This window comes from Ambystoma mexicanum, chromosome 3p (genome assembly GCF_040938575.1).
Source record: "Ambystoma mexicanum isolate Mex_15411 chromosome 3p, UKY_AmexF1_1, whole genome shotgun sequence".
NCBI classification, from domain to species: Eukaryota; Metazoa; Chordata; class Amphibia; order Caudata; family Ambystomatidae; genus Ambystoma; species Ambystoma mexicanum.
Genome location: NC_090925.1, coordinates 855644192 through 855932549, shown reverse-complemented (window position 1 = coordinate 855932549; position 288358 = coordinate 855644192). Strand labels below are relative to the sequence as shown.

General features: G+C 46.7%; 1 protein-coding gene and 1 long non-coding RNA gene across 6 annotated transcripts; one reads left to right on the top strand and one right to left on the bottom strand.

Annotated features, from left to right (window-relative positions):
* The first annotated feature begins 126791 nt into the window (after positions 1 to 126791).
* On the top strand, positions 126792 to 280744 carry LOC138580998 (dual specificity protein phosphatase 14-like). Of its 5 annotated transcripts, XM_069651997.1 has the most exons (3): positions 126792 to 127004; positions 127996 to 128072; positions 277524 to 280744. In XM_069651997.1, exon 3 carries the CDS (start codon positions 277682 to 277684, stop codon positions 278327 to 278329), a length of 648 nt encoding a protein of 215 aa, XP_069508098.1. In that variant the 5' UTR covers positions 126792 to 127004; positions 127996 to 128072; positions 277524 to 277681; the 3' UTR covers positions 278330 to 280744. The 5 variants fall into 5 exon arrangements, with proteins under 5 accessions (XP_069508098.1, XP_069508100.1, XP_069508096.1 ...); XM_069651999.1 differs by lacking the exons at positions 126792 to 127004; positions 127996 to 128072 and adding an exon at positions 236461 to 236517; XM_069651995.1 differs by lacking the exons at positions 126792 to 127004; positions 127996 to 128072 and adding an exon at positions 238540 to 238810.
* On the bottom strand, positions 184697 to 190675 carry LOC138581000 (uncharacterized). Its single transcript, XR_011304399.1, has 3 exons — positions 190576 to 190675; positions 190367 to 190450; positions 184697 to 189978 (listed from the first exon to the last, which is right to left on the bottom strand). It is a non-coding gene; the product is annotated as an uncharacterized lncRNA (long non-coding RNA).
* Positions 280745 to 288358: the final 7614 nt, after the last annotated feature.

The window sequence follows — 288358 nt, the reverse complement described above, 5'->3', positions numbered from 1 at the left end:
ATGTTAGGATTGTGGTAGGAACAAGACCAGCATGTGAGGGTGAGTGAGAGATACTTTATTTCGGAGAGAGCAACAAGCACCTCTGCCCGCCTCCCTTGTGTTGCAGGACTGCTCGCAGTTCTGGAACACCTTTTAGAACACAACAGAATGCTAACTATGTTGTGTGTAAGGCAGTCCACTTCGATGTGGGCGTGCCCACGCTCCTCCTAAAGCATGCCCGCCAGGACTCTGGACACTTGGCGGCAGGGGCGTTGCTAGGGGGGCTAAGAGGGCTATAGCCCCTGATCTTTTGGTTGTAGCCCCGGATAGAATCTCAGGAGCTACAGCCAAAAGACTAGCTAGCCCCCAGTCCCAACAGTTCCGACATCAGCTTAGCCCCGGGTCTTTTCCAGACCTAGCAACTCCCCTGCTTGGCTGCCAAAGCAAAAAGGAAATGCTTGTTATGGAACTCACACGCACTATGCCCGTTTCTTAAGAACGTTTGAGTGCACATTGGTGCTTCTGCGTAGGAAAATATGCAAAATGTTGGGCCTATCTGAGCAAGTCGTTTCTCAGATCCTGGTACCAACCAGCCTACATCACTCACACGCTACATATTCAAGGATGAAGGCCCAACAATAGCTCCATGTCTCCACTCGGAGCTATTCACAATAGAGAGAAAAATAACCCAAGGCCCCAGTAGCATGCTACAAATACGGGGAGGCAAGGTACCGTACCCGACGAGCCTACTAACCACCACAAGCCTGCCCCACTAATACCAAGGCACAGAAACAGCACACCTGCCTAACCTCTGAGTTTTTCCCAGAGACTCTGGGTTTTTAGCCGTTTCTCCAGGTCTCCGGAGAAGACCCTGGAGTCTCTGGGTTTTCAATGCAGTTTCCGGTCCCGTCAATGCTCCTTCTTATTCTAAATTATCGAAAGCGTGGGCGGACCCACGCAGGCGCCATCCGATCGGCTGCAAATGATCGCGGCCAGTAGCCAATCGGGTGGAGGTGTGGGCAGGACCCGATATCGGCGCAAATGTTCCTCTCTGCGCATTATTGCAGACTGGAACAAAATAAACGTAGAATACTGCTTTCAATCCGGTGTCACTAATGCCACCGGATTGAAAGCAGTATTACAGCGTTTATTTTGCTCAAGCTTTCACTCCTTTTGGCCAGTTTGCCTTGTTTTGGTCGCCCTTCAATGCGAACGCTAAATACTGCTTTCATTAATGACACCGGATTGAAAGCAGTATTCCTAGTTTTTCAGCTTTCATTCTTTTTGGCCAGTTTGCCAGGGCTCAAGTTGAGGGTACACGTGGGTGGACTCAGTCCGCCGCCGCAAACCTCTAGCTAAAATGAGAACCATTGAAGGTCCTCTTTGAATTCATGAATTAAAGCCGACCTCGGGGATTGAACCACAGCCATCAGATTTGCAGGCTGGACACCTCACCACGCACTGCACTATATAACCTCATGAAAAATAACAAATAACCAAGTGAAATGTCCAATTTCGGTACGGCAAGTTCCAGGGAAAACCTTTGTGTTGGTTCTTGGAGTTTAAAACATGCGCACGTGTTAACCATTTCAAAAACACTATTTGAAGAAAATATCCTCTCTTGGTTTTGTGTGTGTCTATTGATTCAATGGAAGGCGAATGGCATTCGTCCTATGCAATTTGGGTGGTTATGAAAAGCCAATTTAATGAAATGTGCATACACAACCGAGTTTACCTCTTTGACAGGCGGGCGGGGCGTGTGGGCAAAGCCATGCGCAAATTGGGCGGAGTCTTGTGGCTGTGGGCGGGGCATACATCTCAGGGTTTTATGATTTTCAAATGTAGGCAGGTATGAGGTACAATGAGCTCGAGGGACTCAGCCTGTCATCCTGTCCCCAGTTTGAACCATAAACTCCCAGGCCTTCTTCCTCTCAGACACAACTCTTATGCGTTCCCAGGTGAGACAGACATTCATGGCCGCTATGGTAGCCTGCCACTCCAGCCTAGGTGCCTATAAAAGGCTACAGGAGGAAGACGTGTGTGGGAGGAGAGAGATGACAGCACACGCTCGTTTCCATCCTTGCTGTGCCCTCCTCCCTGGCTGGGCAAGCCCCCGATGCTATTTCTGGCATCTCTCCACGTTGCACAAACACTTGCAGGAGGTGCATCATTGGCAGTCGGGCCCCCTTGTGCTGCGTTTCCATGACAACTAGGCACAGGATAAAAAAAAATCCTTCACTCATACATAGATGGATGGATGCTAAAAAAAAGGGGGGTGAGGTGTGGGTGGCCGGGGCTCATATGGATCCTTACCAACACCAGACGCACACGGATAGTCATCCGTTGAAATGTATGAGGCCAATGGCCTGGGTGCGTCTCTGTGTGCGTGAGGTTCCATTTAAGTCTGTGAGGCCAGTGAGGTGGATTCGGCGCGCCATGTTAATGCTGTGCATGTAGCTCATTGCAAGGGATGTGGCGGAATACAATGAAGGGCTCTGATGTAACTGCTATACGCTTGGCACACTGTGCGGCAGCATTCCTATGGCGTTACTGTTAAACTAGAGGGTCGTGTGAAAAAGGGTGGCACGTTTTATGTACCGTGGAGCACATAGTGCCAATATAGGGCCCCTCTGATGTCTACGTGAATAACATTGTTCCAATGTCTTGTCTTCTGCGTTCTTTCCAACCTCCCCAACCCTCGATGCTCTCATTTTTTTTAATGACGCAGTTGTTTTAGGGTAGGGTGTCAGTGCAATGTGTAAGGAAACTAAGCGAGCGCATTGAAGCCAAATTACTGAACCCGCACCGAGGGTGTGGTGGGGCCCGCTACCAGATCACTGGGTCGGGCCGCCACGGATGTCGGGGCCACCCGACGTGCACCATGAGGCTGTGTCCATGCAGCGGACACCTGGCAGGGGTCACCCTGCTAGCTCCGGATCACCGGAGCACGACATGTGGGCTGGCACCCAGCCCACTGCAGCTCCGGCTCTGGGGGCACCCAGGCCGGGGTTGCACAGCCAGCCATGGTCACATGGACAGCACCTTCATGGGGGACGGTGTTGCCCAGCAGGGGCACCGTCCTCGTGCAGGGCCCCACCATTGGGCTTCCTGCACGTGGTGTGGCATTAGCATGGTGCCTGAAATGACGACACCGGAGTCAGCTTCGGATCGACTGACGAGCCGGAAGCGGCTCATCCTTTTATTAGTTCAGTCACATGGTTACCTCCATGTGACCACAATACAGATCCTGGGAGCTAACATTCTCCCCAGGAGGGTGACATGCAACACTCCTCCTTTTTCATAACAACAAAACAAATACAAAGTCACAATACAAGGCACACAATAATATCAAGACTACAAATACCACTGGTCTTCACACACTTGGGGCCCGGTTACTCACAGGGTGACAGTCCGGGTTGACAGGTTATTGGTGACACATTAAAAAACGACCCCTGCAAACACACCCTTTATTCACCTGGGTGAGGGGACCTCGCCCCACTGACACAAAACCACCGTTAGCGCCCGGCACTCCACACTACAAAACCCACAAACATAGGGACACATCTCCATGCCACCTTTTGGCTGGGCCAGTTTAGGGCTGCGGGCTCTCCGCCTTAATGTGCACAACGGCAGGGTCCACAGGGTACCAGTCTGACCTCCACGGATGTGTCTTCAGGACAGTTCGAAATTCAAGGGCCGGTAAAGCCGCACCTGGGGGCACCAGGAGCCACATCGGTCTATTCCTTAGCTGATGGGGTAGGGCAGGCTGCTTGCGTTACCATGACTGGCCAGCTCACAGTTCAGAGTGGCCAACGCCGCTCCTGGGGATGCCAGGGTGCCACCTCGGTCTAATCTCGGGATGGTGGCAGGAAGACTCTGGTGGCACGATGTACGGGCCTCTCACATCACTCTCCCTTCCACGCCAGGCTGATGCAGGACACCACCACACGAATCAGGCGCACAAGCACTCCCACGAGCTGCTAGCCTCATGGTGGTTCCTTGATGACTCACAACTGTGTTCACTGCCGGCGTGCACCTGGCTTGGCTTAGAGAGCCAATTGTCACTGAGGGCACACATGCACTCCTTATGGAGCCGCTACCCTTCCTGGCTTCCCTTGGTGAAGCCGGGAACCTCTGCGAGGGTCGAATTAATGAACTCCTTGGGCATCCTCGCACTGATAGGCGTTCTCGGCTGCAGTAACGCCCCGGCCATGTGTACTGGAGGACAAAGCGATCTCTGAACGGGCCCATGGATTCACTTACTCCATCACCAATCAATGAGGACAAATCAACGGTTTGGCAAAGGGAAGTCTGTTTAATGACAAGTACAAAAAAACAGGGAAACAAATGGTAATCAACAGTGATGCGATTGCCTGTCTCGCTTCAACTCCCAAATTCTTCATTCAAACAGCAATAGTTATACCCAAAAATTGTCATCATTAACGTGTAACACTCATAAGTTTATCATGCAATTCTATTGGTTGGAAAAGGTAACTTAAGTATAAGTGCTATATCTGTATATGGTAACAAAGCGTAGGGATTGGATAACTCTTATTGGGTGGGCGTCTATGCCCATACCTCTACATCACTTGTGATAGACGTCACTACAAACACAACGTCTTAATTGGTTCTACAGCTATAGGACCCTAGATTATTTGGTCCATTGTGATTGGGTGGGTTACACCCCTAGACATAAATCTCCACTTTAATTAGCAGCATGCAGAATGGACACCTAGATGCAGAGTGCCCCAAGATTCCCCCTGCCTCCCTTCCATCAATCAGTACCTTTAGGGCTATGTGTCAATTAGTTGGCTGAGGATGGTCTTGAAACTGTAGCTTCTTATCTGGGAAAGTTATGGCATCCTCGGGTTCTGGGTGACATCAGATGTTGGTACCTCTTGCCCTGGGCTGGTCACGTGTCTGTTCACCGTGAATCTGCTTCATTTTCCTGTTATTCGGGTATTTGATTCTTCCATAGCACCGCCACCTGCCTGGGGCCCCTTTGTCTCGACCTTCACTGGCTGGCTGCTATGCTCTGAAGTCTCGATTCTCCAGAGCGACTGCTCTCCTCCCTTCCTTAGGTTGACCTCGAATACCCAAGCATGAGCTACTTCTCACTAAGTTTTGATTCCGCTCTTCCCTTTGGCTTTGGCTGGAATATGAATCTTGGCCTTGCTACCCCTTTGCAGCCTGGGCTTAATTCTGCTTTACAAAATGGAGTCGCACTTGTATAGTGTGCTTTATTGAGGTAGATATATAGTTGGCGCATGCCGCTCTATTCTTCTACTAAGCATTGCAAGCAGTATCGTTCTCTTAGCTTCTTGCGTTCCGAGCCTATTTACAGGCACTTTAGTCAGTTATGTGTGTTTATTTGACTTATTGGTTACGTTTCTTTATATTAACGTCTTTTCTCTTACACGTCCATTACATCGTTATTCTTTGTATTTTGCCCTTGTGTGTTATCTTTTGTTTGTCGTTTATGTTCATCCGTACGTCTGTCCAGGTTCTTATGTCGTCACCATTTGCCTTCCATTAGGCTCTTTGGGTCTCTTCGGGGACAGTCTGTAAGTAGTCTTCATTGCGTGTTAACTGCTGGTACGGTTCTCTCAGTGGGTACTGGGCTGCCCAAGGTTGTCTGGTTATAGGCACTTCAACAGGTGTTCATTTCTGATGGGCACTGGGCAGAGGCCTAGAATTGCTCTCTGTTGGTTCATTTGTTCCTCGTACGTCACATATCTCGGCGAGTATGTCCCTGGTACCTTGAAATGGGGGGCTGGGGTGCAGGTCATGTCTGGGACCTCCTCTACACTCCCCCCTCGGGTCGTTTCATCGACCACTTCTGCATCCTCCTTTGAGTTTGTCTTATTTGGCTCTTCTGCTTGTCGTTCATCATCTTCTGGGGTTGTACACGATGGTGTGAACGTATGTATCTTTGGTGTCCATATTTGTATCACTCCTTTCAAACTTCCTGCTGTCTTTACATGTTCGTCTTTGTTCCTGGTCATGAGCTGGCATTGTCCATTTGAGCTGCAATAGATCAATTTTCCTTCGTACCTTTGTCGTTTTCTGGGATACACAAACTTTGTTCCTTCTGGCGCAAATTCGCTAGCCCTCACACAGTCTCTGATTTCTTCATCAGTCAGGTCTCTGGGCTTCCATCCTGGTTTGACATCGACCATGATCTTCATCCCAATGGCTTTCTTCGCAGTTTTCTGGCATTGTGTGATGATTAACTTTATGACAGAAAATCCTAGTAGTATCATTACTAGCAGGGCCCCCAGATTTTTTAATATATCTGCCATCCATTGTGGGACCCATTGAAATAGTAGTCCGAACCAGCTGTCGTCATCAACCTCGACGGTTTCCTTGATCATCTGGTTTTGCAGGTTTGTCAGCATACTTATGGCTTCTGTTGAGGTTCCATTTTTTTCATCAGGCGAAGGTATAAACGTGCAACACGATTCTCCAATTTTTGTGCAAACACCTCCATCCATCGCAGTGATCATGTCGAGTACATATCTGTTCTGGAGGGTCATCAATCGGATTGCTCTCAATTCTTCTTTGATTGCATTGAATCCTTTTATGGTGGTGTTGATGGTCTGCAATAACTCCCATCTGGTTATCTGCAGCCATTTCGTATTTACTCCAACTTGGATATGTGGCAAGAGCATTGTTGTGAATACTGATGAGGTGAGGCTAAACAGCCTGTGTTTATATGGGATTGCATAAAATGCTTCTTCTGAATTGGCAGAGAAGTAATTTTCCCTCTTCATTCGGGATACCAGTTCCGCAGACCTCCTCTTCCTGAGGTGAGCATCTGCTTTTGGGAAACTGTCCACAGTCAGGTCGCTTTTCGGGATTACTAGTGCAGGAACGTGGACGTTCACTATCGTGCATATGCCTCCACAGTTTTTCGGCAGCCTTATGTACGCTTTGGATCCACATGCCCAGTAATGGTCCATAATTACTGCGGTTCCCTGAGTCATTCCTGGAGCTTCAAAGATTTGTCCGCAGTTTTGATTCTCTCCCATCTTCCTCGTGCCATTGATCCTGAAGCACACTTTTGGGCTTTCCAGTGGCACTATCTGCAGGGGTCCTCCTCTGTATTCGACTCACGTTAGCAACTTCAACTTTGGCCATTTAGGTTTGCACAGTTTTTGTGAGTTTTCTATTGCTTCCTTGCAGGCTCCAAGGACCATCCACGCACGGCATTTCACTACTCCTTCTTCCCATCGTTTGGCGAAAGCACTGTTCCCCAAATCTGCATCTGGCCTCTATTCTTCCAAATTTGGGCTTCTTCTGGAGGGTTACTTTGGACGTTCAGTCTCTGGTTAATTTCCCATCTTGTGCCTGCTCCTTTCGCTTCTGGCTTTGCATACCTGATCACGTGATTCCTGGTATGAGCTCTGTTTCTTGTCTTAGTGTCCTGGATATAGTCATCTTCATCGGGATATGCTGTTTCTGTTGCCCATATTAGTGAGGCATCTCTTCCCATGAACTGTCCTCTGGTGTTGCCCATTGCTATGTGTGACAAACAGTGTGCTGTTGGGACATCAATTTCTACGGCTACATAGATTTTTGATTTTATTTTCCCATGCTGTACGGTCGAAGTGCACAGACGTAGCATTCTCCTTCAGCCTTTCTTCTTCCGACCTCTTTCTTGTCTTCCGACCTCTTTCTTGTGTTGGTACCAAATGTTGTTTCCTAGAGGTGCTGTGCTGTCCAGGTAATCGTTCAGTTCATTGTTGTCTTCATGTGGGCTTCTCTTGATTCTTAGTGTCTTTTTGTAGTTAGCTATAACTACTTCTCTAAACGCGTCGATGTGATTTTGCCTTGCTGGAGGATTCTCGGGCATTCTGGTCTGTAAAGCAGGCTTCATTATCTGCATTGCTGTTGGAGGAGAAGGTTTTGCGATTCTTTTCCTTTCTTCTTGTGTTCTCTCATAGAGCTCCTTCAACCACCATCCGCTTGTTATCCACCCAACGTATGGTCGTATTGTGGGCCTTGCGCTTGTCATCTTTGTGGGAACGGGTGTGCTTGTCACTCTAATCTCTATAGTTTTATTCTTCAGTTCCACGTGTAGTTTCTTTGCGTTAGCTATTAACGGGAATAAATAATCTAGCAGTCTTTGCAGTGAATTCTCTCGTAGCCGTTTCTGTCTCCTGTAGGGCTTTTGTTATATCTTCTTTAATTGGTCTTTCATTTGCTTCTTCTCTGTCCCCTTTATTATTTTCAGGGGCTGGTTGTTTGATGGGTAGTCCCGTACTTTCTGTTGCCATCATTCGAGGTTCTGGAGCCATTGACACTTGCCCTTTTCCGTGTGCATTCAGTGTATTTGCGCGTGTAGTGGTCAGTGCTACATTTTCAATCATCCGTGCTGACCCTGTCTCCAGCTTTTCTCTTCATTCGTTACCTCAAGTGTGTATGAATCGCTGCTTATTACATTAAATTTTAGTTCGTTAACCTTACCATCAGATTTTCTTGGAACCGGAATGACTATATAGGGTCTGGGTGATTTTGTGGGATTCATGTGTACATTATCTGGTGGGTGCACTGAAATTGGAACACTTCGTGCACCAATAAAGAATGCAGTTCTGATAGTTAGAGACAGAAAAACAATAATAATCACTATGCATATACACATAACTGTGCGATACGACAATTTGCAGCACTTTCTTCCAGCAAAGTGGGATCGCCCCTCTGTTTGTGGGAGGACCAGGTTACTGTTCTGGGCCCCCATCTCAATCATATTACTGTCAGTGTTTAATTCCTTTCACTTTACTCCATTATTGTCTCTCAGAAAGTTTGCAACATAAAGTGTCTTGTGTTTCGTGAGTGTCCCCCCTGTCGAGGGTGGTGATTGTCTCTGGTTACGGGATACAGTTCCCTTGCTAGACTATGGAAAAATATTAGACTATCCCCTTTGGTGAGTCACATCCATTATGCATATTCAAAATAGGTAAGATACCAAAGCACTCCCCGAATCTGCTTCACTCCTGAGGACATGCTGGAACCTGTTCAATGCGGAAAAGATTGAAAAAATTGTATCACTCAAAACAAAACAAAAAATAAAAAATAAAAACAAAAATAAAACAAAATGGTGACGTCCTCTTCTCTGCCCGTCTCGATCTGTCCCACAGCGGACAGATGAAGAACTGTGTCTCTGTCCCCTCTATCTGCCTCTGTCTCCAGGATCTGTCCCGCGGCAGAAGGATGAAGAACTGTGTCTCTGTCCCTTCGATCTGCCTCTGTCTCCTAGATCTGTCCCTCGGCGGAAGGTTTCACTGGAGTCTCCTTAGGTACTCCCTTTAAACATTGGACAGCTCCACCTGGAGCATGATGCCATGGAGGAGTGTTCCCATGTGTGCAGTGTTAGCTGGATCTCTGAGGAAGGTGATGACGTCAACCTCTGCAGGCCTTCCCACCATTTCTGGATAGTCCGTGACTAGCCGGAACAGGACATTGTGTGCCAGCCGGCTGTCCTCGGGAGACAGGGAGATTTGTCCTGCGTTGCTGGGTCCTAAATCATAGGCCTTTCTTTTGACGTGAACAGTCTAGTATGTAACAGGTACAGGTACTTAATTTTAGTGGTGTGTCCATTCTCTAGATGGATAGAAGCAGGTCCCCCCAGACTCAACCTGTGCTGCCAAATTTCTGGTGAGGGAAGTGTTCCCTAGATGGGGGGTGTGTGAGGTGATGAGGTCAGATAATGGGGCTCATTTTGTTAACGCAGTCTTCAAACAAATCAGCTTGTTGCTTGGTATAAAGCACAAGTTCTTGTCTGCGTATTATCCGGAAGGTAACAGTATTTGTGAGAGGCTCAACGGCTTGTTATAAGAGAGCATAGCCAAGTTGAAGCTTACTCTAAAAAAGGGATGGCTGCACTGTCTACCACTGGCACTGTATGCTCTTCGGAACCAACCAGGCTCCCACCATCATCTTACGCTGCACGAGATAGTCACGGGAAGGAGAATGAGGACCCCCCTCATTGTATTGTAACTTTTCCTTGCCAACCTTGTATCCTTTCTCAGCCAGTATGGTCAGTAGCTGGATAGAATAGCACCTGCATTGCTCTTCAGTGGTGCTGCAGATCAGAATGTCATCCACATACTGCAAGACAACACTGCACTGTCTACCGCAATATTGCTTAGGTCCATTTGCAGGACTCTGTTGAAAATGGACGGGGACTCACAATACCCCTGTGGCAATCTCGTGTTCTTCAGACGCATGTGTCTGAATGTAAATGACGTCAGATCTTGCGAGTCACGTATTGTGTAACGGGATTGAGAAAAAAGGCATTTTTCAAATAAATCACTGTGATGTATTTCGCCTCGATCGGTATGTTACACAAGATTGTAGATGGATTAGGGACTATAGGGAACTCGGCTTCAACAATATCGTTTAATGCTCTTAAATCTTGGATGAAATGCCACAACCCTCCCTTTGATTTCTTGACAGGGTAAATCACCGTATTACAGGGTGATTCTGACGTCACTAGGATGCCCTGATCCATCATGGCGGCAATTGTCTTTGCAATTCTGGACATGGGATATTGCCGCGCTCTTGGTAGAATCGCTCCTGGTTTCAGTTTAATTTTCACTTCTCCTACCTCTTTCAGGAGGCCTACGTCATAGGGTCCTGTAGTCCATACTGAGACAGGCACCTGGGCCATATCATCGTCAAAGTATGCGGGGCGGATCAGCGCCAACATCATTCTCGGAGGCACTTCTCGTTTGATCATTTTGACCCAGAATATGAGACTTACTTCCACCCTGGTCTCTTCCAAGTCAGGGTGCTCTTCGAACAGAGTGTCATCTGTGACGTCAGTCATTCGGTACCCTTCTTCAATGACAATAATTGCACACCATTGTCTGCCTTCGTCGTTGAATCCTTCGACCACTACTACTTTCCCTCGTACTGCTGCAATATGTATCGATAAGGGAAATACTTGTCCCTCTTCTTCATGCATAGGTATTCTTGGCCTGAACAGGAAATCATCAGGGGTTCTCATGGTTCTATCTGCGAGGCCTGGCAATCCCGCCATAAGCAAACGCACGACATATGCGAAGACTTCTGGTTCTAATGGTATAGCTCTCATGGCTATGCGTCCCAAGTATGCTCTGATCATTTCGCACACGTTAGAATAATGCATTCCTGGAGTTGAGCATACTATGCCCTCCTTTGTGAACGATATAGTCAAATTCAACTTTGTCATCAAGTCATGACCCAAAATGTTTACTGGGGTCTGATGTGAATATAGTAAGGGCACATTCATCTCACAATCTCCTACAGAGACTGGGAGATTGTCTGTAAAGGGAACTCTGCTGTGAGCTCCTGTAAAACTCGGAGTATCTATGGCCTGGCCGGACAAGGAAAACTTTCCTTCTCGTATGCACGAGCGTGTTGCACCCGTGTCAACTAAGAAGGAATATTCTTTCCCCCCTATGACGACATTTACCCTTGGTTCCCTGTTAGGGTCTGGTGTCACTGATAGGATAGAACACATCAGGGTTCCCAGCGAGCTGTCCTTTTTCATGTATAAGTTAGGTCCACTGTATGCTTGTGTATTTTCTCCATTCCCAGGGTTGCCTCCCCTTCCGGGGTTAGTGCCCTGAGACATTTGCGGTGGTGCCTGTTGGGATTGCCCTTGTGGCAGGTTCCCCATTTTCGAGGGTTGAACCCCTTGCTGCGCACCTTGCTGCAAGCCCGGCGCTTGCTGCTGCACTGTGTGATTCGGTGCACTGCCCTGTTGTGGGATAGCAGGCGGACTTACCGTGCCTGCTTCCATTCCTTGTCCATTTTGCCATGTGCCTTGGCTTCTGCACGCGAGTGCCATATGCCCTGTCATACCACATAGCCAACATACTGGCGGTGACCAGGCTATCTGTCCATATGACACATCTGGATTGGCCATCTGTATGTTTTGAAAGCCTTCCTGATTATTCTGGAAACCTCCCTGATTACTCTGCCATCCTCTTCCTATGAATCCCCTTCCCCTCGGGTAAAATCCCGCGTTACCCTGGTTATTCTGCGATGGGTTAGTTGCCTGTTGTACGTTCGATTCAGCTGGGCTGGTCAGCATAGCTCCTTCAAGAGCATACTTTGAGAGTTTCTTTTGTACCAGCTTCGCTTCCTCACCCTTACGAGTTGCCTCCTTTTTCCAATTCTTTTCTTGCAGCAATTGTCAACTGTATTTCTGCCCAAGGTTTAGCTTCTACTCCCACCAATTTCTTGAGCTGTTTTTGTATCGGTTCTTGCAACCCTTGGCACAATATATGGCAAAATACAGGGATAGATTTCGTCCAAGATTCATGCGTCTCAAGCACCCATGAGTCTTGAAAATTCTGGATATAAATCAACGGATCCTCTGACTCTTTCATTTTTAGAGTCATTATGGCTCCCATATCGGAAGTGTCTGGGTACAATACTCGTAGCGCTTTCCACACCGCTGCTCTACAATTATTAAATGGCGCTCGATCATGGGTAGTGTTAATTATGGTTACACCAGGGTACACAGCTCGTTTCCACACATTGTCTGCTCTCTCACCAAGTATGGCGATCAGAAGGCCTTTAATGTCCCCTATAGCTAACGTTACTCCCCCTGTCATTTTTTCTAACTCGTGTATCCACTTCCCGGCTCCCGATGTCAGCATTGGAAGCTTGTTTTTCAGGTTTTCTCTGTCCATGTGTGGCCATGGAATATATTGTGGTCTTAGTCCCCCCTTTTCTAATAGCGGGAATTGGAATGCGCAGTCCTCCTTCTCTTTCCCCATGGCTCTACTGTCTATTGCTGGAGCAGCATTCCCGCATCACCGTCTACCTGGAAATGTCCTCAATCTGTCTGCATAGGCAGGTGCTGACACCCCCCTCTGACCGTGGGCTGTTCCTTCATGTTAGCCAGGCTGCGCGGCAGACTCTGATGTCCTAGATGCAGACTCACTGGCGTCTGACCATCGTACCCCTTTGTCCCTTGGAAGCCGCTTCTCGCGCCGTCTCCCTTCTTCGTGTGCCTCGTCCTCCGTCTCCTCACCGGAGTCAGACGCTGATTGTTCCCAGTTCACGCAACTTCTTGCGTCATTATCAGTTTTACTGATTTCTAGTCTGTCCAAAGACAGTCTTCTGCTCCTGCTACTTCGAGTGATATCCTCTGTGTCATACAGCTGAGTGCTTTCCAAGTGCTCGTCTTCTTCCTCTCCTTGAGATATTCGCTCTAACCCCATCTCATCATATATCTTATCGATCATTTCTCCGATGCTTCTGGTGTCGAAGTCATCTTCAATATTGGCCTAATTGATCCTGGTACTGAGTCATACACAGGAAAGAATTCTTCAATATCTTTCCATTCTACAACAGGATTGGGTTTTTTAACTTCCCGCTCCAAATATTCAAGATCGCGTGCCCTCTGTCTACGCTTACATTCTATATCATCGTCAGCTTCTTTGCACTTTTTTGCTTCTTCTCTAGTCTTATCTTCTCTTCTCCTTTCATTTATACAATCGCTTGCCCTTACAACTTCCTCACCTTCCTGATTCCTTATTCTCTTTTCATGTACTCTTTGCTCTTCTTCTAAACTTATCTGATTCTGTCTGTACTGGTCATAGGCTGCCTTCTGTTTGCGAACGAGCTGTTTTTCTTGCTTTTCGCGATATAGCTGTTCTCGCCTCAGCCTATCTTTTCTTTTTATTCTTTCGTCCCTTACTTTCTTTTCTTTCTCCTTATCCCTTCTCTGTACCTCATCAGACCTCTCGCTCGGTCTCACATCATCACTTCCTTTACCATCGAGTTTCAATAATATCTGTCCTCCCATCCATTCGTCCTTTGCGAATGCTATCTCATCAGTTCCGTCTTCACTTCCTTTCCATTTCTTTCCCTCTCTCTCTTTATCGAGAGGTGCCACTAATCTGTGCCTGGTCCTTCCTTTCATCATCGCGTCTCTCCCTGTCCCTCGGTACTGCGGAGGTAAGATTAATTTCCTGCTCCTTCTCCTTGATTTCGTCACTACTGTACGTAGGTGACTCATACGCAGGGTTACTATATCCCGTAGCTGCTTTTAGCTCTTGTAGCGGGTAGAGACCCTCTGACTTACTTCCCTCGATCTCTGACTCAGGCGGGGCTGTTGGCGCGGTAGGCGTCTCACCCCCCTCCGTGCATACGTTCACTATCCAGTCTGCGGGTGGCTCTTCCTCCTTTGGCTGCTCGAACATTTTCCAAAGTTCAAGAACAGCAAGACGTTTCTCTAGTTTTTTACCTGTATATGTGGCATGTAAATAAGTCGTCATGTGCTGTAAGACGGCTTTAGACAAAGATCCGTTCTGTGGCCACGGCATAAACATCTTGTGGGCGGTACCCTTAACCCACTCCGCACTATACTTCTTAAGCTTGGGTGCATGTTTAGGCAATTGCTTGCATAAGTGGCCGAGTGGGGTTATCTCTTCCATGCTTGTACTCTGGTTCTAGCAATACTTTCATGCGCTTTCACCACTCCCAACAATATGAGCGAGCACCAATACTGCAAGCTCTAATCCAGTCTTTTCTCGTTGACATTTTATACCATTAATTTGCTTCAAGAACATCTATCTGTGTGCGATTCCCTCTCAGTTACAGAATCGTGTAAAACCCAAAACTTAATTTCAAACAATCAATGATTACACCTTTTTTACATGTGACATACAACGGAACCTGTACAACAGACACTTGACAGACTAGACAGACACCAGCTGGACACATATATCTCTGCCTTCTAATCAATACCCCGACATGGAGTTTAAACGAACCCCTTTTGTGACGTCTTTAATCGTCACAGTAGCCTAATCGTCCCCTATTATATGGGCTCTGAGTTCACGTTTCTTCTGACCGCTGTATTAAAGCGCAGGAACAAGGCGAATCCTCTTACTTTTTTCTCTCGGGTGCCCTCCCGGTAACCTACTTTTTCTCTCGGGTGTCCTCCCGGTAACCTACTTTTTCTCTTGGGTGTCCTCCCGGTAACCACTGTTTTCCTTTATTCTAGTAGAGTCATTATCCCCTTATATATATACAGTCTTCTCTACTTCTGATTATTTTATTTTCCGCCACCCTCCGTTACCTTTTCCCTTACTTGTTGTAATGTCTACAAAACCTTTGCCAAAGTATTGAGTCTTTTCGTTCACTCACCGCTCGCATGGTTCCTCTCTGGATCTTCGGGATCACCAGCCCCTCCGTTAGTTACCGCCTCTCCGGTCTTTTCGTCCGATCGGCTGCCCGTAGGAATGAGAAGGGTTATGCTCTGTAAGGCAGGTTCCTTCAGACCCACTTCATGGATTTATACTATCATTGTAAACGGGAAGCTTGTCAGTCTACTCAGCCGAATGGCGAAGGACTTGTGATATTGCCAAAGACCTAGAGTTACTTTGTGTCAACGGGTCAATAGGTGTCTTAGTAATAATTAATCAATAGTTGATGGTCAAACCATCCTCGTCGCTACCAAATGTACTGGAGGACAAAGCGATCTCTGAACGGGCCCATGAGATTCAGAGCTTGCCCCCTGGCACCTTTAAACAAGATAGCCGCACCATGAAGAGGTTGGGGTAGGGGATTCACTTACTCCATCACCAATCAATGAGGACAAATCAACGGTTTGGCAAAGAGAAGTCTGTTTAATGACAAGTACAAAAAACAGGGAAACAAACGATAATCAACAGTGATGCGATCGCCTGTCTCGCTTCAACTCCCAAATTCTTCATTCAGACAGCAATCGTTATACCCAAAAATCGTCATCATTGACGTGTAACACTCATAAGTTTATCATGCAATTCTATTGGTTGGAAAAGGTAACTTAAGTATAGGTGCTATATCTGTATATGGTAACAAAGCGTAGGGATTGGATAACTCTTATTGCGTGGGCGTCTACGCCCATCCCTCTACATCACTTGTGATAGACGTCACTACAAGCACGACATCTTAATTGGTTCTACAGCTATAGGACCCTAGATTATTTGGTCCATTGTGATTGGGTGGGTTACACCCCTAGACATAAATCTCCACTTTAATTAGCAGCATGCAGAATGGACACCCAGATGCAGAGTGCTCCAAGATTCACCCTGCCTCCCTTCCATCAATCAGTAACGTTAGGGCTATGTGTCAATTAGTTGGCTGAGGCTGGTCTTGAAACTGTAGCTTCTTATCTGGGAAAGTTATGGCATCCTCAGGTTCTGGGTGACATCAGACGTTGCTAACTCTTGTCCTGGGCTGGTCACGTGTCTGTTCACCGTGAATCTGCTTCATTTTCCTGTTATTCAGGTATTTGATTCTTCCATAGCATCTCCACCTGCCTGGGGCCTCTTTGTCTCGACCTTCACTGGCTGGCTGCTATGCTCTGAAGTCTCGATTCTCCAGAGCTGCAGCTCTCCTCCCTTCCTTAGGTTGAGCTCGAATTCCCAAGCATGAGCTACTTCTTACTAAGTTTCGATTCCGCTCTTCCCTTTGGCTTTGTCTGGAATATATATCTTGGCCTTGCTAGCCCTTTGCAGCCTGGGCCTAATTCTGCTTTACAAAATGGAGTCGCACTTGTATAGTGTGCTTTATTGAGGTAGATATATAGTTGGCGCATACCTCTCTATTCTTCTACTGAGCATTGCAAGCAGTATCGTTCTCTTAGCTTCTTGCGTTCTGAGCCTATTTACAGGCACTTTAGTCAGTTATGTGTGTTTATTTCACTTATTGGTTACATTTCTTTATATTAATGTCTTTTCTCTTACACGTCCATTACATCGTTATTCTTTGTATTTCGCCCTTGTGTGTCATCTTTTGTTTGTGTCATCTTTTGTTCGTCGTTTAGGTTCATCCGTACGTCTGTCCAGGTTCTTATGTCGTCACCATTTGCCTTTCATTAAGGCTCTTTGGGTCTCTTCAGGGACAGTCTGTAAGTAGTCTTTGTTGCGTGTTAACTGCTGGCAGGGTTGTCTCAGTGGGTACCGGGCTTCCCAAGGTTGTCTGGTTATAGGCACTTCAACAGGTATTGCATTTCTGATGGGCACTGGGCAGAGGCCTAGAATTGCTCTCTGTTGGTTCATTTGTTCCTCGTACATCACATATCACGGCGAGTATGTCCCTGGTACGTCGAAATGGGGCGCTGGGCTGCAGGTCATGTCTGGGACCTCCTCTACACATGATCTGGGGAGTACTGGTCACGTGGCCTTCCCCTTTTATTATCACTGTGGCGCAAGACCAGGTCTGGATGGGTCATGCGCCTTCCTTTGGTTGATGCAGGCATCAATGTCCTGTTCTTATGCCAGCCCAGGGCTTGATGGGGCATGCCCCCTCCATTGGGTGATGCAGGCCTCAATGTCCCTTTGGTCACGGTAGCCGTGTTAGTTCGCCACTGTGACAGGTCCAGGTCTTAATGTGCATCCCCGCTCCATTGGGCGAGGCGGGCCTCAACGTCCCTTTGGTCACTGTAGGCGGTGTTACCATGCTACCCACCTCCCTCCGGGGTTGCCGCAGACCTCAATCAATATACTTGATGTCCCCATGAAATGCTCAGCCTTCCTTTCGCGGCCACCCGACATGCACCAAGAGGCTCCCAGCTCACTGCAGCCTCGGCTCTGGGGGCACCCAGGCCGGGGTTGCACAGCCAGCCATGGTCACACGGCCAGCACCTTCATGGGGGACGGTGTTGCCCAGCAGGAGCACCGTCCTCGTGCAGGGCCCCGCCATTGGGGATCCTGCACACGGTGTGGCACCAGCATGGTGCCTGAAATGAGGACACCAGAGTCAGCTTCGGATCGACTGACGAGCCGGAAGTGGCTCATCCTTTTTATTAGTTCGGTCACATGGTTACCACCATGTGACCACAATATAGACCCTGGGAGCTACCATTCTTCCCAGGAGGGTGACATGCAACAGAGGGCTGCGGCCAGGGGGGATCTGCCGCAGGGCGCTGGGCATCCTCTCTTCTTCCGGTGAACACCGCAACAGCGGCCGACACCGACTCTCCGACGCTCCGTTCCCTTATTCTTTTTCTTGAAAATGAGGGACCGCAGGGGACAGAGCACATCGCAGGGCTTGCACTCCATCGTCGCCATTATTTTGGGGCCGGCTGTGGGCACACGGCCGGCCTCACAGGTGCTGGGGGCGTCATGGCCCTTCTTAAAAGGGCAATACACTTGGGAGGGAGACACCATCTTAAAAGGGCCATACACTTGGGAGGGCCACACATAACAGTGGGGATCAGTTGTTTCAGAAGCCAAAATACTTCCTTGCTTAAGTAACTTTTGTGGCAGAATCATTGGAGCTAATTATTGGGTAAGAAACTTGTCAATTTTCTTGCCTTGCATTTTTCAAATGGCAAACATGGAAGACAAAGCAGCGAATAGATTGGGAAACGGTAATCCGGCTACAGGGAGTTGAGGGACGGGCTACGCTCAGAAACATCAGGGAAAACAAAAATACGACTAGCAGGTTAAATCCTTGTTTTGGACAGTTGGTGAGGTGACCCAGCCATACCGTTCACCTCGAGCCAAGGGTTTGGGAGGCTATATCCTCACTGGAAGTAAACACATGGTAACAATGCATTATGCAGTAGACGATATAACTGAAAACGAAATGTCTATCTCAGTGTATCCCTCTCCCTCTCTCTCGAGGTGGATGCGTGCATTTAGGAGGGTTCACCCGCAGCTGTGTGCACGTTTACATGGTGGTGCATGAGCAAGCGCATGTGTGTGCACATGCACGGAGATGGTGCTGGTGGGTGTGTTTGTGTAGAGAGGTGCATTCATGTCATGCAGAGGAGTGCAAGCACATGCATCTGGATGCACGAGTGCATGCAGATGTGCATGTATGCACTAAGCACATGTAGACGCGTGTGCTCACGAAACACTTGTGTATAAGCGCGTTATAAATGCCATATCATATCATATCATGCAGGTGTGTTGTGCTTGCAGGTGTGTCTATACTCACATGGGCAGGTGTGGAAGGAGCTCAAACACGCCACTGTGATGCACATACCATCATGCTCGTACACACGTAGGCTGGCCTTTCATTGCTCGCACACCTCCATGTTGCCACGTGCACCACCCTGAATGTACAGCATATGGACTGTGCGCATGCATAAATGTATGCAAGAACACACGCACATACCTACACACACACACCCTGCCAGCTTTCGTGCACTCCATTTGATGCACACACCTTCTTGTATGAACACACACAGCGCAGTGGGTGTGTACTCCACGAATGTACAAATGTCTCTGTGTGCACACATAGCTCCACATTGGCCCCTTGCTCCCCAGCCCATGCACCGGATTCCCCCCCCCCCCAGCTTCTATTGTACATGATAGGGTCACTTACTACATGACCATTGGTGGCGACCTTTAACCAAACTCCCAAGCCACCATAGCGAAGGAAGCGCTGATCCTCCCACCGAGATCTGGTACTTTGTTTATTTTATTGTGCTTCCCGTTGCCACCCAGCCCACTCACCAGATTCCCTCCCAAACCCGAGAAAGCCTCTCCTGTGCCCCCTCTGCTGCCATTCCTCCATGCTAGGGTCATGTGACTTAAATCACCATACAACCATTGTATGGGACTCCCACCCAAACCTCCCACGCGACCATCAGCAAAGTACCACAGCTGGGGACACACCAACTCGCTCCTGAGACCTGATATTTTGGTTTTTTGCATTTCTTTGTTCTTTGCCACCCAGTCCACACATAGACCTCATACCCACAAGAACCCGCACCACAGACAGGTAAGGGACATCACCCTCAAATATCATAGACTACTTGAATAGTCCTAAAGTGTTATGTTTGCACAGTGATATTTCATGGGGGAATCTGTGCCATTTGATCCAGGGGTGGGATTAATCCACGGTATTAGCAAGGTGTTATTTTCAGCATGATATTTGCTCCTAGCTTCATCTGAGGTATTGCTCTTGGCTGGGATCAACAGTGATAGACACGCTCACTGTGATGTTTGCTCCTGGGAGAGGTTCATCTGTGGTATTCTCATTGTGATATTTGATGGGATCATCTGTTGCATTTGCTCCAAGGTGGGGTCATCTGTGACAATGGCACTTTGATATTTGCTCCTGGGTGAGGTTATCTCTGAAATGTGCACTTTGACGTCTGCTCCTGGGTGGAGTCATGAGAGACGTCTAATCAGAAAGAACGTTAGTGTTGCTGACCAGGATGAACAATTAGGGACAACTGTAAACATAGGAAACGTTTGTGTGCAAGTGGTTCTGGACTTTGCAATTATCTGTGATATGTGCCGTGTGCTTTTTTTCCCCTGTGTGGGGTCATTGGCAGTGTTTGCTGTGCAAGGGCGTGAGGGATCCATCGTGATAACTCCACTGTCATATCTGTGCCACAAGGGGGCTATGGTGATGTTTGAACTGTGACATTTGCTGTGATACATGTTGACAGGGAGAGTGCTTGCACCTCTCGCTAACCCTCCCGGAATTCCGCCATGTACTACACCCATTGACGGACTAAGCCACACATACACTGCAAATGAACACCAGCTAGCACACCCCTCCACAAAACACACTAACTGAAACCGAACTCTACACCTCTCCCACCAGTTTGTGTAACAGCCCAACGCCACCCATCCTTGCTCTAGGATCAAATGGAGCTCCCTTCTGGATGCACACACCACAAGTGCCCTTATCAAAAAGCATGTATAAACCTACCAGGACAGAGTCCAGTTCCTTCAAATCTTCATGCATCAGCACAACCGCAAAGCAATGTTATACTGTCCTGTGTCTCTACTAACCAAACCCAACCCTGTTGTCTTGCAGAACCTAGAGCACCATCACACCACACACATGGCAGCAGTGCATTATTTACAACCCAAAAACAGAACACAAAACCCCTATATGAGCACAGTTACCTGCATGTGGTCTCACCCACCCGACCGCACACACATACAAGTGCACACTGATCCATGCACACACACCTCTTCATGCACCCACAGACACATACCTCTTTGAACGGTGCAGGTCTATTTGACCTAAAACATTTGACCTAATCACATTTGATCAAATTTGTTTGACCTTTGTTTTCGGTCTAAAATGCGGGGAGAGACCCCCGCTATCCCCCCACTTCCCCTCAACCTAATCTATACCCTTACCCACCCGCGTATATATATTTAATTACATTTTATCCTAAAAAGCGTCAAAAATATTCGATCAAATGTTTTAGGTCAAATGTTTTTAGGTCAACTATGCTAATACCCTTTGAACATGCTGTACTCCTGCATTCTGTCCCCTTTCCTCCAGACTTATTGGTTGTCTGTTCTACAAGGACCGATGCCTGTTAGCACGCAAGTCCTTAAAAGCATGTTGGAAGGTGCACATGCTTGGGACGAAGGACGGGCCACATGCCGCTCCCTCTGGCTTCATCCACATTTTGATGTCTTATATGTAAGGCATATTACCAATGATTCAGTACTCAAGCACACGTTCACAACAGAGTCTGTCTCCACTCCCCCTCCTCTGACATCACTTCCCATGTAATGACCCAAACCATGAACCTCCCAGACAGCGATGATGATGGGTCTGTCGGTACATTACAATCTCCCCCTTGATTTCTTCAAACTACTTAGTGGTTCGTTTTTATCAGTCTTTGCTTCCTCCCTTCACATTGTTTCTGTGATTCTCCTGTGTTGTCTTCGTGTGCAGCTGGTACCTGTTCATTGCATGAGAATTCCTCATCTCTGATATATCCCAAAACTCCATTGTCCCTGCTGCCAGTGCCTAGGAAGTCTCTGTTCTCCATCTGCGGCATCATGTCATGCAGATCCTTATGTTCTCTTTATAAAAAAAATAGGCATCCTTGTAATCCTATCATTGTCTCGCTCCACCGTTGTCATGGAGCCTTATCTGTCTACTACGGTCAATGGTTTTAACTCGAAAGGTGGGGCACCTTTATGAGACGGTGATTGGCAAACTCGTACCATATCTCATTGCTTCAACTGTGAACCCTTTGCTATTCCGGTGACATCCAAACACCTTTTCATTTTGATTTTTGTTATTGCCTCTTATTTTTGCAATAGCCTTTGATATTGTGTTTTCCTGCCTTGTATCATCTCTTGAGGCAATCCTACGCAGATCTGAGTTTCACACATTATCTATGCTGGACATCTGTCTGCGGTGCTGTGTAGAGTGTTTTTATAGTCTATGAATAATTATCCTGATATTTGTTTCAAATGATTTATGTGGGATAGCCACACTGTGTGTGTGCTTTCAGTTTGCCATGAAAGGTTCCACTGTCCCATTTGCTTGAGGCCACGTTTGGTGGCATGCTTCGGTGGTGAAATCACACTCACTCTGAGAACAGATGCAATTCTTGGCTTGAGAGAACTGGGATCCGTTACCCGATTTTACTATTTTCTGGTATACCACATGTGGAGAATATCTTGTCAAGTTCAGGTATCGCTGATGCTGCGGTCGAACGTAATATCTGAACATCTGGGCAATGAGACGGTTCATCCAGGTCTAATAGTATGTAGGCTCCTGACTGCAAGTGTCAAAAAGCGTCAATTGCAACTTCTTCCCCTATGTTTTCTGGTAGTGATATCATGCACGGCAGTTATGGATATGTATTTGGTTGTAGACTGGTGCATATGTTGCACGCCTGCATTGTCTTTTCAAGAAGATGGTCCCTCTGCGGGAACCACTGTTTTTGTCTCAGCATTCGTTTTGTGGAAACTAGATCTCTGTGACCTTTGTGTGCTGAATCAATTGTTCGTTTGTGAAGACCAGACTGTATTACTATCTTGGTGCCCTTCATCTGTGAGTTGGAAATGGATAATTCTACCTTGATGAGTGTCAGTGTCTTAATTGTGTGTAGGTCAGCCATTGGCTGTTGGGTCGCCATATTCGGTGTGTATTTCCATTTGTATGGATTTGATACATCTGAGAATAATGGCTAATGGTGGATCTTCTTCCGTTTTCTGTTTTAGCTCTTCAGTGGATAGTAGCGTGGAGCTAACCTACCGAGTCACATTATTGAGGTATTGATTCGCTATTGATGGAGACGTACTTTGTACTGGTAGTGGGTGGCAGGACAAGAAGTCAGCCGCGTTAGCATCTTTCCACGGTTTGGGTATTATTTTGAATTGATAGTCTTGCAGCCTTGATCCCCATCTTTCTATTTGCAGTAGCATGCGCACTATTTGTTTTCAATATATTGTGATTACCGCCTGGTGATCCCAAATGACTATTAACTGTTTGCCATATAGAAAGGGAAGATGGTGTTCACAAGCCCACACCCCGTCTAGACTTTGTGAAGAGGCTTGTTCTGCTGGTGTGAGGCTCCGTCTTGGATACGATGTCTCTTGGGGATGATGATCCTGGGGAGTGTTGTCGTAATATCACCCCCAATCCAACGGGACTCGCATCAACTGTAACTTCTGCGCCTAAATGTGGGTAAAACTAGGACCTTCATACTGCCGACACAATATGTTGATGGATTTTCTCAAATGCCTCCTTCTACGCCAGGGATCAAATGAAGTACTGGTCTTTCTTCATGAGATGTCGTAATGGGGCACATACGGACACAGAACCTTGAATGTAGCGAGTGTCGTAGCTCATAAAAGCTAAAAAAAGAATGTAACTGAGGGATGTTGGTTGGTTTGTGTGTATTAGTCAGTGTTGTTATTTTGTCAGCATCTGGTTCTATACCCTTAGCGGGGAAAATGTGCCAGAAGAACATTAGTCTTCCTATTGAAATCACACTTGTCACCATTTACTGTCAAATTTGCTTCTTCCCGTGCTTTACATACTTGACGTAATGTAGGATTGTGTGATTCCTTTGATTTAAGGAAAATTAGTATGAAATTACTGTAGGTAAGTAACTTGGTACGTGTTTTATCAGTTTTATTTATTTATTTATTATTTCTGTACTGGTCATTTAGCTAATACAATAACTTTTGACCACAAAGCAAACATAATTCAATACACAATTCATTTAACATTAACAATTTTAAAAACTCTAAAATCCATTAATCAAAACCAATCAACCTTACACTAAAACAGAATACAATATAACATACATTGCAATAAGGTACCTTATAGTAAAATGCATTCACATAAAGTGCGTTAAGTGCATCATCATAAAGTGCATTGGGTCAGAGTGCACTTTAATAAAGTACATAAAAGTGACATTCATATGTTAAGAAGGTTTGTCCAGCTTCAAGCTGTCCAAAAAACCTGCAATCAAAACAACCATTGAGGCTGCATGGCCAGCCAGTCTTCCCAAAATTATCCACTATTACCGTCAACCTTTTCCACTCAATAAATGTATTAAGGTATGAGGGCCTTTCCCCCTCAAGAGATAGACAAACTACCACCACATGGTACCGCGTTTCCTTCACACTCACTTGAGCGCAGAATTGTCAAAACAGTTTATCTTTTGATAGCTGACGATATTTCCCACAGATCTCTCTTGTCAAGTACAAATGAAATCTGAATTTTAGAAAGGATCAGATTTATATATTTATTTCTTCCTGGAAAACCTCTGCACTGATGACATTGCAAAGCTTAAACGCTTATAGCAAAACAATCCTAGGTGTGCGATGAATGTAGTAATGGATCTTGACTCCGTTCTGAGCTCAAACCGATGATAGCCTACTTATTTAGATAAAGTTTCGAAAATGTGGTGGCTCCATACCCGCTTAATAAGTGCATCATATCTGGTATTCTCTATGCTTGGCGTCGTTCTCAATATCTCTGGATTTGGAACTCACACATTAGCACAGTCTGATGCAGTTGTCTGATACTTTTTTGGGTACTGGCACTATGGGTGAGACCCATGGAGTTGGTCTTTTTGCTTTTTTGGTGATGTCTAGTTTCTTCAATGAGTATAATTCATCTTCCACTTAATTCTGTTAAAGAGGATTCATTTGTAATGTTGTGCTACAGGTTTTATTTCATTGTTGATGCATAGCTTGACCTGGCAGTTCTTTAGTTTTCCAGTGCCTTGAAATAATGATGGGAATAACAGTTCCATGAAGTATCTATGCATTGACTGGCCATTAGTTGATATAATACATGGATAAGCACCATCTGCATGGACGTTTTGAATCTCAGTATGCACCTAAAGCTCGTATCTGCTTTGATGACGTGAAGTTAATGTTGTCTGATTATTATTTGTAGGCACAGTTTGCAGTGAATACACGTTTGCATTCTAGTGGTTGTTTTGAGATGTATGCTTATATATCCACATGAGCCTTGCATAGTCTGGGCAGATTCTCTTGTGCTGCATTTTAGCTTTTATTCATAACATTTACCTTGGCACCTATATCTATCAAGAAATCATATGGTTGCTCATGTATTGTCCGTTTTAGCATGGGGATATGTTCAACTGTGTGCTTACCAATCGCACATATATATCCTCTTTTCATTTCACAACTGGACAACGAGACTGATCCCCTTGTTATGATATGATTTGATAGGTTATTTATAACGTGCTTAATACCCAGAGGTTTCTAAGCGCGGACCCGGGGATCGAACCTGTGGTGCTCCGTGTCGTCTTGCTTCCAAGGCAAGCACGTTGCCTATGAGCTATCCTGATAGTGACTTCCAGAAATTTTTCCTTGGATCTGCGTTATCTCTCTGCTGATTTCACTTGTTTGTTTTCGTTTCTTGTTTATTGTGGCCGTGGTTGTCTTCGATCTTTTTCTTGTCTGAGTTGAATGGTTACAGACAGTTTGTTTTTCTCTTGTATATTTATTTGATGTTCTTGTGGCTCGACCTACAGAGCGAAAAAATTATTTTCTCTACCGCACGCAGAGCAGGATTGGCCCAAGGCTGGGCAGTTTCCCTCATGCTGATAATCACAGCCACATCTGAGACATGTGCTTATGGCTGGTGTTTGCTTGGACAGTATTTGATGTAACAGCATCAAAATGGGGGATGCAATCTTTATTCTGTCGTATTCATTTTCATATCAGTGGCCACAGTGGTGCAAGTCATTGGGCCTCATTACGAGTACGGCCGTGCGGGCAATAAACTGGCTGGCTCTATCACCACTGCAATATCTGCGCAACCTCTAACTAGGTTTCCTCCCGCACTTTGGGTTAGAGACAACTTTTCTAGGAAGAGGACTAACATCATGCTGCATCTCAAGAATCAAAGCAGTTCATTGAAGGCAAAAGGAATTCAGGAAAGATAAATAACACTATATTTTCCTTGGAACTCCCCGAGACCCTGGTGCTATCATCTCGAGAACCACTGAGCAGTGGCGTCTCCAGAAATTAAATTTAGGGGGGGGCACAGAGGGAGCCACAGACAAAAGTAGGGGGGCCACCTATAAAAGGGCAATGTGTATGCTTTTCCCAAATTGGCACAGGCAAAGTAGTCCAAAGTTGCCCACGGAAGGGAAAAATCGTGCATTTACACAGCAAGCAATTCTGTTGGAAGCACATTCAAACAAAGGGCATCAACTGTAAGCAGAATGCCATGCGTAGGTCAGTAGCAATGACACTAGGTTTAACATTGATCCAGGGGAACATACAGTGCACAGCATTGGGTTTGGATGTGCCAGAATATTTTTAAAAAACTGAATTAGTTTAAAGGTGTTAGCACCCAATGCCACATTACTTCAAAGTACATTGTCGTTTTGATCAAGTACTGCAGGGTGCTTTCAACTTAGTGACCTGTGTTGCTCAATTACGGAGAGTTGCTCATAAACATACCAATAAGGTAATGTTTACATTTCCCCAGGGTACTCTAAAATGTGGCAATGTTCAGCACAATGTGCCAGCCTGCCAGTTAAGCATAATACTCTGTCGCAGTCAACATAATGCCAGTTGCAACAGTGCCATGCCAGCCTTGCCTATGCCTGGCCGTGTATGACATGTTCTGACGTAAATGCAGCCTAAATGCATGAAATCACATGCCTGTACAGGCATCGTATGTCTTCCGAATATGCATGCAATATGTAACAGCATCGAGCGAAAATGTAGCCAACAGAAATGTAGTCAGGGAAAGAGTTGTGGTGAAAATACCTCTGCAGTCAAAAGGTTGCCAAGCAAAAAGTAGTCAATACATGCAGCTGTAAAGTAGTGACAATGTAGTGCTGCTAGGGTTTAGTGGGCTTGTGATTGCTTGGTGTAGGGTTAGGCTAGGTGGTAGGGTAAGGACATGGTTTAGGGTCAGGGTAGGGATTCGGGTTAGAGTAAAGATGTTGGGGTTTAGTTAGTTGTTAGGGTAGATTAAGTGTCAGAGTGTTAGGGTATGAGTTATGGTAAAGATAGGACTAATAGAGTAATGGTTTACATAAGTGTTGAAGAAAGGGATGCAGAGGTTGAAAAGGGCTGGTGATGTTGGCGTAGGATAGCGGTTAGGATATACCTAGTGGTTAGGTTAAAGTAAGCATTACGGTAAGTGTTCCAGTTGCAGTTAGGGTAAGGATAGTATTACAGCAAGGGCTTGGGTAAGTGCAAGGCCTATGTACGCTGTGGCAAACTGGTGGTGGGGTTGGAGATAGGATCACTGTTCATTTGATATTTATTTTGCATTGAGAAATATGTAAATAAAATGATGTAGCGTGTCAAAGGGTTAGCGTTCTGTAAGTGTTCAGGGTAGAATAAGGGTTGTAATTAGAGTTAGGGAGAGGTTTAGGAATTGAACTAGGGTGATTGTGGAGTTTTCGTTAGAGGTTTGGGTCATATTTAGGGTCACAGCCTTGGACCTTTGTGTATTTAAAAATAGCTTTTTTGGCGACTTTATTGCTGGAAACAATTTCATACTTTACATTGCTTGTACTGAATTACAATTTGTGGAGTATATACTGGTGGGGTAGCCTGGGCTCACTTTCGTTTTTCTCATTGTATTGAATGACTACATTTTTTAAAACAACTTTTTGCTGACTACATTTTCACATGTTCCTGGGGACATGTTCACATAGAACCATAGACCCTGTTTAACGTGTAATTTCCAGTGCCCACAACTGTGGTTGTTTGCTCCAGTGATAGAATTGTCTATACACACTGCAGCTCCACCTTTTACTGCAGCGCCCCCTCTTTAGTTTGCTGAGACCCACGGTTATAATGGAGGCCATTTTCCTGCATTTGTAATGTACACATTTATGATGCAGAGTCATTCTCTTGCAATACACTGTTCCGATGTATTGTAGTACCTGACTGATTTGCATATGGCTGGACCCCTTTTGCAATGGCACAGACTGGTAAAAACATTGGTGGTGTAAAAGGTTGCCCAGAGCAATAACAGAGGGTCAGATTGATTCAAAACCTTCCACCCATCACTTTTTTGGTTTCAGTTTGTCTCCCTATATGAGAGAGGGTATGTCCAGACGTGGGATCTTTGCTTCCTGCGCCGTTGGGAACCATGCTGCACCTCACTGAGGAGGCCCAAAAAGGCCAAAACATGCGTTGCTTGTGTTTCCGTGCAGAGGGGACCTGGCCTAGCAGGTCGGGCAGGGCTGTTCCCATTGGTGGAAGTACCTGACTGATTTGCATATGGCTGGCCCCCTTTTGCAGTGGCGCAGACGGGCTAGAAACGGTGGTGTGGAAGGTTGCCCAGAGCAATGCCAGTTGTTCAGATTTATTCAAAACCGTCCACCCATCTCTTTTTTGGTTTCTGTTTTATTGGTATCCAGTCCAAATATTGTCAGGCAAAATTTTCCAAGGCGGTGACATTTACTCAAATGTGCACACTGACTAACATCAAACACTTACCCACAAATATTCTAGGGCTGGAGTTTAGAATAGTAAATAATACCAGTCCTATAATATTTGGGGACATTATTTAGGATTCAGGAAAAAAAGTCGCCCCCCCTAACGACTTTTTTGCAGGAGACATTTTCACATTTTTAGCATTTATAATCAGACTATGGTCTGGTGAACTCCCAGACAACTGAAGCACTTAAGAGAGCATGAGAGTGGCAGTTGGGTGGTACAAAATGTCAAATGGCACAATGCTGAGGAAAGAGACTTTCAAACTCCAGAGCTGTTATTAGGCTGACAATGCGGCATCCTGGGTAAATGACTATCAAAGCCCAAAACTGTTCTTCGTTTTCCAACGTGATATACTAGGGAAAAAGTGTCAAAGACCAGAATGTATCTTTGTTTACCTCCATTGAACACTTGCAAAGAGTCTCAGAGCCCAGAACTGCCCTGTTTTTGGAATGTTGCATTCTGGGAAAGAGAGTCTTAAGACCAGAGTAAGGGCCTCATTACACGGTAGGCGGTAAGGGTTTACTGGTACCGGTATTTTACCGGTACCAGTAAATCCTTACTGCCTTACTACGAGGTCCCTTTGCGGGTTGGGGAATTGAACGCCTGCTTTTTGCAGGCGGTAAAAACCAACCCGCAAAGGGACCAGGGAGCTAATTATGGTACCGCAATTTGCGGTACCGTAATTAGCGCCTTCCCCATTCCCATAGAGCCCTATGGGGCAAAAATGGGAATGGGGAAGGGCAATGGTGGAAGGGGGAATTATCGCCCCGCCAACCTTGGCATGGGGCGGTAATTCCCCTTTCCACCAAGGCGGTGCCGGTATTTTACCGGCATGAACCATGGCGCTAATAGCGCCATGGTTCACCGCCTACTGTGTAATGAGAGGGCCTCATTACACAGATGGCGGTAAGGATTTACCGGTACCGGTAAAATACCGGTACTGGTAAATCCTTACCGCCTTACTACGAGGTCCCTTTGCGGGTTGGGGGATTTAACGCCTGCTTTTTGCAGGCGTTAAAAACCAACCCGCAAAGGGACCCAGGGAGCTAATTACGGTACCGCAATTTGCGCCTTCCCCATTCCCATTAAGCCCTATGGGGCAAAAATGGGAATGGGGAAGGGCAATGGGGGAAGGCGGAATTACCGCCCCGCCAACCTTGGAATGGGGCAGTAATTCCCAATTCCGCCAAGGCGGGGCATCTCCGCCATCCGTGTAATGAGGTCCTCTGTTTCTCAAAGCTGCAAGCTGGGAAAGAGAGTCTCCATACCCTGAGCTCCCATCTCTACCGGAGCACGGTAAGCTGAAAGCAGCACTGGCATGGATGCCTGGGAAATCTCCCTGTCGCTCCCCTGCAATCAATCTGATATTAAAACTTAGAGCACTCACCCATACGGTCTTGCACATGGCTTGCCCCCTGCCTGTTGTTTTATAAAGTTCCGTTTTAGTGCTAGTTTCTTGATCTCTTTCATTTTTGTTCCAACTGCAGAGGCACACTCTACTGCCATTTGTGCATGACGATTTTGCTCTGCTGAAGGTGTGTATTTTTAAAGCGCTCACACAGCACGGGGCCTCGAGGCGCTGTTACAGGTTGCGTATTTATAACACCCTTAATACCCAAATGTTTCTAAGCGCGGACCCGGGGATCCAACCTGGGAATCGAACCTGTGTTGCTTCGTGTCGTCTTGTTGTTAAGGCGAGCACGTTGCCGCTAAACTATCCTCCCAGGACTTCCTTCTTCGGTTCCACTTTCACTTTGTTAAGCCCAGCCCTCGCACATGGACGGAGTGTGGGAGTGAGCGCTTAAACCGCCCACTTCACTGAAATACATTCTACATACTCAAGAGCAACCATCAAGCCACGCAGTAAGACCTGCCCTGTGCCTTTTTGAATCAGTCACTGCTCACACCAAGGACACGCCCTAAGGGGGCTTTGGACTTGCACTGAGCACATGCACAAGACAGTACAGGCTGCTAGACCTGTGCCCAATACTCCTTTGGGAGCCAGTTTATGCATGGGTAAGGATCCCACAAAGGGGAAGCCTATCAGGGATAAGGCGGCTAACATTTGCATTGTCAAGTACGTGGGTGACCATGAAGAAGTGTCATGGTGGGCGTGGCTAACCGCCATGTAAGCAGGACTCTCTCCTTGTGGCTCCGCATGATATGCCCTTGATTCTGCTGCTAAACTGCGGCTCTACCCCACCACTGCCGCTGCAATTCGCTACGCCCGAAGCTGAGCACCCAGAACACCTGCACACCAAGTCTGGAGTCGCCTCGACCTTCAGGAATATAGATATCCGATCAGCGCCGGAGCGCGTCGGCACCAGGAAAATGGCGCCCACCTAGCTGAGGACGCCGTACGGGAGACACGGCACACACGAACTGAAAGCGCCGAGGACTGGCGTTGCCTGCGGCACCCGAAAAGAAAGCTGTACACCCCCCGCGGCGTCGCCCTGTGCTTCGGCGCCCCCCCCCCGAGCCCCGAGGAGGCTTTGAGGGGCCCCGGTGCAAAGTGGCCAGCGACGCACCCGGGGGGACAAAGAAGCGCGGGCGGCCCCAACGAGCCCGCCCACGAAGAAAGGACCAACAACCGGAGCTGCTGGCGAGGGCAAGGGAGACCAGACTGCAATCCGGCCCAAGCGGCCCAGGACGAATCACCGGAGCCCCCAAGGACCAGACCAGCACCAAAGAGGAAAGCTGTGCACCGAACCAGCACCCGAGAGGAAGCTGCGCACCCTCCGCGGCGACGTCCTGTGCTCCGGTGCCCCCCCCGAACCCCCGGGGGGCTCTAGGGGGCCCCGACGTGGTGAGGCCAGTGACGCATCGCAAGACCCCCGGGAGAACAAAGAAGCGCGAACGGCCCCATCGAGCCTGCCCACAAAGGGAGGACCCGGAATCCGGAGCAGCTGGCGAGGGAGAGGGGGACCAGACAGCAATCCAGCCCCGAGAGGCCCGAGACGAGCCACCAGAGCCTCCAGGACCGGACCAGCACCTCACCCGGAGCGGAAGCGAGCGCGGAGAGGTCCGCCCAACAAACGGGTAAGGAGAGGGCGAAAAGGGGACCCCAGCCACCATCACCAGCACCCCACAAGGAATAAGCGCCCCCCCCCGCATAAGTGCCCCAGCTTGCTGCACCACAACAATCACAGAGACTACTGAGGCCCGCACAGTACCATCAAAGAACCTGCCCCCGGATTAACGCACAGAAGGGGGTGCCCCCTGCGGGTGGTGGCCAGCCCTCGGCCCACCTTGCCGCTGACCTACAACCGCAACCACTACCTAAGGCACGTACGCCAAGCCCAGAGGCGCTGAGATAGACCAGGCGCGCCCCTCCTCCACTGAGCCAAAGGCACAGCACCCATAGACCAAGAGCGTCACAGCCAAACGCTCCACCGGCCCCACAACACGCAGCGGCCTGCCGGCCTGGCCGGTCGATATGTCAGCAAGAGGCAACAAAAGTAAACGACGACAGACTACTATGGAATCTTATGCGGCCTGTGGCCCAGCCAACCAGGACACCGACACTACCAACACAGCAACATCACAGGAAAAGACCCAGGAACCAGCAAACTCGCAGCTACTGGAAGCCATTAAAGCTCTACAGAAGACCATGGAGACCAAAATCGACGCCGTAGCAATTGACCTGAACCTGCTACGACAGGATGTCCGTGCCATAGCTAATCGCACCGAAGCACTGGAGACCCAGGTCCGCGAAAACACGGAGGCGAAAACCCTGATGCTTAATGACATGGACGCCCTGAAGCAAAAGGTAAAAAATCTAGAAAACAGGGCAGAGGAAGCCGAAGGGCGGGCGCGCCGCAACAACGTTAGACTCCTTGGACTTCCTGAGGGTATTGAGGGGAACGACCCCACGAACTATATTGAGAACCTCTTGCTACAGGAAATTGGAGCCGGCGGGCTGTCACAGGGCTTCACCATCGAACGGGCGCACCGCTCCCTCACCAAACGACCACCCCCTGGGGCCCCACCCAGGCCTGTAATAGCCAAGGTACTCAATTACAGAGATAGGGAGGCGATCCTTGCATTCTCAAGAGCGGGGGGCCGCATACAACGAGACTCAGCCAAAGTGGCCATATACCCGGACTATACATTCCAAGTCCAGATGGCGAGAGCCCAATTCATTACTACCAAGGCACGACTGAAAAACGCAGGCCTACGCTATATGCTACTCTACCCGGCCAGGTTGAAGGTACTACACAACGGCAAAGTGCTACTGTTCGATACAACAATGGAAGCCAGCGAATGGATGGATAGGGAGCAGATCCCAGACATCGAACCTAAAGAGCACAAGCCGCGGAAGCAACGCCCCAGGTGACACAGGCCGCCCAACCCTGAGGCTAGACTGACATGAGAATCAAGACACACCGCACCGCAGCAACATCGATACCCATAGGAGCGGCATGAGATTCCTAACTCCCCACAAGGAAACAACCGGAGAGTTCCTGCTGAAAGACCCCTAGTATTTTGGGTGCATTAAACCCACCCGTAGGGCGCCTGAAGACCTTGGTCAATGGCGCGGAAACGGGAAAGTCAGAACGAGGGAAACCTCGCTAGACGTGTTAAGTTAAAGGCAAGTTCAAGTTTGTTGGGAAGGGAAACCCAGGTTAGGGGACCCAGTTGGAATTTAACGAACAACCAAACCGGAGTCCGGTCTAGAAGGAAGTTGGTAGTTATTGTTTACTGGGAAGGGTATCCCAGAAGAGGTACCCAGTTAAGGTTACATGGGTTACAGACCGAGCCCATCCACTGCAGGAACACCTCGAGGTTAGCCGAAGCCACTCACAATCCCACCCAAAAACCACCCACAAGCCCACAACAATGCATAGACCATGGCTGACAAAATTAGAATAATGTCCTGGAATGTCAGGGGTCTAAATAGTTATGTCAAGCAGCACCGCATCCTTTCCTTCATGAAGCGCCACAAAATTGGTATCGCCCTCCTACAAGAGACACACCTTAACGCACCCAAACTCGCCGCACTGGCCAAAGCCTGGAGAGGAACCTGTGTTGGCACCACGTTCTCCACATATGCAAGAGGAGTTTTGATTTGGATTGCACCATCTGTCCCCATCACCCTATCACACACCAAAACAGACAACGAAGGCAGAATGGCCCTGATACAAGGCACCATAGAAGGAAAAGACCTGTGCCTAATCTGCACTTACGCCCCCAACCACAACGCCACCGTCTTCTTTCACTCTCTATACGCTCGCCTGAGCCCTCATAAGGAAGGCCTAACACTATGGGGAGGTGACCACAATTGCACCCTAGACCCGCGCATAGATAGAGCAGATAGCAAACACTCCCACCCCTCCCCCCCAGCCAAAGTACTCAATACTCTAACACAGCAACTCGCCCTGAAAGACCTGTGGAGAACACAACACCCTGACGCCAGAGCCTACTCCTTTTACTCCCCACCGCACAACGTGCACACTAGAATCGACACCCTCTTTGTCAGCGAGGAACACCTGCCCCACTTTGAACACACACAATATTTGGCTAGGGTGCTTTCAGATCACTCACCGCTGATCACCACATGGTCCCTGACAACCCCCAGACCCCCCGTCCCGACATGGAGGCTCAGAAGCGAGGCGCTCCTCGACAAATCCTTTAACGAACAAATACGACAAGGCACAACAGACTACTGGCAAACAAACATTGACAGTGTCCAACATATAAGCACAGCGTGGGAGGCATACAAAGTGGTAATAAGGGGTGAAATGATAGCCGCCACAGGAGGGGCCCAAAAGCACATTACAGCCCTACTCGAGCGCACTGAAACAGAGTTGAGGGACCTGGAATCTGCACCATCCCCTGACCCCTCCCACTTACAGAATATGATCGAACTCAAACAGGCGTGTCTAAGACACTGGGAGACACTAGGAAAGCTAAGCCACACAAAATACACCGAAAGAAACCACGCTCTAGGTGACAAGCCCGGCAAACTACTAGCGTGGCTATACAAACGTGAGATCCCTAAAACGCCCATCTGCATACTCCGGGGCGAGGAAGGCCAGAATATTCACACGCAAGCCGAGATTAACCTAGCGTTCAAAAAGTACTATCAGGCCCTATATTCCGACCCCACCCCCCCTAGGAATACGGACATAGAAGATGCCCTCGACAGTATCAGGCTACCACACCTGGACAAACACGTAACCGAGGCCCTAGATAACCCCATCATGCCTGAAGAGGTCACGGCCACCATTAGATCAATACCCTCGGGGAAAACACCAGGACCCGACGGGCTCCCGGGGGAGTTTTATAAGAACTACGAAGATATACAGGCCCCCTTGCTATCCCAGGTATACAACGAGGCATATGAAGTGGGCCACCTCCCCGACACCATGAACGAAGCGGTCATCATCCCCCTGCTGAAGCCCAACAAAGATAGCCGGGACTGCGGTGCATACAGGCCCTTGTCCATGCTCAATGTGGACTATAAGATACTAACAGCATTGCTAGCTAGGAGACTACAGGCGGCCATCCCACATCTGATACACAAAGACCAAACCGGGTATGTGCATGGACGTTCCATCACTGAAAACCTGCGGAAACTACACCACGTCATACACAGCACAGACAGCAAACCCGATAGAAGTGCGGTGGTGTCCCTCGATGCCTCTAAAGCGTTCGACTCGGTCAGGTGGGAATGGCTCTATGCCACCATGACCAAGATGGGAATCGGGCCCACCTTCCTAAACTGGGTCAAGCTCACCTACGCACATCCCACTGCCAGAGTCCGAACCAACAACACCTACTCAGATAAATGGTGCCTCTCCAGAGGAACCCGGCAGGGGTGCCCCCTATCCCCCTTACTCTACATCCTGGCCATCGAACCAGTGGCAGCATACCTTAGGCTCGAATATGGCGATGGGGGCATAACAATAAATGGAGTGTCCCACTTGGTATCCATGTACGCGGACGATATGCTCCTCTACCTGAAAGACCCTGAGCACATACTACCATACATACTTGAAACCCTAGAAGGATTTTCCAGATGCACGGGGATCCTAATTAACCACGATAAATCCTGCCTATACCCCTTAGCAGCCCTAAGCAACACCAGGAAAGAAAATCTCCCCCCATTAGCACTCCGGTGGGAACCCACCACATTCAAATACCTGGGCATCAATATCCACCGCGACCCCAAAACAGAGCATATAATAAACACAGTACGAGCTAAGGAGGGCCTAGCCAAATCAATCGACTTCTGGAGCAAACTACCCCTTTCGGTGGCCGGCAGAGCGGGGCTGCTCAAAATGGTAGCACTACCGCGACTGCTGTACTACTTCACCAATGTCCCGTTCTACATCCCGCCACAATTCTTCAAAGAACTTAACAAACTCTGCCGAAAATTCCTATGGCACGGGGGACGATGCAGAGTAGCCCTAGAAACCACACAAAGACCATACGACAAAGGGGGCCTCAAAATCCCCAACTTCGAACTCTATTATCTGGCGGGCCAACTGAAACATGTGATACAGTGGATGGCGGACGACGCCACCACAGATACTCACCTACTACAGCCCAGGAACTCCCCATGGCTGCTTAGAGACTTACTCTGGACTGAGTCGGAGAGGAATCACCGAGACTCATACCTAATTCACCTGGGCATCCGTACCTGGAAGAGGGCCTGCAGAATCGCCAACCTGGTGGACCCCTACTCCCCACAAATACCAATAGCTGCAATGATGTCACACAGACCAGAAGACCTGAAAGTGATTAGAAATGTATGGGAACCCCTGGGCATAGCCACCCTGGGAGACCTGGTGGACGACCAAGGCATCCTCAGGTTCACCGAACTGCAAGAAACTACGGGAATACCGCCCGGTCAATTCCTCCTACACGGGGCAGTAGCGAATAAACTCACAAAACGATGGCCAGAGATAGAGACCTTTAACACCGGCCACGAAGCCATCGAGAACCTACTATGCACGGCGGAGGGAGGCCACGAAACCTCGAGGCTCTACGAAACCCTACTAAACTGTGCCACGCAACAAAGCCTCAAGAGTAGGGATAAGTGGGAACTTGAACTTGGCGAGAGGCTCGAAGACAAAGAGTGGGATGCAGTGATGCGCTACCACAAGAAAGTATCCCGGAACTCACGGTTCCAGCTCATACAATTTTACATTATACATAGGGCTTACCTCACCCCGCGCGTCATCTCCAGATTCAGCAACACGAGCGCTGCGTCATGTCCCAAATGCCTGGATACCTCTGCGGGAATGACCCACATGTTCTGGGGATGCCCGGCAGTCCAAACCTTCTGGTCACAGATCCAAACCAAAGCAGCCAATGCGGACATTACGCTAGACGTACAATCCCCCAAAGCCTGCATCTTGGGTCGATACCCCAGGAACAAAAAGAACAGGTCACTGAACAAACTCAAAGACCTCATGTACATCTTAGCAAAAAGAAGAATTGCCATGGCCTGGAAAAGCCCCAAAGCACCCGACGCGACAACGTGGTGGGAGGATTTACGCAGATGGACCACAGCCGAGACGGGAGCATGGGAACTGGCACAAGGACACCAGAAAATTGACACCTCAGACGACCTACTACAGTGGGTAGCACTTACGGTATCCTTGTTCCACCCTACGGAAAGTAGCTCCACCGATGGAGACATAGACAGCACAAACTAACCTAGAGGCGCAAGACTGCAGCGCGTGGTTGTGTACTCGGTCTTGGGGGGAGGAGGGAGGGGAAAAGAAGTTGACACTAATCCTTCAATGGCTCGGAGGACACTATGTTTGTATGTTCTTATTGTTATAAAAATAATAAAGAAATTTAAAAAAAAAAAAAAAGAAGTGTCATGGTGAACCGGTGTTCCCTTGAACCTCATGGTGCCCCACTGTCTCATATAATGTTACACCGGGCAGTTGGCTCCATGAGATCCGTTTTACTGTCACTCAAAAAGCAAATTGGAATATCCAGAGCAGGACAGATTCCAAGTTTATTGTACCAAATCGCATATCTGATCTACCACAAGTCCTTTTCGCACTTCAGGTGAACTATGCACACTCACCACGGCCAGGCAGGCCTCCAACTTTCCGATATCTCAGTTAGCGCTATTACCCACCATTCCTTGGAAACACACTATGAGTTACTTGACTGGCCCTCCACCTCAGTGATGGAACCCTGCCATCTACACCCTTCCCGACCTATTGGTAATACTTCAAACATCTGATCTCGGAGGTTAATAGCGTAATGCTTTCTTAGAGTACCTCTTGGGCCAGCAACACTGACTACAAAGCCAGCAGCTCTGTCTACTGGACCACTACCATAGAACGGGGTTCACCTTCTGGGTTTCTTCCTCTAACACTCCACCATATGTTGTTCCCCCTCGACCATAACTGTTTCCTGTGCCAGTGGCGCTTACACTGCCGACTTGCATGCAAAAACAGAACAACTGGCGATCCTGCTGGACCATAGTCTAGAGTGGATGAAAGTGACCCTGCTCTGCACATGGCTGACAGGTGGCCCGGATGTGCAGGACGATTAGACCCTCCTCTTCCATCTGAGTTTTTCATGAATAGATGTTGGGAAGGATTGAGATTCTGGGCATCCCGGATTCTGCAGAAACCTACGCGGCAGGATGAGTGCTTGCGCCCCTACTCACTAGAAGGATGCATTTATGCTCAGGCATGCCACTACAGAAAGATGTCCTATTGGAGGCGCAAAAAGATCTGGGAGAAACCTCAATCTGTTCACCCAATAAACAAATTGACATGATGGCGTTACCATCTTAGAAGATATGCCTGGCTTCAGCAACAGACCCAGTGTTGTGTCATTGCTGCAGCAATGCTGTGGGAAAACCTAAAAAAGATCTGGGAGAAACCTCAATCTGTTCACCCAATAAACAAATTGACATGATGGCGTTACCATCTGAGAAGATATGCCTGGCTTCAGCAACAGACCCAGTGTTGTGTCATTGCTGCAGCAATGCTGTGGGAAAACCTTGCTCTGCTTGCTCTTTGTATTTTCTCTTTCGTAGTAAGAGCCCAACACGACATCAATGAAATGACCATAACTGTGTGCCTTGTTTGTGGACCAAGATAGCTAGATTTAGCCTCTTCTTACTACCCCTTTCCGAAATAGGCGGCCCACCAACGCTCACTAGGGGAATGCACCACATTTAGGCATAGGTAACCTTTCCTTTTGGTAGATTTAGCTAGTGTTAGTCTACTTGAACAATTAAACAAATAGAAGTGGGTCCCTTGTGCACTGCGTGTTACAAGGGAAACCCTTCTCTTCATCCACTGCCTCTACGCCCTGAGCTATCATTAAGGATGACAGGTTACCGGATTAATTTGGATGGCGTGTGCACCAGAACCTCAGCCTTCAATGACTCCAGGCAAATTATGAAATTCTACTGGCAGGATCCAACCAACAGCTCTGGAAAGAGCAGTTTTTTAAAAGGCCTTTTAAGGCAGGTCATACAGAGGCCCGGCAAGTGGATTCTGATCTCATGGAATCCTCATTACACCACATTGACACTGCCAAAGGTGCATTGTGTACTGGGGTAAGTCCAAATTCCCCACTGATGTTCACAATAAAATATTGGATCTGCGGTTTCATGGCATAAAGCTCTTCCATGCCTCTATTGAGGAGACATCAAACTAAACTGTAGCTAGTCTCTATTAAGGAACATTTCTCTGAAGGCAACATTCCCCTCTATATTTGTGGACCCTTCCACACACAACATTTTGCATTTGTTACAGTATCCTGCCCTGACTTTTGCCAGTGGAGCACAGATCTCAGCTGCCCTCCACTGGGCTTTCACTCATTGATATGGGGAAACTGACATGTCCTGCAGGCTGACAGTACCAAGAAACTTTGTTTCTCTTAGTGTTTCTCCTTTTTTGCCACTTTTGGTAAAATGTTATCATTGCGCAAAGTACATTCCTGTACCGCGCAATGGGGTCCTTGTGTTTCTGGCCCTAATCATCCATTAAGGATTTTTTGGTGATTGTACAATGTGACTGATGGCAGCAGAAACCCTTTTCATGTATTTGTATAACGTTTTACCATGCTTACCGCATTTGGCTCATGACTGTGACTAGTGTCCGTCATGGCCGTGCCACAGGGTCTTTTGTCTGTTCCTTTGGCCATTTTGGCTGTCTCCCTAGTCTTCGTGAGCCAGGACTTCCTTATTTGGGCATGCAGTTGCCTGTCAAAGCCGCTTCTTTTACGGGCTACTTCAAGTCACGTTTGTGTGTACACAGGATGTGGGTTGGCACAGTCTGGTCCCAATGCACACTACTGGTGCCAGGATGTCTGGTGTCCACGAGAGCATGACGACCTCAGTGGTCCCTGATTGGACTACTGCTGGTGTGCATGAGTGAGGCAGATCTTCTCATTGTCTGACCGGGTCCAGGCACTTGCTGAACTTGTAGATATGAGGAGGGGTCCTGAACGCAGACCAGCAGATCAGCAGATCAGCAACAAGTCTGAATTAACCTGTAAATGGAGCCAAGTATCTGGACTATTCAGAGACACGCAGAAGAAGGTTGGCTCCCTGAGCCCCCTGTTGTCCCGGTAGAGCTCGATCTGAGGAGTCCTGCGAAGGTGCTTCGAACCTTTGGAGTGGTGGGAAGAATCACTCTCAATGCCTCCTGGTTGCCCTGCAAATGATCTTGTTCGGAAGTGTCCCTGGGCCATCCAGTGGGCTATCCAGTGGGATGTCCAGCCAAAACCGTACAGAAGCACCCCTATGTCGAAACCTTTGGGAATCCTAACTTGCACTGCAAAGCACAATGTCACTGAATTTTCATCATCCAGGTTGTGTCTGTGTGAATTGGGTGCCCCTGCGTTACTGTGCTACAGTGACTGTCACTGACAGTGGTTTTGCCGCGTTCCTTCTGGTGCCGTGAGACCAGCTGCATCAGTGCTTTCTTTGTTCATCATCAGAATCAAGAGATGCAGCCCCAGTTGCAAATCGGACGACCCCTTCCAGACCTGCCAAGTTTGGACCAAAGCCGAGCTAGCGGTGGTGAGTACTGAAACCACTTATCAGTGGCCCCTTGTTCATCCATAACGTTTTACGCATGGAGAATTCCTTGTGGTCCTCTCATTGGCTTGGTTAGCCTCTGCTTCCTTAGGTCCTCTGACAGTTAGGAATAGCTTTGTTCATTGCAGCAGATCCTCCACTGACTCTCGGAACCTGTTTTCACCCTTCAGATTTCTGTCCCTAGCTTTGCCAGCTTCCTAGAAAGGTACTCAGTGACTTTTTTGTGCACGACCAAACGCTTTTACATGCGTGTCGAACATTGAGCACAAGGCTCCATTCATTGTAGGGTTGGATTTATAAAGTTAGGGTTTTCTATTTTTTAAGATTTACTATGGTCTAAAGATTGTCTGTCCTTTTTTCCTTCCAGGTATTGGTGGAGTTTCTAACTTTATCCTATTGACTCCAGTGACTGTATATTCTTTACATAGTGTATTGCTTAGGCAGTATTTTGCTATTGCATTTCATTATTTTTTTTAATCATTATTATTTTTTTTATTGTGTTAACTGAATTAGCAGTTTTTACATAAGGAAAAATCCTGTTTCATCGAATGTTTTTAATGTGTTTTCCATTTTTTCCATTTTGGTTCTTCAAATTGATTGACAAGTTGATTGACGAAATTCATTATTCACTTGTGTTTATTCTTGGGCCTAATAAATTGTATATATTTGTATTTACTGTCTTATGGTGATTCTTGGTGTTTCACTGTGTGTGCTCATCAGAGACCCCTGATCACCCTCACTCCTCCTGAGATTTAGCCTTGACTGCTCTCCACGCTACCATGAATTGGTCTGGCTATCTTCCCAGAAGTGTCCCCTGTTTCACTAACAAGGGTGGCCTCCTAAACATCTGTCCATCTAGTCAGAGTTTAGAAAACCATTCTAACAGTCTCCCACACTAAGCCTCAGAAATCATTTTCCCTAACTACCACTCAGCAACATCAGTACAGGTCAAGAATTTTGGGTTACTTCATGCCTTTCATAGCTCAGGGTCAAGGAACTCACCTTCGTAACAAGATGATGTGGTGCAATATGGTTTCAATCCACAGTCAAGCTCTTAAAAGCTGGAGGACTCTCTCATTAAGTGAGTTATACGTGAATAATAATAATAATTGGGAGCATTGTCTCCAAGACAGGTCTCCCAGAGGACAGTAGTGAAACCAGCAGTGAACAGCCCCACATGGTTCCTAGTGATAGCCTCGACATCCAAAGCATCGAATTCAAAAGTCTCAAAAAAACATGCATCGAAAAAATGCATTTTCTTTTCATTTTTTTTAATGGGGGGGTCCCCCCAACCCCTGCTTTTTTACCCCATAAAACCCATTTGAATAAAAAAATCCTTTACCTACAAAAAAATATTCGATGCATTTTTTTTCGAGGGTTTTGCATTCAATGCTTTATATTCGAGGGAATTATTGGGTACCGCCCTACATAGTTCTCTGCTTTTAGCTCCTGTGTCAGATGGCAGACCTAAGTAATGGTTTCTCTGTTTCGGAGTGCCTTTCCCTAGCGGGGGGCCATAGTCAGAATTTCTGGAGAGCTGGTTTGCCAACTCAGTGGATTCTTTGGAGCACTCAGTGGTGGCCATGACTATCTCTTAGCAACCCACTTCCTCTCTCACGCCTTCCTCTTATACAGACGGGTTCAGTGATTCTCTTCAGAGATTAAGAAAATCCTGAACATCAGGTCAATTGAATCCCCCACGCTCGTTGATGAGGCTTCTTTACCAGGCCATTCACTGTGCCCAAGAAGAACCAGGCAGGTCTGTCTCACCCGAAGATCTTTCTTCCACAAGAAAGTTCACAATGATCTCTCCAGCAGAGATTTGGTCCACCCTCCATTTTGGGGATTGGATCTATGACATGGATCCGAAAAAGGCTTACCATCACATACCCATTTGAGGTCCTAGGGGAGTCGCATTACCAGTAAAGGGTACTTCTATTTTGGGCTCATTGCAGTGCCAAGAGCCTTCACCAAGCTCATGTTGCTGGTCACCTCAGGATACAGGAAGTCCAGGTCTGTCCTTAATTAGACGACTGGATAGTGTGGTGAACCAGAAGAAGGACTCAGACTCAACAAGGACATTTTTTTGTGATCTTTATTTCTTAAAACGAAAGAAAATCCCTATCTGACCCTAACATTATGGGGATGTTCCCTTCCTAACCAAACTAATGAAGGTGCTTGTCTATAGTAAAAGTCCACAAAAAATGATGTCCTCTGACCAATAAGATATTCCCGTCTGGCCCTACCACTACATTTATAACTAACTCAGGTATCTTCCCTTTAGCTGTATTTCTCCAGGCTTTGTTTCAGGATTTTCCAAAGTATACATTTCTGTTGGGCACAAAGTCTTAGTACTGTTATCACTAATGAGCCTCTAAAGCTCTTGATATAGGGTGGAGGCTTTCATTGCTGTAAACCTCGGATACCTTGTCCTCTTGTTCTCCCACTTCTTGTGGTGATCTTCTCTTCCCTTTTTCCTTTTATGTTTAAAAACTTGTAATGTGGGGTATTATTTACAAGTGCTTGACATTACAGTACAAAGAGGTTATGGCAGTGTCACACATACATCAATTCTACCTCAATAGTAGCATACAGTAACACCTAGAGGACATCAACCCACTACAGAAGAAAATAAAAAGTAGTCCAGGCTTAGATCAGGGATATATATGATATGATATGATATGATATGATATGATATGATAGGTTATTTATAAGACGCTTAATACCCAGAGGTTTCTAGGCGTGGACCCGGGGATCGAGCCTGTGTGGCTCCATGTCTTCTTGCTTCCAAGGGGAGCATGTTGCCGCTTAGCTATCCGCCCGGGGGGAGGAAGTTTATAGTTAACCTGACAGGATCTCTGTATCCAATACTTCCCCTTGTATTTGCATCAAGTAAGTGCGAAAGTGGGGCATGATATCAACCGGCTTGCACCCCACCAGCTGTAGCAGGGACCATTGCTCCTGGTCAGGTGCCCACATCCCTACACGTAGCCAGTGTGCGACTGACGGGCTGGCAGGCTTCAACCATAGTAGTAATATACATTGAACCGCCAGTAACATGCAGAGGCTCGCTAGCCTATGAAAGCACTGTTGCAACAAGTCAAACCTATGGAATAAACACTGTCGCAGCGTAGCCTCAATATCGCAATTGAACCTCTTAGATAGAACATCACACACTCCACACAAGAATTCCCTCAGTCTTGGGCAGTCCCAACATATGGAAGTATCCCGCTCCCTCCGAGCGGCACCTAGGGCAAAGAGTGGAGTAGGCCTAAAAAGGCAGATATAACTTAGCTGGAGTATAGTGAAACCTGTACAGTACCTTCATTTGTATTAAGCAGAATCTAGAATTAAGGGATACTGCGTGAGCTTGTAAACACATGGCTTCCCAAGTTTCATCTCTAATATCTATATTCAAGTCTCTTACCCAAACATTCCACAGCTTGGGTAAAGGCCTATTACCATGGCTTTACAACAGGTCATATAATCTAGCCACCCGGCCTTGAGCAGCAGTCGCTTCCATAATGAATCCTAGCACTGGTTCATCAGGTGGCAGCTTTGGGAACCTCTCCCATGTACCCGTGACCGCTCTACGAAGACCTCCGTACTGCAGCCAACACAAAAACTGTCTCTGCGAGTGTCCTGGCATCTGCCGAGGAGTGATGTAGTTCCCCATGACATAGCAAAAACAAAGAGGTGATGGCTGGAAGGTTTAGAATGAATCTTAACCACTGGCGTTGCTCTGGGCAACCCTCCAGACCACCGTTCTTCGCCTGCCAAGCCATAACAGAAGGGGAAAGACCATATGCAAATCAGGCTTGGCCCCACCCCAAAAGGGGCAGTCCAGCCCGAACTGCTAGGTCACATCCCTTCGGCACGAGACCACAAGCATCCCCAAACATGTTTCGCCCTTGTTGGGGCTCATCAGTGAGGAGTAGCTTTGGTCTCTAGGCCCAGCAGGCACGGGACCCACGTCTGGGTATACCCGTCCCACTCGGGGTGACAAAGCAAAAACAAAGAGGTGATGGCTGGAAGGTTTAGAATGAATCTTAACCACTGGCGTTGCTCTGGGCAACCCTCCAGACCACCGTTCTTTGCCTGCCAAGCCATTACAGAAGGGGAGAGACCATATGCAAATCAGGCTTGGCCCCACCCCAAAAGGGGCAGTCCAGCCCGAACTGCTAGGTCACATCCCTTCTGCACGAGACCACAAGCATCCCCAAACATGTTTCGCCCTTGTTGGGGCTCATCAGTGAGGAGTAGCTTTGGTCTCTAGGCATAGCAGGCACGGGACCCATGTCTGGGTATACCCGTCCCACTCAGGGTGACAAAGCAAAAACAAAGAGGTGATGGCTGGAAGGTTTAGAATGAATCTTAACCACTGGCGTTGCTCTGGGCAACCCTCCAGACCACCGTTCTTCGCCTGCCAAGCCATTACAGAAGGGGAAAGACCATATGCAAATCAGGCTTGGCCCCACCCCAAAAGGGGCAGTCCAGCCCGAACTGCTAGGTCACATCCCTTCTGCACGAGACCACAAGCATCCTTCTGTAATGGCTTGGCAGGCGAAGAACGATGGTCTGGAGGGTGGCCCCGAGCAATGCCAGTGGTTAAGATTCAGTCTAAACCTTCCAGCCATCACCTCTTTGTTTTTGCTTTGTCACCCCGAGTGGGACGGGTATGCCCAGACGTGGGTCCCGTGCCTGCTGGGCCGAGAGACCCAAGCTACTCCTCACTGATGAGCCCCAACAAGGGTGAAACATGTTTGGGGATGCTTGTGGTCTCGTGCAGAAGGGATGTGACCTAGCAGTTCGGGCTGGACTACCCCTGTTGGGGTGGGACCAAGCCTGATTTGCATATGGTCTTTCCCCTTCTGTAATGGCTTGGCAGGCAAAGAACGATGGTCTGGAGGGTTGCCCCGAGCAATGCCAGTGGTTAAGATTCAGTCTAAACCTTCCAGCCATCACCTCTTTGTTTTTGGTTCCCCATGACATATACATATTTTTCAGAGTTGTATATCCGTCTAAAGCCCACTGTTGCTCCACAGTCTTGCTTGCTGTAGGTAGTGTCAGAATACATTCCCATGAGGCCACCAGGGGGCACAGGCAAGATGGCTGCCTCAGCCTAGAGTTCGCGGAGACAGACGAGAAGGAAGGCCCCAGCCCGCTCATGAGGCCAAGATAAAGCTGTATGAACCGAAGCCCAATAGAACGGCCGAGGTCTGGAGCTCGGAGGTGCCCCCAGGCCTGAGCTACATGGCAAGGAGCGTGGGCACCCCTCCCCCTCCGGGACGCCATGCCATGCTACGGAGTAGCGCATCGGAAGCAGCACCGAGCGAGTCGCCGGAGTCCCACCGGGTGCGCTGCACCTGGAGCTGTGGCCTGGACGGTGCCCCTCCCCCCCCGTGGACGCGCATCAACATCAGCGTGGAGGTTAGCGGGGTGCAACAACCCCCCGGAGCTGCCAGCGAACCAGGCAACGTGAAGAGACCCAGGAGGTGAGGTGGGGGCCGCGCAACTGGAGGAAGCGCCTCTGTCCTCCCTCCTGGTGGCCGCCCGCCTCTCGAGCCCGGAGCCGGCAACTGTCTCTGGGGCTGGCATGGGGGTGCACCCGTGCCGCGGCCCGCGAGAGAGGGCGGCCAGGTGTGGGGGCCCTGACGGAGGACAAGGAGCTCTTCAGGGGAAAGCTCCCGACGAATGCCGGCTGAGCCCGCGGCCCGCACGGGGGGGCCCACCGTGCCACGACTTGGAGACCGCTGTGTGGGCTGAGGGGCACACGCACAGAGGAACTCAAGAGCCCACAAGCCCCTGGAGCCAGGCCCGAGGTACCAAAAACACCATCGGGACCTACCCAGCCTGGGCTGACACGGTAGCGCGCCCAAACTTTGGCTGGTGGGGCCCCAACACGGCAGAGACACGTGAGACAAGGTGAGGGGGCAGCACGGGGGGGGGCCCTGAGTAAACGGCACTGAACCCCAGACTGAGGAGAAGGAGCTCTTCAGGGGAGAACCCCCAACAAATGCCAGCGGCGTCCGCGGCCCGTGCGGGAGGGGCGCACCGTGCCGCAACTGGGAGATCGCTGTGTGGGCTGAAGGGCACACGCCCAGAGGAACTCAAGAGCCCACAAGCCCTTGAAGGCAGGCCCGAGGAACCAAACACCCTCGGGACCCCTGAAACCTGGGCCTACGCGGGAGCGCGCCCAAACATTGGCTGGTGTGGGACACAGCACTGCAGAGACACGTGAGTTGAGGTGAGAGGGCACCACAGGGGGGGGCCCGAGCAAACAGCATTGTCCCCCACCACCCACGCAAGGGGGACCAACTAATCACTGAGTTGTGACCACTACCAGAAGGTCGGACCCTACAGGCCTACGCACCCAGCCACTGGTCCCCGACCACGGGGGCCCATAACACCGACCCCCGGAGAGTCATCCAAAGGCACCCACCAACGCCAAGAGAGGGCGTGTTAACCCCAGCGGGACCCCCCTCCAGCCTGGGCCGATGCGGAAGCGCGCCCGTCCACGCAGCCGGTGTGGAAAACATAGGAGGGTTCCTGACGGCCGGCTTCCATCTAAGTGATCACCCTCGAAGCTGGGCCATATAGACAAGCACCACCTACCCTGCATAAGCCCCTGGGCCCATGCTCACTCTGCGCGAAGCTCACTCTCACCTCGGACAGACCCCACATGCCGTGTCCCAACGCTCCTCGGGTCTTGGGCAGCCCTGAACCAGGCCCAGCGGGACCAAGAGATCCCTGGAAAGAGACCCTGAAACAAGTGCCAGGCGAGCAACCAGCGACCTGCCCACGACCCAACTCATCCGCGGACTCACTGACCACGGGTAGGATAGCCCAACCACTGAAGCCACTGAAGCACCAGCCAGGAGAAAAATTGGAGTAGGTTGAGGGGACAGCCACCACCACACGAGTCACCCAGGACTGTCCCCACAACCGACCTTGGCACGATCCACATGAGTTGGAAGGAAGCTCTTTCCAAATTCCTATTTCGAGCCGACGAAAACGATACCTGGGGCTGGGGAAGAAGCCCTGGTGGTTTGTTGACCAGTCCCGACAACCGCCGTGGGATGAAGACGAACACCTCGACAAAAGGGGAGGGGGGAGGGAATAAGGAGGGGGAGGGAGCAGGGGGGGACAACCCTACAAGGTTTGAGGGGAATGGGGTCAGCCAGATCAAGCCAGGGCTCTCAGCTTCACAACAGGCTCTACACAGGAAACAAATAAAGGAGCACAAAGAAAACAAGATCAAGGATGACAACGGTTGAAGGCAGGATAGACACGCTCAATGTCAAGGGCTTAAACTCTCAAAACAAAAGGTCACTGACCAGCAACATGTTCCGCAAACTACAGCTGATGGTACTCTTTCTACAAGAAACCCACTACAAACAGGGGAAAGAGTCGCTGATTAAAGGAAAAGAAATTGGGAGCAACTTCTGGGCCTCCCATAGAAGTTCGAAGAAGGAAGGGGTGGGCATTCTCCTGAACAAGACAATCTACCTCACAAACATAGAAACCAAGATGGGCTTTGGGGGGCGATTTCTGGGGATCAAGGGCACTTGTGAGGGCAAACGTATCACTCTGGCCACCCTATACACGCCCAACTCTGGTCAGATACGGTTCCTAACCCAGACCTTCAGGCTGATGGATGAATGGGCGGAGGGGGCCATGATACTAGGACTGGACTGACGGACAGCAAGGGGAGCGGGCCAAGGGGTGTCACTAAAGACAATCTAGCTCTACAAACTCTGTTAAGGGAACACTATTGGGTGGATGTTTGGCGCAAGGCATGGCCAGGCCGGGGGGGATACACCTTCTTCTCTCCCCCACACTACATGTACACAAGAATTGACTTCCTTTTAACCTCAGAAGAGGGGGGAGGGGTGGCCTCACACCCTAGGGTGGAAGCAATAACATGGTCCGACTACGAGCTGTTGGTGGCAAACTGGTCGCTGCCCTTGTCCCCGAGATCCTCCCGATGGCGCTGCAATGATACGCTCTTGAGAGACCCAGTCTTCAGAGACTTCCTAAGGAATGAGATGCCAGCCTACTTCGAGACAAACGACAATGGGGAATCCGACACGGTGATGGTGTGGGAAGCTGCAAAGGCCACCTTTCGGGGCCTCCTAAAAGCCAAAGGCTCCAGACGCAAGCGAGATCGAGGGCTTATTGAACACAAGCTCCAAGAAGAATTAAAGGCCTTCCGCACAAGGCTCGGTCTCGATGGGGAAGATAGGAAAATCCTCCTGACAGAGATGCAAGGGAAGAGACAGGCGCTTCATACAGCCCTTAGAGGGGAAGTGGTTAAGAAACTGAGACACACGCGACAAAGATACTATGAAAAGGGGGATAGAGTTGGGACTTTCCTGGTTCGTAGAGCCAGAGGATGTAGAATGGAAAGGAGGGTGGGACCCACCAGAGACAAAGGGGGCAGTGAGTGTAACAAGAAGGAGCAAATAGCAGAATGCTTTGCTGACTTTTACAGGGAACTCTACACAAAACAAGGGTGGGGAATCATTGGAAGGGATCCGGGCATACTTAGCGGAACACTCATTGCCCCAGCTGACTGAGCTAGAGTTACAGGGGCTGGAGGGGGACATATCAGTGGAGGAGGTGAAAGACACCATTAAGAGGCTATAAGTGGGAAAGGCCCCGGGGGGGGGGGGCGATGGGTATACGGCGGATTTCTACAAACAGTGTCAAGCCACTCTAGCAGAACCCATGGCTAAATTGTTCAATCAAATTAAAAATCAAGACACAATCCTACCCACCTTCCTACAGGCCCTTATTACTGTAATACCCAAACCGGGCAGAGACCCAACAGATTGTGGATCATACAGGCCCATTTCCCTCCTGAACCTAGATGCTAAGATTTTTGCCAGAATTTTAGCGACCCGACTAGAGAGTTGCCTCCCCCGCCTAGTCCACCCTGATCAGGCGGGATTTATCCTTAATAGACAAGGCTCCGACAGCATGCGCAAAACCCTCCATGTACTAAATTCAAAGGTGGTCCGGGATGAAGGGGCTCTGCTGCTGGCACTTGACGCAGAGAAGGCCTTCAACAGGGTCAGCTGGGGATTCATGAGGGAGGTTTTCGCCGTGGTGGGGATGGGACCTAGATGGTTGGGCTGGATGTCGGCACTATACTCTGCCCCCTCAGCCAAGGTGGTTGTAAATGGGACGGAATCAGGTGCCTTCCCCCTGGAGAGAGGTACGAGACAAGGCTGCCCTCTATCCCACCTAATATATGCCTTGGTCATGGCGCCTTGGGCGGTCTCTGTCCGAAAGAATGAGGCAATCAATGGGGTACTGATAGGAGACTCCCACTGTAAAATTAGGCTATTCGCAGACGATGCGCTCCTCTACATCACTAAACCATCCCAGACGGTTCCCCACATGCTGCAGAGCCTAACGCGCTACGGAGAACTCTTGGGATTCAAGGTTAACCTGGGGAAGTCGGTGGCATTCATAGGGGGAAACCTATCAGAGACAGAGTATGTGAGAGAGCTCCCTTTCCGCCTCCAGAGGTATGGGTTCTGATATCTGGGAGTCCGAATCACAGGGGACCCTGCAGGTCTCTTCCCAAATAACTACAGCCCACTCTGAATAGAAGTCAAGAGGGATGTACAGAGAAGGGCACGCTCGGGGCTCTCGTGGATGGCACGGATCAACCTGATTAAAATGGTGGTCCTCCCTATTTTTGTTCCAGATGCTCCCCATCCAGGTGCCCAAAATCTTCCTAACGGAAATAAAACAAACCCTCTTGAGATTCCTTTGGGCGGGCAAGAAGCACAGGATTTCATACGAGGTCCTAACGAAGCCCAAGGAAGACGGGGGTGGGGTTCCTGGACCTTGAAACATATTACAAGGCAGCCCAGTTGAGGGTCCTGACAGATTACTTTAACCCTGGGACTGAAAAGCACTGGGTGGCAATGGACAACAAGTACTAGCACCGGTTACGCTGGATAAATGGCTGTGGGTCCCAAGATCGCGTATCCCTAGAAGGGTCCTACACCACCCGGTCCTGGGGGTCCTGTGGTCAATCTGGGGGGAAGGAGGTTACTATAGATGGCTCACTACCTGGCCCTCTCCGTTGAGTTGCAACTGGGACCCCCCGTTTATAGACACAATAGCTGAATCGGCCGCATACCAGCAATGGTACGAGGCAGGGCTCACTAGAGCAGGCCACTTGTGGGTGGGGGGGATCCTTCATTCCCCTACTAGACCTGGATGAGGCCCTAGGGTTGGGCAAACTTTCACCGTTCCGCTACCTCCAGCTCAGGGAGATGACCATGAGGAAACCTAGGGTCACATGCTACAGGTCATGTTGGTGGCGGCCAGGTGTTGTCTGGCACAAAGGTGGAAGACCCCACACATGCCAGGGGAGAAAGACTGGGTCAACAAGGTCTGGGCCATCTACGACATGGAGTTTCTGACACATCTTATGGATGAATCTAGAACTAATATTGAAGAACTTTGGCTTCCCTTTTTTGAGAAGTATGAACGCCTGGCCTGAAGTGACATCAGCACGCCCGGAGATCGATTAAGACATTAACGCCTACTGGGGGATGACGCCCTATACGCAGGGGGCGCTACATAAATAATCGCCTCACAAAGACGGCAAAAGCTGAACCCTTGACACCAGTGCGCAAGGAACTGACAGACTCTGGGCCTCATTACACGGATGGCGGTGAACCATGGCGCTACTAGCGCCATGGTTCATGCCGGTAAAATACCGGCACCGCCTTGGCGGAAAGGGGAATTACCGCCCCATTCCAAGGTTGGCGGGGCGGTAATTCCCCCTTCCACCATTGCCCTTCCCCATTCCCATTTTTGCCCCATAGGGCTCTATGGGAATGGGGAAGGTGCTAATTACGGTACCGCAAATTGCGGTACCGTAATTAGCTCCCTGGGTCCCTTTGCGGGTTGGTTTTTAACGCCTGCAAAAAGCAGGCGTTAAATTCCCCAACCCGCAAAGGCACCTCGTAGTAAGGCGGTAAGGATTTACCGGTACCGGTAAAATACCGGTACCGGTAAACCCTTACCGCCATCCGTGTAATGAGGCCCTATGCCTTGAAAGGTTTTCCATGAGCTCGCCGGACGAACTAGATACCAGCGCCCGATCCATGGCTGAGGGTGAGGAAGGGGGGAAGGCGGGGGATAAGGGTTATTGTTAAAATGTTTGAAGGTTAATATTGATGACACTTAATGTATGATGTGATAACCAGAAAATGCCAATAAAATATGATTTTCCAAAAAAATAAAAGAATACATTCCCATAATGGAAGGTCCCCATGAAATGGACGAGAAACCCCAAGCAACTCCCGTATTTTACTCCATGCAAGCGAAGTCACGCTAACGGGATCTTATATGCAAGGGTCCTTAACTAATGGGAGTAGCACAATTGAACAGACATCACAAGCTCCTGCCACGTATCGTTCATTTCTAACATGTGGGTGAGGAGTGTCTATATCGAACCAGTAAGCCGCTTATTGCGCTTGGGCCGCTATCCAGTATTTTTCAAAGACCATGGGCCGCAAGGCCTCCTTGTACGTGTGGTCTATTCAATGTATCCCATTTGAGATGGACCGCTCCAGCATGCCATGTAAAATTGGCAATCGCCGCCTTCAGCTCCTTGAAGAACCCAACCCCTGGCCACAGTGGTATATTTAGAAAATGATATAGAAGCTTTGAGAGGATAATAATTTTGAGTAGCGCCACCCCACCCGCTATGGTGTGCAGGAGTCTTATCCAGCTTCGGGGTTTAACCTGAGTTGGGGCTTGTATACACCGTAATTGCTTTCCTTTAGTATGGTCGGGCGTCGTGCCACTACCACTCCCAAGTATCTCATCTCCACGGGAGACCAGGTGAACCCCATGAGGTCCTGCGGCTCCACTGTCGCATCCGTCAATGGAAAGAGTTCAGATTTAGTGCAGATAACATGGAGCCCCGACAGAACTCCAAAGGATAGAACGTTGCTCATGATTGTAACCAGATGTAGCTGTGGATTTCACATAAATATAAGTGAGCCATCAGCATATAACAAAATAATCTCTGGCTCCCTCGATAGCCTAATCCCTAAGTGTGCATGTTTATACCGGATAAGGTCTGCCAGGGTTTCTATCATGACGGCAAATAGTAAGGGTGATAGTGGGCATCCCTGCCGAATCCCCCTGGAGATGTCAATGGGATGTGAAAGTAGGCCATTTGTATTAACTTTAGCAGATCGGGATGTATATAGCAATTGTACCCATGATACAAACCTCAGTCCAAAGTTGCACTTATTTAGTATCGCCCACATAAAATGCCATGATGCTGAATCAAAAGCTTTTTGAATATCTAGTGCTGCAGCTACCGCTTGTAAGCCTGGATTTATCTGAGCAAGAATGTTGAATAGGCGTCACAAAGTGAGCGTCCTGAGACAAAGCCTGATTGATTAGGATGGATGATGTACCTCATGCGGGGCACCAGTCTTAGGGACAGTTCTTTGGCGAATATCTTTACATTTGAATTTATCAGCGATAGAGGTCGGTAAGAGCCACATTGTTCAGCCGGTTTGCTAGGTTTTACGAACACCGTAATTACTTCCTCTCCTAGTGTGGAGGGGAGTATCCCTGGGTGCAGGACTCCTCCCACAAAGCAGCGAGTTGAGGGACCAGATGCGATTTTAAATGTTTATAAAATTCCATCGTCAGGCCGTCAGGCCCAGGAGCATTCCCAGTGGAGGGGGCATCAATGGCTTGGGATATCTCCTCTCGTGTCATGGGGAGATCTAGAAGTTCCCTGGCTTCATTAGACAGTTCAGTTAATGTTAGTTTGTGTAGGAATGACTCTATGTCAGATAGGGATGCCGTATCTACATTAGCGTATAATTTGGCATAAAAGGAGTGAAACACACAATTCACTTCAGGCGCAGTGTGCACTAATTCACCAGATTCATCCTGGCCAGTAGTTTGCCAGGATATAACCCTTCTACAGACCTTCTCGCCGATCTGAGGCGTTCGAAGAATTTCAGTTCCCTATGTGCGTGTGCTCTGAACCCATCCAGTTCTGACTTAATGTCCCCTAGAATGGCAGTGGTGAGTGAGCACGCATGTAGTTGCTCCAGCCGGCGCAAGGCGGTTTCGCTGGCTTTAATGTCTTGTCGTATCGTTCTAAGTATCCCCAGCTCTGTGGCCATAGCCATGCCGCGAATGTATACTTTAAAAGCCTCCCACAGAATTGCACGTGTATTCACTGAACCCGTGTTCACTTCAAAGTATTCTGTAACGTATTTTGCCATCTCTGTCCTGAACATTGCATTTAGCACATCGGTCTAGATCTCAGAGACTCACCCAGTGTCAGTGTCAAAGTCACTGGGGAGTGGTCAGAGAAAGTTCTGGGCAGTATGTCAGCATCACAGACAGCTCCAGCAAGGGAGTTTGGCACAAACCACATATCTATGCTAAAATGAGAATTGTGCACTGAAGAGTAGGAGTTTGCATGTGACGTTGGATTAAGCATTCTCCAGGCATCTATAACCTCTAGCACAGACATATTAACCTGTTACTCTTGGGCAGCTTTGGTTAATTTCCTAGCTTTATGTCCGGACTTGTCGAGTTCTGTGTCTAAGATTGTGTTGAAATCTCCCCCCGAAGAATAGGTACCAGGGGGTACAATGCCAGTAAGCCTATTATGTCAGTGTAGATTTCTGTGTCATCTACGATGGACCCATAGATGTTCATCAACACCACCTCTTGTCTCATTAGTATTATGTGAAGTAGCACATAGTGACCCAGGGGATCTAAATGTGCTTTCTTGTGTGTATATTGTATTGATTTATGGATTAAAGTCATCACTCCTCTACACTGTGTGGAATATGTTGTGAAGAACCTCTGTGCTCCCCCGCTTCTAGCAAATCTTTCACAGCCAGCGGTCACTGCATGTGTTTCTTGTAGAAACAGAATGCAGGTTTTGTGTTGTTCCACACAAAGTTGAAGCTTTTGCATTTTCTAACTGAGTTACCTAGTGCCTGCACTTTCCAACTCATGCACCGAAGTAACTCATCCCCCATCAGCCCAGTGTATACCAAAGGTCCTATATCTGTGTCGGGTCAATGACAAGCATTTCAGAGGGATTACTGGCAAGTAACACTGCACATTTATAAACATAGCATCTATGTCAAGCACATTTTGTATTTTAAACCCAAAACTCCCACCCTCCTCCCCCACCCCTCTCCCAATAAGAGGAATGCGTATCCCAGAACCATCAACCCAACAATACTTGCAACTTTGCATGTGGGGGGCTATTCGTCGGCTGCAGCCTGGGCCTCAGCACAGCCATAAGGCAATATACCTTGAATAAATTTCAGGGTGCAGAATGTAAAATCAACAATGTGTCAGTGTCAGATGAGGAGTCTGTAACAACCATGGCAACCGGAGCGACAATATTCAGAACATAAAATAACATCAACAAGCAACAGCTGAATTGTGCATTATATCTCTAGTATCTCAACGAGCACCAGCTACGGGCTCATCCTAACAGAGGTGACAGAAGCCCTGTTCAGTCAGGGGAGCGTTCATCCAGAAATCTCATGGCTTCTTCAAGTATAGTAAAAAAGTACACCTTGCCATCATGTTCAACTCACAGTTTAGCTGAGTATAGCATAGTGTACTTTACACCTTGGTCACAAAGTCTCTTTTTCACAGCCATGAAAGTGTTCCTCTCCTGCTGCACCGCAATCAAGAAATCTGAGTATAGGTAAATTCTGTTTGATCCCAGCAGTAGCTCTCCCTTGGCTCTCGGGCACGTTGTAGTGCATCTCTGTCACAGTAGTTGAGCACACAGGCTAGTATGGCGCAGGGCATGGCGGCGCACCCCGCCTTTCTTGGGCGTTAGGGTCTGGTGGGCTTGTTCAATTGCAAATTGCGGGGATAGTTTAGGAGCTCCCAGTAAGGTCATGAGGGTCTGCTCCACAAAGTCCTCCATGGAGCCATCAAAGTTATCCTCCGTGATGCCTAATATCCACAAGTTATTGCGTTTTGAATGGGATTCTAGATCATTATTTTTCTTGCTGATCGCAAGCACTTGCTTTGAGAGCTAAGTAACATCTGCGCCGAGTGCCATGATCTCGTCTTCAGTCACCCCCACTCCAGTTTCCGCTTCAGAGATAAAAAGATACATTTTTTCCATATAGGATTTTATAGAAGTGATAGTACCACTCATATCGTCGAACTTGGTATGTATGGCAGTGAACCCCTCATGCATGTACTCCATCATGCGTTGCTGCTCGTTAAGCTCACCTTGCTCTGGAGAATCTCCTGTGGCATTCCCTGCCCCCTCCGCAGGTTTAGGTGTTGTCATCCTAAACATATCTCTGGAGCTTTGATTCTTTCCTGCACCTTTCGCCATATCGCTGTCCCGATGAAGTACCTTGGTTGAGTTAGGGCTGTTACGCTCACCTGATATCCATGTGGGCGTCTGGAAGGCTCTGAGATATGGAACCCTGGATGCATAGTTGCCCAGTGCTGAATAATGAATTTGCATTTACAGAAGGGAGGATTTGTGATAACTGTCTCGAATGGGTGAATCTCCCACCTCCCTCTGACTGATTCCATTCCCACTGGGTTCTTTTCTCACCTTAGTTATTTGTAGGATGAGCTATCCGTCCTGTGTTTCTTGTGCAGGGGCACTTGTCGTTTGTTGGTGAGCTGCCTGAGTTGCTTCACTGGTGCAGTACGCCTTCCTTGGGCCCCGGCCTGCTGTGACCCCGAATCTGCAGGTTGGCAGGTAGGTTTGTTAATTGTGTGTCTTTGTTCTGTTTATGGTGGGAATTCGTTAATGCCTTTATCTCCTTCTTTTCAGTTGCGAAGGTCTTGATGCTGGCGTGCCGGATGGAGAGGCACATTTTCTAGGTAAGAGAAAGTGCGAAGCGCAGCGCCTTTATTGTCTTTTAAAGCTATCCTGTGTTTTCTTCTTCTTCTCCTCACAGGCCGCTGTGGTGCTGTGAGTGGATGAGAGCGCGATGAAAAACGGGCCCCCGGAATCCGTTAAGGTAAGTACAACGCTGTGCGGTTGTTTAATTTTGAAAGCGAACTTGAATATTTCTCTTTTCCTTTGCAGATGTTGCTGTGGTGCTCCGGATAGAATCATGGCGTAGCGCAATGGAATTCAGGTAAGACTGTTGGAATTCGATGTTTTGGAAGAACGCGTTCTAATATTGTTTTTCCCTTTCCCGTTATTACAAGTTGCAATGTTCGAACAGCAGCTGTGGTAGCGGTTCGCCAGAAGTCCTTAAGCTAGTATTTACAGGTGAGTGACATTTCTTCTTCTCTCGGTTTCAACAGATTGCAGCCCAGTTGAGATGCTGAGTGCCGGAAGGTGTTTTCTCAGGTAAAACAGAATAATCTTGCTCTTGTTTTAGCACGTTCTATAAATAAGCCACGCCCCACGGCCATGCGCGTCTCAATGCTACCGCTTCCAGTGGCTAGACGTGTGCTGCCGTAGTTTGCCCTTGCCGACTTATTGACTCCTGGTTCCTGGCCCCTATTTTCCCTTCCTCATTCATGAGAATGCCGCATTAAAACATTTAGTCCTGTCCCGCGATTCCGCGACCAAGGAAAGCGTATTATTGGGCGGTGTAGAAGATAAATACTACGGTTCTTCAAAAACCCTTCGCGGATTCCTTGACTCGTGTTTAGTCCACTTTACCTTTAAGCCCTACTACTTTTCTACTCCCAGGGCAAAGGTGGGCTTTATGATTTCGCATCTTTCCGGGAATGCATTAACTTGGGCTACACCTTTAGTTAATTCTGGAGATGCCCTTCTGGATGACTACGATGGATTCGTACAGGCTCTAAAGACCATGTTTGACCGCCCAGAACAGGTCTATAGTGCCCAGGAACGCCTACTGGATTTCCAACAAGGTTCTCAAGACATGCTTACGTATGTGACACGCTTTAAGCAACTGGCTAAAGAAGCGGATTGGTCCTCAGAAGCCTGCTTTACCCTTTTTTGAAGAGGACTAAATGAAGAAATAAAGGATGAGCTAGCCAGAGTGGCTCGCCCAGGTTCATTCCATGCTCTTATGGACCTCTCGCTACAGATAGACTTCCGTATCCAGGAAAGGAAGGCAGAAAAGAAGAAGACTAGGACGCCTTTCCAAAAGACCTCCATAGAAACTTTGTTGAAGGCTGAGCCCACTCCTGCCCCCGCTAATGACGCTGAACCCATGCAACTGGGGGCTTTCCGTGGACCCATATCCCTGCAAGAAAGGACGCGACGGATTCACACTGGGCTATGTATGTATTGTGCCTCAGATAAACATCTAGTGAGAGAACGTCCTTTAGCTCCTCCACGGTGTTCGGGAAACGTCAGCTCCCGATCCTAGATGGAGCACAGCTTCGGGAGAGAGATGTTTGCTCCACATCTATTCCATCCTTGAACTCTCCTGGACAAAACAATCTAGTGATTTTACAGGCTTTTCTATCGCCATCCAAGAACGAAACCTATCCCATTTCGGCATTGGTGGATTGTGGAGCCATGGGGATATTTATAGATCAAGATTGGGTCACTACTCACCACATTCCATATGAAATTGGAGGCATCACGCAACCTGTAGAGGCTATTGATGGAAGACCTCTCTCTTCAGGACCCATAACCCTACAAACCAAGGAGATACAGCTCTCGATAAACCATCATCGAGAAGCGATTAAATTTGACATCATAAAGTCTGCTCATTACCCAATGGTGGTACTGGGTATGCCCTGGTTACAAAAGCACAACCCATACATCAACTGGGCAGCAGGATCCTTTTTCCTGGGTTTCGAGCATTGTATGTCTCATTGTCTATTCCTGCATTCCTCGCCGACGTCTTCTGGAGGTACACTGGCAGACCAGCAAGGCCCACTCACGGTTTCAAATATCATCCAGGTTCCTAGGGCCTATCAGGATTACACTGATGTGTTCTCAACTGCCATAGTTCAGGCCCTACACCATCACAGACCTGAAGACTGTGCTATTGATACTGAACCCTCAGCTGTGATTCCTTTTGGAAGAATGTTCATTTTATCCGAACCTGAGAAAAGGGCCCTCCGTGAATACCTGGATACCAACCTTGAAAATGGCACCATACGACCATCCAAATCACCAGCAGGAGCTTCACTGTTTTTTGTTCCTAAGAAAGATACTAAAGAGCTTAAGCCTTGTCTTGATTATCGTGGGTTAAATCAGTGCACCCTGAAGGACCGCTGTCCATTGCCCTTGATCTCAGATATCCTGGAAGCTGTAAGAGGAGTTGTAGTCTTCACGAAATTGGATCTCAGAGGTGCCTACCATCTGATCCGTATTAGGGAAGGTGACAAGTGGAAAACAGCCTTTAGAACACCCTTTGGTCACTTTGAATACCTGGTCATGCCCTTCGGACTCGCTAATGCCCCAGCGGTCTTCCAACGTTTCATGGATCAGGTTTTTTCTGATGTGCTGTTCCTCTTCGTCATAGTGTACCTGGACGATATCCTAATATTCTCTAAGGACCATCTTAAGCATGAGGAGCATGTTAAGGCAGTGTTACAGCGGCTACGTGAACACAAGCTCCTGGCTAAACCCGAGAAATGTCTTTTCCAATTCTCTACTGTTCACTATCTGGAATTTGTCCTCAGTCCAGAAGGAATCGGAATGGACCACTCAAAGGTAAAAGCTATACTATCCTGGCCTGTTCCGACTACCGTGAAACAGATCCAATCCTTCCTGGGACTTGACAACTTTTACCAGAAATTCATACCTTCCTGTTCTGAGATAGTTCAACTGATCATTACATTGTTGAAAAAAGATACTCCCTTTCTCTGGATGACAGCCCAAGATAAAGCATTCCAACGGTTAAAGACAGAGTTTACACAAGCCCCCATCCTGGCTCAACCTGACATCAATCGACCTTTCCTAGTGGAAACGGATGCCTCTAACTACACCACTGGAGCAGTTCTAAAACAGGAATTCGAGGATAATCTAGAACATCCCATTGCTTATCTTTCACGAACTCTAACGCCCAGCAAAACCCATTATTCCGTTTTGGAAAAGTAACTGTTAGCCATCCGTCAAGCCTTCACAGAGTGGCGTCATTTACTCCGGGGAGCGAAACATCCTGTTCAGGTCAGCACGGACCATCGGAATCTTCAAGTCTTACAGCCTCTGGAATGTAGAAATAGCCGTCAAGCCCGTTGGGCCTTCTTCTTTTCCCAATATCAGTTCCAGATCCATCATGTCCCTGGAACACAGAACATAATTGCTGACGCCTTATCCCAACGTCCCGACTACGAAACTCTTGAAGATCGGTCCTTCCCAAAGATGTTTCCCCACACGATTTTCGTAGCCCAAGCAATTAGCCTCCTGGAAGACATTCGGCTGCAAACCCAGTCCTCTGAACTCTGGAAGGAATTTACAGGAAAAAATCGATGGAATCTCAGAACAAAGGACGGGTATCTGTTCAAGGATAATGGCCTGCTAATTCCCACACAGAGACTACAACAAAGGATTATACACCTCTGTCATGATACCCTTCACTCAGGACATCGTGGTTTCACCAACACCCTCCGTCTGTTAAAAAGACAATTCTGGTGGCCAAGAATGAAAACTGATGTTCAACTGTACATTCAAGCCTGTGCAGTCTGCAGTCAAAACAAACATGATAACAAGAGACCGGCGGGTCTCCTACTTCAACCTACGCCACCAACAAGACCCTGGGAATTCATTGTTACAGACTTCATTGTGGAATTACCACCTTCCAGGGGGTACACGACTATCATGGTTACCATTGATTTATTCACTCATATGGCTCATTTTATACCATTATATAAACTACCATCCTCATCAGAACTTGCTGGAATCTTCCTGGAACATATATTCCGACTTCACGGACTCCCTTCCAAGATCATATCAGACAGAGGACCTCAATACATTTCTCAGTTTTGGAAACATTTATGCCGAATACTAGGAATCCAACGCGCCCTCTCCTCAGGGTATCATCCACAGACTAATGGGGCTACTGAACGTGTGAACCAAACTCTGGAACAATATCTTCGTTGCTTCACTACTAAGGTACAGGACGATTGGTCACTCTTAATACCTGTGGCTGAATTTGCCTACAACAATTCGGATCACTCGGCTATCAAGACCAGCCCTTTTTTTTGCAGCCAAGGATTTCACACTTCGGTTCTACCTTCCATTCTTCCACATCCTACACCAGTACCTACAGTCGACTCCTGGATCGAAACTCTCATCAATGTACACAAGGAAGCCAAAGGAACACTTAGAAAGGGCCCGAACTCACACCAAACATTATGCAGACTCTAAAAGAAGAATGGGACCCTCCTATGCAGTGGGTGATAAAGTCTGGCTGTCCTCAAAACTACTGCCTCGACATTTACGACCAAATAAGTTGGCTCCCCGGTACTATGGCCCCTTTTCTATAAAAGAAATCATAAACCCAGTGGCCTTCCGACTTAAACTACCAGACTCTTGGAAGAGGATCCATCCAGTCTTTCACACGTCCCTAATGAAGCCATACATCCAGTCATCCCGGACTGCCCTTAGGCCTAACCCTGTGATCATCAATGACCAGCTGGAATACGAAGTATCCAGAATATGTGATTCCAGGTACAAACGTGTTCAGCTACAATACTTGGTTGAGTGGAAAGGGTACCCTTCTAGTGAACATACCTGGGAACCAACCTCAAACCTAAACGCCCCTAGATTACTCAGAAGGTATCATCTCATAAACCCAGGCAAACCCGGAGGAACAGGTCTTCGGAGGAGGCATGCTGTCATGAACCATCAGACGCATCCCTTTTGGACTTCCTTGCCCCTGACACATCGGGGCTTGCACTCTGCAGTACTTCCAACATGGCCTTCAAACACGGAACGTTGTTTACCAGCTTCCGCGTCGGACGTAGCACATTCTATAAATAAGCCATGCCCCTGCGGCCTCAATGCTACCGCTTGCAGTGGCTAGACGTGTGCTGCCGTAGTTCGCCCTTGCCGACTTATTGACTCCTGGTTCCTGGCCCCTATTTTCCCTTCCTCATTCATTCCCTTCCTCTTTATTACATCCTGAATCCCGGACCTCCGTGTACCGTCTCCGAGTACACTCTTCTTCACTTCCAGGATTTCCCGGACATTCTGAGCGTCCCAGGAATCAGAACGCTGAACGCACGCTGGAACCCGAAGACATTCGAACCGGGTTATACAAGACTCGAACTGTGCGCAAGAAGACTCCTTCAAAGAACTCCAGTGACCAACATAGACAGGTGAGAAGGGGGGAAACCTGTGACACAACTGCTCCCATAGCTACGCTGGAAGCATCGGTTTCCACTACATAGGGGAGATCAGGTCGAGGATGTTGTAAAATTGGCGCAGAGGTGAATCTTTTCTTGAGTTCTTGCAAGGCCTGTTCCACCTCTTCAGTCCATTGGAATTTTTTTTTGTTTTTTCTTAGTAAAGATGTGATTGAGTGGACTATCCTTGAGAAATCTGGAATAAATCGGCGATAAAAATGTGCAAAGCCGAGCATGCTTTGGGTTCCTTTAGGTGAAGAAGGTGACGGCCAATTAAGGATGGCATCTACTTTGTGTAAATCCATCTTGACTCCCTTTGGCGAGAGAACAAAACCGAGGAACTCCACTTCGGTGACATCGAAGGAGCATTTCTCAAGTTTAGCATACAGTTTGTGCTGGCAAAGTTTTGCAAGGACTGAGCAAACATGTTCCACATGATCTCTTTCAGAGGGGGAATACACCAGGATGTCGTCAATATAGGATCAACCAGAGGGAGATTAAGGGACAACAACCACAACCAAAATCATAAACCCAGTGGCCTTCCGACTTAAACTACCAGACTCTTGGAAGAGGATCCATCCAGTCTTTCACACGTCCCTAATGAAGCCATACATCCAGTCATCCCGGACTGCCCTTAGGCCTAACCCTTTAATCATCAATGACCAGCTGGAATACGAAGTATCCAGAATATGTGATTCCAGGTACAAACGTGGTCAGCTACAATACTTGGTTGAGTGGAAAGGGTACCCTCCTAGTGAACGTACCTGGGAACCAACCTCAAACCTAAACGCCCCTAGATTACTCAGAAGGTATCATCTCATACACCCGGGCAAACCCGGAGGAACAGGTCTTTGGAGGAGGCATGCTGTCATGAACAATCGGACGCGTCCCTTTTGGACTTCCTTGTCCCTGACACATCGGGGCTTGCACTCTGCAGTACTTCCAACATGGCCGTCAAACATGGAACGTTGTTTACCAGCTTCCGCGTCGGACGTAGCACGTTCTATAAATAAGCCATGCCTCGGCGGCCCCGTGCATCTCAACGCTACCGCTTGCAGTGGCTAGACGTGTGCTGCCGTAGTTCGCCCTTGCTGACTTATTGACTCCTGGTTCCTGGCCCCTATTTTCCCTTCCTCATTCATTCCCTTCCTCTTTATTACATCCTGAATCCCGGACCTCCGTGTACCGTCTCCGAGTACACTCTTCTTCACTTCCAGGATTTCCCGGACATTCTGAGCGTCACAGGAATCGGAACGCTGAACGCATGCTGGAACCCAAAGACATTCGAACCGGGTTATACAAGACCCGAACTGTGCGCAAGAAGACTCCTTCAAAGAACTTCAGTAACCAACATAGACAGGTGAGAAGGGGGGAAACCTGTGACACAACTGCTCCCATAGCCACGCTGGAAGCATCAGTTTCCACTACATAGGGGAGATCAGGTCGAGGATGTCGTAAAATTGGTGCAGAGGTGAATCTTTTCTTGAGTTCTTGAAAGGCCTGTTCCGCCTCTTTAGTCCATTGGAATTTTTTGTTGTTTTTTCTTAGTAAAGATGTGATTGAGTGGACTATCCATGAGAAATCTGGAATAAATCGGCGATAAAAATGTGCAAAGCCGAGCATGCTTTGGGTTCCTTTAGGCGAAGAAGGTGACGGCCAATTAAGGATGGCATCTACTTTGTGTAAATCCATCTTGACTCCCTTTAGCGAGAGAACAAAACCGAGGAACTCAACTTTGGTGACATCGAAGGAGCATTTCTCAAGTTTAGCGTACAGTTTGTGCTGGCTAAGTTTTGCAAGGACTGAGCAAACATGTTCCACATGATCTCTTTCAGAGGGGGAATACACCAGGATGTCGTCAATATACACCAGGGCACAGACATTGATTAATTCCCATAATACATCATTTATGAAGTATTGGAACGCTGCGGGAGCGTTGCACAGCCCGAAAGGCATTACCTGAAATTCATACAGGCCATACTTGGTGCGAAAAGCGGTTTTCCACTCATCCCCTTTCTTAACACGTACAAGGTGGTATGCTCCTCTGAGGTCTAGTTTGATGTAGACTCGGGCATCCTTGACTTGGTCCAACGGTTCCGGGATAAAGGGCAAAGGGTAGCGTTTTTTTACTGTGATTTGATTAAGTGCGCGGTAATCGAAGCAAGTCCTCAAATCTCCTTCCTTCTTGGGTACGAAGAATAAGGGAGAGGCTACTGATGACTTTGACGGGCAGATAAACCTATTAGCAAGGTATTGATCCAGATATGACTTCAAGTGGAGATTTTCGGTTTCCGTGTGTGCATAAATTTGACCACAAGGAAACTGTGTGCCAGGTAGCAGGTCGATCTGACAGTCATAGGGCCTATGTGGCGGTAATGTGCTCGCCTGGTCCTTCTGAAAAACATCTTGATAATCCTGATATTCTTTTGGAAAGGTGTCCATTGGTTCTGCGATCCATGATGCTATTCCTTGAACAGATTTCAGGTTTGGCTGTGGTATAGATTTCGGGTAGCAAGCATGGGCACATTCGTCGGAAAAGGTCAGTCTCTTTGCACGCCAGTCTATGTGGGGATTGTGAGTTACTAACCATGGCATCCCTAAGATCAACCGGAACTGAGGAGCTTTGATGAGGTCAAACATGATTGCTTCTTGATGTCCATCCTGACACAGAAGGGTTAACTCTGTTGTGCATTGGGTTACTGGTCCCGAAGCAATTTCTGTACCGTCAACAGAAGTTACCTTTTCAGTTGTTGGTTTTGTGCATAAGGGAAGTCCCATTTCTGTTGCCAGATCTCAATCTATGCAATTACCAGCTGCTCCGCTGTCTATATATGCCTCTATGGCATGTGAGGTCTGTGACTCATTCTTCTCGCTCGACAAGCGGACCTCTACGCTTGCAGGGCCTGGTAGTTTTCCGATTCCTTTCCATTATCTTCTTTCTCTGTAGCGTCTACCACCTTCCTTGGAGGTTTCACTTGGAATTCTTTGAAGTAGTGACCCGATTTACCGCAGTATAGGCATAACTGTAGCTGTCTCCTCTTGTCTCTTTCACCCTTGGTTAAAGGGGGTCGTACTCCTCCAATCTGCATGGGTTCTGTGGTATTTTCTGATGGAAGTTGAACATTATCTTTTCAACGTACGTACATGGCACGATTTCTGAGTCTACTTCGGTCTGTTCTTCGATCCTGTAATCTGTGGTCCAACTGAACTACCAGGTTGATAAGCTCTGCACAGTCTTTAGGTGGGTCTACCACTTGATCAAGGACATCCTTCAGGTCTCCTCGTAGGCCTCAATGAAACAACGTGGTTTTTTTATCTTCTGGCCACCCCGCTTCTACAACCAGTCCATTAAAGGTGGCAATATAAGTCAGCAAATCCTGATTTCCTTGGCAGAGGGACAGGAGTTCGTTATCAAGAGCTTGTCCATGCAAGTGTCAAGCAAATAACTTTTCCATCTCTTGTTGAAAACCCCTGAAGTTCTGCAGTAATGGGTCATCTAAAAGTACCGATCAGTCTGCAGCACTTCCACTCAAATTTGATAACACGAAGGCCACCCTCCCCTGGTCGGTTGGGAAAGCCCCATGCCTACAAAGAAAATGGAGGCGGCACTGGTTCATGAATGTTGCATACCTTCTTGTGTCTCCATTAAACCTTTCGGGTGGTGCCAGGGGTACTGCTCCCAGCAACGTTATCTGTACTGGATTGACTGATGATGGTGTAGCGACGGATGGGGTGAATCCGGGCAATGGAGCCTGCCCGGCCTGTGTTTGTAGTAGCTGTTTGCTTAGTTCATCAGCACAGTCTTTTGTAACTATTAACTCTCGTTTTAAGACATTGGTTTCCTGCCGGGCTGCGTGTACCTTGGCGCATAATTGTCCCAAAAGGACTGATCAGTTTCAGATGTCTCCATGATGCCCAGGTGGATAAGGTTTAAAGGATTTGTGTTCTGTTACGCTCACCTGATATCCCCGGGGGTGTCTGGAAGGCTCTGAGATCTGGAACCCTGGATGCGTTGTTGCCCAGTGCTGAATAATGAATCTGCATTTACAGAAGGGAGGATTTGTGATAACTGTCTCTGAAGGGTGAATCTCCCACCTCCCTCTGACCGATTCCCTTCCCACTGGGTTCTTTTCTCACCTTAGTTATTTGTAGGATGAGCTATCCGTTCTGCGTTTCTTGTGTAGGGGTGCTTGACATTTGTTGGCGAGCTGCCCGAGTTGCTTCACTGGTGCAGTACGCATTCCTTGGGCCCAGGCCTGCTGCGACCCCGAATCTGCTGGTAGGCAGGTAGGTTTGTTAATTGTAAGTCTTTGTTCTGTTTATGATGGGAATTCATTAATGCCTTTATCTCCTTCTTTTGAGTTGCGAAGGTCTTGATGCTGGCGTGCCGGATGGAGAGGCATGTTTCTAGGTAAGAGAAAGCGCGAAGCGCAGCACCTTTATTGTCTTTTAAAGCTAACCTTTGTTTTCTTCTTCTTCTCCTCACAGGCTGCGAGTGGATGAGAGCGTGATGAAAAACAGGCCCCCGGAATCCATTAAGGTAAGTACAGCGCTGTGCGGTTGTTTAATATTGAAAGCGAACCTGAATATGTCTCTTTTCCTTTGCAGATGTTGCTGTGGTGCTCCGGATGGAAGCATGGCGTAGCGCGATGGAATTCAGATAAGACTGATGGAATTCGATGTTTTGGAAGCGCGCGTTCTAATATTGTTTTTCCCTTTCCCGTTATTGCAAGTCGCAATTTTCAAAAAAGCAGCTGTGGTAGCGGTTCGCCAGGAGGTCCTTAAGCTAGTACTCAGAGGTGAGTGATGTTTCTTCTTCTCTCGGTTTCCACAGATTGTAGCCCAGTTCAGATGCTGAGTGCTGGATGGTGTTTTCTCAGGTAAAACAGAATAATCTTGTTCTTGCAGGATTACAGGAAGATGCTGAAGACCAGGAGTTGGACACGGTGAGCGTCACGCTGCGGGTCGCAGAATAACACGAAGCGTGTTCTGCAGTCAGGGTGTGGTTTATATAGCCCAGGTAAAGTAGTACCAGGGAAAGTAGTTCCAGGCCTGCCACACCCAAAACACGAGACCGCACGGCTTGGTTCTTAGAACTAAACTGTGTGGGTGCTTCCATGTTGGATCTAAAGGCCCATGTACATAAATGGGACCTAGTTTGAACAGCCCTTCCTTCCTACATATGAGCCTGGTGCCAAAGGCGCCAGGACTGGCTCCAGGAGCCCTTTTGCAGTGGTTTTAAGGCCCTCTGGGTTCTGTTGTTAGCCTGCTTGTGGCACAACTTGTGCCCCCTCCCAGTGGTCATGACAGGGCCTGGCGCAGCAACTGCCAGAGATCATGTATTGGGGGCAAAGGGGGTACCGGTGCAGGCATGCTGCACCACTATTTGGGGTCTCTCACCACCATCGTCTCATCGTACGGTATGATGTATGACTAGATCTCAGGATTGCTAGTTTAGAGATATGCAGCTATGCAGGTGTCCAGCATAGTCAGCACTACACAATCACTGCCCCTTTCCACATCTCAGCCGGACAACATTACCCAATGTGTGTATTATAAATGCAGGCTAATGACTGCGAGCCAGTAGTCATTATTTTACTCCAAGTTTCGTAACAGGGCCCTTGAGCTAGTGGCAGCATAGGTTTATCACAGAGGCATCACTACACATTGAAGAAAGCATAATATCCTGTCAGGATTGACTGTACGAACTCCAGTAACAGCCTCCGTAAATGTCTCTGGACTATTATTCATAGTTGTGGTTATCAGCCCAGCGCAATGGCTGCAGAACAATGGTATTGATTGTGCCGTGGGCCGCGCTCTCAGGTTCACTAGCAGTTAGATCGCACAGTGTTGTCACAGCTACCGCGCCAGAAAGACTGCAGTAACTAGAAGGGATAAACTGTGTAGATTGTAGCAGTCGTTTTTGCAAGCCACCGCCACCTGTAGCTTCTAAATATGTCCCTAAGTTCAATGTAGCTCATGCCCCACACCGGGCTGAGCCAACCTGGAAGGCACACCGCATGCCAGTCAGTAACTCCTCCGTGAAGCAGCCGTAGCCTCCGGTGTCTGCGAATTGCAGGCCGGCACTCCTCCTCCTAACACGCTGGGCCCAGCGTAGTGAAGAGTCAACGCACGGAAGCTGCGCATGATCAGCACCGGGGGGCCTCCATCACTGCAGTGCGGCACCCAGCTCAGCTGCAACGTCTAGCCCGGGATGTGAGTCTCCACACCTCTCAGCTTTGCAGTTTGCAGCTGGGTAGATGCCTCGGTCAGTGCAACACCACACAGCGCAGGCAGCCCACCTCGACGTGCCCCACAGCCTCACTGGGGATTCAAGATGTCAGCCATTATGCAGACAGTACAAGAACAGATGGCGTTGGGCATGAATATAGACTTTCCGACACTAGATATGGATAATGCACTACATAACGTGAATTTTGGGCCGTGTGAAATCTCCGGGTTGCAGAGCTCCTCTCTCAGGCGGCCATCTTCAGTCATGCACAAAAGGGCCCCTGGGTATTTCACTCTCTTAATATTGGTTTCCTCTTTAGCTATCTGGAGGCCACTCCTCCTGGGACCTTTTGTTATATTCTCCTCTTAAATGACTCTGAACTTGACAAGGTAATCTCTGAATTAACTCACTTGGTTTCTCATAGTCTTTTCCCATAGACTGCCAAGGTTTAGCAATAGTCAGCCATTCTGACTCTCCTGGGTTCTCCCCCACATAAGGGTTCTTGCTTTCTCAACTTTTCATATTACAATATGACAGTCAATTTGATAGCGTTCATCTGATCCGTGTTGCCTCCTCCTTCTCAGAATCACCCTGGTACCTTCGTTCCGCGTGGGCTGATTCACTAGGCTCCGCTCTGGGATGTATCTGCTGCGGCTCCTCGTCACGTAATTTTTCTCGCTTTCGTTGCGGGCTCGCTCTCCAAGTTCCGTGTTTTCTGAATGCTCGGCACAGGTTTGCTGAATATAGGCTTCATTATTCACTTCTGCTAAGATTTAGGTGTTCTTTGCTGGGTCCCAGACCCGCCACAGAAGTCCTGTGGTGACGCCACAACTTGCAAGGGTCAGCCCGCATCGGGCATACAGTTGCTTCCCCACTGGTTGCTCTGCCAGGCTCCCGGCATCTTTGCTTGACTTTTCTGATTCCACAGGTTCTCGTCCACTCTGTGGCTGCACTCGGCCGCGCCCCTACAGGACGTGAAAACGATAGAGGGTTTCCCCAGCGTATCGCTCTCTCTCCTCTTCCATATCTGGTTTGTTCCTTTTACCGATTGCCTTGTGGGAAAAGGGGCATGTCCTTTCCATTTATGGTTTGTCTTCTGTCCAGCATTACTTGAAGCAAATAGATATGAATCCACATTAATGATGTTTGGGGACAGTCCCATGTAAGCAGACAGTCGGGCTGGTATAGAGAGATCCACGTGGGAATGAGAGTCCTTCTCCCCTAGAGGGGAGTCACTCCCAGTGAGGTTCCACATGCCCAGACTGCTAGGGAGGAGGTTGCTAAGCGGGCACACCTCCCTAGCCTCAAAGGGCATGGCTACCCGCTGGGGAGAAGGGACAAACACCCTAGATTCACCACAATAATCTGAACCCCTTCTCCCAGGAGACTCCAGTCTTCACAGAGGACCCTGCTGGGCCTTGTTGGGAAGAGAATTACCACATCCCTTCAATTCTTCCTTGGGTTGTCCATGAACAAGAATTCTTCCTTAACAGAGGTTGTCATACATTGGCTACATATAAAAACTAGGCTGGAAAAGAGGATTCTGACTCTAGAGAGGATCCAGGACATACAAACTACTGTCCTCGTTTTCTGACCAAGGTGGGTCACTCAACCTGTCAGTTTCATCACCTGCCAGGCCTCCTGCTTTCTGAGAGCCTCTTTAGCCAGACTCAGGATGTGAAGGATACCACTATTTCTCCCATCAGAGTGGAACAAGCTGCTGGTGCCTCAGAACGTGATACTTCAGATCCCCTTCTCTATCCAATGATCTGGTGGGGATCAGCACAGGAATCTGACACTTGTACTTGTCATTTCAAGATCTGATCTCTCAAGCAACAGTGACAACAGACTCCTCCATGTTCAGTTGGGGTCCCACTGTAGGAAGCATTTCAGTCCATAAGCTTTGGACCAATCAGGAGTCTACAAAGCATATACATTTCCTTGAATTGAAAGACATTTTCCTAGGCTGCAAAGGCTTTCTATCCATTATTTGGGTGCATGAGTGTGATGATCCTTCCAGACAACACTGTTATGTCTTATGTAACAAAGCAGGGGGAACTAAATATTTGTTTGTGCATGCTAAAAGTACAAGCATGGGCATAGGCCTCCTTACAGGAAATATTTCAAAGCACATTCTAGTTGGTGGTAGAAAGCAACAGCAAAGTAGACCTCCTCAGTCACCTTACTCGTTCGAAGTAGGAGTGGGTGCTTGTAATAAATCTTAGCAGTGATCAATGACAATCAACATAAACAGTGACAGTTTGAAGTCCTTGAAATCAATAATAAAAGGAATTTAACCCAAATAACAGGATGACTTCTTCTCGAGTTGAAACAAGTGACCAACAAATTACACCAGGGCTTCTCTTTGATCTGCAATAAGTAAGCAAACAAGTGGCCAACAAAATAGAAGGATGCCTTCTCCTCTGGTACAAGATATTAACCAGTCTGGGACTCTTTGCCCTGCAATCCACTGGGGCTGAAAGTCTCCAAACTAAGGGGTTTGGAGTGCCCTCAACACTTCCTTCCCCAAGTCCGGTGGGTGTTGCCCTCTTTTCCTTCACTATTTTAGCAGGGCCTTGGTCATAGGGTCCCAACCTGCCACAATGGAAAGATAATTGACTACTGGCAGGAGGTTGGGGGTCACCATCAGCAGTACTGTGACCTCTTTGCTGCCTTTGGCGAGCTGGATTGGGTCGTGAGAGGTTGAGACACTGTTAACACTGGCCCCTTCCTTCCCTACTAACCTCCAATTCCCATCTTTGGCTGTTCTCCTAGCGGCCACATAACACCTTTACTTTGTCCCTCTCTTTGCCTTCACTACTCACTCCTTCCTTACTCTGATCTCGTCTCATCTTCTCATTGCTTCGCCATGTGCTTGTACTTCCTTCCACCTCTGCTGGTCCACTAGATGTCAGATGTATCTTGGGCACCTACTCTCTGTCACTCCTCCTGCTATTGATGCACTTTTCTTTTCCACACCACCTGCACCTGGTCTTTCCCTGCTCTCCCCCTTTACTTCCATCACCTCTTTAACTCCTCTCATCACCTCCTCAGAGATCTCTGTGATCATGGTAAACTTCACAATCCTTCTCTTCCAACTGGTTGGGTCTCACTCTTCCAAGCAGTCTAGTTATTTGTCTCTCTCCAGCCTCCTAGCTCTCTCTCACACTCTTTGGTCACTGGAGTCTTTCTCTCTCTCTCTCTCTGGCCTCCTGGTTCTTTCGCTGGCATCCTGGATGTGTCTCTCTTTCTCTATCCCTCTCACTGGCACTCTGGGTCACTCTCCTTATCACCTGCCTCCTGGGTCTCTTTCTCTCTCCGGCCTCCTAGTTCACCTTTCTTTCTTTCTCTCAACCAGCCTCCTGGGTCTTTCTTCTATAATAAGGCAGTCTTAACGAGAACATAGTGAGAAAACAGTGGCCTTCTGATACATTGTCAAAGGCTTGAAATTACTTTCCTGTATCTGTGATTCTGCCACCCTGTCATAAGGGAAGCCAGAAGGGAAATTCTTTAGTTCCTGACACAGAGGCCACACACACAAAGGGACACCAGGGTTACACACCTTCCCTAGGGAAAAGATGGAAACCCATTTAGAAACATTGGCGTCCGGGGTCACATCTGGTACTGGACCCCTTGACTGGGAAGTCTAGGTACAAGAGGTAGGGGTACTGTTTCTCAGCCAAGGGACTCGTATCTGGGTTACATGTCTTTGCATTGAAAAATGTACATCGAGGTGATGTTACATCAAATCTTTTTTAGTGAAAGATCTTTGAACGACTTGCCATACATAAAGTGGAAAGTGTTTATACATCGAAACCCTTTCATCAAATAGAGTTTCGTTATATAAACACTTTTCATTTATTGAATGGAAAATCGCTGAAACGTGCATAACGTTATAACATTACAGAGAGCTGTCTGGTATTGAAGTCGATTGCAAAAACAACAATCTAATCCAGGACAGCTCCCTCTAACTTGTGTAGTGTCAGCGATTCCACTTGAGACTTTTATTTAATTTTTTAATGGGGGGGTCCCCCACAACACGCCAATAAAATAAAAGTCCCCAGTCCTGAAATTACTGGCTAATACTACACAAGTCAGAGGGAACTGTCCCGTGCTGAAATCGATTCCATCCAGTTATAATGTATTTCAGCACTGGACATCTCCCTTTAACTTGTGTAGTGTTTATTTTTTCTTGTGTGTCACCTACATTATATAATGCCTTTACCAAACATCCTTTCGACAAACTAGACAAATTGGGTGTCACGTATAAAAATTATGCGGACTACACCCAAATACTCCTACCTATAACAGGCTCTTATGACACTGATTCAGACACCATCAATAAAATCTACTTCATCATCCAAGTCTGGATGGCACAAAATGAATTATGCCTCAATGATGAGAAAACTGAATTACTCATCATGGGGAGCAAATCAAAACTAAATAATCTTTCACAACTATATAAATCCTTCAACATTGAAGACAACACTATCAACGTTGCCAAAGAGATAAAAACATTAGGTGTCTACATTGACTCAGCACTGACTTTAACAAGACAGGTCAATGCCATTGTCTCCTTGTCAGCATATACGTCCAAACTAATTAGAGCCAGCAGACCCTTCCTTTCATCTGACAATTGCATTAACTTGGCAAGAACACTGATCCTCTCTAGGATCAATTATTGCAATTCGCCCTTTGCAGCATCCAATGCCAGAAACATTAGCAAACTTCAAGTCGTGCAATACAATGCAATTAGAGCAGCACTTAATATACCCAAACACGAACACATCTCATCAACAAGACGCAACATCCACTGGCTCCCAGTACAAGACAGAATTAAATTCAAAGTCCTCTCGCTTACACACAAATGCCTCTCGAATAATGCCCCAGCATACTCAGCAATCTAATTGTCAAAACCCAGTCCAACAGACCTACTCAGTCCTCCTACACTAGCCTAATCGCTACACCAAGATTTAGGAGACAGAAAGCTGGTGGATCCAGTTTCCCAGTGATCGCTGCCAAACTCTGGAACACCTTGCCATCATCTCTAAGAACTGACACATCCTTATGGTCTTTCCGCAAAAGCCTTAAAACTCTGTTGTTCAAACACGATGCCTGTTATTCTTGCAACAAAATAGGGCCTGATTATCTGTGCAATTTATGTAAATTGTGTAAACAGTGTAAACCTTACAAATAATGTATGATACTGTATACTGTATGATAAGAATGTAAGATAAGATGGTAACCCTCACTTCCGCAATGTACCTTGCCTCTGCAACCTTTTCATTGATCAAGCTGAAATTCATGTCTGTAACCAATCTCGTAAGATTAAGCGCCTGGAGTATACCTCTGGGTTATGTGCTCTATATAAGTGTTCTAATTAATTAATTAATATAACCAATCTCGTAAGATTAAGCGCCTGGAGGATATCTCTGGGTTATGTGCTCTATATAAGTGTTCTAATTAATTAATTAATTAAATGTGTTCAATGTAAGAAAAACAATAGGTTCACTTGATCTGCCTTCAAGTAGTTCACAGTTTTCATCGGCTTACTTACAATGTTATTTGCTGGTTATCATTTAGGGTTCCCCGGTCGAGGCGCAGTTATCGGATTACACGGTCCACCCCTTGACAGGTCACACAACCAGGAATCCTATGCTTCTGCTTGGCTTGCTTCAGGATGACTGTGATCTTTAGAATGGAGAGCTCCGTGGTCTGGGCGCAGTTGCCAGACCACACGGTCCACCCATTACAGGTCACACAATCATAAGTCTCTCCTTGAATTTGTTTTTGCTTTTGCCTTGGGCTTTGGGTTTTCCACATGTGTCTTTCCTTTTGACTAGTGCAACCCTTTTTCTGCACCATTCTTTATTTTGCGACAAGTTCACAAATCTTCCTCATATGTGTAATTCGAAAACGTAAGTATTTGTTCAATATCCACTTGTATTTCAAATACTTAAGTATTTGTTCACTTTTTCACTTGTCGCAGTTCTGTTCACAAAGCTTTTGCCCCACAGTTGTAGGTCGAATACTTAAGTATTTGTTCAATTTGCCACTTGCTGTAATTTGTATACTGAAGAATGTATTCACTTTGTCACTTGTTGTAGTTCTGTTCATAAAGCTTTTGCCACACAGTTGTAGCTCGAATACTTTAGTATTTGTTCAATTTGCCACTTGCTGTAATTTGGATACTTAAGTATTTATTCAATATTTGCCACTTGCTGTAACTGTTCAAAAAGCTGTTGCTTCACATTTGTAGTTTGAATGCTTTAGTATGTGTTCAATTTGCCACTTGCTACAATTCGAATACTTAAGTATTTGTTCACTTGTTGTGAAACAATTTGACATTCATCATTTGTCAATTTAACTTTCAAGTGTTCGTTTGATACTCAATATCATTTGTTCTTAATCAAATATGAGTTCTCATTTAGTTTGGTATTAAATATGATGGGCTTTCATTCAAAAAGCCATTTTCATTTAGTTTGGCATTCAATGGCATTCACACCCACTTGTGCTAATGGATCATAACTTGCCTGCAGTCCCATGGGAGCGCTCTGGTCTTCTGTGTCTTCTAACACTCACTGGCTCTTCATGCCTCCCAACAGACAATCAGCAACAAACCCACATGCAATAAGCAACATAAATGTAGACTCCATTGGGATGCAGAGCTCAGCATTCCAAAAAACAAACCACCCCAACCCAGAGAACACCATGGACAATACACCAACAAGAATCAGGGAGAAACTTGAATCTATTACATTCAACATGCCCTACATCACCAAAGACTAGAGCGAAGGACAGGCACCAACACAAATCACCAACTAGAACAAACCAAAATCAAACAGCCCTGCCATCAATCTAATCAGACTACTCTACAATGAGATAGACCACCTAAGAACAACTCCTCCCAATAAGCACAACCAAGAGAGAACCACCATCAATGGAAACCCGACCCACACTGACTCTGACAGACAAAAGAACAAACAACAACCCAGAAGGGAAAATACACAAACTCCACTGCAGCCTGCTTAACGTTAGATCCATGGCAAAACACTCAACAGAAATCCATTACCTCCTAAGCGAGGGAGGTACAGACGCCCTCTTGCTCACAGCAACGTGGTTATCTGACAACTACATGTCCACTGCCCACAAAGCCATACCGGATAATTTCAAGTTAATACACACCAACAGAGAAAACCAAAGAGGAGGAGGAATCACAATGATACACAAAGATCACATCCGAGCCACACCACTCCCATCAACCGACAACGAATACTGTAAAACCTTCCTCATCAAGATCTTACTCAATGACTAAGCCAACATAGTCTTGCTCCTGATCTACAGACCACTCTCCTACAACCTGAACTTTGTGACTAAACTAGCATACTCCATCGCCATGCTATCAAACTACCATGACAACCTTGTAATACTGGGAGCCTTCAACATCTGGTTTGAAAAAGAAATCGAAACCTTAGCAAACTCACTATGCACATTCCTGTAAACACTCCACTTCAAGCAAAAAGTAAATGGATCCACCCAAGATGCCGGACACACCTGGCATGCAATCTTCTGCAGAGAAGGACTATGCGCATCTGCACCAGCTACAATGATGGTATGTAGCGACCACTACCTGATACCATTCTACATCAAACTCCAAACCTGCTAGCCGGCAAGAAAGGAAATACTGCACGCCAGCAAGAAAAGAAACTGGAAGAGCCTAGACCTCGAGTCCTTAACAGAACTGCTAGACTCAACCCAACCTAAGATCACAGAGCCAATTGAAACAACTGAGACGTAGTGGAAAACATACTCAGCATCTGGATTACCGAGGCCCTAGACTACCTGGCCTAGAATCAGCCCAACCTAAGATCACACATCCAGTTGAAACAACCCCAGACGTAACTGAAAACATACTCAGCATCTGGATTGCTGAGGCCTTAGACCGCCTGGCACACGCAAAACCTTTCAAAGCCACAGTAAAAGAACTTGCATCTAAATGGTTCACAGACAAGCTGAAAGAACTCGAAAAAATATGGAGAGAACACTACATCTGACCGGACAAAATAAAATACCAAAGACAACTCAGACTATACAAATCAACAGTACTCAAAGCAACAACAAAAAATACTAGACTGCAAACATTGAATTGGCAACCAACCCACAAAAAGAACTCTTCAGAATCATCAGAGAGATTAAAAAATATATAATCTTGCGACACAGTCAACATACCGACACAAGTACTATGTGCATCACCAACCACTTAAGATCAAAAATAGAAACAATCCAACAGAACATCAACACAAACCACACTAATACAGCCACTGCCGCTGAAGCACAGATGATAGGCGAACCACTGACTACAGCAAGACTCACCTGCTTTGAACCAATTACCGACTAATCTTCTCCAAACTTAACAAGGACACCAACCTTGCAGGATCTCCAAGTGACCCTTGCCCCCCAGACATCTTCAAAGAAATCCTCAACCACAAAACCCCAGTGACACCCTTCTGGCACTTAATGAACCAGTCACTAAAAACAGGAATTGTACCAACCTCCTTCAAATCAGCATGCATCAAACCACTGATAAAAAAGGAATCAGAAAGTGCAGAAGATCCAAGCAACTACAGACCTATCTCCAACTTGCCCTACCCAGCGAAGATCTTGGAGAACCATGCATACAAAATACAACTTTTATACGTTGAAACAAATGGAATACTCAACCACTCGCAAGTTGGCTTTGGACCAATGAGATGAACAGAATCAGCACTCCTATTGATATGGGACGACCTGAAAATAAATGGCACCCAATCTGCCCTCATACTACTGGACATATCTGTAGCATTCAACACAATTAGCCAGGCACCATTTATAAAAGGACTGATTTAATGTGGCATACAGGAATCCGCCCAAAGGTGGCTTACCTCCTTCCTCACAAATCGAACCCGAAAGAACATACTTACCACCTTTCACCTTAAACACCAAACGCAGCTGCAGAGTTCCACAGGGATCCAGCCTCTTCCCCCTACTCTTCAACATCTGCATGTCCTGCCTGATGAAAATAATTTGAACCCACAGCCTGACTGCCTACAACTAAGCAGATGATACACACTTGATTGTGAAGATGATCATGATCCAGGAACCAAATAACAGCCTCAACAACTGTTTCACAGACATCTACTACTAGATGACAATGAACAACCTCAAATTGAACTCGGCCAAAACTGAAATAATGGTCTCACCCCAGAAAGCAACTCAAACAACCCACAACTGGACTGGCCGACAGGCATCGGAACACAACTGGAGTCTTCCAACATGGTAAATAACCTAGGAATACTCATGGACAACAGACTGTAGCTGGAACCGCAAGTCAATGCAATCACTCTAAAGTGCTTTTGTCTCAGGGGCTGCTCCCATACCTCTCCTTTCCACACAGAACCCTTACAATCATACCCCTGATACTAATAGGAATTGACTACACAAACAGCCTCTACCTAGTTATTCCGGAAAGACTCACCAAGGAACTCCAGTGGGTCCACAACGCTGCAGACAGGATTCTTCTGAGATTAAACAGAAGAGTCCACATCACTCCAGCTCTGAGAAGCCATCATTGGTTACCGGTAAAAAAACACATCAAATTCAAAGCCCTCTGCATTGCCCATAAATCCCTGCCAAATTCCTCTGGGCCAGGATTAGCCGCTACCAGCCAAGAAGGGACCTAAGATCAAGTGACGACCTACAAATAGAGACAAAACAATACGAAAAGAGCACATTCTGAGGGACAGCATTCTCACGCCTAATTGCTAACCCATGGAACACCATGCACAAAGAAATTAGAACCACAGAAGACCACCTCACCTTCAGGAAGTGACTAAAAACCGAAGTGAAAAGGGACAATGGCAGCAAAACATTGAGGACCAAAAGAAACACACCAAGTGACGTGGTCACAGATAACAGCAGCAAAATCAAAGAGGACCAGAATACCCACCGCCCAGCTTCCCCTCTCCCCCAGTCATGCACCACAGGTGTAGAGATCGGCGAAGAGTAGCCCGCCCAACAGCAGACAGCAATAGGGAAAGACACTCCACGTGCAAATGTATACACTCAGGAAAGTCCTGACAGGTAACGCATTCAATCAAAGTATCAGACTAACCATGTCTCACCTACATAACCAGGGTAGCCCAGTCGCGCACCACTTCCTCAAATGCATTGCAATACAAGCCGTACACCCACTTCGCAGCCAACCGCACAACAGGCCAAAACGCAACTTCTCTGAACAATCCCCAAGAGTAATTCCCCCTTTCCTGTTCCTCCACCATAAGCATCACCACTATACACAACTAGGAGCTAGCCCCACTACACATAGACACACCTAGCATTAATCTAATGCTCACACTCAACTAACTCTTTGAGACTCCTTATGGATACAACTAACCAGTGCACACAACTGTTCCCCACACTAACCTCATACGACCCACACACCCACCATAAAAGACTAGCACATATCTGAGTCCTACCCTTACAGTTACAAGCAGGGCCTCTCAACCAACTCCCACACACAAGACGACACACACAGACGCCAGTTTCTCCTGGTTCTGAACCTATCCTATCATCATATCCTCACTAACACACCCCGCCCTCTTCTCTTGCAGAGCCATGTGAGCACCTGGAGAGTGCCCTTGGGTGGTAGCGGTGCGCAATATAAGTCAACATAACATAACAAGTCCCTGGCTTCTATAGTGTTCTTCATATCTGGCAGTCCCATATATGCCACTAGGGGAAATGGCTTAAGGAATTCCTCACAGGAACGGGAGTCCTTGTCCCCTAAGGGGGAGTCTCTCCCAGTGAGTCCTCACTTTCCCAGACTCCTAGGGAGGGTCTAGCAAAGTGAGCTCACCTCCCTAGCCTCAAAGGGGAAGGCTCTCCCTTCAGGGGGTGGGACGAATTCCCTCAATTCGTCACTGTTCCCATTGTAATACAAAATTCTGCTTTAGGTGGCCTATAATAGCGTCACTTTCGGAAATATTTAACCCTTTACATTTGGTATAATTAATAGAGAAGACTGCCACCTCCTAAAAGCGTGCATGTTCCAACATTGTCGCTGGCAATGATGTGTCCGACCTGGGGAGAAAGAGGAGAACAACATCGGCAAATAAATCGATTTTGTGTGCATGGCCTTCTATTATGACGCCTGTAATGTTACAATTGGGTCTGATCCTTATGAACAGCGGTTCGATAAAGAAGGCGAATAGCATGGGAGAGTGGGGGCATCCCTGTCAGCCACCTCTACGTAGTTTTATCTGGGGAGAGTAGGGACCATTGAGACCCTCAGCTTGGCTGTTGGGTGGCTCAATGTAGCTTTGGTCTATGTCATAAAATTGGGCCCAATGCATATCTTTTCCATTATTTTGCAAAGAAAGCTCCAATCAACCTTATCAAATGCCTAATTGGCATCAAGGCCATTGTACAGGAGTCGAGTTTGATTAAATTGATGACCCTACGGCTATTAGCCTGAGGAGATCTCCCTTTAATAAAGCCGGTTTGGTCGTGATGAATGAGGGAGGGAAGGACATTTGCTAGACGGGTCGTCAAGATTTTGCCATACATTTTTTCATCAATGTTTATTAGTGATATTGGGTGGTATGAGTAACAATCCATCTCCTCCTTTACCGGTTTTAGGACCAGTTTGATGAGGGATTTATCCATAGGTGGGGATATTTCTCTGGAATCTAAAAAGAATTACACAATTTGGAGAGGAAGGGAGCGAGTTCTGTATTGAACAGCTTGTAAAACAAGTTATAGCTGCCTGGAACTTTATGGGGAGGTAGGTTTTTGATGACTGTTTCCACCTCTTCTGATGTTATGGGGGCATCCAGTAGAGTATAATGGGTTTTCTTAAATTGAGGGAGATTAATGCCCTGTAGATATGTGAGGGTTCCCTGTGCTTCCCGGGCCCCAAGACATTATAAGTGAGAAGTAATGATAAGCTATATTAGTTTTGGAGGCGTCATCCAAATGTATGTCCCCATTAGCATCTTTCAGTTTGGAGATATAGTTCCTTCTTTTAGTCTTCAGAAGTTTGGAAGCCAACAGTCTGTTAGTTTTATTCCCACATGTGTAGTATGTTTGCTTTGTATGAACTTGGTGTGGTTCTCTCAGAGAGATGAGCCTCTAGTTTGGTACGTGCAAGTCTTAGGCCTCGCTGAGCTTTAATTGTAGTTTTAAGAGTTTTCTTGCATTGCTCTACTTCCTCCTAATTTTTCTCTAGCCCTAATGTAAGACCTGCTTTTCAAAATGAGTTCCCCTCTGATAACTCCCTTAAAGGTGTCCCATCCATATTCAGCTATGTGTCTTTGGTATCCTACTGGGAGTCGATAAGAGTTGAAAAATATGCATTGGATGACAGGGTCGTTTAATGCGAATCCTTCATTCTCCAGCGGGATCTAGGTGGGAGATGTTGAGTCCATGATGTACGGGACTAGTGTGGAGGGAGTCAGGATTAAGTCAAGTCAGGAATGTCCTTTATTGACGTGTCAAAAGATGAAGATTTTCCCCATGATGCTGGAACCTCCAAATACCAAGTAGGTTTAGGTCTTTCATGAGAGGTAGCAGAGCCTGAGTATTGGTAAAATCACCTGGTGGGGGTGGTAGCCTTTTATCCATAGTAGGATTTAATGTTGTGTTAAAGTCCCATCCAAATAGGAGATATCCCTTTCTAAATGCAGTGATTTGGGGGGGTCAGTTCTCAGACAAATGCTTCTTGTTTGTCATTGGGGGCATAGATTGCTATACTAGTGAATAAGTGGCTGAAAAGGCCTCCCCGAACAATAGGGTACCAACCCATTGTGTCTCTGCAAATAGCGTGTTTCGTAAAAGGCAGATCCCTAGCGATGAGGAGCGCAACCCATCTTTTCTTTTCTCCTGCAGTAGCAAAGAATTGGGAGGTGAATGATCTAGAGTTTAGGTGATATATTAGTTGGGTTTCAAGAGATGGGTCTTCTGGAAGATGGCTTTATGCGAGTCTAATTTGGAGAGGCGCAAAATAATTCATTTACATTTTGCTGGAGATTTGAGACCCTGAACGTTCCATGAGGTTGCGCGGAGGTCTGTTGGGATCAGAGTCGAAGTATTGAGGGGCCTGATGAACTAGGTACAATGGGCCCATGCCCTTCCTTCCTTTCGTATCTGGGACTTCCACCTTCCTTCATGACCAGTTATGTGCTGTGGTACAACATAGAAATCATTCAACATATGTGGGCATGTAAACCTTGCCCACAAAATGACAAGGATAAACAAAACGTAAATGGAAGAAATTCTGAATAAAGAGCTTGCAAGCTGCTAAGCTCATGTTAGCCCTTGAGGAGGGCTTAGCAGGATATCCCTCCCATCTGTGTAATAAGAGGGGGTCACAAACACAACAAGAGATTGTCAATTAAAGGTAGTCCCGGGTCTATATGTAGGCAATGGCATGGCCAAGAGTGTACGATTCCACTAGGTGTAGGGCTATCAATTGAACACTGGCTTTTAGGGAGGGTGGCTGTGTGCCTGGGCAGTCTGTTACATTACACTTCTTAGGGTTTTGTGATGACCAGGCCAATCCAAACGGCACCTTTCCTGCTCTTCTTGGTTTCAGATCGGTAGAACCTGGGCTCTTCATCTTGTCCGCAGAATCTGAGTGGATCAACGTTTCTGCTTCCTGGAGGATGGAGATGGACCAGGATCTGTTTTCAAAGACAAAAGAGAGAGTGTTGGGTGGAGATCAACAGTATTTGGTACTTTTGAATTGAAGCTAGGATGTTACTGCACAAACAAATCAGTGCTTAGGCTTAGAGAAAGTTGTGGGAGAGAAATCCTGAAAGATCGAGATTCTGGAGGAGCAGAATCGGATTTTTCGTTTTATTCTGGTGGCTATTATGATCTGCTCTTTTTCCTGGAAAAAATGTATCCCTGTGAGGACGTCCGGTACCAAGTCCTTTTCTCTTTGAAAAAGTGGAATAGATACAATCTGTTCAGTCCAGCTGGATCTGATATTTTCTACCGAGGATGGTGAGAATTTCCAAAAAGAGATACTACATATAACTTTCCATCTCCGAATCTGAGACATTTCTAGGGATACCTCGTATCCTGAGGTTATTCCTCCTGAATCTGTTTTTCAGGTCTTTGTGTTTCGCTAACAGAGACTCTCCCAGCAATTCCAGTGCTTCAACTCTATGTGAAAGTTCTGAGATCTCCTAAACTTAGTCCCAGGAGGAATTCTCAATCTCATTCACCTAATGTCTCCACTTCAAGGATCTGCTTATCCAAGGAAGAGACCTTTTGGGATAACTCTGTCACGCTGTTCTGAATTTCAGAGAACCTCCTGAAGGTTTTGCAAGTCAGTCTTTGTTGCTAGGGAATCTAGCAGCGGGTCTGAAATAAGCAGGCTATGGTCCTGCTTCCTTGTTTTTTCTATTTTGCCCCCTTGCAGCCCCCATCATTGCCAGGACGTCATCAGATTTGGACTGCTTCTCAACTTTAGCCATATCGGGCACTGGTTTGCATTGAAGAGGGCTTTGTCGCTGCAAGGGATAAACAGCAGGCCAGGTATCTGGACCAGGCTATGAGATAGACTGCTAGATTTGTTCGAACTCCTAAATAATTAGCCCCAAGTGGTTGAAACTGGAAGCTTCTTGGGTTTTGCCTTGGCATGACCTTGAAGTAGGCTTTTTTTCAGCATGGTGTCCACCCCTCTGGATCCTAGGCGGCTTACTTGAGGGGTTGGACAATGCCCTCAATTCTGGATTTGCTGCTGATTGAAGGGAGCCCCGAGCAGCCTGCTGTAAAAAGTTGTAGAAATCTCCTTAAAGATTTGCTCTCCTTAGATGCCGAGTGAGGGGTTATTTATTAATTTAGTTACAGTACAATATAGTCTGCTAAGGCTTTTTGCACAGTCATAAAAATAATTAAATCCATGCAAATTAATCACTAATCACATAACATAAACTTAAACTGTACAATAGAAATGCAGATACAAATATAGACATTATTAATCTCAGTAGTGCCATAAATCTTCCATAATTGATTCAACCTTATTCCACATTTTAACCAAATGAAAGATTAAAGCCACATTATTTCCTTAAAAAAAGTTAGACCATACATGTGTTAGGTTATTTTGGGACACATCTCGACCACACACCAAAAGTGAGGTCCTTCTAATGTTGGCAAGGCTCTCACACTCCAACAGCAAGTGTTGTGCTGTTTCTAGGACTCGCGCGCCCCATAGCCTACAGTGGCGAAGTTCTCTAGCCAATCCTATCCATGCCCCCAATACTTTAAGTGAATCAAAATAATTACATTTAAATAGCATATACTTAGTGACAATCCAATGATATGTATTTTCTGCCAAGTAGCATCGGTACTTGTTATCGTGTAGGTATTCGGAAATATACTCATGGCTAAGTGACTTAGTTGAGAGGTCAATAAGTAACTGTTCCAGGTCCATATCAAGAATCATTTGTTATGAAGAAATGTAAACTTAAAGTTGAATGCCACTCAACTGCACATTAGAACAGGCGTGGCATTTACAAGCTTCCTTATTCAGTAGTTTATGTATAGCCTGGAAACGTATCCATAATTAAAAAGTAGTTAAGTGATAGTGAAGTATTAGGGGGGCATTAACCAGTTTCAAGTGTCAATTCAATCTATTCAACATCAAAGCACATTTGATGCTATTCATGTCGAATTCCAGTAATACATACTCAATGGGGGTTTGGTTATATAATAATAATAATACTATTGAGGTGATTCAGAATAGTTGTAAGGCAATTATTTTCCATCTGAATTCATTTGGGTAATAGTTAGATGCACCATATAACAGCAATGGGCGAATTTTAGACTTGTATGAATTAAGAAGAGGGATTCAGGAAAAGCCTGCATGTTCTCGAGCAAAATTCATTATCCCTTATGTCTAAATTTCACATCTAGCTTTTTGACATGGAAGTCCGACATTAGCTTAAGGTCTATAGTTAGACCTAGATAGTCCCACGTAGTGACTAGATCAATGGGTAGCTCGCCGATCGTCAGTGCAACATTACATGAATGCTTAGTTTGCTTTGGTTTAAAGATCATGGCCTTGGTCTTAGTAAAGTTTATTCTAAGCCCATTAGGATCAGAGTATGCACTAAGTTTGTCAAGTGTGCATTGAAGCCCTCTAGGAGGACTAGCTAGTAGAACAAGGTTATCAGCACAGCCGAGCACACAGGTGAGTTACCCAATCTGGGGGGGGGGGGAATCCTTGCCAGTGAGGAGAGCCTCAGGTAAATCGGCCAAATACAGATTGAATAGATTGGGGGCAAGAATGCATCCCTGTTTTAGTCCTCCGTGTATAGCAATATAATCAGTAGTAGCTCCTGCACTTGTCATCCTGATTGTCACTCTGGTGTTGGAGTAAAGTGAGATGATCATGTTTAACAAACCAGAGGGATTCCCCCATTTGTGTAATGTGTGCCAAAGTACATTACGTTGAATTGTGTCAAATGCTGCACTAAAGTCAATGAAGACGGCATATATGTTGTGGCTTCTGGCGTTCAATGAGTATTCGACCAGATTAACCAAGGTCAGGATTTTGGTCAAAGTACCAGCTCCTTTACAGAAGCCGGTTTGGTGCATGAGGATGATGTTTTGCTGAAAAACCCACTTATCCAGTTCAATAAGTCTAGAGCAAAGATGTTAGCCGGTGTGTCCAGCATGGTAAGTGGCCTATAGTTTTGGCCTCTCTTCTTGATCCCTTTTTGTGAATAGGGATAATACTTTCTCTCCAAAATAAGTTATTATGGCAGTAAGGCTAATGGCACTGAATAATATAAATAGCATATGATCCCAGCAGTCTGGATTTAGTTTAATAAGGGCATTACATATGCCATGAGGACCCGAGACCCGGGAGTTTTTTATGGCCTGATCATTTTAGCCAAGTCCGCAGGAAGCTAAGATCCAAATGGGGAATGATATATTTTCCAATAGTGAACTTAATATATGTTTCCCAGCCCTCCCTGTTTATGTTGGTCAAAGTGATTGTCGGTGCAACAGTAGGTCTGACTAGCTGCCAGAAAAACTGGGTATTGTTTTCTCTAATGGCCATAGTCAGGGTTTGTCATTGGTGAAGTTTCAAGAGTTTATGAAAGGACTTGATCCATTTTCAGTAGTTCTTTTTTCCCCACTTATTAAGCGAGCAAGATCGTGCCACGTATGATTATTAGCGACAATTCTACATAGGTCCTGTCCTAAGCATCTTTTTGCAACTCGTATTTCTTTATTAAATGTATGTTTATGTGTAAAATGGAGAGATCTCTTGCCATTGCAGTAAATGCTAAATCTATCACGAGGTATTCAATTATGGATGCTAACTATGACATCAGAGTATACAGCTAAAATGTGCTTGGCAGGGGTGAGCCAATACTGTGTGAAACGTATATAGACGAGTTCAGCCAAGGGAATGGATGGAGAAATTGCATTAAAGGGGCCTCATTACAAGTCTGCCGGTCCCGAAATAAGGGTGCCAGTAGCAACGTACGGCACCCTTTCCGAACCGGCGGACTACACACATGCCTGCCGGTGCTGATGCGCATGGCAGGTCTGACCTTTGAAGGCGCTCACTCCCCACATCACCAACAAAAACTCTGAATAAAGGACACATCCCAGTAGGGAATGAGACCAAGAGATTGGTATGGAGATTCTGCAAAGGTTTATATAAGATTTAGCATCGAGAGAACTCTGCTGCATCTTTTTAAGGGTTACAGTGTCATCAGTGACGATTTCTATACAGTCTACAAGTTACATTTCCATTGGTTAGGGAGGGGGTGTCATGACTACTATGAGGGGGCACAAGTTGTGCCACAAGCAGGCTCCCACCAGAACCCTGAGGGCCTTAAAATCACTGCAAAAGAGCTCCTGGAGCCAGTCCTGGCGCCTTTGGCACCAGGCTCATATGTAGGAAGGAAGGGCTGTTCAAACTAGGTCCCATTTATGTACATGGGCCTTTAAATCCAACATGGAAGCACCCACACAGTCTAGTTCTAAGAACCAAGCGGTGCGGTCCAGTGTTTTGGGTGTGGCAGGCCTGGAACTACTTTCCCTGGTACTACTTTACCTGGGCTATATAAACCACACCCTGACTGCAGAACATGCTTCGTGTTATTCTGCAACCAGCAGCGTGACGCTCACCGTGTCCAGTTCCTGGTCTTCAGCATCTTCCTGTGATCCTGCAAGAACAAGAACAAGATTATTCTGTCTTACCTGAGAAAACACCATCCAGCACTCAGCATCTCAACTGGGCTGCAATATGTGGAAACCGAGAGAAGAAACATCACTCACCTGTGAGTACCAGCTTAAGGACGTCCGGCGAACCGCTACCACAGCTGCTGTTCGAACATTGCGACCTGCAATAACGAGAAAGGGAAAAACAATATTAGAATGCGTGCTTTCAAAACATTGAATTCCATTATCTTACCTGACTTCCATCGCGCTACGCCACACTTCCATCCGGAGCACCAGAGCATCATCTGCAAAGGAAAAGAGACATATTCAGGTTCGCTTTCAATATTAAACAACCACACAGTGCTGTACTTACCTTAACAGATTCCGGGGGCCCGTTTTTCATCGTGCTCTCATCCACTCACAGCACCACAGCGGCCTGTGAGGAGAAGAAGAAGAAAACTCAGGTTAGCTTTAAAAGACAATAAAGGCGCTGCGCTTCGCGCTTTCTCTTACCTAAAAACGTGCCTCTCCATCCGGCACGCCAGCATCAAGACCTTTGCACCTGAAAAGAAGGAGATAAAGACATTAACAAATTCCCACCATAAACAGAACAAAGACTTACAATTAACAAACCTACCTGCCTACCAGCAGATTCGGGTTCACAGCAGGCCTGGGCCCAAGGAAGGTGTACTGCACCAGTGAAGCAACTCGGGTAGCTCGCCAACAAACGTCAAGCGCCCCTGCACAAGAAACGCAGGACGGATAGCTCACCCTACAAATAACTAAGGTGAGAAAAGAACCCAGTGGGAAGGGAATCGGTCAGAGGGCGGTGGGAGATTCACCCATTAGAGACAGTTATCACAAATCCTCCCTTCTGTATTTGCAGATTCATTATTCAGCACTGGGCAACTACGCATCCAGGGTTCCAGATCTCAGAGCCTTCCAGACGCCCCCGGGGATATCAGGTGACCGTAACCGGGGGTGCACATATAGTTCTGTAAGGGCCGTCTCCACGGGATTGGCTGATGACTTGGCAAGAGGTTGGGACTCCATGGAAATGGGTAATAACATTTTCCACTGCCTGATGTCCCGGGCCGCTTGGACTTGTAATGTCCCAGTGGCACCAAGATCTCAAGGGGTCGAAACGGTGTTAGAATCCGGCGGCAACTCGCCTGTAGCACCAGCACGGTACCGCCAGACTTGTATTGAGACCCCTTAAGGTGTCAGTTTTAGATAGATTGTTATTAGTAGGTGTCATTTAGTTGGGTTCCATCTGATTCTATTTTTACTATAATTTTTATTCCCTCCTCCTATAAGATGCTGAGTTGATGTAGGGAGTGGGATATCGATCAGAGCAGGTAGGGGAAAATGATCACTTTCCTCTGTAGGAACAACTAACATATCTAGCTCTTCTGAGACAAATATATAATCAAGGGTAGAGGCACTCTTACCAAAAACTCTGGTATATTTACCAGGTGTATCATGCTTACATCTACCATTTAGCATACATAAGTCTAAGGCCCCAAAAGATTTTCCCACTCAATACCACGTGCAACTTGCTTCATTCAAAGACGTGTTCATGATTGTGCAAGTTGTGGGATATTGGTAAGTCCATGTTGATTGGTTTCTCCCAAAAGTCCTAGGTGTCAGGGCTACAAGGGGTCCCCACGCTCCCCCTGCCTTGAGGGGCTACCAGTGAGCCTCTTCTGTCATCTGACTGACTCACTGGCATCCCCCAGGCAATCCTCCAGGACACTCATCTCTCTGTGGCGATGGTGGGGCACTCGCCCCAGCGGACGGGTGAGTGGGGCCTCCTCTAGGGCTCTCGGGCAAGCAGCGTGTTGTCCAGTAGCCTGCTGCAATTCCACAGCCTCCTTCATCAGGACGCATGCAGGCAGGTGAGTGGCAGCGTTCACTGAGATGCCTGGACCCAGGGTCGCCGGGAGGGGCCCCCTGTCTCTAGGGGAGGCTGCACCGCTTTCTAAGATCACGCCTGTGGCGCACTCCAGTCTGTGGGCCACAGCCTCCTAGTGGTCCCATATGGTGTTCCACAGGGCCGTTGTACCATCCAAGACCACTGAGGCCTCCTGTCCTCTCCCATCCGGCCACGTGTAGGACATGCTAAAGATAGAAGTCATAGGTACCCCCGAACACAGAAGTGAGCTTGGATGGAGCCATGGCCCCTCAGCATCAGTATGGGGTGCCCATGCAGAGGTGGGTGATGACCCACCCCATACTGATGCTGAGGGGCCATGGCTCCATCCAAGCTCACTTCTGTGACACCCTTGAGTCCGTGGACCATCTCACCATCGCACCATCGAGCTCTTCACTCACTTCCAGTCAGTCATGGAGAGTAAGGAGAGGCCACCGCTGAATCTCTTTGCTCACGCTTCATCAATCTTCCAGTTTTCGTGTGAAGGCTCAGTTTCTGTGCCACAGAACATTTAGGAGGATGCAGCGTCACAGAGCTCCACTCAGCAGCATCAGCCATTGGACACTGCTTAGCCATGCTCCCATATATGCTGTTCTTGTGCATTTTATGCCAGCCATTGGCAGTGGTGCAAGTGCCCAGGCATAAGCCTAAGGCAAATTATGATTTGAATCACAAATCACCTGAATATTTACTTTATTTGAGATCTGCCATTCAGGCAGGCAGATTCTCCTGGCTATATATAGGAAAGCTGCTGGAACTCTTCGGAGGTCAATGGGAATGTTTCATGTTTCAGAACTGGAACAATTTTACTATAATTGTTACGTAGGGCATTATGTTTGCAAATACCACTTAAAAGCAATCTGCATTTCACAGAAAGGCAAGCTAATCTTTGGGATTTCTTTTGAAAAATGTCACTTTTGAATGGATTCTGTCCTCTCACGTATTCTTCATGTTTTGGTATTTCCTTTCCAGGTTTCAGCAGCTTTGGATTTTTTTTCTCCTGGAAATAGGTCGCTGTGTGCTGATCTCGTCGACCAGATGTCCCTCGAGGGCCTCCGTCCGACGGTCAACGTCATCACCAATATATGTAGCACATGCAGCACCCATTGGCTTCAGTTCAATTTTTCCGACGCAGCTTTCGTTTCGAGAGAATTACGGCGCGCTTCAGTTCTTCATCGAATTTGAATTTATTATTTCTTCATCATCGGCTCCATCAATGCCTAAAATGGGTTGCAAAATATTTCAAGACTGTGGGGCAAAAATGTCGAACACCGATCACCAGCGAGTATATCTTTGGTGCCTCGGCACGGAACATCACACAAAGATAGTGGTTTCTGTCAGGCCATACCGATAAGGCTCTAAGGGAGCAAAAAGGTAAATTAGCGGTGGGTAGGATCCCTTCAATGAGTTGAGACATTCTCCTTGACGGAAGAGATCTAAGAAAAGATCTCAATTGAGGAGTCGATCACGTCACTCTTCATTTTCGTCTATGAAGGCAAAGAAAAAAAGTCATAGATCTCATTCGACATCAAGTGATTCCTTAACTGAGGGAATTACATGCCAATCTAAATCCGATTCCTGGGCTAAGGGGGATGCGTTTTGGAGAGAGACGATAAACCTTTTTGAGAAGGCAGTCTGACCCTCTTGAAAGAAAAGAAGAAAGGCCATGTCCCTGTCACTCTGCATAAAGACGACAAAGGGAAGTCAAAGACTAAACCTCGAGAACCCTTGAGTCTGCGACCAAACGTACATCTACCTGGTGTTTTGACTTTGGGAGGAGGGATACCCAGCCGTCATGACGGCTGACGACACCCCCTCCTACTCTTCACCCATTTTATACTCCCAGAGAGGGGACGTGTAGCGCGTTACACCCTCTCACTCACAGAGATGTGTGAATTCTCGTTTGAAGAATCTCACTCTTGACAAGGCGGGATATGGGGCACCCAACCAATTTTTATCGGGTGGTCGCCTTATTCCCTGCCATTCGTATATATTTTAGGTACGGCAGATGTTGGCCCTACCTCGTTGACACAATACTGTATCACCCCGACAAGCGGACGACATACATAGAATCTTTATGAACGTACTTACGTTCCGATCGATATACTTTATCTACCCATGTTATCCACACCACTTGCAATGTTTAGGTTTTGGTTGCCATTAGCAACACTCCATGTCCCACACCAAGATGGTAGAGTCTAACATAGATGCGCATGCACACTGTGTTACTTAGCAACACAGCACGCATTAGCCCAGCGAGAGACGCGCGAACCATATGCCGAGCAGAGTCACTGGCACCAAGACAGTGAGGTGAGCAGCGTTTTCGGCTTAGACATTTGGATACTAATAGATTCACAGTGCCTAACATCTTAATGATTGATGGACATTTGCGAGAACAGTGGGAACGGGGGACAATGACCGCTGCCCCCAAAAGCCTTTAGTATTGTAAATGGGGCTTGACTTTATGAGGTTTGCTTATGAACTCCCCTGCTTTAATCTTTACAACCCCTCCAGCTTACCAGATACTGAGTAGCCAAAGTGTATATTTAAAAATTAACAACAAGGCTATAATCCCTAACCAGTTACTTTTATTTCTGGTTAAAGGTCTTTTAAGTAGCTTGACTACTCGACATCACCATACAGCAAAGCTGCCTGTGGTACTTCAGGGTGCATCGCTACTGTTTCACAGACACGCCTGCCACCTAGCACGCTGGTGCTTGACCCTGCCTCGTAAACCCAGGACTCCAATCTACAGCACTGGGCAGCACCCCCTTTGGGATTGGAGGTGAGTGATGAGATTTTACAACATGACAACCCTGATCTAATTCAAACACTCTCACACAGAATTAATATCAGGCTTCCTGTGTCACCCCACAGTTACTACATTGAATTGGATTAATAAACGCACAGGAACTACATGCTCCAAGGCCCTGAAGAAGGATCTTATGATGATCTGAAACGCGTTGGCACAACTCTAAAGACAACACCTATGAGTGGAGCCTATTAGGATGTTTTACTACTGGACATTTGACTCACTGTAAACAACAGTGAATTCTTGTGTGAAGAAGATAAAACACAACTGTATACTGTATCACTTTGAATTTTGTGTTGTTTGAAATCAAGTTTCTTTGAGAACTACGATATTTAGAACCTGATTGTTTTGGAATTAAGTAGTCTCACAGATTTTCAACTTTGTGCTTTATTGTATCTGTTTTTGAATTACATGTATGAAAAAACACTGAGTATATGGCATTTATTTGAAAGTATACATTGACTATAAAGTTATACACTCTTAGAGGGTATTGATTATCCACCAAATTACTGAAACTCACTTTTCACTAAGAATTTAGGGATTTTATTTCATATCCCATTGGTTTGCTTATAGCGGTTATCTGCTGATATACAACAGGTCTTGTTTTTTGTTCTTTGTTAAAAGCCCCAAGTCACCTTGGGGCTATTTCCCTCTTAGCACCTTTAGTAATTCATTGTTATCAGACCTTGACTGAGTACATACAGACATTGAATTCTGTTAATTGCTAATACACGGTAGTGCCCCTCAACCCCCATCTCTGCTCATTGGGACACAAAGATTGTCATCGGGAGCCATGAAGACCTCGAACCAAAGAGAAATCTTCTAGGACAAGTCAAGAATCCATGATGAAAAAGAAGTTGAAAACTTTGACAATAACAGGGTCGATTTAATCGACGCATTGGAACCATTGACGCATGTATCAAAAACTTCAATGCTAGGGTCGAAAACTACAACGTCATTGACCTCAAAGCCATTATCGACAACTTCTTTGAAGCTGTCAAAGCTACCAACGGCACAGGAAAAAGACTTACAAATCCTTACCAAATAAGGATTTCTTTAAGACATTAACCTCAATTTTGAGCCATCTGATGACATTACTTCACCTTTTGGCCTATAATATGGTACTCCATATGTATCAGATGAATTAATATCAGAGGGGTCTAGAATTAAAGGTGTATATGAAAATCTTCAGACGGATAGTGGTGTGGATACATCACCTGAGTTCAAATTCGAGAAAGCAGACCCAAATGACCATGCTAATGCCTCATATAGACAATTAATTAGCAAAGTAGTTGAATTGGTAGGATGGAGCAAGCCTACTCCTCCTTTTGAGCAAGATGATTTAACTGATATCCTAGACCAAGGTCCACAGAAAGATCCCACTTGCCTTTTCATATTGCTCTCCAGAAAAGGATAAAACAAATTTGGAAACTCTAGAAACTATTTCTGCAGGTAACAAACACTTCTCCAAGAAGTATAGACCATCCAGCAGTGACCCTGATTTCTTGACTAAACATGCTGCGCCGGAAAGTTTAGTAGTACGAGCAGAAACATCCACTAAACAGTCAGCATACCCCACTATTCCGCCAGACAGGTACGACAAGCATGTAGATGCTTGGACATGGAAGATCTTCACAGCAGGGAGCATAGCATTGAAGTCTGCAAATGCCTCTTGTACCTTGTCAAAATTCACATTCACCCTGTGGGATTGCGTAGTAATGGCGGCTGACCATATTACTGAAGGGGAGGAAAGAGACAGCTTCCTGGCTATCTTTAAAGATGGAAAAAATCAATGGGCCTCATTACACGGTAGGCGGTTCCCATGTCCGCCTTGGTGGATGGCGGAATTACCGCCCTACTCCAAGGTGAGCGGGGGCGGTAATTCCCCATTCACCAAGGCCCTTCCCCATTCCCATTTTGCCCCCATAGGGTATAATTGGAATGGGGAAGGCGCTAATTACGGTACCGCAAATTGCGGTACCGTAATTAGCACCAAGGTCCCTTTGCGGCACCCTACTTTAACGGCTGGTAAAACCAGCCGTTAAAGTCGGGTCTCGCAAAGGGAACTTGTAGTGAGGTGGTAAGGGTTAACGGTCACCGGTAGCATTACCGGTGACCGTTAACCCTTACCGCCTTCCGTGTAATGAGGCCCAAAGTGTGAATGCCTTCAGTCAGTGCTGGATACTGCAGATAGTATTAGCAGGTCCATGGCGACAAGTACAGTGATACACAGATTTGCGTGGTTGAGAAAGTCAGGGTTTGTACCGGATGTGCAATCCAGGCTTCTCAATATGCTTTTTGACAGCTTTCGGCAGTTTGGCAGCAAGGCTGACGAAGGCCTGGAGAAGCTACAGACCTCTCAAGCGTCTCTCAGGGCCGCAATCAGACACCCTCAACATTTACCTTGATACATTATCTTGGAGGGGTAAGCCCTTTCGTTTCTACTCCTCAGTTGGAAGAGCGAGGGGACAGGCTAGTCGCAAATGCCAGAAAAGATTCCCTCATGGTAGATGAGGGAGAGGTACTAAGTCCGCTCAAGCAATGGCTACTTTGCCTTCAGCTGCTTCTTCAGCCACATCAATACCTCTCTGAGGCCTTAACCCACAGGACCCTGTGGGAGGCAGACTCTCACTGCATCTGAAAGAATGGCAGGGCATTACTTCCGATGCATGGGCATTGCAAATTGTAGCCCCGGGTTACTGTCTTCCCTTTCAAAAAAGGCCTTAGGATCATCCACCGGGGAACAGCTCATTCAAAATTCCAGATCTGCTATTTGTGCAGGAAATGTTGACCCTGCTAGAGATAGGTGCTGAGGAACTGGTATTTGTAGTGGAGAGGAACATGGGTTGGTACTCTCCTTACTTTCTAATCCCCAAGAAGGACGGAGGATTGAGACCCATCTTGGATTTAAGAAACCTAAACAAATTCCTCAGGAAGGACAAGTGCAAGATGGTTACACCTTTCCTAGATCCCTCAGGCCCTCGAGCTCCAAGACTGGATGGTGTCATTTGAGCTTCAGGATACTTACTTTCATATGCTTATCCATCACAAGCACAGAAAGTACCTTAGGTTTGCAGTTGACGATTCTCATTTTCAATTTCGAGCTCTGCCATTTGGGCTGACCTCCGCCCGAGGGTTTTCACCAAGTTGATGGCGGTTATGGCACCTGAGTTTCAGGAGAGGGAGGATTCATGTCTCCCCCTAACTGGAAGATTGGGGGATTAGGGCTTGTTCCTCCGAAACAGGCCCTGGAACATCTCAGAATAATCTGCCACTCTCTCCCCAATTACAAGAGGTCCCACATGATACCATCTCAAAGGCACCAATTCATCAGAGCGGTCCTGGATGCATCCTCAGGAAGATCCTCGCCACCCGAGGTGAGGGCTCAACACATTCTGCAGATGGCCACAAAATTCCAGAGTGCCCAGTGTCTTTCGGCCTTCGATGTTTTGAGGTTGCTCGGCCTCATGGCATCCTGCATTTTCCTGGTGACAGAGGCACGCCTGAGAATGAGATCTCTCCAATGGGCTCTCAAGACACTGTGGGGTAAAAAGACAGCCCTTGGGCGACAGAGATGGAGAGGCCATGCTAGACCCCATTGTAAGAGTGAAGCTGGCTAAGTGTGGAGGTCCATTGAAATATAAAAGACTGTACAATACAGTGATTTCAATGCTCAGTGGCAGAAAGTGCTACTTAGAACTGGAATATTGTTAACTGCGTCCAATGGATTCCAAAAGAGATGGGGTACTCCAGGTGTTGACTTTGTTTAAACACCTACTTTGACAGATTTAAAACTGCAACAGTGCACAAGGAAAGAAAAAATACATTTGAAATACTATGCATTTGGAAGTTAAACAGGAGGAATGATGCCTTACATTTGAAAAATAAAGTCGAATGACAAATTGCCTTCATGAGGAATAAAGAGGCTTAATTTCAGCACATAAAATGACAACAGTTATAGGGAAAGGCCTATTTCATTTTTGCACAAATGAACACTGTTTCTTTTGTAACTATGGCCTATTTGTGTGCACTAGATTAATAGTGAATCGACCTCTTTTCTATAGTAGAAAATATAAAGATTGTATTTATGAACAGCAGGCCTACATACAATGCTAAAATGTTAAATGTAAGCACCTCTTGTTGATTTAAAGCTGTATTATCTGAAGGATGGGTGCAGCTGGTGTTTTTCCCACTAAACTGAAAGTTATGTGCCTTTGAAAATTTTAACTCAAGCCCTTTGGTTGAGGACCCCAAGGAGAATAAGGTCTGGTTGTCAATTTATATGCTAAAATATACAAAGTAGTAGATTGAAATTATGGGAGTTACAGATAACACAACCAACAGAAATGACCTTTAAGGTCAGGTTTCCCATAAAGTGTGCTTTATCTGTGAACAAAGGCCCTTTGAAGCTCAGGAGAAGAGGATAGAATAAACATTGGACCGAACAGGCGGCTGGTCACATGCTTAAGGAGAAATTGAAACTCAGAGGAGAAATGAAACTAACTCTCATATTATGCAGTGCTATTGATTAACATGGAAGACATTTTCCTAAATAAAAAGAGCATTGTGTGTCACAGTGGGCTCACCCCGAGTTCATTTTAAAGGGGATATAATGCCAATTGGGACCATGTAAAAATGATCAAAATTATGATTCTAGCATTTTCATAATCCTGAGGAATTGGAAATATTGATAGAGGGATAGATGGTGAGATTAATGTTGCAAGTGTGTAGTGTCAGAGTTGTAACTATTTCGGCACAGCAGCAAACAGTGAAAAATGATGGCTCCGCCCAGGAAGGGCGTGCAGAAATCAAATTAGTATTTTCCAACTTGCCATAACATGTAGAATCCAAAAATATATAGATGTATGTAGTTATCAGAAAAATTAGCATAGCTGCCATGTTAGATTTTCAGAACCCAAAAAAGGTAAATCTCACATGTCATTTTGGGATGACAAATCTTTCTCCTCCCTCAACATACACCATACATACACCCGAACTCCTGGTCCCATCAGCAACCAGTGGGCGACTTGGTGGGAGGTGATGGGAAAGTGCTAACAAATCCTTACCGTGGGAATTATAACAATGTGGAATGTCATTAGCTCTATAAGAGGTCAATTTTGCAACAAAACAGGCTTTTCCACTTGATTCTGAGAGGTAGCCTGATGTCGGACTCTTGGGAGAAACAACTAGCAGAGACCTCAATCCTTGCATTGGAGACAGTGACAGTGAAATCTAGACGCTAGCTGGCACCCAACCAGAGGAGCCAAAGGGAGTCTGGGTGTAGGAGAAAATCCTTGACTGAAAGCCTGTGACCAGATCTGTGCTGTCCTCAGAGGAGCCTGCAGTTTTTCCCTGACCAAGGCCTCCCATGTAAGTAAACTAAACCAAAAGCCATCAATTGTGTGGGGAGCTACCCAACTTATTCCTTTCCATTAGTGGGTGGGGCAGGGGGTGAAACTGGGTAGGTCCTTGACACATTGCATTAAATCCAATTCAAATGAATTCCACTATAGGAAATTACCCTATCCATTTAAATTGAATTGTGTTGGGAACAACCTGCCTTAATCCTTTCCATTAAATGGTGGGGAGGGGGAAAGCTGTGTAGATCTGTAGCGCATTGAATTGAAGTTAAATCAATTAATTTCCATATAGAAAATCACAGGATGAGTTGTTAGAATTGGAAACCAACAAAGTTCATGCCCAGTGTGTTAGTGCCATAAAGACAGGAAAGACTTGGGTGACTGTGCTTCTGAAACCCCTGACTCCTGTCCTCGAGGGGGGTGTCCATAATCCAAAAATAAGTAACCCTAAAACGCTGCTATTCAAGTGAATGTAGAGGGTGCAAATGAATGTTCCCATTTATTGCCAGTGATTCCAAAACCAGAATTATCAAGCATTACATCTCAATTGTATGTGTGTTGAAAAACAAAATGGCCCATTGATTCCCTTGCCTCCCAAACCAGAATCCCAAAGCACTGCCTTTCCTTTGAATGTGGGTTGCAAAACAATTTTTCCATTGCATTGTGAATCTTTTCTGTTGGTTTATTTGCAATTAAATCTGATGTAAGCTGTGACTGCATATTTCTAAATTCTACCTGTGTTGTTTTAATAACGGGAAATAATTTTGAATTGTGATATTGTGTAGTGCACAACATTGGTGGTTGCTAGTCTTCTTTGTCAAACCTTAAATAAATATATATATATTCTTACTGTACACCGGCCTGGTTCCTAGCTCATTTGGGCTATAGAGAGTGTTTGTTGCGGTGGTGCAAGACGGGTTGGAGGCCTCACTAAAGTTGAATCTGTATAAGCGCTTTGGGTGCGTGCCACCTTGCTTGAGGGGCAAAGGAACTCCCTGAGTTGAGTGTGACACCTAATTAATCACGACAAAGCAATGGTCCCAATTCTCAGCAGGATGTCTGACCTTCTTCAGGTTCCAAGCAGAGTCACACAGGATCTTTTGTGGTGCGCCTGCGAGGACAACATTCTGATGGGAGAATACTTTTGGCAACCATGGCTGGAGATAACAGTAGTTATGATGCCTCACTCATGAGGTTGGATGCACATGCCAAGGATCTGACAATCATCGGTTGTTGGTCTCCATCGGAGTCCAAACTAGTGCTGAAGGCCTTTATGCCCTCCTTACGGGGAAAGAATGTCCTAATAATGACGGACAACACAGTGGCCATGTACTACCTCAACAAGAGTGGAGGAGTAGGTTCACTACCACTGTGTAGAGAGGCAATACAGCTCTGGTTCTGGGCAATTCGAGAAGGAATCTCCCTTCGACAGTTCACCTAGCCGGAGAGGAGAACAAGGCGGTGGATGCTCTGAGTAGGCAGAGCACAGTCTCCCACAAGTTTGAACTAGCTCAGGAAGTCCTTCAAGAGATCTTCACCCTTTGGGGAACCCCTCAAGTGGATCTGTTCACAACCAGTGTCAACAGGAAGTGCAAACTGTTCTGCTGCAGGGAATTTCCCCCATGAGGAGCTCTAATGAACGTGTTCGTAGTGGACTGGGAGTTTCCACTCCTGTATGCGTTTCCTTCAGTCCCTGTCATTCCTCACTTGATCAGGAGGTTGAGAAAGTTTGGGAAATCCATTATCCTAATTGCTCCAGATTGGGCCAGGAGGATGAGGTGGACATGTCCATCTGCCCTCCATTACGTCTTCCACAAAGAGAGAGCCTTCTCTCATGAGAGGATGGTTGGGTTCTCCACCATCAAGACAATCAACCTTTACGCATGGTTTCTGAGAGGTTGAAATATAAGGATTGGGACCGCCCGGATGACATAGTGGAGATTTTGCTTTCGACTGGATTTCAGCAACAAAATCCTTGTATCATTGCCGTTGGAACAAATTCAGGAGCTGGTGCAGGGAAAAGAGTGTGGACCCTTTTCAATGTGATAAACCTATGGTGTTTTCTTTTATGTTACACTTAGCGACTCTGGGGCTCCAGATTGGAACCATAAAGGGTTATCTGGTGGCACTTTCAAGCTTCAAGCCCACCTGGGAAGCAACTTCCTACTTGAAAATCCCATTAATCATACAATTTCTTAAGGGAATCACTAATGTGTTTCCACCTACTCCTTTTCAGGTCCCGGTATGGGATTTAAATCTTGTACTAACATTTCAAACATGTATTCCATTTGAACCTCTGCATTCATGTCCATTAAGACTGTTAACATTAAAAACCATTTTTCTAGTAGCAATAACACCAGTACGCAGGGTGAGCGAGTTGCAGGCACTTTCTTGTAAACCTCCATAAATTGTATTCTATAAGGACCAAGTGGTTCTTAAAGTGAAACGTTTGTTTCTGCCAAAGATAGTCTCCGACTTCCATTTGTCTCAAAAAATCATTTTACCAACTTTTTACCTGCCTCCTCATCCTGGAAAGGAGGAGGAGAGGTTGCATAGACTGGACCCAAGAAGGCCTCTCAGTCTTTATATCTCACGATCACGATGAATTATTTATTGGTTATAGAGGTCATAAATTAGGTTTGGCAGTAACAAAACAGACCCTATCCGATGGATTATCCTGGCTATTGCCTAATGTTATAGATTACCTGGAAAAGATCCTGCAGAGGGTCTGAGGGCCCATTCTATCAGGGACATGGCAACATCTTCTCTACAGAGAGGGGGGCAATTAAGGACATCTGTGTGGCAGCCACCTGGTCCACCATCCATACTTTTGTAAAATATTAATCTCTGGACACAAATTGTACTCATGAAGGAGGATTTGGAAAGACGGTCCTTCATTCGGCCCATAACTTTTAAGCACAAATCTAAATTCATACGCCCACCACCAAGACTGAGACTGCTTTTAGAGTCTATCAAAAGATGAGGAATACGTGGGAGGACACAATCCATTAGAAGAACAAGTTACTTAACTGTGGTAACGTTCTTTCTATTGGAAGTTCCTCCCACCTATTCCTCATCGCCCCTCCCAGCCTACCCCACTGCAGAACCTATGTGCTTTTACACTTTACACACTTTTAGAGTCTAATACAGTCTAAGGAGGTTGCTAGTAATTCCTCTAAAAAAAGGGGAAAAACAGAACTGAAGCCAACGGGCTCTGTGCGTGCTACATATACTGCCAATGACGTCGGACAGAGGCTCTCGAGAGACATTGAGTGGCGGAGACCAGCGCACTTTGCCCTCTGTCGAGGAAAGCACTTTTACGAAGCAGCTGAAGTTGGAAAGGAAATGTCAAAAGATGAGGAATACGTGGGAGGAACATCCAATCGAAGCAACATTACCATGGGTAAGTAACTTGCTCTTCTCTTCCAGGCAACTCAACAATTTACTTTGAATATATGTCCTGGGGCTGCTTGATTGAACACTCGCTCACACACCAGCAGTTGAATTGAATTAATTTTCCACAACTTTGGGAGTGCTGTAAAAATTGTTGGAGGTTGTGATCACAGGTGGTGGGCCCTAGTGGCAGGTTGATTGATATGTGTGTGTCCAACATACCAATTGCTTGAGCACACTGAGCAGTATGCCAGAGGGCCTTTTGCTCTGGGCCACCTTGTTTAAACCAGCGAACTCATCCACTTTATTTAATTGTTTTGGGAGAAGAGACCATTTTTGGGGTTCCATAAAAATTGTTGGAAGCAGTGGACAATTACTGGCGGATTGATTGGCCTTGAGATGCAACACACCACATGCTTGAGCACAGTGAATTTGCGCTGGGCTAGCTTGTTTTAATAAGCACACTCGCACACAAAACAAGCAGTTGGATTGTTTTGGGTAAGAGAATTTTGTGCGAGCTGAAAAAACTGTTGGAGGTAGTGATTACAGGCCATGGACTTACAGCAGTACTGCCTTTATAAAAAGGGGCTGCCAGTATCTGGTGTTTAAGGAACAAAAATGCCACATGTAGGAGGGGGAGAGGAAGACACCTTTAAAATATTGCCCTTTTCATTGCCAAAACAGCAGCTGCTTTAATTGCTAGGGTTGCACAAATCTTGGCGAGTAGTGCAATGTCCGTCAATACCAACACGCTTTACATCCACCCCTTTTACAACAAGTACTGCAAGCATTCAAACTCCGGTTGTGGAGTTGACAAATTGTCCTTCCAATGTCATCTCTGGCTTAATTGTTTCTGTTATTTATTTGCAGCCAGCTCAAATTCCATGTTCCCTAAGATCACACTATGGGCCTCATTACACGGTAGGCGGTAAACCATGGCGCTATTAGCGCCATGGTTCATGCCGGTAAAATACCGGCACCGCCTTGGTGGAAAGGGAAATTACCGCCCTATTCCAAGGTTGGCGGGGCGGTAATTCCCCCTTCCACCATTGCCTTTCCCCATTCCCATTTTTGCCCCATAGGGCTCTATGGGAATGGGGAAGGCGCTAATTACGGTACTGCAAATTGCGGTACCGTAATTAGCTCCACTGGTCCCTTTGCGGGTTGGTTTTTAACGCCTGCAAAAAGCAGGTGTTAAATTCCCCAACCCGCAAAGGGACCTCGTAGTAAGGCGGTAAGGATTTATCGGTACCGGTAAAATACCGGTACCGTACACCCTTACCGCCTACCGTGTAATGAGGCCCTATGGCACAAGTGGGGGTGTACCCAATGCACCCATGTTGCAACAGATCATCCTACACTCTCAAGTTCTGCTGGGGTCTTTTGTGGTGGAAGGTGAAGAGATTGCCACTAAATGTGTGGCAAGGGGAGCAGATGTTCTTGAGGGGGGTTGGATTTGTAGCTGTCAGCATCAGGTCAGAGGCTCAGAGCCATGCACAATTGCCCATGTTGGAGGAGCAGGATGTTGCTCAGCAAAGCAGGCCCACTGCATCTACCACCCCTTGCACTCCTTTGGTCTAGGATTTCAATGTTGGCAGTGGTGGTGGTGATGATGACAATAAATTTGACTGAACATCCACCCACCACCCGACCGCCTCCTCGTAAGAGAACACAGTGCTCTAACGGCAACAAGCACTGATACTGAGTCCTACCATACAGTAATCTGGCTTCCGCCCTCGCCATGGCACTGAAACGGCCCTCCTAGACCTGAAAAACCTAATGGACGATCTCAGAGACGCAGGCAAACCGGCCCTTCTACTGCTCCTTGACCTCTCTGCTGCGTTCGATCTGGTCGACCACAATACCCTGTGTCACCACCTAGCCACACAAGCCAACTTCTCCCCTAAAGCCTGCCAATGGGTCACCTCCTTTCTCAAAGAAAGGGCCATGAAAGTCTTTTCTGAAGTTGCTGCTGCCACCCCCAGCCTCCTCACCTGCGGTGTCCCCCAGGGCTCCTGTTTCGCACCCACTCTCTACAACCTCTTCACGAGGCCACTGTTCAGCATCCTGGACTCCCTGGGTATCTCATACACCAATTATGCGGACGATACCCAGGTACTCATCCCACTCACAGGCGACTACCTAGCGGACTCCAACACCCTCTCCTCTATCTACTCTACCATCCAATCCTGGATGGCGGAGAATTGGCTTTGCCTCAATGGTGAAAAAACCGAACTCCTCCTTACTGGCTCACCTTTCACCATCGGCAATCTCGGAGAACAGTACACCTCCTTCACCATTGATAATATTCCAATTAAAGTCTCTAACCATATTAAGACACTCGGAGTCTACCTTGACCTCCTACTACACCAAAGTCATCAACGCAACCAGGCCTTTCCTTGCCCGTCAAAGTAGCCTCACGATTGCCAGGGCCATCATCGGATCAAGACTTGACTACTGTAACGCCCTTCTCGTCGGGACTTCCAAAAAAAACATCGCCAAACTTCAGCTAGCCCAAAACAATGCTCTAAGGGCAGCCACCGGCACCGCAAGGAGAGACCACATCTTCGAAATCAGAAGGCAAGTGCACTGGCTCCCTGTTAAAGAAAGAATTGTCTTTAAAACTCTTGCCATCACCCACAAATGCATTCACGAGCTTGCCCCCCCCTACCTGACGAACAGAATCACCAGGCACTCCGCCACAAGACCACTTAGATCTCTCTACGCCAACACCATTGTCAGGCCTACCTCGCGGAAAGTGCGTGCTGGTGGCTCCAGTTTCCCCACCCTAGCAGCCACACACTGGAATGCCCTGCCACCTCACCTCAGACTCATCGAGTCACACCTAGCCTTCCGCAAGGCTATCAAAACCAGACTCTTTGTATGACCTTAACCTGTTTCTGCATATATGCCTGCTAACCTGTAACTAAGAGCCTCCTGCACCCGAATGTAATCTTAAATCTGTGTATCCTCTGTAACAGCGCCTCGATGCCTCATGGGCTGCAAGTGCGCTTAACAAATGCAAAATAAATAAATAAATAGGGAGGGATGGAGTAACAAACACAGCCTGGAAGTGCCCCTTCACGCACCACAACCTCCGCGCAGACTCAGTGTAGAAATACCACCACAGAGCACTCATTCTGTCTACACTCTCTTTTGCCACACCTCAGAGGCCCAGAGGTAGCAGTGGTAAACATCAATTGTTGGTGATGAAGAAGTGCATTTTCTCTTATTTTAATGGATTTAGTTTGAAATTCTCCTTTCCCTTTTTAGATGGGTGGCACATCACTGCTACACCGTGCTAGCTTTTTATCTAAATAGGGAAAGGTTAGTGTTATCTTTAGGGAAAAATAGTGATGAAAATCACCAACTTTAAAAAAAATATTATTTCTAAAGCATTTGTTAAACTACATTTTGGGTCCACTATTAATTTCAGCCCAGAATTAATAGTGAGGCAGTGTTGTGGCTAGGATATGCCAACGGCACTGCCCTCTTTGATCAAACTCCTCTGGGCCTCTGCCTTTGCATTGGAAAATTACATGATAATTAACACCAAAGGCATGATTCATGGAATTATCTGCGCAGAAAATCAGGACTTTGCATCTCTAACTGTGTGCAAAATCCCGTTTGTCCATTTATGGAATCGACTCTGCAGCACTTATTCATACTTTGTGGGGACTTCGCGCAGGCTCGGCATGTCACTGCGAGAGGCCGAGTTCCTTGAGCGAGACACCATGCAGAGCGTAGGCGTGGCTTGTGCACAGGGAATGTTATGGGGTGCAACTCAGAAAATGAGGAAGAACAAAGGTAAATGTGGGCGTTACGGGGGACAGTCCATCGTACGCCCACTATTGCCTGGAGCGATACGTATTTATGGATCCGAGCGCGCAACCTCTCTGCGTGGACATTTCCCCACATACTATCCACCACTGAAGGCAGGCATGCAGACATTTGCGCATAGGATTCACTGTGCAGAGGTAAGATCGGGTGTCGGATTTAGGGGTGCGTGTACACAGCCGGGGGCTCCAAAATGACTTAGCGGTGCACCTATGCAGTGTAGTGGGGTGCACTAATGGTTTACAGGAGTTCACATGCAGATTTTTCGAGTTTTACCCAAGTTACAAAAATGTCTACGCAAGCCATCGGGGTGCCAGTAATATTTATGGAGGACCCGCGCAGGGTGCCCGGGATTCAGGGCAGCTTCCAGGGGACCAAACACACTGTTTTCAGGGTGCATGTATTCACGCCTGTGAAGCACGCAAAGGTAGCTAGCTATTCCTGGCTGTTCCTGCTTTGCGTGGGGGCGTGTCAGGGGCATTCCGGCGCGATTTGCGTATACAGTTACTTTGCGCAAACAACTGAATGAATATGCAGAACACACGCAGATGTAATTCTGGGTGCAGGCTTGCGCAGAGTCGTTTGCGGCACGCAGGCTTTGCAAGATCAATGTGCACTTTTCCATGAATCGGGCCCAAAGAAAATTTAAATCATGTGTTTAGGGGGGTCTTTGCCAAAAAAAAGCACTTTTATATGGAATCTGGGCAATGATCCCCTGGAAGTCGTGGACAGTTAAACTTATTTATCTATCTGACTAAGCTTTGCCAATTGGCTTTGAAAAGCTGTATTGTACATTTGCCTTTCAGTCTCCTGCCTACTTGGGAATATCATGGATCTTGGAAGAATAGCCCTTATGAGTTAAGATTCTGTAGACTCTGCCATTTAGAGATAGAAACTGATCGCCATATCTTGACAAAATGCTCTAGTTTAAAATCTCTATAAGTCAGAGGATGTGGGAAACAATTCTGGAACGCACTTTATAGAGCGGAATCAATTGTGATTAGTGTGGCTGCTTATTTTATTTGGAAGGAGGTGCAAAATAATCTTCAACCAATAATGTAATTATTTTAACTCTTAGGCTGCTTTGACATCAAAAATTCATTTATTGAGTTAGTTGAATTAAATTTTACCATATGCATTCTAAATTGGTTTTATGTGATTTTTATATGAATATTGCATGGTTGTGATCTTAATTGTGTGAGATATATTGATATTGTTTAATGAAATGTTGCATTTTATGGTTTTTGTAAATGTGATTTTAAACTATGCTGAAAGTTTGTACAATACCCAAATGCACAATGAAAAAATAAAATAAAAAATAAAAATGTTGGGTATTATAATAAAATTACTCAATTTGGACCCATTTTCTCTATGTCAATCAACGACAATACCTACAAGGCCATCCCAGCATCATGTACCAACTCTTGCCCTTTTGTGCCTTGCGGAGCAACATGTTCACTCTACTTCTGCTTCGGCTTAACAGCCAATGACACCTACTGCAGGTCCATAGCATTTATCTACGGTGTGGATTTCCTGTGCATATTGTCAAGTGCAGCCATCTGCATTATGCACTCTGTGCAGAAAAGATGTGTCCAATAGGAAGGCAGAAACAAATTTGAGCACCTTATCATTGCTGGGGCATATGAGGTGACATCATGCACAAGAGTGGGACTGTCGCTCGCATGTCTTGAACCCAGAACTTGGACCTGCGTCAATCCTGCAGCAAAGTAGTGTGTTTGGCAGTGCCCTCAGCAACACCTAAACAGGTATCCATAGGAGACAGTGGGCCTCATTCCGAGGTTGGTGCTAGTCATGGCGCTGTTAGCGCCATGGCTAGCACCATTACCGGTACCGTGTCTGCCCTGGTTCAATGGGGACTTACCGGTCTAGTCCGACCTTTGCGGGACCGGTAAGTCCCCATTGAAAATGCCATTCCCATTTGAGCCCCCATAGGGCTCAATGGGAATGGGGAGGGTGCTAATAACGGTACTGTAAATTATGGTACCGTTATTAGCTCTGAAGTCCCTTTGCGGGTCCCATCCTTAACGCCTGCTAAAACCAGGCATTAAGGAAGGACCGGCAAAGGGACCTCGGAATAGGGCGCAAAGGGATTACCGGCACCGGTGTCATTACTGGTGCCCAGTATCTCTTTGCGCCCGGGTCGTAATGACCCCCAATGCCTATACAGCATTCCAGTCTCAGTGAGTCATTTGCGCACAGTCACTTATATTATCGTAACCATCCATGAATTCAGCTGCTCAATGCAAAATTTGTGATAATGCTGGCAGTAGGCCTTCTGCCATATGCCTTTTTAAAAAAAAAAAAAGGTTTTGGAGCGTCGATAGCAAGCGCTGATGCCTGCTGGCACATTACCAGATGGATTTACGTTTCATGCAAGGCTGTATTTGCATTGTATCATGCAGTAGTTCTTGCAGTATTTTATTGTGGTTGTCATTTATATAGCGCCAATTCCCCATTTGTGTGACCTCAATGCGCTTTATGGTTGGAACGCCCTTGGGTGCCGGAGCCCAGGTGTTGGGAGGATTCTACAAGGATGTTTAAGATGCTTGTCTGCATTTGGCCAGGAACTAGGACTTAGGAGGACTGGCTAGGCTACTGGAAGCAACCCAAGAGGTCAGGCACATGGTCTGGGTGCTGCGGGAGGTCACGACAGAGTGCTAGTGTATGATAAACGATGTTTATCCAGCTAGACCGAATTTCTTGTCATAGGTTGTCGCTGTATTCTAATGGTAGAGGTGTTGAGGCAAGCCTGGTGTTTCAGTGGAATTGTTATATGTCCAGCTAGACCGGAATTGGCATAGTCATAGCTGCATTGTAGCGTCCGTGGATGCATAGTCATGCCTGTGGCAGATGTCCACCCAAGTGGTGTATTTATGAATACCTTAAGTTCCACAGGAGCTTAATTTTGAGATTGTTGCATCCTCCGGATCTTCTGTTGGGGTGAGAAACTAGCTACCTAGAAGGCATTATCTACACTTGGGCACAATCGTTAGCCACAAATATATGTCTGCTGTGTTTGATAAACTGGGCGATCAAAGTCATTTTGTTGGGGTGACAAATAGGTTATCAGGTAATTCGGCTCATGTGAGATTCTGACTCCTATTTATTAGGACTACATTTCGAATGGGCTGTGTCGTCCCATGTATTCCTTATATTATGATATTTCCAATATCCAGCTTAGCTGCTTCTGAAAAAATATATATTTCTCAGCTTTGGGCGCTGCGCGTCGATGTCTGTCGACTCGATGTCGACTTCACCAAAGGCACAAAGGCATATATAGCGTGCCCAGTGTACGATGGCTTCAGTTCCGAAGTCGAGTTTAAAAAAATGCTGTGACTGAGTGTCGAAGATGTCCATTACAGACCCCCACAGAATATGCTTATGGTGTCTGGGATCCGCTCATCCGTCGTCTGAGTGTCAGGACTGCCAGTCCATGACATCGAAAGCCCTGAGAAAGTGCAGAGGGAAACCTGCGGCAGGTAGGATCCATAAGTCCCCATTGAGGCCCTAATATCTGAAGAATCCAGAATAAAAGACCTTGAAGAGTGCCTACATCATGCCAGTGGTTTGGACACCTCGCCAGAGGTAGAGTTTGGCAGATCAGATCCATCTGATGATGCAGAAGTAACCTTTAGGCAGTTAATGTCGAGGATGGTTGAGTACATGGGATGGAGTAGACCAAGCCCTGTTTTCGAACAAGATGACCTGACAGATATTCTGGACAGGGGACATCAGGAAGACCAAATTGTTCCATTTCATGCAGCGTTACAAAAGCACGTAACTACCAATTGGGAGGTGCCTGAATTGAATCAGGCGGTCAAAAAAAAAACTGACTTCTAAATACAATGTGTCAAGAAGTGATCCCTATTATTTGTCAAAACACCCAACTCTGGAGAGTCTGGTGGTACAGGCTGCCACCTCAACCACAAGACAAAATGCCTACCCTACTAACCCTCCTGATAGGGATAATAAGTATTATGACACTCTAGCCAAGAAAGTTATTTTGGCTGGAAGTATGGCCCTGAAGTCAGCAAATGCCACATGCACGTTGGCTCGGTTCACTCATACCCTTTGGGAGTGTATATCCATGGCGGCTGGCCATATCCCTGAAGGGGAAGAACGAGACAGGTTTTTGAACATAGTCAAGGATGGAAAGGACGCTATGTGTAAATCCCTCCAGAGTGGTCTCGACTCCGCTGACAGTATCAGCAGAGTAATGGCATCTAGTACAGTTATGCACAGGTTTGCCTGGTTAAGGAAGTCAGGATTTGCTCCAGATGTACAATCCAGACTGCATAACATTCCCTTTGACAGGAAATAATTTGTTCGGTAGCAAGGCTGAGGAAAGTCTGGAGAAACTGCAAACTTCAAAGGCAGCAGCCAAATCCCTTGGTGCTGCGATTAGATAACGTCCAAATCGCCCCACGTGTACGCCCTGGAGGGGTAGGTCCTTGTGTCACTACTCAACATTTGGAAGAGGCAGAGGACAGGCAGTTCAAAGAGACCAAAGAAGATTCCCCCGTGGTGGACGGGGAGGAGGTACTAAGACTGCCTCAGCAGCGGCTACTTTGCCATCAGCCACTGCGTCAGCCGCCCCAACACCTCTCTGAGGACATAGTTCACAAGACTGCCATGGGAGGCAGACTCTCACAGCATATGAAAGAATGGCAGGCTATTACTTTCCAATCTGGGATGGGTAACTTGGCCTGAGGATACGGTTTGAAGTACTGCAGCTGGTTTCAAGAGCATTGGGATGTTCTTTCCAGGTTTATGTGGTGATGTCCGTAGGGTCACTTCAACACAACTGCCTCTATTTACTTCTGTCTTGGGGGGGTCTTTCTTTTTGTCTGCTTGTCCTCCTTTTAATTCTTTCCCCATGTCTCTTTATTGCCCACCCCTCTATTACTTGTACCACACTCATTGCTCAAGTGCAATCTCTTATGTTGCCTCCCTCTTCTTTACAAATGTGCCTTTTCTTTTTAATGTACTATAACCTCCTCCATTAGCATTGATTTAACCTAATTGTATAAACTCTTTTCTTTATTCTTTCACGCATCACCACTCTCTACTCAAGCACTAGACCACTCTTTGGTTCTTTGTGTCTCACTGTTGTTCATAACACTTAACTGCTGCCTTATTTGTTCATCTCAGTATTGCAAAGGTCTGCAAGTCAGATCCTAAAGAGCCAGAGGGATCACCAAATGGTCGTCGTCTGTGTCACCTGTCGCCTAGCGATCTGCCTCGGGGGTACCTGAAACGTAGCACTGTTCCGTCCATAATTTGTGTAAGCATTTCTAGCAAAACAAGTAAGACACTAATGGCACTCTACTATAATTATGTCAACATTGTTAGACAAAGTCAACGAAAGTTCTGTCTTGTTTTTCAGCAGAGAAAGGGAGACTTGTTGATTAGCCACTGTCAGCTGTGGACCTGGTCATTGCTGGCCCCACTTAAGGTACCTTGAACATATTAATTGATTTTACAACTTATGTCCTTAATTAAAAGATGGTCTATTTTTGACTCAATGTGATTTCCACCTATGCACAATGTGGGCCTCATTACGACTTTGGCGGTAGCCATGCCGCTATTTGCGGTCCGGGTTCCCTGAATGGGGAATTACCGGGCCATTCTGAGTTCGGAGGGCCCGGTAATTCCTCCCTCCAGGAACCCGGGCCCGGACCTTCCCCATTCCCATTTGAGCCCCCATAGGGCTCAATGGGAATGGGAGAGGGAGCAAACAACAGGCCGATTACGAGCGGCCCATTGTTTGCTCCCTCTTCCCCTCATGGGACCCGGTAAGGACGCCTGGTTTGACCAGGCGTTACTTAACGGGTCCCGCGATGGGAGCTTGTAATGAGGCGGAACGGGTTTCACGGGTCCGCCTCCTTTAGTGGAGCCCGTTAACCCGTTCAGCCTCAGTCATAATGAAGCCCTGTTACTTATATTTACAGGCCCTTTTTCAATTAAGATTATCCTTTTGTATCCTGAGCGTGGGGTTAAAAAGAACCGAACAATAAGTTTAAGCGAAATTAGAGCATCTTTCGCTTTTCACTTTCAACGCAGGCTGGTGAACATACTAGTGTAAAACCCTTTAGATTTGTATTCACAAATTAGTAATTGAGAGGGGCTTGCTTTATCCTACACAATGTTTTTCAGATTTGCATCTTTTTGACAGTCCTACTTAACTTGTTGATCCTGAAGAAGGCAGCACACAAGCATAATTTTTTTAATTGTAATCTGGGCAAAATATTTAGTGTCAACATTTCCATACACTTTTGCCCAACATATGCATTAATTAGCAGTATGTTGTGATGTTTATGCACAAAGCATTTGTATATTGATTATTGGAAATTTGCATTACTGCCATCATGAAAATAGATGTTGGTGGTAATGCAGACGTATTTTAGCACCACTCTTTCAGATCTTTACACTCACCTGTCTCACCATCCAGGTCTCCAAGATCCTGAGAGGGAAGAGGATCAACATTCCAGAAATATAGCCAAGTCGTCCTGAATGGAATTGGGCACGCACGTTGTACTCCATTCATCTGATCCTATTTTATTTATTCCCTTTTCATACATTTTATATTAAACGTATACAAAAACAGTTTCCCAGAAGGTTGCTGGACCATAACCAGACCAGAATACATGTACCAGAACAAGGGCCATACTAATTAACCAGACCACAATACTTACCAGATCGAAATAACCAAACCAGAATTTCCCATCAATATAGGCATAACCCTGAAAGTCTATGTCATGTTTTGTCATTATGAAAATCCTTGGCACCCCTGTGCGGCTACTCAAGAGCACCACTTACAATCAGCCTCCTCCCAACCACCCCTCTGGAGTTTTGAAGCAGTTTTTATAGGCACCGGAGGCGTTTGGGAGGAAGCGTCCCACGAGTTGTCAGTGTTCATGCGGTGCACAACAGGTCTGAGTCAACGGCACCAGAATTGTTGGAAAAACCAGGCTCAAACATAACTTTCACGTGATGATAAATGAATACAGTTTTATTGTTATCTTGCAATTCAAGAATCTCTGCATCCTATCTCCATCGGCAACTGCCTGCTTTAACCTGACCTGCCCTCCAAATCATTCACCTTTATAGGTCACTAATCAGCTGACAGATTCAAACCTAAGAACATTCTGGAAATACTCAATAGACCTTCCTGCAGAATATCCTGCCTCACGTAGACACCATACTTCCTTTCATTCACATGTAGTGCATCTTTGATATCAACTTCCAGTTACTGTGCCACATGAGGAGTTCTACTTGGATGCGTCCTGCTAACCGTCCCATCAATCCTTTGTTGGTACCAGACACAACCAGATTATGCAGTCACATGGCCCTAAAAGACTTTGGCTTCAATTCCTGCAAGTCGGCACATTCAGTCCTACCTTAAGCGCATGCTCGTAGTCCAATAGGAAACAATAATTGTCTCAAACCAATTTATTAAACAACATTGGCCCTCATTACGACCCTGGCGGAATTCGGAAAACGATGGCGGAAATGCAATACCGCCATCGAATAGCGCTCGGTGCGACTATGACCCGTCACCGCAAAGTACGAAGCCATTAGCGACACCGTAGTGAACGCCAACGCTAACTGCACCAAGCACGCGCGCGCGCGCCATGCCAAACCGCAAACACCACCATGGCGCAAGGGTACGCCAATTCCGACCCTAGCGGTCATGTACCTAACGCCATCAAGCATGGCGGAATGTACCATTCCGCCATGGTGAGAAGTACGGCATCGCGAATCAACCGTAAACGGCCCCACTGAGTGCCTGTACACCGCTCCCTGCCCACAAAGTACAACTCCCCGTAGGTGCAATGAAGTCACAATGCAACCATTGAAATGTACAAGTCACCCATGCATGCCAACGAACAAAAGAAACACAACAGGGGCCAATGGGAGCTGCAGGGCACAGATGGCACGAATACAGAAGCCATCCCAATGGACATGACCACAGTCCCCCACCAAGAAACGCACGCAAACACAGGCACCTGTGACCAGCAATATTCCGAGAATCACATCATTCCACCAGTCCACCTGGCTGACCGGCATCTGTCACACAAAACCCAATCCCCCGCCCCTGAGCATGACAACATTCAAACTGTCATATTGGCAGCCCCCATCCCTGACCTCACGGGCTTCGTAGGCAAACGCGCCCAGCACAGTACCACGCAACTAAACCCCGAAGCTGGAACCCAATGCAGATCTCCCCACAATACATCGCCCCCCAAATAGGCATATGCCACATCACTTGCAAAGAAAAACGCTACACGGGCCAAATCAGAATAGAAATTTAATGCACATCAAAATCACCAAGCCCATACAGCCATCAGGCCATGAACTCCAAAACACTTTTCACCATTGTGGGCTGCATCCGCAAGAAATGACCAGCCACTACTTGTGTGACGCCCTGTTCCCTCATGGTACACAGAGCCACATTCACGTACGAAAAGGCAACATGGAAGCGCACAGAACCGCAGGGCCGTCCCAATGGGGAGGCACTAGTCCAGCTGAAAGGCCGAAATGTTGCTCCGAGCCACCAGTACTGCGTAAGGGCATGTGGGCCATTGGCGATCGTCCCATAAGATCGTAATGCTGCTCCACTGATTAACACGAAGCAGCAGGTGTCGGGAGTAAAAGCCATCTGCAGGAGTGGCATACAGATGGCAGTGGCAAAAGGGGAGGAGATACCTGTCAACCAAAAGAAAAGAAAAAGAACAGAATGGCCATCAGAACTACATTCCAACAACTCACTTCAATGATCACACTAAATCCACAGCCATATGCATGCTAGCCCACTCCAAAGGATCATCACCACCCCAAAACCACTTGCGACTCATAACCATCTATATCGAGGTGCAAACACCATCACAAATGAGTGTACCTGTGCATGCGTCTGTCAAAACAGAAACCATCAGATGGGAATGTTAACGTGCATGGACACAAGTGTCTGAGGGCGCGTCGAGACAGGGAGGGCTCAACAAGGCCAGATAGACGATGGTCCCACTATGGCAGCCCTGCATCACATAGCGTAGGGGAGGCGGATAGATCCCAAGAAGCCCTGTACATGGCAAACTCTGTATCAAATCACCTGCCCATGCATCCATCCATCATTCCCTCATCCCGGGATCAAAACGCCTGAATAATTACTCACATGACATTAGAAACATCCATTGAGTCTGTGCGTTATGCAGCCTGCAAAATCCACAGTGCCCCAGCCCGTAATTCCAGTGTCATGAAGTAACATGTATTTGGGAACGGCCGGCCTCATCGGCCACGTAGCTATTGCGCATCCCAAACTATTCATATCAATCATTGCTTCCTCGCCATGGCCCCTGTCTCAAGGACATTGAACAATAGAACGTTATATTTGCAGTCAGACCTGTGGGCATCTCCTCGCCGCTAGCTGGAAACCGAAAGCGCCGCCCTTCGAATTCCTCATTTGCAACATCACGTCGAAAAGGCATCTGTGGCCGTTTGAAATCACTAATTATTCCATCGAGTGCGGCTGTGTGTGAAAATGGAAACTGCCTTCACCCACAAATGGGACGCCCCGCCCGTCGTTGCAACTCGGTACAGTGATGCATGAGGGCCCACCGTTACTCGAGTACTACGTTCCACTGACCCTTCACAAGTCTGTTCGCGACTGCACAGATAGTATGGGAAACAATGGGACCACAGCAGAATGAACATATCAACCAATCTTACACGGCCATCGGGTACAAATACATGATTGCAATAGCAAGATGCCATTCCCCGAATTGCAGCGTTGTGCGCGGGACGTGCCCGGCCAAAGGGGAGAGCAGTTTGCACAGGTGGAATTAATCACCACAGGTGGAGGCCATACAGCCTGAAAACACATAAATTGCACACCCAGTCTCCTCCCACAACCACACCGAAATGCTACCGGCAGGACTCGCGATGTTGGCCCTGGGGGACCTGATAGCACTGCAAGTACTCCAACTCCAAGAAGAAGACGAACACCAACTACAACCGGCCGCACGGAGGAGACGCAGGAGGAGGAGGAGGCCAAGGCAGGGCCAGCAAGGGCCGCCAGCACAGCCACTACCACCACGCAGGCAGCCCGCAATCCCACGCCTCCGAGCACATCCGTTCAACCTCACTGATGAGCAGATCCACACCCTCTACCGTCTGGACCGGGACACCATAGCCGCCATTGTGGACATGACACAGGCTGACCTTGTCAGCATGATAGATAGCCCAACCGCCATCCCACCCCTACTGAAGGTGGTGTCTGTACTACACTTCCTGGCCACAGGCACCTACCAGCACACAGTCGGACAGTTGCATGGCATTTCTCAGCCACTGTTCTCACGGACACTATTGCAAGTGCTCGATGCCCTCCTGCAGCACGCAGACGACTACATCTCTCTACCACGCTCGGAGCAGGAAATTACCAACACAAAAGTGGGATTCCATGCACTTGCCGGCATACCGGGTTGCATTGGTGCCATCGACTGCACCCATGTTGAATTGGTCGTCCCACATGCCATGGAGGCCCAGTACCGCAACCGAAAACAATTTCATTCCCTGAATGTACAAATGGTGTGTGACTCCAACAGGATCATTACACATTGTTGTGCCCGATTCCCTGGATCAACCCATGATTCTATGGTCTTGAGGAACTCTACAATACCACGCTACATGGAGCGACACGCAGGGAACAGATCCTGGCTACTCGGTGAGTCTCATTACATGCATGATTATGTGGGGTATGTGATTTGGCAATGACCTGGCAGGAAGGGGGGGGGGGGGTGTGCGTACGTAGCAATGGCATTCCACATCATGCGTTTCTCGTCCACATACAGGTGATGCTGGATATCCACTGAAGAGATGGCTCCTCACACCAGTCCGGAACCCACGGGACCAGCATGAGGAGGACTACAACCATGCCCACTCACGTACCCGTGTAGTCATCGAACAGGCATTCGGCCTACTGAAGACTCGTTTCCGCTGCCTCAGCAGGTCTGGCGGGGCACTCCTGTACCGCCATGAGAAGGTTGCAAAGATGGTCATGGCATGTGTCATGCTCCACAACATGTGCGTACGTAGAAATGTGCCCATGCCCCCTGACGCAGAACTGCAAGCACCTGATGATGGTCATGATGAGGGTGGGGATGTGGCAGCACCTCATGGAGTCTGCGAGGCACCGGAGGCCCGTGACATTCGTCAGCATCTCATTGATGCATGCTTCTAGCACTCACGCCTGGTGGCTGATACATGGACACGGGACTCGTGGCACTGTGTGTGTCTGGGACATGCACAATATGGACTGTACGCCTATGATGGCCTAGTACACAAAGATCAATGTCCACACATCTCATTGGTTGATCGTGCACTGTTTATGGCATATGTGATATCATGTTGAACACCCTATCGACCCGCCACCCAAGTGAGCCCAACACACCCCCTCCACCCTCCTACCTCCCCCCCGAACACCAGTGTCCAAAGATGCTCATTGTCAGTGGGCAGTCGCTATTGCAAGCCCCCTCTGCGGGTATCAGGGGCACCCCTGCCTGTGGAGCGCAGGTTCCTCCCAGATCTACGTTGGGGGCTGCCCTGGACGGAACTTGCAACAGATGATGTGTCTGCCTGCTCACGTCCATGCATGTCCCTAAGGGTTTGCGAGAGCTCAGTGAGCACACGGCGCACTGCGGCAAGTTCGGCACATACGTCTTTGGACGTCGCATGCAGTTCCCCCCTCAGGCTCTCGGTGCTACTCTCCATTTGTGCCCTTAGCGTCTCTGTACCTCTCTCCATTTCTGCCCTAAGTGTCTCAGTTGATGTTTCTATGTCTGCCTTAGTGCCCCCACATTCATCGGCATGGTCCTTGAGGAGCGTGGCCATTTGCTGCTGTTGCACGATTAACTGGTCGAGGGACTGTTGCCTCTGCTGGGCCATGGCCATTTGCGGGGGTGTCACAGAGGGGCTGTTGTCCTCATGTTGCCTTGCCACAGGGCTTGTGGGGGATGGCCAGTCGTCGTCTTGTGGGTGCCCCTGCGTGGTATCCTCATGTTGTACGGGATGGGACAGACAGGGGGATTGGGACAGGTCATGGATGGATCTGACTTCGACATCCCCGTCTTCGGTGTCCGAGCATGCTGCCATCAATGGGGTGTCACCTATGGTGCTGCTGCCACCAGAGGCAGTGCCTTCTGTGGCATCCATTGGGGGGACCTGTGGTGGTGGTGTTGTGGGCATGCTGGCTGCTGGGGTGCCTGTTGATGTTCCCTCCTCTGTGCTGCCACCTGATTTGTGCTGCTGCCGTGTCTTGATGCGTGCAGCTGAGGTGGAGGGTCTCTGGCCGTTGGTCTTGGCCCTCTTTGCAGGTGTGCTGGTAGGGGTGTCCTGGAGCTCGTCGTTTGGATCGGACCCTGTGGTGGAGTAAAGGAGGGCGAGGGTTATTGATGGGTCTGTGGGAATTGGAATGGCATTGTATCACATGCATTGGAGTGGTACCTGAGGGTGATTTGGGTCGGGGCCTTGGAGGTGCTTTCATTTGTGTGTGGAGTGAGGGTGCAGTTGTTTGGCAGCCTGCAGTTAGGGTGTGCCTGCTGCACGTGTAGTGCGTGTTTTAGGGGTTTTTAATTATTTATGTATTTATTGTGGGTTTTAACGTGCGCTATCAGGCCGATGTGTGTGGACGTTCTCCTGGACATGTGTTTCTGTTGCACTATGTGGACGCATGGTACTTCACATGGATGGACTGTGTGGATTTGGCATTGTTTTATTTGGCCCACCTACCTGAATCTTCGGATGTCTGCACTCCTTTCTCCATCCCTCCGACTCCCTCTATGCTCTCCATTCCGATGGTGGACGCACAGATTTCTTCCCAGGGGGTCAACTTGATGGGTGATTCAGGACCTCCCCCGGTGGCTGTGGCAATGTTGCGGTTGGCAGAGAGTATGCTGCGGACGCGTATCCGCAGGTCGTCCCATCGCTTGCGGCATTGCTGTGGGGTGCGGGGTGCGGTCCCCACCGCACTTACCCGCTGTGCCACCAGAGCCCATATGGCCTTCTTGTTTGCAAGTGCCGTTCTGGTCATTTGCGTGGAGAAGACGACGGCAGCATTCTCCTGGAGGGTCTCTGTTAGCACGGTGAGTTCCTCACGGGAGAAGTGGACCTGCCGCTTGCGGTCGCACGCTTTCTTCGCTACTTTTCCCATTTTTCTTGGTTTCGCTAGGGTGGATGACGGGTTGGGGTGTGTTTCAGGGTAGTGATTTTAGTGGTTGTGTGGTTTTAGTGGTTTTATAGGTGTACGGCGGGATGTTTCCCGTTCCGGGGCCATGTTTTAACTTCCGTTTCCGTATATTTCCGGTCACCGTACTTTGCGGTAGGCGCACACTGCGGTGAACGCTAAGAGGGGTGGCGGTATTGCACCTAGGGCGCCGTACGGCGGCGGTGTGGGCCGTTTTGGGGTCATTTCCGCCATCGCGGACTTTGCACTTCCGCCATGGCGTGGTGCTCGTGCCCGATGGGTCGGAATGGGCCGCACTTTGCTCCTTCGTGCAATGGCGGAAACGCTATTTACGCTGTGGCGGTCCGGTCAGTCACTTTCCGCCAGGGTCGTAATGAGGGCCATTGTAATGCAACATAGGGCCTCATTCCGAGTTGGGCGGTAAGGGTTTACCGGCACTGGTAAGCATGCTGGTGCCGGTAAACCCTTACCGCCCTATTCCGAGGTCCCTTAGCGGGACCCGCAAAGGACGTGTGGTCTGACCATACGTCCTTTGCGATCCCGCTAAGGGGCCAGGGCGCTAATAACGGGCCCGCTCTTTGTGGGCCCATAATTAGCGCCTTCCCCATTCTCATTGAGCCCTATGGGGGCTCAAATGGGAATGGGGAATGGTTTACTGAATGAGGACTTAACGGGTCCTCCAAGGTCGGAATGACCCGGTAAGTCCCCATTCAGCCAGACCGGACCCGGGTTTTGGAGGCAGCCATGGTGCTAATAGCACCATGGCTGCCTCCAAACTCGGAATGAGGCCCATAGTCAGCTGAAAGTCAAATCAATTGAAATGTGGTGAGATATGGTGAAAAGGGGGAGGAGGATTCAAGAGAAATTCAACAACACATTTTCACATGGGATCCTGTTGCTGCCAGGTGTCCATGGCAGGGAGAGGGTGAGGGGATCGAGGGCAATCATAGTTTTAGCTAAACACTGTTTTTGAGTAAGGGGGTAGGCCCAACACATTCATTACATACGGTAAAAGCAATACATATTGCACACATTTGCCAGTGTTTATTTCTGGTGCTTTTTTCTTGCATCCAAGAAATTTGAGTGTATAAAACAACATGAAAAAAGCAGCGAGTAAATCAAAACCAAAATCAGAATCATAAATAAATACTCAATAAGTGCCACAGGTTTAACATGTACAAATGAATGCATTAAAAGTAACAATGTTGGGGCAGATCGAACTCTGGGACCCAAATGATTAGGGGTCACCCGACTGATGAGGCACGATGAGGATGGGCGCCAAGTTAAGTGTGCGGCAGGAGGCGGGCACACCATTGTGGAAGCACATACTGACAATTTAACTGTCTTATAGAGGGACAAACACACAGTGGCACACCACCCATAAACAAGTACAGGGGAGATCCAGCAGGCATACAAAATCGAAAAGCATGCCCCTGGAGGAGGACGTAAGGACTGCCACACAGTCTGGGTTGGTGCTGCATGACATATGAGACCCCGCCTGCAGCACACTGACCAGACTTATGAGTGGCAACAGCAGCAAATTCACCATATGGGATTGGATGTCACCTACACCACAGGGGGTATGAAGATATACCTGCAACAGACAAACGTGCCCTGGATTGAAACACGGATGGTATGACGCCACATTGCTTGGGGGCGTAGGATTTGAAGAAGGACCACAGTGCATTATACAGGGTAACATATGGCGTACGTGGTGTGCACAGAAACTGCCTGGTGAGGGTCAGAGGAAGATTGCGCCATTATAAAAGTGCTGCGCTATAGCACACATTGATCCCATAAATAAGACCCTAAGAAAGTAGGAGCTGAAAACCCCTCATGCTCCGGACTGGAACATTGCGCAAGCAAATATAAAGCGGGCAGCGCCACAGAGGGCCTGCAACCACAGACAAGAAGCTGAGGAGGGGCAAAGTCCCGCACGTTGCTGGAGAAACGGATCCTGGGTAACGACAGGGTGGAAGATGACTACAAAAGGAGGCAAGACCAAGAAGCCCACAATGGACATTTTTGCCAAGTCGCAGCAAACCCCCACCACCTCAGCACAAGGTACGGTGGTCGCACCCGTAGATGCGGCCTCACCGAAAGAGGACCATTTGATCCTAACGGCCATAACGGAACTGAAAACCTCGTGGGGAATAGCGATGGCAGACCTACGAACCGCACTAGAAACAAAAATCGATGCAGTGGGGATAGAGGTCAACCTGCTGAGGCAAGATGTGAGGGTGCTTGTGGAAAGGACGAGCGGCCTAGAGAGCGCGGTGAAAACTAATACAGACACCAGTACGAATAATGTCAAAGAAGTACACATACTGAAGCAACAGGTGGCCAACTTGGAAAACCGAGCGGAGGAGACCGAGGGAAGAGCGAGACGCAATAACAAACGCGTGGTCGGCCTGCCGGAAGGAGAGGAAGGTCAAGACCCCACGAACTATGTAGAGAACATGATTATACAAGAAATAGGAGCCAGCAAGCTCTCCCAAGGGTTCGCAATTGAACGCGCGCACAGGGCCCTGATGAGGAAACCGCAACCCGGCACCCCCCCTCGTGCAATTATAGTGAAGATCCTGAACTATAGGGACAGAGAAAAGATCTTGGAATTATTTTGGAAAGGAGGGACGATAACAAGGGCGTCTGCAACCATCACTGCATACCCTGATTATACCATGCTGGTGCAGAGACAGCGCTATAGATATGTGGCGATCAAGAGGAGACTGCACACAGCTGGATTCAAATACATGCTCTTGTATCCTGCAAAGCTCAACATTTTACACAAAGACAAAGCGCACTTTTTTGATACTCCGGAGGACGTGGCGAAATGGTTGGACTCAGATGGCTGTCCAGAAGGAGATGAGGAGCAGGGCCGAGAGGAACACGATAAGTGATTAACAAACCACGCTGGATAAGAGGTGGAAGTGGGGACATGGGGGGGGCAGAGACTGCAGGACAGATAATAATGGGGCGGCTAGGAAAGATGGTAAAGGGAAATTGTAACATGGGACATTTTAACACGTTGGACTGGAATATAAATTGTGAAAAGCAAAATGGGCAGCGTTAAGTGTGTTTAGATTGATAAACACAATAGGAGTAACAGGATGGAGATAACCTATCCCCAGGAGTTAGAATAGTAGTGCCGTCACTAGGGTAAAACCTCCCTGCTGAGCCGTGAGTAGGGCAATTGCTGGAAAAGGACAAGATGCAGGAGTGCCAGAGATCCAGGGATGGAGCTGGGCAACAGTTGGGGGAGGGTAAGTTGGGGAAGGGAGGGGGGGTGTTGGAGAAGTGTTGGGGCTGGGAAGGGAGGAGGGAGGGAGGGCGGTTGGTGAAGTTGAAGTGTTTATAGCTAAGGGAAGTTTATGTTGGGGAACGAGCCTATATGTAATGAGGAAGTCAAAGTTGGGGAATGCCTACACGCATAGCGGAAGGAGGAGCGGGATCCTAACATGTCATGGGGGACCTTAGAGTAGTTACTTGGAATGTTAGAGGGCTCGATAGTTATTTAAAAAGGAATAAGGTAATGATGTATCTGCGTAGGCAGAAGATATGGGCCTCATTACGACCCTGGCACTAATGGGTTAACGGCGCCGTAAAAGGCTGCGGCGCCGTTAACCCATTAGCGCCTGATTACGAGGTCCCTTTGCGGGACCCGACCTTAACGGCTGGTGTAGACCAGCAATTTGCGGTACCGTACTTAGCACCGTCCCCATTCCCATTGAGCCCTATGGGGCAAAAATGGGAATGGGGAAGGGGGAATTACCTCCCCACCAACCTTGTAATGGGGTGGTAATTTCCCCTTTCTCCATGGCGGAGTCGGTAAGTTACCGGCATGGACCATGGGGCTATTAGCACCATGGTTTTCCGCCTGGGGCGTAATGAGGCCCATAGCCTTGATACAAGAAACTCACCTCACACAAGAGAAGCTGAGGGTGGTCCGGAAGAAGTGGAAGGGGACCGTTGTAGGCGCAACATATTCGGCCTATGCTAGAGGGGTGATTACCTGGATCGCACCGCATGTCCCGTTTCAGCTGTTGCATTCCACAGTTGAAGCAGATGGGAGGATGGCTATAGTAAGAGGGCTGGTGGAAAACAAGGAAATATGCATTATAAACACATATGCCCCGAATCAGGACACGGCAGCATACTTTAGGACCCTATATAATAAACTCAACATGTACCTGGGGGGGGGGCAGTGATTTGGGGAGGAGATTTCAACTGCGTACTAAACCCGAAAATAGACAGATCAGATGGCAAAATAGACAGACCCACCCCAGCCGCTAAGACACTGCAGTCGCTGTTAACGGATTTTGGGTTTGAGGATGCATGGAGGTCGCACCATCGGCAGGACAGACAATATTCGCACTACTCAGCTCCACAAAATGTGCACACCAGGTTGGACTACGTGTTCGTTACCGAGGACCTCATGACAGAATTAGCACAGACAGAATATAAAGCGAGGGTCCTTACAGACCACTTGCCGCTGATACTGATACGGCAATACCGACCACCGAGAGCAAAGATACCGACATGGCGCCTCAGGGCAGAGGCGTTGAAAGACACTATTTTTAGGGAGGACATGAGAGAGGAAATAAAAAGCTATTTTGAGATTAACACAGGTAGTGTGGAGACAGCAGGCATGCTCTGGGAGGCCTTTAAAGTGGTAGTGAGGGGGATAGCCATAGCTAAGTCCAAGGGACTACAAGGAGGGATTCTAGTTGAACTACAAGCAGCGGAAACGGAGCTAGAAATAGCGCTGAGAAGAGGAGGTAATACCAAGGAAGACAATGAAGCAATTCCCAAGCTGCAACAGAAATGCGCAGGACATTGGGAGAGATTGTGCAATCTCAACTATAAAAAGTACATAGAGAGACAGCATGCAGGAGGGGGCAAACCTGTAAAAGCCCTTGCGTGGCTATACAAGAACGAGACCCCTAGACCCACGATCAGAACGATAACGAGGGACGATGGGTGCATAGTTGACACCCAAGAAGGAGTCAATCAGGAATTTGCAGACTATTATAGACTCCTGTATGGAGATGAAGTGGAAAGTGATTACAGGGAAATAGGAGAAACGCTGGGGGACATTGGATTGCCACAAATTAGCGTAGAAGAGCGAGAGGAGCTGGATGCTCCAATCACTCTAGAGGAACTGAAAGAGGTAGTGATGCAACTACCCACCAGCAAGACCACGCGGACCGACGGACTCCCCAGTGAATTTTATAAAATGTACAAGAATGAGGTGCTCAACCCACTTTTAGAAATGCTAAATGAGGCATACGAAGTGGGAAGACTACCAGAGTCCCTATAGAGGCGACTATAATACCACTTCCCAAACCAAATAAGCCTGGCTATGTTTGTGGCTCATATAGACCCCTGTCAATGTTGAATCAGGACAGTAAAATACTAACAGCTGTCCTAGCAAACAGAATGAGAAGGGTCATTGATAAATTAATACACCCTGATCAGACTGGCTATGTCCCAAACAGGAACATAACCAACAATCTCAGACGACTCCACCGAGTCATTGAACACGCAAACGGGGATGCAGGTGAAATGGCAATAGTATCACTGGACGCAATGAAGGCCTTTGACTCTGTCAATTGGCCGTGGCTGCTTGCGGCCCTTACTAACTATGGAATAGGACCTGGATATCTCAAATGGGCCAAATTATTATATAGCGCGCCGCTAGCTAGGGTTAAAACAGGAGCGGTAATATCAGAGAGGTAGCAACTCAGAAGAGGCACTAGGCAAGGATGCCCGTGGTCCCCTATGTTGTACATTTTGGCCCTGGAGCCACTAGCGATATACCTAAGGGAGCAGTATAATATAATAGGCATCACCATAAAAGGGGAACCGCATTTAATTTCTTTGTACGCGAATGATATGTTGTTGTACCTACGGTACCCGGAAGAAAACCCCAGTATGTCCTGGAAGTGATGGAGCGATTTGCAAGGCTTTCAGGAATAGCTGTGAACCCAAAGAAATGGTGTATATTTCCACTGGGTAGATATAAAGGAATCCCATTAGAGCAGATACCAGTTTTGCAGATACCATGGGAGGTCAGCACGTTCCGATATCTTGGGATAGACATATATCACACGGTGAAAGCAGAGCATCAATACAATGCTGAGAGAGCTATTAAGAACATTGAAAATAGTATGAAGTTCTGGGTGAAGCTCCCCTTAGCGATGATGGGAAGAGGGGCAATGCTTAAAATGGTGGTCCTGCCAATACTATTGCACTATTTTGCGAATATACCATATTTGATATCTAGGTGATTTTTCACCAGGATAAATAGCATATGCATGGAATTCCTCTGGCATGGGACAAGGAACAGGGTGGCCCTTTGGAAGCTACAAAACCGACATGAGAAAGGGGGTATAAAACTGCCAAACTACGACATTTACTACATAGCAAGTCAGCTGCAATATGTAGCTAAATGGCTCTCTGAAGAACAAACCTCAGAATCCAGGCTGTTCGGATTGGACTGTGCTCCATTCTTCCTAAAAGAAATGATGTGGTTGCCCAAAGCGGATATGGAAGGACGTCCAAAAATGATGATACTTGGGTGGGAGATATGGCGTAGAGCCTGTCATATAATGGAGAAACCATCCCCGTGTTCCCCGCAAGTGCCATTAGTCGCGCTGACGGGAAAAGAAACGCAACTAAGACTGATGATCAGGAAACACTGGGAACCGGTGGGGATAGCAACAATGGGCGATATGTGGCAAGAGGGGAGTATAAAGGATTTTGAGGGGTTGGTGGAGGAAACGGGGTTACACACGGGGCAGTATATCACATACCATAGCGTGGTGCGGCGCATTAGAGAGACATGGTCCGAATTAGTATTAGAAGATGAACTGGACGCCACCATAGATATAATGTATGACATAGCGGAAGGGGGACATGAGATATCCAGAATATATGAGTTGATGATGTCTAAAGTGGGGAAGGAAGTGGTGCAACTGAGACAGGATTGGGAAGAGGAAGTAGGTGCCCCAATGGGGGATGGGATGTGGGAACGAGCCCAAGGGTACCACAAGAAGGTGTCAAGAAACACAAGATTACAACAGATACAACTATATGTAACCTACAGGGCATATATGACACCCCAGAGGATAGCCACATTTAAAAATGCAGGACGACAATCATGCCCCAAATGTGATGAGGAAAACGCCGGAATGGTACACATGTTCTGGTCATGTCCAGTAATAGAGAGATTTTGGGGAGAAGTAGCACATAGGCTGGAAGAAAAAGGGATAAAAATAGTGGTGAATACAGTGTGGGCTTGCTTGATGGGTCGGTTTCCCAGACCACGTAAACTCAAGCATGTGAGTAAACTGAAAGACCTGGCGTATGTACTTGCAAAGAGAAGAATCGCTATGGGGTGGAAGGCATGCCCTAGATCAAGAATAAAAGCATGTTGGAAAGACCTACAGAAATGGGTGGAGGCTGAGACTGTAGAATGGCAAGAAGAAAGCAGTATTGGGGGCGGGGGGAGGCGGAAACCTTGTTAGCCTGGAAACAACTAATCGCTGAACTGTTTGGGACCGCACAAGATGGGTCAAGTGACTGGGATCCAACAGGAAACATTGTAAAGGAATCCCCACTGCAAGACATAGAAGTAGAACATGAGGGAGAGTAGGCTCGGAAGGGTGGGAGGGAACGGGTGAAGCAGTGGAAGTAGACAATAGGATGTATATACGAATGCTATTATATGCACTGCAAGTTTGGTTGGTGTTGTTTGTTGTAATAAAATCAATAAAATTGTTTTAAAAAAACATTGAGAGTCAAAGTGAATATGACATTGAAGAGACTGAACTCAGAAGAGGGTTGCTAACGAAAAGGGGACAAAGTCTAAAGTCCCGAAAAACAGGGTGTTGACAAAGGTAAACCCGAACAAGGTATGTACATTACAACTGTTTGAAAAGACATTGATATTCGTGAGCGAAGGGGCGGCATCCAGAAGAGGGGGACCCAGGGCCGTCACCCATTGTGAACTGTGAAAGAGAACTTTGTGTTAGTTTTGTTATTGGATACACCAGGCCCTCGAGGGCAAGAGACTTTCAGGAGAAACAAGACTTGGCCATCAACGGTTCTGATTGCTGCCATTGGAACTGTTAACTCGTGCCGGGAAAGCTTGAGTGTATGCTGTGCTCCAGCCTCCCATCTTACCCTGTGCAGAAAACATGGGGAAGGGAGTCCCAGTTTACCGCATCCTGACATATTATTTACGAACACTTCTTTCTTTTGCTGAAAACTATCCCACACCTTTTTTTGTATTAGTTGTGAGGTTTGGCAATAGGTTTCTTAGTATAGGCCTTTTTGTTTTGACACAACGCCAATAGGACTGCCTTATTTTTCATTTGATGGTCAACGCTTGTTCACATCTTAGATTTAGGTTTAGATCAGCCGTTTTTCCAACCTGCATAAAACATTCATTGTTCAATAAACACCCTTGAACTGTGATCACTTGTGTCTATCTGTACTGTTGTCACCATGAGTTCCTCACAGTAAGGACGTATGTTTCTGCAACTATGCAGACAACACACAGTGTATCATCCCTCTAACCGGGAATTATAGGGAGGATACGCTTGCTGTCAACAAGATATATTATCTCATCCAGCATTAGATGAGGGAGAATGGGCTTGCATTAAATAGCGAGAAAACGGAGCTCATGATGATAGGGACTAGCTCCAGAAATTAGGAGGTGAATACCTTGAGTTTCAAATAGCAGAGTGCAAAATCGAAACAGAAGATCAAACCCCTGGGAGTATTCCTTGATCAAAACCTGACTATGAAAGTGCAAATAAACAGCCTTGCGGCCACATCGTCCTACTGTATTGGACTATTCTCCCACATACGTCCATATCTGTCCAAAAAAAGCTGTGAGACAGTAGCTAGAGCCATCATAGACTTCAAGATAGATTATTGTAGCAAAACCCCAAGTCATACAAAACAGTGCCATTAGACCAAAGTAGGGCTGAAAAAATACGACCATGTCTCCGAGGCTAGGAAGGGTTTACACTGACTCCTCGTAGAGGCCAGAATACAATTCCTTCTCATTACAATAGTGTATAAATGTCTGGAGGGCTAGAATCTGCATTACCTGGCAGAAAGGATCATTGGGAAGCTTTTTGTTAAACATCTGAGATCAGACAATACCAACATGCTTGTTATGCCAAGAGCAAAGTTGTCCCAAGTCTATAACAGTGTGTTTTGTATAGCAGCACCCAGACTATGGAACTCTATCCCACTGGATCTCAGAAGTGTAAAATCCTTAGGTTTCTTCAAGAAGAAACTGAAGACCTTTCTCTTTAAGTCATCCTGAGAGGTTGTTGTAGGCTGTCTGTCTTGTTCCATCTTTGGTAGGATTCTATCCTACAGCACTCGTGTGCCTCCGGGCCTTTCTCATTTTACACGGAATAAATAAATAAATAAAAGTAAATTGGCAGCAGGCACTGACTGACAGGATAGGGAGGAATCAGGAGTTCAGAATGTGGGTCATGTAAAGGAACAGCAGATGCCGACTTCCATGCATCAAAGAGCCCTGAGCAGTTTATTACTGGAACAATATGCTGCTGCTGCTCTTCCAGAGATGGCCTTAATTGTAAGCCTCCTGCTGCCTTCTTGTGATGTCATAGGGATGGTCACTAGAGGCATCCTGCTGCCATGGCAACGAGACAATGGTCCCAGGTACTCTACTCTCATCAGGCCTTGGGAGCCATGCACCAGCACCAGCCCAAGGGGGAATCCCCATGTTCCAGGTTTACCCACACCTGACCACAGATGAAGTGGGCCACCCCCTTGACCCACCCCGGACACTGACAGCACTGGGTGGGAACTACAACTGTGCAGGAACATACTCAGAACATCTGCATCACCCACTTCATTGCTCCTAGCCAGGGCTGGACAAGGCGAGACATCAGGGTCTGGTGAGACTTGGGAACACATCACAGAGAGGGTGGCATATTTAGAAAGGATTGCATTTCTGGTGTATCTTGGCTTGTGGCTCTAGGCAGTCTTATGCTCCGAGCCTGGTTTGCCTTGTTTCTCGAGACTGTTTTTTTTTTTTTTTTTACTGTTTTAGCCTGTGTTTTCCGGCATTATTAGGCTTGGTCTTCTGGCCTGGTTTGGCATGTGTCCAAGCTGTTTTTGTGTTTGTGACCTAGTTTGGCTTGTGCTACTAGTTTGGATATTTGTTCTGGTCTTGTCTGACTTGCGATTCTATTGGGCCATATTGGGAGATGAAGGTATGTGTCAGTATGCACTATGCAGATCAAAATGGGTTATATGTGATCTTTCCGACCACAATTACAGAGTGGTAAATTTCTTTGTGGACAAAACACAGAAAAACACTGATTTTTTTTTTATTTGGGCCCCCTTTTTTCAGCCCTTTTAAAGCCACCCCCACCCATTTTAACCACTTACTCCACTACCCTTTATATATTTATTTAAACTGTTCAGTGTTTTTCGGTGTTAATTGTCCACTCTGTTATGTATCACTCTGTTTTGTTTCCGATAAAATGACTGGATACCATCAGAATGTGACAAATTAACGGAAACCCCTGCGAATAATAAAGAAAGTTATGGAACAGGGGTGAACATGACTGAGAGATATCTAATAAAAACACAGCAAATGCTTTATCTGGCACCCATGGGGGAGCAGGATAGCAAAGTATTCCCATAACCGAGTGTCAATGTTCCGGATGGGAGATTGTCAGGAAACAGAGCAAAATGTCTGGATAACAAAGCATCCGGCACTTCTGCTCTACCGTCAGAAATGGTTGGATATCGGGACATCTTTCGGCAAGGCAGGGACATAACATCACTTGTGAAAATATTCTGGCAGCCTAGCGTGTGTTTGAGCCACCAGTTCCCCTTACGCTCCCGCGCATGAGTCCTCTTTTATCTGTTTACTCTTAGGGCACAGAAAGAGGAGGACGGTGGACAGGTTCGTCTATGAAGGCAGACCAAGGATTACCAGTGCAATAGTCATTACGGTGAGTACCATTGGCGCATCAAGATGTCCTTCACCATTCTCATGGGAAGAGTACAGGGGGGGTCATCTAAAAGGGAGGTGGCCATTTTCTGGAGGTATCGGTAGCCGGTCATCTACTTTGTATTCATTTTCATCACAACTTCGTTAGAAGTCGGGTTTCTCTGAATTACTCTTATCAAACCTGGCTATGGAGCGAGCTTTATTAAAAAAAATAATAATAATAAAAGTATCGTTATTTTAAATGAGTACCCCTGTACTCGAAATTGTTTCAGAATAATTCAAACACGAGGTTAGTGTTGCAATTTGGTTTTTATAACTAAGTTTTTAAAACAAAACACGGCTATGAAAAAACTGTTGTTGGAATTTTAATGCCAACGTTTTCGCTGCTTTTTTGTTATCAATTATTTGGTCAGAAATACCATTTTCTAGGAATCGAAGTAAACTTTGAAGCTAAAAGTTTTAACTTTTCAAACTGACCTAAACAAAAAAAATCATAGCAATTCCTACTAACAACCTCAGGAGTAGCAACTGACCTTTTTATCACTTGATGACAAGGCCTCCCCACAAGCCCCTCCATCCCCACAAGCCCCTCGATCCCCACAAGCCCCTCCATCCCCACAATGGGTGTTAAGAGCTTTTGAGGCCTTTTGCTTACCAGTGGGAGAAACCCCATATGCGACAATGAACCTATGCACTGCATAAGTGTGTTTCGTTATAAGGCCTGCCGGACATCCAAACAATGGTGTGTCGCACCTGAAGAAGGCAGTAAACAAGGTGCTAGCATTATCATTTGGAATTTTGATAGGATCTTCAGGGATAAGGGTAGAATGCACAAGAAGGCTTGCCATGACCTTTTGAGACACAGTGTAAAGCTCACTATATCATGGAGCCTGCAGCTCACTGCCACCCTGGGACCAGATACCTGCAGAAAGAAACATGCCCTTCCATCTTACCAGCCTTGCCTCACTGGTGGCAGATGGTCCAAGAGGTCCACAAGCACATGCCGAAAGCACTATATATAAGAGCGCCTGGGGACCAATTCCGTTGGTGACGGTGCGTGGTACAAATAGCTTTAACATTAACTATATTAAGGTCCCAAATGAAACAGGACCCAACCTGACAAAACAGATTAGGTGTGCTCTGCTAACAGTGCTTTGAGACAAGAAAAAAGGTTGTTTTTGTAGGCCTCTGTTACCACAACATTTAGGCTGGAAGACATTACATTATATTTGGACCTACCTATATGGGAAACCAAGAAATGAACGTCATCTGATGAACAACCAATGCAGTGTTCCTCTTAGCCAGGTCTTACCAGCAAGATTTTAAGCAATTGGGCTATTTCTGAGTCCCGTTGGATCAACATTTTGCTATGTGAAGCGTGAAGTCTAATATTAGCTCCCATTTGGACAATTTGTGTAATCATGGGTAAATCAGTTTGGGGGTCATTTTCTTTGAATTGTTAATTGCATGGGGGGGGGCGCTGCATCCATACTGACTTCTGTTCACTATGGGTCGCTTCCGTACAGTTGTCCTCTTTTTCACCACGAAGTGCCAAAAAAGTACTAAAAACGGGTGAAGTCACCGAAACACATTTTTTGCACTTTGTATTGCTGAAAAATGTAAATTCCACCTAGCGTTTTCACATGGTGCATGCATTTACAATGGATACATATGGAACCCGCCTATTTTTAGCAGTTGCAAACAGAGGTTAGATGCCATACGAATAAATGGGTTTTTACGCAGGCATGAAAGTGTCAGTCTGGCATAAAACCAGATGGTTTTTGCTGATAGAGATTAGGGGGCAGGGGAAAAACGGTAATTCTGTTCCATGCCCTAGCTCTGCCTACAAAAACCAGGACAATGCTCCAGAGTGCAAAAACCCATAAATCTTTACCCCAGATTTTTAATACACATGTTTGCACTATGGGGACTTTGGAAATGAGGGTGTTTGACACCTTTTGCCTTTTGCTGTGTGCTTAGTCACAAGACTTTGGGATGGCCTTACAAACAGCCCAACCCAAGCATTAAGTGCACTTTGAATAAGTTGTAGAATTGATATCTTTGCTTTTAACTGAAAGGAGAGGAAAAACTGCAGAAAAGCAGGGGAAACTAGTGGAAAAGAAATGGGTGAAACTGGTGAAAAGCAGATGAAAATAGTCTAACAAAATATCCAAACAAAGGAAAGTGTTCTTGCATGAAGGAAGAACACTTTCCTTAAAAGCCCCAGCTTCTGTTAAAGTGATAATGTGGCAGGCTGGCATGAAAGCCACCACTTCTGCATGTGCCTGATGTACTGCTTGACAACAGCCTTAGCAACCATGAGACATGCAGGACAAGCCCTGCAAAGGGATTCTCCTTTCAGAAACACTGGTTTTGCATGTAAACAAAAGGAGATAGACTAGACACCTCAGAGATGTTGTTATCCTCTACTGCACCCTTTTCCTTGTCTGCGAATAGCAGTGTCCAGACTGCAGCGCCGCTTTTCTAAATTGCTGAAAGCTTAAGGACACTTTCGCAAAGTAGAAAAGTGCAGTCTTTAAAGAAAAGCTCGTACTGCCACTGAGGACCATGTTTCTCCCACAAAGAGAGATTTTAGCAGTGTTTGCTGCGGCATCTCCCCTCCAACACTTCCACCCATCACAGAATGGCGGTGCTGGAAACTGGAGGAAAAAAATGACAGCTTCCCACACTACTTTTAGCACAAGCTCAGGATCGAGCCCTCATTTTTTAAGTGCAAAGAGCGGTGTTAAAACCAAGTATAAAGGAGGCCTTAAAATGTGTGTGAGCCAGTTTCCACCAGATTTAACACACTTTTTTAACGTTGGAGTACAAACGTTGAAGCTTGCAAAGAGGGGAACAAAGCGCCTACGTTGGCAGCCCCCTCGGTGCAATGTCCACTTTTTTGCAAAGTGACTCGCACTTTGCTTTATAAAACGTCCAAAATGACGAGAACAATTATGTAATTAATTTTGCACTTGTATTCCCTTATTTGGAATATTGAAATGTTTGACCTTTTAGAAATTAAAATAAAAATGAATGGAGATAAGTCAAACTTGGAATTATTCTTGTGATTTTATCCCCTCATTTGGCGAATTCAAACATTTTTAAATTCGTTTTAATAAATTGATTTAAAAAAAGATGATACAATCAAAATAGTATAGAAATGTATTATTTATTAATTTTCTGTTGCTCAATAATAGAAATGTAAGTTCGCAAGTGTATTTTATAATTTAATTGGCCTTATTTGAAAAGGCGCAGAACCTCTCAAAAAGGAATATATATATATGTCCCAATAATATTCCAATGGATAATGTTACGCTAAATAGAGCAACAAGGAAATGCTAGTGTTCATTTGCCAGCCTGTCTCTTTTGTTTGGAATGGAAGCTCCACTTACATTCTTGAACCCGCGACGGTGCCACAAGAAAACATGCAGTGTGCGGCACTCGCCTGGAAGAAGGGGGCAGCAACCTGAACCCGTTTAAAATGTGTGTTATCATTCAATACCTGCTGTAGTGAAAGAAGACTAGTGTAAAAGCATGTGGAAAGCCTCTCGCATTCCGTAGCTGGAGCATCCCGAAAAGAAATGCCCAATTGCACTCATCACCATGAATTCCGCAATTCATTATTTATTTGTTGCAAATGCGTTATCAAACTTCTGGTTGTGTGTTGATGACTGCTGACGCCTTTATTTTTCTTGGCTGAGGCTCCCTGTAAAGGTCACCAATATATGTGAGGATTTTAGTGTATAATAATTTGCTGTCATGTTTAAAACCCCTATTGTTTATTTGGAGTCATTTTATATTTCATGTTCATTGAAGGGCCTCGCCGCCATAAAAAGCCATAAACATGAGGGCTTACACTCCCCAGAATACTTTCGCACACCTGTTGGAAAAAGCTTTAATGATTCTACAGGTTGAAATGCACACCCCTGAACTTTGTTGAACTATATATAGACTTGTACTGATTAAATTACATGTATAAAGTCAGTCGTCATTGATAAAAACAAAAACACAGCATCACGTATGCAAAGTGTAACTGGTCAATAGATCATGAATTATTTACATTAGTGAGGAATGAACTGACCCCTAGTTCTTAAATAAACTTTCATTTACTGCTTACCAAAAATCCCAAGTCTAGCCTTCCAGTTAATTATTTACCGCATTAATTGCAAGTGCAGTCTGCACTGGCGGATTCCAATATTCTGCAGTGTTTCAACTATGAAATGTCTCTTTTTTTTTAACTTACATCTGTGACTGGGCTGCATCGTCCTTCGGTTGCTGAAATCTATATCACGACACCTTAGCACTGTTACTCGTGGCAGGTTTTTTTTTTTTTTTAAATATGTTTTTATTTGCATTTTCTACTACAAGACAATTGCAAAAATGGTTGCTTCAACATTGTTCCCTTATATTATTTTCGTGTAACATTTATATAAAAAACATAGAAAGGGGTGAAGTGCAAAGCAATGATAAACTCTAGTCTTGTGTTTCTAATTCCCCTCCCTCCCCCTCCCCAGCCTCCCCCCACCCCCCTCTCCACTCAACACATTCGCTTGGTACACAACTCAGAATAAAAATTCAAAAACAACTTTAGGCATTTCAGTATTGCGTGTGCTCTGCAAATTGCAACTGAAAGAAAAGGAAGAGCCCATACAGAGCTTGGGGTAAGCAATCAACAAGTGGCATGGGGCACTGCCCTAATTCCTTTGATTGGCTGAGGTGGTAAACAAGTGTCCTTAGTCTGTGGGCTCCCAGTATGCCGTATAATATTCTAGAAAGGGCAACCAAATCATTTCAATATTTCTGCGTGATTCATTTACCGCTGCCGTTAGACTTTCCATCTCGTATATTGCGTGGGCCTTTATTAACCATTCTCTCTTTGAGGGTAAGACCATCGATTTCCATTTTATGGTTAGACACACTCGGGCTGCTAATAGGAGATTGCGTGGTAAGTACATTAGTGATTCATATGTTTCATCATCCTCCGACTCTACTCCAAACAAAACTAGTGTGGGCGTTGGGTTTCTGAGGACTCCATCTATTCCTCGAATCCAGCCCAGCACTTCCCGCCAGTACACCTGGACTCTGTCACATCCCCACCATTGGTGCCAATAGTCACATTGCTCACGGCAACCCCTCCAGCAATAGGGAGATGTCCCGGGGAACATTTTAGATAGGCGAAGGGGTGTGTAGTGCCATCTCATCAGTAATCGCACATTGTGCATTTTGTATTGCATGGAGACCGATGATAACCATACCGCTCTATATATTCCTTTCCATACCTCCCCTTGGGTGTCTATGGATAGGTCAGTTTCCCATTTCACCTCTGAAGATGGACGTGGACAATGACCCCTCGTGATTAGTGCTCTATACAACTTTGATATGAGGCCTCTTGATGCTTGGGGGGAACTCAAGATTTGCTCGAATGGTGTCAGAGGGCGCTTTAACGAGTTGCCCCACCTAGGGTCGTGCATGGCACTTCGCAACTGGAGGAAGGACAAAGGGGAGACATTCGTGCCCTGCAAGTCAGCCTGCAATTCTTCCCTGGTTGTAAACACTTCATTTTTCCACAGCTGTCCCGCCCGACTTAGACCCGCCTCGTACCATGACTGGGATTGCTGGATTGCCCTTAGTGAGTTTTGAATAGGTGGGGACCAGATGCAGCTCAAAGGTGAGGGCCATGTTGTGATATTCTGCATGGCCCGGGATGGACGCCAGAGGGACCATAATACCTTCAGAATGGGGTGTTGCTTAATCCTTTGTGTCATGGCTGATCTCGGGACCCATAACCACTCTCCCAAGGTGACCGGAGTGAAGATGTCGTTCTCTATTGCCACCCACTGTTTCTCTGGGTTTTCCCACAGATGGTCCGGGAGAATGCGGAATTGTGACGCTCTGTAATATTCTCCCAGGTCTGGAAAGCTCATGCCCCCCTCCTCCTTTGGTTGGATCAGTGTGGAGTATGGGATCCTTGCTCGTTTGTCCGCCCATAAAAACCTTAACAATGTGCGCTTTACTTCTTCCAAGAAGGAGTCGGGAACAATGACCGGGAGGGATTGGAATAAAAATAGGAATCGTGGGAGAACATTCATTTTTACGGCCGTAAAGCGCGCCGCCCATGACATGGAGAGTGTTCGCCATCTGGAGATGTCATTTTGAATGGCTACCCACAGTGGTGTGTAGTTGGCTTCGAAAAGGTCGGACAGGGAGACTGTTATATTAACCCCTAGGTAGCGGACTAAGTCGATTTGGACTTTGAAATTCCAATCTGCCTCTAAGCGCAGCGCTAGGTCGGTGTTGTCTTTTAAGGGGACAGCTATAGTTTTTTGTAGGTTGACCCGAAAGCCTGAAAGGGGTCCGTATCGCGACAACTCTTGGAAGAAAGCGGGGATAGAAATAGAGGGTTCATTCAGGTACAAAAGGATGTCGTCGGCGAACATTGCCAGTTTGTATTCCCTGCCACCTCGCGGGATTCCTCTGATGCTCGGGTTGGACCTAATGGCTTGGGCGAAGGGTTCAATGACCAGTGCATAAATGAGAGGGGAGAGTGGGCAGCCTTGTCTCGTACCTCGAGTAAGGTTGAAGGTTCGCGATGAGATTCCATTGATTGATACTTTGGCCCGGGCAGAGCAGTATAGTGCTTTCGCTCCTTGTGTCCACGCAGCTCCCAACCCCACCCACTCTAGTACAGCTCTCAAGAAGGACCACTCTACTCGATCAAAAGCCTTTTCGGCATCTACTGATAATAAGAGGGGATCCTCACCGGCCTCTCGAAGTGTTGCCATGAGGTCTAGGGTTTTTCTAACATTATCTGCCCCCTGCCGGCCTCTTACATACCCTACCTGGTCAGTGTGGATTTGTTGCGGGAGTATCTGAGCGAGGCGGGCGGCCAATATGCTGGAGTAAATGTTTGCGTCTACATTTATGAGGGAGATTGGCCGGTATGATGCACACTCTGTGGGGTCTTTACCTTCTTTGGGGATTACAATGATAATGGATTCAGTAAAGGAGTCGGGAGCTCGTCCCGATTCTAAGATGGATGTAAATAGTTTGGCGAGGAATGGCGCAAGTGTGCCAGAGTTCCTTTTGTAAAAGGCCGGCGTGAAACCATCCTGTCCCGGGGCTGAGCCTGCCTTAAGGGCTGAAATTGCTCCCTGCACCTCTGTTGCCGAGATTGGGGCGTTTAGCATTTCTAGGTGTTCTTCAGTGATGGGCGGGCGTGACATACTGGTTAGGTATTCTTTGATGTCGGGGGAGGTACCATCAGTCTCAGCAGCGTATAGGTCTGCATAAAAATTGGAGAAGCGAGACACTATGTCTTGGGGATTTGTGAGTGGGATACCTTGTTCGTTTTTTACTTTGTGGACTGCTCTATCCGCCCTCTGTTTACGGAGTCTGTTCGCTAGCATGGTGTGCGCTTTATCTCCCTTTTCAAAGAACTTCTGTTTGAGGTACTTAATCTGTGTGAGGGCTTTGCCATTCCATATATCTTTTAGTTCTTCTCTCATTTTCCTAATTCTCATTTCCGTTTCATTATCGCTAGTGGGGAGCTCCCGAAGGGAGCGTTCCAGTCTAGTGATCTCTTCCTTAAGTTCTTTCTACTTGAGCAGCCGGAGTCTTTTTTTGGCGGCTCCCTCTGATATAAGGATGCCCCTTAATGTAGCTTTGCCTGCCTCCCACACTGTGTTCAGTGACATACCGTCAGTGTCGTTGATGTCAAAGTATTCTGTGATGGCCTCAGAAAGGAACTCCTTGAAAATTGGGTCTCTGCATAACAGGTCGTTACATCGCCACCGGCGGTCCAGGGCGGGGAGTGGGCCTAGGTCCAATTCTAGGGTGCACAGGTCATGGTCTGACCAGGCTACTATTTGGATGGATGTACTTAGGATGTCGCCCTCGTTTTCCGCCCCCAGTAGTAGGTAATCAATCCTGGAGAAACAGTGGTGTGGTGGAGAATAAAAAGTAAAGGCCTTTTCCCCTGGATGAGTTGCACGCCAGGTATCTATTAAATGATGTTCCCTGAGCTGACTTGAGAATCTGTCACCCTGAAGTGTGCTTGGGGGTAAGGAATTTAGTCGAGCTGAGTGCCAATCGCATTCACGATCTATAACTACGTTGAAGTCTCCCCCACAAATTAGTGAGCCCTCCCTCCATTCTTCAATAAAGTCGAACATGGGGTCCGTGAAGCTCGATTGCCCCTGGTTGGGGGCATAGACTGCGCACAGTGTGATGGTACGTGTTCTCAGTGTTCCCTTGAGCGCGACGTATCTCCCGTGCGTGTCCCTGTGTATATGAAGAACCTGCATTCCCAGGGACCTACGCAGCAGAATGCCCACACCCCCCTTCTTCTCCGGGCCGGATGCCCAGATTGCTTCCCCTATGCCTCTCCCATAGATCTTTCTTTCTCCCCCCTTGGTGTATTTTGTTTCCTGTATGAAGAGGACATCTAGTTTGGATTGTGCGAACTGTCTCGCTAGCATTGATCTCTTTTGCGGAGAATTTAAGCCCTTGACATTGAGGGAGCCAAAGACTATGCCCTGTGAGTTAGCCATATTCTAGGGTTAGGATAGTGTTTTTCGTATTGTGGCTTGCTTGACCCTTTTGTATCATATTAGAGCTAGTAGAAAACTGCCTTGTATTGTGGTGAGTTTGAGATGGTTTTTTGTGCGCTACGAACTTGCTGTGTTGAGTGGATAATTGAATCCCCCCCGTCCCCTCCGCCCCTTCCCTCGTGTGGAATGCTATAAGGGGCATCCACACCACAAAGAAAGGGAAAAAGAGTAAAGAAAAAGAAAAAGGGAGACGCCCTCGTATAAAGAGGGCCACTTTAGGAGAACCCCTCTTAAAGCCCTAGTTGTGAATTCGTTCATTGTGCAGGGACAAAGTGCACAGGAGACCTTAATAGTGAGCAAAGACCTAGTGTGTCTCCAAGCCCCTAACCCAATCTAGGCAAACAGACTGTAAAGAGAAAAAACTTCCATGGAGCCCCATGGCGACTGTATCGGCCAGAGTTAGAGCACCAAAACAGTGTGCAGACACGAGATGCAGTGTCGGCAGTTCAAGGAGTGTTCAAACGTTTAAATTTCCATTTCTGTTGCGCACGGCCTCTTCTCGAGGGCTTTTCAGCTGGATCTCGGCGCGGGCCCTTGGTTCTCTTCGGCCCTCTACGTCTGAGTCCCTTGCTGGGCCTTGCAGGTGGCGGCGAGCTCGTTCCGCTTCTTCCACCGAGGTGAGCCTATATTCTTCGCTGTTGTACTCGAATGTGAGGGAAAATGGGTGGCCCCATCGGTACTTCACGCCTTTCTCTTGGAGCCAGATCGTGAGGGGACGACACCCTCTCCTTTTTGTGAGGGTCATCGCTGAGAGATCCTGATATATCTTGACTGTAGAGCCGCGGAATTCGATTGTGTCCTTTATTCTTGCTTTTTGTAGAATGTCCTGCCTTTGTGTGTAGTAATGGCATTTGATTAGGATCGATCGAGGGCCTCTCGCTGAGCCCCCTGCCCTGTGCACTCTGTCGAACTCGAGGTTCGGGGGGTCGGTTTCTTCGTAGAGAGATAAGATTAGGGATTTCACCATGCTCTCCAGGCCTGACTGTGTCTCTCCTCGCTCTTCTTCCAGACCGATAATGCGTATGTTGGAGCGTCGCTCCCGATTTTCAATATCGTCCACTTTTGATTCCATGTCCCTCTCCTTCTGCTCGAGGTCTAGGAGCCTAGCCTCGTATTGCATGGTAGCGATGTCTCCTGATTGTTGGTTGTTTTCAACCGCTTCCAGGCGGTCCTCAACTTTGGCCACTTTCGTTTGTAGGTCTGATACTATTTCAGTTAGGTTGTTTCTCATTGATCTGATCTCCCCTAGCAGCAGGCGGATATCTGACTTTGTTGCGCCATCGCCGTCATTCCCGGGAATATCTGAAGTGCTTTGGGCTTCTTCCGCTTCCATGGTTGCGTTAATACGTCTAAACTTTCTCAGGGTTGCTAAGGTTTGTGGATCCAGTTTTGTTACCTACGGAGGCTTCAGACTATTGCTGCCGTGAGCATGGACTGCTGTGCTAGGATGTGCTCTTTCCCTCGACCGTGTTTCTGTGGTTGGTTTTTCCGCTGGGGTCTCTCTCAGTTCCGTGGTGGGCTGCCCCGGACTTCGTGGCTCATTGCCAATGTATTTGCCCTAAGTAACTTTGGTGCGGTCTCTGTACCGCCTCCACCCCCCTGAGCACCACTCGGGTAAATCAGGTGCCCTGGCTGTCTTTGCACCCTGTGAGGCTCGTGGAGGGCCTATGATGGTCCTTAGGTTGGCTGCGAGGCTCCGCTAGTGGTGGTGAGCTTCCACTGGGTTAAGTGCTCGTAGGGATCCGTGGTGTGGGAGCGGCTGGTCGAAACTGTTTGGGTGGACACCGTGGTTACTGTGTGTTTTAGATCACGGGAATGGGCGCGCTACGCCCTCGTTGGTAAAGAAGCACGGGCCTCATTCCGTGGGCTCGCCAGGAGAAGGGTAGAGATGACAACCGGCGCCGGGGCCCACGAGGGACTGCCGGGCGGAGGTGCTGTCGGGCGGAGGTGCGGCGCGGCCAGAGCAAGCTCCCAAGTGTCGAGGTGAGGCGTGGGCGGAGGGAGAGAGCCCCCGCTTGCGGTTCGGAGGAGGGGGGGGGGTGTGCGCACTGCTTTCCCCCACCGGGCTGCACGCTCCGGTAGCTGCCTTCCTGGCCGGCCGCCCAACGTCTCCCGGCCAGCCGGGCGCCGCGGTCCGCTGCGACTGTCCTCGCCGCTGCCACACCTCTTTGAGATGACAACCGGCGCCGGGGCCCGCGAGGGACTGCCGGGCGGAGGAGCGGCGCGGCCAGAAAAGGCTCCCAAGTGTCGAGGTGAGGCGTGGGCGGAGGGAGAGGGCCCCCGCTTGCGGTTCGGAGGAGGGGGGGGGGGGTGTGCGCACTGCTTACCCCCACCGGGCCGCCCGCTCCGGTAGCTGCCTTCCTGGCCGGCCGCCCAACGTCTCCCGGCCAGCCGGGCGCCGCGGTCCGCTGCGACTGTCCTCGCCGCTGCCACACCTCTTTGAAGGGCAGGGACTCCCCCTGTCCGCTGGGTGCAGGGCGCTGCTGGCGGGCTGGTAGCAGTCTTTGTGAAGTTTCCTCTCTTACGCGCGCGGCGCATATTTCAGATGGCGGCGGCCATTTTTTCCCCTCCTCCTCGCCTCTCTGGATACGGGCCTTCTGTGCTGCTCGGGGGATCCCAGGGGTTCTCGATCGAGAGCTGATTTCTGCCTCTCCACGCAGTTTCGTCTCCTGGGCTATGGCTGGGTAGGTGCCGAGACGCTTTATCTACTCCATCAGCTGGTTTTTCATGACTTTGCTTGCCCCTGCACTGCTCGAAAAGATGACTTTAGCGGGCTTTAAGAGGGAGACGATGGCTCAAGCGACCATCGCGTCTGTGCCCCCTGGTGGTCTCCCTCGTGGCAGGTTTTTACAATTCCAATGACTTTTTAAACCTCCATTGGCAGTTCGAGAAAGTGTCTCTCCCGTTCGCCGAGCTCGGCCGTCTTTCTCTGACAGAGTCCAGGGAGCTCCTGTCTCTTTACAGGAGTCGGGGCCTTCCATCTTAGAAAAGACTCGCCTCTCCAGAGACTGACTGCGGCTCAATACGTCCTGAACACTGATTTTTTTGCTCCCCTCCGAAACTTCTATCAGGTTCCGGTCTCCTGTTCTCGCCCCCTTTTCCAAATTCCCTTCAAATCCTTTTCCTTTTTGTTTCCAACAAGCCACAAACAAACAGAACTCCTACCCGTGTGCCAGGCACACTGAAAGGGCTCTTTCTGATTCTACTTTACCAATCATTTCTCTGCTTCCCGACAGCACCTTTTGTTGTCACATGGTTCTATCACTCACTCCATTAGAGTACAATAGCACTTGGGAGGATAGCTCAGGTGCGACCAGAGGTGTAGCTAGGATTGTCTAACAAGTGGTGCTTGAAGCTAATGTAGTTGGGCCCTCTGCACTGACATTAGCATCTGTAAATGCCCACACAGCTCTGCTCAGTGGGCCTTTACAGATTTTTGGAGGGCCTTGCCTGCTCAGGCCCTACCCACTCTACGCCCCTGGGTGTGACTCGCTTGTTTTGTAAGCAAAACAACTCGGAGTAACACAGGTTCGATCCCCAAGTCCGTACTTAGAAACCTCTGGGAATTAAGTGTGTTATAAATAACCAATTACAATTACTTGGTTTGCTTTGAACTTCCATTCTGTTGCAAATATGTTGCATAATCCATTAGTCTCTGTACTGCGTGATGCAATACTCGTTTTGCAAAAATAAGCTTTATGAACTTTCCTACCTTAACTGCACATTACAAAATGTCTTTATTTACTTACAATGTAATCCTTCTGATGGCCATGCCATTCTTTATGTGTTGGGTTTTAGTATTTTAACACACTGCTTTCTACAGCACCTTTAGAAAAGGCATCTTTTGAAGCCTTATTTCCCTCCAGCATAGCTCATTACATGTTGGTGGGTTAGTAGCGAACATGTATTTCCTTTTTATCTTTTTGTATTTATAATGAAGATTACCCCCTGCCTACTGCGCGGGGAGTCTTGATTCTATTAAAGACTAGGAGGTGAGCATTATGCTTCAACTTCTTTAATATCACTCTTCAGCAGTTTCAACAATATAACAGAAAAAAGCTGAAAAAAAGTCTCAGACTACTTTTCCTTTTTTCTTTCTTTTTTAAAATTGTAATATATAGTTTATAAAAACTTTTATTACATTCCACACAAATCACAATAATTCTGTTCGGCAGAATAATTCCACCTCATCGTTCTTTAGAAACATCAAGAAAGTTCCAGATATCTCTTAATGTGCAGCTCACTAGACCTTAAAATGAAACGTGGCATATTAAGTCGTTGTTAGAATCTTATCCATGTAATCAATTACTGTACAAGTTAATTTGGTGTTGTTGCCAGATAACATCGTAAACCACCACTCTTCCATGTTCTCTGTCAACGGGGTGAATTTACTTAAAAAGAGAGACCTTGGTGCTTTTAATTCTGTGCATCCAATGATCAAATGTTTGGAGGATTCGATGTGTGTTTTACAGAATCTGCACAGATTACTTTGAGTTTCCTTGTCTCGTTTCAACAATAACATTTCCTTTGTTTTATATAGATTAAGTCTTAATCTTAAAAACTGATCTTGATGGTACCGGGAGGGAAATATTTTTAGATATTTTGGTATTTGATCAAGTCTATGGAGCGCAGGTCCATTATACAGTATTGAAGCGAGAGAGTTACATTTATCTTCATTTTGAATCCAATTCCAGATTCTTAATTTTTTCTTAGCTATTTGCAGGAGCGTCAGAAGCATTTCCATCTTGATATCTGCATGGTAAAGAATGGCTCTGACTTTGTCTGCCCAGCTCCTAACCAAACCAACGTGAGGGAAATCTTTAGTTGAGGCTAAGATGCGGGATGAGGGAGATGGTGGAATTAAATACATTTTCCTCAGTGTTGCTACAGTTCTCCAAAGGACAGTTTCATATAGAGAATCTATGGATAATTCATATCGAATTGCTGTTATTGAGATATTTGACGGCAATTTAAGTATTTTCCGCCAAAAAATACCCTCTAGAAGCAGCCAAATATCTTTGTTCAAATTCCAGTCAGCTTCGCTCCCGAATGTTAACATTAGCACTACTTTTTGTAAATAAAATGTCAAAATGGAATCAAGGTGAATTTCCCGTATTCTGCATGTAGTTTCGCTCCTTGAACTGACAACATGCGGATACGACAGATAAGGTCTTGCGACCAGTCCCATTCACAAATTGATTTATTAAATAGGATGCCTAAGAAGCGTATTGATGATGTTGTTTCAATGCGTTCACCAGCAATTGTCCAATTAAAGTTTTTATTTCTTTGACCTTGCTGGGAGCCGAATGCTATGATTTTTGTTTTAGTTACATTCACTTCAAGATCATTTTTTTGGAAGTAGAGTTGTAACAAATTTAATAATCTTTGCATTCCGATCGGGGTTAAATCGATCAGGACCAGATTGTCAGCATAGATGGCCCATCTGATCTGTCGCCCGTTTATTTTCGGGGGGGGGGGGTTAGGACTTTGTTTCCTGCAAAGATACTGGTAGATCAGCAATGAATAATTTAAAGAGAAGAGCTGCCAGTGGGCATCCTTGCTTTACACCTTTTTCAGTCACAATTTCTTTTGTGAGGTCTCCTTGTGCATTAATGCGAACGCAGATTGATGTGTTCGCATGTAAGGCCATTACTGGCTGAAGAAGTCCCGGTGGACAGGACCATTTTTGAAGTTTTTTCCACAGCAAGTTTCGATTAACACTATCAAAAGCTTGCCGTAGATCGACAAATGCAAGGAATAGCTTTTTTGATTTTTGTAGGGCTTCCAGTTTTAATATGTTTAGAAGGATTAAATTTAGTTCTGTACCTACCCCCTGCATGAAGCCAGTTTGGCGACAGTCCATGATCCCAGCATTGGTTGCCCACGTGGCCAATTTTCTTTGTAGAAAGGTTGTGAAAATCTTTCCGATGGTATCGAGTAGGGCAATCGGGCGATAGTTGGCAGGGTCGTCCCGATTGCCCTTTTTAAAGATTGGCACTACAATTGCGGTGGACCATGACTGTGGCAGTTCCCTCATGATTTCAATTTTTGTGAAGAGCCCTTCAATAAATTGGGACCATGGTTCCTTGTTTTCTTATATCATTGTGTTAGCAAGGCCACCTGGCTCCTCGGCCCTTGAATTATTTAATCTTTTGATTGCTACCAGAATGTCCTCCGCTGATTCACAGACATTTCATTGAGCATTCCTCACTAATTTAATTGTTGGTATGATTGTGGGTGGTTTTTTGAATACTGATGTAAAATGGTTCCCCCACATGTTTGAATTTATTCCGTTCGCCATCATTGCATTTTGATTTAACAATCTTTGGTTTAGAATTGTCCATATCTCTCTGGTGTTATGTTTCCTAATGAGTCGTAGGATCGTTTTGGCTCTTTCTTGATCTCAAATTAGTGCAAAGGACATCAGCCAGTTTCGATATTTCTGTCGTCTTTTTTTAATGGCATTGATCGATTTAGCGCCTAAGTTTTTTTTCAAGCTTCTAATGTCTTTGTGAAGGGCTTTTTTTGTTTCTCTGATTGTGACACTATAAACATGTTTATTCAATTGAGAAATTATTTTCTTCTCATGTTTCTTGATTTTAAATTGTTGAAGCAATGGGGGTAATTTATTTGATCGCTTGGCAACCCCACATTAGACAGAAAATTCTTATTCAATGTATTAATCTGCTGTTTATTCATTCGCAGTCTGTTCGCACCTTGGTTAATCTCCAAGTTTCCAGAGTAAGTTGCTGATGGAATTTCACGTGGCATCTTCCATGTTAGTTTGAGTGCGTCATGATCACTTTTTGTTGTTTTTAAGGTAATCAACTGGTCAATTTTGCAGAGAAGATTCTTTGTAGACCAAATGTAATGTAGTGTTTTGTGCGACTTATTCCGATGCCAGGTGTAACGCGCAGGGATGTCTCGTCTAACACTTTCATTTAACATTTGGCAGTTCCTCATTTCGAGTTCAGATTTCCAGCGTTGCCCTCTAGATGCCTTCTGTGTCTTTAAGTTTGAAGTATGAGACGACGACCATGTGGTGTTTTCAAACCATGAGAAGTTCAAATCTCCGCAGATAATGACTGTCGGATCAATCGATTCAGCCATACAACTGTCAATTATTGATGTCACATATGATATATAGGCACTGGAGGATATCATCTATTGCAATATTGTGCTCTGCACAAATAAATTTGGATTTTCAATTCTGATCACCTTCCACACTTTGTTGATTTGTATCATCGTCACTAGCTCAGAATAAGGATGGCCTTTACGATTTTATTCCTGCAGGATTTAACAGGATCTCGTATCCATCTCTGACAGGTACTTCCCATAGCCATGTTTCCTGCAGACATATTGCAAAATTGTTTTCAAGTGTGAAAGGTAATTCATTGAATAGATGTGTGAATCCATGAGAGTTCCACGAGATCAGGGAATGTCGGACCTCCTTCTGCTTTATTCGCCGCTAATGGTGATTGAATTGTCTTGGTGGAGAATTCGCAGGTCTTCTCCTTTGTGTAGCGCCTTGCCTGGTGGACTTTTTCTCTGGGGACTTTGATTTTCTCAAGTTCCTTAGAGTAGATCGTCTTTCTTCGTTACAAGATTGTTTTCCTGGTTCTTGAGTTAATTTTACATTATCAATGGAATTGATTTAATTTCCAGATAACAACTCAAAGCCAAAGAAAAGCAGCTCTTCTTTCTCTGCTAAAAGTTTTTTTTTGACTATTTGAGATTTTATATGAAGCATCGCCCAATCAGAGAGTTTTTCAGTAACATATTCGATGATTGTGATGTCTTCAGAGCTTATTGTCCTTAAAGAAGGAATACAATGTAACAGTTTCATAACATTTCTTCGATTGAGGTTTACTTCGTTCTTATTACTTAGTATATTTTCAAGTTGTAATTTCCAAGTATTGGTCTGTGCTTCATTGTTGTGATGCAACGTCTCAATCGTTGGACGTTTAAGTTGTTTTTGTAGCTGTGATTGAGTCAGCTTTGGATTTAAAGTGCACGGCTTGTAATCAACTTGTCTGTCTATTAATGATGGTACTGTTATTGAATTTGGTATGTCAAAGTGCTTGCCAGTGAAGACCTCCTTTTGGCGAACTTGGCAAGACTTGACGCCATCTGCTGTAGGTGCGGTGGCTATTCTGAGTGATGGAGACGGATTTCTCACAATCACTGATGATTGACTGTGGATCTGATAGATTGGTCTGCGATGCTGTTCGCTGTCACTGACTCTTCTTCTTCATCCACTGAATAAGTGGAAAGGTCGCATAGATCTACAGAAGCACAGGATTGATTATCTGTATCGTCTTCCAATTCAACTCTTGGGTGTTTATTAGGGTTACTTGTGTCTGCCCTTAATTGCGACTCTCGACTGGTGATCTTATTGTCGTTGGTGAGTTTTATTTTTGTCTGGGATGGAACCTTTCCAGTGTGCTCGAATAGCCCCACCTTCGGTGGCGTTGATAGATTCCCTATACATTTTTTGGAGCTGTTTGACCGTCCCTTCAGACAGCCATTCAGTTTGGCTGTCCTTGTTTTTGACACCTTCCTTTGCCAGTCTGACATTGATGCATTGGCAATAGTCGGCAGAGTTTTGGCAGTTCCAGTAAATATCCCAAAGGAAGTTATTTTTTTTGCATTCAATAATGGATTTGGGACTTGCTTATTGCCGGTGTCAATGGTTTGAGAATTTCCAGTCTCTGGAATTGGGCATGTTGGCACGCCAAGGGGCTGCGTGGGGGCCGTCGCTGTATGTTTTGCTTGTTGGGAAATACTCAGTGTCATGACTGGCGCAGGTATTACTGAGCCTTGTATATCTCGATGGTCTTCTAACGGTGGAATTCCAGGAGGAATCTGAACAGCCAGCATATTACCTTTCTGAGGGGCACTGGTTGCAATCAACTGACAGTTCTGTGTTGTCATGGTTGGTGGAATGGCAATCTTCGAGGTCTGTAATACTGAAACAGAGTTTGCATCACACTTTTCATTGTCTCAGCAGGGTGACATCTGTGTTACTGACAAATTTGTTGTATTTTGCCACATCCATTTGGTGCACTCTAACACTGCCTCTATCAGGTCGGATTTCTCTGCCAATTCATTCCTTGCAAGATCACTCAAACTATTTTGCCATTTTGCAGATACTTCTCCTTCGTTATCTAATCGATTTTGTAGATGTGAGTTTACACTTTCCATAGATGATAATTTTGTAAACAGATTCCCAATCATCGAACCTTGATCTTTTAATGCTCCATATAGAGACTCATAAAATTTCATGAATGGTAGGCAGCCAATACGTTATTATGTATTTGTAAACTTGCCCCAATGGAAAGATTACTTTTGAAACTGTTTTCATTTTCCATTTCCGACTGTGTTTCTGTATTAATCGGAACGTGACACACTGCACTCATAGGTTTTGAAGTTGATGAAATGCCATTTTCTTTTGGCTTGCCATCTGGCCTTTTCGTTTTAGACGAAATGCTCTTGGCTATCAGAGGCATGTGCAGAGCTGGTTTTCTGTGTGGAGTACTCATTCGGTCTTTAGGAATATTATTGTGTTCAACATTTTGGTTTCCAGATAGTTGCAAGTCATGTAATTTGGCATGCTTCAATGTCTGCGAAGCAGCAGGAATGTTCTTGACAAAACTCATTCAGCCACTCCTTCATCCTTCAAAGTCTGTTTTTAAACGCTCTGCTAACCGGGCCTCTCGAGCCACAAGGTCATGTGTATACAAACTTCCATTGGCAGGGACTTTCGTGCTCGAGTAATTTTTCTGCAATGATATAGGTGAGACATTAGCATGAATGTTTTCAATCAACCTGGGAAAGCCGCTTTCCCTATGTGTTGTAATCACTTTATTTCTCAGCCCATTGTCGGCAGCAGACCGACAGAGGCTGGCAGCGGGAACACATTTGTTGGAAGCAATAACCTTCGTTTTGCCATTTTCACTGCTTTGTGACTCAGTGTTTTGTTCAGCTGCATCCATGTCGGCTGACTTTGTTGAATGCAGCGTTGAGCTACTAGAATGTTGTGTTCCCATAGTAGACACACCTGATTGTAATGGCAATTTCGAGGGGAGGAAAAAGGCATTTTGCCGATTACTAGGCGAATTGTTTGTCAGCTGCCTTTCACTCGCCGGTAATTGAGGAGATTTTAAAACAATTCCGTGTTTATGAAACTCAAACGGAATTCTAACTTCTACTAATTCCGTATCTGTAATGTCAAACGGCGACTGAAATAATGCAGTTTCTACTTCGACTGGAGGGTCATCAGTCATCTCTTTACGGCTATCACATTGAACAGGGTTTAAAGGCAGCAGGGGAATAATAGTAAACCGAGACAACTCAGCAAGGCATCTGGTTACCAATGTAGCGAGAGGGAGCACCACTTGGGAGGTCGACATGTTTTCTTGAAAATGTTCGTTGTGATTTCTTACCTCTTGTGGCTTAGCTGTCTCATGCCGCTGCCGCTGTAGCAGGGTCTTTTGGCGGGTCAGCGGATCAGGAACCATTGTCATGGGTCTCTCCCCTGTGCGTTCTGCAGCGGACTGGAGCAGACTGGACTCTACTCGGGACTACATTTCCCACTGTCTCTGTAGTCCTTGACAGTGCTAGTCCAGTCTATGGGCCCCATTACGAGTCCGGCAATAACCGCGGTGGTAAAACCGCCTGGTTACCGCCGGACTTGTATTACCATTCCGCCTCCGTGACTCCCGGAATTACCACGGCATTATAGCCCTGGTGTCCCGGGAATTCCGGAGGCGGAATTCGGTAAATCCTCATTCCCATTGGGCCTCATTACGACCCTGGCGGAAATCGAAAAACGATGGCGGAAATGCAATACCGCCATCGAATAGCGCTCGGTGCGATCATGACCCGTCACCGCAAAGTACGATGCCATTAGCGACACCGTAGTGAACGCCAACGCTAACTGCACCAAGTACGCGCGCGCCATGCCAAACCGTAATTACCACCATGGCGCAACGGTACGCGAATTCCGACCCTAGCGGACATGCACCTAACGCCATCAAGCACGGCGGAAAGTACCATTCCGCCATGGTGAGAAGTACGGCATCGCGAACCAACCGTAAACGGCCCTACTGAGTGCTTGTACACCGCTCCCTGGCCACATTGTACAACCCCCCGTAGGTGCAATGAAGTCACACAATGCAACCAGTGAAATGTACTAGTCATCCATGACTGCCAACGAACAAATGAATCTCAAGAGGGCCCAATGGGAGCTGCAGGGCACAGATGGCACGAATACAGAAGCTATACAAATGGACATGACCTCAGTCTCCCACCAAGAAACGCACGCAAACACAGGCACCTGTGACCAGCAACATTCCGATAATCACATCATTCCACCAATCCAACTGGCTGACCGGCATCTGTTACACAAAAGCTAATCCCCCGCCCCTGAGCATGACAACATCAAAACAGTCATAATGGCAGCCCTTATCCCTGACCTCACTGGGCTTCGTAGGCAAACGCGCCCAGCACAGTACCACGCAACTATACCCCGAAGCTGGAACCCAATGCAGATCTCCTCACAATACATCACTCCCCAAATAGTAATATGCCACATCACTTGCAAAGAAGAACGCTACACGGTTCATATCCGAATAGAAATTTAATGCACAACAAATTCTCCAAGCCCATACAGCCATTAGGCCATGAACTCCAAAACATATTTCATTATTGTGGGCTGCATCCGCAATAAATGACCAGCTACTTCTTGTGTGACGCCCTGTTCCTTCATGGTACACAGGTGCTACATTCCCGTACGAAAAGGCAACATGGAAGCGCCTAGAACCGCAGGGCCGTCCCAATAGGGAGGCACTAGTCCAGCTGAAAGACCGAAATGTTGCTCCTAGCCACTAGTACTGCGTAAGGGCATGTGGGCCATTGGCGATCGTCCCATAAGATCGTAATGCTGGTCCACTGATTAACACGAAGCAGCAGGTGTCGGGAGTAAAATCCATCTGCAGGAGTGGCATACAGATGGCAGTGGCAAAAGGGGAGGAGATACCTGTCAACCAAATGAAATGAAAAAGAATAGTATGGCCATCAGAACTACATTTGAATTACTCACTTCAATGATCACACCAAATCCACAGCCATATGCATGCTAGCCCACTCCAAAGGATCATCACCACCCAAAAACCACTTGCGAATCATAACTATCTATATCGAGGTGAAAACACTATCACAAACGAGTGTACCTGTGCATGCGTCTGTTAAAACAGAATCCATCTGATGGGATTGGTAACGTGCATAGACACAAGTGTCTGAAGGCGCGTCGAGACAGGGAGGGCTCAACAAGGCCAGATAGACGATGGTCCCACTATGGCAGCCCTGCATCACATAGCGCAGGGGAGGCGGATAGATTCCAAGAAGCCCTGTACATGGCAAACTCTGTATCAAATCATCTGTCCATGCATCCATACATCATTCCCTCATCCCGTAAAGAAAACGCCTGTTTCCATACTCACATAACATGTGAAATTTCCATTTAGTCTGTGCGTTATGCAGCCTGCTAAATCCACTGTGCCCCAGCCCGTAATTCCAGTGTTGTGAAGTAACATGTATTTGGGAACGTCCGGCCTCATCGCCCACGTCGCCATTGCACATCCCAAACTATTCATATCAATCATTGCATCCTCGCCATGGCCCCTGTCCCAAGGACATTGAACAATAGAACGTTATATTTGCAGTCAGACCTGTGGGCATCTCCTCGCCGCTAGCTGAAAGCCGAAAGCGCCGCCCTTCGAATTCCTCATTTGCAACATCACGTCGAAAAGGCATCTGTGGCCGCTTGAAATCACAAATTAATCCATCTAGTGCGGCTGTGTGTGAAAATGGCAACTGCCTTCACTCACAAATGGGACGCCCCGCCCGTCGGTGTAGCTCGGTACAGTGTTGCATGAGGGTCCACCGTTACTCGAGTACTACGTTCCACTGACCCTTCACAAGTCTGTTCGCGACTGCAAAGATAGTATGTGAAACAATGGGACCATAGCCGAATGAACATATCAACCAATGTTACACTGCCATCGGGTACAAATACATGGTTGCAATAGCAAGATGCCATTCGTCGAATTGCAGCGTTGTGTGCGGGACGTGCTCGCCCAAAGGGGAGTGCAGCTTGCACAGGTGGAATGAATCACCACAGGTGGAGGCCATACAGCCTGAAAACACATAAAAACCACACCCACTCCGAAATGCTACCGGCAGGACTAGCCATGTTGGCCCTGGGGGACCTGATAGCACTGCAAGTACTCCAACTTCAAGAGGAAGACGAACACCAACTACAACCGGCCGCACGGCGGAGACGCAGGAGGAGGAGGAGGCCAAGGCAGGGCCAGCAAGGGCCGCCAGCACAGCCACTACCACCACGCACGTAGCCCGCAATCCCATGCCTCCGAGCACATCCGTTCAACCTCACTGATGAGCAGATCCACACCCTCTACCGTTTGGACCGGGACACCATAACCGCCATTGTGGACATGACACAGGCTGACCTTGTCAGCATGATAGATAGCCCAACCGCCATCCCACCCCTACTGAAGGTGGTGTCTGTACTCCACTTCCTGGCCACAGGCACACAGTCGGACAGTTGCATGGCATATCACAGCCACTGTTCTCACTGACACTATTGCAAGTGCTCGATGCCCTCCTGAAGCACGCAGACGACTACATCTCTCTACCACGCTCGGAGCAGGAAATTACCAACACAAAAGTGGGATTCCATGCACTTGCTGGCATACCGGATTGCATTGGTGCCATCGACTGCACCCATGTGGAATTGGTCGTCCCACATGCCATGGAGGCCCAGTACCGCAACTGAAAACAATTTCATTCCCTGAATGTACAAATGGTGTGTGACTCCAACTGGATCATTACACATTTTTGTGCCCGATTCCCTGGATCAACCCATGATTCTATGGTCTTGAGGAACTCTACTATACCACGCTACATGGAGCGACACGCAGGGAACAGATCCTGGCTACTCGGTGAGTCTCATTTAATGCATGATGATGTGGGGTATGTGATGCGGCAATGACCTGGCAGGAAGGGGGGGGGGGGTGCGTACGTAGCAATGGCATTCCTCAAAATTCCTTTCTTGTCCACATACAGGTGATGCCGGGTATCCACTGAAGAGATGGCTCCTCACACCAGTTCGGAACCCACGGGACCAGCATGAGGAGGACTACAACCATGCCCACTCACGTACCCGTGTAGTCATAGAACAGACATTCGGCCTACTGAAGACTCGTTTCCGCTGCCTCAGCAGGTCTGGCGGGGCACTCCTGTACCGCCATGTGAAGGTTGCAAAGATGGTCATGGCATGTGTCATGCTACACAACATGTGCGTACGTAGAAATGTGCTCATGCCCCCTGACGCAGAACTGCAAGCACCTGATGATGGTCATGATGAGGGTGGGGATGTGGCAGCACCTCAAGGAGGCTGCGAGGCACAGGAGGGCCGTGACATTCGTCAGCATCTCATAGATGCATGCTTCTAGCACTCACGCCTGGTGGCTGATACATGGACACGGGACTCGTGGCACTGTGTGTGTCTGGAACATGCACAATATGGACTGTACGCCTATAATGGCCTCGTACACAAAGATCAATGTCCACACATCTCATTGCATGATCGTGCATTGTTTATGGCATATGTGATATCATGTTAGACACCGTATCGACCTGCCACCCAAGTGAGCCCAACACACCCCGTCCACCCTCCTACCTCCCCGCCGAACACCAGTGTCCAAAGATGCTCATTGTCAGTGGCCTGTCGCTATTGCAAGCCCCCTCTGCGGGTATCAGGGGAACCCCTGCCTGTGGAGCGCACGTTCCTCCCAGATCTACGTTGGGGGCTGCCCTGGACGGAACTTGCGACGGATGATGTCTCTGCCTGCTCACGTCCATGCATGTCCCTAAGGGTTTGTGAGAGCTCAGCAAGCACACGGCGCACTGCGGCAAGTTCGGCACATACGTCTTTGGACGTCGCATGCAGTTCCCCCCTCAGGCTCTCGGTGCTTCTCTCCATTTGTACTCTCAGGCTCTCGGTGCTTCTCTCCATTTGTACTCTCAGGCTCTCGGTGCTACTCTCCATTTGTGCCCTTAGTGTCTCTGTACTTCTCTCCATTTCTGCCCTAAGTGTCTCAGTTGATGTTTCTATGGCTGCCTTGGTACCCCCACATTCATCAGCATGGTCCTTGAGGAGCGTGGCCAGTTGCTGCTGTTGCACGATCACCTGGTCGAGGGACTGTTGCCTCTGCTGGGCCATGGCCATTTGCGGTGGTGTCACAGAGGGGCTGATCACCTCATGTTGCCTTGCCACAGGGCTTGTGGGGGATGGCCAGTCGTCGTCTTGTGGGTGCCCCTGCGTGGTATCCTCATGGAACAGACAGGGGGATTGAGACAGTTCATGGACCGATCTAACTTCGACATCCCCGTTTTCTGTGTCGGAGCATGCTGCCATCAATGCAGTATCACCTATGGTGCTGCTGCCACCAGAAGCAGTGCCTACTGTGGCATCCATTGGGGGGACCTGTGGTGGTGGTGTTGTGGGCATGCTGGCTGCTGGGGTGCCTGTTGGAGTTCCCTCCTGTGTGCTGTCACTTGATTTGTGCTGCTGCCGTGTCTTGATGCGTGCAGCTGAGGTGGAGGGTCTTTGGCCGTTGGTCTTGGCCCTCTTTGCAGGTGTGCTGGTAGGGGTGTCCTGGAGCTCGTCGTTTGGATCGGACCCTGTGGTGGAGTAAAGGAGGGCGAGCGTTATTAATGGGTCTGTGGGAATTGGAATGGCAATGTATCTCATGCATTGGGGTGGTACCTGAGGGTGATTTGGGTCGCGGCCTTGGAGGTGGTTTCATTTGTGTGTGGAGTGAGGGTGCAGTTGTTTGGCAGCCTGCAGTTAGGGTGTGCCTGCTGCACGTGTAGAGGGTGTTTTTAGGATTTTTAATTATTTATGTATTTGATGTGAGTTTTAAAGTGTTCTATCAGGCCTATGTATGTGGACGTTCTCCTGGACATGTGTTCCTGTTGCACTATGTGGGCACGTGGTACTTCACATGATTGGACATTGTGGTTTTGGCATTGTTTTCTCTGGGACACCTACCTGATTCTTCGGATGTCTGCACTCCTTTCTCCATCCCTCCGACTCCCTCTATGCTCTCCATTCCGATGGTGGAGGCACAGATTTCTTCCCAGGGGGTCAACTTGATGGGTGATTCCGATCCGCCCCCGGTAGCTGTGGCAATGTTGCGGTTGGCAGAAAGTATGCTACGGACGCGTATCCGCAGGTCGTCCCATCGCTTTCTGCATTGCTGTGGGTTGCGGGGTGCGGTCCCCACCGCACTTACCCGCTGTGCCACCAGGGCCCATATGGCCTTCTTGTTCGCAAGTGCCGTCCTGGTCATTTGCGTGGAGAAGACGACGGCAGCATTCTCCTGGAGGGTCTCCGTGAGCACCGTGAGTTCCTCACGGGAGAAGTGGACCTGCCGCTTGCGGTCGCACGCTTTCTTCGCTACTTTTCCCATTTTTCTTGGTTTCACTAGGGTGGATGACGGGTTGGGATGTGTCTCAGGGTAGTATTTTTAATGGTTGTGTGGAATTTGTGGTTTTATAGGTGTACGGCGGGATGTTTCCCGTTCCGGGACCATGCTTTTACTTCCGTTTCCGTATATTTACGGTCACCGTACTTTCCGGTTGGCGCTCACTGCGGTGTCCGCTGAGATGGGTGGCGGTATTGCACCTAGGGCGCCGTACGGTGGCGGTGTTGGCCGTTTTGGGGTCATTTCCGCCATCGCGGACTTTGCACTTCCGCCATGGCGTGGTGCTCGTGCCCGATGGGTCGGAATGAGCCGCACTTTGCTCCATCGTGCAATGGCGGAAACGCTATTTACGCTATGGCGGTCCGGTCGGTTGATTTCCGCAAGGGTCGTAATAAGGGCCATTGAGTCCCATAGTCCCATAGGACTCAATGGGAATGGGGAAGTGGAAACACCGGCACCATCTCGTGATGGTGCTGGTGTTTCCACGTCCGCCTGCAGGCGGGAGGTGTTCAACCCGCCAGGTCAGACCTGGCGGGAAGATCACCTCCCGCCTGCAGGACTCGGGATCGGGCGGTCTGTAATTAACAGTGGCGGCGGGTTTACCGCCACTGTTAATTCCGGCCCGCCCGACCTGTAATGAGGCCCTATGTGTCACTTCCTGTTTATGGACTCCTCTTCTTTGGATGCTCTGAACCGCACCCTTTCTGTAATTTTGAGTAACTTTGAGTAACAAACGTCTCAACCCAAACTCCAGGCTTCCAACTGCCTTGAACTCGTTGCATCTCGGCTGCGCTTCCTTGATCACTCTAGGGTGTGCTGGCTATCTCGTCCTGCTACACAATTACCTTTCTGGTCCTCTCCTATGGAATATACAAGATATATCGTTAGGGTGGAGTCCTTGTACTGTTCCTCTAATCATACATACGTTCATTTATGATTTATACAATGCATGGATTGGGTGGGAATCTAATGCTCGCCTCCTAGTCTTTAATAGAATCAAGACTCCCTGCGCAGTAAGCAGGGGTAATCTTCATTCTATGTTAAGACTGGAGGCGAGCATTGTGCTTGTTCAAAGCTTCCCATAATAGGTGAATTGGCTTGAAGTAAAATGTCTTAAATGTGCTATTGCTGGCCCAGTCTGCTGCTTGCATAACATCCTGAAGTGTCACACCTGCTGTAAACGCTTTGATGCCATAGCTCCTTTCACTGAATGGGCCCCAGATTTCTTCAAATCAATGCCTGCTAGTTGCATCACTGTTACGCTCACCTGGTATCCACGGGGACGCCACTCAGCCAGTTGGTCGCCGATGCCCTTCTCAATAGTTCCCTGGTGTGGTTCTCGGTGTCGATGGGATTCCGCCTGGAAATGAAGACTACGTTAGGACTGACGACTAAGGTAAGTTTTTTCCCACCTCCTTGTGATTACAGCCCATCCGGGTCCTCTTCTCACCTGGTTGTCGGAATTGGTGGGCTCTCCGTCCTGCTCTCTGGGCAGGGGCGCGTTATCTATGGTGGACGCGTGCTGTCCAGTTACTTCACTGACTGCGGCCTTAGTAATGTATTTCAGGTAGGTCTTATTGCGAGTTTATGAAGTTGTTATTCTTGCATGCCTTTTCACTGTTCTAAAATGTCTCTTTTTATCTCCCTTAGGTGCGCGGAGTGTCCGCTTGGAGAACTGGGTAGGCTGGTTCTTGCCGGTAAACGATGGCGCACCAAAGCGCTATGATGCGGTAAGGAAGCGCTTTGCGCAGCACAGCAATGTCTTGTCTTCACTGACCTGTGCTTTTCTCTTTTTCGTAGGTCGCGGTGTTCTCCCGGCGCAGATGGAGTTCCGGAGCTAAGCCGGTCGAAAATCAGCCAGCCAGGTAAATCTCTAAGCGCTTCGTGGTTGTAATGTCTCTACTACCTCCTTTAATAATGTCTTTCTCCTTTTTTCAGGTCCTTCGATCCGGGCCACAAACTCTTCAAACGGAGCTGCCCAGGAGCCGCAAGCATTGAAGGATGGAGATTACAGGTAAGCTTCTGCTGCTAACGATGTTCTTTGTTTTTTCTGCAGGTCCGGAATTCGTCAGGCTCGTGAGAAAGCTGGACACGGTGAGCGTCACGTTGCTAGTAGCAAAGTAACGCCAAGCGTGTGGTCTTGTTCGGGTGTGGTTTAAATAGCCACAGCAAAGTAGTCCAGGTAAAGTAGTCCTAAGGCCACCACACCCAAAACACTATACCGCATAGCTTGGTTCTAGGAATCAAGCTACGTGGATGCCTCCCTGTTGACTGAAAGTCCTAAAAAGTAGTTCCGCAAGCAGATGTCTATCTTTGTTTATGAGCCTGGCCCCAAGAGGGCCTGAGAAGTGGATGCCAGGCCTTGTAAGCGATCCGAGTCCTGATTCCACCTGGCCAATGGGCTTGCCAGTGGGGATCAGGGCTGAGGATCGTGACAATCACTTCCCGCACTCTTCTGGTTATTGTGGCCGTCGCTACTGCTTGATAGGGCCTTCGGCATTCTATCAGTAATTGCGTGGTAACGGCTGACCTAAACTCTGTTGTCCTATTCTCGTATTCCCTGATACATGCTGCTATACACCAGCTCAGCTAACTCGGTAGGTAGGGGTAGGATACGGACGTAGAGCTCGTCTTTGTTCTCTTAGCTAGTGTAAACGTCACTCCTTCTGGCCCAAAGGCTTCCTGTTCACCTCTAATGCTCTGAAGTCTGCCAGCTGTCTGCATGAGACCAGGCATAATAGCATGTCTAGCTTCCCTGGCAATTGTTTCAGAGATAAATACTTGTTTGCTGGGCAACTCGCTAGTAGTCGCAAGCTTACCTTTACATCCCATAATTGCAAATATCATGGCTCTGGAGGCACTCTAAATCATGCTCCTTTTATGAGTCTTACTAATGCTGGGTGTTCTCCCACTGGGGCTCCCTCTATGGGTAAGTGCCCCGCAGATATCGCTGACATGTAAATACTGATGGTTCTGAAGGCCATACAATCTTGTAATAGGTAAGATAGAAAGTTAAGAATTGCTACTGCAGGAGCTGAAATGGGATGAAAATGTCTCCCTCCGCACCAGACCGACCATCTGTTCCAAGCCGCGTCGTAGCTCCCCCTTGTGGATGGGGCCCATGATTCTGCAATGAGTTCCACAGCGTGTGCCGAAATGCCTGGCAGTGGCCAGCGTCTCCTGATATCCTGCACGCTAGTAGCGGGAGAGTCCCGTTCACTCTCAGAGGATGAAAGGACCCAGCTGGGTCTGTGAGCAAGTGCTCTCCATCCAGGAGGATCTGCAGGAAGTCAACGGACCGTTCCATCAAGGTCGGAAACCACACTTGCAATTTCCACATCTGAGTTAACAAAATCAGTTCCGCTCTCTCTCGCTGGCACGTCGCCAACAGCCTGCTTAGCATCATGAAGAGGGGAGGCATAATGTAGCCTTCCTCTCCAATCTTGCAGGAATGTGTCTGTTCCTTGCGCAGAGGGGTCTATCCTCCAGCTGAAATAGCTGTCTGTGCGCTCAGCCGTGACGCGAACAGATCGGTGTGCACTGGCCCTCATAGCTGATCCAGTTGCTGGAATATCTCTTTGCCCAGCTTCCAATCGCTGGAATCTGACAGACTACTACGTTGAGTGCTCCTGGAAGGTATTCTGCTGTGACTGAGGTCCTTGACTGCAGGCGAAAATGCCAGAAGTCCTTTGTCAGCTCCTCTAGGAGCTTGGACTTGGTTCACCTTGGACCGGGTTCCTCCCCGGTGATTGATGTACCTGACTGCTGATATGTTGTCCATCTTGAGCAGGACACAGTAGCTGACTCTCCCCTTCATAAATGCTCTGATCACAAAAGATCCAGCTAATAGTTCTAAGCAGTTTATGTGGAGCTGTAAATTCTTCTGCGCTCCATTTCCCTCCTGTCTAGTGATCCACACCTCGCGCCCCAGCCTACTCTGCTGGCTCGGTCTCTGAATATGGCTTGCCCAGTCCAGGCGTCCATTTTCTTCAACCACCACTCTAGCTCTGAGACGGAATTGCGATCTAGGGCCACCAACTGGTGGTATCAAAGCACCTGGTGCAGGTGTCTGATCTTCAGTCTCTGCAGGGCTTGATAATGCAAGGACCCTTGCGGTCGTACTTTCTCTTTCCTGTGAACTAAAAACATATTGCTTATTAATCGCAGGCCTGTCCTGCAGCGCTCTATGGCTCCTTTCTGTTCGAGCTGTCTCAGTTCGTAGTGCAAGCTCCCTTTCTCGGCTTGTGATTTTTGTATCCTATGTGGACTGGTGTCATGTACAGGCTCTTGCACAAACTCTAGATGCAGTCCTCTGACTGTCTGCAATACCTATGCATCGCTGGAAAGCATGTGCCAGTTCGGCCCATATTGCTGCGTTCTCCCCCCACTGATGGGTACATGTAATTTCTCATCTTTGGCAGATCTTTAAAACTTTCGTTCAGGGAGAATATTGTCCCAAGCTTGCTTAAACAGGCTTGGATCTCAATACTCTTAAAAAAGCCTTCTTTGAATCCCAACATCCCAGGCAACTATCGTCCAATTACCAACTCCCCTTTCTTTTGAAGATCCTTGATAAAGTGGCTTATCAACAAGTTCAAACATTTCTGGAGCTTAATAACGTTCTTGGTTCCAATCAATCTGGTTTCAGAAACAATCATAGTACGGAAACCACTCTTCTTGAGTTAAAAACCTCTATGCCCATTTCTCTATTTAGGCGGCAAGTTGGGTGCTCTCTTTTCTATCCAAGCGGATCGCAAGAGTATTCTTTGATGACTTTATGGCAGCAGAATATGTCCTGGAGTGTGCAGTGCTCCATGGCTCTTGTCTATCCCCAACGCTTTTCAATATTTTTCATACTGCCTCTTTTCAGTTGCCTGGATGCAGAATGGGTTGGATATGCAAATTATGCAGAGGACACTGAGTGTCTCTTTCCCCTTTCCGACAATTATGAGCTTGACTCAGAGGCCATTAATAACACATACAATCGCATCTATCATTGGATGATTATTAATGGCCTGGTACTTAACAATGGTAAGACGGAGATTATGTTGGTAGGCACAGCCTCCAAACTACATAAACTGGATACTGCATATGCCTCTGTTCAAATCTCCGACTGCCTCTTAACAACACTCCCCAAAGTTAAAACACTAGGTTTCATACTGGAATCGGATCTTACTATGAAAGCACACGTCAGTAGCCTGGTATCACGTGCTTCCTACTTTGTCAAGCTACTTGTGCAGGCGAGACCATTTCTTGATAAGGCAGACAGCGAAACTCTGGCTCTGCAATTATTGGATCACGTCTGGATTACTGTGCCACTCTTTTGCAGGCCATTGAAAAAACAGAGATGTATCGGATGCAGGTGGTCCAGAATAATGCAGTTAGCGCAGTGACTGGTTTGCGCAGAACTGAGCATGCGTCCACAGCAAGATGATCACTTCACTGGTTGCCAATACAGAAGCGAATCCAGTTCAGGACTCTACGTGTCACACATGCCTGTCTGTATGGTAAAAGTCCAGTCTTATCAAACCAACAGGATTAGATGGCTGCCAGCTAGGCAAGCACTACATACCAACAAAATTGGTCTGGTGGAAACCCTGTCAGCCAAACTCTCCCTTGTCCAGAATGGCTTCTCAGTGGCTGCACCTCAGCTCTGGAATGCCATCCCACCAGATTTTAGAGTGTGTGGGGCAATCTTGACTTGCAGATGCAGACTAAAGACTCTGCTATTTGATTAATGTCAGTGTTCTCATCTCTCATGGTTTCCCCGTCTTGACTGATTTGATTTGTTCTCATGTTCTATCTGTTTTATGTGTTGTTTAACTTATCCCTGTCCTTCTATGCCCTTGGGAGTTGTCCCAGCACGTTAAAAATAAACTAAATAAATAAATAAATAAAATGTTGACCTCGCCCTGGACCTCTGCCCCTGCGGCCTCGCGGAAACAGTCCTCTGCTAGGGAAGAAGGAGTCCTGCTGCTAATGGGCTCTATTGTTGTGAGGTCTTCTACCTCTGTGAAAGCGACCAGCTACTCGACCTCGGTAGCGGCTGCTCCCAGCAAAAACACTGGCCAGAATTTTCTTTAGATTGAGGCTTGGCCATTCTAGAGGGACGTGTAGGTCCCCACAAATCTCCCCATTTCTTTGCCAAAGGTTTCTCCGAACAGTAGGCCCTGCGCTGCTTCTCCTGCTTTGTATGTCGCTAGGCCTCCCAGCTTTGTGTCTATTTTTAGTAGGAGCCTTCTCCTCTCTGATGAAATGGCACAGTTCCATTACCCAGCAAGCATACTGCTCTCGCGCCCAATTTGCCAATGCTTCTGGGTCCACCTCTTCTCTGGCGTCCTTGGTTTGCTCTGCTAGGTCCATAATCTTTGCTAGTGGGCCTGTGAGGTCCAATACTTTCTCCTGACAGCTCCTCCAGAACCTGTCTATGCCTTTGCATGGATCCTTGGTTGTTTTAGTAACAAACACTAGCATTTTAGGATACAGTTCGGGGGTCTCTGCTACCTTGCCTGGCAGGTCTGGTCAAGGGCATTCCACCCTCATGCGCTGCCTTACGTCTTTGTCCAGTGCTTTTCTGAGCCTCATGGCCATACACTTTGACGCACTGAGTGAGAGCTGCTAGTCCAAAGACCTGGGGTTCCTAATGTCCTCTGGCTCAAACATATCTGCTATCTCCTCATGCTCATTCTCCAGATGTTTCTCCTTTCAGGCTCTCTAAACCCCTCAGGATTTCTTCCAATCTTGTTCCATTTTCCCTGACTCCTCTTGTGAGAATAGGGTGGCCACTGGTGACTCTTCTTCCGAGTCTGGGTCCGCAATTCCCATATTGTCTTCCCCGGGGGAGGGGGTCATAAGGCTTGGCACTGCTGATCTTTGCAGGAAAGCCTCTCTGAGCTTTCTGAATGCATCAGCCGACTCTGGGGCCCCTTTATTCACCCCGTAGTACGATCCAGGGTGGTCAGAAGAGGATTTCCTCTTGCAGGTCACTGTACTCCCCTTAGGGCTTCTCTCTGAGGTTGCTGTGGTCGTGCTTTCGATAGTCCCTTACGGGGCTGGCTCAGGATAGATTCCGGAGTCGCAAGCCTAACTTGTAAGGGTTTTACCCCTTGAGCCACTGCATCCACCAACGAGCTTCCCAGCACCTCTTTGAAACTGTAATCTAGGTCTTGCGCCTGCTCCTCTTCACTCCCCTCAAAGTCAGACATCTTGTATGTCGGGTGCTCTGTGCCTGGTACCTGGCTTTGCAGGTGGATTTTGATCTGAAAACAGTGTATTTATTAGCATTTTACTGAAACAGACTTGCATTCCTGGTAGGCTTCAGCCAAAGGTCTCTGAGGTCAGAGATCCAGCTACACAGCCTAGCAGTTCAGTGGGGGGAAGCTGCAAAAGCAAGCTACATGTATAATTCTGAAAGGAATGGCATTTTAAATTGAACAGAGGTTTTTCCATGTAAGAGTTTATATGTAATCTGGATGTTCTGTCCATGTGTAATGTATTTCTTTAGCCTAACAGTTGAATCTTTAGTTTAACAGTTGAAAATACATGTGTACCCCTTCTGTATTGTCCACACATAGGCCATTTTTTACCATGGGAAACAAATGTCCACTTTAAAGCTCCAAGTAGGCCTTTACATTTAAATGTCAGTTGATATGTTGGAAAGTAAGTGTTTCTGTTTGTGTCAAATGAAATATGTCACTTGGCTTCACTTTTAACTAGATTACTTTCTTGTATTGCATAGAAGTCAATGTTACATGCTGCTGCTCGTCTTCCTCAGTCAAAAGGTGCCTTTTCCCAGTTTACATGAAGTCAGCATCTGCAGCACCACATGTCTTTTTGGAATCCATTGGACACATTTAGCAATATTACTGTTCTACAGCACACTTTCCTTCACCTAAGTGCTTTTACATTGCGGTACAGTTGAGTGAGGCCAATTATTTGCATTTACTAGGCCTCATGTTTAGAAATAAGTATTTTGGGCTTGCCTGCATGCTTCAATTGGTCTCATTCATCAGCCAGCTTTAATCTTGCAGTAGTGGCCTTGCATTGCCTCTCAGTTCATATAATTCTGGGGCTGAATTTACACCCCACGGATCTTTGACTCAGGTCACTCATAGGAAAGAGCAAGGGAGAGTGGGGGTTTTCTTTCTCTCCTTTTATTTATTTTGTTTCCGTTGGAGCACGCCCACTCCTTTTCCCATCCTGAGGGAGTGGGCGCTCTGGCCATCACCCCTCTCTTCAGATTTTGGCATATGGTCCTGGAACCCCTCCCTTTTGGGGACCTCCTTCCCCCATGCTGTGAAGGTAATGGAGTTATTTAGTCTGCAGAGAGGAGTAAAATACCCCTTTCCCCAGCAAATAGGCATACAATTTGAAAAACAAAACCACATTACACCATTTTAAAACTAAAAACTCTATTTGAAGTACCTGACAATTATCCTACCAACATTATTATTTTCAATCCTCTTTTAGGCATTTCTTTAAGAGTATGAATTACTTTACTCCCTGTATATATGTTGTATTCTCCATCCGAGGTTCCGTTCTTTCCTTTCATTCTTAAGATGGTTCCTGGGCTCTACCCTCACAGGGCTCCTCAATTGGTCGTAAAGCTTATCTGGGGTGACAGCTCTTTAACTGATTGATATGGACCCATTTCTCTTTTGTGTGTTCTCCTTTAGGGATGCAGATCTTATAGGCAACAGGTGGCATTTTATTGACAATTTCAAAGGCACCATGCCAAGAGGGACGGAACTTCCTCCAAAAATTGTACAGGTAGATCCTGTCACCTACTTCGTACTCCTTCTTGGTGGTCTTTAAATCGTAGTAGGTTTTCATTCCTTCCGACTTTTCTAGATTGTGAAGAGCATAAGCAATAGCATGCTGGAGGTGTTTCCTTAAATGTTCAATGTATTCATGGGTAGTAAATGCATTTATCAGTGTCTGCTCTTGAGTTCTGCAGAGCAGATTTTGAGATAACACCATCTTTCATCCAGTCATGAGCTCAAATGGAGACATTTTTGTTGCAGCAGATCGTGTGGACCTAATAGCCATCCGGACAAGCAGTAATCGGATGTCCCAACTAGGCCCAGAGCATGCCACAAACTTCTTCAAGATGCCCACAATTGTCTTATTGTACCCCTCAACTCCCCATCCCCTGCTCAAGGCTGGGCAGTAGGCACTGTGGAGTTTTCTTTTTACCTCTAAAATCTCCCACATCTTAGTCATCACCTTGCTGGTAAAATGACTTCCTTGGTCCGACTCAATCCTTTGTGGGAGGCCAAAACGAGAGAAGATGTGGTTGATCATTAATGTGGCAGCTGTCTCTGCCTTACAATGTGGGCTGGAAGACATTCTACCCACTTGGTAAACAAGCATGTTACTGTCAGCATGTACTTGTTTCCTCTAGAGGAGCGAATCACTGGCCCAATGAAATTTACTTGCAAATCTGACCAAGGCAGTGTCTGTCCCCTTTTCTGTAGGGGAGCTCTGTGTGTGAGAGAACTTGGCTGGAACTGAGCACACACAATACAACCATTTAAGTAGATGTCGAGGTCCTGACACATGTGTGGCCAGTATGTAACCTTGCACAAGATTTCTAATGTTGTATGAAACCCCCTATGACCGGCAGCGGCCGCGTCTTGAGTGTGACTCAACATCAGGCTTCGGAATGAGGTAGATACCACCCACTGGTCACATCCAGATAGGGATCTTTGTACCAATAAACTGTCTTATATTCTGAACTTTTTGGAAAACGTTACCAACACTCTGAGATCCTCTTTCTCAGTATAGTCCGATTTGTTCAGAGGAAAATTCACAGGGTCTTCAATATGTTGATAACATTTCCCAATAATTGGGTCCTTTTTTGTGCTTTAATCAAATCTGCACCTGTGGTTTCTTTACTCCCCTGGGCAGTTGAGAGTTCATTGTTGGCATGGGTTTGGGACCTGGGGACAGTAGTGACTTGGATTTCACCCAACAGGGATTCTGTTTCTATGAAATCCCTGTGCAGCGCTCCAATTTTAGCCAGCTGATCAGCCAGGTCATTTCTAGTCTTATCTGGTCCCTCTATTTTGGCGTGACCTCTGATCTTTTTCCAATAGATGGTCATCTCATTCGAAGTTATCAGATCATCAATTGACTGGATTAATCTCCCATGCTTTAATGATTTATTGTTTGCACACAGCATGCCTCCATTTTTCCAGTTAATCAGGTGTTTGACTAACCCATTCCTGACATAATCAGTGATTATGACCAGTTCTTTGAGTTGGTGGTGTGCTGCTGTGAGGATGGCTTGATGTACTGCCATCTACTCTGCTACCTGACTACTTCAGTCCTATTTTGGAACCAGCAGAGTGTTCAGGGATATCATTCACCCAGGCATTCCCAATGTCCGCCACTAGTTCTTTTTCCCCATTATTGTCAGCATGGTAGGAGCACCCATCCACATAAACTGTGTGTATCCCCTAACACGTGTCTTCTTCAGATACTTTGTGCAGGGAAGTAAGATACGTCTCCATATTGTCGTTGGTGATTGGACCTTTGTCCTCGAGACAGTTTTCGTGAGCACAATCATGCAAGTCAGCCAATCCTTGTGCTATAGGACTCTTCTTGTTTTGGCCATATCTGACCTCCACAGGAAAGCCTTGCATGAACAGAATCCAGGAAGTAATTCTGGAATTACTTACGTTCCCTGCTCAGATTTGGTCACTTTGTAAGTATTGCAAGGAGTCTCCACAGTGATGTGCTCCCCATGGATGAATTCTTCAATGCCCACACCGTTGCCAGGAGTGCCTATTCACAGTCATTGATTTTTCCTCCACAAAGGACAAAGTCTTGCTCACGTAGAAAAATGACTTTGTTGACCTTGTTGTGCATTTGGTACAATACCGCTGTTAAGCAAGTATCTGAGAACTCAGTCTCCAAGAAGAACTCCTTGTTCTTTATGGGGAAAGCCAAATAAGGAGCATGGAAAAGGTTTCCTTTTTTTTTTTTTAAACAATTTTTATTATTTTATAACAAACACGTCAACCATGGTAACTTTTAGGACATAAATAATCAATATCAAAACATCACATTATGCATTGTCGCTTCCCGTCCTCCCTCCCCACAAACTCCAGCCATTACAGCCTCATTATCTACATGAGCATTTTCAGGAATCTCTGTGTTCGTTGACTCATCTGAGTCTTCTGTATCATGATTGACCTGGTGGGGGCTTGCCATTGAGGTCACCAGCTGCCTCCAGGCTATCAGGGGGCCCGCTTCCTCCTCCCCCCTTGGTGACAGCTTCAAACCATACCACAGATTCTGCTTCCGCCCATCTCAAGAGGTCCGCCCACCCTATCTCCACTCTGGGTCTGTGGGCCGGTTTCCAGCACATTGCGATTCTGCGTTTAGCCAAAATATAGGACAGGTCCTTCATTTTACTGATATGCTTCGAATGACGTGGCCTGGGGAAATTCCTGAGCATGCAAGCCCAAGTAGATCCTACGTCCAGTACCACTCCCCCACCAGCCATTTTCATCTTTATTTCCTACCAGAATCTGTGCACCTCAGGGCAGGCCCAGAACATGTGTAGTAGTCCTGCCCCCTTCTCCCCGCACCTGGGACATTTTTGTACAGCCAAGCCTCCAAACCTAGCTATTCTACTGGGAGTCAGGTAAGCTCTATGAGTGACATACAGCTGGATCTGCTGGAGTCTCGCATTCCGGGACACCTTTTTATGGTACCTTTGGGCTCTATCCCACTGTCCCTCTGTCATGGGTTCCCCCACCTCCCCCTCCCAGTCATGCCTCAATTGGAGCAGCTCCTTCCCCGTCTCGCCCTCAGGAGCTCATATATCCTAGATATTTCGTGCCCACCCTCCGAGACATCATACATCATTTCTAGGGAGCCATTGGGTTCTTCCTCTAGCACCATCTCAGGCCACCTCTCTCTCACCTTCTTCATGAGCCTGGTATAAGTAATAAATTGGCCTCTATGCACCCCTGTCTCATCCTGCAGCTTCTGGAATCCCAACGCCTCCCCTTCCTGCCATATGTTTCCAAGGGTGGCCAATCCCACTGGTTCCCAGTACCTATGGACCGCTTCGAACAATTGGGAGTCGTCCCCGCATAGCACCACCAGCAGGGCCTGCTGGGAAAGCGGATCTGGGTCACCCACCGATCTCCACGTCCTGCGCCATACTTCCCAGCCCAGCTTCAATAATCTCCCCATCTTCGCCATTTTAGTTTTGCGCAGCCATACTGTCTCCCTCAAAAAGTAAAGAGCCGATTCACCTTGCAAAAGCCTAGCTTCTACCGAGTCTTCTGCAGACAACAACCTAGCCACATACAACAACTGTCCTGCCATGTAATACAGCTCACAATTCGGTAAATGTATGCCCCCCTTATCACATTTGTTCTGTAGTTTCCACAGGGCCACCCTATTTCTGGAGTTGCCCCATATGAAGCCCCTGCACATGCCATGAAGTTTCACAAAAAAGCGTTTGGGGATTAGGTACGGGACATTCACAAAAAAGTGCAAGAGTCTGGGCAAGACCACCATTTTGAGTAGAGCTGCTCTCCCCATCATGGCTAGGGGTAATTTAGACCAGAACACCATGCTATTCTTAACTCCCTCCATCGCCTTCTCTGTGTTATGTTTGTGCTCTGTCTCTATATTGTGGTAAACATTTACGGCCAGATACCTGAATGTCATTGTCTGCCAGGGTATCTGCAAGACGGGCAGCCTCTCCAACAGGGTGCTCTTGTACCTTCCCAGGGGGAACAAACTGGACTTCCCGGGGTTCACCGATATGCCCGAGAGGGTGGTGTAACGACCCATCACCTGCAACACATATTGCAGGTTCTCCTCCGGGTAGCGCAAGTAGAGAAGCACATCATCTGCATACAATGATATCAGGTGTGTGCCCCTTGTCGTGCAGATCCCCACCTCCCCGTATTGTTGCCGCAGGCATATTGCCAGCGGCTCTAATGCCAGGATGTATAACATTGGTGACCAGGGGCATCCCTGTCTGGTCCCCCTGCCAAGTTGCCATTTATCTGAGATTGTGGTTCCGGTTTTGACTCTCGCTGTCGGGGTACTATATAACATCTGGACCCATCTAATATATCCTGGTCCCATCCCGTATCCTTTCAGAGTCGCTTTCAACCACGGCCACCGCACTGAATCAAAAGCTTTCACCGCGTCCAACGACACGATAGGCAGCTCGCTCGAATCTCCCTCAGTTTGGTCAATAATATGGTGTAGCCTCCTGTGGTTATCTGTAATATTTCTACCGGGGACATAGCTCGTTTGGTCTGGGTGTATCAATTTATCAATTACCCTCTTCAACCTATTGGCTAGCACTGCCGTGAGTATTTTACTATCCTGATAGAGCATAGACAAGTGCCTGTAGGATCCGCATTTGGTTTGCCTGGTTTTAGGAGCGGAATGATCACTGCCTCGCGGAGGGACACCGGCAGTTCCCCCCGCTCATATGCTTCATTAAACATGGCCAGCAGCGGCTGGAGTAGCTCCTGCTTGTACGTTTTATAAAACTTGCTGGGTAACCCATCCGCCCCAGGCGCTTTACATGTGGGCAGGTGTTGGATCACCGCCTCCAGTTCGTCCACGGTGATGGGGGTGTCCAGGTCCGCTCGCTCTAGGTCATCCAAGGTGGGCAGCTCTATGTCCTCTATCGTATCTAGTATATCTTGATTCATGTCCTCTCCTGTGTCCTCGTATAATCGTCTGTAATACTTGAGGAACACCTCAGTTACCCCTTCCTGGCTATTATGGATTTGATCCTCCGCGTCCCTGATCACCGAGCGGGGGGTCTCATTCTTGTATAATCAAGCCAACAACCTACCCGGCTTATCCCCCCCAGCATGCAGCCTCTCCGTGTATTTCTTATAGTTCAGTTTGCATAATCTGTCCCAAAGTTCACTACAAGCTAGCTGTAAGTCCTTTATTTTAGCCCTGTTTGCACGGGTGGTCCCCTCATTTCGTATCAGGTCCTCTAGCTCTCTTTCTGTCTCTTGCAGTTCCCACTGAATACCCCCTTGGAGCCCTTTGGATTTAGATATTGCTACTCCCCGCACCACCACCTTGAATGCCTCCCATACTGTTCCCACCGAACTTACACTGCCCGTATTAATTTCAAAGTATTCCTCGATGGCCTCCCTCAGATTCTCTCGGAAGCCTGCATCCTGTAGAGCCTCAGTGCTGAGCCTCCATGTCGGGATCCGTGCTCTGGGGGGTTGATGTCGCCCCTCTATGACCAAAGGTGAATGGTCGGAGAGTACCCCTGCTTTGTATTCCGCCCCCACCATTTCTCCCACTATCTCGGCAGATGCGAACACGTAATCTAGCCTTGTGTGCAGGTCGTGTGGTGCTGCATAGTGCGAGTATTGCCTATCCGTTGGGTGTAGCCTTCTCCACACATCCTCTAGGCCGAGGTCCATCAACAGTGTCCTCAGCGCTTTAGCTGCTGACGCCGGCTTTTCTAACTTGTCATCTGACCTATCTATCCTGGGGTTCAGAGTGCAATTAAAGTCCCCTCCCCACACCATCGCGCCACCCGCCAGGGGGCTACTTTTACTATATAAAGACCTAATATATACCGCTGTATCATGGTTAGGGGCATACAAATGTATGATATTCACTTCTCTTTTCTCCAGGAGTTCCGCCACCACCACCATTCTGCCTTCCGAGTCTATTGTCGTGCTAAGCAGCTGAAATGGTACATGCGGTGCCACCCATGTAATCACCCCTCTTGCATATGCCGAATATGTGGCCCCCATGACCGTACCCCTCCGTTTCCTCCTGATCACCTCCAACTTCTCCTTGGTGAGGTGGGTTTCTTGTAGCAGAGCTATGTCAATCCGCATCCTCTTTAGGTACATCATCACCTTGTTACGTTTCAGATAGCTATTAAGGCCCCGCACATTACAGGTCACAATTCTGAGATTTCCCGATGCCATTGATTTGTTCGTCATTTCCCTGTAGGCTCACACACAAACTAAAACTAAAACTCCCCAAAACTATATACACCAAAACTTTCCCTTACCCACCCACACCCAACAACACCCTCCCCAATCATTGCCCAGCTCCATCCCTGGATCTCAGGCACCCCCACATCTAGCCCTGCCTAGTAAGTCTATACTCAGGGCTCAGCAGGGTAAAGTCGCCCTAATGGCGACTTAACTACCAAATCTCGGGGGTAGGTTGCTACCATCCCATTGCGTCTACTACCCATACTATCACGCATGATGTTAATGCTATTCAGTTCCAGCATGCAGTTGATACTATATATTCTAGTCCAGCCAGAGCACAAGGTCAAGGGCTACAAATTCACTCAAATCTCCTGTGTTCCCGAAACAAGTCCACCTTCCCACTTATCCCCTTAATGTCCATGGCACCGACTTGTCACGCTCGAGGCGATCTCAGTCAGCCTCCTGTTTCGGGCAGCCCTGCAGGTCCAGCCACGACGCCGCCTCCTCCGGAGTGTCGAAAAAAAGCACCTTGCTCTTATGCAGCACCTTTAGCCTTGCCGGGTACAGAAGCATATATTTGATGCCCGCAGCATGTAGCCTCCTCTTGACGGCCACGTAACTATACCTTTGCCTCTGCACCAGCATCGTATAATCCGGGTACGCCGTGATATTGGTGGATGCTCTCTCAATTGTCCCGCCCTTACGTATGTTGTTCCTCCTCACTCTTCCTTCCACCTCCTCCACTCCATTTTCAAGGTTGGCGACCTGCTGTTTTAGCACATGGACCTCCTTTGCATTGCTCGTGCTGACCTCCGTGTTGACTTTCACTGTGCTTTCCAGGCCACTTGTTCTCTCCACCAACGCACAGACATCTTGACGCAGCAGGGTAACTTCGATTCTCACAGCGTCAATTTTATTTTCCAGGGCCGTCCGCAAGTCCGCCATCGCTGTGCCCTATTTGGTGCTCAAATCCATTATGGCCGCCAGGACCTGACGGTTATCTCCTTCTGCGGCACCATCAGCGGAGGCCGCGCCCGTGCTTTGCGCCGCTGTCGTGGGGGTTCGCTGCGTTTTTGCAAAGACCTCCATTGTGGATTGTTTGGATTTGGCTCTCAGTCCTTTCACAGACATCTCGCGATTCCCAATTGTATCTGGTCCCCACACTGTGATGCTGATGTGTCGTGCTCTGGTCCCTCAAACGCTAGGGCGCTAGTTGCAGCGGCTTGCGTTGTGCTGTGGAGCGCGGCAATGTATTCAAATGGGCTGTCTTCTCCCATGTATTCTGCTGCACACAATCATCCATGCGCCATCAACGTACTTCGAGGTGCCACACAGAACTCAACAGCTGCTCACCTCCTTTGCAATGGCCTAGTCACATATAGGTTTTGCCAGACCAGGGTATGTCCTGGTAATAGTGTGTTACACACTCGCATGTCTCAGATATGTCAGCTGCCGGGCGCAGCTGCAAATGTCTTTACTTCAGTCCGTGGCCGTCGCCCGATACAGTGACTGCATCAGAGGGCCGGCAGTTTCGTTTCGCTGCCGCGTCCTTCTAGATCCCTTTGTTCTCTGGGAGTGCCGCCATTTTGGTGTTTCCGTCTGCGGTTGCTCCCCAGGATACTATGTGTCCGTTCAGCTGTTCTCCAGTCTCCCGCGAGCCACTCACCCGCTCACGTTCTTCCCGGCACCTTCCCACACGCTTGTGTGTGTTTTGCTTCCAGATTCAAGTGAAATACATGCGTTTGTTGAAACGATCAGGATGTCGGATCACGGAGCACACGGGGCTCACAGCCTATTCCATGGCTGTCCAAGCCACACCCCCTCAGGCTTCCTTTTAGTTGTTTTACTGCCACAGATTGCTCCGGATCGCACTCCGACTTGATACCGGCCTTTTATAAATGGACCACGGGTCGAGTGACCTGCGTAGTCTTCAATTAACTTCTGACTATAATCAGTGAGTTTAAGAAGGCTTCCTAATTCTCGCAGAGTAGAAGGGTCTTTTAATTTCAATAAGGCTTCCACCTTCTTTGCCTGGGGACTAAGGCCCTCAGGGGTGATCTCGTGCCCTAAGAAGTTCACACAAGTCTTACACCACTGTGCCTTCTGTAGCCTTCTGTAAGGACAGTTTTGCTCTGGCTTTCTGCAACTGTGTCCAAACATAGCGTATTTCTGCTATGTGTTCCTCCACAGTTGAGCTTTTGATCAAGACATCATCTACATAAGCCAGGTTCCCTCTTTCTGTCATGATCCACAGAACACGCCCCTTTTGGACCTCATGGTCCTTGTCACAACGGGGCTTGCACTCCTTGATACTCCCAGCATGGCCGTCTAACGTGCAACATCTTCCTTGTCCTTACGTCAGACGTAGCGTATTTACAAATAGGCTGCGCCCCCGTGGGCCCGCGCGTCTCAATGCTACTGCAAGCAGCGACTAGACGTGTGCTCCGTAGTTCGCTACACTGTTGTCCTTGTTCCTGGACTTCCTAATTCCATTCCCATTACCCTCTTCCTTCCTCCTTGTTTCCCAGACTCGTGTGCTGTGTGTTTACCCTTTTCGTTCCTGGATCCCGGAGTGTCTGTATCCTGGAGCTCTGAACGCATGCTGGAGCCAGAAGAGGATTGCGCGGGCTTATACAAGACCAGGTCCGTGCGTAAGAAGACACCGCCCAAGAAATCCTACAAGTATAGCTCCCAGGTGAGAAAGGGGGAATTCCGTGATAGTTTGAGATGCCAAACGACCGAAGTCGAAGCCGACATGGAAGCGGCTATTCAGGATCTCATGCGTGGCATGCAAGAACTAACGACCGAGGTACAAAATTATAAGGCGGAAAACGCTGCTCTCAAACAATTAGTTCTATCCTGTGATTCTGCCACAAAGGAAAGCGTATTGCTGGGCGGCATTGTTGACAAATACGATGGGTCGGCAAAAACCCTTCGTGGATTCCTTGATTCTTGTTTGGTTCACTTTACTTTTAAGCCCTACTACTTTTCAACCCCTAGGGCTAAGGTTGGCTTCATAATTTCACACCTTTCCGGAAATGCTCTAACTTGGGCTACGCCCTTAGTCAATTCTGGTGATGCCCTCCTGGATGACTACGACGGTTTCATACAAGCCCTTAAAAACATGTTTGACCGCCCTGAGCAGGTCTATAGTGCCCAGGAGCGCCTCCTAGGCTTTCATCAAGGATCCCAGGATATGCTTACGTATGTAACCCGATTCAAGCAATTGACCAAAGAAGCTGACTGGTCTCCTGAAGCAAGTTTTACACTTTTCAGAAGGGGACTGAATGAGGAGATCAAAGATGAATTGGCCAGAGTGGCTCCCTAAGCTCGTTACAGGCCCTTTTGGACCTTGCCATGCAAATAGATTTTCGTATCCAGGAAAGAAAGGCAGAAAAAAGGAAATCCAAAGTAACCCCCCCGAAGGCATCCTTGAGATTACCTCCAAGACTGACACAAATCCAGGGTCAGCTACTGAACCAGAACCTATGCAGATAGGAGCCTTCCGTGGACCCATGTCCCCGCAAGAAAGGATGAGAAGGATTCATACAGGGTTATGAATGTACTGTGCCTCGGATAAAAACCTGGTTAGAGAATGCCCTCTAGCCCCTCCTCGGCGTTCGGGAAACGCCAGCTCCCGATCCTAGATGGAGCAAGGCTTCGGGAGAGAGATGTTTGCTCCACGTCTATTCCATCCTTGAACTCTCCTGGACAAAACAGCCTAGTGATTGTACAGGCCTTTCTATCGCCATCCAAGAATAAGACCTACTCCATTTTGGCCTTGGTTGACTGCAGAGCTATGGGAGTATTCATTGATCAAGATTGGGTTACGTGTCACCACATTCCATACGAGACATGAAATACCATGCAACCGGTGGAAGCGATCGATGGAAGACCCCTCACTTCAGGGCCTATAAGCCTGCAGACTAAAGAGATCCAACTTTCAATAAACCATCACCAAGAGCTGATCAGATTTGACATCATTAAGTCTGCTCATTATCCCATGGTCCTGGATATGCCCTGGTTACAGAAGCATAATCCTTATATCAACTGGGCAGCAGGATCCTTATTTTTTGGATCTGAGTGTTGTATGTCTCACTGTCTATTCCTGGAATCATCCGTGACACCTTCCAAAGAACCAACAATAGATCAGCAAGTTCTACTCATGGTTTCCAATATCGTATCGGTTTCAAGGGCCTATCAGAGTTATGCTGATGTGTTCTCAACTGCCATAGTCCAGGCTCTACCCCCTCACAGACCTAAAGACTGCGCCATAGACACAGAACCCTCAGCAGTGATTCCCTTTGGGAGGATGTTCATCCTATCCGAACCTGAAAAGAGAGCCCTACGAGAATACTTGGATACCAACCTTGAAAATGGCACCATAAGACCATCGAAATCCCCAGCTGGAGCCTCACTGTTTTTTGTTCCCAAGAAGGACACCAAGGAACTTAGACCTTGCCTCAATTATCGCGGATTAAATCAATGCACCCTCAAGGACCGCTTCCCTTTACCCTTGATCTTGGATTTCCTGGAAGCGGTGAGAGGAGCTGTAATCTTCACGAAACTGGATCTCAGGGGTGCCTATCATCTGATCCGTATCAGGGAAGGAGACAAATGGAAGACAGTTTTCGAACACCCTTTGGACACTTTAAATATCTGGTAATGCCCTTTGGACTTGCTAATGCCCCTGCCGTCTTTCAACGTTTCATGGATAGGGTGTTCTCCGATATGCTGTTCATCTTCGTCATCGTCTACCTGGACGATATCCTGATCTATTCCAAGGAACTTCTAAGGCATGAAGAACATGTTAAGGCTGTCTTACAACGACTAGGTGAACATAGACTCCTAGCCAAACCCCAGAAATGCCTGTTTAATGTGACCTCTATTCATTACCTAGGATTCGTCCTTAGTCCAGAAGGAATTGGTATGGATCAGTCAAAGGTAAAAGCCATATTATCCTGGCCGGCTCCCACTTCTGTGAAACAAGTTCATCCTTCCTGGGGCTAGCCAATTTCTACCGGAGGTTCATACCCACCTTTTCTGAGATTGTTCAGCCGATCATTGCACTCTTGAAGAAAGACACTCCCTTTCTCTGGTCTACACCTCAAGACAAGGCATTCCAACGTTTAAAGACAGAGTTTACTCAAGCCTCCATCCTAGCACAACTCGACATAAATCGACCATTCATGGTGGAGACGGATGCCTCTAACTACACCATAGGAGCAGTGCTGAAGCAAGAGTTTGAGGACAAGATGGAACACCCCATTGCTTATCTTTCAAAAACTCTGACTCCCAGTGAGACACATTACTCTGTCCTGGAAAAGGAACTGTTAGCCATCCGTCAAGCCTTCACCGACACCTACTCCTGGGAGCGAGACATCCAGTCCAGGTACGCACGGACCATCGGATTCTTCAAATTCTACAATCCTTGGAGTGTAGGAACAGTCGTCAGGCCGTTGGGCCTTATTCTTTGCCCAGTACCAGTTCCACATCCATTATGTACCCGGATCACAGAACATAATTGCTGATGCCTTATCCCGACGTCCTGACTACGAAACAATTGAAGACCAGACCTATCCCAAGATGTTTCCCCACACAATTTTTATAGCCCAAGCAGTCAGTCTCCTCGAAGAAATTCGGATACAAACCCAATGCTCTGAACTCTGGAAGGATATTTCAAGGAAGAATCAATGGAATCTAAGAATCAAGGATGGATACTTGTTCAAGGATAATGGTCTAGTCATCCCCACACAGAAATTACAACAAAGGATAATCAACCTCTGCCACGATACCCTTCATTCTGGACATCGTGGCATCACCAACACCCTCCGTCTTATACAAAGACAATTTTGGTGGCCTAGAATGAAGACAGGCGTACAACTGTACATCCAAGCCTGTTCTATTTGTAGTCAGAACAAACACGATAACAAGAGACAAGCAGGTCTCCTACTACAACCTACTCTACCAACAAGACCATAGGAATTCATCGCTACAGACTTCATTGTGGAATTGCCACCTTCCAGGGGATACACGACTATCATGGTTACCATTGACTTGTTCACTCACATGGCTCACTTTACACCCCTGCATAAACTACCGTCCTCATCAGGGCAAGCTGGAATCTTCCTGGAACACATTTTCCGCTTACATGGACTTCCTTCCAAGATCATATCAGACCGAGGACCTCAATACGTCTCACAATTCTGGAAACATCTCTGTCGCATTCTGGGAATCCAACGCGCTCTCTCATCAGGTTATCATCCACAAACCAATGGAGCTACGGAACGTGTAAACCAGACCCTGGAACAATACCTTCGCTGTTTCGCCACTAAGGTTCAGGACGACTGGTCGCTCCTAATACCCGTGGCTGAGTTTGCGTACAACAATTCTGATCATTCGGCAATCAACACCAGCCCCTTTTATTGCAGTCAAGGATTCCATCCATCAGTGTTACTCTCTGTTCTTCCACATCCCACACCTGTTCCTACCGTTGACTCCTGGATGGAAACACTCATTAATGTACACAAGGAAGCCAACAAACACTTAGAGAAGGCCAGAATATGAACTAAACAAAATGCTGATTCTAAAAGAAGACCAGGGCCTTCATATGCAGTTGGTGATCAAGTCTGGTTGTCCTTGAAGCTACTACCCCGACACTTACGGCCAAACAAACTGGCCCCCCGGTACTATGGTCCATTTCCCGTCAAGGAAATCATAAATCCTGTCTCATACCGACTCAAGCTACCCGACTCCTGGAAGAAGATTCACCCAGTTTTTCACACTTCTTTATTAAAACCCTACATCCGATCTTCCCGGAAATCTTGCAGACCCCCTCCGATGGTGGTGGACGACCAAGTGGAATATGAAGTGTCCTGAATATGCGATTCCAGGTATAAACGGGGTCAGCTTCAATACCTGGTTGAATGGAAAGGATATCCTCCAAGTGAAAGAACCTGGGAACCAGCTTCTATCCTGAATACCCCTCGATTGCTCAGAAGATACCATCTCATACACCCGGGCAAACCCGGTGGAACGAGTCTTCGGAGGGGGCATGCTGTCATGATCCGCAGAACACGCCCCTTTTGGACCTCATGGTCCTTGTCACAACGGGGCTTGCACTCCTTGATACTCCCAACATGGCCGTCTAACGTGCAACATCTTCCTTGTCCTTACGTCAGACGTAGCGTATTTACAAATAGGCCACGCCCCCGCGGTCCCGCGCGTCTCAGTGCTACTGCAAGCAGGGACTAGACGTGTGCTCCGTAGTTCGCTACACTGTTGTCCTTGTTCCTGGACCTCCTAATTCCATTCCCATTACGCTCTTCCTTCCTCCTTCTTTCCCGGACTCGTGTGCTGTGTGCTTACCCTTTTCGTTCCTGGATCCCAGAGTGTCTGTATCCTGGAGCTCTGAACGCACGCTGGAGCCAGAAGAGGCTTGCGCGGGCTTATACAAGACCAGGTCCGTGCGTAAGAAGACACTGCCTAAGAAATCCTACAAGGATCGCTCCCAGGTGAGAAAGGGGGCATTCCATGACACTTTTGTCCAAATCGCGCATTTCAAGATAGTGAACTCATTTATGGGGTTTATGTATTCAAAGGGGGTAGGGTCCACGTATATTGCTGTCACCCAAAGGTGAAGGCAAGCTTTTATTGGTCTTCCCTACTCACGGGTACAGTTCAGTAGCCATGAGTTAGATCAATGGCTGTGTACACTTTTGACCCTTGGATCCGTGCCAACCCTTGTTCGATGTAGGGAAGTGGCCACCTTCATATGTGGACCCTTTTGTTCAACTCCCTCAGGTCTGCACAAAGTCTCCATTGGTCATTGGGTCATAGATTCCCCAGTACCGGGTTGTTAAACCTACTGTGGATTGGATGAACTATCCCAAGGGATTTTAAATTGTTAATCATCTCCGTTGGCCCAAAGAATTCAATCTTAGCCTACATGGCGGCTGCATTAGAAACTAACTCCTCACCTATCTTGACCAAATGGAAAACTCAGTGTTTGAGTTGGCTAGACGAGAGTGGGTCCTCTTGAGAAACCTTGCTTAATAGACCTCACTCTGTGAAACTAAAAATGTGGAGAATGGACTGGTGCAAAACAATTGAGGAATGCCAAAGGTATAAAAACTTCATAAACTATCCACTAGAATTAAAAGCATGGAATGTATTACCAAGTTATCTACAATACTTTACGTGCCGTCGTAGACGTATGTCCTTTCTGAGATTCCACCTGAATATATGAAAAACAAAAGAAGTTTTAGCAAGTAGGAATATACAGGATGACACATCCGATTATTGCCACTTTTGCGGCATTGAAACTGAATCCTTAAGGCATTTAATTATAATGTGTGTGAAATTAAACAATGTAAGAAATGAACAAGTTACTTCTTACCTGGTAACGTTCTTTCGATTGGATGTTCCTCCAACGTATTCTTCATCTTAGATGTATTCCATCCAGCTTTGCTGCTCTACGGAAATTTTTTCGGCAGAGGGTGCCGTGCGTCGATGTCGTCGAGTCGATGGTCCCTCGAAGGCCTCCGTCGAGGGTGACGTCATCGGGTGTATAAGTAGCACGCGCGGCGCCCGTTGGCCTCAGTTCTGTTTTCCCCCTCTTTTGTATCTGTGATCTCGTACTCTTTTTGTAGATTGTGCCGGCAGACAGGCATCAGCCTTGCGAGATCTGAGATGGCAATAACCCGGAAAAAATTTACAGAGGGGTAGGTTGGGAGGGCGATGAGGAATACGTTGGAGGAACATCCAATCGAAAGAGCGTTACCAGGTAAGAAGTAACTTGTTCTTCGAGTGGATTGTGTCCTCCAACGTATTCCTCATCTTAGATAGGCTCCCAAAGCAGTATTTTGCATAGTTCCTCTGAAAGAGGGGTCAGATTTTTTAAATGCTTTTATATGGCAGAATAAAGCACTGCTTTTCCAAAAGTTAACTCCCTAGACTGGGAAGCATCCAGGTTATAGAATTTTGAGAAGGTGTGAAGCGAAGACCAAGTTGCTGCTTCGCAAATGGACCTTCTAGGGACACCTCTTTGAAGGGCCGTGGAAGAGGCTATGCCTCTGGTGGAATGAGCTTTTAACCCTTCTGGTGGATCTTTTTGTGCTTGTCTGTAGTATTCTGAAATGCAAAGCACGATCCAGTGTGAAATTGTTTGTTTTGTTACTGATTGACCCAGTTTTCTTCCAGTGTAGCCTATAAACAACTGGTTGTCCACTCTAAGTCTAGAAAGCCTAGAGATGTAAAAGCTTAAAGCTCTTTTAGGGTCCAGTCTGTGTAGTCTTTCTTCCTCCTTAGAAGGATGAGGTGGAGGATAGAATGAGGGTAAAACAATTTTATGATTTAAATGAAAATCAGATATTACCTTCGGTAAAAATGATGGTTTAACACTCAACACAACTCTGTCCTTATGGAACACAGTATAGGGTGGCCCAGTAGATAGTTCCTGCAATTCGCTCACTCTTCTTGCTGATGTTAGAGCAACTAAAAAGGCTGTTTCCATGTTAATAATCTTAATGGACACGTGTGCATAGGCTCAAAAGGGGCACACATTAAGAATTTTAATACCAAATTTAGATCCCAAATCGGTACTTGAAAAGGGTGAGGAGGAAACACATTAGTGAGACCTTTTATGAATTGTGTTATCAAAGGAATTTTGAAGTAGGAGCATTCTTCTGATGAACGCTTGAAGATGGAAAGCGCCGCAATGTAACCTTTTATTGTTCCGATATTCAGACCTCTATGTGCTAGGGTCAGAAGGAAAGATAATACTTCCGGAATAGAACACAGAAAAGGATCGACATTCTTTTCTCTGCACCAGTTGTAAAACTTTTTCCAACAGCAACGGTATACAGACTTTGTTGCTGGCCTTCTTGCCGAAAGAAACACCTCCATAACGTCATCTGGAAGGTTCCAATCCCTGTATCTCAGCCTTTCAGATACCAAGCATGAAGGTTGAGCGTTTTGACCTCTGGATGGAGAACCTGACCTTCCATTTGAGAGAGAAGGTTCTCTCTCTGAGGAAGACGTACTGGAGGACAGATGGACATGTCCAGAAGGTCCGGGTACCACGTTCTCCTGGCCCAATCCGGGGCAATTAGGATCATACGGCTCCGAAACCTTCTCAGCCTCCTGATGACCTGAGGAATGACGGGAATCAGAGGGAACGCATACAATAGTGGGAAATTCCACTCCACCACGAACGCGTCTCCCAGGGCTCCTCTTGGGGGAAATTCCCTTGAGCAATACTTTTCGCATTTTCAGTTGATTTCAGTTGCAAACAGGTCTACTTGAGGGGTCCCCAGAGGGCGAAGATCTCTTGAATGACTTCCTGAGCCAGTTCCCATTTGTGGGATACCGTGCTCTGCCTGCTCAGAGCATCTGACGTCATATTCTCTTCCCCGGCTATATGAATTGCCGTTAAAGAGATTCCCTCCTGAATCGCCCAATACCAGAGCTGCATTGCCTCTCTGCACAGGGGTAGTGACCCCACGCCTCCTCTTTTGTTTTGGTAGTGCATGGCCACTGTGTTGTCCATCATTATGACATTTTTTCCCCTGACAGATGGCAGGAAGGCCTTCAGTGCTAGTCTGATTTGCCCTCAGCTCTAAAAGGTTGATATGTAGTCTGGACTCCGATGGAGACCACCGACCGCTGATTGTCAAATCGTTGGCATGAGCTCCCCACCCCAGGAGTGAGGCGTCCGTCACTACCGTGATCTCCGGCCATGGTTGCCAAAAGTGTTCTCCTTTTAGAATGTTCTCTGTACAGGTCCACCATAAAAGTTCTTGTCTGACCTTGTTCGGAATCTGAAGAAGATCTGTCATTTGACCCAAGAACTGGGACCACTGAGTCTTTAGGGCCCACTGAATGGATCTCTTCCTCAAGCGTGCCTCTGGCACCAGAAAAATGCAGGTTGCCATGAGGCCGAGCAACCTTAAAAAGTCGTAAGCCTGGAGATTTTGGGCATTTTGGAATTTGGAAATCATCTGAAGAATGTCTTGAGCCCTCGACTTGGGAGGCGAGCTCTTTCCCAAGGATGTGTCTAATACAGCTCCTATGTACTGAAGCTGTTGGGAAGGTGTCATTTGTGACTTCTTGAAATTGAGGGAGAAGCCCAGTTTGTGGAGGAAGTGGCAGGTGCCTTCCAGATGATCCAGTGCTTGCTCGGCAGAGCGCGCGCTGATCAACCAATCGTCCAGGTAGGGGTAGACATGAATCCCCGCTCTCCTGAGGTGCGGTGCCACCACTACCATTAACTTGGTGAAGACCCTCGGGGCGGAGGTCAACCCGAATGGCAGGACACGAAACTGATAGTGTGAGTCGCCAACTAGGAACCTCAGGTATTTTCTGTGTTTGAGATGAATCGGCACATGAAAATAAGCATCCTGGTGGTCCAATGACACCAACCAGTCCTGGAGTTGAAGGGCCTGAAGGATCTGAGAAAGGGTAACCATCTTGAACTTGTCCTTCCTGAGGAACTTGTTCAAGTTTCTTAAGTCCAAGATGGGTCTCAGTCCTCCGTTCTTTTTGGGGATCAAAAAATACGGGGAGTACCAACCCTTGTTCCTCTCCGCTGCAGGTACTGGTTCTATAGCACCTTTCTCCAGCAGGGTTAGAACTTCCTGCTGTAGGAGCGGGTTTGAAAGTTTCAACGGGTGTCTCCCTGGTGGATTGCTTTGAGGTTGCTTTAGAAAAGAAAGGCAATAGCCTTGGGCTACTATTTCTAGAGCCCAAACATCTGAAGTAATGGCTCGCCATTCTTGCAGATGCTGCGACAGCCTGCCTCCTACAGGTGTTTTGTGGTGCAAGTCCTCAAAGTGGTTTTGTAGCGGATGTTGCAGCTGCTGATGACAAAGAGGCTGCAGCTGGAGCTGGCTTAGCACGTTTTCCTCGTCCACCACGAGTGGCCTTTCTTTGGCCCCTTTGACTGGCCATTCCTCTCGTCTTCCCGTATGAGGTGTAATAACGATAGGATCGTCCCCTCCATGATTGCCCTTGCGCACGAAAAGGCTGAGGTTGCCTAATAGCAGCCCCTAAGGATTTTGCCGCTGCTTTTGAGGTCTGCAACCTCTCAAGGCTCTCGTCAGCCTTGTTGCCAAAAAGGTGAGACCCGTCAAAAGGCATGTTGAGGAGGCGGTTCTGTACGTCCGGTGCAAAACCCGACTTCCGTAACCACGCAAACCTGCGCATTACCGTGCTAGTGCCCATGGACCTGCTTACACTATCCGCAGTGTCCAATTCAGATTGAAGGGATTCCTGCATGGCCTCCTTTCCATCTCTAACAATGGCTAGGAAACCTTCCCTTTCTTCCCCTTCTGGTATGTGCTCTGCCGCCATTGCAATGCACTCCCATAGAGTGTACGAAAATTTTGCCAAGGCACATGTGGAGTTGGCAGATTTTAATGCCATGCTCCCGGCTGAAAATACCTTCCGTGCCCAACCATCCACACGCTTATCGTCCCTGTCTGGAGGGATAGACGGGTACGCAAGTTTGTTGGCAGCTGTGGCTGCCTGTATGACCAAACTCTCGGGAGTTGGATGTTTTGACAGATAGCCGGGGTCGCTACTGGCTGGGCGGTATTTTGATGTGAGGGATTTATTTACCGGAGGAATAGAATCCAGAGTTTCCCAATTCTTGGCCACCCTGTTTTGTAAGGCTACATGAAAAGGTAGCACTGGGTCTTCAGTGGGACCATGGTCCAATATGTCTGTTAAATCCTCCCGGACGAATTGGGCTGGTGGTCTAGCCCATCCCAAGTAATCTACCACCTTGGTCATTAACTGACGGTAAGATGGACTGGCATGCTCTCCTGGAACTGGTCATTCTCAGGAGAGGTATCAATGCCACTTGCATTGTGCAAAGACTCCACCAAGTCCCTCATTCTGCTTTCCTCTGAGATCAAGCATTCTGGGACATTTGGGGTGCCATACTCCAATCCAAAAGGTACATTTTCCTCCTCTGATCTCTCCTGTTCCTCAAAAATGGAGGTCAAGGATTTGAAAAACTCCTTTCTAGGGAGAGGCTTGAAAACCTTCTCTGGGAGAGGAGGAGGAAGAGGTGTAGTACCAGGCTCTGAAGGAATTACATGTTTTTTAACTTTTTCCTTCTCTTTTTCTGGCTGCCCTGGCTTGGTTGGAGCCTTTGGCGCCGCGGGTTTCGGCGTCGACGTCGATAAAGGTGTCGACGGCAACGATGACATCATGGTCGTCGACAGGGTCTGCTTCGAGGGCGTCGAGGCGGCCTTCGACAGTTTCTCCTTCGAGGTGTGAAAGGTCTCGGACCGTGTCGGTGACCTCGAGTGGTCGACTCGACTCGAGTGTTTTTCGCTCAGCGTCTTGGTAGGTTCTCTATCCTTCCTGTTATGATCACCCGTGCTCGAGGGCGCTCGAGTGTCGAGGCGATGATGCTCCCGACCGGCTTCCGAAGAAGGCAGGGACCGAGGCTTCGCTTTCTCAAACACCTCCATCATTTTGACCCTAAATGCTTCCCACTCTTCGGAAGACAAATGTTTTGTGGGGCATTTCATTTTCGGAGACTCGTCTGATGACGAGGTGGAGGGAGATCTATGGCGTCGTTTCTTCGACTTTTTCGACGAAGACGACGAGCAATGAGAATCGCTTCGAGATCTGCATCTATGCCTTTCGCGTCGAGGGGATTTTTCCCCATGGGGTCTGGACTCGACGCTAGAGGTTTTCCAATCCTTCCCGACCTACCTGTAGCTTTCCTCTCCTTTCTCACAAGACCTTTCCCGTCATCGCCTGACACTTTGAACAGGCCTTCATGTCGTGGCCTTCCCCGAGACACCACAAACACTTGCGGTGCGGGTCCGTGATCAACATTTTTGAGCCGCACGACTTGCATTTCTTAAAACCCGATCTCGGGGTCGTGGTCGGCGTCGATGACGAGGACATAATTACTTCTTCGTTAATATTATATTTCCTGACAGAACTCGAGGCGCGCCGAATGTCCGAAGCAACGTACTTGCGGAAAAACGGAACTGAGGCCAACGGGTGCCGCGCTTGCTACTTATACACCCAATGACGTCACCCTCGATAGAGGCCTTCGAGGGACCATCGACTCGACGACATTGACACACGGCGCCCTCTGCCGAAAAAACTTCCGAAGAGCAGCAAAGCTGGATGGAATCCATCTAAGAGGAGGAATACGCACTCGAAATCTTTTTTTAAAACATTTTAAAGATTACATTGACCCTTCAGTGGACACAGTTGAATTTTTTTCAGTGGACACAGTCGATCATTTTTATAGGAGCACATATAAGATTGATCTTGGATATAATAAGATTTTTAGAATTTATAGGGATCAAATCTTAATCTTTTCCACTTTCTCTCTTATTTGTACCCTTTTATCATTCACTGAATTGCTGTATAATTAATTGATTGATTTTTTCTCTGTTTCTTGTGAAAAGGATTTTTATAACCAAATAGACTAATAAAAAAAATAATAATAATCATTTGCGTGAGTGACTCAATGGATGCGAGAGGTAACCAGTATTGTTTCACGAATACTGGAGCCATCTCGGGGTCTGTCGGTATGGTGGTTGAATGCACATCTGTGCATCCACAGTCATATGAGTCCACTAAAAAGATATCCTGGAAGTCCAGGAACACCTATTTTAGCTTCTGTCTTTGCTCCTCAGCCTTATAGGCATCAGCAAGATTGATCCATTCTTCGGCCATCTGCTTGAAGCCTGGGAATACCTCGGGCTTGGCAATTTCGGTGGTATCCTCCAGTTGGGTGGAGAGATCTCTTGTTAAGGTGTTGACCTGGATGTAAGTTTCGAAGGATGCAAGGTAGTCATTGTTGACTTTGAATACCACCTCATCCTTTCTGATGTCACAGGTCACCTCTTCTACCCCAAAAGGGCAGGAAGAGTACACCAAGAAATTCCTCCCTTGTCTGGTGAAAATCTTTTCAGGAGGGATACCGTAGTTGATACTTAAGTAGTCATTTGGGATTGGTTCAATTAATTAATTAGTTAAATCAATAGAATAATGTTGGGCATCAACCGCCATTCCAATAAAGGTGTCTGCGCCCAAATTGATACTTCGAGGGTCGCTGTTAGTCACTACTATTCGTATGGTGTTGTGTTTTAGGTTGACTAGGGGTGTTGGATGTAAATAGAAACCTTGATGTTGGAGATCATAATTCTAATTTATATAGGCGCCCTGATATTTGAGGTTCTGTCATCGCTTAATTTTGAGGGGAATCAGAAACTGTCACACCTGTCCTGGGATGGTGACCTCTTCTCTCACTAGACCTTCACCCACATAAGGCAGCAATTGAGCTGACTGGAATGCTTTCTCAGTGTTGTCAAAGCCCATGGGGTTACCCCCCAGTCGTGACCAGGCTTTTTTTATTAATCAGGTCCAAAATGATTGCAAATTGGTTGAGAATGTTACTACCTAAATAAAACGAAGAAGGGACATCTCTCAAGACCCAACAATTGTTCTATGTTTTTGTCACTAATGGACATTTAGCATACACCTGCTCGGCAGGAGATGTTTTGAATTTGGGGTTTCCAGACCTACTTCCCATTCATCAATCAACTTAAATGTGGGAATGGTCTGATCTTTTGGGAGTTACCTGAATGATGCTTCACTGATGAAGCTTGTTCCGTTATTCAGACATACTCTGGCTAAAACAGGCTCCTCCCCCTCATTTATCTGAATGGGGAAAAACAACTGCTCACCCTATTTCTGAATGCCGGTCAGACTTTGAGCCGGTTTTTCATCATCCGTTCTTATGGCACTCTGGTTTTGTTCTGATTTAGGACTAGTATACCATTTCAGAGTATTCCCTTCCAGTGTGGAATGCCATTTAAAACTGGAAGGAAGGTTGATTTTCAAGAATTGAGGAGAGTCCCCATCACCAGTTTGTTCTCCTATAGAGATGACGATGATGTCTGGGACCTGAAATGAAATTCCACTTTCTCAGAGCGTTGTTCAATCACATGGCATCTGCCATTCAAACTCACATAATGTGTGCTTTGTTTTAGTTTGATCGGCCAGTCAGTCAGAGTCGAGAGGACTTTGTTCACACAGTCAATCTGGGTGATAACACAAAGTTCAGGTAGGTCTCCCTCAGTCGGGCTCAGACTTTTAAAGCTCAAAGTTCAGGTAGGTCTCCCGCTGTCGGGATCGGGCCTCTCACAACAAAGTTCACATAGGTCCCCCACTGTCGGCCTCAGACCTATTCAAGGATACAAACAAGAAAAGGGTACTGCTACATCTGGTTGGCTACACAGGGTTTGTATTATTGGAAAACTCCTTAGTCCAACCCCTGATTTTTCTTAGAAATTAAAGTTAATTAATTCACTATGTTCAATGCCAGAAAAACACACACAGACCGAAAAAGATTGTCATGTTTTGCTCACATATATTGCTGAAAAAGAAACATAGACATTAAAGTACAAAAACTCAAACGTAAAAAAAACATATAGCAGTTCATCAGATTATAGTATTTGACAAATCTTCTGTGTGAGGAAATAAAGTTTGATGCTAGGGAAGAAATCAAATGCATAAATTCCACAGCAAAGATATAAAAAAAATGTGGCAAAGAAGAAGAAAAATATTAATCAATTAGTTCAAATTTTAAACAGAAATGGCCTTTAAAAAGGTTAAAAAGGGAAAACTTAATGAGAAGAAACCCCAAAGGGTGGTCCATGAAAATTTAACGGTCTCAGAATAAAGGGAAACTACAAATGAACAGAAATATTGAAAAATAATATTAAATCAAAAAAAGTCACTCAAATATTGCCTTGTTGGCTTCTGTATGATTCATCTAAAGGATGATGATCAGTCAGTAGATCATTTATGTTACTGGAACTTATCAGACAATTCCTCATGAAGTCAAAAGACAAATGTGATAATTCTATGCAGCTTTGTACATATTATGCCAATAGATGAGAGCAAGGTGCTATTGCATTATTAGGTCCTTTGTGAGGTAAACTTCTTTTACTCAAAGTGGGGTCTGCCAACGCGATGGGGAACAAAGAGTTTGTTGAGAAAAATTGGCTATGTCCCAAACAGGTCGACATACAGCCTAGTGTTGAAATAACATCAGTGCCCTCATAAAGGTTGCGTTTCGGCGGTGCTGTGGATGGAGAGCCTCATGGCCACCTTAGTCAGGGCATTGGGTGAAAGATTCACGAAAAAGGAGTGACCTCTTCTCCCTCACCACCAGGTCATATGCTTGCTGCTGGGGCTAGGGCGTGACCTGGTTGGTATGTCTTGCACGGTCATCAGCTTGCGCAGAATGGGAAATTGTTTATGTGTGTGCCCCCTTTCCCCTTTTTTCCACTCGTTAGCATGGGGGAAGAGAAAGGCTCAACATTCGCTGGACTGCTTTACTCCCAATTGGTGTCTCTGGGTTCCAAAGCCTTAGGTCTCTCTGCATTTCTGCATTGTCAGGCGGTTCCTGCTCGTCGATATGCCAAATGTGTCTGTTGAACTGGGGTCTGTAAGTTCCAGTCAATATTTCGAGCAGCCGCGGGCGAGCAAGTGTGTGAAAAACGCTTGTTTGCTGTGATGATGTAATGGACGGAGCGCGCGGTTTACCTGTGGTAGTGGTTACCGCGTTGCTAAGCAAGGGTGTTGGTGACCTATTCAGAACAAAGTTCAACAAGACTTGCAAAGGGGCTTCCTTCCCAAAGCTTATTGCACTTTGGGTCTCCCTTAGTCGGGCTCAGACCGCTTTTGGATGTCGAAGACTTTCAAATGTATGTGGCTTTCTTTACAGACCTCCGCAGGACCACTTCAACTAAAAGTTCAAAGTTCAACTTTCACTGTCCCCTTCTCTAGGAGTTAATTTTTCTTACTTCGCTTTTGCAGTTCATTCGCTTTATCGTTACAAACAATGCGCCTTTTGCTTATACTTTCAAGTGGGCTACTTCCTTTCACCAGATTACTCCATTACTCAGTATCGCTGGTTTCACAGCTGTCCTTAATTCAAAGTTCATTCACAGGTCTGCCTTTATTCGTGTCTCATCCACAAGCATGTAGCCTTCATTTGTGATATAATGTTGGCACTTCAAACTTTCTTTAACACACACCGGTCTTGCTTGCCAACTCACCGGCTGTGTGTGTTTCTCTCTTGGTTTTCCGATTTCCAATTCACGAGTCAAGGTTAGTACCACAGACTTGGCCTGGCCTCCCCAACTAAGCCATTCACCCAGGATGGTCGCTGGCATCTTTGAAACACAATGCAGCCTTCTGATATGGGATCTGGCCTTAACCACGTGTCTTTCGTGGCCTGTCGGAGGCAACGACCTCCAGTAGGGAACTCTTGGGGTTTTTGACCCGCTGCTCTCGTCCCTTGGTCCGTCGCTCTGCTCCAGTAGGTTTGCCTTCGCCCCAGAAGTTCTGCTTGTACTCGTGTTCTGCCTTGCTCAGTTTTTCTCATTAAAAAGTCTTTGGACTCCAAGTCCCATAATCCTTCATTCTGATTTTGCTCCCACTTCGTTAACTCACCCTTTTGGCACTCTGGCGGTTTTGGAAGCTGCAGGAGTTCAAGAGGATACTTGTTGAGGTCAGGGTCTCGCCACCTTCCCCTCAAGACCTGGGCTTCCTGTTTTGCCCAGGTGAGGAGCTCTGGTGTGGGCACCACCAGGTAACCCCAGCTGCCCCTGGTTTAGCTCCCTGGAGGTACAGTTCCCTCTTCACACTGTAGCCTCCCCTGTACTCACAGGTCCAGCAATTAGGCAGTCCTTCTACCTTCAGGCTGTCCAGGGTCTCTCCAGCTCAAGTTTTCTCCCTCTGGCTTCCGTGCACCATCAAGCATCCCCAGCTTGCTCAAAGTGTGCCTGTGCGCTCTGCCTTTTATAGTAAGGGGAGGATTAATAGGTCTCAGGTGAGACTGATTTTCAAGGGAGGTCTGACCTTGCCTGTCTCTTTTAGTGGGACAGTACAGTCTTAGCATGGGGCAGTCTGTCTTCTGTCTCTCAGTGTGGTATTGAGAAATCTTCATCCGCTCAGTCACTCTCTTCTTCGTCTTAGTGTTTTTGGAAAAGAGAAGTTATGGGGGATTATGGGAGTTGTAGTGTTCCCAGGAAATTACGTGCAAATTGGGTGTCATTTTGTCATGTCTGGGAAGGTAGGTGCATGATTGTGGATAGGTGGGCTCTTGTTTAGAATATCCCTAGTAAACTGTGGGGATGTCGGGTAGAGGTGTACCGGAAATGGGGTAATACTGAGTCCCTCCCAAGGGCATTCCTCCTGCGGTCCCCAAGAACCCCTTGTCCAGGTGATCCTCCCGCAATGGTCCACCCTCAGGGTCTGGTTCCAAAGGCGATGGCCGTGCCCTGGCCACCTAAAAAAAAGATCCTCTGTGTCTATCTGTGAGAACACCCTCGGGTTTCTCACAGTATATACACTCTAACCCCCCCCCCCCCTCTCCCACTAATGAAAGAGAACCCACTAACGAAAAGGAATGGGTTAAAACAGGCAGATACCCCTCACACTTCAGTTTAAAATGAATGTGGTGTTTTTTAGAGGAGAATTAATTGACTTATATTTGTATTCAAATATAACCAGGGCCTACACAGTTTTGCCCCCGCCCCAATCCACAGCCACAATGTGAGAGGGAGATTAAGGCTGGCAGATTCAGGAAAGCAAAGATCTGGTCAAAGGTTTCCTTTAAGGATAGTCACCACCACCCAGTCCTCGTCTGGCTCCTCAAATGTCAGGCCAAGTCAGCTTTCTCCTGGCAAGGTGGTACCCCAATGGTTTTGGCAGCTCTCCTCCCTTTCCCATAGAGAATTTAAGTTTATATAGTACCTGTGACACACTCCATATTATGAATATGGGGATGTGCCAAGCCATTTTCCCATGGATCGCATTGGACAATCATTTTCCTCTTGCCCCAGAAGTCCGGCCTCTGACAGCCGATAGGGCAAGGGATTTCAGAGATCTAGATTATGGCTAATGAAAGGAGGAGAGAAATGCATCTTTTTAACATGACATTTAAAGTTACATTTTTGGTTCTCAAAAAGTCACAACATGATAACGTTCTGCAGTTTACAGATAATCGGCACATATTGAGGCCATCTGTTACATTCTTTGCATTTGAATTCGTTTGTGAAATGTATACCAATAAATGAAGACTGCTTTTGTCCTTAGTAGACCACCCCAGAGTGGGTACAATACTCATTGTTAGTTGAAAGCTGATGAACGGAGGATGTATGCCAGTATGAAAGAAGCACTAGTTTTTACATTTGGGAGGGACCGTGCCCAAAACTTAAGAGGATTCAAAGAACACAAAAAGAAACAGTGTGCAATGCGTGACTGTTGTTATGAATGAGTGGGCGTGCGCAAGACAGAACGTTTAAATTTGCCTGAGTGCTTGAGGGCATACATCTATGTGTGAATGTGTGTGGAGTGGAATGCAGGGTCTGGCAGTGCTCTCACTAATAATCCCCAACCACAACTGACCTTGCCCAAGGCAATGTCACACAGAGCATGTGAGTTATAGCACCAGCAGCATAAAAGTATACTTTTACAATGGTATGCTAGCATATATTGAGCACAGCAGGCATGAAGATATTTCTACAGTAGCAATACAGAAATATGTTTGGCAAAGGCATCATAAACATTTGTTTTACATCAAAACCATGGAATTATTTTAGGGTACTGGCAGCATGAACATTTTTTTTACATGGCAATGCTGGCATATATTGTTGGGAAATACCTCATGTTTTTTCCTGTAGACGGAGCAAGCATAAATATGTTTTGCAAAACACTCCTGTGTACTGTTTGTGATCTAGCATCTATTAGAGCTTTCATGTGTTTGCCTACAAATAGATTATAAATTGGATGGCTTTGTGTTACTGTTAGACTAGATTTCTAAACTCTGCCCTCGTGGACAGATGTTTAGGAGGCCATCCTAGTTATAGTGAACATGGGGACTCTGGGAGCTTAGCCACACCAGACAGGATAGCATGGAGAGTGGTCAAGGCTAAGAAAACACCAGGGTAAATTCAAAGACAATATGGGAAAAACAACTCCATTTCCTAACCGTCAAACAAACAGTATCGTATCACAATATAAACGGTTCTTAAGTAGAAGTAGAAAAATTGTAGATGAAGGGTGGGTAGACAAATTAGTAAAACAACGGCAGTTGGGAAAAACAATGTGCTATCTATCCCTTAAGGAAGAACTCCCTGACCCTAAAGGGGGTGCCTAGCACTAGGTGGCGGATGGTGCACCGCCTATCTAACAGAGATAGATAGAGATTTGGTAAAGATTTTTCAATCGCAAAAGAGCAGCCAGCAGAAACACAACCCATTGGCTACTGTAAACCACAGGACTGGTTATTAGATCCTTTGAGAACAGGAGATTAGCTGGCATGAGCATTGTAGCCATGGGATTTCTGGATCTTCTTTATTCACCCTGCGGCGTCAAGTTTTCCACGTGCAAAATGGTTGTGTTTAAATTGAAAACAAAGAAATAATGTCTATAAATGTACCCATCTCGCTGGGACACCGTAAAAGGCCCACATTAGGTGAGTGTTAGGTGGTACTTCTGTATTCTAGTATCCCTCTTAGTTGTCAGGGATATCTAAATGATCATGGGGTGCCCCATGGCCAGAAAGGTCGACCAGTTTCGATGGTTTTATGTGGTTTTCACCATCTTCTTCAGGACCGTTATTGTATATTCTGAAAAATTCAGTCTTCCAGCTTGCAGTGGAATCCGGCACAAAGAATGGGCTGGTCCGTCCACTGTAGGGAGACAAAAGCAAATTAAAGAAGCCTGGGTCTCAGTAAAACCATTATTCAGTCTGGACCGGCTACATCCCAAATACTTGAAATCACATTGTTACAAACGTGCAGAATTCGATCTGTACACATATAGCATGCAGGATATGCATTGCCACTGCATTGTGTGGCCATGCGCCAATGCTAGTCCCAAGGGTGGGGTATGGTAGGGGTGGGCAGGGGATTGGATGGAAAATCATTCTAAACAAGCAAAGCCAGCTCAAGGTGCAACCTGTGTGTGCCTCGGGATGTCACAGTTGGTGATATTCAATCAAAAGGGAAATGAGTGCTCACTACCATGCATCTCATGCTAGTGAAGCATGCATGTTGTGTATATGACAAGAATGCCCACCTATCTAAGCATGGTGTATCCTGTGCGGCCAGAGGTCTCTATCCTCTCATGGTATGCACCTGCTCAGTCTGCAGGGCAAAAGTTCTGCAGAGAAAGAGAACCGAGAGAGCAAGCCATTGCAGTGCTGAGAGACAAAATGTTGTTCAATACTGCGAAAAATCGCAATAATGTGTGGGGTGGGTGTCGGCACAAGGCCTCGTCGGACTTACCTCAACAGCGCTGTCCGGATCAAATCATTGGAGCGTTGCCGTCTCATCGATCTGCTGAAATTGAGAGAAAAGGCTGCCCAGCGGACGCAATGAACAGCCCAGAGAATGCATCCGTGTGCGTCACGGGTGGGCAGGACTGTGGGCATGGCCAAAGGCATCAGGGGTAGAGACATATTAGGATAAACTGGCGGCCATTGCTAACTAGGCTCGGTGTAAGTGCTATAGCACTTATACAGCCCGTGTGCGGAGCCGTGCGTGCTTTAGCAGGGCTGCCAATGACTCTGGTGAATTACATTACATTCATAAAGAAAATCACTGATCTACTAGTCTCGGGGTATCGGCATCGTATCTGTGGAGCCTGTTGTATTAATGCAGCATGGAGCACTACAGGACCAGGAGTCACAACTAGCAGTGGCAAATGAAGGCGTTTGGCTGCAAATTCAGTCCTAGTTGCTGCAAGGGACTATAAATAAGGCTATACCATGCAGAGGGTGTGAGAAGTGGGAGGCCTCTCCAAAGTCAAATGGTATTGCTCCAATGGACCAAACAATGGGGGGGAGGGCATGCCAACTAAATGGCGAAGGGAAGCAGGATGGAGGCGGAGGAGATTACTGAGTCAGGATGGATGGAAAGGGTGAAATGAGAAGGGGTGGGTGTCTAAGTGTTCAACCGCAGAATCGTATTGTGCACATAAGATGTTGATTGCAGAGTTGGACACTAGATGAGTGAAAAGATTGTCTTTTATTGTGCCAGTACCGCCAATTCCTGCCATTGAATAGATTCATTGAGTCCTGTATGGCATGTGTCCAAGCGAAATATCCACTTTTGCTCATGCATGAACACAATGTCGTGAAAATTGCCACCTCGTGTTTTCTCTAAGATAGTCCATTGGAAGTCTTCTGCAGTGTGCCCCTCGGCCAAAAAGTGAGGGACCAGGGGAGCAGACAATTTCCCTGTACTGATGCATGAACGATGTTCTATCATGCACTTCAAAACCTCTTGTACAGTCATACCTATATATTTCAAATTGCAGGGACAGGTGATCCTGTATATTACTCCTCTGGTGTTGCAGTTCGTGAAGTGCTTTTGCACCCATGGGGTGTGCCAACCAATGTCAATGGTAGTGGTTCTTTTTGTCTGGGCACACATGGAGCATTGGCCACAAGAGGAATGGACAGTGGGTGGATTGGTATTCCATATGGTAAGCTGAGTCAAGCGGAGAGGGTGGTTGACTAAGGGTAGTGTTTTTATCAGTTAATCTCTGACATTCTGCCTCTTTTTCAGAGCAAACCGGGGTGTTGGTAAGGGGCATTTGCTGGTGTTTAGAATGGGCCATAGCTTATTTATTTAGTTCTTGATTTTGTTAAGGGGCGAATAGCTGAATACAGCCGTCAATCCCGTGCTGTCCCCTGGTTTCTTGTGTTGCTCAAGGGTAGCTGCCCGAGGAATGTTCTAGCACTTTTGTATGTTTGGTTAACAATCCTAGCCGGGTACCCACGTTGGAAGAGTTGCTCTTTGAGTGCTTTGCCATGGCCCGTATAGTCAGTGGTATTGGTGCACAATGTGCGATATCGGAGAAACTGGCTGAAAGGGAGATTATCTTTGAGGGCCTGCGGATGGTAGCTGGAGTAGCACAGAAGGGAGTTTCTGTCCGTCATTTTTTTAAAGACCTTAGATGTTAATCCACCATTAGATGCTGAGATGGCTAGTTCTAAAAAATGCATCTCTTTTTTGTCCATCTCTAACGTGAATTTGAGGTTAGGATTTTGGTTGTTCAGCCACTTGTGAAAGGTCATTACTTCCTCTTTTGTGCCTCGGAAGATCACAAAAATATCGTCGATATATCGACGCCAGGTTATCAGATTTTCACGGAAAGGGGTTGATGTTGGGATAGCTATAATTCAGTTCAAAGTGGTTCATGTACAAATTGGCCAGACTTGGGGCAAATGTTGCTCCCGTTGCCGTGCTGGAGACTTGCTGGTAATAGGTGTCATTGAATAGGAAAGAATTCCTCGTGAGTGCAATCTCTGCTAAATCGGCTATGAAGCTGGATGGTACTCCATGGAGGTCAATTCCAGATTCTAGCAGCCGACACAGCATGGACATTGTTTATTGTTGCGGAATTTGGGTGTACAAAGACTCTATGTCTATGGTGACCAACCAATCTACATCAGGATCGAATTCCAAGGAGTTGAGTAATACAATCATTGAGGTGGAATCCTTGATGAAGGATAAAATTTTAGGAATTTAATTTTTGATGAAATAGTCGACGTACTGGGACAGTGGTTCCAGGATGGAGTTGATTCCTGAAACAATTGGTCGACCAGGGGGAGGGGATAAACCCTTGTGGATTTTGGGCAGGGCGTACATAGCCGGTATGCTTGGATGTGTGGGTCTGAGGAAGGCAGCTTCTCTGGGCCTAATATAGCCTTCTGCCTCTGCTTCCTCAATAATCGGGGAGATAAGTGTCTGTAGATTAGCTGTGGGTTCACACGGCAGGGCGCGATAGCTGGTATTGTCACACAGGAGGGCTTCTACCATTTTGATGTATTCCTGGTGTCCTGAATGACAATGGCCCCACCTTTATCTGCTGGTTTAATGGTGATTTCAGTGTTGTTTGCCAGATCTGTGAGGGCTGCCAGTTGTAGTTTGGTACAATTGTTATGAATGAAAGGAATATTTTGCTCGAGCTCTGCTATCTTCTTGAGCAAAGCCCGCTCGAATGTGATCGATTCTGCCGTGTTCGAGCAAGATGGAGGAAGAAATTGGGAGGGAGGACGAAGCCCTGTGACGTCCTGTTGGTCATAGGTCTTGTCTGCGAAAAATTGCTTCAGGTGGATCTTAGGCATGAGTTGCGTGCATTCGACTCTCATCTGGAAGGTGTCTTATCAGGCTGTAGGGATGAATGATGGGCCTTTTGCAGTATTTCTTCTTCAGCTTTTGGGCGCAAGTGTTTGGACTGATTGACAATTAGGGAGGGAGGAGTGGTGGGATTAAACCCAACCCCCTGCTGCGAGTGACCACTGATGATTGCTGCTGGTTTTCCCCCGAGGTGTCCTCTGCCCTCTGCTTCGCTGTCCTAAAAAAAGAACCGTGAGGGCGTTGTTCAATTTAGGTCCCGTAAAAGGGACCCACCTGTTCGGGTATGCATAGCTGCCTGAACTATTGCTGGAGTTGATACTTGAGCTAGACCATGATCTATTTTGGCCCCTTTGTGAATTTTGAAAACAAAGTTGGGCGGCATCGCGCCTAGCTTGTTTCGCTTCTTCCATAAAGTATTCTTCCGTAACATACAGATATACCTTAACATGTGTGAATGCCTGTAAGTCTTTCTTCAACTTGAAGATTTTCTTGTTAAGGTTGGTCTCTTTGAATACCTTTGGAGATGCCTCAAGGGTGATAAGTGTTGCCGTGTAGATCTCTAAAGAAATCTTAGTTTTGAGTGCCTCACTTTTTTTCATCAGTTCTTTAAGAAGTTGGTTGGTGACAGATTTTGCAGTGTTTATAATTAGTACCAGCCAGTCCCTGGTGCACTTATTGGCAATGAATAACCATTCCTTCCTGAATTTGAGATTGTCCAGGATAATCTGTGGTTTAATATGGATGATAAGGCCATTAGGTGCAGCATGGGCTCAGATGTATTCCGTCAAAAGAGCTCCATGGAGCTCAGAATGGATAATCTTTTTTTCGAGAGTATTTCAATATCGTTCCATTCATCTGTACTGATGTTTGCACTATGCGTGAGGTCAATCCCTAACAGTGATGAATTGGCAAGGACCCCATCGACCAGCTCTTCCGCAAACGCACGGTAATGTCTCTGTCAGGTCCTGTCTTCGAAGTTCCTCGGAAGCTGCTGAACCCCACAGACCCACAAAAGTGCATTGCATTCAACCGTTTGTGATTTACAGTTGAAAACGAAACACCTCTGGGGTAAAGGGGAAATGGGCCAAAATAACAGACTCAGACTGTGTTCCTCCTCCTTTGGATGGATATCTGCATGGAAATAAACACAATATATTTTAGTCTGTCTAAACTCACCTCCCACCTTCTATTCCCTTGAAAGCACAACAATACCTGAGAATCCTCTGCTATTGACTAGAGGATGCTGTTTGTTTGTAATTACATTGGAAGGTCTTATTGCATTGCAGTTCAACAGTCTCTAACCTTCCTTCTCTTTGAAAGTTCAATTGGTTGCTTCAGTCTCGAGCTTATAATAGCTTACTCCAAACTTCACCTTATACAGATTCCCACCTTAGGCTTCAAGATAACAGGGCTCTTTGTTTGTTCTTTCTTTCTATGGTCGCCTTTCAGTATATTAGGCATGCAGTTTATTAAGTGTGCCGCATGCCTTTTTGCAGGAACCTTCCTAATCATTTAAAGCTTATTTTCTATTAAAGATTGCAGCTAAGGTGATTCTCAGTCTTTCCTATTCTTCTGCTGCTAAAGCGGTTTCTTGAAACTCCTACAATTAGGGCCTGAACTACCTAGTTAACCTCTCTTTTGAATTCTATTTATATTCTATTTACAGGACCAAATAAGAGAGCAATAAAGAAAACTCACGGACTCTACGTGTAACGAAAAACAATCTTGGAACTGAATTTCAAACAACTGTCACTGGAGATCCTACAAGTGGTGTAACTAATGCAGATGACAAGGAACTGCGTACAAAGTGATTTCAATAAACAGAACGCTGCGCATACAATTTAAGAGCCAGCGAGAGCGGCAGGTAATATTTTTTCACACACAGACTATGTGCAACACCAAAGAGAACTCCAAAGAGCAGATGACTCGCGAGTGAACGTTAACTACACTACTTGTTCACCGCGTAATAAAAGGGAGAGGCTTTCCTTCATCCACGCGGATACCGGCTACTTCACAGACAGGAAACCGGAGGCTGCTGCCGGTATTACAGCACAATGACGGAACCGCAGGATTGCGACGCGCTGCCCTAAAAGAAAGTACACATGAGGCGCGAGTTGTAGCAGAAAAACTGTGATCACGTGACTTGACTGCCCAAGTAAACAATAACTGGAACACTACGCTAAGGAAATTAACCGCTCGATACAACAACTAAGCGGTGCTGAAAGGACAAAATGAGTTCTCGCTATTCAAAACTAGAGATCTTACTGGAATTAATGTTTAACTCTATTTAAACCTATATAATTCTCTTTTCCTTATTAAACTAAACAACATTTATCTGGAAGAATGTAGAAGACTTTCAATCTTCCTGCTTTGTTTTCTTATTTCTTCTTCTCTGAACTTGCTTCAATCTGACAAGTTTTACTGAGACTAGAGGCTTAAAAACCAATGAAACCAAAACAGGACCTGTCTCCTTGACAGATCTCAATGAAAAGCAGTTGGGAATGTTCAGGCTAGTCCATTGTTTAATCTTCATCCAATCAGGACTCCAGATTATTTCCACCATCTTGGCTTGGGGAATTCACTGCACTCTGAAGTAACCATGTTAAGGCTCAAACCAAACAGATTTAAACAAGAAAACAGAAGAAAATGTTTGTGCAAGGACCCATGAAAGCATATTATTGGCCAGTATTGCCCTGAAACATGACAGTCCATCTGCCATGTTGGGTTGGAGGGTGGGTGATGGAGGCCAAAACAACGTGGAAAATGAGCAAAGAGGAAAAAGGGGGGTTGGGAGGAGGTGTGGGACAGGGCGATTGGGAGCTAGAGAAAAGCACACACACAATTATTCGCACTGATTTGCAGGAAGAGGGAATGGTCCCTCCTCTCTGATAGTTGAATAAATCAAACCCAGCAACTTAAACAAGTTGCATGCAGTACAAGAAAGAACACCAGGGTAAATTCAAAGACAATATGGGAAAAACAACTGCATTCCCTAACCGTCAAACAAATAGTATGGTATCACAAAATAAACCGTTCTTTAGGAGAAAAATTGTAGATGAAGGGTGGGTAGACAAATTATTAAAACAACAGCAATTGGGAAAAAGAATGTGTTATCTATCCCTGAAGGAAGAACACCCTGATCCTAAAGGGGGTGCCTAATACTAGGTGGCGGATGGTGCACATCCTATCTAACAGAGATAGATAGAGGAAACTGTCCCTCATCTCACCAATTGTATGGTGTAACTGATTTGGTAAAGATTTTCAATCGCAAAAGAGCAGCCAGCAGAAACACAACCTATTGGCTACTGTAAACCACAGGACTGGTTATTAGATCCTGTGAGAACAGGAGATTAGCTGGCATGAGCATTGTTTAGCCATGGGATTTGTGGATCTTCTTTATTCACCCTGCAGCGTCACGTTTGCCACAAGCAAACGTTTGTGTTTAACTTGAAAACAATGAAATAATGTCTAAAAATGTACCCATCTCGCTAGGCTCACATTAGGTGAGTGTTAGGTGGTATTTCTGAATTCTGGTATCCCTCTTAGTTGTCAGGGATATCTAAATGGTCATGGGGTCCCCCCTGGCCAGAAAGGTCGACCGGTTTCGGTGGTGTTATGTGGTTTTCACCATCTTCTTCAGGACAATTTTTGTATATTCTGAAAAATGCAGTCTTCCAGCTTGCCATGGAATCTGGCACAAAGAACGGGCTGCTCTGTCCCCTGTAGGGAGACAAAAGCAAATAAAAGAAGCCTGGGTCTCAGTAAAACCATGATTCAGTCTGGACCAGCTACATCCCAACTACTTGAAATCATATTGTTACAAACGTGCAGAATTCGATCTGTACACATATAGCATGCAGGATATACATTGTCACTGCATTGTGTGGCTGTGCGCCAATGCTAGTCCCAAAGGTGGGGGGGTCAAGGGGGATGGAAAATCATTCTAAACAAGCAAAGCCAGCACAAGGGGCAACCTGTGTGTGCCTCAGGATGTCACAGTTGGTTATATTCAATCAAAAGGGAAATGAGTGCTCACTACCATGCATCTCATGCTAGTGAAGCATGCATGTTGTGTATATGACAAGAATACCCACCTATCTAGGCATGGTGCATCCTGCGTGGCCGGAGATCTCTAAGTTCTCACGGTGTGCACCTGCTCAGTCTGCAGGGCAATAGTTCTGCCGAGAAAGAGAACAGAGAGAGCAAGCCATATAAGTGCTAAGAGATAAAACGTTGTTCAATACTGTGAAAATATCACAATAATGTGTGGGGTGGGTGTCGGCACTACGCCTCACCGGACTTACCTCAATGGCGCTGTTTGGATTGAATCATCAGAGTGTTGCCGTCTCGTCGTTCTGATGGAATTGAGAGAAAAGACTACCCAGCGGATGCAATGAACAGCCTGGAGAATGCATCCGGGTGCGTCACAGGTGGGCAGGACTGTGGGCGTAGCCACAGGCATCAGGGGTAGAGACATATTAGGATAAACTGGCGGCCATTGGTAACTAGGCTCGGTCTAAGTGCTATAGCGCGTATACAGCCCGTGTGCGGAGCCGTGCGTGCTTTAGCAGGGCTGCCAATGACTCTGGTGAATTACATTACATTCATAAAGAAAATCACTGATCTACTAGTCTCGGGGTATCGGCAGCGCATCTGTGGAGCCTGTTGTATTAATGCAGCATGGAGCACTTCAGGACCAGGAGTCACAACTAGCAGTGGCAAATGAAGGCATTTGGCTGCAAATGCATCCCTAGTTGCTGCAAGGGATTATAAATAAGGCTATACCATGCGGAGTGTGTAAGAAGTGGGAGGTCTCTCCAAAGTCAAATGGTATTGCTCCAACGGACCAAACAATGGGGGGGGCATGCCAAGTAAATGGGGAAGGGAAGCAGGACGGAGGTGGAGGAGATTACAGAGTGAGGATGGATGGAAAGGGTGAAATGAGAAGGGGTGGGTGTCTAAGTGTTCAACCGCAGAATCATATTGTGCACATAAGATGTTGATTGCAGGGTTGGACACTAGATGAGTGAAAAGATTGTTTTTTATCGTGCCAGTACCGCCAATTCTTGACATTGAATAGATTCATTTAGTCCTGCATGGCATGTGTCCAAGCGGAATATCCACTTTTGCTCATGCCTGAACTTAATGTCGTGAAAATTGCAACCTTGTGTTGGTGGCTTGATTTTCTTTAAGATAGTTCATCGGGAGTCTTCTGCAGTGTGACCCTTGGCCAAAAAGTGAGGGAGCGGGGGAGCAGACAATTTCCCTGTTCTGATGCATGAACGATGTTCTATCAATGGTCAAGGCTGTCAAGCTTTGGAGGGAGGTCTGACAACTCCTCTCTAACCATGGAAGCTAAATGGAGTACAACCCTCCCCCCCGTGGTTGGCATGTGTGCCTCACGTGATGATAACAGCACCACGTGGCAACCAATATGGGGAAGAGGGCTAGGGAGAAGTTGTGGACGGGTATGAGGAGGTTAAGAAAACCGGTAAGAGGTTGAGGGTATATGACTGGATAGGTAGGTGGTACTGAAGGAAAGATACAAACAACAAATACATATACCTTCTAGGCCCTATTCATAGTCTCAACTCCCTACTGCACCTGCCTAGTAATGTAACCCTACTATGCTGCAATGTTCACAAACGTAACTCAAACACTGATAAATTGAACCCAAATAATGTAGCACATGAAAGGAGAGCTTAAACAAACATAATGCAGCACATGAAATGGAAGCTTAGACAGACATAATGCAGCACATGAAATGGAAGCTTAAACAAACATAATGAAGCACCTGAAATGGAGGCTTAAACAAGCATAATGCAGCACATGAAATGGACGTATGAGGAAAAGCAACAGAACACCATGGACCTGTCAGCTGAACATGTCCTCAAACTGCCGAAGACTGCCCTAGTGTACCTTCTCCTGTTTCCAACTCGAGTAGTAGAGTGACTGGCACCTATCACCCCTTATGTACCAACACACCGTATACCTCCCAGTTCCATGAATGTTGCACTGCTGCCCAGCAACCCTGTTACTTCACAGGGTAACGGCACTACAGGGATTCATGATTCGCATAGCCGTAGGTTCTTTAAATAACACTTCCCATGAGCATCATAATGTGAACACAATCACACAGATTACTTATCTGATGCTCGGGGTGCCCCTGGCCATCCCAAGCAGAGGTAATGCAGGTGAAGAAGGATTGAGGGTCATGGCATCCGTGGCTGCTCTCGTTGTGTACTAAGTTTTTTCCAGAGACTCCCGCAGGGATCCCAAGCCCCACAGGAGTACCGCACTGACCAAGCATGTAGCACGTTGACCAGACTCACCACCGTAGCCTGGATGGTAACGCCTCACAGATAATACTGCTCGCCCGTACCTCATCAGGAAAGATTATCAACTTCCTTAAGAAGTCGCAGGCGCCTGTGTGTGTGTGTCCGCAAGCTGCCTGCCCCCAGGCCTCATGGGGCTTGTAAACTAATTAGAGAAAATGGTCCACGGCCCCGGTGCATTGCACCTCCAGGGATGATTAGCTCGTGCTTGGTGGCTCCAGCCACAACAGGCCTGCAAAAGGTGGAAAATGGCCCCCAGGCTGCCCTTACTCCTAGCATTACCCCCCTTCCAAGGGGGCCTCCTAGGACTTGGCTTTCCTGGATGTGAAAGATAAATTGTCTTACAAGTCTAGGTACATGTACAGCTTCTGCCGGTTCCCAAGAATAATCCTCAAGTCCATACCTGGCACAATCCATCAAATACCACACACGTCCATACCACTTCTTGGAGTCCAATATGTGTTGCACCTCATGTTCCTACAAACCGTCAGGCATGATAACCAGGGGTTTCTTGAACTTGGCACAGTTTGCTGCAGATTTGATCAAAAATACATGAAACACAAGGTGAATTTTAATGGTACCGGGCAGCCGCAATCTAACAGTAGTTTTTGAAATACATTTTTCAATAATGTAAGGCCCAATGAAACGAGGCGGAAATGTACGTGACTCCACCAATTGCATGTTTTGTGCGGATAACCACACTTTATCCCCCACCATATATGGAGGAGATTCTTGTATTTTCCGATCTGCTATCCTCTTGTAAATTACCTTGGCCTTTTCTAGGTTTTGGAGTGCTTTCTCACATATAATCAGAAGTATCATGTTATGGTCTTGCCCATAAAGGCACATATTGGGAGTCATTGTGTTCAGAGTTGTTATAAAGGAACTCCGCCAACCACAAAGCCTTCACCCAGGAGTCAACTCCCTCTGCTTATAGACAGCACAAGTATAGCTCCATGGTTTGGTTCACTCGTTCCGTTTGTCCATCTGTTTGAGGTTGATAACTGGTAGATAGAGCACAGCGGATTCCAAGCATTTCGCAAAAAGCATGCCAATACTGTGAAGTAAACTGTGACCCTCTGTCGGACACAATGGTAGTTGGTAAACCATGCAGCCTGACTATTTGCTGTAAGAATAAAGTGAGTTTGTTTGGAAAAATAGTCTACTACCACTATAATTGTGTTGTACCGTTGTATTTGGGCAAATCAGTCACAAGTCCATAGAGATGGACCTCCTTGGTTCATTTGGGTGATGTGCAACACCACAAAAGTGCTCGCTTCCTGATATTCTCATGGCCAAAAATATCTTGTTGTCATGATAAGGTGGTCACTACCTGCACCTTCTTGTAATCCATGGACACACTGCAGGGGTCAATTTGAACCCAAGGAAGTACACTCTCGTAATGTGAAACTCACACTTTTCAAGTTTAGCAAACAACTTATACTCCTGAAGCTGCTGCAACACTGCCTTAACATGCTGCATATGTTGCTCTTCTGTCTCTGAATATATAAGGATATTGTCAATGTACACTATGACAAATTGATATAAGTACTCTCCTAGGACCTCCTGCATGAAGTGTTGGAAGGTGGCTGGTGCATTACACAGGCCAAATGGCATCACCAAGAATTCATAAAATCTGAACTTGGTGCAGGAATGTTGTCTTCCACTCATCTCCTTCCTTAACTCAAAATAAATGGTAGGCTCCTCTCAAGTCCAATTTTGTATAGATTACAGCGGAATTCACCTGATCCAGTAGGACTGGGATAAGTGGAACCGGGCTTGTAAACTAATTAGAGAAAATGGTCCACGGCCCCAGTGCATTGCACCTCCAGGGATGATTAGCTCGTGCTTGGTGGCTCCAGCCACAACAGGCCTGCAAAAGGTGGAAAATGGCCCCCAGGCTGCCCTTACTCCTAGCATTACCCCCCTTCCCAGGGGGCCTCCTAGGACTTGGCTTTCCTGGATGTGAAAGATAAATTGTCTTACAAGTCTGGGTACATATACAGTTTCCAAGAATAATCCTCAAGTCCATACCCGGCACAATCCATCAAATACCACACACGTCCATACCACTTCTTGGAGTCCATTATGTGTTGCACCTCATGTTCCTACAACCCGTCAGGCATGATAACCAGGGGTTTCTTGAACTTGGCACAGTTTGCTGCAGGTTTGATCAAAAATACATGAAACACAGGGTGAATTTTAATGGTACCGGGCAGCCGTAATCTGACAGTAGTTTTTGAAATACATTTTTCAATAATGTAAGGCCCAATGAAACGAGGCGGAAATGTACGTGACTCCACCAATTGCATGTTTTGTGCGGATAACCACATTTTATCCCCCATCATATATGGAGGAGATTCTTGTATTTTCCGATCTGCTATCCTCTTGTAAATTACCTTGGCCTTTTCTAAGTTTTGAAGTGCTTTCTCACGTATAATCAGAAGTATCTGTTTACTCTCAATTACTGCCGGCAGGCGGTTAACAGTGGCAACCTCTAATGGATCATGTTATGGTCTTGCCCATACAGGCACATATTGGGAGTCATTGTGTTCAGAGTTGTTATAAAGCAACTCCGCCAACCACAAAGCCTTCACCCAGGAGTCAACTCCCTCTGCTAATAGACAGCACAAGTATAGCTCCATGGTTTGGTTCACTCGTTCTGTTTGTCCATCTGTTTGAGGTTGATAACTGGTAGATAGTGCACAGCAGATTCCAAGCATTTCGCAAAAAGCATGCCAATACTGTGAAGTAAACTGTGACCCTCTGTCGGACACAATGGTAGTTGGTAAACCATGCAGCCTGACTATTTGCTGTAAGAATAAAGTGAGTTTGTTTGGAAAAATAGCCTACTACCACTATAATTGTGATTTACCGTTGTATTTGGGCAAATCAGTCACAAAATCCATAGAGATGGACCTCCTTGGTTCATTTGGGTGGGTAATGGTTGTAATAACCCTGCCCACCTTGAGTGATCTTATTTCTGCCTCATGCACAGCTGACAACTCTGAATGTAAGTATTTATGGTCTTGTACATATTTGGCCACCAGAAATAGCGTTGCACCATGCGTTTGGCCTTACGCTCCCCGGATGCCGCGCTAAAGGTGATGTGCAACACCACAAAAGTGCTTGCTTCCTGATATTCTCATGGCCAAAAATATCTTGTTGTCATGATAAGGTAGCCCATCCCGTATCTCTCTCCCAGAATCTCCAGCAACCCACTTCTGTAGTTCCATGCTTGAAAACACTCTGCACACCTCCCCCAATAAGTCTTGGGAGATTGCCCAAATAACGCGTTCCCCTTGAATAATAATATGCTCTTCCTTCAACCCCACTTTCCCATTTGCTACCTGTTTAAGGCATCCATGTTGCCATTCTTCCGGCCTGGCCGGTAGGTCACTACAAAGTCTAATTATCCACAATAAACTGGTACCACCTCAACTGCCTAGGGCTCTGTGTTTTTCACAGATCTCAGATATTGCTATTTCTTATGATCAGTCAGAACCACCATCTGCTGACAGGCCCCCATAGAATAGTGTTGCCACTCCTGGAAGGCTGCCTTCATTGCTAGTAATTCGTGGTCTATAATGGAGTAGTTCTGCTCTCAACTAGTTAGATTTCAGGAGAAGTAGGCTACTGGATGAAGGACTCCTTCCGAATCCTTTTGCGATAAAACAGCCTCAATCGCTACATTAGAGGCATCCGTCTCTACTTGAAAAGCCTTAGTCAAATCTGGGTGTCGTAAGATGGGTGCTTCAGTAAATGCCCTCTTTAAGCTCTGGAATGCCTTCTCAGCTTCCTCATCCCAAGCAAACAGAGTAGCCTTGCGAAACAACCTGGTAATAGGAGCTACGATCTGCAAAAAGTTGTCAATGAATCTGAAATAGAAGTTTGCAAATCCTAAAGATGATTGCACATCCTTTACACATTGAGGAGATGGCCATGTGGTCACTACCTGCACCTTCTTGTAATCCATGGACACACCGCAGGGGTCAATTTGAACCCAAGGAAGTCCACTCTCGTAATGTGAAACTCACACTCAAGTTTAGCAAACAACTTATACTCCGGGAGCTGCTGCAACACTGCCTTAACATGCTGCATATGTTGCTCTTCTGTCTCTGAACATATAAGGATATCGTCAATGTACACTATGACAAATTGATATAAGTACTCTCCTAGGACCTCCTGCATGAAGTGTTGGAAGGTGGCTGGTGCATTGCACAGGCCAAATGGCATCACCAAGAATTCATAAAATCCGAACTTGGTGCAGGAATGTTGTCTTCCACTCATCCCCTTCCTTAACTCAAATCAAATGGTAGCCTCCTCTCAAGTCCAATTTTGTATAGATTACAGCGGAATTCACCTGATCCTGTAGGACTAGGATAAGTGGAACCGGGAACCGATTTTTGATTGTCACATTATTTAATGCTCTGTAATCGATACAGGTACAAAATATGCCTTCCTTTTTTCCGCACAAAAAAAGGGAGAGGAGATTAGAGATATGGAGTGCCGGATGAAACCACAAGCCAATATGTCATCCAAATACTTGCATGTGTTGATTCCCCTCGCAGGTGTTGATTCTCCTGCTCTTAAAGGCATACATTTGGCTTTGTCTGTGGTTCAAGATCAATAGCACAATCGTACTCGCTATGTGTCGGTAATGTCTCAGCTTTCCCCATTGTTGATCACCTCAGCAAAGTCACTGTACATTGCGGGCAACTCCACAGCGCCAATACATACCTGCGCAATAGCACCTTCCACTAAGAAGGTAGTTGGACCTGCCAAGTCTTGTAAATGGGTCTCGCATAGTGTGGAACCAAATGTTAGAGTACGCTCCACCCAATCAATAATCAGGTTATGCTTTACTAACCAGAGCATTCCTAGAATCACTCCAAACTGCGGGGGCACAATCAGATCAAAAGTTAAAACTTCCTCATGCCCAGGCAAGCATAGCATATGTATGGGACTAGCCTGTGTAGTAACGGGGCCTGAAGTTAGACAGGAACCATCCACAGAATGCACTGGTTCCATAACCTCCTTACTTTGTGTGGGGACTGTTGAGAAGGAAAGAGGATCTTCCCACTGCCCCCTAGATGATACCAAACAAGAACTAGACACTAATAGAGAGCATCCAGGGAGCATGGGAGGAGGAAAAACATATAAAGTGGGTGCTCGATCACCTTAGTGCATACATTACAAGCTAAATGGGAGATGCGGGTGTGAACACCATCTTGGCAAATGGTAGTCATCTTAGAAGTTAGGCCCAAGCATGGCGAACAGTATATTGTGTGTTAGTATTAGGCCCCTTGAATGAGTGTGAAACACCAGCCCCACCCTGGCCAGGTCTCAGAGACCCACAACCTCCTCCATTGTTCAGACCCTCGCACCTGGGTAGAATGTGCCCTGCATGGTCATGAGAAGGGAGCAGATCGCCTCTTGGCAGTACCATCCCACGAAGCAGATAGCAAGGCCTTCCTGCCCCAACGATCCCCACATGAGAAATGCAGTTTTTCCATGCTTTTCTCCCATGACCACTGCATACCACAGCACCATCCCAACCCAGACCAGCAACCATAAAACTTTTACATCCCTTGATCTATCACTAAGATCAAAAGGCAAGGCTATCATGCCTTCAGAAATGGGTCACGTGATTTGTGCAGCGAAGTACAGGTTGGCATCAGAATTATAGCTCAAAACTAAGGCGAGGACCTTGGGAGCTGCTGATCTGTTTTGGAACGAGTGCAGTGTGCGTGAGTTAGTGTGACCTTGGTTCTCCCCCGAGCCCATCCCTGTATCTCATAGGTGCATTGTTACAATTGTGAGAATAACATTGTGTGTCAGAGTAGCTAATTAAGTGTTAGGTCAGCTCACCACGGATGACCAGCCCAGCAGCACCCACGTGAATAGAGATGGACAGATGAAGATGGACCAATAGCCTGTCATCACATATGGAGCAGGCCCTACATCTATGGGCCTCCGCTAATCCCTATTGTAGAATTGTACTGTACACAAGACATCATTAGTGATGCTTTTTGTGCTTATAGTGTACTGCACATGCCAACAGCGTTTCCGTGGCAGCTGAGTTTTTGCTGATGCAGTCCTATTTTTGTAGAAATAAATATATGTTATCCTTGCAAGAGGTTCTTGGGCCTTTTTCCCTAGCAGGCTGGTGTGAGCGTGTACAGCTTGCCTTCATTTGGTGACCCTGATGTGATCCCAGCAACCCCCGCACTGATGGACGCTTCCAGGCTGCTTCTCCCAAGGGGCTGCGTCCACCTGCCGCGACCAGTCCCAAACGCTTACAATCCCAGAGGTTTGCAGGAGCCGTCTTTGCAGAATTCCTGTCTGCTCTTTGAAGCGGGCGCAGCTCCGGAGAGAGTGTAGGCCAGTGTTGGAACCATGTGACGGAGGAGTTCGGGTGAACACGCTTATGTGAGTATACCCTTGGGAGGTTTATTTTAACTTATTGTTTTCATGTTTTCAATGTGTAGGGTGGAGACCCGAGGAGGGGCATTGTGTATATACGGTGTGTGAGAGTGGGTGCGTGTGAGGGGGAGAGGGAGCGAAGACAACGTGGGCTGACGGGGAGGTGGGAAGGACAAATTGTTTTTTTTGTGGTTTTGCAGCATGCGCATCGCGCTATTAGAAGTGTAGGGACGCCTTACAGTGCGTACATCGTTGCAATGGGAGGGGAGACCCCTTTAGAGTATATGTACAGGGCCCTGCCCTTGTACCGGGAGAAGATTGAGAAGTATCATAAACAGTGGGTGACAGAAACACGAGGGGGGTTCTACATTCCTGGACAGAGCGAGGCACCCATAATAAGGGAATACTAGAACACATGACTACATTTTTAGCAGCGAAGTACAAGGTTACGCAGTTGTAGAACAGGAAGGAAATTCTGGACTCATGCAAGATGATTAGGACACATAGGACTCTAATGAGGAGGGACACGGAACACCCATGAAGGGGTCAAGCAAGTAGAGGGGGGTAGGACACGGACAGAGTACAAAGGGGTATATCCTTTAGCAGTGCTCCCAGCGATGGGATACAGTAAACTGATGAATTTGTCCACCAGGGCAACAGTCCCACTGCCCTCATATACCCCCATTTCAGCAACAGCTCCACTGCAATAGTGTCCCGGGGAGAAAGTTAGAAGGGGTGCAAGAGTCAGCATGAGCAGAGCTAGAGCGGCTGTGAACAGCACAGAGTGAGGCAAAAGAGAGTAGCATAGACAAATGGATAGTGAAGGACATCTTGTTCAGATTAGACAGCAATGCAATAATAGATGTGCATATAGAGAATAGAGAAGAAAAATGACAAACAAGCATGTAGCACAGGATACAGAACTGTAAAGTCTGACAGAGGCTTAGGTGGCGATCAGGGAGAGGATGGGTGGAGTACAGTGGGTGAGTTTGAGAATGATGGTGAGGTAGAAGCACAACAGGCGGCACAAATAACACCTTGAGTGGAAAGTTTGTGGGACGAGAGGGTAAGGAGGTTTGGCCGAATGGCAGTAGCAAGGAAAAAGGGAATTGCAGGGAGAAAAAGAAGGCAAAAGGTGGGTTTTCATATGCCTTTGGGTGGGTAGAGCACAGTATGTGCCCTGGGCACAGATGGACAAGAACAGCATGATCAATGTGCTCCCCCATTAACAGCCACGGCGGGGAAGTGGATATACACATTTGAGAAACAGACTGCGGATGTAACCCTTGCCATGGGTGGCATGAAGAGTTTATTAGTGGGAATGCTGGGGGAGCAGGCTGGGGACAGATGGATTAAAGCATGGTACCCCCGGAGTGATGTTGGACGATGATCAGCATGATGGGGCACCATTCAACAACATCAGAGCGCTGATATGGGGGGTGCTTTGGCGCACCTACCTTGACACCCCAGACTTGCAGGCGATTGCGCAAAACATTATGGGCAATGACGAAGACCCTGCGCAGTACATTATTAAAATTCAGGAGATGTGGAAAGCAGAGATGGGGGACCAGTGGCACTGATCAGTTTCCCTTTTCTATTTTGTTATCAAGAGGGGCTTACCACAAGAAGTGCAGAAAGCACTAGACATAACCTTGGGGATTGAAGCAAAGGGGTGGGCGGAAATTCAGAGTATAATAATACACTGCTGAAAATGGATAAAGGAACGAGAAAGGGAAACGACCGAGCAGCTTTAAACAAATGAGGGAAAGTTGGTACAGAGGAAGCTAGCAAAGATAGCAGTAGAAGGGGCGGTGTCCACACCAGCACAGACAGAAGGAACCGGTAGCACGCACGGGTCTGCGGATGTACCAATAGCAGCGTTTTGGCCAGAAGGAGGACACAGGCAGTGGGGAGGCAGACAACAGTATCCTATCCAGGAGTGGCAGCAAGGAGGTCAGCAGTGCGTGAGAGTCAGGTTGAGGGGGGAAGAGGGGGCTTTGGAGTTATGGGGCCGAGAGGTCAGAGCATTGGGTCCTCAAACTGCTGGAACTGCGGGAGGTGGGGACATTTTTTAAGAGAATGTAGAAGCAGGCCAGGACCTGGGTATAACACATACGACACCTATCACCCACCACCCCTGAACACACAGCAAATGCTGACACCAAAAATGACCTCTATACCCTATGCAATATACCAAGCATACACACAGCTCCCACCCCAGCCCCCAGGAACATACCCTCAGGAACAGCAACCGCAACAACTGTACACACAACAGCACCAGCACCCACAGCAGCAGTAGCCATAACAAGTGATGTCCCAGCATGGAAATTGAAACATGCACACACACAACAAAGTGCCCAATGACACTATAGTGCCATACTGAGGCGTGAGCGTGATAGGAAATAACCCCTTCACGTTCCCAGGATCGAACACGTACCCGGATTAGGATAGCCCACAAAAAGCGCTTGCGTGCCCACTACTATCTATGACCGTTCACCCTGATGAGGAACCGTTGGAGGGCGCAGAGATAGGAAACAAACACTTCAATTTTATAGTCGACACGGGTGCCACAAAATCATGCATCAGTGAGGGAGACTTCCCGCTATCGGGCCACACTCTTGACAAATATGGCTTCTCTGGGGCTGTCTCCCCGGTTCCATACACGAAAGTGGTTGACATCAAAATAGGGGGAAGCTGATGGGGTTCCCCTACTATAATCGGAAAGTTCACCAGTGAACTTGCTGGGTAGGAATGTGCTCGGCAAGCTCAACATGATGATATGAAACACAGACAGTGGCATATTTTGTGCAATGCCAGGGATGTACACCATCAGAGCAATTTTAATTATCCATGCAATGGGAGGAGAGGTGGTGGTGGTCCGTAGTACTCTCATAGATCCGGACATGTTTGTGTATGGAATCGCTGTGCTTGTGGAGGCGGTGCCTCAGATTGGCAAAGGGTGTTAGCGAGTGCCCACAGGCTTCAGTTCCTGTCCCGTTGTGTCCCGTGAAATGGCGGCAGGTACAATACTGTCCCTAGATTTACAAGGATTGGTGGGTTCGGCAAAGATTGTTGTAATAGGGACAGACCAGCACAGGTACAAGTGGCGCACAGTACTTTGCATTGACCCAAAAATACCCCTGAAAGAGGTGACTGATGTAGGATTGTTCGAAGACAGGCCAGATGACAGAGAGATTGTGCTAGTAATATGTATACCCTGTGAGATAATGGTACAATACAGAAACGTTCAGTGCCCCATGATGGCCCTTGTGGCCCCACCCCAGTTTGTTGAGGCAGATTTGGAGCTACTGCCCGAGAGGCTAAGGACAACAAACCCCCATGACGGAGGGCTCCTACAGGGAGGGACCCCGTTACACATTACACTGAAGGCAGGAACAGTACTACCCAGAGTGAAACAATACCCACTTTCTAGGGAGGCAGAGTAGTGAAATAAGGACACCATCAGTGCACTACTCAACCAAGGGATAATTGTACCCTCTACCTCCCCATGCAACACAGCTATCTACCCTGTGAAAAAGGCAACAAATGGAGAATGATTCAGGATGTGCACCCCTAAACGATGGTGTACAGCACAATCCTTCTTGATTAGGAATATGCTCTCATAGTACTTGAACTTTCAAACATTCATACCCTAGTTGTAAGCGACTAACATAAGTACATAGCTTCCAGGACACTTCTGGACTAGAACAAGCACAGGCAGAACACATAAAGAAAGTAAACATGACATTTTCGCCCTTGAACACATGACCCCCTTGGCCTCTTAAATGCCTTTCTCAAAGGAGGTATTTCCACAGTACAGTTTGCCGCAAAAGACACAGCATGCTGCCTGCTTGCTTTCACGAGTGCCTCTCTGAGTAAGCAGCGACAAAACAAACATAGCGTGCCCTCGAATCAAATGTTCTCACACAGCATGTCCTTAAATAGCATTCAATGCTTTCCACACAGCTACCACTAATTAGTGTTCATGTGCCGTTCAACGTTCCTCATAAACAGTGCAAATGCGACTCTCCCTCTGGCTTCCTTCCTACTCCCCCCCCCATTCTCTGTGTTAGGGAAAAAACCCTAATGACGCACTTAACTGTGGCCTGGGGGGCCGTATGGCACCTCCCCAGGCAATGAAGAATCTGCGTTGAAACGGGCGAAAACCTGGTCTCTCATGCTGCGAGGGAGAAGAAGCTGTGATGTCCTCCGCTGCCAGCCTGCACAGCCTCTCACCCTGTCCGGTCTCCTCAGTCCTCCCCCAATCCTCCAGCACTATTTCCTGCTCTCCTCTGGCCCATGCCTGCAGATGCCAAAATCACCAACATGCAGCACGGGCCGGGGAGGAGCTTTATAGGTACACGCACGCGCGCGTGCACTCCAATACCTGTGAAGATGATAGGAATTGCAGTCTTTTGAGCCTCCCAGCCCGCACATAGGGTTTTCTGACACCCCATTTCCTCACATTGACCTCAGGAATGCATTCTTCTCTATACCATTGCACCCAGACTCACAGTACCTCACCGCCTTTACTCATGGAAGAATGAGGTTCGAACATACACGAGATTACCTCATGGGTGCTGTGGGAGCCTCCACATTTTTAACAGAATACCCCATGCACATTTAGGCAACATTCAAGTGTCCAGCACGATCATCCAGTACATGGATGATCTGCTGGTATGCAGCAACACTGATTAACAATGCAGACAAGACTCAATCACACTCTTGCAGCTATTTACTCATAAGGGTTACAAGGTTGACAAGGCAAAACTACAATACTGTCCACAAGAGGTTTTATACCTAGGTAAGTTGATAGCACATGCCAAATGAATAATACCTAACCGTGCTGCCTCTCTGCACGCCACTCCCCACCCCGTGACATTGAAAGAAATGCAAAATTTCATGTGGTTGTGAAATTACTGCAGGGCATGGATTATTAATTACCCATCATACACAAGGCCACTCTTACAGGGCCTCAAAGAAGCACAAAAGACTGACAACAAAATTGCATGGACTGAAGAGATGTTACAAAATGTTGATGAATTTAAAAAGGTAATCTCAACTGCACCTGTGTTAGCAACCCCAGACTGTACACCAGAATGTGACTTATTTTCACATTCTAACGGCCAGCTCATGGCTGCCTCCTGACACAAAAAAGCACTATGGGCCACTGGCCTATACAGTGGCACGTTAGACTCAGTGATGCAGGGGGAAGTTTGCTTGCGAACAGGCTCTTGCAGTTGTGGCATTTGCCATTGAAAAGAGTTGCTCTATTGTGATGGGCTGTTTGGTTATGCGCTACATGGAATATGCCATCTTTGCCATTCTAGAAAGGTCAAAATCTACCCTGGCCACCCAAAGAGCATCTGCATATGAGATCATTCTGTCCAACCCAAAAATACACATTATACGATGTAAAACCGTGAACCCAGCGACTGTGCTGATTCTGAACCTCCTGGGTAAAATCAGGCAAAATCCAAATTTCAGCATTGCACACTCTGTATGCTGAGTTTCTTCTGACGTCCTACAGGGTAACGTCTCTGTCACGCACGAATGTTGAGGAGTTTGGCCACAATCCGATGTGCTAGTGCACCAGCCGGGGATTTCTTGCCAGGTGCCCTATTTTTTTATTTTTTATTTATTGAACGTTTGTATGGCGCCTATTCAGCAGAAAGTGTTTCCAGGCGCAAGACAAAAGTGGGGGGAGGCAAAGGAGAAAAAACAACAATAACGGTCCTACTAGGCCTGTGATATTTGGATCGTGCAAGTGGAGTAACAAGACGTGTGGGGTGTGGGGGGGGGAATAGGGAGGAGAAGAGGAATAAGTGCTGTAGGAGCCCAGAAGGACAAGTGCCAGGGAAACTAGGGGTAGGGGAAGGCTAAGTGGGAGGATAGGGGTGGACCAGAATCAGTAGGCTGGTCAGGCAGGGCAGGGGGCCCTGGGGCAAGTGCTGGTAAAGGGTGAAGGGGAGGAGTGGCTAAGGGGGGGCCTGGATGCAGTAGACTCATAGGGGACACAGGAAATTAGTCACAGTGGGCGGTGGAGATCAGCAAAGGAGGTGGAGAGCGAAGGAGGAGGACCAAAGGAAGGTCTTGAGAAGCTTCCGGAACTTAAGTAGATCCGGCTCAAGACAGAGAGGGGCAGGGAGGCTGTTCCAGAGGGAGGCTCCTGGCAAGGAAAGATCTACCCCCACCCCACTCTCTGCTTAAATAAATGTCTGATCAGCAGAGCGTTTGAGCTAGAGGACCCAAGGACTCTATCAGGGAAGTATTTAGGGAGAGAAAGTTGGATGTAGGGTGCTCCCAGGCCCCGGAAAGCCTTGTGGATAATGCAGAGGGTCTTAAATTTGATCTTTGCAGCCACAGGGATCCAGTAGAGAGTTTTAGGGCTGGAGTGATGCGGTACCTGGGCTTGAGGCCAAGGATAAGTCTTGCAGTCCTGTTCTGGATTAATTGAAAAGAGCGGAGGGAGGAAAGAAGCAGATTAAGGAAGAGGGTGTTGCAATAATCCAGCCTGGAGAGAACCAGAGCTCTGGAGACATTGGGCTTCTGGGGGAAGGTGAGGAAAGGGAGAATGCCTCTAAGGAGGTGAAGCTGAAAGTGGGCCTTTTAGGCAAGGTCAACAATATGAGGAGAGAAGCAGAGAGAGGAGTCGAAGATGACACCAAGGAATATTAGCCTCACAAGAGGGTAAGGGGATGGGGCCGAAGGAGGGCGGCCAGAGAGTAGGAGGGAAGGATGGGGCAGGAGTCCCAATGAGAAGAATCTCAGTCTTACTGGCATTAAGGCAGAGATCGTAAGCAGCACACCATGCCTGAATAGCAGTCAGACAGTCGGGAATGATGGAGGAAGATGAAGAGGTAACACTGGAAATGGGGTGAGAAAGTGGAGATCAGGTGCGCTAGAGGGGCAAGGTAAATGTTAAAAATCCCCCGCAAGAGGATAGAGCCCTGAGGGACGCCACAAGTAGATAGTGAGGTGGAGGAGACAAAGGAGCCCAGATACACTTGGGAGGACTGATTCGAAAGGAAGGAGGTCAACCAATCCAGTGTCAAGTCCATAATGCCCAGAGTATCCAAGAGCCGATTTATGAGGGTGGAATGAGTGACTGTGTCAAAGGCAGAAGGCAGATTGAGGAGGATGAGAACGGAGGGGAAGTTAGAGTCAAGGTTTGGGAGCAAGTCATCACGGGTGTTCAGGAGAGCAGTCTCCGTGCCTCTGGCTGCTCTAATGCCAGACTGGTGGTCGTGGAGACAACCCGTAGATCCAGTGTGAAGGATCAGTTGAGTTTGCCCAAGAAGGCGGTACTGGAGATAGGATGGGATTTAGCCAAGCAGAAAGGGTCCGCAGATGTCTTTTTTAGGAGGGGGGGCACAAGGGAGTGCTTGAGGGGTGAAGGGAAGGAGCCAGTGGCAAAAGAAGTGTTACAGAACTCAGTCAAGACAGAGAGCAAGATAGGCAATGTAGTCCTTGATAGTTCTGGAGGAGCAGGGAAGCACTTGTTTAGAGGAGACTTTCATAGAGCACACTATTTTGGTGACCACATCCGGCGCTATGGGTGAGAAGGAAGAGAGTAGGGGGGAACGAGAGGGGGGGACCAAGGGAGGCCTGTGTGCAGGTGAGGCAGAAGGGGAGTAGAGGAAAGAGAGGAAAGGATGACCTAAGTTTTGGTGGTGAAATGGGTGGACAGAGCTGTGTAGAGGGGCTGGGAAGGAAGAGAAGTGGAGACTACAGCGGATTGGGAAGTTCCTTGCAGATTTTGTAGAGTTCAGCAATGTCATTAGTGGCCCCAGAGAGGCAGACTTGGATGTGGGCCCGTTTATTCGAGCAGATGGAGAGTCTGTATTGCCTCAGGAGCAGGCAGCAGGTCAGTTTGTCAGAAGATGTGTTAGAAGCCAACCACTTCCGTTCCACGACTTTGCACTTGCGTTTGAGCGAGGCTAGGTCGGAATCATACCAATTATTGCACTTGGAAGCAGGCTTCATGCAAATCCTTATGGCAGGGGCACAGATGTTGAGCATGTTTGAGATGGAGAGCTAAAGGTTAGCAAGGGCTGAGTCATTATGAGAGTCATTAGCAGGAGGGGGGAGGAATGAAAGAGGCTGTGAAAACAGCTACTGACACTCGCTTCATCGGTCGAATGACAGAGAAAGAGACTGGCAGTGTGGGTAAAGGCTTAGTCGGGAAGCCTGGGAGCTCAGGATGGGAGGAAAAGAGAGCATGGTCAGACCAGGAGAGGGGAGTAGTGAGCGGATTAGAGAGTGAGATGTCACCTGAGATGAAAGCATCCAGGGTGTGTCCGGCTGCGTGGGTAGGACCAGAGGAAAGAATGGTGAGGGAAAGAGAGTCACAGAGGTTGCAGAAGTGTAAAATGGCTGCATGAAGAGAATCAAGATTAATATTGAAGTTTCCAAGGAGGAGAAGCTTGGAGCTATTTTTTATTATTTTATTTTATTGTTCATTTATAACGCGCTTAATACCAGCAAGTGGTTTCTAAGTGTGGGATCGGAATTTTGAACCTGTGTTGCACCACATTGTCTTGCTTCAAGACAAACAGGTTGCCCCTGAGGTCAGAAGAGAAGAGGTGAGTTTGGCCCCCTCCGAGAGGAAGAGGGAGATCAGCGCAGGGGTCCTGTAGATGGTGGCGAGAGTGAGCGAGAGGATAGTAGAGATGCAAAGCTTGCAGACAAGACATTCAAAGGAAGAGTAGTTTTGAGTGGGTATGATAGAGGCAGGGACCCATTCAGGGAAGACAAGGGCCACTCCACCTCCAGACTGATTAGACCTGGGATTGGAGAGGATCTTCTAGCCCTCAGGAAGGAGAGTGTCAAAAGCACTGACAGAGCTGGCATTGAACCACACCTCCGTGAGGGCAAGGACGTCGACATCAAAGTCTTCGAGGATGTGACAGATGTCAGAGGAGTGTTTGGCAGCAGAGCGGGAATTGAGGGTAGCTAAGTGAAGCTGGTTGCCACCTTTAAAGGTCTTCCAAGGTAGGGTACATGGACGAGGTACACCCACCAGTGGGGGCAAGGAGGCCGAGGGGTGGCAGACAGATGGGTGAAAGGAGAGGGGAGGAAGTTAATGAGAGACAGAAGACGCCTGTCAAGAAGGAGGAGGTTGGGCTGAGAGTCCTGGGCCATGATAGGGCCATTCTGGTAGACATTAATGATGCACCTGGAAGATGAGAAGTGTACCAGGAGAACTTCCCATCTGGTACTGCCATGAATGGGCGAGATATTTCAGTACCGATGTCAGCAAGGACGTTCTATTAAACTCTGCCCTGACCGAGGCCCTCAAGATTGTCAGCTTCACATATGGGATCTATTTGTAGGGCATTTACTAGCTGCCACAGAAGTTTGAAGAGGTATTTGTGGGTGTGGGAAAACTGCTAGGGGATCCAGTGAAACTGCATATTGATGAGTCAGTCCGACCGGTGGCCCTTAAGCACAGGAGGGTGCTGTTTCATCTTAGGGACCAGGTGGACAAGGAGATAGAACACCTAGTGGAGATGGACATCATTGAGACATTAGAGGGGCCAACCCCGTGGGTCTCACTGATAGTGGTGGCACAAAAGCCGAAACAGCCTGAGTCCGTTTGAATTTGTGTAGACACACGTCTACCCAACAAGGCTATCAAGCGGGAAAGGCAACTCACGCCCACCCTGGATGACATCATTGCAGAATTACAAGGGGCAAGGTTTTTTTTTTTTAACAATTTTTATTAAGTTCAACACAAACAACATACATCAAAACATTGCATGGTAAAACCACATTTTTCATTTTCTCCCCCCAACCCCTCTCCCCCAATAGCCTGCTCTTCACTTCCATCCGCCTCAGCCGCTTTTACGGGTGTTTCCATGATGTCATCCGTTGAGGAACCCTCTTCCTCTAAATCTTCCACTCTGGCCTCAAACAGAGACGCTACTAGGTGCCTCCAGTCTACCAATGTATGCGCCTCCTCCTCTCCCCCTCTGTTCGTGGCTTCCTGCCACACAATTGTTTCGGCATTCGTCCACTTCTGGAGATCCTGCCACCAGGCCTCCACACTCGGCCTCCTCTTCGATTTCAAACCCATAGCAATCTTACGTTTTGCCAGTATATACGCCAAATCTTTAAGCTTGCTTACATGCTTAAGGTTACGTGGTCTAGGGAACCCACCCAGCATCCCCGCCCACAGGGAGTCTGTGTCCAGCATTATCTCCTTCTCAGCTAGTAGGTGCGCCACTTTCTTCCAGAATCTCCTAATTTCAGGGCATGTCCAAAACATATGCGCCATTCCAGCGTTCTCTTCTCCACATTTCAGGCACACCTGTGGTCCTGCATTTTTTAAACTAGCAATCTTCTCAGGGGTCAAATACGCCCTGTGAGTTACAAACAGCTGAATTTGTTGTAGCCTTACATTCCTAGAGACTTTTTTATGATGCCCTTGCACTCGGTGCCACAACCTGTCTCCCATTAACTCACCACCCTCCTTTTCCCAATCGCGTCTCACTTTAGTTACCTCCTTTCCCACTCGGGTCATCAATAACTCATATATTCGAGAGACTTCGTGCCCTCCCGCTGACACATCACAAAATGTTTCCACCACAGTGTCGGGCTGCTGTGCCAACACCGTCCCGGTCCATTTACCCTTAACCATCTTAATTAATCTGGCATACGTGATGTACTGACCCCGGTGTAGTCCAGTATCTCTCACCAACTCCTCAAATTGTATCGCTATATCTTCTTGCCATATATCTCCTAGCGTCGCTACACCTTTAGTTTCCCACTGTCCTCTAAGGACCCCCCTCATCTGGTGAACAATCCCATCTAATTCTACCAGTGGCATTTGTGGGGAACACGGCTCTGGATTATCTAGTAGTTGGCAAGCTCTCTGCCATACTTCTCTGCCCACGTCTAACAGTCTCGACCCACTTTTCCACTTCCATTTTGGTAACCACATCCATTCATTCAAAAAGTGAGGGGCGCACTCCTCTCTAAGCAACCTGGATTCAGACGTGGCATCGTCCACTAACCACCTTGCCACATATTGGAGTTGGCTGGCCAAGAAATATACTTCACAATTGCGCAGACAAACCCCTCCCTGTTCATATGGGTTTTGTAGCTCCCACATCGCAAACCTATTCCTGGTGTTGCGCCATAGAAACCCCCTACACATGCTCTGTATACCGACAAAAAGGCGTCTCAGTATCAGGTATGGAATATTAGCAAAATAATGCAACAGCCTGCGTAATACAACCATTTTCAGCAGTGCCACCCTCCCCATCATAGTCAACCCTACGTATCTACCCAGAGGGAATATGCTGGACTTCCCAGGGTTTACTGTTATGCCAGACAACTTTGCGTACTGTTCCATTACTTCCAGAATGTACTGTAGGTTCTCCTCAGGGTATTGTAAGTATAACAGTATATCGTCCGCATACATCAAGATTAGGTGCCGCCCTCCTTTGGTACTGATCCCAACCTCACCATAATGCTGTCTTAGATACGCCGCCAGGGGCTCTAGTGCTAAATGAAATTAAATTAAATGAAATTATATTTTATTTATATCGCGCTCGTACACAAGTGTTTCAGAGCGCGACTAAGCAGAAAGGGAGGAGAACAAGGGAGATTAAAAAAAAAAATACAGCGATCGTACTAGGCCCAGTGACATTTAAGAAAGAGCAAGTGCAAGAGAAAGGAAAATGGGGGAAAGTGCAGGGTGGGGAGGAGTGGAAAGTGAAAAGCAGAGGAGAGAAAAACATAAATTAAATATTAAATAGAATAAATAATAAATAAGGGCTTTAAACCATGGTAGTGCGGCCAGAAAGTGGCAGGTGAAAGTTAGTCAGAAAGGTATATCTGATAAGTGCAGAAGAAACGTGGGAGGGGGGGTGTATGGGTACAGATACAGAAACCCTAGTGCAGATGGTGGTCTGGAGGCAGTGCATGAGGGTGGCAGGGTGAGCAGATACCTGGGCCCGAAAGAACAGAAGGTGGCCAGGTGCACAATGCCATGAGAAGAAACAGATCAACAGGGGAGAAGGGGGGCAAAGGCAGAGGCAAAGAGGAAGGTCTTGAGAAGTTTCCAGAACCAAAGATGTTTTTCCTCAAGTTTCAAGGTGGCCGGGAGGCTGTTCCAAAGGGAGGCACCAGCCGAAGACAGGGATCTACCCCAGCTCGTTTTTTTGCAAAACGACTAACCCTGAGGGAGTTTGAAGTAGAGGAGCGAAGGGCTCGAGAGGGGAGGTATTTACGGAGGGATAGTTGAAGGTATTTTGGATAACTACGATAAATATATTTGGGGACCAAGGGCATCCTTGTCGGTAACTAGGATAAATATATTTGGGGACCAAGGGCATCCTTGTCGGATGCCCCTGCCCAATCGCCAACGTTCAGATATGGCCACCCCTGTTTTGACTTGGACTAACGGGTCGCTGTATAATAGCTGCACCCATTTAAGGTATCCTGGCCCCATCCCATATCTCTCCAGCACCGCTAGCAGCCAAGGACACTTGACCGAGTCAAAGGCCTTCACTGCATCCAACAAGATTATCGCTATTTCCTGTGAGCTCCCCTCAGTCTGGTCTATGACATGGTGTAGCCGCCTAAGGTTATCTGATATGCCCCTCCCTGGGACATAACCTGACTGGTCTGGATGAATAGGTTTATGTAGAAGGGGCTTCAATCTATTTGCCATCACCGCCGTCAATATTTTGCTATCCTGGTTGAGCATCGAGAGCGGTCTGTAGGACCTGCACTCCGCCTCCGGCTTATTAGGCTTGAGCAGTGGAATGATGATTCCTTCCCGAATAGGCTAGCAAGGGAGGGAGCAATTCCCTAAACGCCTTTTAGAACTTGCTCGGTAAGCCATCTGCTCCCGGGGCTTTATTAGTGGGTAGTGTCTTGATGACGTATTCAAGTTCATCCAGCGTCACAGGCGCTTCTAGGCTCTCTCTTTCTTTCCCCTCCACCGGTGGTAGGGTAATTTCTGTCAATGCTTCCACCATGTCAGTTTCTCCCCCATCCGCACCCTCAGCATACAGTTTCTTATAATATTCATAAAAACTTTCATTCACCTTTTCTTGGGTATCTTGCAGCTGTCCATCTGCTCCTTTAACCACCCTGATGACCTGCCGTGGGGTCTCACTCTTGTACAACCATGCTAACAGCCTGCCTCGCGTATCACCTTCAGCATGCTGTCTCTCTATATACTTCTTATAATTCAAATTACATAGTCTTTCCCAGTGTCCTCTACATGTTTGCTGTAGTTGGGTTATGGTCTCTGCTTCTCCTGTGGATTTCCCCCCTTCCTGTAGTTCAGTTTCTAGCTCTCTTTCCGCTTTACTCAGGTCACTCATAATGCTCCCCTTTATCCCATTCGACTTCGATATGGCTGTCCGCCTTGCCACCACCTTGAATGCCTCCCACAGCGCCCCAGCCGATTACATGCTCCCACTATTAATTTGAAAGTATTCCACTATGTCTTTTCTCAGACCTTCTCTGAATGCTATATCTTTTAATGCCTCTGCTCTAAGTTTCCATGTCGGGCCTCTCACCCTAGGGGGTGAAATCTGCCACGTTACTACCAGTGGCGCATCATCAGAGAGGACTATAGCTTTATATTCTGCTCTCGTCATTGTGTCCAGTACCTCCTGCCCAACAAATACGTAATCAAATCTAGTACTCGGGTGTTGCGGGGCAGAGTAATGCGAATATCCCCTGTCTTGCAGGTGTTGTAGTCTCCACACATCCTCCTACTGGAAGTCTCGCAATAAGGCAAGCAAGGCTTGCAGCGGGGGCAGGCTTCCTCATCTTCTCGTCTGATCTATCTAGCCTCAGGTCTAAGGTGCAGTTGAAATCTCCACCCCAAATAACCGCCCTGACCATATATGGGCTTAGCTTGGCATACAAGGCCTTGAAATAGGCCCCAGCATCATGATTTGGAGCGTATACATTTATAATGTTTACTCCCGTGTTCTCCACTAATCCCTTAATCAGTACCATCCTCCCATCTCTGTCTATGGTGGACTGCAGAAATCAAAATGGGACATGTAGTGCAATCCACGTAAGAACCCCCCTTGCATAAGACGAATATGTCGCTCCTAAGGTCCTGCCCTTCCATTTCCTCATCACTACCCCCAGCCTCTCCTTAGTTAAGTGAGTTTCCTGTAGTAATGCAACATCAACCTTCAACCTTCTCAAATACATCATCACCTTGTTACGTTTGATATAGGAATTCAATCTCTTCACATTCCAGGTCACTATTCTTAGGTCTCCCATCTAACCATATCCTACTCCCTTCATCCCAGCTACTCCACCTTTAATCTCTTCCCATGGCACATGAATGTAGGCTCGTATTCTTGCTTCCAATACTGACTCGGGATTGCAGGCTATCCCCCTTCCTTTATCCCCAACTCCCTTCCCCACCCTCCACACCCCCAGCAAAACTACCCCCACCCCTCTCAACTCCCCAAACAAATGCTCAGCTCCATCCCTGGATTTCAGGCTCCCCCGCATCTAGCTCTTTTGTACGGTTCACACCGATAATCAGAACTCAGCAGGGGGATACTAAACTACTAATATCCTAATTGCTAGCCTAGGCTACTAGGGGTAACGACATGTCTCAACTACGTTCCTGCATAAACTCCCCACACATTGCCTTGCTTCCCCTCTAGAGGGCCAGTCACGCATGGTCCGTTGTGTGGCTCTCACGTGACCTCAGAGTGTTGGTCCATAACATTTGACTATATCTGAAAAAACGGCATATCTACCCATATCCAATTTACAGTGTATCATAGAGACCTCCAATGTTCACCCGTCTGTTCTGCTCTCCGTCTGGTCATCTGCATCCGCTGGGCAATTCTGTGCATCCAACCACGCTGTTGCCTCCCCAGGGGTGTCACAGAAATGTGCCTTGCTGTTGTGTATTACTTTCAGCTTCGCTGGGTACAGAAGCATATATTTGTACCCTGCATCATGTAGTTTCCTTTTCACCGACACATAGTTCAGTCGTTGCCTCTGTACCAAAAAGGTGTAGTCCGGGTAGGCCGTGATGGTCGCGGACCCCCTGCTGATCGTTCCACCTTTCCGAAAATGGTCCAATATCTTCTCCCGATCTCTATAGTTCAGAATCTTGGCGATACGGGGCCTGCGGGAGGGGGCCGGTTTCGGTCGTCTGATCAGGGCCCTGTGTGCCCTCTCTAGTGCGAATACCTGAGAAAGTGCGCTGCTGCCAATTTCCTGCAATAGCATAAACCCTACATAGTTCGTCGGGTCTGAGCCCTCCATTCCCTCCGGCAGGCCAATAATGCAGACGTTATTTCTGCGTGCCCATCCTTCTGCTTCCTCCACCTTGTTTGCAAGGTTGTGTACTTGTTGCCAGATTGTCGCCACTTCTTTGGCATTGTCTGAACTTGTATGTGTATTGACTGCCACATCTTTTTCCAGTGCCCCGACGCGTTCCGTCAGCTTCCTGACATCTTGCCGCAGGAGGTTCACGTCCACGCAGACGGCGTCTATCTTTTGCTCCAGTGAAGATTCCATTTCCGCTATGGACACGTCCATCCTGCTTCCCCAGGATGTCTTCAGTTCAGCTATGACGTCCAGGGTCCGGTGATCATCACATGTAGGGGGCCCTTCTGCTAGTACTTCCTGTTTCTTCGAGGAGGCTTTAGTGAATTCCTCCATCATCGCCTGTTTGCCTTTAACTTTGCCCATTTTAGTCGCCATTCTTCCTTTCGTAGCTCTCAAGACCTACTGATAGGTGTTTCTTAAATCTGCTTGATTATTGTGTCCAACCTATGGGTGCGCCACCCCTTTCGATGGCAAATGTGGCGCGCCACCCCTTTATATGGCGCGCACCCAAGCAAGTCCCGTGAAGTCTCGCTTGGCTGTGATTCTCTGCCCCGGTTGCTTTGTTTTGTTTACATTTCTATTGGATGCGAAAGGACTGTTAAGGACATCCAAAGAAAAGGACCACAGTACCCAGAAGGTGAACTGAACTATAAGTGACATTGCTTTTAGCACTATTTGTGCAAAAAAAAAACCTTTTTTTGATTTACTGTTTCTATTTTACCTAGGCTTCCATTACATCAGCTGGGGAGTTGCTATATAATCGTGCAGGCTTGCGTCCGCTTGGCCGCGTTTGTCGCGCTGTTGCAGTCCGGTGGTTTCTTCCGTCCTGGTATTTTTGCTTGGAATTCTGCAGTTTCCTATTTACTTACCTTAGCCCTTGGTTTTTTCCGATTTAATAACCGAGTGTATCAGCTATAGTCTGCTGTAACCTTTGGTTGGGCCTCACTCATGCACCGAGGTGTCTTCACTTTACGTACTGGGATGCCTCCCCCTGCCCTTATACTGGAAAATGCTCACCTAGCGATGCCCATTGCTCTCGGGGAAACAGAAGGGCTTGCCGTGGTCTTGTTCTACACCGCGGTTCCGTTCCGCTAAAAAATTGACACTTTGAACGGATAAAGCCACAGCCAACAAGGACATTTGTTCTTTCTACAAGAAAGCGGCCATTTGCATAACATCTTCAGTCGCCTCCTGCAGCACTGTCTTGCCTCTGCTGACAAGCTTTCCTGCAGTCATTGCCGCATCTCCTACTGACTCTCCAGGCATCAAAATTGCCACAAACTGCTGCTCCTCGCCAACAACTGAGAGGTCTCCGGAGCTTACGCCCCCATCGGCGCCTGCTGCTCCCTATCCAGACAGCCTCAGCAAATCTATCAGAGATAGTGCTTTCTTAAACAATTTACCCACTGCTCCTATTACAATGAGTGACAACAACATTGATTCTCTGGGGCATCGTGAAATGCCAGTGATTGACCTGAACTTAAGTGAATCATGTGTTTCTGTTCATGATTCTTTTCACAATCTATCTAGGTCACCAGATTTGTTTCTTAATTCTTCCCATGTAAATTCGGCCTTGGCAGTTTCATATGTCACTCCGACTCCACGGAAACCATGTGAATCATCTACCCATCATAATTCGCCTAAATAACTGAGTCCCCCTCACAATTGCTGGAAATCACACTATGGCAATGAATCCGGCTATCCAATCCATGACAAAACTCTTTGATACCCTAGACTCCAAATTAGCTTCTCAAGCTGCCCAATTGGATCAGATCTTACTTTGGCAAAAAACGTTTTGTTTACCCGCAAATCAGAACTATCAGAACTATGTGAGTCACCCACTGTTTCCTGTTCAATCACTGGCATGATTTTGGTTGCTTGTCAAACTTCTATGTGTATGCCTGGGTAACAGGTGCTTTTTCTTCCACAGATTCCTAACCGTTACCAAGTGCAATCCGGATTTTGCCTCAATTTACCGATATCATATATGATAGCACACAATCTGTGCCTTCCATAGAAACTGTCCACATACCTTCCATCAACATGGACATTCCTTTCCCTGCACATCCTAGTCTAATCAAAAAACCCGCTTACACTATTTTCCAAGCAAACAAATCCACATCGGATGCTGTAAAGCCCCCTTTTAGTCAGCAAACCAAATCCAAAAACATGAAAGGTGCTAAAATTCCTACCTCCAAAAACAAACAGTTTTTAAAATCCATTGCTCAACCCAAAAGGGTTTTGTCTGCCGCCCTTCAAGTAATTACTCAGAAATATGTAAAACTAGCCCACGATAAAAAGATGCACCTCGCTGGCAAACCCAATTCGTTCATTTCTTCTTACCCCCCACTGGACCAATTGGTGGCTGCAGCATCATTAGCTTCCTCAGCAGACAAGGAAGTTCCTTCAATCTCAGGTGATCAAACAACTGCCCCTAACCCAAGGCCAGCCATTACTGATAATGTTTCTCAACTACCTCTCAGTGCTCCCTACATCGCCCCGGATATTTCCTCACAGAATAAAATCTCAACTGATCTTTTCCGACAAGAAATACACAAAGCAACGACAGCTTGCACCACCAGTGATTCTAAATCAGACAGATGTGGCCCCTGTAGTAGGAGTCCCAAACCCATGTGTGAGCTTTGACACCGTGCCTGTAACTACCCACTGCAATCTACCCTCTCCTGCTGTTAAGGCTGTTCAAGCGAGCCCTGTTTCATTGAGTGCCAATCAAAATAAATCCGATCCTCCAGTCAGCAGTTCTTCATCCCCTGTTCCTCTTCGGATAATCCCCCGCACCTCTGATTTGGCCATGACACCGAAAATAATCCAGCCACCTCTTCCGTACTTACCCCCGAAATTGTATGTTTGATTGATTCTGCTCTCAGAAACAATTGTGACATTCGAAATCCAACCCAGACAAAATCCCTGTTAAATGCTTCTTCGAATGCTCACCTTAACAATCGTTCTGTTCGATCATTCAAACGTCCAGCACATTTCTCACTGTTGCTCTCCTGTCCAGCTTTGCCATTCACACAATATGACCTGAACCGGAAATCTATCATGGAACTTTTTTCTGACATCCTTGCACTTTAAGACATAGCTTCCTCTGATATTGAGTTGGTTGCATTTACGCAACAAGTCAACTATCTTCTGTCGAGCTTTGGATGAAATCCAGATTATTACAAAACACCATATGGCTTGCCAAATCGCAACTCTTCACTATGGATTTCATCCTTTTGGCTGGCACTACGCTTTCCACTTCTGTAAATACTGACCTCACCAACTCGCCAATCATATCTGTTCCAACTGTTGCTTCCAGCTCAGGTCAAACCTCTGCCATATAGATTGCCTCACAATGCGCGTGCAAGTGCTCTGGCGCACAGCGATAACTAGATGGTAATCAATCATGTTTCCTTTTCATTACTTAGCTGGAATTCTCGAGGGTTTAAGCATCTGGTAAATAATCCCAGCTTGGATCTTAATCGCCATGATGTGATCCTGCTTCAGGGGACGTAGCTTACTTCCATTGCCCTTTGGGATACTCATGATGTATACCTGAATTCTGCACTTAAAGCCTTGCGAGGCCGTCCATCGTCAGGCCTCCTCATTGCAGTTAAAAAACAATCTTATATTCTATCCGAGACTTGGGTTTCCCCCAATTCCTTCATGCAGATGATCAAATTGCACATAACTGGGACAACATACGCTTTAATCAACGTTTACTGGAACCCAATTGGGATTTCAGATGAACGTTTCTTCAAAGATTTAAATGCCATGATGGATCGTATATCTTTAGATCCAAAAGTCTTAAAAAACCATAATCGCAGTGATTTGAACTTGCATTGTTTGAAATCAAATCCCTCTCCTTGTGTGGGAAGACTAACCAAGTGGCGTCATTTTGTTGAAGCCTGAAGACTTCAGATGCTTAATGGCTCCTTCAAAGCTGATATACCGCTGTGTTCTACATGGCATAGGGATAAGAGCTCAGCAATCATTGATTTTATTTACACTGACTCCTGTTTAATCTCCCAGGTCATTGATTTTCGGGTTTTATTCACACATTTGATCGACCATAATATGTTACAAATGACCTGGATTATAGACCATGGGCCTACATCTAACACACAGAACTACTTTAAGAACTCTCTCATTGTCAATCCTAGTTGTAACCGACTTCGCTGGTCGGAGTCTTCATTGCTTCTTTTTAGCAATCATTTAATGATTGCAACTGCCAAAGCCAGTAGGGGTGATTTTGCGCTGAATTTGTATATTGTGATCTAATTCAGATGTTGCAACCAAACCTGCGTCATCAAGTCAAATCCACTCCTAAATTGTATATTTACAATCAAGACTTAAGAGAACGGAAAACATTATACAGTCGTCAAAAACGTGAAGCCTTGCTTCTGACAGATGAACCGCAGGGCGTCGCCTTGACCCAGGTTAAAACAAGGTATAAAAATTGGTTTCGTAGCCCTAAGTCCAATTTATATCAATGTGATGGAGCAAAAATGTTGTGTGCTTTGTCCATTAAAAACACTGCTGAAATCTGGTCAGCTATTAACACCACACTGACCAGACCTCAGGTAGCTTTCCTATCTCAGGGAGTTACAGAACAGAAATGGATTTCTTACTATTCTAACCTGTATGCTCTTTCTGTTGCTTGTAAGCTCTCCTCCGACACTCTAGTAGCATCTCACTTCCAGATACAGTTTGCTAAGGATGATGTCCTATTCTTTATTCACAAGGCGAGTCGGTCTCGAGCACCGGGACCGGATGGTCTGTCGAATCATCACTTCAAACAACATCCAGAATTGTGGTCCACAGTGCTGTATACCATCTTTTGTCATGTCATTCATTCTCAATGTGTACCTCAAACATGGAAGCACTCAATAGTTCTTCCAATCTATGAAAAAGGGGATTGATGTAAACCAGCAAGCTATCGCCCAAAAGCACTATTGGACGCTCCGGGAAAGATCTTTTCTCGCCTTATTCTACGGGATCTAAACAAATGGTCCCTAGCAGCGAACATGCAAGATCCATTCCAATCGGGATTTGTAGCTGGTCTCGGTACCCTTCCTAACGTGATAGCTTTGAACCTGATCAAATCGTCCTATGCCACTCGAAAACAGCCACTATAATTAGCTTTTGTGGACTTCCGAGTGGCATTCGACTCTATTGATCCCTCTCTATAGTTTGAGAAACTTTCTCATTACAAATGTCCCAGTTCATTGTTAACTTTAATTCAATTGCTGCACACAAACACGACTATGGAGGTGACACTCTCAGTAGAGGGGCTTTTGTCATCTAGCTTCCCAACCATATGCGGTCTCAAACAGGGGTGCATTTTGGCCTCTATCTTGTTTAATTTGTTTATTCTTGACCTGGCCAATACATTCACTACCATCTTGTCCGATGCCCCCAGACTGGGTCCACAACGCCTTATATGGCTCTTATACACGGACGATCTCGTCTTACTTTCTCAGACCCTTTAGGGACTTCAAAATCTTCTGGATGGTCTGGCCAGATATGCACATGACAATAATAATAACCAATAAGACCCAAATAGTTGTTTGTAATGGCTCTTTGCCACAATCCACTCGCACTAGCTTCAAGTGGAAGTTACAATCTGCTGACCTTAAAGTCGTTTCCCAATATAGATATTTGGGCGTACCTTTTGCTAATTTGCTGTCAGATGCTTTTCTTGACCATTCTTTGGAATTGAAATTGGTAACGTTGATCTTGCAGGCTAAGATCCTTATGTACAAGTTTGGCAAATTTTCTTGTAAACATGTTATTGTTATTTTGCATTTATATAGCGCCTTATATACCATTGGTATGGTCTGAAGGCGCTGGTAGGTTGAACGCCCTTGGGAACCGAAGTTCGGGTCAGTAGAGAGGGTGAAGAGAGTCAAAAGGTGCGTGTGCGCACAAGGTATGTGTGCAGCTGGTGCGGAGTTAATGTGGTAGCTGCTTTTTAGCGGTAGGAGTGGTGGTTGAGAGGTCAGGAGAATGTGTTCGCTCTGGCAGAATTTATCCAGCTCGAGTGTGTTTGCGTTAGGCCTGAGGAGAAACGCCTGGCTGGGGGTGTTAAACCAGCGGTGGTTACTTAGAGTGATGGGGAGTGAGCGGGAGATGTTGATATGAGAACAGTTATACCGAATGGTGTCATAGTATCCCTGTGTTCTATTTGAGTGGTGTTGTAAAGAGGAGAGTAGGCGTGGGGTGTGGTATGATATATGTTCTTTCAAATGTTCCCGCATACCAATGCATATTATGTACGTCACGCAATTTATGCGATCAGGTACACACTCGCGCATTCATTGTTCGTCTTGCGTGCTCTAGTTTATCCCTCATTTTCAGTGTGCTTCATGCATGCTCTCATGTATTCCATATGCATGCACTCCCGTCCTCCCTGCGCATGCACTCCAGTCTGCCTATGCGCTCATCTGGTCTGCACGCTCATCCGGTCTGCTCTACACAGGCATCGGCTCCACGCAGGCATCCGCTCTACACAGGCATCCGCTCTACACAGGCATCCGCACCACACAGCTATCCGCTCCACACCGGCATCCGCACCACATGTTCTCGTCCACTCTACATACATTCGTCCGCTACATACAGTCGTCCGCTCCATACACTCGTTCGCATCCACACCCGTCCACACCCTCGTTCAATCCGCATGCTCATCGGATCCACACACTCATCTGGTCTATCCACTTATCGGTACAACATACTACTCGTCTGCTTGATATATTACTCGACCGCTCTACGTATTTGTCGGTTTCTTACATTCGTCCGCTCCCCTCATTCATCCGTTCTATGAATTCATCCGCTCTACGTACTGATCCGCTCCATGTATTCGTCCGCTCCACTTACTCGTCCGTTCCTCCCATTCGTCCGTTCCACCCATTTGTCCGTTTCACCCATTCGTCCGTTCTACACACAGACACATACACATCTGTTCTGCAAATTTATCCGTTCTACGTATTGACCCGCTCCACACACTTGTCGGCACCATATTCACTCACTCCAGATATTTATCGGCACCACAGACTCATCCATTCCATAAACTCATTTGCTCCACCTTCTCATCTGTTCCACACATTTGTCCACTCTACATACTCGTCCGTTCTATGTACACCGCTCTCCTCATCGTGCTCGTCCGATCCATTCATTCATCCGTTCTACGTATTCGTCGACTCTGTTCTACGTGTTCGTCAGTTCCACACACTTTTCTGTTCTGCGTACTCGTACGCTCTGCTCCCCACACTCAGCCATTCCCCACACTCCTCCATTCCCCACACTCAGCCATTCCCCACACTCAGCCATTCCCCACACTCAGCCATTCCCCACACTCAGCCATTCCCCACACTCAGCCATTTCCCACACTCAGCTATTCTCTCCTCCGCCCTCTCATCCTCCACATACTTCCGCCCTCTTCATTCATCAGCTCTCGACACTCATCCACTCTCGACACTCATCTGATCCACGTGCTCATGCGCTCTACAAATCCGCTCTCCAGACTCATCCGCTCTCCAGACTCATCCGCTCTCCAGACTCATCCGCTCTCCAGACTCATCCGCTCTCCAGACTCATCCGCTCCACATACCCATCCGCTCTCCAGACTCATCCTTTTCCAGCAGAAAGTTATGCCAATTCTACTATATGGAATTGAAGCGAGAATTCCGCGAGAACAAATGTTCTGGGATTGTTTAGATGGGCGCTTTTGGAGACAAGTTTTAAGACTGCCAAAATGTTTGCCTCTTCCTATCCTATGCCATGAATTGGGCTCTCTCTCTTTATATCTACATATAAATTCCTACGATTTAGGCTCAAATTATGTCCGACTGCTGCAGTATTGGCCAAAAGGGGTCAAGTTCCAAGTGATCAGAACTTTTGCAGGTTCTGTGTTGATCATCTCCAACAAGAATCTCTTCAACATCGAATCGTGGACTGACCAGCTTTGGAGAAGGAACGCAATTTACATTTCAAAAATGTTATCTGCATCTTTCGTCCTTTAGATTCCAACTTTATATGGCAGATCCTCTTTACAAACCCCAGGATTGCTGTTAAAATTGCTATAGTTCATTTTCTTGATGAAATTTTTCCATCGCAGTCAAGTACTTAAACTATTACAGATTTAACCTTGAGAAATTGGACCTACTTTGACCTCAAGAGAGATCCTCACAGTCTTGGCATCTTGTTAGCAGTGGTAATTGAGAACTACTGGTGTACAATTTGACCTGTCATTCTTTTGACCATGTTCTGTGAGATCTCATTTAACTTCCTGGGACTCTCATTGATTGCTCATGTATTTTCGAGGGTCATTTTTATCTGTTATCCTCACCTGTTATTTAACGCTTCTCTTATTTTTCAGTTGCCAAAGAGAATGAAGCTTTTATTATTCTGTTTTGTTTCAATTTGTTCAAATTTGTGTAATTTGTTGTTTATATTTTCTACTTTTTTTCTATTATATGAATTATATGCATTTTGTTGTTGTTTTGAAAGGTTGATTTGTTTCAGCCAACAAAAATAAAAAGATTTTTTTTTTTAAATGGCGAATGTACCTCAGCTCCAGTGCGCCCCAACCTCGACTGTGGTTCTGCAGCCTCTCTTTCTCCCCCTGTGCGTCTGTTAACCGTCACCACGCTTGTTTGTTTTGCAATCTGGGGTCACCTCTTATCTCAATGCAGCATTATTCCAGGGTATGGCCATTGATTCCCCATATCCTTGGGGCACTGGACTGTGCCAAGAGGCGCCAAGCAGTACATCAATTCACTTTGGCGATAAAACCCCAGTGACCCCAGTGCCCTCCTGTCCCTTGTCGGGGTACCCAGCCTTATCGGCCCTTGTTGGCCATCTCGTGTTGTGGGGAAACCTACAGTGCCCAATCTGTGAGTAACCATATGGTTAGAAGCCACTGGCTTCACTGCCTCCAACTGTTGACATGCTTTTATGGTCGGCCTCCATAGACTGGGTGTCCTCGTGTCTTTGTATCCTTAGTCATATACAGCCGCTCAGTTAGTATGGTCACAATGGGCACTTGAACATGCTATGCATCCTCGCCTGGCAGCGTCAATTATCCCATAAGTACACCTCCATCAATCTGTGTCGGTAGTGTGAATTCACCACTGCCTAAGGTCTCCAATGTGCATTGCTGGTTCCCTACTCGACCCTGCTATGGCGCCCCTTCCTGCGCAGTGCATCTGTATTCCCCTTTACTGTGATATGAATTTGAGCCCTCTCTGTTGATCGCCAGGCCCTACACAGCATAGTAGCTCTGTCCGGGAAAGCTGTTTCTGGATACAACTGTATCCCTGATGTTGCACTCTCATTGTCAGTATGACGAAGTACAGGGCCTGCTCGCCTCGACTTGCCATTCCAATGTCACTATGTACCCCCAGCTAGGCCCGGCTCCATTAGCGCTTCAGTTGTGATTTCGAATCAGTCTGCCCCCAGGGCCCCGCAGTTGAATACAGTGCGGTGTTAGCAGACGAACCTGTCCTCGCCCCTTTCCTGACACAGTCCTCGTCTAGGGCACCTCCACTGCGGCTTGTTCAGTATCTCGCAGTCGGGCACTCGATCCGCACGATCAGCTGTTTCCCTCTTTGTTCGTAGACGGCCGCCATTTTCTTCACTGAGGCATTCAGCTCTCTGCCGTCACTTCTGATTTTACTCACGTCAGCAACTCTGTTTCATGATGCGACCATGTAACTTCTTGTGCTCCAAGGTATCACACACACATTCCCTCAATGGAAATATCTGCCGCATCCATATTAATGCAGGTTTATGTCGGATTATGTCCGGTTCTGCAGGAGCTTCAGAGAAGGCACGTCTGCTTACATGGCTCATTAGGCACGCCCCCGGGGCAAGGTTCTTCTCCAAACTGGACCTGAGGGTGGGCTATCATCAGGTGGTCCTGCACCTCGAGTCCCGATACATCACAACCATTACAACTCACAAGAGCTTATACAGATAGAAGCGGCTCCGTTTTGGTGTATCATTGGCCACAGAGGTCTTCCAAAACATCATACGTGGGGTGCTGGTCGACCTGACAGGAGTGATTAACATCAGTGATGACATTTTGGTGTTCGCAGGGCCCGAGACTGAGCACATGGAGAGGCTAGAGAAGACACTAAAAAGGATCCAGTCGCTGGCACTAACTCCACAAGGAGAAATGCAAATTTTTCAAGGAAAAGATTGAGTTTTTCGGATTTGGATTTCAGCAAGGAGTTTTGTTGCCGGAACCCAGGAAGGTGAGGGACATCAAAGAGGCAATAACACCGGAGTCGGTCACAGAGGTGAGAAGCTTCCTTGGTATGGTTACATACTGTGGGCGATTTATCCGGAATCTAGCAACGCTGTCTCAGCCACTGTGAAACCTGACGAAGAAATGCACACTGGAACAGAATGCGTTTGAGGAGATGAAGAAGGTCCTGGTGGCTGTTAGCACTATAGCGTTTTTCAACCCTGTTGTAGCGTCAGAGATTGTGGTGGATGCAAGGCCTTTTGGCCCGGGAGCGGTGCTAACCCCGCAGCAGAGCCTTGACAGACACAGAGCAGTGGTATTCCCAGATTGAGTGGGAGGCACTGGAGGTGCTCTGGGGATGCACGCATTTCAGTCTCTAAGTGTTGGGGAGACCGGTGACGGTGGTGACCGACAATAAGCCGTTGTTACCAATTATGGCTGGATCGTATTCAAAACCCCCGACTCGCATTAAGCGATGGATGCTAACCTTGATGGTATACAATGTCTGCCTGGTGTACTGGTCTGGGGAAAACAATATCACTGATTACCTGTCCAGACATCCTGGGAAGTCTAGAGTGGATTCTGGGGATGGAGAGATGGAAGTTGAGGAATTTGTCAAGCCGGTGGTAGAGTCCAACACTAAAACCTCCATGTCCGTGCTGGTGGATAGTTTAGCTGGAGACAAGTGTTTCTACCTACTCTGGGAGGCGCTCAACAAAGGAGAGTGGAAGTGGGCTCTGATGGGGCTGGACAAGCGCACATAGGAAGCAAAATCTTTGCTGGAGCAGCTGTGGAAAGTGAGGAATTAACCGTCTTTTACAGAATCTGGGCTGCTGTTGAGAGGACAGAGGATGGTTGTGCCGTCGGCACTGGTTACTAAAGTCATAACATGTATAAAGGGCATCAGGGGTTGGCCAAGGCTAAGTCCCAATGGAGGATGAAGGTGTGGTTCCCCAACTTGGAACTGCTGGTGGAGGAGTTTGTGAGGAATTGTGTGTGGAATCAGGCTGCAGCCACCATGCAGAGAGAACCCCAAATCGAGTTGATGTCAAGGGCCACCGTGCCATGGGAAGTGGTGCACATGGATTTTGGTTTGATAGGGAGAGATATGCATTTCCTGGTGGCCATTGATGAATGGAGCTGACATCCGGAGGAGGAGTTTGTGGAATCAACATCATTTGAAAACATCATACCAGTGGTCGAGAAGATGTTTGCATCTCATGGATTCCTGGAAGAGGTGTGCACCGATAATGGTCCGCCATTTCAAGGGGAGAGTTTCCTGAAGCAGTGCAGAGTCAAGCAGAGGCAGAAATCTCTGTTGTGGCCCAGAGTGAACGGGGAGGCGGAGCGCTTCATGTAGAGGCTGACCAAAGTGTTCCAGATTGCTCATGAGCAGGGGCAATCCCTGCGTTGAGAGCTCCATCAATTCCTGAGGGAATACAGGGCCGACCCTGCTCCACAGGAGTTGCCTCATCAGAACCTATGTTCAGAAGGTGCCCACATGGATTTTTGCGAGGCAGTGAGGACAGAGAGGCAGGGGTGATTGACGAAGAGCAGGTGGCTGAAGAGCGAAGGATGCGCAACGGGAGGGAGAACATCAAGAGGAAACTGCAACCACCAGACATAACTTTGGGAGATGAAGTGCTGTTCAGGAACCAGCACCCGGGAGGCAAGATCTTGCTGCCCTATGATCCTAAGCCGTTGGACATGGTAGGAATAAAAGGGTCTACGGTGAATGCATCCGATGGAAGGAAGACGGTAACCAGGAACTCTAGTTTTTTCGAAGAGGCTCAGTAGCAGCAATACCGTCGACCAAAGCCCTGTGCATAGTGAGACTGATCATCACACTGATCGATCCTGGAGCCTGACAGAACAGACAGATCCGGGCCAAGGGCAGAAGAAGAGTCTTGAGGGCGCGCAGGTAGGAGGTATCCCCAATGGGAGTCCAGGTGCTGTCCGTCATGTCTGAAGGACTATGTGGTGGACGATTAACATGCTGTCAATATTGCACCTAAATAAGCCAGATACTGGCGTGGTGTGTGGTGTTTTGAAGTTAACTGCATTGTTGTTATGTGTTTAGAATGATTTTAATTGTAATGGGTTATTTATAACGCGCTCAATACCCAGAGGTTTCTAAGCGAGGACCCGGAATACCCAGAGGTTTCTAAGCGCGGACCCGGGGATCGAACCTGTGTTGCTCTGCATCGTCTTGCTTCCTGAGACTTGATAACAAGTTTGGTGTGTATGTCATATTCTTTGTTATGAAAAAGGAGGATGTTGTTACGTGGTCTGTGACAGAGTGGCGCAAATCTTGGGGGGGCCGGGGGCTACCGTATTGCAAGGCCCGTTGGCCGTATAACAGGCTGTACCGGTTATGTGTGGGTGAGAAACTTAAAATGCTGCTCTCTGGTGTGCACGTTGCAGTTCTGTGTTCAAAGAAAGCTTGCATTGCTATTTCTGTGCTCCCTCTATTCAGTGAAGTAAGCGTGTACTGTTGTTGCAAGTTTACGTATGTGTTCTGCCTATGGAGGAAGCTAGCAATGCTGCTGCTTGTCCTGTACCTGTTCTGTATGCGAAGGAAGCTTGTGGGTTTGATGTATATATTCTTCGTGTGAGCAGGTGGCTGTGCTGTATCTGTTCTGTATGAGTGGGAAGCTTACAGTGGTGCTGCCTGTGTTGTATCTATTCCGCATGAGAGGAAGGCTTCCTGCAATTGCCTCGCCTGTATAAGAAGAAAGCTTACAATGGTGCTGCTGTCTTTACTATGTCTGTTTGGTATGAGAGAAAAGCGTATAATGCTATTGTTTGTACTGTATCATCTATTGCTGCTGCCTCTGTTCTTTGTGTGCATGGGAGGCTTGCTCTGCAGCTGCAGGAGTTCTGTGTATGGTGATGCCTTTGCTGTACATTGTCTCTGTGAGAGGAGCCTTGATTACCTGCCCCGCAACTTCAGGTGTTACCAAGGGCGGACTGGCCTTTGATCAGGTTGGGTGTTCACTCGGCAGGCCAGCAGCATCTAGGGCTGAACCTTTGATGGTTTAGGGCTGCTTCATCGCTGCATGTGATCACCACCCTCCCGCAAGGGTTGCCTCAGAGACTAAACAATGATTAACACCAATTATGATGGGCCCAGTCTCCTCCCCGCCAGTTGCACACCTGCACTGCCCCCCTGGCAACCCTTGCACTCTGGGGCTATTTCTTTATCCCTACAGCCCCCTACCAGCACTTCACACCTGCACTTACCCTTACACCTGCCACCAGCTGGCCGCACTTATTTACTGTTCTTATTTATTGTTTTTATTTATTTATTTACTGTTTATCATATGTACTGCACTTCCCTCCCACTTTCCTCTCACACTTTTCCTCTTCTCCCTCCCCTGCACTTGCGCGATCTCAATGTCACTTGGGCTAGTAAGATCGTTATCTCCGTCTTCCCTCTGTTCCCCTCCCTTGCCTCATCTATAGGCACGTTATAAATGCCAGATCATATCAAGAAAGTTATGGTGGGTTTAAAAAGGTTTGAAAAAAAGCCTTTCACCTGAAATGTAAAAGCAGGAATGTACAAATGCTCCAACCGCAAGGCTGTCGGGACTATTCTGCACTGATGATCCCTAACATCGGGGAAACCAGGTATGTAGTTGTCCTGGCAGCCTTGCAAATGTCTGTCTTGGGTTGATTAAGCTATCTATAAAGTAGCACTGCCCTCTTAGACAAAGACAATTTCCTGGAGAAAAGGGTTTGCATTTGGGCTAATTTGCATACCCACACCTTGCTGTTGTGGCTCAGAACTGGGGGTGAACTTCCAGAAATGGCTACTAGGCGGCAGTGCGGAATGTGTGACTTGTCTCAAATGGACTTTCCTACTTTCACATTTCAGGTGAAAGGTTTACCAAACGACACCCATCACTGTGAAGATCCTGTGAAACCAGCCCTACTGTAACAAGTCTAAACAGACCAAGAAGAATCCTAACCCGCCAACCCGAGAAGATGAAGTAACGGGGTTCAAACCTCTATATCCCAAAATCACTGCTGATGGATAAAATCTCTCATCAAGAAGAAGACAGACAGCAGCATCCCCTGCTGTACCTGCTACCATGCTGTGTGTGTTCGGATGCACTTCTGCTGGCTGTGAGGGGTGTGGTACTGCTGCACGTAATGCATCTGGTCTAGTTGTCCATGGCGCTTTTCCTGCTGCAGCCCAGAGTGCAGCGTGCATGGTCTCGGGGTGCGCAGGCGTTACTGTGTGCCTGGTGTGTCTGCGCTTAAGGAAAGCTCGTCTGTTGCTGCACCTTTCTCGAGGGCGGGGACACCTCCAGCCGTGCTGTACCAGTTCTGTGTACGTGTGAAACTATGCGTCTGAACTGTTCCTGTTGCTGCAGGGGATGCTTGCACCATTGATAGCCAGGTTGTGCGTGTGCATACACATTCCGAGACACTTTGAAGAGAATTTAAATGTTTGCTGAAGCTCCACGTGGACAGGTAACACTATCTGAAGTCAGTTAGAATAGAACGATTTTCTTTTTTTGAACACACGTATATCACAAATGAGCTGCCGGAGTGCCAGGGAATCTAATATCAAGTCAGTCCATGCCTGACTTAATTCGAGAGGAATGGATGTCTGCAGGGCGTTATCAAAAGGCTCATCTGTATAGCGGAGTTCTTTAGGAGCGCGTGGACCCAGAGACGAGATCTGTAGCAGTACCTGGTGAAGGCATTGTAGAACTCTTGGTAAGCGAGCATGGCATGGCTGCCTCCCAAAATCAGGCCGGTTGAAGGGGGCTTTTTAAAGTGGGAAGTGCCACCAAACGGCCGTAAGTCTCCACGGTAGCACGGCCTATTATATCCAGGTGCCGTACAATGGTGGCAGTGCGCAGCAGAGAAATGCGCCTTTTTCTGCAGAATGCGCCATTAAGATAGCCACAGCCTTTGGCGTTATGCAGGGTCGAGGAAGTCTGAATGTAATTCTTTGCCAGGAGTTTAAGTGGTGGTCTAGTTGGCCGGGGTGCTGGACACAGTGTACAGCAAAGAAGGAGTTAACGGCTTGGCAGCTATGGTACCAGTTGAGGCACCTGTTGACACCAACTTCTCAAGTGTTGGTAAGCGCGCATTTAACTACTTATCAGGAAATGCGCACTGAGCTACTGGAAGCACGAGGTCTGTTGAGCCGTGCAGAACAGAGATTGGCCATAAAACTTTTATTCTCAACAGAAAGCCTTTCCTCCCCCATATTAACGTACCCTCTAATGTTTAATAACTGACTGGTTGTGGCCTTTTTTAAACCCAAGTGAAGCTGTAATGTCTTCCTTGCCTAAAAGTCTAATTGTTTCGGAGTCCATGTGTCTGTGTGTGCGTATGCTGGTCGTGTTGGGGCGGGGGCCTAGTGGGTGCAGAGAAAGTCTCCCCCCTGCAATAGGGAAGCTAGTGTAGAGACATGGGAGAGGGTGGAAATGTCAATTCATTTTGGCAGCTATTATTCGGGAGAGTTTGGGTAGGCAGTTTGGAGAGAAAGCAGCCCCCAACTGAAGCTCAGTGTTCCAACACAATAATGGCGAGCTGACTCGGATGTTGCTGCCATTTATGCCACACGCCACTCCCATTTCCTGGTCTCTTGGCGCTGTGAAAGAGAGGGTGTGGTTATGGTTAGCGGGGGAATGAAGAATACTGTCTGATGGGGACATATAACCACGCAGTAATGGCCGATGGACACTCGCACAACACATACAAGCAGCGGTGGTGATCACTGAAAAATAGTGGCCGATTAGGACAGATGTCAATAAAATACAGGAGGTGAGGAATGATTGCAGTATAATACCGTCTGATGGGCACCGAGTGCACCACAATGCTGCCTCGTGGGCACAACTGCCTGATTATTCGAACACAATAGCGATTGGTAGAGCCTGATTACAGCACAGTGCTGCCTGGTGGGGGCTGTGACGGCACAATACTGTTTTATGGTCACTGATTAAGGTACACTGATGTCTGTTGGGGAAATAGAGGCACCATTCAGGATGATGGGAAGAGGTTAAAACGCAACGATTACGCAATAACTCGCCTTTTTGCTCTATTGCTGAGAATGTTTATTCTTCCTGTGTGTATGCCCAAGCGTCCTGACCATGCAAAAGGTGAATTTGGGGCTACCGAAATCCCACATGACGTTGTTTTCTTTAGAGTTATGCAATTTCGAAAGAGAATGTTATTAAGTAAATTCATTGTTGAAGATGAGCATGACGGGAAGGAGGGGGGGGGGAGGTCTTAGCTTTTTTTGGTTTGTTGAGAAAACATAAAACAATTTGTGGACATTTTGAAGAGGTATAATTAATGTTCTTAAATATAAACAACATTTTCCGTAGACTGCAAAAAAACCCAGAAGATTTCTGTGTGAACAAGCAGGATGTTTATTAATATGTAGAGCTATGCTTTAGATATAGAACACCGTCCGTGGAATTTCTGCAGCAGAACCACAGACTCAAGGGCCCATTCCAGCCTGAGGCTAAGCCACAGAATGTCCATGTGCGCGAGCGTGACATGTTCCGCACGCACGTGGCGCTTTCCCGGAGACCAGAAAAAACGCCCGCGCCCCCTCCCTGCCCAGCGCGCGCAGGGACGGGGAGATAACATCTCCTTTACACAGCAGTCATTTTATGTGCCTTCCTCCCTCCCTCGTGTTCTCCTTCAACGTCACCCGTTCGCCCTGCCCCCTCGCCGCTGCCGTCGCTATAGCAACCCCTTTTGTTAGCTCCATATAAAGGGGCGTCACACCGTGGGTGCAGGGGGCCCCCGCCACCGAGGAGCAACAAGCAAGACGCACGCACCTGTCACTCCCGAGTTTATTAAAAATTGATATTATTAATAGCCACTTAAAACACTTCAGTCACCTTTTCCATTGCACCTTCGTCACTGACATTTGTGAGGAAGGCGCGAAAACGGCCGGAGCGCGACCTCTTTCCTGACAAAATCTCCACGTAGCGGCAGTGACTTGATTTCAGCCGAGGTAGACGCGGTGTGGCCAAGAGGCACGCAGGTACGTGGAGTTCAGAGGTCACGGGTGGGGGTTGAGCGGGTGGCACCACGCCTTCCGCCCTGGCTGAGAGGCTGCTGAACAGCGGTGTTTCAGGCAGCCCGAGGGGAAGGGGGCGGGGGTTTAAGGTGCCATCAGAAATTACATAGACTAGCCTCTGTGTGTGTCTATGGCAGGAAGAAGGGGAATCTCAGGCTTGTAGGCAGCACAGTTCTTTTTTGAGGGGATGTGGGTGGGAGTGGAGGAGGGTAGCATTTCTATTTAGTCATAGCTCCCAACCTTTTTTGTCACCAAGGCGGGTGAAAACAACCGATTTTCTTTTTGGCAGGTGAGAGGCCCATAGAAGTGAATGGGCATATGAGGGACTTGGCGGGTGATTCATCTGCTTTCAAGGCGGGTGACACCCGCCAAAAGCGGGTGAGTTGAGAGCTATGTTTAGTGTTTTAATGAAAGGACCCCACGTGTGGGTCCCCTGACGGGTGGTGGTCTGGTGTCAAACATTGGGGGGCGGGGCGTGTGCACACATGATGCGTTGGTTAGGGTGGCCATGGAAGTGGTGAGAGGGAACGCAAAGACGGGTAGTTAGGAGAGGACCACTTATTGTTATTGGGTATTTTTTTGAGCGTGGACCTAAGCTTCGGGAAGCTTTACAATCGTAGGGGGAATAACACAGTGCGGGAAGCACTAACGGGAGGGTGCGCAATTGGCGGCAATGAGGGAAGACAATGGGGAGCAGATCACCAAGTCTCAGGTAGGGTGGGGAGGGCAAGGTATGTGGCCCTAGGTGTCAGGGCGCTAGAAAGAAAGGAATAACGACGGACGAGAGACGGGAAGTAATATTGCAGAGAGAAATGTCGAAGTAGAGAAAGTGAGCAGGAGGGAAAGAAGGGTATGCCAGAGAGGAGAAATGGTGAGAAAAAGAAGGTGGAGGATTGGGAGGCGGAAGGGGAGTGCGGGGTGGCAAAACAGGAGAGTGGAGGAAAGAGGGCTCAAATGAGCGAAGTAAAGGCTCCGTGGGAGATGAAAGGGGCGTGGAATGGAGGCCATTATCTCTTTCACTCCCTCTTCCCTGCAATTGGCGAGTAGTAGGCCCCAGAGCCATTCCATCTCACCCATCCCCACTTCACACTTTCTCACCTCCCCCCTCCCACTTCCACCCACGGGTAGACGCCACGTGAATCAGAAGTGACTCACTAGGCTCCACCGGAGGCAGCTCTGGTGAGAGCAGGGACCCGCAGTGTCGCTCTCAGTGATCTTACATGAACGTGTCCATCTCTGCACCCGTTCCTTCAGCCCAACCCACAATTCCTCACGATGCCATTGTCCCGAACCCACTCTATCCTAGTGATGAGCTCTACATGTATGTGCCAAGTTATGAAAGAGTTGAGCAATAGAGGTGACATGCCCTGTGTCCCTGTCAATCAAATGAGCCCAATAGCAAGCGAGGCGGCCTGTTTTGTATCCCTGTGGAGATGTAATGAGCCCACCCAGTAATAGAGGTGACACGCTGCTGGGGTGATCCAATGAGCCCATCCAACAATAGGTGACATGCTTTGTATACATACCTGTGGCGATCCAATGAGCCCATCCATCAATAGAGGTGACACACTCTATATACCAGGGGAGATCCAATGAGCCCATCCAACAATAGGTGACATGCTCTGTATCAATATGGCGATCAATGACCCTGTCCACTAATAGACGTGACATGCTCTGTATCCATATGTCGATCCAATGAGCCCATCCACTAATAGAGGTGACATGCTCTGTATAAATATGGCGATCCATTGAGCCATCCATCAATAGAGGTGACCTGCTCTGTATCCATATGGCGATCTAATGAGATCATCCACTAATAGAGGTGGCATGCTCTGTATCCATATGGCGATACATTGAGCCCATACATTTCTACAGGGGCACTACCCCACACATTCGGTATTGACCCCTCCTACTAAGTGGGGATATAATACAATTAAGTTTCAAACAAAGGAGGAGCATTAATCCATGATATATATTAACGTTTCAAAATGCACAAAATGGTTGTACCTGGACATTACCATATAAACCTGACACTCTCAAGTATATGTCCTCAAATTGTTACATATAACATATTTTAATAATCAAAAAAACTCAAAGCTACAAGACCCTGACATAGAATTCTAAAACATTTAAAAAGCATATGCACATGTTACAATACAATATACACAAACGCACTGAAAAAACAAATTTCAATGTTTAAAAACACAGGAAACAAAAAAAAAGTTAGAACCTGCACACAAGGCACAGAGCCAAATTAATTGTTTTTACGCCACACTGTACCCATCATATCCCGACTTATATACATTTCTGTCCTATATGTTGTGTGTTAACTGGACATTCCTCAGGGGCAATCATGTATCTTGTGCTCTGAAGTGGCATTCTTTTTCCACTCAAAATTCTATTCTTTAGTTTCAGTAATGGTACTCCAAAAATCTGTAAACTTGCGTCCCAAGTATAATTTTCTTAGGCCGAATAAGGTATTACTCCTTAGTTCTATATGCACTGGTCGTCACATCCATAATCATACATTGTACTCAATCAGATACATTGAGCCCATCCATGAATAGAGGTGACACGCTCTATACCTGGGGCGTTCCAATGAGCCAATCCAGCAGTAGTGGTGACATGCTTTGTATCCATATGGTGACCCAATGAGCCCATCCATCAAATAGAGGTGACATGCTCTGTATCCATATAGCGATCCATTGAGCCCACCCAGCATTAGAGGTCACATGCTCTGTATCCCTGTGGCAATCCAATGAACCCATCCAGCAATAGAAGTGACATGCTTTGTATGCTTGTCAATCCATGAATCCATCCAGCATTAGAGGTGGCCTGCTCTGTATCCCTGTGCCAATCAAAGGAAGCCAGTAACGAGAGAGGTGACATGCTTTATATCCCTGTGGAGATCCAATCATCCCATCCAGCAATTGAGGTGACATGATATGTATCCTTGTGGCGATTCAATTAGCCCATTCCAGAAATAGGTGACATGCTCTGTATCCCTGTGGCGATCCAATGAGCCCATCCAGAAATACAGGTGTCATTCCTTGTAACCCAGCGGCGATCGAATGTGCCCATCCAGCAATAGAGGTGACATACTCTGTATTAATAATATAGGTGATATGCTTTCTAACACTGGGCTGGTATTTTGTGCCCACCCATCAATCGATATGACATGCTGTGTGTATACCAGTGCCCATCCAATTCTACTGCCATAGGGCCCTCAGTAGTTGCATTGGGATTTTTTTTGCAAGAGAGGTTTTAATTTTGTGATTCTCCTTACAGGCGGAGTGGCGAAAATAGGGGTGTAATCGGGGACACACTAGAGGCCTTGGCCAAACACAGGGGGGATTGATCATAGTGCAAGAGCAAAGACACAACTGGAGACTTAATCGGGTGTTTCACTTCACTGACTGGACTGACTGGAGACATGTAATTAGCTGGGTGGGCCTGTTCTGCTCCCAATATCTACAGTACTATATATGTTAGCTTCATGGGCGGTGGACCGAGGCTTACATCATGCCGAAGCTCTTTTCTTCACCTCGAGAAAGGGTGAACAGGGCACCTTAGGGAAGTAAATTGGAGAAAACCTTAGAGCGAGGTAGGTATCCCCTACCAATCAAATACAGCAACAAGTTCGATGGCAGAATTCCTTTTAAATGCCGCAAGGTGACTTGCAATATCCTTTATACGTATGGTTGGAGGGCGTGGGGGCGGTACTTTATTCTTTATAATACATGGCAGCACCTCATTATCTTTGGCGCTTAGTCTTTCGCTTAAGATAATTCAAGTGATCTTATAATTGTTGATACATGTAATCCGGGTGGATTCTGTTCATATGAAAAAACACTAATATGCAGCTTGTAAGATGTTCGAACAATATTTTAATGCAATGGATTTGAAACACGCGTTGGGGTTTACAGTAAGTGATAACATGCATGGCGATTCTTGCTCCCCTGTGTTAAACTCCAGGAGTGCACATAATAAACCATGTACTATGAACAGTTCCAGGACCACACCAATGAATGTCTGTAAATCTGAACCAGTTCACAGCTTGCAATGAATTGCTGCAGTGGCAGGTGGAATTCTGCACAGTACTGGCTGAAGCAGCAGGCATTGTGAAGGCACACCCGAGCATTAATACATTATTACAGTGCATTAGTGAAGTCACTAGTGTAATGTAATATCTGGGATACATTATAAGGATATTGCAGGTCACCAAGGAGTTCTCTGACCAGACAGAGGAACGCCGATAAGGCTGATTTCCTTTATAAAGTCAGAGAACTCGGATGTGACCTGTGATATTTTTATAATGTACAGCGAGGGTTAATTTATTCCATGTGCATGGTCACAACGTTAGCTCCTTTAATAATGGTCTCTTATATTCCAGGTGTTGTTATGACGCATAGATGTAGAATCTGACGAGTTGGAGAAAAACACTAATATACAACTTGTAACGTGATAGACGTGTAGATTGTTTTTAAACAGTTTAAATCAAAATCCATTTAAAAGCCAATTTTCTGGTTTAGAGTAATTGGCATCCTGCAAATAGATTCCCGCTCTCCTGTGGTAAAGCCCAACGGTACACCATTACATATATTTCTATAACGGCCTCCATATTTATCAACTAACTGCTGTGAATTTACAGAAAATTCATTCAAAAGAAAGGCATCTGAAAAACCTTTTCATGCTTTTAATCAGGTGTCTTAGTAGCAAGTGGATTTCTGCGGAGAGCTGCCTTATTGCAAGGGGGTGTGTGCGTGTGTTTTTTTTTCCTCTGGTCCTTTGCGAGAGATGGTAAGAGATTTCCACCCATTTATCAGTACTTTGTGATGTGATTTTAAGTTGGTTGGGGATGAATGAATAGACTGTGGTGATGGGCATACCTTTATGTAGTGCCACAGAGGTAAACACATATATATATATATGCTGTACCAAGTTGCCTAATTTATTTGAATGTTAAAAGTTTGGTATTCCATGTGTTTTGCATATATGACTGCCACACTATAGTTAAGGTGTGTGGCAGGAGCTATAGGAAGTCCAAACATTCTATTGCTAATAACTTTTGACTTGCATGACAGATTTGGCTATCATCTGCCAAACAAAAACACCCCCCCCCTTCCCTCCGACTGGAAATTATGGGAAACATTTGTTAAGAAATGAAAAAGTTATTAAGAAAGCACAAAACGCTGTTTTCGGCCTACTCCCATTCCTTTTCCCATAGAGAAAAAGTTCACATTTTATCAAACCGAAGCGCAAAAACCGCTGGATGGAATTCAACCAAATAAGAAACAACTTGGTCACAACTTAATTTCCAGGACAGGATTGGGAGTTATCCGTCCAGTAGCTTTTAAAATATTTGACGCGAACAATGGTGCCCCTTCTCCCAAAAATATAGCTTCATCTCCAGTGGCACTTTGTAGCAGAGAGACTTTTCAGAAATGAAAAGCCAATTTTTGTTTTTTTTTTTGTTTTTGCTTGATGCGAGCGATTACCGCCGGAGGAAGCCGAAAACAAAACATGCTGAAAAAAGCTATTCAGAGATGGAGAAAGGATACAATGGCATTAGGCTACAGGTGGGGAGGGAGATGACACCATGTGAATTCAGGGAGTTCGGGATGGTCTGGCGGCCAAGTTACAAAAAAAGGTTTACAGCTAATCAGGGAACACCGGGAAATCTCGCGAGATTACTGCAGTAATAACAGAAGATGCGCTCAGAAATGAAAATGCGTCACACGAAGCAAAGGGAGAAAGGGAGTCATGGGGGGGGTCAGAGAGGTAAATGTCAACTGAGGTGGGCGGGCGGAACCTAGGCAAAAGGAACCTAGGCAAAAGGAAGAAGGCACATGGAAGCGTCTGTGAAAACGTTGTAATTTTTTAACATAATCGCAGCAATTATCAGGGGAATGGAAACTGAGGGAAACAAATAGAGGAACATCTGTTGTGATCACAACTATAAGGCTGGGGGGATGGGTCTCTGTGCCAGTGGCCCTGGCCAATGGGCCCCAAAGAAGCCCATTGGTGCAACATGTGCCAAAGGCCATGACTAGTCGGCTTGAAAGAAAGTGATTTAAAATATACAGTGGGTTCAGCCCTGGCTAGTGGGCCTTAAAAACATATTGGGTTCCATGTGTTAAAAATGCGTCAAAAATGGCTGTTTGCACAAAAAATCGCAGCAAATAGGCTTTGGTTTTGCCGCAGCAATCCATGTAAAGGATGCAGGGACACCCCCGCAACCCAGAGACCCATTATACCATTTAAGGGGAGCAGGGAACAGCCCCGCAACCCACGCTCCCCTTAAATGGTATAATGGGGTACCTTTACCATGTCAAACCACAGCATTTTTGCTGCGATTTTATTGTAAAGGCGATATTTTTGCTGCGATTTTATTACTACATACCACGTATTGATGCAACATATACAGTGGCCACGGCCAAAAGCCATGGCTAATGAGCCCCAAAGAAACCTATTGGTGCAACATGTACAGTGGACGTGGCTGAAGGCCATGACTAGTGGGCTTGAAAGCAACCTAGTGTTTTAAAATATACAGCGGGCACGGCCAAATACTGTGCTCATTGGCCAGGATTGAAGACTGTGGCTAGTGGGCCCAACGCAACCTATAGGTGGAACATGTATACTGGCCATGGCCTAAGGGCATGGCTTGTGGGGCCTAAAGAAACCAATTGGTGCAATATGTACAGTGGCCACGGCAGCACTGGTCATGGCTAGTGGCCCTTGAATAAACTATGGTAATAAACTATAGTATAACAAAACCCTTGCAATTATGTGATATTTAGTTAAGGGACAGTTAAGGTGATCAGATTTAATGCAACAAAACCCATGAGAAATTCAGCAGATGTGGAAAGTGATTATCAGCTTCACTCTGCGTCCCACCTGTTGCAAAGCCCATGAGCACAAACAAAACAGATGGGATTCACAATGCCATACACAATTAGAAGCTGTCAAGATAGCTCAATGGGTTGAACGCTTGCTGCTGTGATCTGTGTGTGATCTGCAGGTCACGGGTTCAAATCCTGGTAAGGCGAACTCAGCCTTTCATCATTCTGAGGTCGATAAATGAGTACCAACTCCAGTTGGGTGACATTGTACGCATTTGTGTTCTATGTAAAGTGCTTAGGCATAAGTGGTATATAAATATCATTAGATCCTAGGGGTCATCAACAAAGGGACGCTGATTTAAGATGATCATCACTTCCCACATCCACGATCATCACTTCCCACATCCGCTGAATTTCATGTTTTTTGCGTTGTTAAATCTGATCACCTTAAACAAAGTTTTTTTCAGTGAATATATAAAAAATAGAGAGAACTGATCTGACGTCCATCTCTGTGTACTGAACTAGCATCCTACTGGAGCGCTCCATCACGCTTGTTATCTCTTTATCCGCCTATCAATTAATCTGCCTTTCTTGGAGATAGCCATCCATGTATCTAACTCACGGGCCATCTGCCTCACTGTCTTCAGCTTTCTATGGCAGTCTAATGTTTCTTAATGTCATCTGTCTGTTTCCGTCCATAGAGTAACCGAATGTCTACCCATCTTTTGCAGTATTGTATCTATTCATTTATCTAGCAGGCTATCTCCCATCGCACCCTCCCTCTCTCGGTTTCCGCTCCATCCCTGTCTTTAGTACTCGCCCACCCATCCGCTTCTGATGTATCAAAGGCCGAGATGCAGCCAGTGCGCCTACTGTGCCTTTAAGAGGCAGCGGGGCCAACCTCCTCCACCCACCAGCCCCATCCTTCCTCCTCACCCCTCCCCCTTCTCCATCAGTGATACTGCAAGGTCAGCCTACTAGCCGGGCCAGCCTCTCCAGCTGCACCGAGCGCCATGCTCTCACTGTAAAGTCCAGCCTCAAGAAAAGACCGGCACACAGAGGGGGGCGAGTGAGGCCGTTGCTCACCCACGGTGCCTCCGCATCCGGAGAATGAAGGGGATTTCAGTTCCCCGTTCAGCTTCTCTTCTTTGGGGCCCAATACGCGCTTCTCCCTCCGTTGCCGGAACACCTTTGCAGATGTGGGGTTTCGCCATTCGGTTCCAGTCATCAGATTGAGTCACCTGATCTCCCAGAAGTATCTAGAAGCCCTTGCTATGGGTGAGGTAGGTACGTACGTGAAGAAAAGTGCGGGCCTAATGGGCAAATCTAGTTCTTAAAATGAGGACGCTCTCTCTATAGGGAAGGGAGACATTGGGGGTGGACACCCCCCCCCCACATGGGTATTTGTGTAACGTGGATAAATAGGTACTGTGTCTGCCAAGCAGAGGTAGGCGCGGTGTGCAGTGTATTCACTGGGGATTATAGATGTGGCGTTTGCACTAGGGAGGGGGGTGTAGTGTGCATTTTCAGGAAAGTCCTGCATGTATGACATGTAGCCTGGGGCATGTGAAGGAAGGTGGAGTCTGTCCCCTGAAAAGGAGAAGCTGGCTGTGGGTTATGTCTCTTGGGGAGGAGACTGGTGTGTGGGCAGAAAGGATGAAATTGGTGTGCGATATCCCTGGACAATATGGTACAATATGTGATGCTCCCTCCAGATACTGCAGTTGTTTGATAGTGCAGGTGGATTTAGTTTGTAGTATCTTTGCATGAGGCGGTTGGAAGTTTGTGAGCTACCTCCCTGGGCTTGGTAGGGATAGGAGGTGTGAGCGTGTGTGTCCCAGTGGACTATGAGGTCTGGCGTCATGTGTATATGCCAGGGAAACAGTATTACGTGTGTCGCTGCCCTGAGTTAAGGATGATTGGGTTTGCTGTTGTGTGTGCCTGGAACAGGTTTTGTTGGGATTGGCATGTGGGCCCAATGTTGGTGTGCTGTGGTAAGTGCCTGGGACAGGCTGAAATTAATGTGCCATGGTATATGTAAAGGGCAAATGGCTGCAGTGATTGCCAGAGGTAGGTCGATTGGGTGTAGGGTGAGCCCAAGTCTGACGGAGGTGGACACAGTGTTGCTTCCCAGTGACGTTTGTGGAAGATATAGACCTGTCAGAAGGTTCCCAAGGCAGATAAATTGCTGTTGTCACAACGTCCGCACAACTGCCCCTCTTAAGGGAGGGATACACAATAGAGTACATCTGTGTACTTTCCCATCATTTCCTACCAAAATGGTTTACACTCACAATCTCGCATCAAAGAACGTAAATGTAAAACCTGCTTACAGGTTTGATTCGCATTCTAATGTTATCTAAATGCCGTGAAATATTCTAGACCACAAATGTATTACGCCATGTTGGTTATTTTAAAACGAGACCATTCACCATACCTGGCTTCTGCGCAGAGGATTTGTCCCCTTCACGTTTTTCTGATGCCTCCAGCATGGCTGAGCAATTTTGAAAGCTCTGCAACCCCTTCTCTGCTGTTCCCTGTTTATTTTGCAGCGACTGAGGATTTGTTCTGCAACCAAACTAGAATGGATGGGGGGATCTGCATTCCTCACATTGGTAGGCCACAGTTTCACTCAGTTTGAATGCAAACACCGCCCAGCTATTCACCAAGTCAGTTCTTGCCAGTGCACATGCTCCCTACTTTAACTCCCTACCCTTCTGTATCCCCTCTCTCCATGTCTTCTGAGTTTACCCCTATTAAGCTAGCCTTCTAATTGTGCCCTTCCAGCTGATTTGCCATCCCTTAAACCAAAAAGGCCTTTCTCAGCAAAATTACAGACCTTATCACAACAGCATGTGTCAACAACACAACTAACTTTATTCTCAGAGACCTCAACGTGGCCAGAAGTCAAGACGTCCAAAAACCAGAGATACCCTACACAAAGTGCTGAACATCATGGCAATTGAGAACCTCGCCACAGAACTAATCCACAACAAAGGCAACACATTAAAACTAGTATTCACCACCTCCCCAGCCATCAAATGTGTTTCCCCCTACCTTTGGACTGGACAGACCACACAGCCTTAAACACCCTGCTTCACTACACACACACATCTCCTCCATTGGGGCCATACAAAACCAAACAAGACTCCTTCACTGCTCCAAGTACTTTTCCTTGGATGCACTGCAAGAAAACCTAATCGCCTTGGCCTCCGCATCCAAGCCCTCAAAGAATGTCAACATTCCGCGCAGCACACAGAACTGTATCCTAAACAAGTCCACCAACACCCACGTGTCACTGTAACTCAAAAGACAAGCCCTACATAAATCTTGGTAAACACTGGAACTCACCGTTAGCAAATGCTCCATCTGCAGCCAAAGGTCTGACGAAAATTCCACCAACAAGAAGACCTCATTACTCTAACATCCTTCCATTTAGCACACAGGACACTTCTCAGCAAAGCAATCAATTACTCAGCAATCCTTATGGAAGCATCCAACAATAGCAGAGCAATCTTCCCAGCTGTGAAGCATTGCATCAGTCCTTAGCCAGATTCTGCAATATTGCAACCCACAACACAACACATGGACTGCTCCAAACACATTGTAAATGTCCCATCCATAGCAGCTCACAACATATCAATAGGGATCTGGTTTCAGGACAATTAGTACTTACCCGAGAAGACTGGACTAAAACTCTAACATGTTTTAAACTTCCCAAAAACAAAAAAAGAACCTGGGCCTCCTTTAATGTTAAGGTCACCACAAGACAAGCCAGTAAATGGCTACTCAACACCACATTACACAAAGCACCTTCACAGACGCACCAAAAAAATGTCAGATTCTCCCCCTGATGAAGGAACCTACATTCCACGTGGACGACTTGGCCGCCTCTTGCTCCAACACCAATCTCCCCAACCTGAGCAAAGTGATCCAGAAGGCTGTCACCATCCAGTTGCACAAAAGGATAACTCGTCACCATCTCCTTCAGAACTACCAATCCAGATCCCAACCATGATGCAACAAAGAGACTGCTACCGTAGAAGTTATCAAGGATTCTCTTCTCATCCTATATGAAGGGAACCTCTACCTACTCAACCTCTCAAACCCTTATGATTCTGTTTGATCAAGAAGCCCTTCCCAACATCTTTACCATGTGCATGTTTTTTTGACAGAACAGTTCTGCAGTGGTTTCCTCTCCAACCGCTTCAACAGGGGCCAACTTGTCTAGATGGGCTCAACAGATCCAATCACCTCCAGAATTCAGGCTCCACCCTGTCCCTTCAAACTATGCAAGGAAACTCTTAGGGAGCTCCTCACCAGCACCAACATAAAGCTACCCCAATATATAGATTGCCTTACCTAAAGATCAATTGCATCAACAACATCCATCTACTCAAGCACTCTGTCTCTCCTTCAAGCATAGATGTCAAGGGCCAGCGTGAAGCTCAACCCAACAAAGACCAAATACATTCTCTTAGAAAACCCCACTAATCCTGTCCCAAGTCCTAAACTGACTGATGAAATGCATAGCTTGACTCAATCAATCCGCAACTCTCGTCCAGCGAAAACTCTTTTGGCTTTACCATAACCTGTGATCTGTCATTCAAAGCATAAATCACCAAGAAGACCCAAGCACCATGGAACTATCTAACACTGCAAAGCCAAACCCATCAACCCTGCCCCACGTTTCAGAACTGTTGTCCAATCCCTGGTTAAGTACCACCTGCACAGTAGCAACATCCTATATGAAGGAGCCCCAGCTGCCACTTTGGCCCTTCTAAAAGCCGGCCAGCACGCCTCATCACAGGGCTAAAAATATTCAACCACATCACCCGCTTTTGTCAAAGACTGCTCTGGCTACCACTTCAAGCATGAAACATATTCATCTTATCCTGCATCATCTACAAAGCAGTCACAACTAAAACACCACTCTACCTAACCAAGAAACTCACCATCTCTGGAGGCCACTGCACCACAAGAAGCCATGGCATTGCCAGACTGGAAACAAAACATAGCAAGGGGGGGAACAAAACGAGGAGACTGGCTTTTATTGCTGAGCACCCTATTTCTGGAGCAAGGTATCAACAGATTACTCTGGCACCCTCCTTCCCACATTTCGGAAAGGATCTGAAGTCCCTACTGGCCAAAGAAAATATTGCTGATCGCTCCACTTAACCATACTTCTCCCCACCCAGAGCAGCATCCCTCTTGCTCTACTGCACATCCCAGCTAGCTCTGCTACCGTTGCACCCTGTGTGTGTACGCCTATGTGATTCCCCCATGACCGCGCTCCATTGCTTTCCAGCAAGGCTCGCACTTCGTAATTTCTATACATGGGTATATACACATCCATAATGCTGTACCATCTTACTGTATCCCCCTGATGTACAAAACCTCTTTGCTTCACAGTATATAATACACAGCACATACTCGACAAAGAACAGTGGTTATCACCCATGCGCTTGGCAACCTAAAATGGAGTTAGAATGAACTACAAACATTTCAGAGCTGGTGCCAAAAACAGACCGCTTCTCTGATAAGCTCCTGGTAGTCTTTCTCAAGTATCCAATCGCAAACTGAGATGTTTCCACTATTTGATGTCTTTTTCAGTCATGGTTGCACCTGCCCGTCTTTTGTACATCGAAGGAGGCAAAAGAGAGATGCCGGCATTCAATAATGGATAGTCTTATAGGGTACTTATGGCCCATGTGCGACTGATTGCATATAGTATCTCCAGGTAGCTCAACATTGATGTGATGTGCCAAACACAGTAGATCCTGGGTCCCTCGCAGTGCCCACAGATGAGCCAGACCCTCCTAGTCACTCGCACACTGACGGGGATACATGAGTTTCCCCGCACACGTCCTTAATACAAAAAAGGCTCTCACAGGGTTAAAGGGGAGGGAAGGATACGCAGTATGTTAGGTCATGTTATGTTGATTTATACCGCGGACTGCTTCCACCCAGGGGCAGTCTCCAGGCGCTCGTATCTTTGACACTCGCAATTCAGTTATCTAGTACAACTCCCCTGCTTAGCCCTTGGGTGTGTTTGGAATGAGGCTGGATAGAAAATAAAGAAGGGCCTCCAAAGGTTAGGGTGGGAGAATTGGTTTTCACAAAGGGGAAGTCTGTAAGTATCGTAATATACCATCCTTTGCCACAACTCAGCACCCAGAATGCACAACTGCCCTGCCTTCCAGTCCAGAAATAGAACCTATGCGATCACTGCGCCACCCGTAACTGCACTGGCGAAAATGTCGACACCAATTACGGTGCAGTGATCAAATAGATCACTTTATAGGCGTCTCCCAGCCTGCAATTCCTTAACCGAGCCCCCCCCCCCCCACATCACTTACCTTTGCGGCACACACTTCTGTGTGCACTGCTGACCCCTTGCTATCCCTGCAGAATCGGTTCCTCCCACTTACGTGGGTCGTAGCTGATGCCGCAGGATGCGCTTTTTTACTTCGCTTACCACAATGGTAAGCGGGGGACACACCCACTTCGCGTTACCGTGCCCCAAGGAGAGCCTGGGACACCCCCGCTAGGCTTGGGTGCAGTAATGGGAGTCGGTATTTTGCACCCCCCCAAAGTCGCAGTGACTGCGGGGGTGCACAAATGAGGGTGGCATTTTGTACGATTCACAAAAATACAGTCGGTATATACCATGGATGAAATTGGCCAGCAGGAGGCTAATGCGCTTACTCTAGATGGGTGTACAGAGAAGATATTTACAGGAAAAAGGCATTTCCTGCCTTCCTCCACAGCCACTGCATTATAGTGAGGGTTGTCAGGATTGCCTGTGTGGTGCGGACCCCTGGTGCCAGAAACCCCTAACCACTTAGACTGGTTAACTCAGACGTTGTACCTTTAAATTTTAGTATTGGCTGCAGCTGTGGGCATTTTGGCTATATGAAAAAGGGGCATGAAAAGCTGGGCTACATTTGGAACTTTACCACTACAAAGCCCTAGCCTGGTAAGATGTTGTTACATCGCCAGGCTTTTTTTTTCGCAGAGTTTTTTGCAGCACATTTTTGGCTAAAAAAACATCGAAAAATATGGGGGTTGGTTTGGTAAGGGGATATAAGTGGTAGGGGGTCTGTGGGGACTAGGGACTATATAGTAGGGAAGCAGGGTTTTGGTGGACCCCCCAAATATATATATATATACATACCCCTAGCCTTGCCACATTTCAAATACCATCTTGAATGTTGGCAGCATAAAGGAACAGTCATTGGCAAAGCCAATGGTTTTTACTTTTCTGTAGGCATGGGATAGGCATTTTCCAAGCACTGCCATAATGGTACTAGCTGTCCATAAAATGGCAACAACTGGAAAATGGTGTGTGTATCCAGACATATAATGTCAGTGCCTGGCAAATGCCCATCTAATAACTATACACAAGTCAAAACTGTTGGTTTTGCCACAGCCTGTTTTTAACAGGACTTCAGTTCAAGGCGACACACGTATTGCTTATAAAGCAAGTGGCTGAACGCACACTTGGTTAAGACATTTTTAGTACACTAGGAGCCGATTTGCAGCACCAATGAAGCCATTAACACTCAAAATACCGCGTAGAAATAACACTGGCAGGCCCTAGACAACACAGTCTGATGTTATTGCATAATAGAGACAGCACAAAGAAATCCCAGGAGAGTGTGGGTTTGGTGGGGAGGGGCAACAAATCAGTGGGAATGGCCACAGGAATTAGCATGACCATGGATGGTCAATGGGTGGTGTGGCAAGTTGGAAGAAGGAGTCTGATGCATGGAGGACATGTTACCTTTCTTTAATGAAAGTGTAAGAAAAAGACCCATCTTTTCCCTTTACGAAAGGGATCGCCCTACCTATCTAAATTAGCTAAAGGCACTTGTCTGTAGTCAGGAAGTCAAAAAGTATAGTTTGTCCACAGTCCTGTAGGACCAAGGCAATCCTGACCCAAGGCATAAAATAAGCGGTGTCGCATAGCAATTTGCTATGCAATTCTGTAGGTTTGCTATTCAAATGGACACTTGTGTAGCAAAGTTAGCTATTTAAGTTGCCCTCTTCAATGAAAGCACAGCTCGCCCTACATTCCGCTTACCCTCAGTGCTCTCTTCACCCTCTTTTCTCTGTTCACTTCAAGTGCTAATAAGTGCAGCAGTAATCGTCTCCTCCACTGAGTGCCAAAGGCATGTGTGGGAGTGCCAGGCAGACATTTATTTTCTTTTATAAAAAAAAAAAGCAATCCAGAAGTAATCAGGACGATATTTTTATTAAGCTTTCTATATCCTGTCTGGCAAAAAGATGCATGTGTCAACTTTATATATTTTTTAAAAGATAGTTGTGCAATTCCATTCATAAAATGTAAGTTGTTACATAATGCATAATTACAGTATTGCTACTGTAAAACACTGCATCATCTCCATGCTTTACAGTAATGTTTAGGTTAGTGTATCTAAATATCATAGTGTCAACTATATTTCATTTTGTTGGGAAAGATGCATCATATTGACGAGTTAACACTTTTGAAAATGTACATGATCAAATACTTTTGATGACAAAACTTGTTCTGTAACCTGCAGGTTGCATACATCTTGCAACTGGTGCTCAACCCATGAGCGAACCTATGCTCCTTGACATTCTATATTAACATCCTGTTGCTTTATACCAGGTACCCTGAAAGTGAGATGACCACAAACTACAATATTGATAATCAATACACAAAGCGAACTAGATGCTCATGCAAAGTCGTGATCAGTAGTCCATCCAGTCTGTACATCTACAGATCTACTGCAATACCAAACACTGTAGTTAGCCTCAAGAGCTCTCGCGTTGCTTTATGCTTAGGATTGTATTATAACTTAACACCTGTGGGAGACAACTGGCCAAACAGTTTTCAGGGCCTTTATCATAGCTATTTGTGTCCATTTATGCAGCTAACCTATGGCTCGCAAAGTCTTTTCGCCCACTCGCATAGTCTTATTTAACATTTACTTTGTTTGCAGTAAATATGAAGTCAAAGTTGTCACTGTGCATGGATGGCCTCTGAGGGGGGCAGCAGTGTGCCAAACAAAGGGGGTTTGCAGTAACATGCGCCATTCTACAGAAATTCCATTTTAAAATGTGTTGTCCTCCATTCTTATGGGTCGAGTGCATTTCTCTTAGGCTGAATAGGTAAACTAATTTACCCGACCTGTAGGTCTAGCTGAAATTTAAAGAATTGGCAAGACCCGACTCTTTTCACTAATGTCTTATTTCAGAAGTACTCATAACTGCTGTATTGTTGCTCATTTCATATCTTGGGTGCAAATAACATCTTGTGACATTAACATTAGCAAACTCTACTAATCAATTTTTGAAAACATATTTATGCCTTGCTGAACCTTCTCTTTTTGCCACCCTTTTACACCACAGGATCTTAGCTATGCATTTACAGATTGTGTACTGTGCCACCCATTCCTAATGTCCATTTATCTCCAGAAGGAAGAAATAGAACAGGATCTATACACAATAAAAACCACAACACACTTTCACAGTCCAGCACTTTTATATTAAAACTCATTAGAAAGAACAGATAGGCAATCAAACCAGTTCATTTTTGGTAGACATGGAAACGTTTGTAGTAAGCGTTTGCATTGGAACACACACTCTATATCAATAAGTACTTTGCATTGAGCATGCATAGTAATTCATAAGTATGTGATTTTCCGTCTAACCTGAGACATCTAACCTGAGACATCCTAACTGGCACTCTTTGACAATGAAAGCCATACGATATGAATATAATTTCAGCTTTAATTATTCCCCTACCCTTACCCAACGTTCAATCAGTAGCACGATTATGAGTTTAGGAGATTATGGAATTATGCCCCCCTCTGCTTGAATGACCCCCAGCTAATACTTTGGATTCTGGCTACTTTGTTAATCCTTTGGTACCATAAGGATTACAAAAATTCTGTGCCCAGTCTGACACTTTGCCAATTAAAATACCCTGCAGAAGGGGTCCTAATTGATTGTTGACCTATTTATACTCACTCTGGACATGATTACTGGGCTCTCTGCCTTTTCAGGAGGATCTGCCTCTGCCCATGACACACCTGGGCCTTCTTACAGTCAAGTACAACTCTGCCCATTTCTGCCAGGAAACTGCCCCAGATTTGGATCATCACATTCAAGGAACACCTTCTGTGGCTACACCGCAGTCCAGCGCAGACAAAAAAACCTCACCAGAGACAGCTACGTGGCACAGCCTCCTCTCTCACCAGGAAACTAGAAGACACTGCCTCCTCCTTTTTAAACCTCTCAGTGAAACCCACCTCTTATCCTATGCTTCTGTACATTTTCTTTATCATTTCTTTACGATTTCTCCTCCCTGCGTCTATGCCGTCATCTGTCACACCACGTGCCAAAACCTTCCAGCACCCATCCTACTCCCTCTGATTCCACTCGTGTAATTTTCCAGCCCCTGGCTTGAATGACCTTTGGACATTATTCTGCACAGCACAACCTCTCAACAATGTTGCATTTTATTCTTCCCTCCTCTTTTCCTTTACCGCCCAATGAACGTTTATTCTCAAGGACCACTGCGCTTTCTGCCTTGGAAAGCGCTGCTGGCTCAGCTTTCAATTTTGCATTATTTTCTCAAACTGACAATGTTAGGGTGCCTGGTGCTATCAGCATTTCTGCGGCCTAAGAAACATAGCTCACTCTATTCCATTACTATGTGTTAGTAAGCAATGTCACTCCCATGGTCATCCCCAATACTAAGTATTAGTATCAGTATACCAAATCACACACAAAATATCACAAATCCTTTATCTCATAACCTCTCCTGCAGTCCCAAACCTAACTCTACCCCACCCTACCACTAATATAAATAATTCAAAATAAGGCAAGAGAATGTCTCTTCTTGTCTTCTTCCCAGCGGCTTTCACTTTAAGGCTGTATCTTCCCTCCTGTGGTTGATACACAAATGCCTCTGTCTCGAATAAAGGATTCTTTAAGTAACCTTCCCATATAGTCTCTGGATTGTGGGCCTTGCATTCTCTTGAATGCCTGCTTTATGACAATTTTCCTTGAAATAGTTTCTCACACTCTTGTCTTTACTTACGTCTATTATATTCCTGAGGGTTAACAAACCCTATGTTTTATAGGACCTTATCCAAATGATGAATCCCCTCCCTCCTGCGTTCTTGGTATTGGATTCCCACTTTTATGATTCTGTTCCCTTGACAGTCTGAGTTCACAATACTTGTTGCACTTCTTTGCAGTGGGAGCGTCTCCCTTCTTCCCAGCGTATTTGCTTCCACTTTCAATCTATTTCCCAAACAGCGTTGTTCGTCACACTCTGATTGCTTTTAGATATCTCTAATTCTGCTCAATTAGAGTTCAGGTTTCATACTTGTGACTTTGAGAGTTTTCCCCCCCTAACACACTGCCGCCGCCACGTCCCACCTCTCCACGCACTCTGGAATTGTACTTTTCGGTTGCTCTTCTCAGTGCCTAGTTTCACGGGTGTAGCGTTCTCGGCTCCTTTGGCTAAGGATGCCGTTTACGGACGCAGGCTGCAAGGAGCTGGCAGTACTCCCTTCTCCGGTGGTCTCTGTGTCATTCGTGGGGCGTCTCACCCACCACAAAGCAGCCATGGTCACGCCACCACCTTGCACGCATCTTGGGTCACCATTCGGGCAACTGTTCTCCCGTTGCAGGATTCGTCGGTTCTCTGGCATCAAACTCTGGCGTTCCTCACCTTTCCGAAGGTTGCGGGCTCCGTGACTTCGTTTTGCTCTGCCTCGCCATGGCATAATCATGTACGGGGGATTCCCCTGCGTACCATACTCTCTCCTCACAAGAGCTACTCGTCCCAGTTATATACATGTCTCTTTTTAAAGAGACATCTCATTTTCCGTGGTATGGCTGTTTTTTTCCTACATTGCCTGAAGCTAAACATAAGGATGACAGACTGGTCTTTATAGCAGGTCATCCCATATATGCAGATAGGGTATTTGGTCTAGGGAATTCCTCCTCGGAATGGAAATATTTGTCCCCTGAGGGGGAGCTACTTCATTGAGGTCCCAAGTGCCCAGATCCCTACGGAGGGTCTTGTGGAGCAGGCTCACCGCCCTAGCCTTAAAGTGGGTGGCTCCCCTTTATAGGGGATTTGGTTGATAGTGGATGTGGGTAAACTGGATACGTTCATGACGGATTCATATCACTAGTTAGCATGGAAGTGATTGAACCACAAAACAATAGAGCGCCTGTACAATTAGAGTCGGTGCCCATACAGGAAAATACTTTTTTTTTTAATCGTATAATGCAAAGGATAAGATTGGTGTTTTTTTTATACTGTGCTGAACAGTTCTTTGAAACAGGCTCATTTGATTGGGTTGCTACCCTTGGTCCTGGTTCCAGGCATTGAAGGTTTTTTAGAGAAAGCAGTGGTGGGTATTTTGTGTGTGCTATTAATAGTTTGGAGGACTGCTAAGGGGCTGTTCTGCTCGTGGTATTTAGTAAGAGGAAGTAACATTCGTGGGGGTGGGCTGTTAAATGTTGATTTTAAGAGTATGCATTATTTCTATTCCGTATGAAACACTGCATTTGTTGTTTTTGTTGTGAACATTAATATTCGCACTCCGGGAAGGGTGCTCAGCCAATCAAGTGGCTGCAAATGCGGTCGAGAACACAGTGTACTGCCTGCATTTTCCAGCCACCCGAGGCCCTTCCCTAGGTGGCACCATCTTTATTGGAGGGAGGCAATAGGGCACCTCTCCCTGTTGGCTCGTGACCCCCCACCCTCTCTCCACCCCTCAGACAACCCAAACCCTTCTGCCATACCCCTCCCTGCTTAACTGCTTGGCTGTATCGTTGCGCTTCAGTCCAAATGTTCCCTTCTGTCCTTGGCTCCCAACAAGTTAATAGAAAAGGGACCTTTCGTATTTACTATGATGGGGGCACTCTGTTTTTTTGTTTTTGTTTTAATGGGAGATGGGGCTTACACAATACGCACATAACCTGGTTCTCCCATGAATATAAAAAAACGATTTGCGCCCCAGAGGGCGTTCTGGGATGTGAATAGCAATCACCCCCTTGTCGGGGGGAAGGGAGGGATACATGGCTGGTTAATGGCCCAAAAGCCTTGCACAGGCTAGGTCTGGCAGGCTGTTACCGGCCATGTATGTCCCCCGACGTGGGAGTGATAGCCGTATTTAAGTCTATGGCTGCCTCTCTATGTGGTTATAGAATGTGATGAATTGGGAGCCTCATACGTAAACATGTATGATGCTCTCAAACCACCATGGCTGCTATTATATCAAGCATTGGCTTTGGCCAAAGCAGGTTACTTTTTTTTGTAAAGCCCCAATAGTACAAAAGAACGTCTAAGCCTCTGCATTCGCAAAGTCAGACGATTGGGTTTACCAATACATCAATAGAACACTATCACAAATGGTTGCCAATGGATGTTTTTCATGCTTCTTTTTTTTTTTTTTAAAGAGATCACACTCACTAGATACTTTTTCACATTCTTGCCCCCCTTTTTTTAATTAGCATTTTTGGTTTTGCATTTGAAAACCTTAAGCTTTAACAAAAATACAATTTAATTGTTTAAAAAAAATTCAAAATCAACATACACTTAGGAAGCAGGAAAAGCACAAAAAAGCAGTGTCAAAGAAATATAATGCAGCTTTAAAGGAGAGAAATATCAGCTACTCCAGTTTCTGCTATATCTTCTGTCTGCATAAATACTTCTTTCAAACATCCAAGAACGGCTATAATCATAGAGTTAATCTCCCCTTGAATGATAGCTGCCCACCATCATGTAGCAATTCTAGCTGTATATTTGCCAAACCATCTATTTCTCTGACTGTTTAAAGTGGTGCAGAACATGATTAGATGCTGCAAGGTTTCCTTTTGTTCTTTGCACCACCTCATACATAGTTTCTCAAGTCTTTAGCTTTCCTTGATTCCAATACCTCTGGTGGGTACCAAATTCATCATCAGTCTCATGAATACATTTCTGTGCATTTTACAAGGAAATTTTGTCAGGTACTCCTGTGGGTATCCTCTTGCCCTATGGCTTGGAACCTTCTGGCCATACAGTTTTAAAGTTTGAACATTCTCTCTCGTATAAATCCAATCTAAGTCCAGCAGTTTACTTTTGACTTTAGTAGGATTTGTCAATGGGCTTTCTTCCGTAGTACTCCATTCAGCCAGAATGCTCAAGCAGTGCTTTTTCAAAATGTTTAGCGTCTGGTCCGAATTATCTCGGAGTTCAACACTTAATGGCCGCCCTCCCGGTTTTTCAAAGAGCATTTATGGAAAAAAAGCCAGTGCTTTCCATTGCACAATAGCCCAGAGTGAATTCAGCCCCAGTTCTTCTCGTATTAAATCAATGGGGATGCAAGTCGGAAGAGACAACACCTTTCTCCAATATATACCTTCCAGTTTTGGCCACAGATCCGTAGAAAGTAATATTATCGATTCTGAACCATATGTTATAATGGGTATGACCTTCATTTTGTAAAATTGAATAACTGGTTGTAATGTAAACTTACAAAATCTCCTAGAAATTATTCTTGCTTGCAAAGTAAGATTTATAATTTTTATTCTTAATCTCGTCTCCTGGGGTGCTTCTACCATGCTGTTATTGATGCAAACCCACCAAGTACATGAGGCTTATAACTACTGCGATGTTCACCCCTTTGAGAAACCATGCTTGTTTCCCTGATGGTTTGGTGGCATTTTTCCCAGAAAATGTTAGAATTTCTGATTTTGTAACGTTTACTTTTAAACCATTTTCATCCAGGTAGTTAGCTAAAACATCCAAAGGTCTTTGTAAACCTACTTGAGTTTGATCAAGCAAGATTAGGTCGTCTGCATATAGCAGACGACCCACAGCAGTTCCTGCTATTCCTGGAGGGAATATTCTGGTTTTATCAGACGCTAGAGGTATATCAGAGATGGATTGATTAAACAACGTCGGAGCTAATCTACAGCCCTGTTTTAATCCCAGTGTTGTTACTATTGGGTCCATAAAATTACCTCTTTTGTCCAATTTCACACGCATGGTGGCGTTTGTGTGTAGAACGTGAGCCAGATGGACCTCAGCCAGCCCATAGGACTGGGGGTCTCCAAACAGCCCTTTAAGATGAGCAGCAGCACCCTTGAGATGGATGGGGATGCAGATTCATACTCTTGCATCAAATAATAATGACAACTCAATAATTTGGTAAAGGGAGTCCGTTTAATGACAAGTATAAAAAAACGGGCAGTGCAATGAACATCAGTAACTGCTTGATCTTCCTTCTTGCTTAAACTCCAATTAATTTCGGAAAAAAACATAATAGTTATACCAAAAATTCGTCATCACTGACGTGTCATTCTTAAAACTTAGCATGCAACTGGATTGGTTATAGGAAGGTAACTTTAATATAGGTACTATATATGTATATGGTAACGGGGAGAGGGGATTGGATAAACAATGTCAGGTGGGGCAACTAAGCCCTTCCTTCAAAAATGGCTACTGTAAACATCACTAAAAGTACAAATAACTATAGGTTCTACTAACTATAGGACCCTAGATTACACGGTCCACTATGATTGGGTTGGCATCAACCCCACTCACACTTTTCCACTTGCGCTTAGCAGCTTGCAGAAAGCCAGCGAGGTGCAGGGAGTTAGTCTGCACCCCAGCTTTCCTTCAATTATGTTACAATCAATCATCAACTCAATTGTCATGTGTCAATTATTTCCTTGTAGTTTGGCCTCGAGTCTGCTTTTTGGTCTGGGAAAGTTAAGGAGTATGGGTATGGCAAGGATTCATGCGTAGGTGTGAAAGTCTTATCCCTTTCTGCCTACCTGGTCACGTGATCCAGACACCGTGAAATCGGCCTCTTCATGCAATTTCGTGTATTTGATTTAATTCTGCCAGTCGTCTACCATCTGTGGCTTATCTTGACCTTTCTGAACAGGATACTCTGTTCTTTTTTTTCTCTTTAATTATATCCAGTGTTGGCCTATTCCAGCTGATACGACCATGGCTTCTTGGCATGGTTACTTTCAGCTGAGTTTCTCTCTGCCTTAATTCTCGATTTGTTTTCTGCAGCACTCTTCCTGAGACCTTTAGTAACCTCTGTTCAATTCTGCTTGTGTGCGTAGTGGAAGTAGACTTATACAAAGTGCCTTTTGAGGTAGATATATGTATAGATGGTGCTTGCCGCAATCTATTTCACTACTAAGCATAAGCAACCCTTCCAAACTCTTCGGAGTTGGTACCTCACTAAGTTCGCATGCTCTTGCGGTTTCCTGCATCTGTACACGTTTAAACTGGCTGAATATCTTCATGGCTTGGCTTACCTCGTTATTCAGTTGCGCACATGAAAAAAAGTGTGTGCACGAAAGCTAACCATTCCCACACTCAGGGAAAAATAATTGGAGGGAACATTGGTCTAATCTGAAGATTTAGTTTGGCATGGAGGGGGGCAGGTTAGGGAAGGTTGGGGTGTGACAGCCAACAGGCTTTACCCTACATGATTGTTCTTATCCCCAGAGGGGGGTGGAGGGAGTCCCTGCCCATGAGGTCCTCCCATATTAAACCACCTCTGGGGGGACTATTGAGTAGTGGCCGTACCTCCCTATCCTCATGGAAAGGGGCTCCCCCTTGGGGAGAAGTGACTATGCCTGGCAAATCGTCACAGTAGGTCCTGCTTTAGTCTCCAGCTTAGGTTTGATGTTACTGCTTGGTAGAGCTAGCTCAGACATCCCAGGATAATGTGTGATATGTGGGGAAGGGGCAGGTAGTGGGTGGGAATGGCTATAGGGATTAAGATGGACATGGGTGGGTAAATAAACAACACACAAGCTGAATGTCCCTCCACATCATCTAACTCCTAGCTGTACTTCAGTGCAATAGTTTGGACATATAGGTTGTGCTTGAGTGCCACTTAACGGCCCCAACTAAAAAGTCTGTACAACTGTCAACAATTGTTTAAAAAAGGTTGACTTTTGGAAGTTGACCATAAGACTAACACAACCCAGAACTTGACACTCTCTCATTATCCTTAGCTTATTTTGTATGCCAGCCATTGGATTGCACTCATTCAGAAGCTACAGTGATATGATATGTCTTTTATAATGCGCTGTACACAAGTGTTTCTTTCTAGTGCATAAGGTAAATCCCAAGTACTTTATATTTTTTATAATTCAGTTAAAAAAACAGACATTCACTGTTTAGTTCAGTTCTCCAACAAATGCTATCCTTCGCCCTGGATCCAGGCTCTTTTTATTACAACTCTAGAAGGCCTTAATCAGTTGAGAAACATCTTACCGATTAACCTTTACTGGCACCCGATGGGGAACAAGGATGAGGCTTACGTCAAAACATTATTGGACATTGACAATGTCAGGGAATCGACACTTTTTTTGAAACCCTTATCTGTGGCGACCTACACATTCATTGTTTTGACGAGAAAGAAAAAATCATACCTAGTGGATCTATAACCTCCTCACTTCAGGTAGTGAGAGGAGGTATCTGGAGAGACGAGATAAAGACATATCCATATAGCCAATGGCCATATTCAGGGGGATATTCCAGCTAACCCCTAATCTCTCTGCTTCAGAGAATCTGTTTGGTATCTGTTAGGATCAAGTCTTCGGATAGGAGTGATGAGATATTGACCACCTGTATTGGTAACTGGCCATATACGATCCAGAATAAAACAAAGCTGAATTTATATATACACAATCTGGGCATAACAGACTTGCAATTGAAGATAAAACCGAGACTAAGGATCCAGGGACATGCAGACTGGAGGCCTATAAAGAGTTGTCCTGGGTTTCCTCCAAACGAGGCTTTAAAAAAAAAAAAGCACATATTTGATATTGATGTAAAAAGCTTTAAACAATTAACTGAACAGAGCCAAGAAAGAATGTTGGGACCCAATAGCATCAAAGAAACTGAAACAACAGTATAAAAACTGGTAAGGGAATCACAAATGGCTCCTACATCGAAGAGATGCCGAGAAGATGCCAAGCTTGATTTCCACAAAGAACACCCTGAGAATATGGAAGATACTAAACAACTTGAATGTACCCTAAAACTCTATAATGCTGAATGGGGTATCAGAAGAAGCATTTTGAGACTCTGTAAACCAAATATTGGTGCAGGGGCACAGCCCTATTTATCCAATGTTGTTTGGTCATTTTCAACGGTACAATCTGACATTAAGACCTTGAATACATCAGCAAGCAACTCTAGGGCCCCGGGGCCCGATGGCCTGACGAATTGTAAATTAAAGGAAGATCCCGATGGATGGTCAGATATACTCTGTTTTCAGAAATAAAAAGAACAAAGACGAGCCCGGCCTCATGGAGTACCTCGATTGTTGTACCCATATTCAAGAAGGTCTGTAATTAGATGGATCTGACCTGTTGCCCTTTTTGATGTCATGGGAAAGATCTTTGGAGCTTTAATCTTTAGAGATGTCAATACTTGGAGGATGCGTGCCGCTCGATTCGATAAATGGCAAGCTGGACTTGGAATAGGAACTGCCCTTAACCTCTTTTTGATAAATCACATCAAGGCAACTGTAAAAGCGCAACCGAGAGGAAAGTCCACCTGGCATCAGTAGATCTTGCCCAAGCCTTTGATGTGATTGAGAGACCAAAACTGTGGGAGAAGCTAAAAAGATGGAACTGTCCTGATGACCTAAGAGAAGCATTAATGGTTTAAAGAGGAAGTGCCAAGCACCATCCACACTCCAGCTGTCCCCTTCGTAGTACCAGGAAAGTTCATGTCATGACCACTGCTTCCAAGGAGTCAGGAGCAGCCCAACGCCCTTGGAAGCAGGCTCACAACATTCATTGCAGACGCCAGCAAGTCCCTTTAGTGACCTTTTGGGCCTTGTCCTGGCACCAGTGGTGCCAGGCTCATTGTGGGGACTGGTCCCGGCACAAGAAGCGCCGGGCTCATAGCAAATACAGAAGTGCTTGGGTGGACCTACCTGCAGCAGACCATGCTGCTTCCTTACCGACAAGATGATGTCTTCATCCTCTTCTGGCAGGAACTACTTTTCCTCTGGGTGGGGCTGGCACCACTCCCTAGGAATGTAACTCTTCTGGAAACTGGAACTCTTTTTCTTACCTGGGCGAGGCTGTGGAAGAAGACGCCTAAGCACTCCTGTGCACTATTTAAACCACACCCGATTGGTGCAACGTGCTTCACGTTATTCTGCATCAGCAGCAGGACGCTCACCGTGTCAGCTCCAGGGAATCTTCCATTCCGGCTCCTGTGAACGCGAAATCTCCGGATTTACCTGATGAGAATCCAATCTTCAGTCTTCAGCAGCATCTGCAAAACAACAAAAACACAGATTAGCAAAGTCAAGGTCAGCGCTTCAACTTACCCGATCCACCGGAGTGTTTAAGGTATTTGCCGCATTCTTTCTCCGCCATCGAGCCCTGCAAAGACAAAAGAACATTGGTTAGTAACGTTCTGTTTCTGAACGGCTTACCTGTGTGACGTACGCTCCAAAGTCAGCTCGCATCGCACTCCGCCACCTGCAAGGCAAAAGAGAGACATTAAGGTGCGTTTAAAAGCCTAGAACAGACTTTCTACTTACGTGCCTTCATATGCTCCATCATCTTGTTCACTCTTCGGCACAAACCTGGGCATCATCTCCGGCGCCTTCATCATTCTCTCTGAAAGGAAAAGACAATAAGGTGCGCATTAAAGTACTGTGGCATTCATTCTACTTACGTGCCTCCACGAACTTTGGCATTCTTTCGCCATCATTTCTTCTCAGTGAACCCTGCAGAAAAGGGACGTTAAGAGAACATTAAGGACTTTGATATATGCAAAATACGCTTGTGCAATTAACGGCGGCATCGCTCTCTATTTACCCTCTGCAATCAAGAGGCTGATCCCAAATCCAGTGAAGTAACTGGACCCAGAGCCCCTGCACAAGACGCAGGATGGAGAGCCCGGCATTCACCTATTTAAGACATCGCACCCTCCAAGTCAAGCTTTCGGTGAGAAGGGGGCCAAACCAGGGAGCCAAACGAACCCTACGCCTAACATTGAAGACGGTTTCACCGCCCAGCCAAGACCCGCGCCTCCGAGGGAACCAGGTGAGGCGAAGCCTTACCGCATATTTCCCGCCCAGGCGCAATGGAAACCTCAGACACAGACCAATTGGCCCAGTTGCTTGGGGAGTTGAGGGCAGAAGTACACGCAGCACGCCAGGAAACAAATGCCTTAAGGAGAGAGTTAGTTGTTTCTAAGGAGCGAACTGATGATCTTGCCAGACAGTTGTTACAAGCCCAAGCGGGACAAACTCCTCTGCCCGCCTCGGGAGGGAGCCATGCTCCAACGACTTCCACTAATCCGGTGCAGATTAATCTACCAGGAAATGTACCTTTGGCCCCGCCCGAGCGTTTTTCTGGTGATCCAAAGAGATTCGCTGTATTCTTCAATCAGTTTCGCTTTGTTCTGATCTTGGTGATTCGCCTTGATGGTCGTGCAGCTATAAACTACCTCCGTCCCCAAGTATCGCTCGAGCAGGTAAAGAATACTGCCCTAGCAATCTTTGAGGCCACAGGTGATGAGTGGCGTCGTCAATCAGATACCCGGAACACCGGAAGGACCCCTGAGTGCTGTAAGGCAAAGGTTAGGATCAGGTATACTATGAACAATAATGGCAGTGCAAGCAAACAAGGAATAATGACAAAGCTTACCCTGGGGATGATAGGACAGGTAGTAAACCTGAATAGACAACGAGGGAAGACCGACAGCAGGCTGGGATGTACAGCACTTCCTCCAACTCACACCGGTAGCCAGAGCGTGACCAGATAGTAAGTCCATCCAAGGTCCAGGAGGTGAACCCCAAATGACTCAGGAGACAAAACGTGATCGCCAGGAATTGCATGGGTAGAAGTTCGCCAAAACAGAAGGGTAATCCAGAGCAATTCCAGGGCCAGAAAAGAGGGGTCAAGGGTTCCAAGGGTCCAGTAGATGCGTCGAAACAAAAGGGTAATCCAAGACAAGTCCAAGTAACGGTCCGTGGTCGAGTTCCAAAGTTTATCAAGAAGAACGAGGGTAATGCCGAACAGGTCTCTGGTGGAAACAGCTGTGAAGCACTGAGTGTTTCCTCTCAGCTCTTTTTGTAGGAAAGGTAGGTCACGTGACAGGGCACGTGACTGCACAGGAGCGTCACGTGATGGACGTACGCCATCAGTGATTGGTGTTCGTCCGATGTGGACGCCAGCGTCGGCTACAGGCGATCCCGTGACCAGTCACGTGATCGTCTGAGCGAGACGCGATCAGAGTCCCCCGTGCGCGGGAGCTGGAGTCGACGACGCCGGAGCCGTCGGGCTTGTATGAGACGCCATGGCAAGCGCCAGCACGGAAATGGGCGGAAAGAGGTGGTTCTGCCCCCTCGGACATCCCGCCTGCCGTGTCTTCCCTGTTGGTGTGGGTGGTGGGTATGGGAACGAATGGTGCCTGGTGAGTGACGGGAGGAGGGCAGGACCGGGGACGTGACACGCTTGCACTTTTTGTGTAGACCCGCCGCGTTCCCAACGGACCAGGCCAAGGTGGCCTTCGTGCTCTCATATCTTAGTGGCAGTGCCGCAGATTGGTCTATACCTTTAGTGACTCAGGATGACCCTGTTCTTCATAACTTCCAAGACTTTCAAGCTAGTATGGAGAGATTGTTCGCACAACACTCCCAGGGTCAGGCCTTGGATAATGAACTTCTTTCACTACGACAGGGTAATCAAGACCTCTTGGCTTACATTGCGTCATTTAACAGACTAGTGGTGGAAACCGGATGGCCGGAAGATAAGAGAATCACGCTTTTTTACAGAGGCCTGCGAGGGGAACTTAAAGACGTTCTGGCCCAGGTGGTAAATCCGCCACAAGACTGTTCTGAATATATCGATCTGGTGGTTCAATTAGATCACAGGCTACAGAATCGGAAGGCCGATCGTTCCAGATTTGAATCTCGTGTTTTTTCAAGACCACAGAGCTCCGCTAAAGGAAATGATTCCGTGGAACCCATGCAAATTGGGGTCGTGAAAGGACCCCTAACCCAAAAGGAACGGGAAAGGAGAAGACAATTGCAATTATGCCTCTATTGCGGAAATTCAGGACACTTTCTTCGAGATTGCCCGGTGAAACCAAAGAAGAAGATGGTAGGAGCATCCGATAAAGGTGCCGAAGGTTCTGAGTCGGAAAACGACCTCGCCCGACAAGTGTAGAGGTCCGCTTGCCGAGCGTTAAAACCAGTTCTTTGACCTCGCACTTCGTCATGCCTATGGTCCTCGTGAGTCCAGAGCAGCCTAATCGTATGCATGCCATAAAAGCATACATTGATAGTGGCGCGATCGGCAATTACGTGGATTGTGAAATGGCCGCCAGGATGAATCTACCTCTTTGTCCTAAGACGGTGAGAGACGTCATTACCACCGTGGACGGTACGGAAATAGCTTCCGTACCAGTAACTTACACCACCTTGGAAGTGACGTTGGTAGGCCAAGATGGACATCAAGAGAAGATCGTGTTTGACGTGATCAAGGCCCCGCAGTTTCAAGTTATTCTGGGAATCCCTTGGTTGGAGAAGCACAATCCTCAAATCGACTGGCGAGCAAATACAATTCGGTTTCCAGAATGCGCTCCCACCTGTTATCCTCAGCCTCCCAACAAGCTGGCAGCAACCTCCTCTGAGACTCCACAATTGCCTCCTGAATACCGGGAATATCATGATGTCTTACGGAAAGATCAAGCTAACACCCTGCCTCCTCACAGGTCATACGACTGTCAGATAGACCTGATTCCGGGATCCACTCCTCCGTGCAGTCGAATTTATGCCCTTACCGAACCAGAAAATCTTCACCTAAGGCAATATTTGGACCAATACCTGGCTAATGGATTTATCCGTCCTTCAAAGTCCCCAGCCTCTTCAGCTCTGTTCTTCGTTCCAAAAAAGGAGGGAGACCTGAGAACATGTATAGATTACCGTGCCCTGAATCAGATAACAATCAAGAACAGATATCCGTTACCATTGATCCCAGAACTACTAGACCAAGTTAAAAGTGCCTATATTTATACTAAGTTGGACCTCAGAGGAGCTTACCATTTGGTACGAATAAAAGAGGGCGATGAATGGAAGACGGCCCTTCGTACTAAGTATGGATTATTCGAGTATCAAGTAATGCCCTTTGAATTATGTAATGCACCGGCCGCTTTTCAGTACTTTATGAATGACGTCCTCAGAGAACTCATTGATGTGTGTGTAGTTGTCTATATTGATGATATTCTGGTCTACTCGGCCTCTGAGGCTGATCATCGAAAACACGTCACAGCGGTACTGGAGAGGCTCCGTCAACACAGACCTTTTGCCAAGCTGGAGAAATGCGTTTTTCACCTTACTGAGGTCGAATTTTTGGGATTCATTTTGTCACCTAACAGAGTTCATATGGACTCAAGAAAAGTGGACGCTATTCTTAAGTGGCCCTCACCAACCTCAGTAAAAGGAGTCCAAAGCATGTTGGGCTTCGCCAACTTTTATCGTAGGTTTATTCCAGACTTCTCTCGAATAGTTCAACCCATTACAGCCCTTCTCAGAAAAAACAAACGTTTCAAATGGTCTACAGAGGCCGAACAAGCCTTTCAAGAACTGAAAACTAAATTCATCTCAGCTCCGGTTTTAAAACATCCCCGCCCGGAACTTCCCTATATTGTTGAGACCGATGCCTCCAGTCTCGCGATGGGAGCAGTGCTTTCGCAGAGGGACCCAGAAACAAACCAGTTGCACCCTGTGGCCTTTTGGTCCAGAAAATTTTCAGCTCCCGAAATCAAGTATACCATTACCGATAAAGAACTTTTAGCTATTAAGTCCGCCTTTAAGGCCTGGCGGCACTATCTCCTGGGAGCCCGACACAGTCACCGTCATTACGGATCATCGCAATTTACAATACTTGAAATCAGCCAAAGCTCAATCCTCTAGACAACTCCGTTGGGCTTTATTTTTCGCCGAACTCGACTTTGTAATTACTTACCGACCAGGCAACAAGAATGGAAAAGCAGATGCCCTCTCCCGAGTGGGAGTAGATGAACTCACGACTAGTCCTGAACCCGTACCAATAATTCCGGAACAAAGAACAAAGAATCCTGGGTTTAAGTAACACACAATCCCTTGAAGATATTGAAGCAAAAGTTAAAAAACTTATAACTCCAGCAGAAATAAAAGATTGGAAACTCAAGGGGAAAGATTTTACAACGGAAAAACATTTACCATACTTTCAAGGTAGATTATATCTGCCATGTACGGATTTACAATCACAGGTCATCTCATGTTACCATGACTCCTTAATGGAAGGGCATCCCGGCATTGCTAAAACGTCTGAAAAAGTAAAAAGACATTTCTGGTGGCCATCTTGGAGGAAGGACATTAAAGATTTTGTAATCTCCTGTGGTGTGTGCGCTCAAAACAAAAGTCAGAAGGAGAAACCATCAGGCCTCTTACATCCAATAGACATTCCTCCTCACCCGTGGCATACTCTCTCCATGGATTTCATCACGGATTTACCACCATGCTCCGGATATAATACAATCTTAGTAATTGTGGACCTATTTTCTAAAATGGCTCATTTTATTCCATTGAAGGGGTTACCCACAGCTTCAATTCTAGCCCGAGAATTCCTCGAGAACATCGTTCGGTTGCACGGCTTTCCTTCAGTTCTAATCTCGGATAGAGGAAGTCAGTTTATTTCCCACTTCTGGCGGAGTTGCTGTCGCTTAGCCCAAATTGACATAAGGCTTTCAACCAGCCATCATCCCCAGACCGACGGGCAGACCGAGAGGACCAACCAAACTCTGGAACAATATCTACGCTGCATGTTGCAGAAGGCACTTGGAAAGAAATCCTCTGGATTGCGGAGTGCGCTTATAATAATTCAGTCCATTCTGGAACTGGAAAAACCCCTTTCTTCCTCTTGTATGGAATCCACCCTCGCACCTCAAATCTCGATCCACCTCAGACTCTTGGAACACCTGCTGTAGATCACCTGCACTCTACAATCACTCAAGCCTTTAAGGAAGCCACTTCTCATCTTCAGCAAGCCAAGGAACATTACAAGAAGGGTGCAGACCAACATCGAAAGGAAGCGCCCCAATATCAAGTGGGAGATCAAGTCTGGCTGTCCACCAAACATTTACCCTAAAAAGGACCACGTACTTTCAATCCACGATACCTGGGACCTTACCCAATCACTGCCATAATAAATCCAGTGGCAGTTAAATTGGGTCTACCTACTCATATGAAAGTTCATCCCGTCTTCCACGTTTCCTTACTAAAACCCAAGCAACCTGGAACCCGTTTGACAAAATCTCCAGACCCTATCCTAGTGGATGGAGAACTGGAGTTCGAAATTCAGAACATCCTAGACTCCAAGATTTCCAAATCAAAGCTATACTATCTGATTGACTGGAAAGGTTATGGCCCCGAGGAACGGTCTTGGGAACCATCGGAACATGTGCATGCACCCCGTCTGGTCAAGAAGTTTCATCGAACTTTTCCCGACAAACCAAGACCCCCGGGGAAGACGAACTTGGGAGGGGCCTTAAGGGGGGGTGCTGTCATGACCACTGCTTCCAAGGGGTCAGGAGCAGCCCAACGCCCTTGGAAGCAGGCTCACAACATTCATTGCAGACGCCAGCAAGTCCCTTTAGGGACCTTTTGGGCCTTGTCCTGGCACCGGTGGTGTCAGGCTCATTGTGGGGACTGGTCCCGGCACAAGAAGCGCCGGGCTCATAGCAAATACAGAAGTGCTTGGGTGGACCTACCTGCAGCAGACTATGCTGCATCCTTACCGACAAGATGATGTCTTCATCCTCTTCTGGCAGGAACTACTTTTCCTCTGGGTGGGGCTGGCACCACTCCCTAGGACTGGAACTCTTCTGGAAACTGGAACTCTTTTTCTTACCTGGGCGAGGCTGTGTAAGAAGACGCCTAAGCACTCCTGTGCACTATTTAAACCACACCCGATTGGTGCAACGTGCTTCGCGTTATTCTGCATCAGCAGCAGGACGCTCACCGTGTCAGCTCCAGGGAATCTTCCATTCCGGCTCCTGTGAACGCGAAATCTCCGGATTTACGTGATGAGAATCCAATCTTCAGTCTTCAGCAGCATCTGCAAAACAACAAAAACACAGATTAGCAAAGTCAAGGTCAGCGCTTCAACTTACCCGATCCACCGGAGTGTTTAAGGTATTTGCTGCATTCTTTCTCCGCCATCGAGCCCTGCAAAGACAAAAGAACATTGGTTAGTAACGTTCTGTTTCTGAACGGCTTACCTGTGCGACGTACGCTCCAAAGTCAGCTCGCATCGCACTCCGCCACCTGCAAGGCAAAAGAGAGACATTAAGGTGCGTTTAAAGGCCTAGAACAGACTTTCTACTTACGTGCCTTCATATGCTCCATCATCTTGTTCACTCTTTGGCACAAACCTGGGCATCATCTCCGGCGCCTTCATCATTCTCCATCTGAAAGGAAAAGACATTAAGGTGCGCATTAAAGTACTGTGGCATTCATTCTACTTACGTGCCTTCACAAACTTTGGCATTCTTTCGCCATCATTTCTTCTCAGTGAACCCTGCAGAAAAGGGACGTTAAAAGAGAACATTAAGGTCTTTGATATATGCAAAATACGTTCGTGCAATTAACGGCGGCATCGCTCTCTACTTACCCTCTGCAATCAAGAGGCTGATCCCAAATCCAGTGAAGTAACTGGACCCAGAGCCCCTGCACAAGACGCAGGATGGAGAGCCCGGCATTCACCTATTTAAGACATCTCACCCTCCAAGTCAAGCTTTCGGTGAGAAGGGGGCCAAACCAGGGAGCCAAAAGAACCCTACGCCTAACATTGAAGACGGTTTCACCGCCCAGACAAGACCCGCGCCTCCGAGGGAACCAGGTGAGCGTTACAGTTCACGCCAAAGTATATGATGTATGCTGAGCAAATAAACCAGCAGAGAGCCGCCATCGGGCTGTGCCCAGTGCGCATTAGAATAACAGCACCAAGTACTGACACCTAAACCTAGGAAAATCTGGTCAGTAAGGTACCCATTGAGAAAACCATAGCTACGGTTGTCAAAATGTAATACCCGAAGAAGCCAAGAAGATACTAAAGGAAAATGATTGGTGACGTCATGAGAAATCCGACTGACGCACATATGGAAGATATAATGACAAGGAGATGAAATACCATGGATAAGTGACATCTTGATCCTAAGGTGAAACAGTTGATGTCAAGATGGAGAAGCTTATGACATATACACTATGAAGATATTCAGCCAGTTTAAACGTGCACAGATGCAGGAAACTGCAAGAGCATGAGTACTTAGTGAGGTACCATCTCCGAAAAGTTTGGAAGTTTATTTCCCCTTCTGAACCACTGCAATCTTTTACACATCAGTGTAAAATGTGCATCTTACAACAATTATTCCAAACGTATATAGGTTAAGAAGATGTATGTGATTATAAGAAGAGCTCATCCTCCAGTCAAGATATGCCACAGTACCTACCAAAAGTACTCCAGTGCAGACAAAATGTGTATGCACAAAAAATCGTTATATGCTCAGGATACAATAACATGTTTAGTTATGGCTATTCATTTGTCAACACTGCTCAGACAATGCAGAACATTTTTAAAGCCATTTAAATAAAACACTCATGTTTATTACAAAAAACAAATATCGCTCATCGATGTGGTTGTCCAAAAATGTAGATGGAATACCATTTTTGCAAATGGAATAATGGAAACTAAAAAAAGTGGAAGAAAACCGGAGTTCATGTGCCACTTTAACAAAGTAATGCAAGGGCCAAGAGAACATACCTCTAATTGTTTAAGGACAATAATTGCATCAGAATAACTGCACCATAGAATATGATGATCTGCTTACTATTACAAGTTGTGACAACATTTACTCAAAATAAGCTAAATAACCTTTTAAGCATCAATTTCTACTCTCTAAAATCAGGAAAATTTGCCCATCAAAAACGGGGAAACCATGAACATATAGGAAGAAGCTTTCCCCCTGCTCCTACCCACAGAGGCCCACTGATATGTTTTCAAATCAGTGACCAGCAGAGCAGTGGAGCTCTAATATTACTGGCCATTGTCGAGAGGAATTTTTAGGGAAAAGAACATAGTTTAATAAGCATTAAATATCCTTACTTTCAAAGCAAATTATTTTTGTACTCCCAGAAAAATCATTTGATTCCAAGTAGGGAGTAAAATCATAGCAGAACCCTGATTGCCACCCTGACATAGGAGGTGAAATGACAGGGCACGTAATGCAGTTTATAGTTTTTCCCACTCTTCGTCACCACAGCCTAGATACATTTCAACAAGGACCTAACTGAGATTTCTTTAGGAGCCCTGTTGAAGAAAATCTCATCTATTGCTGTTTAAGTCAATAGCAGCAATGCTCACAGGCACTACAGATTGAGTGTTTTCTTCTTTAACTAGGGACCCCTCTCCTGAAATTCACTGATATAATTTGAACAAGATGCATGGGGATACTAGAGGCAATAAACGCATACACATGATTATATTGAAAAGCCCTCGGCAGCGTAGAATAGAAACGGAAGGTGCAGTTTCCTAGATTGTTACTAGAGTTTAAATCCTTAAGCACATAAACACATTTCCTTCACTGTACTTTACTGCCAAAACATCTGATTTGGTTTTTGAAAGTTGCTGATTTGTACTTCACCCTGAAGGAGTGTTCTCCTGTGAATTTCCACTCGTACCCCCCTACAGCTCCTGTCCTAACCTCTAATACTATCTGACAGGGCTCTGTAAAAAATGAGTTATTTTAGTAGTAAAACACTAACTAGGATATTTGCATACCCACAATACTTTGCAAGCAAAACATATTTAAAGTCTCTTCATGACATTATGTGCAGTTCTAAGAAAATGTCATGAATCTGCATGTGCACAATTACTATGAAGTGAATACAAGATTTCTTGCAACATGCCCCACCTTTACATTGTTGGGTAGGATTATACAAGTGCTCAGTGTTATTGTATAGAAGCAAATTACCATATAATATGTTAAGGTCTATGCCTCATGGAACACTGAAAACATGGCAAGGATGCAGATGGTGTTAAAAGATTTAGTTATCTGAATAGCCATTGCACTAATACTATATACAAATAATGCTGAGCATAGTCCATATACCTTATTCCTTGCAGGCCAAGTAAATGATATTGCAATGCTGCTCTCCACTTATAGGGTAATGTTACCAATTCTAAAGTAGGAGACGTGGAACATGATATTTGCGTACTCAAAATCTTCACAGAGCAAATTAATATTTGAGTTGTATAATGCAAGGGGGCACTACAAAGTGCTTGTGTGACATATGTACAAAGAATAGGAAGCATGGGAGGACGTTACACATCCAAGTTGTTTGAATTACAGTCAGTATCCAATATTTGAGCTGACAGTTGGGTTACATAGTCTGGGTGACACTTTTACTAAGGCACCATGAGTAACAAAGTCTTGTGCTTGAACATCATTCATGTTATTACAAACAGATAACAAGTGGTTGTCTGTAAAATTCTGGTAAGCTTGTGCACAGCCAAAGAAGTCATAGTCAGGGTTGTCTCAATGTGGCCTGGGGCGGAAATTATAAGTTAGAAGTGTGGTAGAGTCAAATATAGGAGTTCTGGGTGGGGAGGTAAGCTTATCTGATTAATGTGGGCAGGCATATCTTCTGTTCGTGGAGACATTTTTTCATATTAATGTTTACCTCCTGTGGGTGCATTCTTTTTTTTCGGATTTGTAGGTGTTTACGGTCAAGCTTGCATAGTAGGGCAAAGAAAAAAGGGCAGATCAGGATATCAAGACTGGTTATTACAATTTAGCTTAATTTTGCGAGGAAGCAAATATTAGGTACCTGCTGTGGCTCGTGACTTATTACATCATTTTGAATTGGTGGGAATTGTCTGTGTGCGCTGCTAAAATTCTTCTGAGCAGCACCCAGAAGGAAGCTGGGCAAGCGTACATGCACACAGCTTAGAGGCAACATTTGAGTTGACCCATGCATTTCTGTAGTGTAGGAGAAACAACCACAACAGAAAGTACCAGGACGAAGAAGGGCACAAAAGACATGAAGATGACTGGTAGTGCTAGTACTGATACTAGATGACCCGAGGGTGCATGAAGATCAATCCATCAAAAACAAGAAAGGACTTTAACAATTTGCCAGGGCAGGGTGGCAACATTGTATAAGAAAAGAAGGACTGAAAACTTAGTCAAGCCCAACCGGGAGAGGTAGCAGGTGTGGAAACCATCCAGAGGGGGAGTTTCAAATCCGTTGGCTGACCGGGGATGCCGAGAGCGGAGGGCGCTGGTGAGTCGCTGAGGGAGTTCTCCGTGGGCCCAGAAGGAAAAGAGAGCTGAGCAGATCAGTAGAGCTCAGAGCCACCATGGTGCTGCGGAAGCAAAGGAGAGAAGCCTAAAGAGCCGGAGAGACACACCCCAGTCCCAGGAAGCCCAGGTGGTGAAACGAAGTCCCAAAGAAGGTAACGGGAGATACGAGCGACCCGAAGAGGACACTGGGTGGAAGAGAGGCAGTCTCGAGAGGCTCTCCGCCATCCCAGTAGTAACAATCAAACTATTGGGAAGAGTTGACTGAGCATCCGAGGAGCACCTTCTCATCGCATTGGTAACAATAAGCTTAATGGCCACCAGAGAAGGGTCTGGGACCCCAACACCAGCATATCGAGCATCCAATGAGAACCTCCTCATCACAGTGACAGCAATACACCCACTGACCACCAGAGAAGGGTCTGGGACCCTTACATAAGTGAACTGAGCATCAGACGAGAACTTCCTCATCGCAGTGGCAACAACAAGCCCACTGGCCACCAGAGAAGGGTCTGGGTTCCCGACATAAGTGTATTACGCATCCAAGGAAAGCATCCTCATCGCAGTGGCAGGGAAAAGTCCACTTAGACGCCGAAAATGATTTGGGACTTTGCCAATACCAGAAAGGAGACATTCTTCTGGTCCTGAAAGTTGAAGCAACTGAAAATCTTTTTGATCAGGAGCCGCTAGGCGAAGGAAGTCCTTCCCCCTGTGTTTGGTGTGAACTATATTGGAGCGTGGGAACGAATGCCAGGAGAAAGGCGCCAGTCTCATAGTTCAAAAAGTTAACTGGTGCAAAGGTTTGTTGGAACCACAAGCAAGGTCATTCCTCCTGGCATCCTTTTTTACTAAAGAACACTTCTGGGAATACCACCCAAACACCACGACAAGGGTGTCATCCTCCTGGAGAAGGAACATTCTGTTGGCTTATTCTTTAGTTGTAGTTTGTGGGATAGAAGTAGGTTGTGACATAGGGTGGTGGACTTTAATTTTGACGGAAATTCCGACAGATCCTTTAGTATTAGTTTGAGGGAGGTTAACCTCCTCTTAGAAGGTAGGGATAGTAAGGGTTTCTTATCTTGATAATACACGTTTTTGCCATCCAAAATGCCACCCTTGTGTTGGCATCCGTCTTTGACAACCTTACACTATCCATTGAGTGGAGGGAAGGAACTAGGCTAAGTAGATGAGGATCCCAGCAATCCGCAATTGAAGTATACAACATGTTCTGCAAAACTTGGATAGATGTGTATTTTGCTAAGCGTACCTTGACGAGCTTGCTTGCCTTAATCAAGAAAGGGGTTTTAAAATGATAGTCCATGAGGAGCAAACTGTGTTTGTAATATCCACAAACAGTGAGTATGTTAACTTCCCATTTTTGCCCTGTTTTTAAAAGTGTTTTTTTGTTTTGTTCCAACAGCTAACCTACAATAAGAGCACTTCTGCTTGCACTCCAAGAAGACACCAGCCCAGACTGCACTCCAGGTGGAAAGAGTGATTCACCCAGAAAAGGCACCGAGAGAAGACTACAAAAACCCAACAGTGTCTGTGAACGCAGCGCCCACCCAGATTGTTTCCATGTCCCTAGAATTCAGTGCCATGAATTTCCGTAATCACGGCTTCTTCCGGCGGTCTTCGCCGGCTTCTACTCCGCCCACTGCAGTCCACAAGCCTACCACACGCACCCTCTCCGTGCTGGGCGGCATTGCCCAGATCAGCCCATGCCTCTACCTGTGCAGTGGCAATGCAGCTGCCAACCGCCATCTGGTCTACTCCCGCTCAGTGACCTGTATCATCAATGCCACAGTGGAGATACCAAACTCTAACTGGTCTGACATTGACTACTTCAAGGTTCCTGTGCCCGATCTGCCTCATGTGCCTCTCTCGCTGTACTTCGACACAGTGGCTGACCGCATTCATCAGACTGGAAAGAAGAATGGGCGTACCCTTGTGCACTGCGTAGCCGGAGTAAGCCGCTCGGCCACGCTATGCATTGCTTACCTAATGAAGTACCATAGGCTCTCGTTGCTGGATGCCCATGAGTGGGTGAAGATGCGACGGCCTGTGGTGCGTCCCAACATGGGTTTTTGGCGGCAACTCATTGACTATGAGAAGAAGCTCTTTGGCAAGAACACTGTCAAAATGGTGGCCACCCCTATCGGGCTAGTTCCTGACATCTACGAAAAGGAGACACGAAGCCTGGTGCCACTGTGGAGCTTCAGATAAGAGAGATCACTATTTGTGAAAAGCTGGAAAAGAATTGGACTGGTATCAAACGAAACTTTTCTCCATCCCACCCTACTCCCTTGGGCCCCCTCAAAGAAATAAACTTATGTTTCGTTGGTGAGATTACAAGGATTTTGTTCTACAGAAACGCTGATTGCAAAACCAGAGGGGGTGGGGGTAGGGCGGGGATTAAAGCTAAATCTTTCCTTTTACTTTGAGGGCTCATCTAAAAACCCCTTCACATGTTAAAAGAACACTGCCCACCAAAAGTAGGGGAGAGGTTGTGCCCAGATTGTCTGGCCACCCCTGGCTTGGATCGGTCTCCTAGAGGGAGGTACATTTCTGGATGGAGCTGTGCAAAAGGGATACACTCCCCACTCCTGAAAAGGCAGGCGTTGTGGTCTGCATGCTGCCAACAGGCCAGAAGATTGCATTGCAATCCACGATGGGGACTACCACCGCCACTAGGTGTTGTCTTTGATGAAGGAATGTGTGGGTTAATGTTATTTTTTTAGGATGCATACAAATACTAATTACACAACAGATACTATATTAAACATGTATTTGCTTTGGGAGATGATATGGCTTAGAATTTTTTATTTTATTTCATTTTTAAATTTCGAAAAGGCTGCCTAGAAGGCTGGGAATTTTGCCCATTGTCACTTCTCAGGAGGTGAACACAATGATGCTTATGCTCCTGGTTTGGAGTGAACGCTCATGATTTTTAAAGATTGCAAAAATGGCAACATTTTTCTACGCTTGAGGTATCCCATCACTGGAAAAGTCTATTCAAAATAAATCCGACAGTGGGCAGGGTCCCACTGTTCATTCTAGTGTTTGATTAAAAGTGCTGCATCCGAATGGGCAACCTTCATTTTGTTTTACCGGCCAATGAACGCAAGGGCCTAGAGAAAACCAATGACAAACCATGGAAGCCTTTTTGAACTGTAACATGCCTGGCATACATACTTCTTGATGGTCGTTTTCTCTCCTGCACAACCTTATGAAATTCCAATTCACTCACTTTCCCTAACCCCCACTCACATCTTAGCCGCACATTTATCTCATCCTAGAGCTGTAGGAGTGTTGGCAGGTCAAGCCAGCAGGCCTTCGCTGGCCTCTATCTGCCCCAGCTGTCTCCACCTTTTAAAAAGGCTGTCAAGGATTTTAAGAATTATTCGAGAGGCAGAGCCACTTCTGGAGCTAGAGCAGGAGCTCTGTTGCCCAAACTGATGCACGCAACAACATTCTCAGGGTGCTCACGGATTCATGCCACTCGCATGAGCAGCAGATCAACAAGACCCAATCACTGATCGCCCCTACCCTTTATGGCTCACCACTAAGGAGGCAACAGAGGACTGACCTGGAATTAACTCATCTGTTTTAAATAGTTAAAGGCTTCAGTTTATTGATGTACATGGAGATCAAGGACTCTCAATAAAAGCAGGAACCAGCATCACTTGGTCCCAAAAAGTATGTATGCGCTCTGAATATCCTGTCCTGCGCCTCACTTTTCTTGCAAAAAAGGCTGGTTCAGAGTCTTGCCCTCCTATCCACCAAGAGGGACCTACTTGTTTGCCCCAATCTCCTGCATTCAATGCATCAGTACTTGCAATTTCTCACTAAGGGCCGTTCCTCCTGGTTTGACTCGTCCAAGTTCTCAGGCCCTGTTTTTGGTGAACCAGTCCCTCAACAATCAGCATGTGGTGTAGACACACCAAGGTATCCTGACCACCCACATGAGCCAAGACCACTGGAAGATATGCAAAGACATAAAAACACTCACATTCTCCAAGTAACCTCTCCCAACATGCATTCAGCTGGCCAGAGCTTTGACCGTCACAAGGCCATTTTGATGACAAACGCTTTAAAAATAAATTCCGTGTAACATGCCAACAACCTGTGAATACAGTTCTATGGCTATGTAGGCGGGGCAGCAATGTACCATGTGTTGAAATGCTGATCCGGCATATACAACGGAATTTCGGGCCAGATTTTTTTTTTTTTTAATAAAAAAGCCCATTACTGGGACAGACACCATCACTAGAACCCAGGTTACTGCACAGGTTCAAGTTTCAATATTCTAAGGGGGCATAACATACGTTTGGCAGAGAAACGGGTCTCTAGTTTTAGTACCTTCTGGTTATCAAGGGAATTGAATGCAGCAGTGTGAGGGCGAACTTCAGGGGGGTAAGGGTGACCTGGGTAGGGTTTTACATCGAGGACAAAGTGAGGCTATCTCCATATGTATATAGAAATGCCTATCAGGGAATGAGGTGCTGCGCCCCCAGACTGCGGTCCTTTGTACAGTCTGTTTACTGGATAAAAATCGAAATACGCATTGCCAAATACTAAGGGTTTCTTTATGACTGTAAAGAAAGTTTCCCAATAAAGAGATTTAAGCTATGAACTTTAGATGTACTGTTTCTCAAAGGCTTTTTGTTTCAAAATGAAAGAAAGAAAATATTAATTTTCTTCGGCAGAGCAGCTCCTGAGATTTGCAAATCACACTTGCTTCTATGTTTAACTCCAATAATAATTGATAGTTTGAAGTGTGCAGGTGGTCTTTCTTCTTTAAATCAGTTTTTTTAAATGTTACACTGAGTTTTATGTTGCCATCCATGCCCCAGTTTACGTACATTCTGCATTCTTTAGAATCCAAGCAACTGCTATTGGTGGAAATAAAGTATGAGCCTGCCAACCTGGTTCCTTTCAGATTCTGATGTGCTCCACCACCCAATAAAGTAGTGAATTGGTGCTGACAAGTGTGCAGAGTAATGGAGGGATACCGTTCCTCCCGTGTTCCTTTCAGATTCTGATGTGGTCCCCCCCCCACACCTCCCAAAATAGTAAAATGGTGCCTCATGGGGAGCCCCTTGTCAGCTCTGACATCAACACCTGCCACGTTCCTAGCATTTACATTTACATATGTGGGTTTTCAGTGTGCCACTAGGTGGCAGAAGTAAGGGAGCCTGATCATCACTCTTCTCTAAGGCCAGGCCACTTACCTCTTTGCATTACAGCAAATCAGCTGTGGCCGAAAACCTTAATGAGTTGCTGCACTAAGCTAGGGTGACCAGAATGTCCAAATAAAAGAAATCGCAGGCCACGGATTTAAAAGTAGGACTGCAATTTAGTAGCACCTGCCATCACTTCAGTAGAGAGCAAAGGTAGGCGAAGGGGGATTCCAGACATTCACCTGGATATACATTGTGTGGATTTGGCTGTGCCTGTAAGCATGCGGAAATCAAAGGAGCTTTTTATTGGATTGCTATTTCAGCCCATGCTAAGAAACTGTTTCTCAAGCAGTGTCTGACAGTTAATGGACGTGACTTAACTAAATGGTTGCGGGTCCAGCACAGCCTGTGATTGCAGATATCTCTCTTACATATGAATGCAAAATTGCCCAGCTGTTAGTTTATAACTGCTATGTTGAAATGTTGGTAAATGAGCATTGTCCATTGTGATGTGTAGAGTTATACTTTCCCCGCCAGTGATCTCCCACCCCAAAGACAGATCCAAGGTTTTTAAATGAAAGAAACTCCCGGGAGAGAGGGCCCAATTGCAGTATAGCCCTGGCAAGACTGGACATCTGGACACTCTACACTAAACCAATGTTGAATATTGTATTAGTCGAGAAAATTACTTTTGGTGCAAGTTGAGACTCCTAGCAGATGATCTCATTAGATTAGTAGAATGTTGCAAATAGTGTTTAAGTGCATATAACAGGAATTCATTCTGTTGCTCTAGACATGCTGGGAGTGAGGGCATATGTTCAATGGGGAAGTAGGGTACGGGCTGTGGAGAGATGTTATAATGGGAACGTTCATATAGCCTGCATAAGTTCCAGAGAACAGTGTCGTTGGTCTGTGGAGAAACGTTCCAAGAAGAGGAATTAATTCAGGAGAATTACTTCAAAAGGGATGGTCACACTAGGGATGTATGTTTTATAATATAGCAAGGAAATAGAAAAAGACTAAGTCCCTTGAGTGCCTCCCATGTTGGCCATCTTGGTTTTTAGTTTGAAGGGAAATTGGGCACACACAAGTCACAGTCCTAATTTCCCTTTTAAAACTCCTTTTAGCACCATCAAATAGTGATAAACCACAGACACGGCCAGTAACACCCTTGCACCCAGCTCGGCTAACAGGCGGGTTGTTACTGACCCCGGCGTCCACACATAGCAGGGTGTATTGCTATAGTAATTACTTCCATCTCAAGGGACCTGCTAAGGGTGAAGAGGCATCTTCCTGTTCATGGTACCGGACATCAACCTTTGAGAAGGAGCTCACTGTCACTACACTGGAGGAGCATCGTTTTCTTGCTCCAAATTCTTCATTAGATCGCCCAGTTGGTTGCTACTGATGCATCATCCCAGATATTGAGAAATTCTCTCGAATGGTATCTCATTTGCAGTGACCGTTTTTACATCGGTCAGCAGTGGCATGCTTTGTCTTTAGGCTGCTTTAACACCAGCTATGGGAAATCGGATTGCCTGTAATAGTCTCTATCTGGGATGGGTTTGCTTTCAGAATCAGAACTTTTGAACTATCAATTCCCCATTAGACAGAAGTGAACTATTCAACAGCAGTAAATTGGGGAAGGGACCTACCCGTAACACACACGTGTATATTAAGGCTAGCCCTTTATCCCCCACACGTGACATAGTCCGCACTTTTGGCGGGGAAGCTCAACTGTATCATGTACATATTGGAAAGGGAAATTACAAATGATAAGGAAGAGAACGTTATTTATAGTATAACAAATGGTATAAAGCGCAGCATATGACTAGGGAGGAACAGACAACAAACTTCAAAAGAATTGAGAACAGCTGAGTAGCCAAGTCTATGAAGCAGCTGATCATCTTCTGATGCTAGTTCTACAGTCTTATAGCCAGATATTGGAATGAGAGATTGCAGCACCAGTTTAACAGTGAAAGTAAGGGACTAACAGAAGGAGCACGTATACGAATCTCATTGCTCTTGGTGGGGGAAGGGAGAGGGTATGCATATTATTTCCCTCAGAAATTCGGAGCCTTACTCATGGCCAGCTATGTGAACTAGGCACAGTCTCTTAAATGAAATACACTTGTATACCTGCGGTGTGTGCAAGGCTCTGCCCGATGGTGAAACATGATTTTGCATCTTCAAGACAAAGAACACTGTTGCCACTGCCTTTTAAACACACCGTAATCATGCAATGTGTCCTCAAGGTAAGCAATTTTGCAATAAACCAGTCTTGATGACACAAAGGCCTTTACCATCGCCATCTTCTGCTCAGGTGAACACGAAGGCAAAAAGTTACACTTGGTAATAATACTGATCTGTGGCATAACTGACAATTCAGAAACCAACTGTATTATAAACTTGGGTAAACGGCTTGGGATAGATCGAAGTATCCCACTTGAGGTCTCACAGTTAAACAAGATAAGCTCCGTTTATGTTTGATTAACCTTTAGTTTGGTCTGTTACTATTCATTCAGTACATTAACTTTGTCATGCATGCTTCAATAATAGAAAGTCTGTGCACCAAGACCACATCTTAACCTTAGTAGGATCTGGGTGTAATCCTTTACATACAGAAATGACAATCATATGATCTTACAAATTCTTCCATTGGCATCGGATATAAATCGGGCGGGGGCAGGATGATATATCCCTGGGGTGCACATGTAGGGGACAGTCCTTGCGCTCGATTCAAAGTTTAGGAGAGCTACTTATTGCACTCTATCAAACAAGAAGGACTACGTCCAGGAAAGGGCCAATTCCATAATACCCAATTTATGTAAACAGCCAACTGTGTGATCAACCATGGCCAAGCCTGCTGGAACCTCAGGGGTCCATACCCCACTGCCACATGAACCAATTCTGTTATTGGCCTTGGGCAAACCCCTTCTTGAATGTCAAGTTTTTTGTTAAATTCAACAATGAGTTGCAGTCGCCTACTAGTCCCCGTTCCAATACATTTCCTAGGAAACGGGAGGTGAGAAATGGGACCATCATTTTCTGGGTCATTCTGGTCTAGGGACAGTTGCTGGGGGAACTACTGCATGTTTCATATCAGTCAGCATGAAGAACTGGGGCACGGATAGATTTGTCATTTTTCTCAAGTCCTCCAAGATGTGTTGACTGATTTCCTTTAAATGATTACTTGAAAGGGAGACTTTTGGTTAACTGGTCGTTCTTCAATCCATTGATCTGTTGTTAAAGACTGCAGGGGCTAAAGTACAGAAGGATGGTATCTTCGTACTCTGATTACCCCGCCAGTGTAGCAATGTTGACACGATTAAACTAAAGACAGCAGCCTCACAAAACGCTTGTGGTGGAATTATCAGATCGTGGGTAATAGCGGAACTTTGTATGTCCATGGAGTACAGAGAACTGTTATTTAGGTTTATCTTTGGGCTGATTGAATCCAAGCAGAGGAAAATATTTGTGTAGCTTTAAAGATCTTGTCTTTATATAATCATGGATCAGCTTTACATTTTCTTTGAACGTTTGTGCAATATTGTCTTCTCCATTTGAATTCAACTGGTCTGAGTTTTAAGTTAAATTCAAATAATTCTTTGGTATACCCCACTTATTCTGAAGCAACATTTCTGGCTTTTGGAGATGGATCAAAGAAAGAAGAGGGTTCCAGAATGGTCTGTCTAGTTCATCCGAGGCAATATTGTAATGAGGGATAGGTTGTTTACGGCGCAGACCACTTAATCAAATACCATTCCATCGAATTTCCTTTAGTGAATGCTGCTGCAAAGATGTGTGGTTAAGGGTAATAATTAAGGTGGGGATGCCAGGGGTGGGCTGCAGGAGGTCTCCCCCGCATATATTGGCAATGCAATGGATTTGAAAAAAAAAAATAATGTGATGAATTCGCCTCGATTAAATCACATACATCCTTGTAATTATACCATCTTAAAACAGTGTACAGGAAAAGCCATCAGGGGTGTGGGAGGTCATTCGCTGAATGAATCCTGGAAACCAAATATTGGTCAGTAAGGTGCTATTAGCAGAATTACTTAATTCCTCAGGTCCATAGTTCAGGACGTCGGGTACAAACCAATCATCACAATCTTGGAGTGTTATGGCTATTAATGGGCTCATTTTGATATGTTGGTAAATCTGGCGAAGCAGACACTAACCGTACCAGAGACTGCTTCCGAAATATGCTTTGCTGGATTTTCATAATTTTCTGCCCAGGGAAAATCATAGTTCAGGAATTCAGGTGCCCCCAAGTTCCTTTGTCATTATTAGCCCCTGGCAAAACATGCTCTGTGATCTACAATTGGTAACAGCAATACATGAGACTTCACCATTTTTGTCATAAAAAGGCAGGAAGAATATATGTGGATCTCAGCCACTCCAACCGCATCAAAATGTGGTGAAGATGGAGATGCGGTCTGTTTTCCTGAATGGATTGGAAAAACACAGAACAAATTTCCTGCTCCGTGCTCTGCTCTGTCTAAGGAATCCTAGGCAAAATGCCCCAGAGGCTGAGAAACATATAAGAGCTTGTCGCTGTATTCCCCCGCTTCACAGACTTTTCTCCAGCTCCTACAAAATCAGAGGCTAAGTCTGCATGTTTAGAATGAATGTCCCAATTATCTTCGGGAGATCATACATCAAATATCATGCGCCATGTCTTTCAGGTAACAAATGCAATGAAGGGCCTCTGAGTCGGGTCGAGCTGATATAGTCAGCCCTAAGTTCTTATGTCTTTCTTGATAAGTGACTTCACCACCCACCCATACAATTTAAGCAATCTTTTGAGAGTATAGCAGACGGAGGCCAAATTCTTTCATGAAAGCGTAACATTCCTGTTGATCTGGAAGATCCTTTAGTGCAATATGTGATAGAAGGAGATTGTGCCTTGCCTCGTGGATACCAGAAGAAGCCGATTGACTCTGGTTGGAAAACATTCCCATTCATCTCTATTTTCTGTCAAAGCTGTTCTTTCTAATCAACCACTAAACCTATGTATGTTGTTTCTCTGGGTCCTAGAGCACACATAAAATGCTTTTCTGAGAAGTCCCTCTTCTCACGTTCTACTGTTAGGGCAAGATCTTTTATGTAAGTTAAACTGTACTAGTCACTGCACACCCGATGGAACGGTGATAGCTGGTGAATTTTTGAACTGGAGGGTGTAAATGTGTGAGCTAAAAATGTGGCAGTGACCACGTGCAGCAAAAAGAGTGGTGGGGGGGCGGGGGGGATCTCCCACCGAAAAGTTTTAAATACGGGGTACAATTGTTCATTTTGCAGCACTCTGAAAAATTGGGTAAAAAGCCATGCAGTTTGCAATTAGCTTTCTATGGTCGCACATGCAAAGACCCACTAAATTCAAATCACCAACAGTGCACAGGACCATTTTGCAACACATTTACATGATGCCTCTGCCCACGACATATGTCCGTATATAAAACATTTTAATGGTGGCTGTGCCCATGCATGCTGTACCAGTATATGCCAGTATTACCTTATAAGGCCACTGAGGCAATAAAAAAGGCCATGCCACAGAAAGTATATCCAGACTGTCTCTACCAAGATAGGCTAGTATACCACGCAGTCACACTTTTGTTCGGTTTTTCCCCTTGATGCAAAGGACACAAATGCCATGACACATTTAGAAAGTATACAGTTTGACAGTAACAGTGGCAGTCTCCATATTCTTAATTAATGTAGCATGGCATGTTTTACTTGGCTTCAAGGGTAAAACAAACATAAGTGCTATTACCTTGTTTGACTGGCCTACTCTCAATGTAGGCCAATCAAGCCACTAAATACTAATGTTTTTGTTTTACCCTTGCTAGCCTGGCCTGCATACAAGGGTAACGCAAAAAACCATGTCATGCCCTTAACATCCATAAGCCGCTAAATTAAGGGGTCAGGGCTGACGTACACACTTTCATCCGCACAGTCCTAAAAACAAACACACCAACATACATACATACCACATAAAAAAAACACTTACCTGCATGCATCTATCATACAGGCACGCGCTGCCATGGGGAGAACTGGATGGCCCTCTCCATCCCTCCAGGACGTAGATACGCTGTGGCTTCTGCTGTCAGTCAGTGTGTTCACATAGCTGGTTATTCTGTGTTACGTCTTTAGTGGAGCCGAAAGGGCTCTGCAACAAACAAACCAAAAATGTGTAGCAGGGACGCACCCCAGCTAAAGGTCAGGTGGCACAGTCACATGTAGAAAAAAAGAACACTGACTGCCTGCCACTCTGGTGAGGTGGCAGCTTCCCACTTTGGCTGCCACTGCGATGGAATGCTCTTAGATTCCCCTCTAAAAACACCAGAATGGTACTTGTGGCTCTCAAAAATTGACTGATCATACCAACAACCCAAAATATGTTCATTTCTGCAAGGATTGTAGAGATTTTTTATCCCAACTCCTGACTGCCTTCGATTGCAGCATGACAATGTGAGTGTCACATAGGTAATATACATCCCCTGTTAAAATCTTGATAGATTTCTCCAAGGCCCCACTATGGCCCAAAGCAGAAGGGAAGCAGGTGTTCCCCTGCTTTTCCAGAACTATCAAGGACAGCATCTCTTCTCTCACCCCTGCCTTGGCTGACTTCTGTAACCATTCCTTTGCCACTGGCTCTTTCCTACAACCTCTCAAGCACTCCCTTGTGCACCCTCTCCTAAGAAAGCCATCTGCTACCCCTTCCTGCCTGGCTAACTATCGCCCTATCTCCATCACCCCTTTCCTGGGCAAACTCCTGGAGAAGTTGGTTATCCTCCAACTGACCCACCATGCTGAGTCTGCTGGCTATCTCTACAACCACCAGTCTGGCTTCAAAGCATCCAGATGCACAGAAACTGCTTTCCTGAACACCCCTGAAGACCTGCTCTCAAATTTTCATTCCAACTCCCCCTCCATTCTGATCCTTCTCGATCTTTCCTCTGCCTTTGACATGGTCAATCATGCCATCTTCATAACTCGTCTCTGTGATACCCTAGGCATCACTGACCGGGCACTGGTGGCGTCCTTCATTTCTTTTTTTTTTAACTTG

Bases quoted from the DNA above. Each gene is read 5' to 3' on its own strand.
- LOC138580998 (XM_069651997.1), top strand. From the start codon at position 277,682: ATGTCCCTAGAATTCAGTGCCATGAATTTCCGTAATCACGGCTTCTTC.